At 45.6% G+C, this 227,282-nt stretch overlaps 2 protein-coding genes across 19 annotated transcripts; one reads left to right on the top strand and one right to left on the bottom strand.

Moving 5' to 3' along the window:
- Positions 1-87,299: 87,299 nt before the first annotated feature.
- LOC139267034 (mucin-22-like) lies at positions 87,300-208,108 on the top strand. 18 transcript variants are annotated; one of them, XM_070884695.1, is made up of 35 exons: positions 87,303-87,494; positions 128,725-128,774; positions 138,607-138,751; positions 139,223-139,299; positions 139,394-139,558; positions 139,944-140,039; positions 142,490-142,573; positions 143,645-143,740; positions 145,897-145,980; positions 147,396-147,491; positions 149,825-149,908; positions 155,065-155,160; positions 155,574-155,669; positions 156,839-156,922; positions 157,560-157,655; positions 162,474-162,569; positions 163,885-163,980; positions 164,748-164,843; positions 166,503-166,586; positions 167,224-167,319; positions 172,203-172,298; positions 173,089-173,184; positions 173,848-173,931; positions 174,573-174,668; positions 179,685-179,780; positions 180,307-180,390; positions 187,245-187,340; positions 188,666-188,761; positions 189,402-189,485; positions 190,114-190,209; positions 195,385-195,480; positions 196,758-196,841; positions 197,913-198,008; positions 205,513-205,598; positions 206,984-208,108. In XM_070884695.1, exons 2-35 carry the CDS (start codon positions 128,741-128,743, stop codon positions 207,116-207,118), a joined length of 3,222 nt encoding a protein of 1,073 aa, XP_070740796.1. In that variant the 5' UTR covers positions 87,303-87,494; positions 128,725-128,740; the 3' UTR covers positions 207,119-208,108. The 18 variants fall into 18 exon arrangements, with proteins under 18 accessions (XP_070740813.1, XP_070740800.1, XP_070740812.1 ...); XM_070884699.1 differs by lacking the exon at positions 142,490-142,573 and having other exon boundaries at positions 87,301-87,494; XM_070884703.1 differs by lacking the exon at positions 157,560-157,655.
- Positions 208,109-225,623: 17,515 nt separating this feature from the next.
- LOC139266997 (putative nuclease HARBI1) lies at positions 225,624-226,850 on the bottom strand. The gene has a single exon (XM_070884630.1). It carries the CDS (start codon positions 226,848-226,850, stop codon positions 225,624-225,626), a length of 1,227 nt encoding a protein of 408 aa, XP_070740731.1.
- Positions 226,851-227,282: the final 432 nt, after the last annotated feature.

The raw sequence follows: 227,282 nt of genomic DNA, 5'->3' as shown, positions 1-227,282 counted from the left end.
GAGGGAGAAATGGGGAATAATACCGGGGAGGGAGGGAGGGAGGGAGAAATGGGGAATAATACCGGGGAGGGAGGGAGGGAGGGAGAAATGGGGAATAATACCGGGGAGGGAGGGAGGGAGGGAGAATTGGGGAATAATACCGGGGAGGGAGGGAGGGAGGGAGGGAGAAATGGGGAATAATACCGAGGAGGGAGCGGGAAATGGGGAATAATACCAGGGAGTGAGTGGGAAATGGGGAATAATACTGGGGAGGGAGGGAGAAATGGGGAATAATACCGGGAAGGGAGGGAGGGAGAAATGGGGAATAATACCGAGGAGGGAGCGGGAAATGGGGAATAATACCGGGGAGGGAGGGAGAAATGGGGAATAATACCGGGGAGGGAGGGAGGGAGAAATGGGGAATAATACCGAGGAGGGAGCGGGAAATGGGAAATAATACCAGGGAGTGAGCGGGAAATGGGGAATAATACCGGGGAGGGGGAGAGCGGGAAATGGGGAATAATACTGGGGAGGGGGAGAGCGGGAAATGGGGAATAATACCGGGGAGGGGGAGAGCGGGAAATGGGGAATAATACTGGGGAGGGAGGGAGGGAGAAATGGGGAATAATACCAGGGAGTGAGCGGGAAATGGGAAATAATACCAGGGAGTGAGCGGGAAATGGGGAATAATACCGGGGAGGGGGAGAGCGGGAAATGGGGAATAATACTGGGGAGGGGGAGAGCGGGAAATGGGGAATAATACCAGGGCGGGAGTGAGAAATGGGGAATAATTGGTTCATGCTTCCGGTTCCAGTTGAGGCTAGCTCATTGAATGTATTCAAGTCACAGATAGATAGATTTTTAACCAATAAGGGAATTAAGGGTTACGGGGAGCGGGCGGGTAAGTGGAGCTGAGTCCACGGCCAGATCAGCCATGATCTTGTTGAGTGGCGGAGCAGGCTCGAGGGGCTAGATGGCCTACTCCTGTTCCTAATTCTTATGTTCTTATGTTCTTATATTCTAACACGCATTGCGTTCCTGCACAGCTTCCCGCCATTGGCAGCAGTCACTCCGTATTAATAAACACTGTATGTATTATTAGTATTAGTAGTAGTGCAGTTAATCTATGATTTATTTTATTTCTCTCTCTGATCCCCAGGCTGTGGGATGTCGGTCTCAGATTCTTGTGCCGGGGATCTCGTCTCCACTCTCAGTACAAACCACTCACTGAGGGTTCTGGCCCTGAGTCACAATAAACTGGGGGATTCAGGAGTGAAACTGCTGTCTGCGGCTCTGAGGGACCTGGACTGTAAAATACAGCAACTGTGTGAGATTGTGTTTATAGTACTTGGATCATCGGCGAGTTCTCTTCCGTTCTGTCCAAAATAACCTCGCCATGCATATAAACTTTCCTTCGCCTATTCACGACCAATCCATCATCTCACGTGGCCTCGTTATTCCGCTTGTCTCCATCAGCTACCTTCTTTCACTCACCAATCACATTCCCTTCCCATCCTTCACCACTTGCTGCTGTGTCTGCTGCTGCAAAAATCCCTCCCCATATCATTTCCAACCATGCTTTCACATTTCCCACTCTGTAACTTAGGTCCTCCATTCGCCACAATAATACATGTTTTTACTCATCCCTGGGATGTGGGCGTCGCTGGCAAGGTCAGCTTTTATTGCCCATCCCCCATTGCCCTTGAGAAGGTTGTGATGAGCTGCCTTCTTAAACCGCTGCAGTCCTTGTGAAGGTATTCCCACAGTGCTGACTTTGTCATAGCAGTTTGATGCAATGGAGTGGCTTGTTAGGCCTGTTCACAGGGCAGTTAATGGTCAACCACATTGCTATAGGTCTGGAGTGACACATCGGTCAGACCAGGTAAGGACGGCAGATTTCCAGGCCTAAAGGACATTAGTGACCAGATAGGTTTTTGTGACATTCTAGTAGTTTCATTGTCATCATTGCTGATACTAACTTTTTAATTCCGGGTTTATTTGCTGAACTGAATTTAAATTCCCCCATGGTGGGATTTGAACTTACGTCTCCAAATTATGACTCCAAACCTCTGGGTTACTGACAAAACCTGAAACGTTAACTGTGTTTCTCTGTCCACAGATGCTGCCTGACCTGCTGGGTGTTTCTAGCATTTTCTCTTTTTGCCTCTGTCTTACTGGTTCAGTAACAATAATCACTATGTTACCGTACCCCACATTACCGTCAATATACTCAATCACACCTTCATCTCTTCCTTCTATGTCCTTGTCCCCAAAAGAACATTACTCCCACAGCCCTAGTATAGCACCCATATACGCTCCCTTAATTCCAAGGGATGCTAATTTGAGCGTTTATTGAGGACGGGTGGTTAACCCATTCATTGCCAGACATGGCTGTACGACACAGAGCACCATTGGGTCTTGCTCTTCTCTGCCAAAACTGCTCACTATTCAAGGATCATCCTGGAATACAAATATAATCCCAGCTTCTCTTCTTCACTACCAAGCAGCTTCTTAAACTCCTCTCCCCTGCCCACTACAGCCTCACCTCCAACAAGTGCGGAGACCTCCTGGACTCCTTTGTCATTACGATTTAGACCATTTCTCCAGCTGCCTCAGCTGCTCCTTTCTCTACCCATAGCCCACTGGGCCAAAGCTTCCTTCAGGTTTCCCCTGCCCTAGCCCTGAATGTGGATCTGTCTCCAGTTTCTCTCCTATCTCCCCCGATCACCTCTCCGAGATCACCTTGTGCATGAAATCCACCTCCTGCTTTATCGCCACTATTTCCACTAAATGGCAAATCACCCAGCTTCCCTTCCTGACCCCCACACGAGATAATATTGTTAAAGGTTACCTCTCCTCTGGCACTGACCCCTCCCCTTTAACTCTGCCTCATTACGCACTCTTCAAATAGCCCACCCTTGAGATCTTAGCCCCAACAAACTACCACCCCATTTCCAACCCTGCTTTCCTTTCTAAAGTCCTTGAACAGTTGTCACCTCCAAAATCCATGTACGTATTTGCCGAAACTCCATGTTTGCACCTCTGCACTCACATGTCAGCCCTTACCACAGTACTGAAAATGCAGTTCTCAAAGTCACAAATCATATCATATGTGACTGTGGCCGTGGAAAACTCTCCCTCCTCATCCCTCTCGACCTCTCTGCTGCCTTTGACACCACACCATCCTCCTCCAACATCGCTCCTCTATAATCCAGCCTGGTGGAACTCCCCTCTCCTGGGCCCATTCTTATCGATCCAGTCGTAACCAAACAATCTCCAGGGACGGGTTATCTTCCTGCTCCCGCACCATTACTTCTGGAGTTCCCCAAGGATCTATATTTAGACCCTCCTATTTCACATGCTGCTCCTCGGTGACATCATCTGAAAACACAACCTCAGGTTCCATTTGTATGCTGTCGACACCCGGCTCTCGCTCCATACCTACAATGCATTCGATTATTCAAGCTGCTGGTCCTAAATTGCGTAGTGGATGAGCTGACATTTTCTCTCAGTAAATATGGGAAAGACTGAAACCGTTGTCTTCGGCCCCCATCACAAACTGCATCCCTGAGCCACTGATTCCCTGCCACTCTCTGGGCTGAACCAGACTGTCCACATCCTCGATGGCCTATTTGGCCCTGAGCTGAGCTTTCAACTCCAATCCCATCACCAAGGTCCCCTACTTCCACTGGTATAACGTCGCCCATCTCTGTCCCTGCCGCAGCCCATCTGCTCCTGAAACTCTCAGCAAGGCCTTTGTTACCTCCAGACTCGCCTGTTCCAATGCTCTCCTGGGCGAGCTCCCGATATCAACCTGGACTCACCCAAAACTCTGCTGTCCCCATATCCTCACTCTCTCCAAGTCCCATTCACCCATCCCCCCTGTACTCGCTGAACCTGCATTCCCTCCCGGTCTCGCAACGACATTTAAAATTGTTATCCTTCTATTCAAATCCCTCTATGGTCTCACTGCGCCCTATCTCTCTAACCTCCTCTGGCCCTCCGAGCTATCTGCGCTCCTTCAATGTAGCCTCTTGCTCATCTGCGATGTCATTCATCCCTCGATTGATGGATATGCCTTCAGCTGCGTGACACTAAGCTCTGGAATTCCCTCCCTCAACCTCTCCACCTCTGTACTTCTCTCCTCCTCCAAGACGCTCGTATAAAACCTATCTCATTGATCAGGCCAAATTTCTCCTTATGTGACTAGCTACCATATTTTTGTCTGATAATTGCTCCAGTAAAGCGCTTGGGCATGTGTCACTTCATTAAACAAGCTATATAAATGTAAAATAAACAGAATATGCTGAACATACTGAGCAATTCAGGTATTGTCTTTGAAGAGAGAAGCAGAGTTAGTGTTTCAGGTCTGAGACCATAACTGGAAAATGTTGCAGATGGAACAGGTTTTCAGCAAGTGCAGGGGCAGAGAAAGTTTGGAGGGGAGGAAACAACAGAAGGGAAGGTCTGTGATAGGTTGGAAGACAGCACTGATGAAATGATAAAATGGATCATTATGTAAGGCAAAAGGAGTTACAGATTGGAGACTGAGATCATCGTCTGTGACCTCACCACGAACTCTGTTCCTGAGCCACTGATTCCACCCTAGCGACTGGGCGAGGGGCGTGTTACCTTGCACCATCATCCCTTTTGTAATTCAATTATTCCTGCCCTTTAGTTTTTTTCCTTCCTCCCCTCCCGCCCCCAGTGCTTGCCGTTGTATTGTTTAAAACCTGGAGTAAGTACCAGATTGTGTGGTGATGTGTTTATAATAACCGGATGTCTGACAATACATTGAGGATTATTATTAGTATAATTAATAAACACTGTGCATTATTATTAGTAATAGTGTTATTAATAAACACTGGGGATTTACTCTGATTCCTGTTCTTTCTCTCTCTGATCCCCAGGCTGGGTAATGTCAGTATCACAGAGTTTTGTACCGAGGATCTCGCCTGCGCTCTCAGTACAAACTGCTCACTGACGGCTCTGGACCTGGAATCAAACTCACTCACACACCGATCTGTCCCTGCTCCCTGCCGCCTCATACTGACCTGCAGGAGTCTGGAGCGGATCCGCTGAGTGTTTGTGTTATGTTTAATGTAATAAAATATAAATAGGTTTCAGTCACTGGGTAATATATGTCTGTAATTATTATTGAAATATTAACCCCAGTATCCCTGTTATTTACAATGTTGTTCAATCTGTTCATATCAAGTTTAATTTTAATCTGTTTCAGGCGATTGGAGAATCAGTTCAATTCACCCGGACTGGGTGTGGAAATGTGACCATTTCACTGTATGACCATTACTGCTCCCATTGTTTGAACATTTCACTGAATGACCATCACTGCTCCCATTGTGTGAACATTTCACTGTATGACCATCACTGCTCCCATTGTGTGAACATTTCACTGTATGACCATCACTGATCTCATTGTGTGAACATTTCACTGTATGACCATCACTGATCTCATTGTGTGAACATTTCACTGTATGACCATCACTGCTCCCATTGTGTGAACATTTCACTGTATGACTATCACTGGTCCCATTGTCTGAACATTTCACAGTATGACCATCACTGCTCTCATTGTGTGAACATTTAATGTATGACCATCACTGCTCCCATTGTGTGAACATTTCACTGTATGACTATCACTGGTCCCATTGTGTGAACATTTCACTGTATGACCATCACTGCTCTCATTGTGTGAACATTTAATGTATGACCATCACTGCTCCCATTGTGTGAACATTTCACTGTTTGACCATCACTGTTCCCATTGTGTGAACATTTCACTGTATGACCATCACTGCTCCCATTGTGTGAACATTTCACTGTATGACCATCACTGCTCCCATTGTGTGAACATTTCACTGTATGACCATCACTGCTTTCATTGTGTGAACATTTCACTGTATGACCATCACTGCTCCCATTGTGTGAACATTTCACTGTATGACCATCACTGCTCTCATTGTGTGAACATTTCACTGTATGACCATCACTGCTGTCATTGTGTGAACATTTCACTGTATAACCATCACTGCTCTCATTGTGTGAACATTTCACTGTATGACCATCACTGCTCCCATTGTGTGAACATTTCACTGTATGACCATCACTGCTCCCATTGTGTGAACATTTCACTGTATGACCATCACTGCTCCCATTATGTGAACATTTCACTGTATGACCATCACTGCTCCCATTGTGTGAATATTTCACTGTATGACCATCACTGTTCTCATTGTGTGAACATTTCACTGTGTGACCATCACTGCTCCCATTGTGTGAACATTTCACTGTATGACCATCACTGCTCTCATTGTGTGAACATTTCACTGTATGACCATCACTGCTCCCATTGTGTGAACATTTCACTGTATGACCATCACTGCTGTCATTGTGTGAACATTTCACTCTATGACCATCACTGCTCTCATTGTGTGAACATTTCACTGTCTGACCATCACTGCTCCCATTGTGTGAACATTTCACTGTATGACCATCACTGCACCCATTGTGTAAACATTTCACTGTATGACCATCACTGCTCTCATTGTGTGAACATTTCACTGTATGACCATCACTGCTCCCATTGTATGAACATTTCACTGTATGACCATCACTGCTGCCATTGTGTGAATATTTCACTGTATGACCATCACTGCTCCCATTGTGTGAATATTTCACTGTATGACCATCACTGTTCTCATTGTGTGAACATTTCACTGTGTGACCATCACTGCTCCCATTGTGTGAACATTTCACTGTATGACCATCACTGCTCTCATTGTGTGAACATTTCACTGTATGACCATCACTGCTCCCATTGTGTGAACATTTCACTGTATGACCATCACTGCTGTCATTGTGTGAACATTTCACTCTATGACCATCACTGCTCTCATTGTGTGAACATTTCACTGTCTGACCATCACTGCTCCCATTGTGTGAACATTTCACTGTATGACCATCACTGCACCCATTGTGTAAACATTTCACTGTATGACCATCACTGCTCTCATTGTGTGAACATTTCACTGTATGACCATCACTGCTCCCATTGTATGAACATTTCACTGTATGACCATCACTGCTGCCATTGTGTGAATATTTCACTGTATGACCATCACTGCTCCCATTGTATGAACATTTTACTGTATGACCATCACTGCTCCCAATTTGTTAACATTTCACTGTATGACCATCACTTCTCTCATTGTGTGAACATTTCACTGTATGACCATCACTGCTCCCATTGTGTGAACATTTCACTGTATGACCATCACTGCTCTCATTGTGTGAACATTTCACTGTATCACTGTTCTCATTATATGACCATTTGGGCCAATTTCCTGCCCCTCCCCTTTAACCCCGTGCGCTCCAGGTTTTAACCGTAACGGCCCTTTAACGGTTCCCCGCTCGAGCTGAGCGAGCGTCATCTCCCATTGTGACGTCAGAGGCCCAACCTCAGGGTCACATGACTCAGCAACCCCACCCCTCACAGCTCTGCTTCTGCAGGATATCCGGCGCTGGATGTTCCCCAATGGGGTCCTGGGGAAATGCAGAGACAGGAAGAGCCCAGGGTGGGGCTCAGTCTGGGCTGCAGGGGGACACTGACAATTGTGCTCGGTATTCCTGGAGGTCTCTCCCAGTGACGAGTCAGACTCAGTAACAAGTGTTCCTGTGTACCGTGTGTCTCCCAGTGAGGAGTCAGAATGTGTAACACGTGTCCCTGTGTAGAGTGTCTCTCCCAGTGAGGAGTCGGACTCTGTAACAAGTGTCCCTGTGTACAGTGTGTCTCCCAGTGAGTAGTCAGACTCTAACTCGTGTCCCTGTGTACAATGTGTCTCCCAGTGAGTAGTCAGACTCTGTAACTAGTGTCCCTGTGTACAGTGTGTTTCTCCCAGTGAGGAGTCAGACTCTGTAACAAGTGTCTCTGTGTACAGTGTGTTTCTCCCAGTGAGGAGTCAGACTGTGTAACAAGTGTTCCTGTGTACCGTGTGTCCCAGTGAGGAGTCAGAATGTGTAACACGTGTCCCTGTGTAGAGTGTCTCTCCCAGTGAGGAGTCGGACTGTGTAACAAGTGTCCCTGTGTAGAGTGTCTCTCCCAGTGAGGAGTCGGACTGTGTAACAAATGTCCCTGTGTACAGTGTGTCTCTCCCAGTGAGGAGTCAGACTGTGTAACAAGTGTCCCTGTGTACAGTGTGTCTCCCAGTGAGGAGTCAGACTCTAACTCGTGTCCCTGTGTACAATGTGTTTCCCAGTGAGTAGTCAGACTGTGTAACAAGTGTCCCTGTGTACAATGTGTCTCCCAGTGAGTAGTCAGACTCTGTAACTAGTGTCCCTGTGTACAGTGTGTTTCTCCCAGTGAGGAGTCAGACTCTGTAACAAGTGTCCCTGTGTACAGTGTGTCTCCCAGTGAGTAGTCAGACTGTGTAACAAGTGTCCCTGTGTACAATGTGTCTCCCAGTGAGTAGTCAGACTCTGTAACTAGTGTCCCTGTGTACAGTGTGTTTCTCCCAGTGAGGAGTCAGACTCTGTAACAAGTGTCCCTGTGTACAGTGTGTCTCCCAGTGAGGAGTCAGACTGTGTAACAAGTGTCCCTGTGTACAGTGTCTCTCCCAGTGCGGAGTCAGACTCTGTAACTAGTGTCCCTGTGTACAGTGTGTCTCTCCCAGTGAGGAGTCAGACTGTGTAACAAGTGTCCCTGTGTACAGTGTCTCTCCCAGTGAGGAGTCAGACTCTGTAACACGTGTCCCTATAACCCTCCGAGATCTCTCCACTCCTCTGACCTATTGCCCATCCTTGATTTTCAGCGCTCCATCATTGTGCCCATGTCTTCAGCAGCCAAGGTCCTAAACTCTGGAATTCCCTCCCTAAACCTCTTCGCAGATCTACCTCTCTCCTTCTCCTTCAAAAACTTCTTAAAACCTACTTTTCACTGAGCTTTTGGTTATCTGTCTGAATATCTCTGTGGCTCAGTTTCAACTTATTCTGATAATTGCCTTGTGACCTTTGATTACATTAAAACTGCTATATAAATGTAGGTTATTGTTGTTGTCCATGTGTTGTTTTAATAAAACTTCAGTGCTTCAGCTCGAGCCTGGTCTCCTCGTTATTTTGATCAAAACAGGTTAATTGTTTTAATATATGAAATATAGGTTCCTCAAAAATACATCCCACCTTCTCCTAACGAGACTGTTGACACGACCTCTCCGTCTATTGAACCGATGGGTCTGACACAAGATGCTGAGACTGAGTGTGAGCAACAGATAACAGCTGGGACTCTACAAATGCCGCCCACATTAACGGAAAATGACCCCATGGACCTGTCGTTAAATGGTCAACATAACCCTTCAGTAACATGACACCCATGAACCTGCAACAATCATCGAATCAGACAGCTCATTGGGCTCATCCTGCCTGTACCGGCTCGGTTAAAGAGTGATCCAGTTAGTCCCTCTCTCTCCCCATAGGTCAGCAAACTCTGTCTTCACAGGCCGGGCTACTTTAACCCCGGGCTTTAATCTCTTTAAAACACAAGGGCCACAATCGATCAGGAACATGTTAACCTGAGGTAACATAACCAGGGCCCAGAGAGGAAATTATACCCCAGGTAATAAACAGACAAAACTTGCGTGGGCCCCATGGGTACAACCTGTGCAGGAGGTCTTGGTCAGTCCTATCTGGAGAAGGCCTCATCAAACATGGCTACCACAGCCAGTAAGTGACAGCATCAAAATGGACACAGCCAGCCACACCCCTTTCAAAATGGATGAGTTTATGTGCCTTTTACTGTAAATTTTTGTTCAATGTGGGTGTGAGGGTGAGAGAGAGACATGAAATCAAAAGGCAAGATGCAGAATGGAAAGCCTGTTGCTGTAGGCCACAAATTGAAAAGATAAGGTGATGAAAAGTATCTTCTTTGATTTAAACTTCCAACACGGCAATCATCCCTCTGCAGAGGTCCTGTGTGTGTGCGCCTGTGAGAGAGAGAGAGAGAGAGTGCGCAAAAGTTATTGTTTGTCTGGTGACTTATTAACTGCTGTTGTTGTATTAAACCCGATTGATTTCATTCTGGCCTGGTCCACATGTCATCAGAGGCAGTCCCTCAGGATCGAGGAAGGCTTGCTTCCATTCCTGAAGTGAGTTCTTTGGTGGCTGAGCTGTCCAATACGAGAGCCACAGACTCTGTCCACATGTAATGCTGCTGTGTATCACTTTATTTCACATCAAGATAGGGAGTCAGTGAGATACTGAAAAATGTCTTTGTGGAGTGTCCGACAGGAAACACTGCTATGGGATCTTTACATTCGTTTTATTCCACACCACATAAATCAAGACACTGCAGGGAGTCAGTGAGAGAGACACTGAATCAAAAGGCAAGATGCAGAATAGAAAGCCTGTTTCTGTAGGCAGCAAAGTGAAAAGGTAGAGCCTGAAAGTGATAGGTTTTGCTTTTAAACTGCCAAAGGCAGCAGAGCAGTGATTGAAATCCACTTTCAATCATTGCTGGCAGTGTTTGCAGGCTGGCCTGTGTGTGTGTGTGTGTGTGTGTGTGTGAGAGAGAGAGCAAAAGCTGGTGTGTAAGCAGGGCCTGTCTGTGTTCACGTAACTTGCCGTGTGCACTGTTACTGCATCCCATGTCTGAAACAAAATCACTGTGTCCGCTGGTTCACGACCCTTCCCGCCAATGGGAACAGTTTCTCTCTAACCTGTCTAGACCCCCTGTGATTTTGAACACCTCGATCAAATTTTCTCTCCACCTTCTCTGCCTTGAGGAGAACAAGCCCAGCCTCCCCAGCCCACCCAAGAAACTGAAGTCCCTTATCCCTGGAACCATTCTTGTGAATATTTTCTGCACACTCTCTAAGGCCTTCACATCCTTGTAAGGTGTGGGGCCCAGAATTGGACACCATTCTCCAGTTGAAGTGGAACCAGTGTTTTATAAATGTTATTCATAACTCTCTTGCTTTTGTAATGTACGCCTCAATTTATAATGCCCAGGGTCCCATATGTTTTTTAATCGCTTTCTCAACCTGCCCTGCCACCTTCTCTGTTCATGCACCCCCCTTAGAACTGTATCCTTTAGTTTATATTACCTCTCCTTGTTCTTCCTGCCAAAATGTGCAACTCTGCAAAAGGCAAGGTGCAGAATAGAAAGCCTGTTTCTGTAGGCTACAAAGTGAAAAGATAAGATGCTGAAAAGTGTCTTTTTGGTTTTAAAATTCCAAGATGGCAATCATCCCTCTACAGGCTGCTGTGTGAGAGAGAGAGAGAGAGAGAGGGAAAGCACAAAAATGTGTGTTTGTGTGAGATGTGGTCTGCTAACTTTAGCTGCTGTTGTTGGCATGTATCCAGACATGTTTACTGCTTGTACTGTTACATATGATGTGCCACCGGAGGGCACTATTATGGGAAACTTGTACACCAGCTGTATGGTCACTAAGGTGTGCCACCAGAGGGCACTGCAGTGGGAGACTTATAGACTACCTGTACAGGTGTGCCAGGCCCAGTATAAAAGACAGGCCACCATGTGTGATCCTCGCTCTGGAGTTATATTAAATGAACTAAGGTCACTACAGTTCAAGTGCAATACATTGCCTCGTGGAGTCATTAGCAGAGCATCTAAAGACATAACCGTTGTATTAAACTCTCTTGATTTAATTCTGGCCTGGTCCACATGTAATGCTGCTATGACTTTGTTTCACTTCAAGTCAGGCAGTCCGTGAGAAACTGAAAAATGTCCTTGTGGAGTGTCTGACAGTAAAAGCTGTCTGGGGTCTTTACATTTTTATTCTATTTTAATCAAGACAGGCAGTGATAGACACACATACAATCAAGACACTGTGCAGAACAGAAATAAAAACAGAAAATGCTGGAAATACTCAGCAGGTTAGGCAGCATCTGTGGAGGGAGAGAGAAACAGAGTTAACGTTTCAGGTCGTTGAACTTTTTGTCAGAACCATGGCAGAATCTGATTTTGCAATATTGAAGTAATTTGCAATGGAATAGCAGTTTACAATATAATAGTCCTTTCACTGGAATATCACTCTGCAATATATTCCTTCGCAATGGAATAGAATTTTTCAATGGAATATCACTTTGCAATATAATGGCGCTTTGCAGTGGACTGTGACTTTAAACGGACACGGCTTGAGTTGCAAAGCGGGGTCCCTCTGGCCGGCTGCTGTATGTGGCCATTGACTGGAGCTGCTCACAGGCTGTGCTACTGCTCACAGACACACGCAGGCTGGCAGCAAAGGCACATGGTGCAGGGAGGAAGGAATGGGGGCTGAAGCTCAACAGCTCGGCTCCTGTGTGTGTGAGCGAGTGATTGTGGAGCTGGGGGAGTGGGGCTGAGGTTTGGAGGGTGAGTGTGGGGCTCAGGACCACAAGGGGCTGGAGATTTGTGAGTGAGTGTGGGGCTCAGGACCACAAGGGGCTGGGGATTGGTCAGTGAGTGTGGGGCTCAGGACCACAAGGGGCTGGGGATTGGTGAGTGAGTGTGGAGCTCAGGACCACAAGGGGCTGGAAATTGGTGAGTGAGTGTGGAGCTCAGGACCACAAGGGGCTGGAGATTGGTGAGTGAGTGTGGGGCTCAGTACTACAAAGGGCTGGAGATTTGTGAGTGAGTGTGGAGCTCAGGACCACAAGGGGCTGGAGATTGGTGAGAGAGTGTGGAGCTCAGGACCACAAGGGGCTGGAGATTGGTGAGAGTGTGGAGCTCAGGACCACAAGGGGCTTGGGATTGGTCAGTGAGTGTGGAGCTCAGGACCACAAGGGGCTTGGGATTGGTCAGTGAGTGTGGAGCTCAGGACCACAAGGGGCTTGGGATTGGTCAGTGAGTGTGGGGCTCAGTACCACAAAGGGCTGGAGATTTGTGAGTGAGTGTGGGGCTCAGGACCACAAGGGGCTGGGGATTGGTCAGTGAGTGTGGAGCTCAGGACCACAAGGGGATGGTGATTGGTCAGTGAATGTGGAGCTCAGGACCACAAGGGGCTGCTGATTGGTCAGTGAGTGTGGAGCTCAGGACCACAAGGGGCTGATGATTGGTCAGTGAGTGTGGAGCTCAGGACCACAAGGGGCTGGGGGAGTGGGCTGGTGATTGGTCAGTGCATGTGGAGCTCAGGACCAAAATGGGGCTGGGGGTGTGGGCTGAGGATTGCAGGCTGAGTGTGGGGCTCAGGACCACAAGGGGCTGGTGATTGGTCAGTGAGTGTGGGGCTCAGGATCACAAGGGGCTGGGGGAGTGGGCTGGTGATTGGTCAGTGAGTGTGGGGCTCAGGACCACAAGGGGCTGGTGATTGGTCAGTGAGTGTGGAGCTCAGGACCACAAGGGGCTGGGGGTGTGGGCTGAGGATTGGACAGGCATGATTTACGCAGCAGGAGATGGGTTGGAAGGCAGAAAATATGTAAATACAATCCAGAATAAATAAATATAGAGTCAGAAATCGCGGTTTCTCCTTCCCGCAGGAGTTTGACTGGATTGTGGAACACAGCGCACTGACCTGTACCCATGCGAGTTCCTGGTCCTGAGGCCTGCACATCAGGACGTGCGCAGGGATGGAGCTGCAGTCACATGGATGTGGGCAGCCAATCAGGAAAAGGTGTTCTCAGTCATAATTATGGGAACTATTTGGAGTTCCCATTATTATAAATGAGAATTTCCCCAAACACACAAAACATTAATAAAAAATAGAAAAAATGCATTACACATTTAACATTAATTTAAATTAAAGTTATTTATGTATTATTTTAAAAAATCCGATTTTATAAAAAGTTTTTTAAATTATGCTTTAAAATAAATTTAATGTAGTGGCCAGTTTTTAAAAAAAATATGTTTTTTTAATTTTATTTTTTATGTTTTACGTGTGTTGTAAAACTCTTACGCCTGTAAAAGCTTTTATCAGGCACAAGAGTTTTTAGGACATTTCCTGGGCAAGGTTTGGGGAAATCCTGCAATCTTGTCTATGCAAATATCCTCACTTCCGAGATGCGTGAGATCTGTTAAGTTCCAGCTTGGCAGATCGGTAAAACCGGTTTTCAGCACACGCGCATTGTGCACTGAAAACCGTCACACACTCCGTACGGACCCTGGGGAGGCCGGATTTCAAGACCATAATATATATACACTTTCCTTTTGTAAACAAAATATCTGTCTGTCTGTGATTCGAGTGGTGTTGAATTAAATGAATGGAAAGATCCCACAGCAGCTTTTGCTCTGAAAACACTCCACAAACATTCCCCAATAAAGCCCAGTCCAGAAAAAAACAAATTGATTTATTACTCTGAAAATAATAAAAACAATATAATATATATACTTTGTTACGTCTTTGCATTTGTTGGGAATTAAAGGGAGTGTAAGATCCCACAGCAGATTATGTTCTGAAACACCCACAAACATTCCCTGACAAAATCCAGTCCAGAAAAGGAACAAATGACTTCTTGTTACAAAAGCCTTGAAAGAAAGGCAAAGTAAGATCCCACAGGAGAGCGGTCTGGAATGAAATCAGTCTGATCCACTGGGGTATATTGTTTGTTTTTTCAGACATGTGATTCAGTAACATGCACACGGCAGGTAACTTGAACACAGACAAGCCCTGCTTACACACCAGCTTTTCCTGTCTCTCTGTCTCTCTCACCCACACACACACACAGGCCAGCCTGCAAACTAGCCACACAACACTGTCAGCAGTGAAATAGCTTTGATTTGTCGCATTGCTCCGCTGTGTTTAGCAGTTTAAAAACAAAAAGGCATTTTCAGTATCTTATCTTTTCATTTTGTGGCCTACAGAAACAGGCTTTCCATCCTGCATCAAAAGCAAAATACTGCGGATCCTGGAAATCAGAAATAAAAACAGAAAATGCTGGAAATACTCAGCAGGTCAGGGAGCATCTGTGGCGCATGAGAAAGAGAAACACAGTTAACGTTTCAGCTCGATGACCTGCCGTCGAATTCTGCCATGGTTCTGACAAAAGTTCAACGACCTGAAACGTTAACTCTGTTTCTCTCTCCCTCCACAGATGCTGCCTAACCTGCTGAGTATTTCCAGCATTTTCTGTTTTTATTTCTGTTCTGCACAGTGTCTTGATTGTATGTGTGTCTATCACTGCCTGTCTTGATTAAAATAGAATAAAAATGTAAAGACCCCAGACAGCTTTTACTGTCAGACACTCCACAAGGACATTTTTCAGTTTCTCACGGACTGCCTGACTTGAAGTGAAACAAAGTCATAGCAGCATTACATGTGGACCAGGCCAGAATTAAATCAAGAGAGTTTAATACAACGGTTATGTCTTTAGATGCTCTGCTAATGACTCCACGAGGCAATGTATTGCACTTGAACTGTAGTGACCTTAGTCCATTTAATATAACTCCAGAGCGAGGATCACACATGGTGGCCTGTCTTTTATACTGGGCCTGGCACACCTGTACAGGTAGTCTATAAGTCTCCCACTGCAGTGCCCTCTGGTGGCACACCTTAGTGACCATACAGCTGGTGTACAAGTTTCCCATAATAGTGCCCTCCGGTGGCACATCATATGTAACAGTACAAGCAGTAAACATGTCTGGATACATGCCAACAACAGCAGCTAAAGTTAGCAGACCACATCTCACACAAACACACACTTTTGTGCTTTCCCTCTCTCTCTCTCTCTCTCACACAGCAGCCTGTAGAGGGATGATTGCCATCTTGGAATTTTAAAACCAAAAAGACACTTTTCAGCAACTTATCTTTTCACTTTGTGGCCTACAGAAACAGGCTTTCTATTCTCACTTTGCCTTTTGCAAAGTTGATCATTTTGGCAGGAAGAACAAGGAGAGGTAATATAAACTAAAGGATACAGTTCTAAGGGGGGTGCATGATCAGAGAAGGTGGCAGGGCAGGTTGAGAAAGCGATTAAAAAACATATGGGACCCTGGGTGTTATAAATTGAGGCGTACGTTACAAAAGCAAGAGAGTTATGAATAACATTTATAAAACATTGGTTCCACTTCAACTGGAGAATGGTGTCCAATTCTGGGCCCAAAAACAAACAATATACCCCAGTGGATCAGACTGATTTCATTCCAGACTGCACTGCTGTGGGATCTTACTTTGCCTTTCTTTCAAGGCTTTTGTAACAAGAAGTCATTTGTTCTTTTTCTGGGCTGGATTTTGTCGGGAAATGTTTGTGGGTGTTTCAGAGCATAATCTGCTGTGGGATCTTACACTCCCTTTAATTCTCCAGAATTAAAGGATGTGAAGGCCTTAGAGAGTGTGCAGAAAATATTCACAAGAATGGTTCTAGGGATAAGGGACTTCAGTTTCTTGGGTGGGCTGGGGAGGCTGGGCTTGTTCTCCTCAGGGCAGAGAAGGTGGAGAGAAAATTTTGATCAAGGTGTTCAAAATCACAGGGGGTCTAGACAGGTTAGAGAGAAACTGTTCCCATTGGCGGGAAGGGTCGTGAACCAGCGGACACAGTGATTTTGTTTCAGACATGGGATGCAGTAACAGTGCACACGGCAAGTTACGTGAACACAGACAGGCCCTGCTTACACACCAGCTTTTGCTCTCTCTCTCACACACACACACACACACACACACACAGGCCAGCCTGCAAACACTGCCAGCAATGATTGAAAGTGGATTTCAATCACTGCTCTGCTGCCTTTGGCAGTTTAAAAGCAAAACCTATCACTTTCAGGCTCTACCTTTTCACTTTGCTGCCTACAGAAACAGGCTTTCTATTCTGCATCTTGCCTTTTGATTCAGTGTCTCTCTCACTGACTCCCTGCAGTGTCTTGATTTATGTGGTGTGGAATAAAACGAATGTAAAGATCCCATAGCAGTGTTTCCTGTCGGACACTCCACAAAGACATTTTTCAGTATCTCACTGACTCCCTATCTTGATGTGAAATAAAGTGATACACAGCAGCATTACATGTGGACAGAGTCTGTGGCTCTCGTATTGGACAGCTCAGCCACCAAAGAACTCACTTCAGGAATGGAAGCAAGCCTTCCTCGATCCTGAGGGACTGCCTCTGATGACATGTGGACCAGGCCAGAATGAAATCAATCGGGTTTAATACAACAACAGCAGTTAATAAGTCACCAGACAAACAATAACTTTTGCGCACTCTCTCTCTCTCTCACAGGCGCACACACACAGGACCTCTGCAGAGGGATGATTGCCGTGTTGGAAGTTTAAATCAAAGAAGATACTTTTCATCACCTTATCTTTTCACTTTGTGGCCTACAGCAACAGGCTTTCCATTCTGCATCTTGCCTTTTGATTTCATGTCTCTCTCTCACCCTCACACCCACATTGAACAAAAATTCACAGTAAAAGGCACATAAACTCACAACATACACATTCGCTCTCATCCATTTTGAAAGGGGTGTGGCTGGCTGTGTCCATTTTGATGCTGTCACTTACTGGCTGTGGTAGCCATGTTTGATGAGGCCTTCTCCAGATAGGACTGACCAAGACCTCCTGCACAGGTTGTACCCATGGGGCCCACGCAAGTTTTGTCTGCTTATTACCTGGGGTATAATTTCCTCTCTGGGCCCTGGTTATGTTACCTCAGGTTAACATGTTCCTGATCGATTGTGGCCCTTGTGTTTTAAAGAGATTAAAGCACGGGGTTAAAGTAGCCCGGCTTGTAATGTTACACAAACATATTAACTCGTGATGAACAGGGGCTGAGAGGAAATTAAATTCCCGAACATGAACCTGTAGATAGACATTTGAACATAATGCTCGTGTTTTTGGAGTGATGTGATACCTTTGAGGATATGGAGGCCATTTGAGTGGTTTTGATAACAGTTAATCGGGAGAAACTATATGCAGTGGCAGGAGAGTGGGTAACCAAAGGACAGGTTAAAATAATGGGCAAAACACCCAGAGCAGAGAGGAGGAGGATTTTTGTGATGCAGAGAGCTGTTGTGAAAGGGTGGGTGGAAGTAGATTGTAATTGGACACTTGTAAAGACAGAGTTTGCTGACCTATGGGGAGAGAGAGGGACTAACTGGTTCACTCTTTAACCGAGCCGGTACAGGCAGGATGAGTCCAATGAGCTGTCTGATTCTATGATTGTTGCAGGTTCATGGGTGTCATGTTACTGAAGGGTTATGTTGACCATTTAGCGACAGGTCCATGGGGTCATTTTCCGTTAATGTGGACGGCATTTGTAGAGTCCCAGCTGTTATCTGTTGCTCACACTCAGTCTCAGCATCTTGTGTCAGACCCATCGGATCAATAGACGGAGAGGTCATGTCAACAGTCTCGTTTGGAGAAGGTGGGATGTATTTTTGAGGAACCTATATTTCATATATTAAAACAATTAACCTGTTTTGATGAAAATAACGAGGAGACCAGGCTCAAGCTGAAGCACTGAAGTTTTATTAAAACAACACATAGACAACAACAATAACCTACATTTATATAGCAGTTTTAATGTAATCAAAGGTCACAAGGCAATTATCAGAATAAATTGAAACTGAGCCACAGAGATATTCAGACAGATAACCAAAAGCTCAGTGAAAAGTAGGTTTTAAGAAGTTTTTGAAGGAGAAGGAGAGAGGTAGATCTCCGGAGGTTTAGGGAGGGAATTCCAGAGTTTAGGACCTTGGCTGCTGAAGACATGGGCACAATGATGGAGCGCTGAAAATCAAGGATGGGCAATAGGTCAGAGGAGTGGAGAGATCTCGGAGGGTTATAGGGACACGTGTTACAGAGTCTGACTCCTCACTGGGACAGACACTGTACACAGGGACACTTGTTACACAGTCTGACTCCTCACTGGGAGAGACACACTGTACACAGGGACACTTGTTACACAGTCTGACTCCTCACTGGGAGAGACACACTGTACACAGGGACACTTGTTACACAGTCTGACTCCTCACTGGGAGACACACACTGTACACAGGGACACTTGTTACACAGTCTGACTCCTCACTGGGAGAGACACACTGTACACAGGGACACTAGTTACACAGTCTGACTCCTCACTGGGAGAGACACACTGTACATAGGGACACTTGTTACACAGTTTGACTCCTCACTGGGAGACACACTGTACACAGGGACACTTGTTACACAGTCTGACTCGTCACTGGGAGACACACTGGACACAGGGGCACTTGTTACAAAGTCTGACTCCTCACTGGGAGAGACACACTGTACACAGGGACACTTGTTACACAGTCTGACTCCTCACTGGGAGACACACACTGTACACAGGGACACTTGTTACACAGTCTGACTCCTCACTGGGAGACACACACCGTACACAGGGACACTTGTTACACAGTCTGACTCCTCACTGGGAGAGACACACTGTACACAGGGACACTTGTTACAGAGTCTGACTCCTCACTGGGAGAGACACACTGTACATAGGGACACTTGTTACACAGTCTGACTCCTCACTGGGAGACACACTGTACATAGGGACACTTGTTACACAGTCTGACTCCTCACTGGGAGACACATACTGTACACAGGGACACTTGTTACACAGTCTGACTCCTCACTGGGAAAGACACATTGTACACAGGGACACTTGTTACACAGTCTGACTCCTCACTGGGGGAGACACTGTACACAGGAACACTTGTTACACAGTATGACTCCTCACTGGGAGAGACACATTGTACACAGGGACACTTGTTACACAGTCTGACTCCTCACTGGGGGAGACACTGTACACAGGAACACTTCTTACACAGTCTGACTCCTCACTGGGAGAGACACACTGTACACAGGGACACTTGTTACACAGTCTGACTCCTCACTGGGAGAGACACACTGTACACAGGGACACTTGTTACACAGTCTGACTCCTCACTGGGAGAGACACACTGTACACAGGGACACTTGTTACACAGCCTGACTCCTCACTGGGAGACACACTGTACACAGGGACACTTCTTACACAGTCTGACTCCTCACTGGGAGACACACACTGTACACAGGGACACTTCTTACACAGTCTGACTCCTCACTGGGAGACACACTGTACACAGGGACACTTGTTACACAGTCTGACTCCTCACTGGGAGAGACACTGTACACAGGGACACTAGTTACACAGTCTGACTCCTCACTGGGAGAGACACACTGTACACAGGGACACTTGTTACACAGTCTGACTCCTCACTGGGAGACACACTGTACACAGAGACACTTGTTACAGAGTCTGACCCCTCACTGGGAGAGACACACTGTACACAGGGACACTTGTTACACAGTCTGACTCCTCACTGGGAGACACACTGTACACAGGGACACTTGTTACACAGTCTGACTCCTCACTGGGAGAGTCACACACTGTACACAGGGACACTTGTTACACAGTCTGTCTCCTCACTGGGAGAGACACACTGTACACTGGGACACGAGTTACACAGTCTGACTCCTCACTGGGAGACACACTGTACACAGGGACACTTGTTACACAGTCTGACTCCTCACTGGGAGAGACACACTGTACACAGGGACACTTGTTACACAGTCTGACTCCTCACTGGGAGAGACACACTGTACACTGGGACACTAGTTACACAGTCTGACTCCTCACTGGGAGAGACACACTGTACACTGGGACACTAGTTACACAGTCTGACTCCTCACTGGGAGAGACACACTGTACACTGGGACACTAGTTACACAGTCTGACTCCTCACTGGGAGACACACTGTACACAGAGACACTTGTTACAGAGTCTGACCCCTCACTGGGAGAGACACACTGTACACAGGGACACTTGTTACACAGTCTGACTCCTCACAGGGAGACACACACTGTACACAGGGACACTTGTTACACAGTCTGACTCCTCACAGGGAGACACACACTGTACACAGGGACACTTGTTACACAGTCTGACTCCTCACAGGGAGAGACACACTGTACACAGGGACACTTGTTACACAGTCTGACTCCTCACTGGGAGACACACTGTACACAGGGACACTTGTTACACAGCCTGACTCCTCACTGGGAGACACACTGTACACAGGGACACTTGTTACACAGTCTGCCTCCTCACTGGGAGAGACACACTGTACACAGGGACACTTGTTACACAGTCTGGCTCCTCACTGGGAGAGACACACTGTACACAGGGACACTTGTTACACAGTCTGCCTCCTCACTGGGAGAGACACACTGCACACAGGGACACTTGCTACACAGTCTGCCTCCTCACTGGGAGAGTCACTGTACACTGGGACACTTGTTACACAGTCTGACTCCTCACAGGGAGACACACACTGTACACAGGGACACTTGTTACACAGTCTGACTCCTCACAGGGAGACACACACTGTACACAGGGACACTTGTTACACAGTCTGACTCCTCACAGGGAGAGACACACTGTACACAGGGACACTTGTTACACAGTCTGACTCCTCACTGGGAGACACACTGTACACAGGGACACTTGTTACACAGTCTGACTCCTCACTGGGAGACACACTGTACACAGGGATACTTGTTACACAGTCTGACTCCTCACTGGGAGACACACTGTACACAGGGACACTTGTTACACAGTCTGACTCCTCACTGGGAGAGACACACTGTACACAGGGACACTTGTTACACAGTCTGACACCTCACTGGGAGAGACACACTGTACACAGGGATACTTGTTACACAGTCTGACTCCTCACTGGGAGAGACACACTTTACACAGGGATACTTGTTACACAGTCTGACTCCTCACTGGGAGACACACTGTACACAGCGACACTTGTTACACAGTCTGACTCCTCACTGGGAGACACACTGTACACAGGGATACTTGTTACACAGTCTGACTCCTCACTGGGAGAGACACACTTTACACAGGGACACTTGTTACACAGTCTGACTCCTCACTGGGAGAGACACACACTGTACAGAGGGACACTTGTTACACAGTCTGACTCCTCACTGGGAGAGACACACTGTACACAGGGACACTTGTTACACAGTCTGACACCTCACTGGGAGAGACACACTGTACACAGGGACACTTGTTACACAGTCTGACTCCTCACTGGGAGAGACACACTGTACACAGGGACACTTGTTACACAGTCTGACTCCTCACTGGGAGACACACTGTACACAGGGACACTTGTTACACAGTCTGACTCCTCACTGGGAGACACACTGTACACAGGGACACTTGTTACACAGTCTGCCTCCTCACTGGGAGAGACACACTGTACACAGGGACACTTGTTACACAGTCTGCCTCCTCACTGGGAGAGACACTGTACACAGGGACACTTGTTACACAGTCTGCCTCCTCACTGGGAGAGACACTGTACACAGGGACACTTGTTACACAGTCTATCTCCTCACTGGGAGACACACACTGTACACAGGGACACTTGTTACACAGTCTGACTCCTCACTGGGAGACACACACTGTACACAGGGACACTTGTTACACAGTCTGACTCCTCACTGGGAGAGACACACTGTACACTGGGACACTAGTTACACAGTCTGACTCCTCACAGGGAGACACACACTGTACACAGGGACACTTGTTACACAGTCTGACTTCTCACAGGGAGAGACACACTGTACACAGGGACACTTGTTACACAGCGTGACTCCTCACTGGGAGACACACTGTACACAGGGACACTTGTTACACAGTCTGCCTCCTCACTGGGAGAGTCACTGTACACTGGGACACTTGTTACACAGTCTGACTCCTCACAGGGAGACACACACTGTACACAGTGACACTTGTTACACAGTCTGACTCCTCACAGGGAGAGACACACTGTACACAGGGACACTTGTTACACAGTCTGACTCCTCACTGGGAGACACACTGTACACAGGGACACTTGTTACACAGTCTGACTCCTCACTGGGAGACACACTGTACACAGGGATACTTGTTACACAGTCTGACTCCTCACTGGGAGACACACTGTACACAGGGACACTTGTTACACAGTCTGACTCCTCACTGGGAGAGACACACTGTACACAGGGACACTTGTTACACAGTCTGACTCCTCACTGGGAGACACACTGTACACAGGGACACTTGTTACACAGTCTGACTCCTCACTGGGAGAGACACACTGTGCACAGGGACACTTGTTACACAGTCTGACTCCTCACTGGGAGAGTCACACACTGTACACAGGGACACTTGTTACACAGTCTGTCTCCTCACTGGGAGACACACACTGTACACAGGGACACTTGTTACAGAGTCTGACTCCTCACTGGGAGACACACTGTACACAGGGACACTTGTTACACAGTCTGACTCCTCACTGGGAGACACACTGTACACAGGGACACTTGTTACACAGTCTGACTCCTCACTGGGAGACACACTGTACACAGGGACACTTGTTACACAGTCTGACTCCTCACTGGGAGAGACACACTGTACACAGGGACGCTTGTTACACAGTCTGACTCCTCACTGGGAGACACACTGTACACAGGGACACTTGTTACACAGTCTGACTCCTCACTGGGAGAGACAGTATACACAGGGACACTTTGTACACAGTCTGACTCCTCACTGGGAGACACACTGTACACAGGGACACTTGTTACACAGTCTGACTCCTCACTGGGAGACACACTGTACACAGGGACACTTGTTACACAGTCTGACTCCTCACTGGGAGAGACACACTGTACACAGGGACGCTTGTTACACAGTCTGACTCCTCACTGGGAGACACACTGTACACAGGGACACTTGTTACACAGTCTGACTCCTCACTGGGAGAGACACACTGTACACAGGGACACTTGTTACAGAGTCTGATTCCTCACTGGGAGAGACACACTGTACACAGGGACACTTGTTACACAGTCTGACTCCTCATTGGGAGAGACAAACTCTACACTGGGACACTAGTTACACAGTCTGACACCTCACTGGGAGAGACACACACTGTACACAGGGACACTTGTTACAAAATCTGACTCCTCACTGGGAGAGGCACACTGTACACAGGGATACATGTTACACAGTGATGGTCATTCAGTGAAATGTTCACACAATGAGAGCAGTGATGGTCATACAGTGAAATGTTCATACAATGAGAGCAGTGATGGTCATACAGTAAAATATTCACACAATGGGAGCAGTGATGGTCATACAGTGAAATGTTCACACAATGAGAGCAGTGATGCTCACACAGTGAAATGTTCACACAATGGGAGCAGTGATGGTCATGCAGTGAAATGTTCACACAATGAGAGCAGTGATGATCATACAGTGAAATGTTCACACAATGACAGCAGTGATGATCATACAGTGAAATGTTCACACAATGTCAGCAGTGATGATCATACAGTGAAATGTTTACACAATGGGAGCAGTGATGGTCATACAGTGAAATGTTCACACAATGAGAGCAGTGATGGTCATACAGTGAAATGTTCACACAATGAGAGCAGTGATGGTCATACAGTGAAATGTTCACACAATGAGAGCAGTGATGGTCATACAGTGAAATGTTCACACAATGAGAGCAGTGATGGTCAGACAGTGAAATGTTAACACAATGGGAGCAGTGATCGTCATACAGTGAAATGTTCACACAATGGGAGCAGTGATGGTCATACAGTGAAATGGTCACACAATGAGAGCATTGATGGTCATACAGTGAAATGTTCACACAATGGGAGCAGTGATGGTCATAAAGTGAAATGTTCACACAATGAGAGCAGTGATGGTCATAGAGTGAAATGTTCTCACAATGAGAGCAGTGATGGTCAAACAGTGAAATGTTCACGCAATGTGAGCAGTGATGGTCATACAGTGAAATGTTCACACAAAATGAGAGCAGTGATGATCATACAGTGAAATGTTCTCACAATGAGAGCAGTGATGGTCATACAGTGAAATGTTCACACAATGGGAGCAGTGATGGTCATACAGTGAAATGTTCACACAATGGGAGCAGTGATTTTCATACAGTGAAATATTCACACAATGGGAGCAGTGATGGTCATACAGTGAAATGTTCACACAATGAGAGCAGTGATGGTCATACAGTGAAATGTTCACACAATGGGAGCAGTGATGGTCATGCAGTGAAATGTTCACACAATGGGAGCAGTGATGGTCATACAGTGAAATGTTCACAAAATGGGAGCAGTGATGGTCATACAGTGAAATGTTCACACAATGAGAGCAGTGATGGTCATACAGTGAAATGTTCACACAATGAGAGCAGTGATGATCATACAGTGAAATGTTCACACAATGAAAGCAGTGATGGTCATACAGTGAAATGTTCACACAATGGGAGCAGACATGGTCATACAGTGAAATGTTCATACAATGGGAGCAGTGATAGTCATACAGTGAAATGTTCACACAATGAGAGCAGTGATGGTCATACAGTGAAATGTTCACACAATGAGAGCAGTGATGGTCATACAGTGAAATGTTCTCACAATGAAAGCAGTGATGGTCATACAGTGAAATGTTCACACAATGGGAGCAGTGATGGTCATACAGTGAAATGTTCACACAATGGGAGCAATGATGGTCATACAGTGAAATGTTCACACAATGGGAGCAGTGATTGTCATACAGTGAAATGTTCACACAATGAGAGCAGTGATGGTCATACAGTGAAATGTTCACACAATGGGAGCAGTGATGGTCATACAGTGAAATGTTCACACAATGAGAGCAGTGATGGTCATACAGTGAAATGTTCACACAATGGGAGCAGTGATGGTCATACAGTGAAATGTTCACACAATGGGAGCAGTGATGGTCATACAGTGAAATGTTCACAAAATGGGAGCAGTGATGGTCATACAGTGAAATGTTCACACAATGAGAGCAGTGATGGTCATACAGTGAAATGTTCACACAATGAGAGCAGTGATGATCATACAGTGAAATGTTCACACAATGAGAGCAGTGATGGTCATACAGTGAAATGTTCACACAATGGGAGCAGACATGGTCATACAGTGAAATGTTCATACAATGGGAGCAGTGATAGTCATACAGTGAAATGTTCACACAATGAGAGCAGTGATGGTCATACAGTGAAATGTTCACACAATGAGAGCAGTGATGATCATACAGTGAAATGTTCACACAATGGGAGCAGTGATGGTCACACAGTGAAATGTTCACACAATGGGAGCAGTGATGGTCATACAGTGAAATGTTCAGACAATGAGAACAGTGATCTTCATACAGTGAAATGTTCACACAATGAGAGCCTTGATGGTCATACTGTGAAATGTTCACACAATCGGAGCAGTGATGTCATACAGTGAAATGTTCACACAATGAGAGCAGTGATGGTCATACAGTGAAATGTTCACACAATGAGAGCAGTGATGGTCATACAGTGAAATGTTCACACAATGAGATCAGTGATGGTCATACAGTGAAATGTTCACACAATGAGAACAGAGATGGTCATACAGTGAAATGTTCACACAATGAGAGCCGTGATGGTCATACAGTGAAATGTTCACACAATGACAGCAGTGATGGTCATACAGTGAAATGTTCAAACAATGAGATCAGTGATGGTCAGACAGTGAAATGTTAACACAATGGGAGCAGTGATGGGCATACAATGAAATGTTCACACAATGGGAGCAGTGATGGCCATACAGTGAAATGTTCACACAATGAGAGCAGCGATGGTCACACAGTGAAATGTTCACACAATGGGAGCAGTGATGGTCATACAGTGAAATGTTCACACAATGAGAGCAGTGATGGTCACACAGTGAAATGTTCACACAATGAGAGCAGTGATGGTCATACAGTGAAATGTTCACACAATGAGAGCAGTGATGATGAAACATGAAATGTTCACACAATGGGAGCAGTGATGGTCATACAGTGAAATGTTCACACAATGAGAGCAGTGATGGTCATACAGTGAAATGTTCACACAATGGGAGCAGTGATGGTCATACAGTGAAATGTTCACACAATGGGAGCAGTGATAGTGATACAGTGAAATGTTCACACAATGGGAGCAGTGATGGTCATACAGTGAAATGTTCACACAATGGGAGCAGTGATGGTCATACAGTGAAATGTTCACACAATGAGAGCAGTGATGGTCATACAGTGAAATGTTCACACAATGAGAGCAGTGATGGTCATACAGTGAAATGTTCACACAATGGGAGCAGTGATGGTCATACAGTGAAATGTTCACACAATGAGAGCAGTGATGGTCATACAGTGAAATGTTCACACAATGGGAGCAGTGATGGTCATACAGTGAAATGTTCACACAATGGGAGCAGTGATGGTCATACAGTGAAATGTTCACAAAATGGGAGCAGTGATGGTCATACTGTGAAATGTTCACACAATGAGAGCAGTGATGGTCATACAGTGAAATGTTCACACAATGAGAGCAGTGATGGTCATACAGTGAAATGTTCACACAATGGGAGCAGTGATGGTCATACAGTGAAATGTTCACACAATGAGAGCCGTGATGGTCATAAAGTGAAATGTTCACACAATGAGAGCAGTGATGGTCAGACAGTGAAATGTTCACACAATGAGAGCAGTGATGATCATACAGTGAAATGTTCACACAATGGGAGCAGTGATGGTCACACAGTGAAATGTTCACACAATGGGAGCAGTGATGGTCATGCAGTGAAATGTTCACACAATGAGAACAGTGATGGTCATACAGTGAAATGTTCACACAATGAGAGCCGTGATGGTCATACTGTGAAATGTTCACACAATCGGAGCAGTGATGTCATACAGTGAAATGTTCACACAATGAGAGCAGTGATGGTCATACAGTGAAATGTTCACACAATGAGAGCAGTGATGGTCATACAGTGAAATGTTCACACAATGAGAGCAGTGATGGTCATACAGTGAAATGTTCACACAATGAGAATAGAGATGGTCATACAGTGAAATGTTGACACAATGAGAGCCGTGATGGTCATACAGTGAAATGTTCACACAATGACAGCAGTGATGGTCATACAGTGAAATGTTCACACAATAGGAGCAGTGATGGTCAGACAGTGAAATGTTAACACAATGGGAGCAGTGATGGTCATACAGTGAAATGTTCACACAATGGGAGCAGTGATGGTCATACAGTGAAATGTTCACACAATGAGAGCAGTGATGATGAAACATGAAATGTTCACACAATGGGAGCAGTGATGGTCATACAGTGAAATGTTCACACAATGAGAGCAGTGATGGTCATACAGTGAAATGTTCACACAATGGGAGCAGTGATGGTCATACAGTGAAATGTTCACACAATGGGAGCAGTGATAGTCATACAGTGAAATGTTCACACAATGGGAGCAGTGATGGTCATACAGTGAAATGTTCACACAATGAAAGCAGTGATGGTGATGCAGTGAAATGTTCACACAATGAGAGCAGTGATGGTCATACAGTGAAATGTTCACACAATGGGAGCAGTGAAGGTCATACAGTGAAATGTTCACACAATGGGAACAGTCATGGTCATACAGTGAAATGTTCACACAAGGGGAGCAGTGATGGTCAGACAGTGAAATGTTCACACAATGAGAGCAGTGATGGTCATACAGTGAAATGTTCACACAATGAGAGCAGTGATGGTCATACAGTGAAATGTTCACACAATGAGAGCAGTGATGGTCATACAGTGAAGTGTTCACACAATGGGAGCAGTGATGGTCACACAGTGAAATGTTCACCCAATGAGAGCAGTGATGGTCACACAGTTAAATGTTCACACAATGAGAGCAGTGATGGCCATACAGTGAAATGTTCACACAATGACAGCAGTGATGAACATACAGTGAAAATTTCACACAATGACAGCAGTGATGGTCATACAGTGAAATGTTCACAGAATGAGAGCAGTGATGGTCATACAGTGAAATGTTCACACAATGAGAGCAGTGATGGTCATACAGTGAAATGTTCACACAATGGGAGCAGTGATAGTCATACAGTGAAATGTTCACACAATGAGAGCAGTGATGGTCACACAGTGAAATGTTCATACAATGAGAGCAGTGATGGTCAGACAGTGAAATGTTAACACAATGGGAGCAGTGATGGTCATACAGTGAAATGTTCACACAATGGGAGCAGTGATGGTCATACAGTGAAATGTTCACACAATGAGAGCAGTGATGGTCATACAGTGAAATGTTCACACAATGAGATCAGTGATGGTGATACAGTGAAATGTTCACACAATGAGAGCAGTGATGGTCACACAGTGAAATGTTCATACAATGAGAGCAGTGATGGTCAGACAGTGAAATGTTAACACAATGGGAGCAGTGATGGTCATACAGTGAAATGTTCACACAATGGGAGCAGTGATGGTCATACAGTGAAATGTTCACACAATGAGAGCAGTGATGGTCATACAGTGAAATGTTCACACAATGGGAGAAGTGATGGTCATACAGTGAAATGTTCACACAATGAGAGCAGTGATGGTCATACAGTGAAATGTTCACACAATGAGAGCAGTGATGATGAAACATGAAATGTTCACACAATGGGAGCAGTGATGGTCATACAGTGAAATGTTCACACAATGAGAGCAGTGGTGGTCATACAGTGAAATGTTCACACAATGGGAGCAGTGATAGTCATACAGTGAAATGTTCACACAATGGGAGCAGTGATGGTCATACAGTGAAATGTTCACACAATGGGAGCAGTGATGGTCATACAGTGAAATGTTCACACAATGAGAGCAGTGATGGTCATACAGTGAAATGTTCACACAATGTGAGCAGTGATGGTCATACAGTGAAATGTTCACACAATGAGAGCAGTGATGGTCACACAGTGAAATGTTCACACAATGAGAGCAGTGATGGTCATACAGTGAAATGTTCACACAATGAGAACAGAGATGGTCATACAGTGAAATGTTCACACAATGAGAGCCGTGATGGTCATACAGTGAAATGTTCACACAATGACAGCAGAGATGGTCAAATACAGTGAAATGTTCACACAATGAAAGCAGTGATGGTGATGCAGTGAAATGTTCACACAATGAGAGCAGTGATGGTCATACAGTGAAATGTTCACACAATGAGAGCAGTGATGGTCATACAGTGAAATGTTCACACAATGAGAACAGAGATGGTCATACAGTGAAATGTTCACACAATGAGAGCCGTGATGGTCATACAGTGAAATGTTCACACAATGACAGCAGAGATGGTCATACAGTGAAATGTTCACACAATGAGAGCAGTGATGGTCACACAGTGAAATGTTCACACAATGAGAGCAGTGATGGTCACACAGTGAAATGTTCACACAATGAGAGCAGTGATGGTCATACAGTGAAATGTTCACACAATGAGAACAGAGATGGTCATACAGTGAAATGTTCACACAATGAGAGCCGTGATGGTCATACAGTGAAATGTTCACACAATGACAGCAGAGATGGTCAAATACAGTGAAATGTTCACACAATGAAAGCAGTGATGGTGATGCAGTGAAATGTTCACACAATGAGAGCAGTGATGGTCATACAGTGAAATGTTCACACAATGAGAGCAGTGATGGTCATACAGTGAAATGTTCACACAATGAGAACAGAGATGGTCATACAGTGAAATGTTCACACAATGAGAGCCGTGATGGTCATACAGTGAAATGTTCACACAATGACAGCAGAGATGGTCATACAGTGAAATGTTCACACAATGAGAGCAGTGATGGTCACACAGTGAAATGTTCACACAATGAGAGCAGTGATGGTCATACAGTGAAATGTTTACACAATGAGAGCAGTGATGATGAAACATGAAATGTTCACACAATGGGAGCAGTGATGGTCATACAGTGAAATGTTCACACAATGAGAGCAGTGATGGTCAGACAGTGAAATGTTCACACAATGGGAGCAGTGATGGTCATACAGTGAAATGTTCACACAATGGGAGCAGTGATAGTCATACAGTGAAATGTTCACACAATGAAAGCAGTGATGGTGATACAGTGAAATGTTCACACAATGAGAGCAGTGATGGTCATACAGTGAAATGTTCACACAATGAGAGCAGTGATGATCAAACATGAAATGTTCACACAAAGGGAGCAGTGATGGTCATACAGTGAAATGTTCACACAATGAGAGCAGTGATGGTCATACAGTGAAATGTTAACACAATGGGAGCAGTGATGATCATACAGTGAAATGTTCACACAATGACAGCAGTGATGATCATACAGTGAAATGTTCACACAATGGAAGGAGTGATGGTCATACAGTGAAATGTTCACACAATGGGAGCAGTGAAGGTCATACAGTGAAATGTTCACACAATGGGAACAGTGATGGTCATACAGTGAAATGTTCACACAAGGGGAGCAGTGATGGTCAGACAGTGAAATGTTCACACAATGAGAGCAGTGATGGTCATACAGTGAAATGTTCACACAATGAGAGCAGTGATGGTCATACAGTGAAATGTTCACACAATGAGAGCAGTGATGGTCATACAGTGAAGTGTTCACACAATGAGAGCAGTGATGGTCATACAGTGAAATGTTCATACAATGAGAGCAGTGATGGTCAGACAGTGAAATGTTAACACAATGGGAGCAGTGATGGTCATACAGTGAAATGTTCACACAATGAGAGCAGTGATGGTCATACAGTGAAATGTTCACACAATGAGAGCAGTGTTGGTCATACAGTGAAATGTTCACACAATGAGAGCAGTGATGATGAAACATGAAATGTTCACACAATGGGAGCAGTGATGGTCATACAGTGAAATGTTCACACAATGAGAGCAGTGATGGTCATACAGTGAAATGTTCACACAATGGCAGCAGTGATGGTCATACAGTGAAATGTTCACACAATGGGATCTGTGATAGTCATACAGTGAAATGTTCACACAATGGGAGCAGTGATGGTCATACAGTGAAATGTTCACACAATGGGAGCAGTGATGGTCAGACAGTGAAATGTTCACACAATGAGAGCAGTGATGGTCATACAGTGAAATGTTCACACAATGAGAGCAGTGATGGTCATACAGTGAAATGTTCACACAATGAGAGCAGTGATGGTCACACAGTGAAATGTTCACACAATGAGAGCAGTGATGGTCAGACAGTGAAATGTTAACACAATGGGAGCAGTGATGGTCATACAATGAAATGTTCACACAATGGGAGCAGTGATGGTCACACAGTGAAATGTTCACACAATAAGAGCATTGATGGTCATGCAGTGAAATGTTCACACAATGAGAGCAATGATGGTCACACAGTGAAATGTTCACACAATGGGAGCAGTGGTGGTCACACAGTGAAATGTTCACACAATGGGAGCAGTGATGGTCATACAGTGAAATGTTCACACAATGGGTACAGTAATGGTCATACAGTGAAATGTTCACACAATGGGAGCAGTGATGGTCATACAGTGAAATGTTCACACAATGGGAGCAGTGATGGTCAGTGAAATGTTCACACAATGAGAGCAGTGATGGTCATACCGTGAAATGTTCACACAATGAGAGCAGTGATGGTCAGACAGTGAAATGTTAACACAATGGGAGCAGTGATGGTCATGCAGTGAAATGTTCACAAAATGGGAGCAGTGATGGTCATACAGTGAAATGTTCACACAATGAGAGCAGTCTTGGTCATACAGTGAAATGTTCACACAATTGGAGCAGTGATGGTCATACAGTGAAATGTTCACACAATGAGAGCAGTGATGGACATACAGTGAAATGTTCACACAATGAGAGCAGTGATGGTGATACAGTGAAATGTTCACACAATGAGAGCAGTGATGGTCATGCAGTGAAATGTTCACACAATGAGAGCAGTGATGGTCATACAGTGAAATGTTCACACAATGGGAGCAGTGATGGTCATTCAGTGAAATGTTCACACAATGGGAGCAGTGATGGTCATACAGTGAAATGTTCACACAATGAGAGCAGTGATGCTCATACAGTGAAATGTTCACACAATGGGAGCAGTGATGTTCATACAGTGAAATGTTCATACAATGAGAGCAGTGATGGTCATTCAGTGAAATGTTCACACAATGAAAGCAGTGATGGTGATACAGTGAAATGTTCACACAATGAGAGCAGTGATGGTCATACAGTGAAATGTTCACACAATGAGAGCAGTGATGGTCAGACAGTGAAATGTTCACACAATGAGAGCAGTGATGGTCATACAGTGAAATGTTCACACAATGAGAACAGAGATGGTCATACAGTGAAATGTTCACACAATGAGAGCCGTGATGGTCATACAGTGAAATGTTCACACAATGACAGCAGAGATGGTCATACAGTGAAATGTTCACACAATGAGAGCAGTGATGGTCAGACAGTGAAATGTTAACACAATGGGAGCAGTGATGGTCAGACAGTGAAATGTTCACACAATGGGAGCAGTGATGGCCATACAGTGAAATGTTCACACAATGAGAGCAGTGATGGTCATACAGTGAAATGTTCACACAATGGGAGCAGTGATGGTCATACAGTGAAATGTTCACACAATGAGAGCAGTGATGGTCACACAGTGAAATGTTCACACAATGAGAGCAGTGATGGTCATACAGTGAAATGTTTACACAATGAGAGCAGTGATGATGAAACATGAAATGTTCACACAATGGGAGCAGTGATGGTCATACAGTGAAATGTTCACACAATGAGAGCAGTGATGGTCAGACAGTGAAATGTTCACACAATGGGAGCAGTGATGGTCATACAGTGAAATGTTCACACAATGGGAGCAGTGATAGTCATACAGTGAAATGTTCACACAATGGGAGCAGTGATCGTCATACAGTGAAATGTTCACACAATGAAAGCAGTGATGGTGATACAGTGAAATGTTCACACAATGAGAGCAGTGATGGTCATACAGTGAAATGTTCACACAATGAGAGCAGTGATGATCAAACATGAAATGTTCACACAAAGGGAGCAGTGATGGTCATACAGTGAAATGTTCACACAATGAGAGCAGTGATGGTCATACAGTGAAATGTTAACACAATGGGAGCAGTGATGATCATACAGTGAAATGTTCACACAATGACAGCAGTGATGATCATACAGTGAAATGTTCACACAATGGAAGGAGTGATGGTCATACAGTGAAATGTTCACACAATGGGAGCAGTGAAGGTCATACAGTGAAATGTTCACACAATGGGAACAGTGATGGTCATACAGTGAAATGTTCACACAAGGGGAGCAGTGATGGTCAGACAGTGAAATGTTCACACAATGAGAGCAGTGATGGTCATACAGTGAAATGTTCACACAATGAGAGCAGTGATGGTCATACAGTGAAATGTTCACACAATGAGAGCAGTGATGGTCATACAGTGAAGTGTTCACACAATGAGAGCAGTGATGGTCATACAGTGAAATGTTCATACAATGAGAGCAGTGATGGTCAGACAGTGAAATGTTAACACAATGGGAGCAGTGATGGTCATACAGTGAAATGTTCACACAATGAGAGCAGTGATGGTCATACAGTGAAATGTTCACACAATGGGAGCAGTGATGGTCATACAGTGAAATGTTCACACAATGGGAGCAGTGATAGTCATACAGTGAAATGTTCACACAATGGGAGCAGTGATGGTCATACAGTGAAATGTTCACACAATGGGAGCAGTGATGGTCAGACAGTGAAATGTTCACACAATGAGAGCAGTGATGGTCATACAGTGAAATGTTCACACAATGAGAGCAGTGATGGTCACACAGTGAAATGTTCACACAATAAGAGCAGTGATGGTCATGCAGTGAAATGTTCACACAATGAGAGCAATGATGGTCACACAGTGAAATGTTCACACAATGGGAGCAGTGGTGGTCACACAGTGAAATGTTCACACAATGGGAGCAGTGATGGTCATACAGTGAAATGTTCACACAGTGGGTACAGTAATGGTCATACAGTGAAATGTTCACACAATGGGAGCAGTGATGGTCATACAGTGAAATGTTCACACAATGGGAGCAGTGATGGTCAGTGAAATGTTCACACAATGAGAGCAGTGATGGTCATACCGTGAAATGTTCACACAATGAGAGCAGTGATGGTCATACAGTGAAATGTTCACACAATGGGAGCAGTGATGGTCATACAGTGAAATGTTCACACAATGAGAGCAGAGATGGTCATACAGTGAAATGTTCACACAATGAGAGCCGTGATGGTCATACAGTGAAATGTTCACACAATGACAGCAGTGATGGTCATACAGTGAAATGTTCACACAATGAGAGCAGTGATGGTCAGACAGTGAAATGTTAACACAATGGGAGCAGTGATGGTCATACAGTGAAATGTTCACACAATGGGAGCAGTGATGGCCATACAGTGAAATGTTCACACAATGAGAGCAGTGATAGTCATACAGTGAAATGTTCACACAATGAGAGCAGTGATGGTCACACAGTGAAATGTTCACACAATGAGAGCAGTGATGGTCATACAGTGAAATGTTTACACAATGAGAGCAGTGATGATGAAACATGAAATGTTCACACAATGAGAGCAGTGATGGTCATACAGTGAAATGTTCACACAATGAGAGCAGTGATGGTCAGACAGTGAAATGTTCACACAATGGGAGCAGTGATAGTCATACAGTGAAATGTTCACACAATGGGAGCAGTGATGGTCATACAGTGAAATGTTCACACAATGAAAGCAGTGATGGTGATACAGTGAAATGTTCACACAATGAGAGCAGTGATGGTCATACAGTGAAATGTTCACACAATGAGAGCAGTGATGATCAAACATGAAATGTTCACATAAAGGGAGCATTGATGGTCATACAGTGAAATATTCACACAATGAGAGCAGTGATGGTCATACAGTGAAATGTTAACACAATGGGAGCAGTGATGATCATACAGTGAAATGTTCACACAATGACAGCAGTGATGATCATACAGTGAAATGTTCACACAATGGGAGGAGTGATGGTCATACAGTGAAATGTTCACACAATGGGAGCAGTGATAGTCATACAGTGAAATGTTCACACAATGGGAGCAGTGATGGTCATACAGTGAAATGTTCACACAATGGGAGCAGTGATGGTCATACAGTGAAATGTTCACACAATGAGAGCAGTGATGGTCATACAGTGAAATGTTCACACAATGAGAGCAGTGATGGTCATACAGTGAAATGTTCACACAATGAGAGCAGTGATGGTCATACAGTGAAATGTTCACACAATGAGAGCCGTGATGGTCATACAGTGAAATGTTCACACAATGACAGCAGTGATGGTCATACAGTGAAATGTTCACACAATGAGACCAGTGATGGTCAGACAGTGAAATGTTCACACAATGAGAGCAGTGATGGTCATACAGTGAAATGTTCACACAATGAGAGCAGTGATGGTCATACAGTGAAATGTTCACACAATGAGAACAGAGATGGTCATACAGTGAAATGTTCACACAATGAGAGCCGTGATGGTCATACAGTGAAATGTTCACACAATGACAGCAGTGATGGTCATACAGTGAAATGTTCACACAATGAGACCAGTGATGGTCAGACAGTGAAATGTTTACACAATGGGAGCAGTGATGGTCATACAGTGAAATGTTCACACAATGGGAGCAGTGAAGGTCATACAGTGAAATGTTCACACAATGGGAACAGTGATGGTCATACAGTGAAATGTTCACATAAGGGGAGCAGTGATGGTCAGACAGTGAAATGTTCACACAATGAGAGCAGTGATGGTCATACAGTTAAATGTTCACACAATGAGAGCAGTGATGGTCACACAGTGAAATGTTCACACAATGAGAGCAGTGATGGTCATACAGTGAAATGTTCACACAATGAGAGCAGTGATGGTGATACAGTGAAATGTTCACACAATGAGAGCAGTGTTGGTCATACAGTGAAATGTTCACACAATGAGAGCAGTGATGATGAAACATGAAATGTTCACACAATGGGAGCAGTGATGGTCATACAGTGAAATGTTCACACAATGAGAGCAGTGAAGGTCATACAGTGAAATGTTCACACAATGGGGGCAGTGATGGTCATACAGTGAAATGTTCACACAATGGGAACAGTGATGGTCATACAGTGAAATGTTCACACAAGGGGAGCAGTGATGGTCAGACAGTGAAATGTTCACACAATGAGAGCAGTGATGGTCATACAGTGAAATGTTCACACAATGAGAGCAGTGATGGTCGTACAGTGAAGTGTTCACACAATGAGAGCAGTGATGGTCATACAGTGAAATGTTCATACAATGAGAGCAGTGATGGTCAGACAGTGAAATGTTAACACAATGGGAGCAGTGATGGTCATACAGTGAAATGTTCACACAATGGGAGCAGTGATGGTCATACAGTGAAATGTTCACACAATGAGAGCAGTGATGGTCATACAGTGAAATGTTCACACAATGGGAGAAGTGATGGTCATACAGTGAAATGTTCACACAATGAGAGCAGTGATGGTCATACAGTGAAATGTTCACACAATGAGAGCAGTGTTGGTCATACAGTGAAATGTTCACACAATGAGAGCAGTGATGATGAAACATGAAATGTTCACACAATGGGAGCAGTGATGGTCATACAGTGAAATGTTCACACAATGAGAGCAGTGATGGTCATACAGTGAAATGTTCACACAATGGGAGCAGTGATGGTCACACAGTGAAATGTTCACACAATGGGAGCAGTGATAGTCATACAGTGAAATGTTCACACAATGGGAGCAGTGATGGTCATACAGTGAAATGTTCACACAATGGGAGCAGTGATGGTCAGACAGTGAAATGTTCACACAATGAGAGCAGTGATGGTCATACAGTGAAATGTTCACACAATGAGAGCAGTGATGGTCATACAGTGAAATGTTCACACAATGAGAGCAGTGATGGTCACACAGTGAAATGTTCACACAATGAGAGCAGTGATGGTCAGACAGTGAAATGTTAACACAATGGGAGCAGTGATGGTCATACAGTGAAATGTTCACACAATGGGAGCAGTGATGGTCATACAGTGAAATGTTCACACAATGAGAGCAGTGTCGGTCATACAGTGAAATGTTCACACAATGAGAGCAGTGATGGTCATACATTGAAATGTTCACACAATGGGAGCAGTGATGGTCACACAGTGAAATGTTCACACAATAAGAGCAGTGATGGTCATGCAGTGAAATGTTCACACAATGAGAGCAATGATGGTCACACAGTGAAATGTTCACACAATGGGAGCAGTGGTGGTCACACAGTGAAATGTTCACACAATGGGAGCAGTGATGGTCATACAGTGAAATGTTCACACAATGGGTACAGTAATGGTCATACAGTGAAATGTTCACACAATGGGAGCAGTGATGGTCATACAGTGAAATGTTCACACAATGGGAGCAGTGATGGTCAGTGAAATGTTCACACAATGAGAGCAGTGATGGTCATACCGTGAAATGTTCACACAATGAGAGCAGTGATGGTCATACAGTGAAATGTTCACACAATGGGAGCAGTGATGGTCATACAGTGAAATGTTCACACAATGAGAGCAGAGATGGTCATACAGTGAAATGTTCACACAATGAGAGCCGTGATGGTCATACAGTGAAATGTTCACACAATGACAGCAGTGATGGTCATACAGTGAAATGTTCACACAATGAGAGCAGTGATGGTCAGACAGTGAAATGTTAACACAATGGGAGCAGTGATGGTCATACAGTGAAATGTTCACACAATGGGAGCAGTGATGGCCATACAGTGAAATGTTCACACAATGAGAGCAGTGATGGTCATACAGTGAAATGTTCACACAATGGGAGCAGTGATGGTCATACAGTGAAATGTTCACACAATGAGAGCAGTGATGGTCACACAGTGAAATGTTCACACAATGAGAGCAGTGATGGTCATACAGTGAAATGTTTACACAATGAGAGCAGTGATGATGAAACATGAAATGTTCACACAATGGGAGCAGTGATGGTCATACAGTGAAATGTTCACACAATGAGAGCAGTGATGGTCAGACAGTGAAATGTTCACACAATGGGAGCAGTGATAGTCATACAGTGAAATGTTCACACAATGGGAGCAGTGATGGTCATACAGTGAAATGTTCACACAATGAAAGCAGTGATGGTGATACAGTGAAATGTTCACACAATGAGAGCAGTGATGGTCATACAGTGAAATGTTCACACAATGAGAGCAGTGATGATCAAACATGAAATGTTCACACAAAGGGAGCATTGATGGTCATACAGTGAAATGTTCACACAATGAGAGCAGTGATGGTCATACAGTGAAATGTTAACACAATGGGAGCAGTGATGATCATACAGTGAAATGTTCACACAATGACAGCAGTGATGATCATACAGTGAAATGTTCACACAATGGGAGGAGTGATGGTCATACAGTGAAATGTTCACACAATGGGAGCAGTGATAGTCATACAGTGAAATGTTCACACAATGGGAGCAGTGATGGTCATACAGTGAAATGTTCACACAATGGGAGCAGTGATGGTCATACAGTGAAATGTTCACACAATGAGCGCAGTGATGGTCATACAGTGAAATGTTCACACAATGAGAGCAGTGATGGTCATACAGTGAAATGTTCACACAATGAGAGCAGTGATGGTCACACAGTGAAATGTTCACACAATGAGAGCAGTGATGGTCAGACAGTGAAATGTTAACACAATGGGAGCAGTGATGGTCATACAGTGAAATGTTCACAAAATGGGAGCAGTGATGGTCATACAGTGAAATGTTCACACAATGAGAGCAGTGATGGACATACAGTGAAATGTTCACACAATGAGAGCAGTGATGGTGATACAGTGAAATGTTCACACAATGAGAGCAGTGATGGTCATGCAGTGAAATGTTCACACAATGAGAGCAGTGATGGTCATACAGTGAAATGTTCACACAATGGGAGCAGTGATGGTCATACAGTGAAATGTTCACACAATGGGAGCAGTGATGGTCATACAGTGAAATGTTCACACAATGAGAGCAGTGATGCTCATACAGTGAAATGTTCACACAATGGGAGCAGTGATGTTCATACAGTGAAATGATCACACAATGCGAGCAGTGATGGTCATTCAGTGAAATGTTCACACAATGAAAGCAGTGATGGTGATACAGTGAAATGTTCACACAATGAGAGCAGTGATGGTCATACAGTGAAATGTTCACACAATGAGAGCAGTGATGGTCATACAGTGAAATGTTCACACAATGAGAGCAGTGATGGTCATACAGTGAAATGTTCACACAATGAGAACAGAGATGGTCATACAGTGAAATGTTCACACAATGAGAGCCGTGATGGTCATACAGTGAAATGTTCACACAATGAGAGCAGTGATGGTCATACAGTGAAATGTTCACACAATGAGAGCAGTGATGGTCAGACAGTGAAATGTTAACACAATGGGAGCAGTGATGGTCACACAGTGAAATGTTCACACAATGAGAGCAGTGATGGTCAGACAGTGAAATGTTAACACAATGGGAGCAGTGATGGTCATACAGTGAAATGTTCACACAATGGGAGCAGTGATGGTCATACAGTGAAATGTTCACACAATGAGAGCAGTGTCGGTCATACAGTGAAATGTTCACACAATGAGAGCAGTGATGGTCATACATTGAAATGTTCACACAATGGGAGCAGTGATGGTCACACAGTGAAATGTTCACACAATAAGAGCAGTGATGGTCATGCAGTGAAATGTTCACACAATGAGAGCAATGATGGTCACACAGTGAAATGTTCACACAATGGGAGCAGTGGTGGTCACACAGTGAAATGTTCACACAATGGGAGCAGTGATGGTCATACAGTGAAATGTTCACACAATGGGTACAGTAATGGTCATACAGTGAAATGTTCACACAATGGGAGCAGTGATGGTCATACAGTGAAATGTTCACACAATGGGAGCAGTGATGGTCAGTGAAATGTTCACACAATGAGAGCAGTGATGGTCATACCGTGAAATGTTCACACAATGAGAGCAGTGATGGTCATACAGTGAAATGTTCACACAATGGGAGCAGTGATGGTCATACAGTGAAATGTTCACACAATGAGAGCAGAGATGGTCATACAGTGAAATGTTCACACAATGACAGCAGTGATGGTCATACAGTGAAATGTTCACACAATGAGAGCAGTGATGGTCAGACAGTGAAATGTTAACACAATGGGAGCAGTGATGGTCATACAGTGAAATGTTCACACAATGGGAGCAGTGATGGCCATACAGTGAAATGTTCACACAATGAGAGCAGTGATGGTCAAACAGTGAAATGTTCACACAATGGGAGCAGTGATGGTCATACAGTGAAATGTTCACACAATGAGAGCAGTGATGGTCACACAGTGAAATGTTCACACAATGAGAGCAGTGATGGTCATACAGTGAAATGTTTACACAATGAGAGCAGTGATGATGAAACATGAAATGTTCACACAATGGGAGCAGTGATGGTCATACAGTGAAATGTTCACACAATGAGAGCAGTGATGGTCAGACAGTGAAATGTTCACACAATGGGAGCAGTGATAGTCATACAGTGAAATGTTCACACAATGGGAGCAGTGATGGTCATACAGTGAAATGTTCACACAATGAAAGCAGTGATGGTGATACAGTGAAATGTTCACACAATGAGAGCAGTGATGGTCATACAGTGAAATGTTCACACAATGAGAGCAGTGATGATCAAACATGAAATGTTCACACAAAGGGAGCATTGATGGTCATACAGTGAAATGTTCACACAATGAGAGCAGTGATGGTCATACAGTGAAATGTTAACACAATGGGAGCAGTGATGATCATACAGTGAAATGTTCACACAATGACAGCAGTGATAATCATACAGTGAAATGTTCACACAATGGGAGGAGTGATGGTCATACAGTGAAATGTTCACACAATGGGAGCAGTGATAGTCATACAGTGAAATGTTCACACAATGGGAGCAGTGATGGTCATACAGTGAAATGTTCACACAATGGGAGCAGTGATGGTCATACAGTGAAATGTTCACACAATGAGCGCAGTGATGGTCATACAGTGAAATGTTCACACAATGAGAGCAGTGATGGTCATACAGTGAAATGTTCACACAATGAGAGCAGTGATGGTCACACAGTGAAATGTTCACACAATGAGAGCAGTGATGGTCAGACAGTGAAATGTTAACACAATGGGAGCAGTGATGGTCATACAGTGAAATGTTCACAAAATGGGAGCAGTGATGGTCATACAGTGAAATGTTCACACAATGAGAGCAGTGATGGACATACAGTGAAATGTTCACACAATGAGAGCAGTGATGGTGATACAGTGAAATGTTCACACAATGAGAGCAGTGATGGTCATGCAGTTAAATGTTCACACAATGAGAGCAGTGATGGTCATACAGTGAAATGTTCACACAATGGGAGCAGTGATGGTCATACAGTGAAATGTTCACACAATGAGAGCAGTGATGGTCATACAGTGAAATGTTCACACAATGGGAGCAGTGATGGTCATACAGTGAAATGTTCACACAATGAGAGCAGTGATGGTCAGACAGTGAAATGTTAACACAATGGGAGCAGTGATGGTCATACAGTGAAATGTTCACACAATGGGAGCAGTGAAGGTCATTCAGTGAAATGTTCACACAATGGGAACAGTGATGGTCACACAGTGAAATGTTCACACAATGAGAGCAGTGATGGTCATACAGTAAAATGTTCACACAATGAGAGCAGTGATGGTGATACAGTGAAATGTTCACACAATGAGAGTAGTGCTGGTCATACAGTGAAATGTTCACACAATGAGAGCAGTGATGATGAAACATGAAATGTTCACACAATGGGAGCAGTGATGGTCATACAGTGAAATGTTCAAACAATGAGAGCAGTGATGGTCATACAGTGAAATGTTCACACAATGGGAGCAGTGATGGTCATACTGTGAAATGTTCACACAATGGGAGCAGTGATAGTCATACAGTGAAATGTTCACACAATGGGAGCAGTGATGGTCATACAGTGAAATGTTCACACAATGGGAGCAGTGATGGTCAGACAGTGAAATGTTCACACAATGAGAGCAGTGATGGTCATACAGTGAAATGTTCACACAATGAGAGCAGTGATGGTCATACAGTGAAATGTTCACACAATGAGAGCAGTGATGGTCACACAGTGAAATGTTCACACAATGAGAGCAGTGATGGTCAGACAGTGAAATGTTAACACAATGGGAGCAGTGATGGTCATACAGTGAAATGTTCACACAATGGGAGCAGTGATGGTCATACAGTGAAATGTTCACACAATGAGAGCAGTGTCGGTCATACAGTGAAATGTTCACACAATGAGAGCAGTGATGGTCATACATTGAAATGTTCACACAATGGGAGCAGTGATGGTCACACAGTGAAATGTTCACACAATAAGAGCAGTGATGGTCATGCAGTGAAATGTTCACACAATGAGAGCAATGATGGTCACACAGTGAAATGTTCACACAATGGGAGCAGTGGTGGTCACACAGTGAAATGTTCACACAATGGGAGCAGTGATGGTCATACAGTGAAATGTTCACACAATGGGTACAGTAATGGTCATACAGTGAAATGTTCACACAATGGGAGCAGTGATGGTCATACAGTGAAATGTTCACACAATGGGAGCAGTGATGGTCAGTGAAATGTTCACACAATGAGAGCAGTGATGGTCATACCGTGAAATGTTCACACAATGAGAGCAGTGATGGTCATACAGTGAAATGTTCACACAATGGGAGCAGTGATGGTCATACAGTGAAATGTTCACACAATGAGAGCAGAGATGGTCATACAGTGAAATGTTCACACAATGAGAGCCGTGATGGTCATACAGTGAAATGTTCACACAATGACAGCAGTGATGGTCATACAGTGAAATGTTCACACAATGAGAGCAGTGATGGTCAGACAGTGAAATGTTAACACAATGGGAGCAGTGATGGTCATACAGTGAAATGTTCACACAATGGGAGCAGTGATGGCCATACAGTGAAATGTTCACACAATGAGAGCAGTGATGGTCATACAGTGAAATGTTCACACAATGGGAGCAGTGATGGTCATACAGTGAAATGTTCACACAATGAGAGCAGTGATGGTCACACAGTGAAATGTTCACACAATGAGAGCAGTGATGGTCATACAGTGAAAGTTTACACAATGAGAGCAGTGATGATGAAACATGAAATGTTCACACAATGGGAGCAGTGATGGTCATACAGTGAAATGTTCACACAATGAGAGCAGTGATGGTCAGACAGTGAAATGTTCACACAATGGGAGCAGTGATAGTCATACAGTGAAATGTTCACACAATGGGAGCAGTGATGGTCATACAGTGAAATGTTCACACAATGAAAGCAGTGATGGTGATACAGTGAAATGTTCACACAATGAGAGCAGTGATGGTCATACAGTGAAATGTTCACACAATGAGAGCAGTGATGATAAAACATGAAATGTTCACACAAAGGGAGCATTGATGGTCATACAGTGAAATGTTCACACAATGAGAGCAGTGATGGTCATACAGTGAAATGTTAACACAATGGGAGCAGTGATGATCATACAGTGAAATGTTCACACAATGACAGCAGTGATGATCATACAGTGAAATGTTCACACAATGGGAGGAGTGATGGTCATACAGTGAAATGTTCACACAATGGGAGCAGTGATAGTCATACAGTGAAATGCTCACACAATGGGAGCAGTGATGGTCATACAGTGAAATGTTCACACAATGGGAGCAGTGATGGTCATACAGTGAAATGTTCACACAATGAGAGCAGTGATGGTCATACAGTGAAATGTTCACACAATGAGAGCAGTGATGGTCATACAGTGAAATGTTCACACAATGAGAGCAGTGATGGTCACACAGTGAAATGTTCACACAATGAGAGCAGTGATGGTCAGACAGTGAAATGTTAACACAATGGGAGCAGTGATGGTCATACAGTGAAATGTTCACAAAATGGGAGCAGTGATGGTCATACAGTGAAATGTTCACACAATGAGAGCAGTCTTGGTCATACAGTGAAATGTTCACACAATTGGAGCAGTGATGGTCATACAGTGAAATGTTCACACAATGAGAGCAGTGATGGACATACAGTGAAATGTTCACACAATGAGATCAGTGATGGTGATACAGTGAAATGTTCACACAATGAGAGCAGTGATGGTCATGCAGTGAAATGTTCACACAATGAGAGCAGTGATGGTCATACAGTGAAATGTTCACACAATGGGAGCAGTGATACAGTGAAATGTTCACACAATGGGAGCAGTGATGGTCATACAGTGAAATGTTCACACAATGAGAGCAGTGATGTTCATACAGTGAAATGTTCACACAATGAGAGCAGTGATGGTCATTCAGTGAAATGTTCACACAATGAAAGCAGTGATGGTGATACAGTGAAATGTTCACACAATGAGAGCAGTGATGGTCATACAGTGAAATGTTCACACAATGAGAGCAGTGATGGTCATACAGTGAAATGTTCACACAATGAGAGCAGTGATGGTCATACAGTGAAATGTTCACACAATGAGAACAGAGATGGTCATACAGTGAAATGTTCACACAATGAGAGCCGTGATGGTCATACAGTGAAATGTTCACACAATGACAGCAGTGATGGTCATACAGTGAAATGTTCACACAATGAGAGCAGTGATGGTCAGACAGTGAAATGTTAACACAATGGGAGCAGTGATGGTCATACAGTGAAATGTTCACACAATGGGAGCAGTGAAGGTCATACAGTGAAATGTTCACACAATGGGAACAGTGATGGTCATACAGTGAAATGTTCACACAAGGGGAGCAGTGATGGTCAGACAGTGAAATGTTCACACAATGAGAGCAGTGATGGTCATACAGTGAAATGTTCACACAATGAGAGCAGTGATGGTCATACAGTGAAATGTTCACACAATGAGAGCAGTGATGGTCATACAGTGAAGTGTTCACACAATGAGAGCAGTGATGGTCATACAGTGAAATGTTCATACAATGAGAGCAGTGATGGTCAGACAGTGAAATGTTAACACAATGGGAACAGTGATGGTCATACAGTGAAATGTTCACACAATGGGAGCAGTGATGGTCATACAGTGAAATGTTCACACAATGAGAGCAGTGATGGTCATACAGTGAAATGTTCACACAATGGGAGAAGTGATGGTCATACAGTGAAATGTTCACACAATGAGAGCAGTGATGGTCATACAGTGAAATGTTCACACAATGAGAGCAGTGATGGTGATACAGTGAAATGTTCACACAATGGGAGCAGTGATGGTCATACAGTGAAATGTTCACACAATGGGAGCAGTGATAGTCATACAGTGAAATGTTCACACAATGGGAGCAGTGATGGTCATACAGTGAAATGTTCACACAATGGGAGCAGTGATGGTCAGACAGTGAAATGTTCACACAATGAGAGCAGTGATGGTCATACAGTGAAATGTTCACACAATGAGAGCAGTGTCGGTCATACAGTGAAATGTTCACACAATGAGAGCAGTGATGGTCATACATTGAAATGTTCACACAATGGGAGCAGTGATGGTCACACAGTGAAATGTTCACACAATAAGAGCAGTGATGGTCATGCAGTGAAATGTTCACACAATGGGAGCAGTGATGGTCAGTGAAATGTTCACACAATGAGAGCAGTGATGGTCATACCGTGAAATGTTCACACAATGACAGCAGTGTCGGTCATACAGTGAAATGTTCACACAATGAGAGCAGTGATGGTCATACATTGAAATGTTCACACAATGGGAGCAGTGATGGTCACACAGTGAAATGTTCACACAATAAGAGCAGTGATGGTCATGCAGTGAAATGTTCACACAATGGGAGCAGTGAAGGTCATACAGTGAAATGTTCACACAATGGGAACAGTGATGGTCACACAGTGAAATGTTCACACAAGGGGAGCAGTGATGGTCATACAGTGAAATGTTCTAACAATGAGAGCAGTGATGGTCATACAGTGAAATGTTCACACAATGGGAGTAGTGATGGTCATACAGTGAAATGTTCACACAATGAGAGCAGTGATGGTCATACAGTGAAATGTTCACACAATGAGAGCAGTGATGGTCATACAGTGAAAAGTTCACACAATGAGAGCAGTGATGGTCATACAGTGAAGTGTTCACACAATGAGAGCAGTGATGGTCATACAGTGAAATGTTCATACAATGAGAGCAGTGATGGTCAGACAGTGAAATGTTAACACAATGGGAACAGTGATGGTCATACAGTGAAATGTTCACACAATGGGAGCAGTGATGGTCATACAGTGAAATGTTCACACAATGAGAGCAGTGATGGTCATACAGTGAAATGTTCACACAATGGGAGAAGTGATGGTCATACAGTGAAATGTTCACACAATGAGAGCAGTGATGGTCATACAGTGAAATGTTCACACAATGAGAGCAGTGATGGTGATACAGTGAAATGTTCACACAATGAGAGCAGTGTTGGTCATACAGTGAAATGTTCACACAATGAGAGCAGTGATGATGAAACATGAAATGTTCACACAATGGGAGCAGTGATGGTCATAGAGTGAAATGTTCACACAATGAGAGCAGTGATGGTCATACAGTGAAATGTTCACACAATGGGAGCAGTGATGGTCATACAGTGAAATGTTCACACAATGGGAGCAGTGATAGTCATACAGTGAAATGTTCACACAATGGGAGCAGTGATGGTCATACAGTGAAATGTTCACACAATGGGAGCAGTGATGGTCAGACAGTGAAATGTTCACACAATGAGAGCAGTGATGGTCATACAGTGAAATGTTCACACAATGAGAGCAGTGATGGTCATACAGTGAAATGTTCACACAATGAGAGCAGTGATGGTCACACAGTGAAATGTTCACACAATGAGAGCAGTGATGGTCAGACAGTGAATTGTTAACACAATGGGAGCAGTGATGGTCATACAGTGAAATGTTCACACAATGGGAGCAGTGATGGTCATACAGTGAAATGTTCACACAATGAGAGCAGTGTCGGTCATACAGTGAAATGTTCACACAATGAGAGCAGTGATGGTCATACATTGAAATGTTCACACAATGGGAGCAGTGATGGTCACACAGTGAAATGTTCACACAATAAGAGCAGTGATGGTCATGCAGTGAAATGTTCACACAATGGGAGCAGTGATGGTCAGTGAAATGTTCACACAATGAGAGCAGTGATGGTCATACCGTCAAATGTTCACACAATGAGAGCAGTGATGGTCATACAGTGAAATGTTCACACAATGGGAGCAGTGATGGTCATACAGTGAAATGTTCACACAATGAGAGCAGTGATGGTCATACAGTGAAATGTTCACGCAATGAGAGCAGTGATGGTCATACAGTGAAATGTTCACACAATGACAGCAGTGATGATCATACAGTGAAATGTTCACACAATGGGAGCAGTGATGGTCATACAGTGATATGTTCACACACTGGGAGCAGTGAAGGTCATACAGTGAAATGTTCACACAATGGGAACAGTGATGGTCACACAGTGAAATGTTCACACAAGGGGAGCAGTGATGGTCATACAGTGAAATGTTCTCACAATGAGAGCAGTGATGGTCATACAGTGAAATGTTCACACAATGGGAGTAGTGATGGTCAGACAGTGAAATGTTCAAACAATGAGAGCAGTGATGGTCATACAGTGAAATGTTCACACAATGAGAGCAGTGATGGTCATACAGTGAAATGTTCACACAATGAGAGCAGTGATGGTCACACAGTGAAATGTTCACACAATGAGAGCAGTGATGGTCAGACAGTGAAATGTTAACACAATGGGAGCAGTGATGGTCATACAGTGAAATGTTCACACAATGGGAGCAGTGATGGTCATACAGTGAAATGTTCACACAACGAGAGCAGTGTCGGTCATACAGTGAAATGTTCACACAATGAGAGCAGTGATGGTCATACATTGAAATGTTCACACAATGGGAGCAGTGATGGTCACACAGTGAAATGTTCACACAATAAGAGCAGTGATGGTCATGCAGTGAAATGTTCACACAATGGGAGCAGTGATGGTCAGTGAAATGTTCACACAATGAGAGCAGTGATGGTCATACCGTGAAATGTTCACACAATGAGAGCAGTGATGGTCATACAGTGAAATGTTCACACAATGGGAGCAGTGATGGTCATACAGTGAAATGTTCACTCAATGAGAGCAGTGATGGTCATACAGTGAAATGTTCACGCAATGAGAGCAGTGATGGTCATACAGTGAAATGTTCACACAATGACAGCAGTGATTATCATACAGTGAAATGTTCACACAATGGGAGCAGTGATGGTCATACAGTGATATGTTCACACACTGGGAGCAGTGAAGGTCATACAGTGAAATGTTCACACAATGGGAACAGTGATGGTCACACAGTGAAATGTTCACACAAGGGGAGCAGTGATGGTCATACAGAGAAATGTTCTCACAATGAGAGCAGTGATGGTCATACAGTGAAATGTTCACACAATGGGAGTAGTGATGGTCATACAGTGAAATGTTCACACAATGAGAGCAGTGATGGTCATACAGTGAAATGTTCACACAATGAGAGCAGTGATGGTCATACAGTGAAATGTTCACACAATGAGAGCAGTGATGGTCATACAGTGAAATGTTCACACAATGGGAGCAGTCATGGTCACACAGTGAAATGTTCACAGAATGAGAGCAGTGATGATCATACAGTGAAATGTTCACACAATGGGAGCAGTGACGGTGATATAGTGAAATGTTCACACAATGAGAACAGTGATGGTCATACAGTGAAATGTTCACACAATGAGAGCAGTGATGGTCACACAGTGAAATGTTCACACAATGAGAGCACTGATGGTCATACAGTGAAATGTTCACACAATGGGAGCAGTGATGTTCATACAGTGAAATGATCACACAATGAGAGCAGTGATGGTCATTCAGTGAAATGTTCACACAATGAAAGCAGTGATGGTGATACAGTGAAATGTTCACACAATGAGAGCAGTGATGGTCATACAGTGAAATGTTCACACAATGAGAGCAGTGATGGTCATACAGTGAAATGTTCACACAATGAGAGCAGTGATGGTCATACAGTGAAATGTTCACACAATGAGAACAGAGATGGTCATACAGTGAAATGTTCACACAATGAGAGCCGTGATGGTCATACAGTGAAATGTTCACACAATGAGAGCAGTGATGGTCATACAGTGAAATGTTCACACAATGAGAGCAGTGATGGTCAGACAGTGAAATGTTAACACAATGGGAGCAGTGATGGTCACACAGTGAAATGTTCACACAATGAGAGCAGTGATGGTCAGACAGTGAAATGTTAACACAATGGGAGCAGTGATGGTCATACAGTGAAATGTTCACACAATGGGAGCAGTGATGGTCATACAGTGAAATGTTCACACAATGAGAGCAGTGTCGGTCATACAGTGAAATGTTCACACAATGAGAGCAGTGATGGTCATACATTGAAATGTTCACACAATGGGAGCAGTGATGGTCACACAGTGAAATGTTCACACAATAAGAGCAGTGATGGTCATGCAGTGAAATGTTCACACAATGAGAGCAATGATGGTCACACAGTGAAATGTTCACACAATGGGAGCAGTGGTGGTCACACAGTGAAATGTTCACACAATGGGAGCAGTGATGGTCATACAGTGAAATGTTCACACAATGGGTACAGTAATGGTCATACAGTGAAATGTTCACACAATGGGAGCAGTGATGGTCATACAGTGAAATGTTCACACAATGGGAGCAGTGATGGTCAGTGAAATGTTCACACAATGAGAGCAGTGATGGTCATACCGTGAAATGTTCACACAATGAGAGCAGTGATGGTCATACAGTGAAATGTTCACACAATGGGAGCAGTGATGGTCATACAGTGAAATGTTCACACAATGAGAGCAGAGATGGTCATACAGTGAAATGTTCACACAATGAGAGCCGTGATGGTCATGCAGTGAAATGTTCACACAATGGGAGCAGTGAAGGTCATACAGTGAAATGTTCACACAATGGGAACAGTGATGGTCACACAGTGAAATGTTCACACAAGGGGAGCAGTGATGGTCATACAGTGAAATGTTCTAACAATGAGAGCAGTGATGGTCATACAGTGAAATGTTCACACAATGGGAGTAGTGATGGTCATACAGTGAAATGTTCACACAATGAGAGCAGTGATGGTCATACAGTGAAATGTTCACACAATGAGAGCAGTGATGGTCATACAGTGAAAAGTTCACACAATGAGAGCAGTGATGGTCATACAGTGAAGTGTTCACACAATGAGAGCAGTGATGGTCATACAGTGAAATGTTCATACAATGAGAGCAGTGATGGTCAGACAGTGAAATGTTAACACAATGGGAACAGTGATGGTCATACAGTGAAATGTTCACACAATGGGAGCAGTGATGGTCATACAGTGAAATGTTCACACAATGAGAGCAGTGATGGTCATACAGTGAAATGTTCACACAATGGGAGAAGTGATGGTCATACAGTGAAATGTTCACACAATGAGAGCAGTGATGGTCATACAGTGAAATGTTCACACAATGAGAGCAGTGATGGTGATACAGTGAAATGTTCACACAATGAGAGCAGTGTTGGTCATACAGTGAAATGTTCACACAATGAGAGCAGTGATGATGAAACATGAAATGTTCACACAATGGGAGCAGTGATGGTCATAGAGTGAAATGTTCACACAATGAGAGCAGTGATGGTCATACAGTGAAATGTTCACACAATGGGAGCAGTGATGGTCATACAGTGAAATGTTCACACAATGGGAGCAGTGATAGTCATACAGTGAAATGTTCACACAATGGGAGCAGTGATGGTCATACAGTGAAATGTTCACACAATGGGAGCAGTGATGGTCAGACAGTGAAATGTTCACACAATGAGAGCAGTGATGGTCATACAGTGAAATGTTCACACAATGAGAGCAGTGATGGTCATACAGTGAAATGTTCACACAATGAGAGCTGTGATGGTCACACAGTGAAATGTTCACACAATGAGAGCAGTGATGGTCAGACAGTGAATTGTTAACACAATGGGAGCAGTGATGGTCATACAGTGAAATGTTCACACAATGGGAGCAGTGATGGTCATACAGTGAAATGTTCACACAATGAGAGCAGTGTCGGTCATACAGTGAAATGTTCACACAATGAGAGCAGTGATGGTCATACATTGAAATGTTCACACAATGGGAGCAGTGATGGTCACACAGTGAAATGTTCACACAATAAGAGCAGTGATGGTCATGCAGTGAAATGTTCACACAATGGGAGCAGTGATGGTCAGTGAAATGTTCAAACAATGAGAGCAGTGATGGTCATACCGTCAAATGTTCACACAATGAGAGCAGTGATGGTCATACAGTGAAATGTTCACACAATGGGAGCAGTGATGGTCATACAGTGAAATGTTCACACAATGAGAGCAGTGATGGTCATACAGTGAAATGTTCACGCAATGAGAGCAGTGATGGTCATACAGTGAAATGTTCACACAATGACAGCAGTGATGATCATACAGTGAAATGTTCACACAATGGGAGCAGTGATGGTCATACAGTGATATGTTCACACACTGGGAGCAGTGAAGGTCATACAGTGAAATGTTCACACAATGGGAACAGTGATGGTCACACAGTGAAATGTTCACACAAGGGGAGCAGTGATGGTCATACAGTGAAATGTTCTCACAATGAGAGCAGTGATGGTCATACAGTGAAATGTTCACACAATGGGAGTAGTGATGGTCAGACAGTGAAATGTTCACACAATGAGAGCAGTGATGGTCATACAGTGAAATGTTCACACAATGAGAGCAGTGATGGTCATACAGTGAAATGTTCACACAATGAGAGCAGTGATGGTCACACAGTGAAATGTTCACACAATGAGAGCAGTGATGGTCAGACAGTGAAATGTTAACACAATGGGAGCAGTGATGGTCATACAGTGAAATGTTCACACAATGGGAGCAGTGATGGTCATACAGTGAAATGTTCACACAACGAGAGCAGTGTCGGTCATACAGTGAAATGTTCACACAATGAGAGCAGTGATGGTCATACATTGAAATGTTCACACAATGGGAGCAGTGATGGTCACACAGTGAAATGTTCACACAATAAGAGCAGTGATGGTCATGCAGTGAAATGTTCACACAATGGGAGCAGTGATGGTCAGTGAAATGTTCACACAATGAGAGCAGTGATGGTCATACCGTGAAATGTTCACACAATGAGAGCAGTGATGGTCATACAGTGAAATGTTCACACAATGGGAGCAGTGATGGTCATACAGTGAAATGTTCACTCAATGAGAGCAGTGATGGTCATACTGTGAAATGTTCACGCAATGAGAGCAGTGATGGTCATACAGTGAAATGTTCACACAATGACAGCAGTGATTATCATACAGTGAAATGTTCACACAATGGGAGCAGTGATGGTCATACAGTGATATGTTCACACACTGGGAGCAGTGAAGGTCATACAGTGAAATGTTCACACAATGGGAACAGTGATGGTCACACAGTGAAATGTTCACACAAGGGGAGCAGTGATGGTCATACAGAGAAATGTTCTCACAATGAGAGCAGTGATGGTCATACAGTGAAATGTTCACACAATGGGAGTAGTGATGGTCATACAGTGAAATGTTCACACAATGAGAGCAGTGATGGTCATACAGTGAAATGTTCACACAATGAGAGCAGTGATGGTCATACAGTGAAATGTTCACACAATGAGAGCAGTGATGGTCATACAGTGAAATGTTCACACAATGGGAGCAGTCATGGTCACACAGTGAAATGTTCACAGAATGAGAGCAGTGATGATCATTAAGTGAAATGTTCACACAATGGGAGCAGTGACGGTGATATAGTGAAATGTTCACACAATGAGAACAGTGATGGTCATACAGTGAAATGTTCACACAATGAGAGCAGTGATGGTCACACAGTGAAATGTTCACACAATGAGAGCACTGATGGTCATACAGTGAAATGTTCACACAATGGGAGCAGTGATGTTCATACAGTGAAATGATCACACAATGAGAGCAGTGATGGTCATTCAGTGAAATGTTCACACAATGAAAGCAGTGATGGTGATACAGTGAAATGTTCACACAATGAGAGCAGTGATGGTCATACAGTGAAATGTTCACACAATGAGAGCAGTGATGGTCATACAGTGAAATGTTCACACAATGAGAGCAGTGATGGTCATACAGTGAAATGTTCACACAATGAGAACAGAGATGGTCATACAGTGAAATGTTCACACAATGAGAGCCGTGATGGTCATACAGTGAAATGTTCACACAATGAGAGCAGTGATGGTCATACAGTGAAATGTTCACACAATGAGAGCAGTGATGGTCAGACAGTGAAATGTTAACACAATGGGAGCAGTGATGGTCACACAGTGAAATGTTCACACAATGAGAGCAGTGATGGTCAGACAGTGAAATGTTAACACAATGGGAGCAGTGATGGTCATACAGTGAAATGTTCACACAATGGGAGCAGTGATGGTCATACAGTGAAATGTTCACACAATGAGAGCAGTGTCGGTCATACAGTGAAATGTTCACACAATGAGAGCAGTGATGGTCATACATTGAAATGTTCACACAATGGGAGCAGTGATGCTCACACAGTGAAATGTTCACACAATAAGAGCAGTGATGGTCATGCAGTGAAATGTTCACACAATGAGAGCAATGATGGTCACACAGTGAAATGTTCACACAATGGGAGCAGTGGTGGTCACACAGTGAAATGTTCACACAATGGGAGCAGTGATGGTCATACAGTGAAATGTTCACACAATGGGTACAGTAATGGTCATACAGTGAAATGTTCACACAATGGGAGCAGTGATGGTCATACAGTGAAATGTTCACACAATGGGAGCAGTGATGGTCAGTGAAATGTTCACACAATGAGAGCAGTGATGGTCATACCGTGAAATGTTCACACAATGAGAGCAGTGATGGTCATACAGTGAAATGTTCACACAATGGGAGCAGTGATGGTCATACAGTGAAATGTTCACACAATGAGAGCAGAGATGGTCATACAGTGAAATGTTCACACAATGAGAGCCGTGATGGTCATACAGTGAAATGTTCACACAATGACAGCAGTGATGGTCATACAGTGAAATGTTCACACAATGAGAGCAGTGATGGTCAGACAGTGAAATGTTAACACAATGGGAGCAGTGATGGTCATACAGTGAAATGTTCACACAATGGGAGCAGTGATGGCCATACAGTGAAATGTTCACACAATGAGAGCAGTGATGGTCAAACAGTGAAATGTTCACACAATGGGAGCAGTGATGGTCATACAGTGAAATGTTCACACAATGAGAGCAGTGATGGTCACACAGTGAAATGTTCACACAATGAGAGCAGTGATGGTCATACAGTGAAATGTTTACACAATGAGAGCAGTGATGATGAAACATGAAATGTTCACACAATGGGAGCAGTGATGGTCATACAGTGAAATGTTCACACAATGAGAGCAGTGATGGTCAGACAGTGAAATGTTCACACAATGGGAGCAGTGATAGTCATACAGTGAAATGTTCACACAATGGGAGCAGTGATGGTCATACAGTGAAATGTTCACACAATGAAAGCAGTGATGGTGATACAGTGAAATGTTCACACAATGAGAGCAGTGATGGTCATACAGTGAAATGTTCACTCAATGAGAGCAGTGATGATCAAACATGAAATGTTCACACAAAGGGAGCATTGATGGTCATACAGTGAAATGTTCACACAATGAGAGCAGTGATGGTCATACAGTGAAATGTTAACACAATGGGAGCAGTGATGATCATACAGTGAAATGTTCACACAATGACAGCAGTGATAATCATACAGTGAAATGTTCACACAATGGGAGGAGTGATGGTCATACAGTGAAATGTTCACACAATGGGAGCAGTGATAGTCATACAGTGAAATGTTCACACAATGGGAGCAGTGATGGTCATACAGTGAAATGTTCACACAATGGGAGCAGTGATGGTCATACAGTGAAATGTTCAGACAATGAGCGCAGTGATGGTCATACAGTGAAATGTTCACACAATGAGAGCAGTGATGGTCATACAGTGAAATGTTCACACAATGAGAGCAGTGATGGTCACACAGTGAAATGTTCACACAATGAGAGCAGTGATGGTCAGACAGTGAAATGTTAACACAATGGGAGCAGTGATGGTCATACAGTGAAATGTTCACAAAATGGGAGCAGTGATGGTCATACAGTGAAATGTTCACACAATGAGAGCAGTGATGGACATACAGTGAAATGTTCACACAATGAGAGCAGTGATGGTGATACAGTGAAATGTTCACACAATGAGAGCAGTGATGGTCATGCAGTTAAATGTTCACACAATGAGAGCAGTGATGGTCATACAGTGAAATGTTCACACAATGGGAGCAGTGATGGTCATACAGTGAAATGTTCACACAATGGGAGCAGTGATGGTCATACAGTGAAATGTTCACACAATGAGAGCAGTGATGCTCATACAGTGAAATGTTCACACAATGAGAGCAGTGATGGTCATACAGTGAAATGTTCACACAATGAGAGCAGTGATGGTCATACAGTGAAATGTTCACACAATGAGAGCAGTGATGGTCATACAGTGAAATGTTCACACAATGAGAACAGAGATGGTCATACAGTGAAATGTTCACACAATGAGAGCCGTGATGGTCATACAGTGAAATGTTCACACAATGACAGCAGTGATGGTCATACAGTGAAATGTTCACACAATGAGAGCAGTGATGGTCAGACAGTGAAATGTTAACACAATGGGAGCAGTGATGGTCATACAGTGAAATGTTCACACAATGGGAGCAGTGAAGGTCATTCAGTGAAATGTTCACACAATGGGAACAGTGATGGTCACACAGTGAAATGTTCACACAATGAGAGCAGTGATGGTCATACAGTAAAATGTTCACACAATGAGAGCAGTGATGGTGATACAGTGAAATGTTCACACAATGAGAGCAGTGCTGGTCATACAGTGAAATGTTCACACAATGAGAGCAGTGATGGTCAGACAGTGAAATGTTAACACAATGGGAGCAGTGATGGTCATACAGTGAAATGTTCACAAAATGGGAGCAGTGATGGTCATACAGTGAAATGTTCACACAATGAGAGCAGTGATGGACATACAGTGAAATGTTCACACAATGAGAGCAGTGATGGTGATACAGTGAAATGTTCACACAATGAGAGCAGTGATGGTCATGCAGTTAAATGTTCACACAATGAGAGCAGTGATGGTCATACAGTGAAATGTTCACACAATGGGAGCAGTGATGGTCATACAGTGAAATGTTCACACAATGGGAGCAGTGATGGTCATACAGTGAAATGTTCACACAATGAGAGCAGTGATGCTCATACAGTGAAATGTTCACACAATGAGAGCAGTGATGGTCATACAGTGAAATGTTCACACAATGAGAGCAGTGATGGTCATACAGTGAAATGTTCACACAATGAGAGCAGTGATGGTCATACAGTGAAATGTTCACACAATGAGAACAGAGATGGTCATACAGTGAAATGTTCACACAATGAGAGCCGTGATGGTCATACAGTGAAATGTTCACACAATGACAGCAGTGATGGTCATACAGTGAAATGTTCACACAATGAGAGCAGTGATGGTCAGACAGTGAAATGTTAACACAATGGGAGCAGTGATGGTCATACAGTGAAATGTTCACACAATGGGAGCAGTGAAGGTCATTCAGTGAAATGTTCACACAATGGGAACAGTGATGGTCACACAGTGAAATGTTCACACAATGAGAGCAGTGATGGTCATACAGTAAAATGTTCACACAATGAGAGCAGTGATGGTGATACAGTGAAATGTTCACACAATGAGAGTAGTGCTGGTCATACAGTGAAATGTTCACACAATGAGAGCAGTGATGATGAAACATGAAATGTTCACACAATGGGAGCAGTGATGGTCATACAGTGAAATGTTCAAACAACGAGAGCAGTGATGGTCATACAGTGAAATGTTCACACAATGGGAGCAGTGATGGTCATACTGTGAAATGTTCACACAATGGGAGCAGTGATGGTCATACAGTGAAATGTTCACACAATGGGAGCAGTGATGGTCAGACAGTGAAATGTTCACACAATGAGAGCAGTGATGGTCATACAGTGAAATGTTCACACAATGAGAGCAGTGATGGTCATACAGTGAAATGTTCACACAATGAGAGCAGTGATGGTCACACAGTGAAATGTTCACACAATGAGAGCAGTGATGGTCAGACAGTGAAATGTTAACACAATGGGAGCAGTGATGGTCATACAGTGAAATGTTCACACAATGGGAGCAGTGATGGTCATACAGTGAAATGTTCACACAATGAGAGCAGTGTCGGTCATACAGTGAAATGTTCACACAATGAGAGCAGTGATGGTCATACATTGAAATGTTCACACAATGGGAGCAGTGATGGTCACACAGTGAAATGTTCACACAATAAGAGCAGTGATGGTCATGCAGTGAAATGTTCACACAATGAGAGCAATGATGGTCACACAGTGAAATGTTCACACAATGGGAGCAGTGGTGGTCACACAGTGAAATGTTCACACAATGGGAGCAGTGATGGTCATACAGTGAAATGTTCACACAATGGGTACAGTAATGGTCATACAGTGAAATGTTCACACAATGGGAGCAGTGATGGTCATACAGTGAAATGTTCACACAATGGGAGCAGTGATGGTCAGTGAAATGTTCACACAATGAGAGCAGTGATGGTCATACCGTGAAATGTTCACACAATGAGAGCAGTGAAGGTCATACAGTGAAATGTTCACACAATGGGAGCAGTGATGGTCATACAGTGAAATGTTCACACAATGAGAGCAGAGATGGTCATACAGTGAAATGTTCACACAATGAGAGCCGTGATGGTCATACAGTGAAATGTTCACACAATGACAGCAGTGATGGTCATACAGTGAAATGTTCACACAATGAGAGCAGTGATGGTCAGACAGTGAAATGTTAACACAATGGGAGCAGTGATGGTCATACAGTGAAATGTTCACACAATGGGAGCAGTGATGGCCATACAGTGAAATGTTCACACAATGAGAGCAGTGATGGTCATACAGTGAAATGTTCACACAATGGGAGCAGTGATGGTCATACAGTGAAATGTTCACACAATGAGAGCAGTGATGGTCACACAGTGAAATGTTCACACAATGAGAGCAGTGATGGTCATACAGTGAAAGTTTACACAATGAGAGCAGTGATGATGAAACATGAAATGTTCACACAATGGGAGCAGTGATGGTCATACAGTGAAATGTTCACACAATGAGAGCAGTGATGGTCAGACAGTGAAATGTTCACACAATGGGAGCAGTGATAGTCATACAGTGAAATGTTCACACAATGGGAGCAGTGATGGTCATACAGTGAAATGTTCACACAATGAAAGCAGTGATGGTGATACAGTGAAATGTTCACACAATGAGAGCAGTGATGGTCATACAGTGAAATGTTCACACAATGAGAGCAGTGATGATAAAACATGAAATGTTCACACAAAGGGAGCATTGATGGTCATACAGTGAAATGTTCACACAATGAGAGCAGTGATGGTCATACAGTGAAATGTTAACACAATGGGAGCAGTGATGATCATACAGTGAAATGTTCACACAATGACAGCAGTGATGATCATACAGTGAAATGTTCACACAATGGGAGGAGTGATGGTCATACAGTGAAATGTTCACACAATGGGAGCAGTGATAGTCATACAGTGAAATGTTCACACAATGGGAGCAGTGATGGTCATACAGTGAAATGTTCACACAATGGGAGCAGTGATGGTCATACAGTGAAATGTTCACACAATGAGAGCAGTGATGGTCATACAGTGAAATGTTCACACAATGAGAGCAGTGATGGTCATACAGTGAAATGTTCACACAATGAGAGCAGTGATGGTCACACAGTGAAATGTTCACACAATGAGAGCAGTGATGGTCAGACAGTGAAATGTTAACACAATGGGAGCAGTGATGGTCATACAGTGAAATGTTCACAAAATGGGAGCAGTGATGGTCATACAGTGAAATGTTCACACAATGAGAGCAGTCTTGGTCATACAGTGAAATGTTCACACAATTGGAGCAGTGATGGTCATACAGTGAAATGTTCACACAATGAGAGCAGTGATGGACATACAGTGAAATGTTCACACAATGAGATCAGTGATGGTGATACAGTGAAATGTTCACACAATGAGAGCAGTGATGGTCATGCAGTGAAATGTTCACACAATGAGAGCAGTGATGGTCATACAGTGAAATGTTCACACAATGGGAGCAGTGATACAGTGAAATGTTCACACAATGGGAGCAGTGATGGTCATACAGTGAAATGTTCACACAATGAGAGCAGTGATGTTCATACAGTGAAATGTTCACACAATGAGAGCAGTGATGGTCATTCAGTGAAATGTTCACACAATGAAAGCAGTGATGGTGATACAGTGAAATGTTCACACAATGAGAGCAGTGATGGTCATACAGTGAAATGTTCACACAATGAGAGCAGTGATGGTCATACAGTGAAATGTTCACACAATGAGAGCAGTGATGGTCATACAGTGAAATGTTCACACAATGAGAACAGAGATGGTCATACAGTGAAATGTTCACACAATGAGAGCCGTGATGGTCATACAGTGAAATGTTCACACAATGACAGCAGTGATGGTCATACAGTGAAATGTTCACACAATGAGAGCAGTGATGGTCAGACAGTGAAATGTTAACACAATGGGAGCAGTGATGGTCATACAGTGAAATGTTCACACAATGGGAGCAGTGAAGGTCATACAGTGAAATGTTCACACAATGGGAACAGTGATGGTCATACAGTGAAATGTTCACACAAGGGGAGCAGTGATGGTCAGACAGTGAAATGTTCACACAATGAGAGCAGTGATGGTCATACAGTGAAATGTTCACACAATGAGAGCAGTGATGGTCATACAGTGAAATGTTCACACAATGAGAGCAGTGATGGTCATACAGTGAAGTGTTCACACAATGAGAGCAGTGATGGTCATACAGTGAAATGTTCATACAATGAGAGCAGTGATGGTCAGACAGTGAAATGTTAACACAATGGGAACAGTGATGGTCATACAGTGAAATGTTCACACAATGGGAGCAGTGATGGTCATACAGTGAAATGTTCACACAATGAGAGCAGTGATGGTCATACAGTGAAATGTTCACACAATGGGAGAAGTGATGGTCATACAGTGAAATGTTCACACAATGAGAGCAGTGATGGTCATACAGTGAAATGTTCACACAATGAGAGCAGTGATGGTGATACAGTGAAATGTTCACACAATGGGAGCAGTGATGGTCATACAGTGAAATGTTCACACAATGGGAGCAGTGATAGTCATACAGTGAAATGTTCACACAATGGGAGCAGTGATGGTCATACAGTGAAATGTTCACACAATGGGAGCAGTGATGGTCAGACAGTGAAATGTTCACACAATGAGAGCAGTGATGGTCATACAGTGAAATGTTCACACAATGAGAGCAGTGTCGGTCATACAGTGAAATGTTCACACAATGAGAGCAGTGATGGTCATACATTGAAATGTTCACACAATGGGAGCAGTGATGGTCACACAGTGAAATGTTCACACAATAAGAGCAGTGATGGTCATGCAGTGAAATGTTCACACAATGGGAGCAGTGATGGTCAGTGAAATGTTCACACAATGAGAGCAGTGATGGTCATACCGTGAAATGTTCACACAATGACAGCAGTGATGATCATACAGTGAAATGTTCACACAATGGGAGCAGTGAAGGTCATACAGTGAAATGTTCACACAATGGGAACAGTGATGGTCACACAGTGAAATGTTCACACAAGGGGAGCAGTGATGGTCATACAGTGAAATGTTCTCACAATGAGAGCAGTGATGGTCATACAGTGAAATGTTCACACAATGGGAGTAGTGATGGTCATACAGTGAAATGTTCACACAATGAGAGCAGTGATGGTCATACAGTGAAATGTTCACACAATGAGAGCAGTGATGGTCATACAGTGAAATGTTCACACAATGAGAGCAGTGATGGTCATACAGTGAAGTGTTCACACAATGAGAGCAGTGATGGTCATACAGTGAAATGTTCATACAATGAGAGCAGTGATGGTCAGACAGTGAAATGTTAACACAATGGGAACAGTGATGGTCATACAGTGAAATGTTCACACAATGGGAGCAGTGATGGTCATACAGTGAAATGTTCACACAATGAGAGCAGTGATGGTCATACAGTGAAATGTTCACACAATGGGAGAAGTGATGGTCATACAGTGAAATGTTCACACAATGAGAGCAGTGATGGTCATACAGTGAAATGTTCACACAATGAGAGCAGTGATGGTGATACAGTGAAATGTTCACACAATGAGAGCAGTGTTGGTCATACAGTGAAATGTTCACACAATGAGAGCAGTGATGATGAAACATGAAATGTTCACACAATGGGAGCAGTGATGGTCATAGAGTGAAATGTTCACACAATGAGAGCAGTGATGGTCATACAGTGAAATGTTCACACAATGGGAGCAGTGATGGTCATACAGTGAAATGTTCACACAATGGGAGCAGTGATAGTCATACAGTGAAATGTTCACACAATGGGAGCAGTGATGGTCATACAGTGAAATGTTCACACAATGGGAGCAGTGATGGTCAGACAGTGAAATGTTCACACAATGAGAGCAGTGATGGTCATACAGTGAAATGTTCACACAATGAGAGCAGTGATGGTCATACAGTGAAATGTTCACACAATGAGAGCAGTGATGGTCACACAGTGAAATGTTCACACAATGAGAGCAGTGATGGTCAGACAGTGAATTGTTAACACAATGGGAGCAGTGATGGTCATACAGTGAAATGTTCACACAATGGGAGCAGTGATGGTCATACAGTGAAATGTTCACACAATGAGAGCAGTGTCGGTCATACAGTGAAATGTTCACACAATGAGAGCAGTGATGGTCATACATTGAAATGTTCACACAATGGGAGCAGTGATGGTCACACAGTGAAATGTTCACACAATAAGAGCAGTGATGGTCATGCAGTGAAATGTTCACACAATGGGAGCAGTGATGGTCAGTGAAATGTTCACACAATGAGAGCAGTGATGGTCATACCGTGAAATGTTCACACAATGAGAGCAGTGATGGTCATACAGTGAAATGTTCACACAATGGGAGCAGTGATGGTCATACAGTGAAATGTTCACACAATGAGAGCAGTGATGGTCATACAGTGAAATGTTCACGCAATGAGAGCAGTGATGGTCATACAGTGAAATGTTCACACAATGACAGCAGTGATAAACATACAGTGAAATGTTCACACAATGGGAGCAGTGATGGTCATACAGTGATATGTTCACACACTGGGAGCAGTGAAGGTCATACAGTGAAATGTTCACACAATGGGAACAGTGATGGTCATACAGTGAAATGTTCACACAAGGGGAGCAGTGATGGTCATACAGTGAAATGTTCTCACAATGAGAGCAGTGATGGTCATACAGTGAAATGTTCACACAATGGGAGTAGTGATGGTCAGACAGTGAAATGTTCACACAATGAGTGCAGTGATGGTCATACAGTGAAATGTTCACACAATGAGAGCAGTGATGGTCATACAGTGAAATGTTCACACAATGAGAGCAGTGATGGTCACACAGTGAAATGTTCACACAATGAGAGCAGTGATGGTCAGACAGTGAAATGTTAACACAATGGGAGCAGTGATGGTCATACAGTGAAATGTTCACACAATGGGAGCAGTGATGGTCATACAGTGAAATGTTCACACAACGAGAGCAGTGTCGGTCATACAGTGAAATGTTCACACAATGAGAGCAGTGATGGTCATACATTGAAATGTTCACACAATGGGAGCAGTGATGGTCACACAGTGAAATGTTCACACAATAAGAGCAGTGATGGTCATGCAGTGAAATGTTCACACAATGGGAGCAGTGATGGTCAGTGAAATGTTCACACAATGAGAGCAGTGATGGTCATACCGTGAAATGTTCACACAATGAGAGCAGTGATGGTCATACAGTGAAATGTTCACACAATGGGAGCAGTGATGGTCATACAGTGAAATGTTCACTCAATGAGAGCAGTGATGGTCATACAGTGAAATGTTCACGCAATGAGAGCAGTGATGGTCATACAGTGAAATGTTCACACAATGACAGCAGTGATTATCATACAGTGAAATGTTCACACAATGGGAGCAGTGATGGTCATACAGTGATATGTTCACACACTGGGAGCAGTGAAGGTCATACAGTGAAATGTTCACACAATGGGAACAGTGATGGTCACACAGTGAAATGTTCACACAAGGGGAGCAGTGATGGTCATACAGAGAAATGTTCTCACAATGAGAGCAGTGATGGTCATACAGTGAAATGTTCACACAATGGGAGTAGTGATGGTCATACAGTGAAATGTTCACACAATGAGAGCAGTGATGGTCATACAGTGAAATGTTCACACAATGAGAGCAGTGATGGTCATACAGTGAAATGTTCACACAATGAGAGCAGTGATGGTCATACAGTGAAATGTTCACACAATGGGAGCAGTGATGGTCACACAGTGAAATGTTCACAGAATGAGAGCAGTGATGATCATACAGTGAAATGTTCACACAATGGGAGCAGTGACGGTGATATAGTGAAATGTTCACACAATGAGAACAGTGATGGTCATACAGTGAAATGTTCACACAATGAGAGCAGTGATGGTCACACAGTGAAATGTTCACACAATGAGAGCACTGATGGTCATACAGTGAAATGTTCACACAATGAGAGCAGTGATGGTCATACAGTGAAATGTTCACACAACGAGAGCAGTGATGGTCAAACAGTGAAATGTTCACACCATGAGAGCTGTGATGGTCATACAGTGAAATGTTCACACAATGGTAGCAGTAATGGTCATACAGTGAAATGTTCACACAATGAGAGCAGTGATGGTTATACAGTGAAATGTTCATACAATGAGAGCAGTGATGGTCATACAGTGAAATGTTCTCACAATGGGAGCAGTGATGGTCAGACAGTGAAATGTTCACACAATGAGAGCAGTGATGGTCATACAGTGAAATGTTCACACAATGAGAGCAGTGATGGTCATACAGTGAAATGTTCACACAATGGGAGCAGTGATGGTCACACAGTGAAATGTTCACACAATGAGAGCAGTGATGGTCATACAGTGAAATGTTCACACAATGGGAGCAGTGATGGTGATACAGTGAAATGTTCACACAATGAGAACAGTGATGGTCATACAGTGAAATGTTCACACAATGAGAGCAGTGATGGTCACACAGTGAAATGTTCACTCAATGAGAGCACTGATGGTCATACAGTGAAATGTTCACACAATGAGAGCAGTGATGGTCATACAGTGAAATGTTCACACAATGACAGCAGTGATGGTCACACAGTGAAATGTTCACACAATGAGAGCAGTGATGGTCATACAGTGAAATGTTCACACAATGGTAGCAGTAATGGTCATTCAGTGAAATGTTCACACAATGAGAGCAGTGATGGTTATACAATGAAATGTTCACACAATGAGAGCAGTGATGGTCATACAGTGAAATGTTCACACAATGAGAGCAGTGATGGTCATACAGTGAAATGTTCACACAATGAGAGCAGTGATGGTCACACAGTGAAATGTTCACACAATGGGAGCAGTGGTGGTCACACAGTGAAATGATCACACAATGGGAGCAGTGATGGTCATACAGTGAAATGTTCACACAATGGGTACAGTAATCATCATGCAGTGAAATGTTCACACAATGGGAGCAGTGATGGTCATACAGTGAAATGTTCACACAATGGGAGCAGTGATGGTCAGTGAAATGTTCACACAATGAGAGCACTGATGGTCATACCGTGAAATGTTCACACAATGAGAGCAGTGATGGTAATGCAGTGAAATGTTCACACAATGGGAACAGTGATTGTCATACAGTGAAATGTTCACACAATGAGAGCAGTGATGGTCACACAGTGAAATGTTCACACAATGAGAGCAGTGATGGTCAGACAGTGAAATGTTAACACAATGGGAGCAGTGATGGTCATACAGTGAAATGTTCACACAATGGGAGCAGTGATGGTCATACAGTGAAATGTTCACACAACGAGAGCAGTGTCGGTCATACAGTGAAATGTTCACACAATGAGAGCAGTGATGGTCATACAGTGAAATGTTCACACAATGAGAGCAGTGATGGTCACACAGTGAAATGTTCACTCAATGAGAGCACTGATGGTCATACAGTGAAATGTTCACACAATGAGAGCAGTGATGGTCATACAGTGAAATGTTCACACAATGACAGCAGTGATGGTCACACAGTGAAATGTTCACACAATGAGAGCAGTGATGGTCATACAGTGAAATGTTCACACAATGGGAGCAGTAATGGTCATTCAGTGAAATGTTCACACAATGAGAGCAGTGATGGTTATACAGTGAAATGTTCACACAATGAGAGCAGTGATGGTCATACAGTGAAATGTTCACACAATGAGAGCAGTGATGGTCTTACAGTGAAATGTTCACACAATGAGAGCAGTGATGGTCACACAGTGAAATGTTCACACAATGGGAGCAGTGGTGGTCACACAGTGAAATGATCACACAATGGGAGCAGTGATGGTCATACAGTGAAATGTTCACACAATGGGTACAGTAATCGTCATGCAGTGAAATGTTCACACAATGGGAGCAGTGATGGTCATACAGTGAAATGTTCACACAATGGGAGCAGTGATGGTCAGTGAAATGTTCACACAATGAGAGCACTGATGGTCATACCGTGAAATGTTCACACAATGAGAGCAGTGATGGTAATGCAGTGAAATGTTCACACAATGGGAACAGTGATTGTCATACAGTGAAATGTTCACACAATGGGAGCAGTGATGGTCATACAGTGAAATGTTCACACAAGGGGAGCAGTGATGGTCATACAGTGAAATGTTCACACAATGGGAGCAGTGATGGCCATACAGTGAAATGTTCTCACAATGAGCGCAGTGATGGTCATGCAGTGAAATGTTCACACAATGGGAGCAGTGATGGTCATACAGTGAAATGTTCACACAATGAGAGCAGTGATGGTCATTCAGTGAAATGTTCACACAATGAGAGCAGTGATGGTCATACAGTGAAATGTTCACACAATGGTAGCAGTAATGGTCATACAGTGAAATGTTCACACAAGGGGAGCAGTGATGGTCACACAGTGAAATGTTCACACAAGGGGAGCAGTGATGGTCATACAGTGAAATGTTCTCACAATGAGAGCAGTGATGGTCATACAGTGAAATGTTCACACAATGGGAGTAGTGATGGTCATACAGTGAAATGTTCACACAATGAGAGCAGTGATGGTCACACAGTGAAATGTTCACACAATGAGAGCAGTGATGGTCATACAGTGAAATGTTCACACAATGGGAGCAGTGATGGTGATACAGTGAAATGTTCACACAATGAGAACAGTGATGGTCATACAGTGAAATGTTCACACAATGAGAGCAGTGATGGTCACACAGTGAAATGTTCACTCAATGAGAGCACTGATGGTCATACAGTGAAATGTTCACACAATGAGAGCAGTGATGGTCATACAGTGAAATGTTCACACAATGACAGCAGTGATGGTCACACAGTGAAATGTTCACACAATGAGAGCAGTGATGGTCATACAGTGAAATGTTCACACAATGGGAGCAGTAATGGTCATTCAGTGAAATGTTCACACAATGAGAGCAGTGATGGTTATACAGTGAAATGTTCACACAATGAGAGCAGTGATGGTCATACAGTGAAATGTTCACACAATGAGAGCAGTGATGGTCTTACAGTGAAATGTTCACACAATGAGAGCAGTGATGGTCACACAGTGAAATGTTCACACAATGGGAGCAGTGGTGGTCACACAGTGAAATGATCACACAATGGGAGCAGTGATGGTCATACAGTGAAATGTTCACACAATGGGTACAGTAATCGTCATGCAGTGAAATGTTCACACAATGGGAGCAGTGATGGTCATACAGTGAAATGTTCACACAATGGGAGCAGTGATGGTCAGTGAAATGTTCACACAATGAGAGCACTGATGGTCATACCGTGAAATGTTCACACAATGAGAGCAGTGATGGTAATGCAGTGAAATGTTCACACAATGGGAACAGTGATTGTCATACAGTGAAATGTTCACACAATGGGAGCAGTGATGGTCATACAGTGAAATGTTCACACAAGGGGAGCAGTGATGGTCATACAGTGAAATGTTCACACAATGGGAGCAGTGATGGCCATACAGTGAAATGTTCTCACAATGAGCGCAGTGATGGTCATGCAGTGAAATGTTCACACAATGGGAGCAGTGATGGTCATACAGTGAAATGTTCACACAATGAGAGCAGTGATGGTCATTCAGTGAAATGTTCACACAATGAGAGCAGTGATGGTCATACAGTGAAATGTTCACACAATGGTAGCAGTAATGGTCATACAGTGAAATGTTCACACAATGAGAGCAGTGATGGTTTTCAGTGAAATGTTCATACAATGAGAGCAGTGATGGTCATACAGTGAAATGTTCTCACAATGGGAGCAGTGATGCTCATACAGTGAAATGTTCACACAATGGGAGCAGTGATGGTTATACAGTGAAATGTTCACACAATGGGAGCAGTGATGGTAATACAGTGAAATATTCATACAATGAGAGCAGTGATGGTCATACAGTGAAATGTTCACACAATGTGAGCAGTGATGGTCATACAGTGAAATGTTCACACAATGTGAGCAGTGATGGTCATACAGTGAAATGTTCACACAATGGGAACAGTGATGGTCATACAGTGAAATGTTCACACAAGGGGAGCAGTGATGGTCAGACAGTGAAATGTTCACACAATGAGAGCAGTGATGGTCATACAGTGAAATGTTCACACAATGAGAGCAGTGATGGTCATACAGTGAAATGTTCACACAATGAGAGCAGTGATGGTGATACAGTGAAATGTTCACACAATGAGAGCAGTGTTGGTCATACAGTGAAATGTTCACACAATGAGAGCAGTGATGATGAAACATGAAATGTTCACACAATGGGAGCAGTGATGGTCATACAGTGAAATGTTCACACAATGAGAGCAGTGATGGTCATACAGTGAAATGTTCACACAATGGGAGCAGTGATGGTCATACAGTGAAATGTTCACACAATGGGAGCAGTGATAGTCATACAGTGAAATGTTCACACAATGGGAGCAGTGATGGTCATACAGTGAAATGTTCACACAATGGGAGCAGTGATGGTCAGACAGTGAAATGTTCACACAATGAGAGCAGTGATGGTCATACAGTGAAATGTTCACACAATGAGAGCAGTGATGGTCATACAGTGAAATGTTCACACAATGAGAGCAGTGATGGTCACACAGTGAAATGTTCACACAATGAGAGCAGTGATGGTCAGACAGTGAAATGTTAACACAATGGGAGCAGTGATGGTCATGCAGTGAAATGTTCACACAATGGGAGCAGTGATGGTCATACAGTGAAATGTTCACACAATGAGAGCAGTGTCGGTCATACAGTGAAATGTTCACACAATGAGAGCAGTGATGGTCATACATTGAAATGTTCACACAATGGGAGCAGTGATGGTCACACAGTGAAATGTTCACACAATAAGAGCAGTGATGGTCATGCAGTGAAATGTTCACACAATGGGAGCAGTGATGGTCAGTGAAATGTTCACACAATGAGAGCAGTGATGGTCATACCGTGAAATGTTCACACAATGAGAGCAGTGATGGTCATACAGTGAAATGTTCACACACTGGGAGCAGTGAAGGTCATACAGTGAAATGTTCACACAATGGGAACAGTGATGGTCACACAGTGAAATGTTCACACAAGGGGAGCAGTGATGGTCATACAGTGAAATGTTCTCACAATGAGAGCAGTGATGGTCATACAGTGAAATGTTCACACAATGGGAGTAGTGATGGTCATACAGTGAAATGTTCACACAATGAGAGCAGTGATGGTCATACAGTGAAATGTTCACACAATGAGAGCAGTGATGGTCATACAGTGAAATGTTCACACAATGAGAGCAGTGATGGTCATACAGTGAAGTGTTCACACAATGAGAGCAGTGATGGTCATACAGTGAAATGTTCATACAATGAGAGCAGTGATGGTCAGACAGTGAAATGTTAACACAATGGGAACAGTGATGGTCATACAGTGAAATGTTCACACAATGGGAGCAGTGATGGTCATACAGTGAAATGTTCACACAATGAGAGCAGTGATGGTCATACAGTGAAATGTTCACACAATGGGAGAAGTGATGGTCATACAGTGAAATGTTCACACAATGAGAGCAGTGATGGTGATACAGTGAAATGTTCACACAATGAGAGCAGTGTTGGTCATACAGTGAAATGTTCACACAATGAGAGCAGTGATGATGAAACATGAAATGTTCACACAATGGGATCAGTGATGGTCATACAGTGAAATGTTCACACAATGAGAGCAGTGATGGTCATACAGTGAAATGTTCACACAATGGGAGCAGTGATGGTCATACAGTGAAATGTTCACACAATGGGAGCAGTGATAGTCATACAGTGAAATGTTCACACAATGGGAGCAGTGATGGTCATACAGTGAAATGTTCACACAATGGGAGCAGTGATGGTCATACAGTGAAATGTTCACACAATGAGAGCAGTTTCGGTCATACAGTGAAATGTTCACACAATGAGAGCAGTGATGGTCATACATTGAAATGTTCACACAATGGGAGCAGTGATGGTCACACAGTGAAATGTTCACACAATAAGAGCAGTGATGGTCATGCAGTGAAATGTTCACACAATGGGAGCAGTGATGGTCAGACAGTGAAATGTTAACACAATGGGAGCAGTGATGGTCATACAGTGAAATGTTCACACAATGGGAGCAGTGATGGTCATACAGTGAAATGTTCACACAATGAGAGCAGTGTCGGTCATACAGTGAAATGTTCACACAATGAGAGCAGTGATGGTCATACATTGAAATGTTCACACAATGGGAGCAGTGATGGTCACACAGTGAAATGTTCACACAATAAGAGCAGTGATGGTCATGCAGTGAAATGTTCACACAATGGGAGCAGTGATGGTCAGTGAAATGTTCACACAATGAGAGCAGTGATGGTCATACCGTGAGATGTTCACACAATGAGAGCAGTGATGGTCATACAGTGAAATGTTCACACAATGGGAGCAGTGATGGTCATACAGTGAAATGTTCACACAATGAGAGCAGTGATGGTCATACAGTGAAATGTTCACGCAATGAGAGCAATGATGGTCATACAGTGAAATGTTCACACAATGACAGCAGTGATGATCATACAGTGAAATATTCACACAATGGGAGCAGTGATGGTCATACAGTGATATGTTCACACACTGGGAGCAGTGAAGGTCATACAGTGAAATGTTCACACAATGGGAACAGTGATGGTCACACAGTGAAATGTTCACACAAGGGGAGCAGTGATGGTCATACAGTGAAATGTTCTCACAATGAGAGCAGTGATGGTCATACAGTGAAATGTTCACACAATGGGAGTAGTGATGGTCATACAGTGAAATGTTCACACAATGAGAGCAGTGATGGTCATACAGTGAAATGTTCACACAATGAGAGCAGTGATGGTCATACAGTGAAATGTTCACACAATGAGAGCAGTGATGGTCATACAGTGAAATGTTCACACAATGAGAGCAGTGATGGTCATACAGTGAAATGTTCATACAATGAGAGCAGTGATGGTCAGACAGTGAAATGTTAACACAATGGGAACAGTGATGGTCATACAGTGAAATGTTCACACAATGGGAGCAGTGATGGTCATACAGTGAAATGTTCACACAATGAGAGCAGTGATGGTCATACAGTGAAATGTTCACACAATGGGAGAAGTGATGGTCATACAGTGAAATGTTCACACAATGAGAGCAGTGATGGTCATACAGTGAAATGTTCACACAATGAGAGCAGTGATGGTGATACAGTGAAATGTTCACACAATGAGAGCAGTGTTGGTCATACAGTGAAATGTTCACACAATGAGAGCAGTGATGATGAAACATGAAATGTTCACACAATGGGAGCAGTGATGGTCATACAGTGAAATGTTCACACAATGAGAGCAGTGATGGTCATACAGTGAAATGTTCACACAATGGGAGCAGTGATGGTCATACAGTGAAATGTTCACACAATGGGAGCAGTGATAGTCATACAGTGAAATGTTCACACAATGGGAGCAGTGATGGTCATACAGTGAAATGTTCACACAATGGGAGCAGTGATGGTCAGACAGTGAAATGTTCACACAATGAGAGCAGTGATGGTCATACAGTGAAATGTTCACACAATGAGAGCAGTGATGGTCATACAGTGAAATGTTCACACAATGAGAGCAGTGATGGTCACACAGTGAAATGTTCACACAATGAGAGCAGTGATGGTCAGACAGTGAAATGTTAACACAATGGGAGCAGTGATGGTCATACAGTGAAATGTTCACACAATGGGAGCAGTGATGGTCATACAGTGAAATGTTCACACAATGAGAGCAGTGTCGGTCATACAGTGAAATGTTCACACAATGAGAGCAGTGATGGTCATACATTGAAATGTTCACACAATGGGAGCAGTGATGGTCACACAGTGAAATGTTCACACAATAAGTGCAGTGATGGTCATGCAGTGAAATGTTCACACAATGGGAGCAGTGATGGTCAGTGAAATGTTCACACAATGAGAGCAGTGATGGTCATACCGTGAAATGTTCACACAATGAGAGCAGTGATGGTCATACAGTGAAATGTTCACACAATGGGAGCAGTGATGGTCATACAGTGAAATGGTCACACAATGAGAGCAGTGATGGTCATACAGTGAAATGTTCACGCAATGAGAGCAGTGATGGTCATACAGTGAAATGTTCACACAATGACAGCAGTGATGATCATACAGTGAAATGTTCACACAATGGGAGCAGTGATGGTCATACAGTGATATGTTCACACACTGGGAGCAGTGAAGGTCATACAGTGAAATGTTCACACAATCGGAACAGTGATGGTCACACAGTGAAATGTTCACACAAGGGGAGCAGTGATGGTCATACAGTGAAATGTTCTCACAATGAGAGCAGTGATGGTCATACAGTGAAATGTTCACACAATGGGAGTAGTGATGGTCATACAGTGAAATGTTCACACAATGAGAGCAGTGATGGTCATACAGTGAAATGTTCACACAATGAGAGCAGTGATGGTCATACAGTGAAATGTTCACACAATGAGAGCAGTGATGGTCATACAGTGAAATGTTCACACAATGGGAGCAGTGATGGTCACACAGTGAAATGTTCACACAATGAGAGCAGTGATGATCATACAGTGAAATGTTCACACAATGGGAGCAGTGACGGTGATATAGTGAAATGTTCACACAATGAGAACAGTGATGGTCATACAGTGAAATGTTCACACAATGAGAGCAGTGATGGTCACACAGTGAAATGTTCACACAATGAGAGCACTGATGGTCATACAGTGAAATGTTCACACAATGAGAGCAGTGATGGTCATACAGTGAAATGTTCACACAACGAGAGCAGTGATGGTCAAACAGTGAAATGTTCACACCATGAGAGCAGTGATGGTCATACAGTGAAATGTTCACACAATGGTAGCAGTAATGGTCATACAGTGAAATGTTCACACAATGAGAGCAGTGATGGTTATGCAGTGAAATGTTCATACAATGAGAGCAGTGATGGTCATACAGTGAAATGTTCTCACAATGGGAGCAGTGATGGTCATACAGTGAAATGTTCACACAATGAGAGCAGTGATGGTCATACAGTGAAATGTTCACACAATGAGAGCAGTGATGGTCATACAGTGAAATGTTCACACAATGGGAGCAGTGATGGTCACACAGTGAAATGTTCACACAATGAGAGCAGTGATGGTCATACAGTGAAATGTTCACACAATGGGAGCAGTGATGGTGATACAGTGAAATGTTCACACAATGAGAACAGTGATGGTCATACAGTGAAATGTTCACACAATGAGAGCAGTGATGGTCACACAGTGAAATGTTCACTCAATGAGAGCACTGATGGTCATACAGTGAAATGTTCACACAATGGGAGCAGTAATGGTCATTCAGTGAAATGTTCACACAATGAGAGCAGTGATGGTTATACAGTGAAATGTTCACACAATGAGAGCAGTGATGGTCATACAGTGAAATGTTCACACAATGAGAGCAGTGATGGTCATACAGTGAAATGTTCACACAATGAGAGCAGTGATGGTCACACAGTGAAATGTTCACACAATGGGAGCAGTGGTGGTCACACAGTGAAATGATCACACAATGGGAGCAGTGATGGTCATACAGTGAAATGTTCACACAATGGGTACAGTAATCGTCATGCAGTGAAATGTTCACACAATGGGAGCAGTGATGGTCATACAGTGAAATGTTCACACAATGGGAGCAGTGATGGTCAGTGAAATGTTCACACAATGAGAGCACTGATGGTCATACCGTGAAATGTTCACACAATGAGAGCAGTGATGGTAATGCAGTGAAATGTTCACACAATGGGAACAGTGATTGTCATACAGTGAAATGTTCACACAATGGGAGCAGTGATGGTCATACAGTGAAATGTTCACACAAGGGGAGCAGTGATGGTCATACAGTGAAATGTTCACACAATGGGAGCAGTGATGGCCATACAGTGAAATGTTCTCACAATGAGAGCAGTGATGGTCATGCAGTGAAATGTTCACACAATGGGAGCAGTGATGGTCATACAGTGAAATGTTCACACAATGAGAGCAGTGATGGTCATTCAGTGAAATGTTCACACAATGAGAGCAGTGATGGTCATACAGTGAAATGTTCACACAATGGTAGCAGTAATGGTCATACAGTGAAATGTTCACACAATGAGAGCAGTGATGGTTTTCAGTGAAATGTTCATACAATGAGAGCAGTGACGGTCATACAGTGAAATGTTCTCACAATGGGAGCAGTGATGCTCATACAGTGAAATGTTCACACAATGGGAGCAGTGATGGTTATACAGTGAAATGTTCACACAATGGGAGCAGTGATGGTCATACAGTGAAATGTTCATACAATGAGAGCAGTGATGGTCATACAGTGAAATGTTCACACAATGGGAGCAGTGATGGTCATACAGTGAAATGTTCACACAAGGGGAGCAGTGATGGTCATACAGTGAAATGTTCACACAATGGGAGCAGTGATGGCCATACAGTGAAATGTTCTCACAATGAGAGCAGTGATGGTCATGCAGTGAAATGTTCACACAATGGGAGCAGTGATGGTCATACAGTGAAATGTTCACACAATGAGAGCAGTGATGGTCATTCAGTGAAATGTTCACACAATGAGAGCAGTGATGGTCATACAGTGAAATGTTCACACAATGGTAGCAGTAATGGTCATACAGTGAAATGTTCACACAATGAGAGCAGTGATGGTTTTCAGTGAAATGTTCATACAATGAGAGCAGTGACGGTCATACAGTGAAATGTTCTCACAATGGGAGCAGTGATGCTCATACAGTGAAATGTTCACACAATGGGAGCAGTGATGGTTATACAGTGAAATGTTCACACAATGGGAGCAGTGATGGTCATACAGTGAAATGTTCATACAATGAGAGCAGTGATGGTCATACAGTGAAATGTTCACACAATGTGAGCAGTGATGGTCATACAGTGAAATGTTCACACAATGTGAGCAGTGATGGTCATACAGTGAAATGTTCACACAATGGGAGCAGTGATGTTCATACAGTGAAATGTTCACATTTCCACACCCAGTCCGGGTGAATTGAACTGATTCTCCAATTGCGTGAAACAGATTAAAATTTAACATGAAATAAACAGATTGAACAACAGTGTAAATAACAGTGAGACTGGGGTTAATATTTCAATAATAATTACAGACATATATTACCCAGTGACTGAAACCTATTTATATTTTATTACATTAAACATAACACAAACACTCAGCGGATCCGCTCCAGACTCCTGCAGGTCAGTATGAGGCGGCAGAGAGCGGGGTAAGTTCGGTCTGTGAAGGAGTTTGATTCCAGGACCAGAGCCGTCAGTGAGCGGTTTGTACTGATAGTGGAGGCGAGATCCTCGGTCCAAGAATCTGTGATACTGACATTACCCAGCCTGGGGATCAGAGAGAGAAAGAACAGGAATCAGAGTAAATCCCCAGTGTTTATTAATAACACTATTACTAATAATAATGCACAGTGTTTATTAATTATACTAATAATAATCCTCAATGTATTGTCAGACATCCGGTTATTATAAACACATCACCACACAATCTGGTACTTACTCCAGGTTTTAAACAATACAACGGCAAGCACTGGGGGCGGGAGGGGAGGAAGGAAAAAAACTAAAGGGCAGGAATAATTGAATTACAAAAGGGATGATGGTGCAAGGTAACACGCCCCTCGCCCAGTCGCTAGGGTGGAATCAGTGGCTCAGGAACAGAGTTCGTGGTGAGGTCACAGACGATGATCTCAGTCTCCAATCTGTAACTCCTTTTGCCTTACATAATGATCCATTTTATCATTTCATCAGTGCTGTCTTCCAACCTATCACAGACCTTCCCTTCTGTTGTTTCCTCCCCTCCAAACTTTCTCTGCCCCTGCACTTGCTGAAAACCTGTTCCATCTGCAACATTTTCCAGTTATGGTCTCAGACCTGAAACACTAACTCTGCTTCTCTCTTCAAAGACAATACCTGAATTGCTCAGTATGTTCAGCATATTCTGTTTATATTACATTTATATAGCTTGTTTAATGAAGTGACACATGCCCAAGCGCTTTACTGGAGCAATTATCAGACAAAATATGGTAGCTAGTCACATAAGGAGAAATTTGGCCTGATCAATGAGATAGGTTTTACAGGAGTGTCTTGGAGGAGGAGAGAAGTACAGAGGTGGAGAGGTTGAGGGAGGGAATTCCAGAGCTTAGTGTCATGCAGCTGAAGGTATGTCCATCAATCGAGGGATGAAGGACATCAGAGATTCGCAAGAGGCCACATTGATGGACGCAGATACCTCGGAGGGCCAGAGGAGGTTAGAGAGATAGGGCGCAGTGAGACCATAGAGGGATTTGAATAGAAGGATAACAATTCTAAATGTCGTTGCGAGACCGGGAGGGAATGCAGGTTCAGCGAGTACAGGGGGGATGGGTGAATGGGACTTGGAGAGAGTGAGGATACGGGCAGCAGAGTTTTGGGTGAGTCCAGGTTGATGTTGGGAGGAAAATAGGAGCTCGCCCAGGAGAGCATTGGAACAGGAGGTAACAAAGGCCTTGCTGAGAGTTTCAGGAGCAGATGGGCTGCGGCAGGGACAGAGATGGGCGACGTTATACCAGTGGAAGTAGGGGACCTTGGTGATGGGATTGGAGTTGAAAGCTCAGCTCAGGGCCAAATAGGCCATCGAGGATGTGGACAGTCTGGTTCAGCCCAGAGAGTGGCAGGGAATCAGTGGCTCAGGGATGCAGTTTGTGATGGGGGCCGAAGACAACGGTTTCAGTCTTTCCCATATTTACTGAGAGAAAATGTCAGCTCATCCACTACGCAATTTAGGACCAGCAGCTTGAATAATCGAATGCATTGTAGGTATGGAGCGAGAGCCGGGTGTCGACAGCATACAAATGGAACCTGAGGTTGTGTTTTCAGATGATGTCACCGAGGGGCAGCATGTGAAATAGGAGGGTCTAAATATAGATCCTTGGGAAACTCCAGAAGTAATGGTGCGGGAGCAGGAAGATAACCCGTCCCTGGAGATTGTTTGGTTACGACTGGATCGATAAGAATGGGCCCAGGAGAGGGGAGTTCCACCAGGCTGGATTATAGAGGAGCGATGTTGGAGGAGGATGGTGTGGTGTCAAAGGCAGCAGAGAGGTCAAGAGGGATGAGGAGGGAGAGTTTTCCACGGCCACAGTCACATATGATATGATTTGTGACTTTGAGAACTGCATTTTCAGTACTGTGGTAAGGGCTGACATGTGAGTGCAGAGGTGCAAACATGGAGTTTCGGCAAATACGTACATGGATTTTGGAGGTGACAACTGTTCAAGGACTTTAGAAAGGAAAGCAGGGTTGGAAATGGGGTGGTAGTTTGTTGGGGCTAAGATCTCAAGGGTGGGCTATTTGAAGAGTGCGTAATGAGGCAGCGTTAAAGGGGAGGGGTCAGTGCCAGAGGAGAGGTAACCTTTAACAATATTATCTCGTGTGGGGGTCAGGAAGGGAAGCTGGGTGATTTGCCATTTAGTGGAAATAGTGGCGATAAAGCAGGAGGTGGATTTCATGCACAAGGTGATCTCGGAGAAGTGATCAGGGGAGATAGGAGAGAAACTGGAGACAGATCCACATTCAGGGCTAGGGCAGGGGAAACCTGAAGGAAGCTTTGGCCCAGTGGGCTATGGGTAGAGAAAGGAGCAGCTGAGGCAGCTGGAGAAATGGTCTAAATCGTAATGACAAAGGAGTCCAGGAGGTCTCCGCACTTGTTGGAGGTGAGGCTGTAGTGGGCAGGGGAGAGGAGTTTAAGAAGCTGCTTGGTAGTGAAGAAGAGAAGCTGGGATTATATTTGTATTCCAGGATGATCCTTGAATAGTGAGCAGTTTTGGCAGAGAAGAGCAAGACCCAATGGTGCTCTGTGTCGTACAGCCATGTCTGGCAATGAATGGGTTAACCACTTGTCCTCAATAAACGCTCAAATTAGCATCCCTTGGAATTAAGGAAGCGTATATGAGTGCTATACGAGGGCTGTGGGAGTAATGTTATATTGGGGACAAGGGCATGAAAGGAAGAGATGAAGGTATGATTGAGTATTTGGAGTTATTGTGGGGTACGGTAACATAGTTGTATTGTTACTGAACCAGTAATAGAGGCAAAAAGAGAAAATGCAGGAAAAACTCAGCAGGTCAGGCAGCATCCGTGGACAGAGAAACACAGTTAACGTTTCAGCTTTGGGACCTTCATCAATAACCAGAGACTTGGATTCATAATTTGGAAACGTAAGTTCAAATCCCACCATGGGGGAATTTAAATTCAGTTCAGCAAATAAACCCGGAATTAAAAAGTTAGTATCAGCAATGATGACAATGAAACTACTAGAATGTCACAAAAACCTATCTGGTCACTAATGTCCTTTAGGCCTGGAAATCTGCCGTCCTTACCTGGTCTGGCCGATGTGTCACTCCAGACCTATAGCAATGTGGTTGACCATTAACTGCCCTGTGAACAGGCCTAACAAGCCACTCCATTGCATCAAACTGCTATGACAAAGTCAGCACTGTGGGAATACCTTCACAAGGACTGCAGCGGTTTAAGAAGGCAGCTCATCACAACCTTCTCAAGGGCAATGGGGGATGGGCAATAAAAGCTGACCTTGCCAGCGACGCCCACATCCCAGGGATGAGTAACAACATGTATTATTGTGGCGAATGGAGGACCTAAGTTACAGAGTGGGAAATGTGAAAGCATGGTTGGAAATGATATGGGGAGGGATTTTTGCAGCAGCAGACACAGCAGCAAGTGGTGAAGGATGGGAAGGGAATGTGATTGGTGAGTGAAAGAAGGTAGCTGATGGAGACAAGCGGAATAACGAGGCCACGTGAGATGATGGATTGGTCGTGAATAGGCGAAGGAAAGTTTATATGCATGGCGAGGTTATTTTGGACAGAACGGAAGAGAACTCGCCGATGATCCAAGTACTATAAACACAATCTCACACAGTTGCTGTATTTTACAGTCCAGGTCCCTCAGAGCCGCAGACAGCAGTTTCACTCCTGAATCCCCCAGTTTATTGTGACTCAGGGCCAGAACCCTCAGTGAGTGGTTTGTACTGAGAGTGGAGACGAGATCCCCGGCACAAGAATCTGAGACCGACATCCCACAGCCTGGGGATCAGAGAGAGAAATAAAATAAATCATAGATTAACTGCACTACTACTAATACTAATAATACATACAGTGTTTATTAATACGGAGTGACTGCTGCCAATGGCGGGAAGCTGTGCAGGAACACAATGCGTGTTAGAATATAAGAACATAAGAACATAAGAACTAGGAACAGGAGTAGGCCATCTAGCCCCTCGAGCCTGCTCCGCCACTCAACAAGATCATGGCTGATCTGGCCGTGGACTCAGCTCCACTTACCCGCCCGCTCCCCATAACCCTTAATTCCCTTATTGGTTAAAAATCTATCTATCTGTGATTTGAATACATTCAATGAGCTAGCCTCAACTGGAACCGGAAGCATGAACCAATTATTCCCCATTTCTCACTCCCGCCCTGGTATTATTCCCCATTTCCCGCTCTCCCCCTCCCCAGTATTATTCCCCATTTCCCGCTCTCCCCCTCCCCGGTATTATTCCCCATTTCCCGCTCACTCCCTGGTATTATTTCCCATTTCCCGCTCCCTCCTCGGTATTATTCCCCATTTCTCCCTCCCTCCCTCCTCGGTATTATTCCCCATTTCTCCCTCCCTCCCCGGTATTATTCCCCATTTCCCGCTCACTCCCTGGTATTATTCCCCATTTCCCGCTCCCTCCTCGGTATTATTCCCCATTTCCCGCTCTCCCCCTCCCCGGTATTATTCCCCATTTCCCGCTCACTCCCTGGTATTATTCCCCATTTCCCGCTCCCTCCTCGGTATTATTCCCCATTTCCCGCTCACTCCCCGGTATTATTCCCCATTTCCCGCTCACTCCCTGGTATTATTCCCCATTTCCCGCTCACTCCCTGGTATTATTCCCCATTTCCCGCTCCCTCCTCAGTATTATTCCCCATTTCTCCCTCCCTCCCTCCCCGGTATTATTCCCCATTTCTCCCTCCCTCCCCGGTATTATTCCCCATTTCCCACTCACTCCCTGGTATTATTCCCCATTTCCCGCTCCCTCCTCGGTATTATTCCCCATTTCTCCCTCCCTCCCTCCCCGGTATTATTCCCCATTTCTCCCTCCCTCCCCGGTATTATTCCCCATTTCCCGCTCCCTCCCCGGTATTATTCCCCATTTCTCCCTCCCTCCCCGGTATTATTCCCCATTTCTCCCTCCCTCCCCGGTATTATTCCCCATTTCTCCCTCCCTCCTCGATATTATTCCCCATTTCCCGCTCCCTCCCCGGTATTATTCCCCATTTCTCCCTCCCTCCCCGGTATTATTCCCCATTTCCCGCTCAATCCCCAACACCATTTCCCGGAAGTGCGCTCTCTCCCTGTAATTAAAGAAAACAATGACACGCCCGCTCCGGTTACGATCCTGAAGCACACATCAATTCCCCCTCGTTAGCAGCAGTCACGGCTTAATTATTAACATTATTACTGATAATAAAGTACTATGTTTTTTAATAACAATATTACTGATACCACTAATAATGTACAGTGTTAGAGATCCAAGTACTATAAACACAATCTCACACAGTTTCTGTATTTTACAGTTCGGGTCTCTCAGAGCCGCAGACAGTAGTTTCACTCCGGAATCTCCCAGTTTATCATTCTGCAGACAGAAAAAGAATGAGAAACACATTGAAAGAAAGAAAGATTTGCATTTGTATCGTGCCATTCGTGACCGAAAGAGCTTTACAGCCAATGAAGTACTTTTGGAGTGTAGTCCCTGTTGTAATGGTGGAAACATTGGGTGAAACTCCGGATGTGTTTCAAATTTTATCGCTCCCATATTACAGGAAACATGGAATCAATGCAGACAGTTTACTGGCAAAAAATTAAACTCTGTATGGGTACTTTGAACTTTTGTCGCGACTGTATAATGGAGGATATTGGATCGACCGCCAATTAGATATTGATTTTATGGGAATGGGGCGATTTTCCCTGGATTAAATGGTAAAGCGGCGATTCCCTGCACATTATACTTTGTGCATTATATTAATCTGTATAATATCTCAGAGTGAGTTATAGTGTAAAACTGAACACAATATTCCAGGTATGGCCTCACCAAGGCCCTGTACAACTGCAGTAAGACCTCCCTGCTCCTATATTCAAATCCCCTCGCTATGAAGGCCAACATACATTTGCCTTCTTCACCGCCTGCTGTACCTGCATGCCAACTTTCAATGACTGATGTACCATGACACCCAGGTCTCGTTGCACCTCCCCTTTTCCTAATCTGCCACCATTCAGATAATATTCTGCCTTCGTGTTTTTGCCACCAAAGTGGATAACCTCACATTTATCCACATTATACTGCATCTGCCATGCGTTTGCCCACTCACCTAACCTGTCCAAGTCACCCTGCAGCCTCTTAGCGTCCTCCTCACAGCTCACAGCACCATCCAGCTTAGTGTCATCTGCAAACTTGGAGATCTTACACTCAATTCCTTCATCTAAATCATTAATGTATCTCGAAAATAGCTGGGGTCGTAATAGGGCATAAGGGGTTATGGGCAGAGAAACGTAGAAAAATAGGAAATAGGTGCAGGAGTCGGTCATTTGGCCCTTCGAGCCTGCACCACCATTCAATATGTTCATGGCTGGGGGGCACGGGGAGAGAGAGAAAGAGAGAGAGAGAGACACGGGTGAGAGAAAGAAAGGCAAGGAGTGGAGAAGAGAGAGATATTAAGGGAGAGAGAGAGAGAGAGAGAGAGGGGGAGTACCAAGAAAGAGATATGGGGGAGAGAGAGCGCGAGAGCCACGGGGAGGGGTGGAGAGAGACACGGTGGGGGGAGGGGGGGAGATATGGGGGCCAGAGAGAGGGGAAGCGAGAGAGGGGATCGGAGGGGAGACAGAGAACTCAGAGAAGAAGGACTGCGTTGGAGTGGATGACATCCGGAAGTCACGACACTGTCACTATTCACTTCATGCCCAATAAACCTGTTAGCAATGCATGACCCATTCACAATGCCCCATCTAAGGAGGGGCAAGATGGGGATAAGATCAGGAACTTGGACTGGGGGTGATGAAATTGGATTTGGGGTGCCAGGGACTTTGGCTGGGGAAGGCACGCATTGGGGTTGGGGTTGGGGTTGAGGTTGGGGTTGAGGAGGCTTTCGCTGGGTTTATGGAGCTCTAATCACTGCAACTGCTGACAGGGGAGTTCTAAAGTCAGAATGACTTGAATTACACATTGCAAATTCACTCAGAACTTGGGCTGGGCAGTTCCAATCACACATCCAGAGAAACGTCTGGGTGTGGCTTATCCTCCAATCAGCAATCAGGTCATGTGATAATGGAGAGCCAAACTGCCAAAACACAGTGCAAATAACTGGGTCCTTTTTTTAATGTAACACTCACTGAACATTTTGCTGCTCAGTGCACATTTATTTAACTGATCAAAGGCAAGGTCAGCTTAAACCGAACACAAAGTTCAGTTCAGTAAAAGGTTAACACATTCAGGGCTAGACTTTCCACTTTTGTGCAAATTGGCAAAAAATGGGCGTTATTTCCAGCGTGGGCAGTAAATATGTGTTTCGAGATCGCTGGATTATCGCCCATTTCCAAAACCCTAACTGTCCACTTTTTTAAATGGGTGTTACTTTGAGCGATCTGAAATGGGTGTTAGCGTTAACATTTTTTTCTCCTCCAGTCAGGAGGTGAAGGGGAAGGGGTAGAGGTGGGGAGGAGAAGCAGGGAGGGAGGGGTGGAGGAAAGTGAAGTACATGGCCGCAGGTGTTGTCTAGGGCATATTTTTAGGTTGCTGGTGCTATTTTGGTGAGTGGGTCGGGGCCAGGGGTGAGGAGGCTACCTTGTTGGTTTGCATTTGTGTTGTGTTTTGCTGGAAATGGGGACCATTGTAATGATGTAACTGTAATAACTTTGTTGTGGGGTGGAACGGGACTGTGGTGGCATGTTTTTTACAGTTATCCTTATGATTTCAGACAAATGGCCTGATTAAAAGTTTTTTTACTTAACATAACCTTGTTGCGCATTGTCTCAGATAGTTGCACCATTACACACTGGTGATTCCGTAACATGAAATGGTATAATTATGCTTAACTTGAATCAGCTTAAAGTTTAACTATCACCAAGGTGATGCACACCATTTATGTATGACCTGCACACCCTGCAGTGTTGCAGCTTTGTAAATACCACCATCGTTCTTTCAAGAAAAGCGCTCATTTATGAACTGCTGATGTAAGAGTATTACAGCTATGTAGCCACCACAGGCCCTTTCCTGTGGTCTATAGGCAGTTGGGGGCATAGTTTCAGCATCAGCCTGATTGTCTGGCCCGAGGTCAGCGTCCACCTCCTCGTCCTCCTCTCCCTCTCTCCCTCCTGAGGTAGACCATCAGACCCTTCTGGCAATTCTTGTCCCCTCCTGATAGCCAAGTTGTGCAGCATGGAACACACCACCCGAATTCAGCTACCTGCTCAGGGTGGTACTGGAGCTCACCTCCTGATTGGTCTAGGCATCTAAGGCAGTGCTTAAGTACTCCAGTACTTTTCTCGATGATATTGCGAATGGATCTGTGGCTCTCGTTGTATTGCTTCTCAGCTTCGATGTTGGTGTCACGTAGGGGGGTCATTAGCCAGGTGGCGAGGCCATATCCTTTGCCACCAAGCATCCAGCATTGACCTTGCGGCTGATTGGTAAACATGTCAGATACAGTGCTCTCACACAGGATGTGAGCATCATGGATGCTACCCGGAAATTTAGCATTCACTGCCATAATAATTTTCTGGTGGTCAACAGTGAGTTGCACATTCAGGGAGACACGGGGGGGGGGGAGCGGGGGAGAGACATGGGGGGGAGAGATAAAAGGGGGGTAAAATAAGATATATGGTTCCTAAAAACTTCTGCATCCTGAAAGGGTGCCTGCGTCATGATGTGTGTACAGTCTATTGCTCCCTGCACCTTGGGGAAGTTAGCAATTCAGTAGAATGCTAAAGCCCTTTCAATCTGAGCCTCGCTGGTCACAGGGAAGCTGATAAAGTCCATTCTGCATGCGTACAGGGCTTCAGTGACCTGTCTAAAGCAGCAATGTGTGGCATGCTGAGATATAGTGCAAATGTCACCAACTGAGGCCTGAAAGGAACATGACACGTAGAATGAAAGTGTCACGGTGACCTTGACCTCGACGGACAGTGTGGTCCTGATGGTGCTGGCAGGCTGCAGATCTCTCTTGATGAGCTGGCACATCTCACTGATAACTTCCTTGTGGAAGCGGTCTCTTAAGGCATGTGGTGTCCATCAAGTTGAGGTAAGACTGCTTCTCCCTGTAAGTGCAGGGAGTGTAAGGTCTGGTCCTCCTCATCAGTCTGGCATGTCTTACATTGGGCACATAATGCTGTCGAATGTACCTTCTGCCATCTCGAGTCTGCAGAATGTACGTGGTCGTCAAGAGAGGCTGAGAAATGACAGGCCCCATTCCAATAGCTATCAGTATTACACCGATTGTTCACAAACAATAAATGTCCCCACTAAGGTACCTAAAGTAAATTCCAATTGTCCACAGTATGAAAAGATGTTTGTTCAGATGTTTGCATCACCTTAAAAGACCTGCAGAATACATCCAAACTCCCCCGAAGTTGAAGCAGAGAAGCTTTTTAAATGATGCGACCTATGATTTAAAAAATGCCGTCCATACTGTTGTGATTAGTTCAGATCAGTTCAACTTTTGCACAGCGTTTTTTTTCGGCGAGCGATATTGTCGGCGAGATTGGTGCGAGGTGCCGAAAGTAATGCTGGGCGATTTTCTGGATGTTAGTTTCGGCAAGTGTGATCTTCATGACAAACAACAGTGGTCGGGGTGTGTTATTAAATCTCGGCGTTAATTACGTGCTGAAAGTAACGCTGGGTGATATTATGGGTGTTGGTTTCACCCATTCTGATCTTTCTGCCCAAAAAAAGTGGGCGGTCGGTATTATTTTTTATCAGCGTTAAGTTCATGCCGAAAGTAATGCTCGCCGATAAGTGACTGAGAAATGGGCGTTAGTTTCCATTTTGTGGCTAAATGGGTGATATATGGACGTTATACCTCATTTCAGTGTTAAAATGGACGTTAAGTGGGCGGTATGCATGCAAAAATAATGGAAAATCTAGCCCAGTGACTGGCCAATTATCGCTCTGTGGGGAGCACCGGGAAAATCAGCTTCTGGTTACCTGAGGCCGGACTGATCGAGATCCAGTCACAGGAGCGGAGCAACTTCGGAGATAAAACCTGTCCCTGGTTAATTATAATGACGTAATGGTGGACAACCCGAAATGTCAGATGAATTCAGTTTGGATCAGATATGAATTAGGTGGGAGAATGGAGCAGCGTTTTGTCTTTCAGCTGAAATAAGTTCATGTTGCTGAGGCGGTTATTGTCAAACTGGCTGAAAAATCAGAGCAGCCGCTCCCTTTCGGGAAACTGACTTTAGGAATGTTTTAGACTGAAGCCGATTTCAGGGCTGAAAAAAGCATCTTTCTCCCATAGGAGGAAGCGAATTACTAATCTTTATATAATAACAGGTCGGAGGGCCCCGGGACTTTTAGCAAATGTCTATTTTTACTGGAGTTCCCTGGAACAAGAGATAAAGTAAAAATGTAGAACACGCTTTGTTCACAGGTGAAGCGGCAGAGAATTGACAAACTCGTTGAATTTGATTTCACCAGAAAGACCGCTCCCTGTTCTGAAGCGAATGAGGAATGTTTGAGTTGAATCCACCCTGAGGGCGGAGTCTCACAGGAGGAATTGATCAAACTAACAATTTGTGACTTGCTGAAATCAAACAAGAACTTCTTTCTGATTGGTTGTAGTGAACCAACAAATATCTATATCACAAAATCTACACGGAACTAAAGACAGAAAATACTTGCGGGATCGAGGTAAGGTTAATATCGCTGTTAAGCTTCACTTCTGCGTTTTATTCTCCCATTTACCTTCCCTCTCTAAAGCCTATTTCCCGCGGTCTGAAAGGCAGCTATTCTGTGAGCGTGGGCTCTGACTGTGACTGAGGGCACTCCATTTTACACCGGGGATTTCAGAGTTAAACCCATTCCGGGTCTCCACCAGGCTCCTCATAGACACAGTAAGAGCGGTTAAAGGCAAGAAAGCAGGATCACGAACTCTGGGGATTTAGTCCATCCTGGCCCACCTATCTTTATGGAATTCACAGTTCAGACAGACGGGGTTGGGAACCTGTGTCCTTGTAATTCGGGACGAACCGTTTGGTGCCCGATACAGTTTTATTTAACTGATCAAATGCGACCCCAGCAGTTTAGATGAACACACAGTCAAGCTCAGTAAAGGGTTAACGCTCTGTGCCGAGCACCGGGAAAATCAGCCTCGGGTTACCCAGTCACAGCAACTTCGGAGCTAAAACTTACCCCGGTTAATTATAATAACGAAAGGCTGTATAACCGAGAAATGTCAGTTTAATTCAGTTCAGTCCTGAGGTGAATTGTGAGAGTGGAACAGGAACTTTTGCTTTTGTAAAAAAACTTCATGTTAACGAGGTGGTTATTGTCAAACTGGCCGCTCCCTTTTGAGAGAAACTGAATTCAGGAATGTTTTACACTGAAAATGGTTTCAAGGTTGAAAGCATCTTTCTCTCAAATAGATAGGCGGAAATCTGCATGTAGAATCTAATTACTCAAATTTTCAGCAGGTAGGAGCGCCCCAACACCTAGCAAATGTTTCTATTTTAGTGACATTCCATGCGACAAGATGAGATAAATGCATAACTAACATTGTTCACAGGTGAAGTGGCAATGAACTGTTGGATTTGATTTGATCAGAAAGGCCGCTCCCTGTTCTGAAGCGAAAGAGGAATGTTTGATTTGAAACCAGCATGAGGGCGGAGCTCAATCTCTGAGCAAGGCGCAGATCAAACACTCAATCTGTGACTTGCTCAAATAAACAAAGGTGAAAAATATATATATTATATATATATTTTCTAAAGCCTATTTTCCGCGGCCTGATATATTCCCGAGCGCCGGGGAAGTACTTCACTGAAAGTTACACGCCAACGAGGCGGTTATTGTTAAACTGGCTGAAAAATCAGAGCGGACGCTCCCTTTAGAGAAACTGATTTCAGGAATGTTTTCGACGGAAACCGGTTTCAAGGCTGCAATAGCCTTTGGTTTAGATAGGAGGACACAATTACTGATCTTTGTATAAAAAGTGGACACCGGGTCTTTTAGCAAGTCTGGACAATTAGCCTCTGGTTACTTGAGGCCAGACTGAATGCGATACAATCATAGGACTAATTGTGCACGATGAATAATAATGATTAATTTATGTTTAACACTGCCATGTCGGTAACAATCAATACGGAAGTGAATTAGGGGGCGGGTGGGGGAATGGAGCAGTTTTGTTTTTGAAGCAGTAAGTTCAAGTTCATGAGGCCGTTATTGTCAAACTGGCTGAAAGAGAGTCGGCTCATCCTTCAAGAGAAAAGTACAACTTCAGGCATGTTCTACTGAAAAAACGACCTCGGGGCAGAAACCGCATTTCACACGGATAGATGGATCCTTCTCAATTGACTTTACATAATTAACTACTCAAATGTTAAAAGGAAGGAGGCCCAATCACCAATCTTGATATAAACAGTAATTACTGATATTACCAACAGATAGGACATATTGCCAATCTTGAAAAACAGTAATTACTGAAATTGCCCACAAGTAGGGTCCATCACCAATCTTTAGGGTTTTTAGTGTCCCCCTCCCCTTTTATAGGGGGCCCCAAAAAAACACAAAAAAGCTACAAAAATACAAAAAAAACCAAACAAACAAAAACAAAGGCCTTGGGAAATGTTTGGAGTGTCCCCCAGATCGGCGGGGGGGGGGGGGCACTTGATCTAATGTTTATTTTTGTTTACTCTAAAAGAGTTATAAACAGTAATTACAGAATTTACCAACACGTAAAACAGGGAAGATATACAGACACGCCAATAAGTTAAACCGAATCAAGTCACCACCATGTGGCTTTAACCTCCTTATTAATAAACTGACCCCAGGCGGCTAAAACCACCGGTATTAATAAACTGACCCAAGAAAGTTAAAAGCTCCAGTAACAATAAACTGACCCCAGACGGGTAATAACCCTAGTATTAACAAACTGATCCCAGAAGGGTTTCAATCCTAGCATTAATAAACTAAACCCAGGTGGATATAAACTCCAGTATTAACAAACTGTCACTCATTGCTAAAATCGCCAGTATTAACAACAAACTGACCCCAGATCGCTAAAACCACGTATTTAAAAAAAAAATTGGCCTCAGATCGCTAAAACCTCCAGTATTAATAAACTAACCCCAGATGAATATAAACTTACTGCAGTTGTACAGGGCCTTAGTGAGGCCACACCTGGAATATTGTGTTCAGTTTTGGCCTCCTAATCTGAGAAAGCACGTTAGAAACATAGAAAATAGGTGCAGGAGTAGGCCATTTGGCCCTTCTAGCCTGCACTGCCATTCAATGAGTTCATGGCTGAACATGCAACTTCAGTACCCCATTCCTGCTTTCTCACCATACCCCTTGATTCCCCTAGTAGTAAGGACTTCATCTAACTCCTTTTTGAATATATTTAGTGAATTGGCCTCAACAACTTTCTGTGGTAGAGAATTCCACAGGTTCACCACTCTCTGGGTGAAGAAATTCCTCCGCATCTCGGTCCTAAATGGCTTACCCCTTATCCTTAGACTGTGTCCCCTGGTTCTGGACTTCCCCAACATTGGGAACATTCTTCCTGCATCTAACCTGTCTAACCCTGTCAGAATTTTAAATGTTTCTATGAGATCCCCTCTCATTCTTCTGAACTCCAGTGAATACAAGCCCAGTTGATCCAATCTTTCTTGATAGGTCAGTCCCGCCATCCCGGGAATCAGTCTGGTGAACCTTCGCTGCACTCCCTCTATAGCAAGAATGTCCTTCCTCAGGTTAGGAGACCAAAACTGTACACAATACTCCAGGTGTGGCCTCACCAAGGCCCTGTACAATTGTAACAAAACCTCCCTGCCCCTGTACTCAAATCCCCTCGCTATGAAGGCCAACATGCCATTTGCTTTCTTAACCGCCTGCTGTACCTGCATGCCAACCTTCAATGACTGATGTACCATGACACCCAGGTGTCTTTGCACCTCCCCTTTTCCTAATCTGTCACCATTCAGATAATAGTCTGTCTCTCTGTTTTTACCACCCAAGTGGATAACCTCACATTTATCCACATTATACTTCATCTGCCATGCATTTGCCCACTCACCTAACCTATCCAAGTCACTCTGCAGCCTCATAGCATCCTCCTCGCAGCTCACACTGCCACCCAACTTAGTGTCATCCGCAAATTTGGAGATACTACATTTAATCCCCTCGTCTAAATCATTAATGTACAGTGTAAACAGCTGGGGCCCCAGCACAGAACCTTGCGGTACCCCACTAGTCACTGCCTGCCATTCTGAAAAGTCCCCATTTACTCCTACTCTTTGCTTCCTGTCTGACAACCAGTTCTCAATCCACGTCAGCACACTACCCCCAATTCCAAGTGCTTTAACTTTGCACATTAATCTCTTGTGTGGGACCTTGTCGAAAGCCTTCTGAAAGTCCAAATACACCACATCAACTGGTTCTCCCTTGTCCACTCTACTGGAAACATCCTCAAAAAATTCCAGAAGATTTGTCAAGCATGATTTCCCTTTCACAAATCCATGCTGACTTGGACCTATCATATTACCTCTTTCCAAATGCACTGCTATGACATCCTTAATAATTGATTCCATCATTTTACCCACTACCGATGTCAGGCTGACCAGTATATAATTCCCTGTTTTCTCTCTCCCTCCTTTTTTAAAAAGTGGGGTTACATTGGCTACCCTACACGCCATAGGAACTGATCCAGAGTCAATGGAATGTTGGAAAATGACTGTCAATGCATCCACTATTTCCAAGGCCACCTCCATAAGTACTCCTGGGATGCAGTCCATCAGGCCCTGGGGATTTATCGGCCTTCAATCCCATCAATTTCCCCAACACAGTTTCCCGACTAATAAGGATTTCCCTCAGTTCCTCCTCCTTACTAGACCCTCCGACCCCTTTTATATCCCGAAGGTTGTTTGTGTCCTCCTCAGTGAATACCGAACCAAAGTACTTGTTCAATTGGTCTGCCATTTCTTTATTCCCCGTTATGACTTCCCCTGATTCTGACTGCAGGGGACCTACGTTTGTCTTTACTAACCTTTTTCTCTTTACATATCTATAGAAACTTTTGCAATCCGTCTTAATGTTCCCTGCAAGCTTCTTCTCGTACTTCATTTTCCCTGCCCTAATCAAACCCTTTGTCCTCCTCTGCTGAGTTCTAAATTTCTCCCAGTCCCCAGGTTCGCTGCTATTTCTGGCCAATTTGTATGCCAATTCCTTGGCTTTAATGCTATCCCTGATTTCCCTTGATAGCCACAGTTGAGCCACCGTCCCTTTTTTATTTTTACGCCAGACAGGAATGTACAATTATTGTAGTTCATCCATGCGGTCTCTAAATGTCTGCCATTGCCCATCCACAGTCAACCCCTTCAGTATCATTCGCCAATCTATCCTAGCCAATTCACGCCTCATACCTTCAAAGTTACCCTTCAAGTTCTGGACCATGGTCTCTGAATTAACTGTTTCATTCTCCATCCTAATGCAGAATTCCACCATATTATGGTCACTCTTCCCCAAGGGGCCTCGCACAACGAGATTGCTAATTAATCCCCTCTCATTACACAACACCCAGTCTAAGATGGCCTCCCCCCTAGTTGGTTCCTCCACATATTGGTCTAAAAAACCATCCCTTATGCACTCCAGGAAATCCTCCTCCACCGTATTGCTTCCAGTTTGGTTAACCCAATCTATGTGCATATTAAAGTCACCCATTATAACTGCTGCACCTTTATTGCACGCACCCCTAATTTCCTGTTTGAGGCACTCCCCAACATCACTACTACTGTTTGGAGGTCTGTACACAACTCCCACTAACATTTTTTGCCCTTTGATATTCTGCAGCTCTACCCATATAGATTCCACATCATCCAAGCTAATGTCCTTCCGAAATATTGCCTTAATTTGCTCCTTAACCAGCAATGCTACCCCACCTCCTTTTCCTTTTATTCTATCTTTCCTGAATGTTGAATACCCCTGGATGTTGAGTTCCCAGCCCTGATCATCCTGGAGCCACGTCTCCGTAATCCCAATCACATCATATTTGTTAACATCTATTTGCACAGTTAATTCATCCACCTTATTGCGGATACTCCTTGCATTAAGACACAAAGCCTTCAGGCTTGTTTTTTTAACACGCTTTGTCCTTTTAAAATTTTGCTGTACAGTGGCCCTTTTTGTTCTTTGCCTTGTGTTTCTCTGCCCTCCACTTTTCCTCATCTCCTTTCTATCTTTTGCTTTTGCCTCCTTTTTGTTTCCCTCTGTCTCCCTGCATTGGTTCCCATCCCCCTGCCATATTAGTTTAACTCCTCCCCAACAGCACTAATAAACACTCCCCCTAGGACATTGGTTCCGGTCCTGCCCAGGTGCAGACCGTCCGGTTTGTACTGGTCCCACCTCCCCCAGAACCGGTTCCAATGCCCCAGGAATTTGAATCCCTCCCTGCTGCACCACTGCTCAAGCCACGTATTCATCTGTGCTATCCTGCGATTCCTACTCTGACTATCATGTGGCACTGGTAGCAATCCCGAGATTACTACTTTTGAACTACGTTCTTGCTATTGAGGGAGGGAGTGCAGTGAAAGTTCACCAAACTGATTCCAGGGATGGCAGGACTGACATATGAGGAGAGACTGGATCGACTGGGCCTGTATTCACTGGAGTTTAGAAGGATGAGAGGGGATCTTATAGAAACATATAAGATTCTGACTGGACTGAACAGGTTAGATGCAGGAAGAATGTACCCGATGTTGGGGAAGTCCAGAACCAGGGGACACAGTCGAAGGATAACGGGTGAGACATTTAGGACCGAGATGAGGAGAAACTTCTTCACTGAGTTGTTAACCTGTGGAATTCCCGACCGCAGATTTATTGATGCCAGTTCATTGAATATATTCAAGAGGAAGTTAAATATGGGCAATACGATCAAGGGGATTGGATAGAAAGCAGGAAAGGGGTACTGAGGGAATGATCAGCCATGATCTTATTGAATGGTGGTGCAGGCTCAAAGAGCTGAATGGCCTACTCCCGCTTTTCTATGTTTCTGACTCCAGATGTGTATCAACTCCAGTATTATTAAACTGACCCCAGATGTGTATAAACTCCAGTATTAATAACTGAATTGCACGGTTTTAAAATCCAGTATTAATAAACGGAACTGAGAAGGATATAAATTCCAGTATCAATATACCCATCCGTGGTAAGTTTAAACTACAGTTTTAAGAAACTGACCCCAGAGGGGGATAAATTCCTGTATTAATAAACTGATATAAATCCCTGTATTAATAAACTGACCCAGATGGATATAAACCCCTACATGTGCTTTGACACTGACATGCTGAATGCCCACAGTTTTTTGTCTGGCCTCCAGGCCTCTGTAACCAGTGCCTGGGAAGAGACACTTTGTTACTCAACCAGAAAACACCAGGACTGGTTTCATGAAAATGATCAGGGGTACCAAGAGCTAATAGATTGTAAGTGCAGGGCATTTCTCAGCCTCAAGCAACAAATCAACTCTGGAGCTGCAAAGCAACGTTACAGACAGCTCAAGGCTCAGGTCCAACAAAATCCCAGGACCTAAAGAACAGGTGGTGCATGGAGAAAGCACAGGAGATACAACAACTGGCCGCCAGCCATGATATGTGAGGATTCTTCATTGCAGTCAAGGCCACCTACAGTCCAAACTCCCAAGGCCCCACCCCATGCCTGGCGAAGAACTGGGGAAACCTTCATCAGGGACACTGAGGCAGTCGAGGCCCACTGGAAAAAATACTTTGACGATCTCCTCAATCGAGACTCTGCCGTTGACTCGAGTGTTCTTGACTCCATTCCGCAGCATGCGATCCGCCACCACCTCAGTGAAACTCCAACGTTGCATGAGGTAGGCAAAGCCATAAAACCGCTCAAGAATAACAAGTCTGTGGGTGTGGATGGAATTCCTGCTCAGGTGGTAAAGTGTGGCGGAGAGGCGCTGTTGGTGCAGATACATGACCTCATCACTCATTTGGAGGGAGGCGAGCATGCCAGGAGATCTCCGATGCAGTGATTGTGACCATCTTTAAAAAGGGGGACAAGTCCGACTGCGGCAACTACAGGGGAATCTCCCTGCTGTCAGCCACTGCGCACATTTTGAGGCTGAACTCTAGGATATAGTCGATGTATTCACCAAGGCATATGAAAGCATGGGTCTTGCGCTTAATATCCATAAGACAAAGGTCCTCCACCAGCCTGTCCTCGCCACACAGCACTGCCCTCCAGTCATCAAGATTCACAGTATGGCCCTCGACAACGTGGACCACTTCCCATCCCTCAGGAGCTCCTCATCACCAAGAGCAGACATTGACTTATGAGATTCAACACCACCTCCAGTGCGCAAGTGCAGCCTTTGGCTGCCTGAGGAAGAGTGTTCGAAGACCAGGCCACCAAATCTACCACCAAGCTCATGGTCTACAGGGCTTTTGTAATACCTGCCCTCCTGTATGGATCAGAGGCATGGACAATATACAGAAGACACAAGTCGCTGGAGATATGTCACCAATGATGTCTCCGCAACATCCTGCAAATCCCCTGGGAGGACAGGTGCACCAACATCAGTGTCCTTGCCCAGACTAACATCCCCAGTATTGAAGCACTGACCACACTCAATCAGCTTCGCTGGGCAGGCCACATAGTTCGCATGCCAGAGACAAGACTAACTAAGCAGTTGCTCCTATGCGCAGCTCCTTTTACGGCATACGAGCCAAAGGTGGGCAGCGGAAACATTACAAGGGCACTCTCAAAGCCTCCCTGGTAAAGTGCAACATCACCACTGACACCTGGGAGTCCCTGGCCGAAGACCAGCCTAGGTGGAGAAAGTGCATCTGGGAGGCTGTTGATCTTTTCGAATCTGAACGCTGCGAGGGTGAAGAGGTCAGGTGCAGGCAGCAGAAGGAACATGCGGCAAATAAGTCCCACCCCCACTTCCCCCGACAAATTTCTGTCCCACCTGTGACTGGGTCCGTGGCTCTCCTATTGGACTGTTCAGCCACCAAAGACGTCACTAAGAGTGGAAGCAAGTCTTCCTCGATTTCGAGGGACTGCCTATGATGGGTGATTAAACTGACTCCAGATGGGTATAAACTCCAACATTAATAAACTGACCCCAGATGGGTAAAGCCTCCGGTATTGAGAAACTGACCGACAAATGGTTAAAACACCAGCATTCATGAAAGTGACCCGAGATGGGAAAACCCCCAGCATGATTAAACTGATCTCCGGATGGATATAAACTCCAGTATTAATAAACTTTCCTCAGATGGTTAAAATATTACTTTCCTATTTAACCAGCTGGGGTCAGTTTATTAATGCAATAGTAAGGAAGGACATTATCTAGGATGATGTGGAATCGGTATGGGTGGAGCTGCAGAATACCAAAGGTCAGAAAACGCTAGTGGGAGTTGTGTACAGACCACCAAACAGTAGTAGTGAGGTTGGGGACAGCATCAAACAAGAAATTAGGGATGCTTGCAATAAAGGTACAGCAGTTATCATGGGCAACTTTAATCTACATATAGATTGGGCTAACCAAACTGGTAGCAATACAGTGGAGGAGGATTTCCTGAAGTGTATTAGGGATGGATTTCTAGACCAATATGTCGAGGAACCAACTAGAGGACTGGCCATCCTAGACTGGGTGACGTGTAATGAGAAAGGACTAATTAGTAATCTTGTTGTGTGAGGCCCCTTGGGGAAGAGTGACCATAATATGGTAGAATTCTTTATTAAGATGGAGAGTGACACAGATACAGACTCTAACTTTATCCAAATTAGAGTCCATGTCTGTGGAATTCGAAGCCCAGTGACAGTGTCTGTGGAACCCGTACTGCAGTGAGTGACTGTGGGACCTGTACCCCACAGAGTCAGAGTGTGTGGATCCTCTACCTCAGCGAGAGTCAGTGTCTGTGGAAACCGTAGCCCAAGGTGAGTCAGTGTCTGTGGAACGTATAACCCAGTAAGCATCCGTGTCTGTGGAACCCGTAGCCCAGTGAGAGCCTGCGTGTTGAAATATAATCCAGTGAGACTGTGTGAGGAACTGTACAATAGTGAGAGTCAGCTTGTGTGGAACCCTTATCCCAGTGAGTGCCAATGTCCATGGAATCCATACCCCAGTTAGAGTCGGTGTCTGTGGAACCTGTAGCCCAGTGAGAGCCTGCATGTTGAAATGTAACCCAGTTGGAGCCAGTGAGTGTGGTACAGTGCCCCAATGAGAGTAAGTGTGCGTTGAACTGTATCCCAGTGTGTGTGTGTGTGTGTGCGCGCCGCAGTGAGAGTCCGTGTCTATGGGATGCGTACCACAGTGAGTGTCTTTGTGTGTGTGTGTGTAAACCTTATCCCAGTAAGTGTCAGTAATTGTGGAACCAGTGCCTCCGTGAGGGTGAGTGACTCTCATTGGACTACGGGTTCCACAGGCAATGTGTTTGGAGCTTGTACCCGAGTGGCAGTCAGCGTCTGTGGTTTGCATAGTGCAGTCAGTGTCTGTGGGACAGGTAGCCCAGTGAGAGCCTGTGTTTTTAACTGTAACCGTTTGAGAATGAGTGTGTTGAACTGTACCACAGTGAGAGTTAGTCTGTGTAACCCATACACAAGGGAGAGTCAGTGGGTGTGGTACAGTTCCGCATTGAGAGTGAGTGTGTGTGGAAGTGTACCCCAGTGAGAATCAGTGTCTGTTTAACTGTCCCCAGCCAGAGTCTGTCTGTCGATCTATAACCCAGTGAGCGTCAATGTGTGTGGGACCCGTACACGAGTGAGTGCCAGTTTCCATTATGCTGTACACGAGTGAGAGTCAGTATCTGTGGGACCCGTAAAGCAGTGAGAGTCCGTGTGGGATCCGTACCACAGTGAGACTCCGATGTTTGTGGAATGTCAGTGTCTGTGGAACCCGTAGCCCAGTGATAGCCTGCGTGTTGAAATTTAACCCAGTGAGAGTCAGTGTCTGTGGTTTCCATAGTGCTGTAAGAGTCAGTGTCTGTGGATCCCATAACCCAGGGATAGTCAGTGGGTATGGTACAGTGCCCCACTGACTGTCGGTGTATGTGGAACTGTACTCCAGTGAGAGTCAATGTATGTGGAACACGTAACATAGAAAGTAGGCAATTCGGCCCTTTGAGCCTTCACCACCATTCAATAAGTCATTCCCTCAGTACCCCTTTCCTTCTTTCCATACCCCTTGATCTTTTTAGCCATAAGGACCATATCTAACTTCCTCTTGAATATATCCAATGAACTGGCATCAACAACTCTCTGCCGCAGGGAATTCCACAGGTTAACAACTGAGTGAAGTTTCTCCTCCTCTCAGTCCTAAATGGCCTACCCCTTATCCTAAGACTATGTCCCCTGGTTCTGGACTTCCCCAACATTGGGAATTCTTCCCGATTCTAACCTGTCCAGTCCCATCAGAATCTTATACGTTTCTCTGAGATCTGCTCTCATCCTTCTAAACTCCAGTGAATACAGGCCTAGTTGATCCAGTCTCTCCTCATATGTCAGTCCAGCCATCCCTGGAATCAGTCTGGTGAACCTTTGCTGCACTCCCTCAATAGCAAGAACGTACTGCCTCAGATTAGGAGACCAAAACTCAACACAATATTCCAGGTGAGGCCTCACCAAGGCCCCGTACAACTGCAGTAAGACCTCCCTGCTCCTATACTCAAATCCCCTCGCTATGAAGGCCAACATACCATTTGCTGCCTTCACCACCTGCTGTACCTGCATGACAACTTTCAGTGACTGATGAACCATGACACCCAGGTCTCGTTGCACCTCCCCTTTTCCTAATCGGCCGCCATTCAGATAATATTCTGCCTTCGTGTTTTTGCCCCGAAAATGGATAACCTCACATTTATCCACATTATAATGCATCTGCCATGCATTTGCCCACTCACCTAACCTGTCCAAGTCACCCTGCAGCCTCTTAGCGTCCACCTCACAGCTCACACTGCCACCCAGCTTAGTGTCATCTGCAAACTTGAAAATATTACACTCGATTCCTTCATCTAAATCGTTAATGTATATTGTAAATAGCTGGGATCCCAGCACTGAGCCCTGCGGCACCCCACTAGTCACTGTCTGCCATTCTGAAAAGGACCTGTTTATCCCAACTCTCTGCTTCCTGTCTGCCAGCCAGTTCTCTATCCACGTCAGTATATTACCCCCAATCTCATGTGCTTTGATTTTGCACACCAATCTCTTGTGCGGGACCTTGTCAAAAGCCTTTTGAAAGTCCAAATACACCACATCCACTGGTTCTCCCTTGTCCATTCTGATAGTTTCATCCTCAAAATTCCAGAAGATTCGTCAAGCATGATTTCCCTTTCATAAATCCATGCTGACTTGGACCGATCCTGTCACTGCTTTCCAAATGCACTGCTATTTCATCCTTAATGATTGATTCCAACATTATACCCACTACTGATGTCAGGCTAATTACCCATTTTTTTCTCTCCTTCCTTTTTTAAAAAGTGCGGTTACATTAGCTACCCTCCAGTCCATCGGAACTGATTGAGTCGATAGACTGTTGGAAAATGATCACCAATGCATCCACTATTTCTAGGGCCACTTCCTTAAGTACTCTGGGAAGTACCTCAGTGAGAGTCAGTGACTGTGGAACCCGTATTCCAGTGAGATTCAGTGTCTGTAGAATCCGTGTCCCAGTGAGTCAGCATGTGTGGAACTGCACCCTAGTGAGGGTCAGTGTCTGTGGGACCCGTACGCCAGTGAGCGTCTGTGTGTGGCATCCATAGCCCAGTGAGATAGTGTCTGTGGAATCCATACCGCAGTGCGAGTCTGTGCCTGTCGAACAGTATCCCAGTGAGAGTCAGTATCTGTGGATCTGTATCCCAGTGAGAGTCAATGTCTGTGGATCTGTATCCCAGTGAGAGTCAATGTCTGTGGATTTGTATCCCAGTGAGAGTCAGTGTCTGTGGATCTGTATCCCAGTGAGAGTCAATGTCTGTGGATCTGTATCCCAGTGAGAGTCAATGTCTGTGGATCTGTATCCCAGTGAGAGTCAGTATCTGTGGATCTGTATCCCAGTGAGCATCAGTGTCTGAACAACTTTACCCCAGTGAGAATCTGATTGCGTGGAACTGTACCCTAAGGAGGGTCAGTGTCTGTGTGACCCATACACTAGTGAGTGCCAGTGTCCATTAAGCTGTACCTGGGTGAGAGTCAGTATCTCTGGGACCCATAAAGCAGTGAGAGCCAGTGCCTGTGGAATCTGTACCCTAGAGAGAGTCATGGTCTTTGGAACTGTATCCTAGTGAGTCAATGCATTTAGAACCCGTACCCCAGTGAGAGTCAGTGTCTGTGGAACCCGTACCCACATGAGAGTCAATGTCTGTGGAACTGCACCCCAGTGATAGTCTGTGTATGTAAAATGTATCCACTGAGAGTTAGTTTGTGTGGATTTGTACTCGGTGAGAGTCAGTGTGTGTTGAGCAGTACCCCGTGAGAGTCAGAGTCTGTGGAACTATACTGCAGTGAGAATCCGTGTTTGAGCAAATGTACCCCAGTGAGAGTCAGTCTGTGGATCTGTACAGAGAGTTTGTGTGCGTGGAACACTACCCTAGTGAGGGTCAGTGTCTGTGGGACTTGTACCCCAGTGAGGGTCAGGTGTGTGGAACTGCACCACAATGAGAGTCAGTGTCTGTGGAACCCGTAGCCCAGTGCGAGCCTGCGTTTTGAAATGTAAACCAGTGAGTGTGGTACAGTGCCCCAATGACAGTCAGTGTCTGTGGAACACGTATCCCAGTAAGAGTCAGTACATGTGGAACCCGTACCCCAATGAGAGTATGTGTGCATTGAAATGTATCCCAGTGCAAGTCAGTGTTTCTGGAAATGTACCCCAGTGAGAGTCCGTGTCTGTGGGACCTGTGAAACAGTGAGTCAGTGTCTGTGGAACCCATAGCCTGTGAGCCTGTGTGTTGAAATGCGCGTGTACCTATACCTGTGTGTGTCTGTGTGTGTGTGGAACCTGTAATCTAGTGCGGTTGAGTGGACTATGGGTTCCACAGGCAAGGAGAGTCAGCGAGTTGGAGTTCATGCCCCAGTGGCAGTCAGTGTCTGTGGAACCTGTACCCCAGTGAGAGTCAGTGTCTGTGGAACCTGTACCCCAGTGAGAGTCCGTGTCTGGAACCTGTACCCCAGTGAGAGTCAGTATCTGTAGAACCTGTACCCCAGTGAGAGTCCGTGTCTGTGGAACCTGTACCCCAGTGAGAGTCCGTGTCTGTGGAACCTGTACCCCAGTGAGAGTCAGTATCTGTAGAAACTGTACCCAAGTGAGAGTCTGTGTGCATTGAACTGTATCCCAGTGAGAATCCGTGCCATTGGAACTGTACCCCAGTGAGAGTCAGTGCGTGCGGAACCCGTATCCCAGTGAGAGCAAGTGTGCGTTGAACTTTATCCCAGTGAGAGTCGGTGTGTGTGGACCTGTACTGCAGTGACAGGGCCTGTAGAACCTGTACCCAAGTGAGAGTCAGTGTGCATTGAACTGTACCCCAGGTGAGAGTTAGTGTCTGTACCCCAATAATAGTCCAAGGATAGTCAGTACCCCAATGATCGTCCGTGTCTGTAGAAAATGCACCCCAGTGAGAGTCAGTGTGTGGGACCCATACCCAAGTGAGAGTCAATGTGCGTTGAACTGTACGCCCGTGAGAGTCGGTGTCTGTGGAACTGTACTCCAGTTAGTCAGTGTGTGTGGGAATGTATTGCAGCAACTTTTAGTGCTTGTAGAAAACGTACCCCAGTGAGAGTCATGGTGTGTGGATCTGTACCCCAGTGAGGCTCAGTGTTTGGACCCATACCCCAGTGAGGCTCAGTGTTTGAGGAACACGTACCCCAGTAAGAGTCCGTGTCTGTGGAACCCGTATCCCAGTACGAGTCAGTGCATGTGGAACCCATTTCACAGTGACAGTATGTGTGCATTGAACTATAACCCAGTGAGAGTCAGAGTTTCTGGAAATGTACTGCAGTAAGATTCAGTGTCTCTAGAAACCGTACCCAAGTGAGAGTCAGTATGCATTGAAGTCTACCCCAGTGAGTCAGTGCCTGTGGAACTGTACCCCAGTGAGACTCCGTGTGCGTGGAACTGTACCCTAGTGAGGGTCAGTGTCTGTGGGACACGTACACCAGTGCGCGTCAGTGTGTGTGAGGTACCCGTACACTGGTGAGTGTTCGTGTCCATTAAGCTGTTCCCGAGTGAGAGTCAGTATCTGTGGGACCCGTAAAGGAGTGAGTGTCAATGTCTGTGGAATCCGTACCCCAGTGAGAATCATGATCTATGGAACTGTGTCCGAGTGAGTCAGTGCGTGTGGAACCCGTTCCCCAGTAAGCTTCAGTGTCTGGAATCCGTAGCCCAGTGAGAGCCTGCGTGTTGAAATGTAACCCAGTGAGAGTCAGTCAGTGTCCCGATGAGAGTCACTGTCTGAAACATGTAACCCTATGAGAGTCAGTGTTTGTGGAACTGTACCCCAGTGTGAGTCAGTGCATGTCGAACTGTACCGCAGTGAAAGTCAATGTTTGTGGAAGTATACTCCAGTGAGATTCAGTGTCTGAGCAACTGTATCCCAGTGAGAGTCAGTGTGTGTGGATCTCTACCCCAGTGAGCGTCTGTGTGTGGGACCCATACATTAGTGAGTGCTAGTGTCCATTAAGCTGTACCCGAGTGAAAGTCCGTATCTGTGGGAACCGTAAAGCAGTGAAGAGTCAATGTTTGTGAAATCCGTACCCCAGAGAGAATCATGGTCTTTGGAACTGTATCCTAGTGCATCAGTGTGTGTGGAACGCATACCCCAGTAAGCTTCAGTGTCTGTGGAATCCATAGCTCAGTGAGAGCCTGCGTGTTGAACTGTATCCCAGTGAGAGTCAGTGTCGGTAGAACCCCAACACAAGTGAGTAAGTGTGCATTGAACTGTAACCTAGTAAGTCAGTGTCTGTGGAACTGTACTCCAGTGAGTCAGTTTGCGTTGAAATGTATCCCAGTGAAAGGCACGGTGTGTGGATCTGTACCCCAGTGAGAGGCAGTGTCTGGAACCCGTAACCCAGTGAGACTGTGTTTGTGGAACACATACCCCAGTAAGTGTCAGTGTCTGAGGAACCTGTAGCCCAGTGAGTTATTGCGTGTGAAACCCGTACCACAATGAGAGTAAGTGTGCGTTGAAATGTATCCCAGTGAGAGTCAGTGCATGTGTGGAACTGTACTCGGTGAGGGTCAGAGTCTGTAGAACTAAATCCCAGTGGAAATCCATGTCTGAGCAACTGTACTCCAGTGAGAGTCAGTGTGTCGATCTGTACCCCAGTGACAATCTGTGTGCGTGGAACTCTACCCTAGTGAGGGTCCATATCTGTGGGACCGGTACACCAGTGCGCGTCAGTGTGTGAAACCTATACACAAGTGAGTGCTAGTGTCCATTAAGCTGTACCCGAGTGAGAGTCAGTATCTGTGGGACCCATAAAGCAGTGAGAGTCAGTGTCTGTGGAATTCGTACTCCAGTGGGAATCATGGTGTTTGGAAATGTATCCTAGTGAGTCAGAGCATGTGGAACCCATACCCCAGTGAGAGTAAGTGCGCGTTGAACTAAACTGTATCCCATTGAGAGTCAGTGCTTGTGGAACTGTACTCCAGTAAGCGTCAGTGTCTCTGGAACCCGTAGCCAAGTGAGAGCCTGCATGTTGAAATATAACTCAGTGAGTGTGGTATGGTGCCTCAATGAGAGTCAGTGTCTGTGGAACCCGTACCCCAGTGAGATTCAGTGTATGTGGAACCTGTATCACAGTGAAAGTAAGAGTGCGTTGGACTGTATCACAGTGAGAATCTGTGTGTGGATCTGTGTCTGAGAGTCAGTGTCTGTGGGACGTGTACCCCAGTGAGAGTCTTTGTATGTGCAACCCTTATCTTAGTGAGAGTTAGTATTTGTGGAAACTGTGCCCCAGTGAGGGTGAGTGCCTGTGGAACCAGTAGCCAATGAGAGCCTGTGTTTTGAACTGTACCCCTTTAAGAATGAGTGTATGTTGAACTGTACTATTGAGTCAGTATCTGTGGAACCCGTATACAAGTGAGAGTCAGTGGGTGTGGTACAGTTCCCCATTGAGTGTGTGTGTGTGGATCTGTACCCCAGTGAGAGTCAGTGTCTGTGGAATCCTTATCCCAGTAGGAGTCATTGTGTGTGGAACCCGTACCACAGTGAGAGTAAGTGTGCGTTCAACTGTACCCCAGTGAGAATCAGTGTCTGTGGAACCCGTACCCCAGTGAGAATCAGTCTCTGTAGAAACCGTACTCCAGTGAGTCAGTGTGCGTTGGACTGCACCCCAGTGAGAGTCGGTGTACATGGAACTTTACCCCAGTGAGACTCCGTCGCTGTCGATCTGTACCCCAGTGAGTAAGAGTCTGTGGAACTGTATCCCAGTGAGAGGCACTGCCTGAGGACGTGTACCCCAGTGAGAATCGGAGTGCATGGAACTGTACACCAGTGAGGGTCAGTGTGTGTGAGGGTCCCGTACACTGTGTGAGTGCAATGTCCATTAAGCTGCACCCGAGTGAGAGTTTGTATCGGAGTGACCCGTAAAGCAGTGAGAGTCAGTGTCTGTGGAATCTGTACCCCAGTGAGAAACCTGGGGCTAGACTTTCCACTTTCAGGCTAAGGCTGAAAAAAATGGGCCTTGTTCCAGCGATGCGGGACCTATCGCCCGTGCTGATCACCGGCTCAAGGCCCATTTTTTTTTTTTTTTTAACAATTTTCCAGTCTGCCTTAGCCCAGCGATGTCATTTCTCGGTGATCTCCTGATCGCCCAAAGAAAACGGAAGTGAATGGGGGAAAAAAAAAAAGCTTCCCTAGCAACGCATTACTGCACATGTGCAGGTTGCTGCTTCTTCCTATGGAGGAGGAAGGGAGGGAGGGAGCACGAGAGAGATCTCATTGGAACTGTGTCCTCTTGAGTTAGTGCATGTGGAACCCGTTCCCCAGTGAGATACAGGGCTAGACTTTCCACTTCACATTGCCCATTTTGAGCAAAAAGTGGAAACTAGGCCCAAAATATCGCTGGAAAAATAGGCCCCCAAGTTTCCACTTTGATCGCTGAGATGATCGCCCACACAAGGCCCATCCTAAGTTTCAGCACTTAGCATGCACTTCGTTGGGCCGATGCAAGGCCCAAAAGGGTGCTCAAAAATAGTTGCTTTTTCAGGGCGTTAGAGAGGGAAATGGGCACTACGGACACCATTTTTAGCCTCTGAGGAAGGGTGGCGAATTGTTGAGTTATTTAGAGAGTAAAATTGAAGCAAATTGTACTCAGAAATTTGGGACAGGGAATATAACTAGGTATTATCACCTTTTTTTATGCTAAATAGATCTCATATTGGAATTATTTAGTAAATAGCATTTACATAGTGAAGTTATTTAATGATATTCCATGGGGAAACAGAATAAACAAATCTGCATGAAGAACTGTACATTGTAAAACTTATGTAAATAAGAGAGAAGGTTCAAAAGTTGTAGAATTTTTTTTTTTTATTAACAAAAATAATTTTTTAAAGAACTAATGAACAACACCCTCCCACCAACCCACCCTTCCCTCAAAATCCCCAAAACGTTAGAAGAATAAATTGAACACCTTGAAGAACAAGTGGCCATTTCAGTCATGGTGACAAGTGACCATTTCAGAAAGAATGGAAAGTGAACAGTTAACTTATGATAAAAATTGAACAAGTGAACATTTAACTATTGAATACAATTGGCCAATACATTAACAATAACAATAACAAGTATAATAAATTGATAACAGCAAGTGAACATTTTTAATACAAGTGAACGATAGAGAAGCACTCCTCCCTCCCTACCTGTGACCACGTTTCCCTCCAGATCCTGTCCCACCCCGTGCTCACACCCCACCCGCCCGTTTTGGTCTACACAGACCGACACCAAGATGTTGTGCAGAGTGGGATGTCAAGACTTCCTGCCGCGGTGGAGGTGTCAGAGAGGAAGCGGAAACGTGAAGCTCTACTTCTGAGTCCGGAGGAACTGTGCCCTCCGTACTTTTGTGTGCCCGGGGTCTCGCTGCGAGCAGACACGACACCTTGGGGTGCAGCACCGTGTCCAGCCAGCAACGCATGCCGTAGGGCACTGGTTGCGGCTGTCTGCTGCCGAATAGCCTCCAAGGTCTCCCTTGCAGTCAGTGACTGCTCAGAAGACCAGTTGGAGAAGTTCTGGCAGAACTCGCTCCAGGATGCTGGAAACTCGCTCCAGCTCGCAGAGAGCTGGCTCCAGCTCGCAGAGAATCCCTCGAATCCGTGGATAAGGACGCGACCGATCGTGACCGTCTCCCTGTACAGGGAAATCAAGTTGTCTGTCTGGCCCTCCAAGGCAGGCGATTGCTCACCACGTTGACCGGACCTCCGTGGGGTCGGTGTTTGCAATGTGACGCGCCTTGGCATCGCCACCTGCACACCGCTTGGTCCCGGTGCTTCTTCCATCTCAACCGAGATGGCCGCAGGGTTGTTACCCCTTCCCGCAAAAGAAATCTCCTCTTCCATCTCCGTCTCCTCCTCCTCCTCCTCCTACTGAAGCACAGCAGCAGGAGTCTGCAGTGGCTCCTCCTCTGCCTCCTGTGATGGTGGAGACGGTTCAGTGGTAGTGGACCCCACTGACTCGACAGCACTTGACCTTTTCATTTGATAAACGACAATTAACTATTCAAATCATTGCATTGCAATTTTTCTCGAACTCAAAACATTGCAAGGCTTTCCATTACCCCGCACGCACAGGTGATCACAAGGTTAAACATGACCACATTCGAACATCTATAGTACATCACCATTATGTATCAGATTATATTATAATTGTATAACATTACATTGTAATTGCAAAACATCAAATTACATTTTAATTGCAAAACATTACATGCGTAACTGTTATTTTCAGTATTTACTAATGATTCACACATTGAACAATGCACATTTCTCATTACTCGCCTGTCTCAAGGATGGGTTCGGTCACACCACGGGGTGTGACCAAACGGCATTTTGGCCCCACCAAGGCCACCACGAGCTCCTCGTGAGCACTTAAACAGTGCATCACGGCAGAGCCCCCGCCCGTCCTGCGTTGCTGCTGATTATTGATCGAGATCTTCTTCTGTAAATGATACGATAACATTGCACGCCATAAGCAAATGGATCAGGCGATTTAAGACATTGAAGACATTTATTTCACACTGCAATATTTAACTTTATGCTGGGTTGTATAAATGTTTTCATAATTTAGTTATGTTCAAATGTAACCAAATAACATTGCAGATTCTAGTTACTATTTAGATCATTAAATAATACATAAATATAAATTTCAACTTACTCTCGCAGCTGCCAGTAGGCTGATCCAGCTCTTGCGGCACTGGTCCGGTGTCCGGGCTTCGTTAGAGGCCGACGTGACCACGTCGGCAATCTCTGCCCAAATCCTGCGATATGCACGGGCTGGAGGTTTCCCCTGCCCACCCCATGTCAGATCCTCCCACCTGGTGCTGACCGCATTCACCAGGGCCTCACTGACCTCCTCGCTGAAAGGCTTGGCCCTACCCCTCTCAAATGATGCCTCCATTATCGATTACTATGAGTTTATTCAGAACACAAAATGCTTTTCCCTATCTCTCTCTCTCTCTCTCTCTCTCTCTACGACCCTTAGAGCTTCTGAGCATATGTGATGACCCCTGACCTCCCAAAACGCGGGAAGGAGAATCAACCTGCACATGCGCAGTAATGCGTTGCTAGGGAAGCTTTTTATTTCATTCACTTCCATTTTCTTTGGGCGATCATGACAGCGCCGAGAAATGACATCGTCCATTTGACATCGCTGGGGTAAGGCCGAGTGGAAAATCGCAAAAAAAAAAAAAAATGTGCCTTGAGCCGGCGATCAGCACGGGCAATAGGTCCCACATCGCTGGAACAAGGCCCATTTTTTTTGACCTTAGCCTGAAAGTGGAAAGTGTAGCCCACCGTATCTGTGGAATCCGTAACCCAGTGAGAGCCTGCGTGTTGAAATGTAACCTAGTGAGATTCAGTGAGCGTTGGACAATGTCTCAATGAGAGTCACTGTCTGTGGAACACATATCTAATTGGGAGTCAGTGTCTCTGGAACCTGTGCCCCAGTGAGGGTGAGTGCCTGTGGAACCCGTAGTCCAATGAGAGTCATGTTTTGGAGTTCATGCCCCATTGGCAGTCAATGCCTGGTTTCCGTAGTGCAGTAAGAGTCAGTGTCTGTGGAACCCGTAGCCCAGTGAGAGCCTATGTTTAGAACTGTACCCCTTTGAGTGTGTATTGAACTGTACCAGTGAGAGTCAGTGTCTGTGCAACCCATACACAAGTGAGAGTCAGTGGGTGTGGTACAGTTCCCCATTGAGTGAGTGTGTGGATCTGTACCCCATTGAGAGTCAGTGCCTGTGGAAATATACTGCAGTGAGAGTCAGTGTCTGAGCAACTGTACCCCAGTGAGAGTTTGTGTGTGTGTGTGTGTGGATCTGTAGCCAGTGAGAATCAGTGTGCGTGGAACTGTACCCTACTGAGGGTCAGTGTCTTTGGGACCTGTATACCATTGAGCGTCAATGTGTGTGGGACCCATACACTAGTGAGTGCTAGTGTTCATTAAGCTGTACCCGAGTGAGTCAGTATCTGTGGGTGTGGTAAAGCAGCGAGAGTCAGTGTCTCTGGAATCTGTACCCCACTGAGAGTCATGGTCATTGGGACCGTATCCTTGAGTCAGTGTGTGTGGAATCCATACACCAGTGAGATTCCGTGTTTGTGGTACCTGTACCCCAGTGAGTGCCAGTGTTAGTGGAACTGACCCCAGTGAGGGTGGAACTACAGTACTGTGAGTGCCAGTGCATGTGGAACACTTACCGCAGTGAGAGTCAGTCTGTGTGAGACACGTACCCCAGTGAGAGTCAATGTCTGTGGGACCCGTACCCCAGTGAGAGTCAATGTCTGTGGAACCCGCATTCAAGTGAGAGTCTTTATGTGTGCGACCTGTACCCCAGTGAGAGTCAGTGTTTGTGGGACCCGTACCCCAGTGAGAGTCAGTGTCTGTGGGACCCGTACACCAGTGAGAGTCAGTGTTTGTGGGACCCGTACACCAGTGAGAGTCAGTGTTTGTGGGACCCGTACACCAGTGAGAGTCAGTGTCTGTGGGACCCGTACCCCAGTGAGAGTCAGTGTGTGGGGGACCCGTACCCCAGTGAGAGTCAGTGTCTGTGGGACCCGTACCCCAGTGAGAGTCAGTGTCTGTGGGACCCGTACCCCAGTGAGAGTCAGTGTCAGTGGGACCCGTACCCCAGTGAGAGTCAGTGTCTGTGGAAAGGGTACCCCAGAGAGTCAGTATCTGTAGAACTGTCTCCCAGTGAGATTGAGCTTTTGGACCCAGTACCACAGTGAGAGTCAGTGTCTGTGTAAATGTACTCCAGTGTGTGTCAGAGTCTGCCGAACTTTATCCCAGTGAGAGTCAGTGTGTAACTGTGCCGCAGTGAGAGTCAGTGTCTGTGGAACCCGTATCACAGAAAAAGTCAATGTCTGTGGAACCCGAACACCAGTGAGAGCCTGTGTGTGCGGAACTGTACCTAAGTGAGAGTCATTTTCTGTGGAACACATACCGTAGTGAGCATCAGTGTCTGTGGAGCGCGTATCCTAGTAAGAGTCAGTGTCTGTGGAACCCGTAGTCCAGTGAAAGGCAGTGTGTGGAATGTACCACAATGAGTTAGTTTGTGGAACCAACACACTAGTGAGAGCCAGCGTTGTGGAACTGTGCCCCAGTAAGAGTGAATTAGTGTGGAATTGTACCCGAGTGAGATTCATTGCCTGTGGCACCCGCACAACAGTGGGAGTCAGTGTGTGTGGAACCCTTAGTCCAGTGGGAGTCAGTGTGTGTGTGTGTGTGGGGAACCCTTACCCCAGCAAGAGTCAGTGTCTGTGGTACCCATACACCAGTGAGAGCCTGTGTGCGGAACTATACCAAGTGAGAGTCAGTGTCTGTGGAACTCGTATCGCAGTGAGTGTCAGTTTCTGGAACACATATCCTAGTAAGAGTCAGTTTCTGTGGAACCCATAGCCCAGTGAAAGCCTGTGTGTTAAAGTGTACCCCATTGAGATTGAGTGTGGGTGGAACTGTACCACTGAGTCAGTTTGTGCGGAACCTGTACACCAGTGAGAGCCTGTGTGCGGAACTGTACACCAGTGAGAGCCTGTGTGCGGAACTGTACCCCAGTGAGTCATGGTCTGTGGAAATGTATCCTCGTGAGAGACAGTGCATGTGGAACCCTTACCGCAGTGAGAGTCAGCGTGTGTGAGACATGTACCCAGTGAGTGTCAGTGTCTATGGGACCCGTACCCAGTGCGAGATTGTGTGTGGAGCCTGTACCACAGTGAATGTCAGTATCCGTAGAACCCATACCATAGTGGTAGTCAGTGTCTTTGAACCTGTATGCCTGTGAGAGTCAGTTTCTGTGGAGCCCATATCCTAGTGAGTCAGTGTCGTGGAATCTAAAGATCAGTGTATGTGGAGCCGGTACCCCAGTAAGACTCCGTGTCTGTGGAACTCGTTCCCCAGTGAGTGTAAGTATCTGTGGAACCCGTACCCCAGTGATGATCCTTCTACTTAGTTGCTGGGAGTCGAGGATCACTCGCCTCTACACTAAAATGAATTCTCAAGTGATTAATGTGTCCAACGCAGCACCTACAATCTGTCACTGGTGGAACGGATAGTTGAAGGGACGGGTGGGTTTAGTGCTTGGGTTATAGTGCGCTTCTCCTGCTCTTTACGCTTGGTTTCTGCTTGCTCCTGATGACGAGACTCGATGTGTTCGGCCCCTTTCCGGATGCTTCTCCTCCACTTTAAGCGACCTTGGGCCAGGGATTCCCGGGTGTCGGTGGGGATGTTGCACTTTTTCACAGTGGCTTTGAGGGTGTCCTTGAAGCATTTCATTTGCCTACTAGGGGCACGCTTGCCGTGTCGGAGCTCTGAGTAGGGCACTTGCTTTGGGAGTCTCGTGTCGGGCAATGTGGGCTGCCAACTGAGCTGGTCGAGTGTGGTCAGTGCTTCGATGTTGGCCTGAGGGAGAGCACTGACATTGGTGTGCCTATCCTGCCAGTGGGTTTGCAGGATTTTGCGGAGGCAGCGCTGGTACTTCTCCACTGCTTTTGAGGTGCCTGAGTACATCGTCCATGTCTCAGCCATACAGGAGGGCGGGTATCATTACTGCCCTGTAGACAGTGAGCTTGGTGCCGGGTTTGAGATCCTGGTATTCAAACACACACTTCCTCACGCGAGCCAAGGCTGCACTGGCACACTGGAGGCGGTGTCTGCCCTGGTTGACAGTCGGCTCCCGAAGTATGGAAAATGGTTCACGTTGTCCAAGGCCTCGTGGTGTATTTTGATTATCGGAGGCGGCAGTAAAGTGTGGCGGAGCACATTGGTAGAGGACCTTTGTCTTACGAATGTTTAGTGTAAGGCCCATGCTCTTGTACGCTTCAGTGAATGTATTGACGATGGTTTTGAGTTCGTGCTCAGAGTGTGCGCAGAGGCCAGCGTCGTCTGCCTACTGTAATTCAATGTACCCAGTGAGAGACAATGTCTGTGGAACCAGTACCTTATCGAGAGTCAGTGCATGTGTAGCGCATACCTCTGAGTGTCAGTGACTGTGGCACCTGTAAGCAAGAGAGAGTCATAAACTGTGTAAGCTGTTCCCCAATCATTGTCAATGTCTGTGGAACTGTACCTCAGTGAGAGTCAGTGCCTGCGACACACGTACCCCAGCGATAGTCTGTATGGAAACCGTCAGTCAGTCAGTGTCTGTGGAACCGTACCCCATTCAGAGTCAATGTCTGTGGAACCGTACCCCATTCAGAGTCAGTGTCTGTGGATCTATACTGCAGTGAGAGTCAGTATGTGTGGAACTGTACCCCAGTGAGAGTTAGTGCATGATGGGGCCCATGCGCTAGTAAGAGGCAATATGTGTGGAACTATATTCGAGTGAGAGTCTTTGTCTGTGCGACCCATACCCAAGTGAGAGTCAGTGTCTGTGGAATGGTACTCCAGTGCGAGTCAGTGTGTATGGAACTGTATCCCAATGAGAGACAGTGTCTGTGAAGATGTAGTCCAGTGACAGTCAGTACCCGTGGAACTTTTTCCAAGTCAGAGACATTGTGTGTTTAACTTTACCCAAGTAAGAGTCAGTGTCTGTGGAACTCGTAACCCAGTGAGAGTCAGTGCATATGGAAACCTTGCCCCAGTGAGAGTCAGTGTGCGTGTGACCCTTACCCCGGTGAGTGTAAGTGTGGGTGGAACTGTACCCCAGTTAGACAGTGCCTGTGGGACCTTTAGCCCAGTGAGAGGTGGTGTGAGGGACCCTTAGCCCAGTGAGAGTCAGTATCTCTGGAACTGGTAACCCAGTGAGTTAGTATCTGTGGAATCCATACCCCAGTGGCAGTCGGTGTCTGTGGAACTGTATCCCAGTGAGAGTCAGTTTGTGTGTAACTCTACCCCAGTGAGGATCAGTGTCATAAGAACATAAGAAATAGAAGCAGGAATAAGCCATTTGGCCTTTGGTTCTTCTGCCAATCACCTTAAATCTGTGTGCACTGGTTCTCGACACTTCTGCCAGTGGTAGTTATTTACTTCATCCAGACCCCTCATGATTTTGAACATCTCTTTCAAATCTCCTCTCAAAGTTCTGGGATAAAATGAGTATGAAATGTATAGTGGCTGCGGAATTCTTAAAATGCATTCAGTTGAATTTTTGTCGGCAGTACGTAGCAAGCTGACCCACAGGATGGGCGGTTCTGGAATTCGGTTTAGAGAATGAGCAGCTTGAAGGGTTATCAGTTTCAGAGCATTTTGGTGCTAGTGATCATAATTCAGTTAGATTTATGGTTGTTGTTGAAAATTTATGGATAGATCAGGAATATAAGTTGTCAATTGGGGAAAAGCCAATTTTACTAAACTGAGATGTGATTTAGCCAATGTGGACTAGAAACAGCTACTTGAAGGTAACAAAGCTGTGTGGGGCATGCAAGGAGGAGGTAGTGTGACTTCAGTGCAAATATGTTTCCTTTAAGAAAAAGGGCATGAAAACCATTCTCGAGCCCCCCCCCCCCCCTGGATATCTAGGTGCATACAGGGCAGGATAAAGGGAAAAAAAGCGTAGCTGATGACAGATACCAAGGGCTCAATGCTTTCCTAATTACCTTTTTAATTTCACTTCTGGACTTTCTATACTCCCCTAGGATTTCTGCAAAGAGGAGATGCAAAATTATTGGCAACTAAGATCAAGGAAAATACAAAGATAGTTTATAAATACATTAAGAACAAGGGGATAACTAAAAGAGTAGGGTCTATTAGAGACCATAAAGATGATCTGTGTATGGAGGCGGAAGACAGGGTTATGGTTCTAAATGAATACTTTGCATCTGTTTTCACAAACTGGAGGCATAAGATAAGAACATAAGAATTAGGAACAGGAGTAGGCCATCTATCCTCTCGAGCCTGCTCCGCCATTCAACAAGATCATGGCTGATCTGGCCGTGGACTCAGCTCCACTTACCCGCCCGCTCCCCTTAACCCTTAATTCCCTTATTGGTTAAAAATCTATCTATCTGTGACTTGAAAACATTCAATGAGCTAGCCTCAACTGCTTCCTTGGGCAGAGAATTCCACAGATTCACAACCCTCTGGGAGAAGAATTTCCTTCTCAACTCGGTTTTAAATTGGCTCTCCCGTATTTTTGAGGCTGTGCCCCCTAGTTCTAGTCTCCCTGACCAGTGGAAACAACCTCTCTGCCTCTATCTTGTCTATCCCTTTCATGATTTTAAATGTTTCTATAAGATCACCCCTCATCCTTCTGAACTCCGAGTAAAGACCCAGTCTACTCAATCTCATGCTGCAGGCATGCTGCAGACATTGCAATGAGGGAGGAGGTGTGTGAAATATTAGATGAAATAACAATAGTGAGAGAGGAAATATTAAGTGGTTTAACATCTTTGAAAGTGGATCAATTCTCAGGCACAGATGAAATGTATCCAAGGATTTTAGGAAAGCAAGGGAAGACATTTCAGAGGCTCTGACTATCATTTTCCAATCCTCTTGCTACAGAAGTGGTGCTGGAGGAATGGAAGACGACAATATTGTAATATTGTTTAAAAAGGGTGAAAGGGATAGCCTGAGTAATTACAGGCCAGTCAGCCTAATCTCGATACTGGGAAAATTATTGGAACAAGTTCTGACTGACAGGATAAATCATTAATTCAGGAAGGCACGGATTAATCCAGGACAGTCAGCATGGATTTGTTAAGGGAAGATTGTGTCTGACTAATCTAAATTAATTTTTGAGAAGGCAAAGTGAGGGTCGATGAGGGGAGTGCATTTGATGTGGTGTATATGGATTTTAGCAAGGCTTTTGATAAGGTCCCACATGGCAGACTGGTCACTAATGTCAAAACCTATGAGATCCAAGGCAAAGTCACAAGTTGGATCCAAACTTGGCTCAGAGGCAGAAGGCAAAGTGTAATGATCGATGGGTGATTTTGTGACTGGATGGCTGTTTCCAGTGGGATTCCACAGGACTCTGTACTAGGTCCCTTGCTTTTTGTGGCATATATCAATGATTTAGACTTAAATGTAGAGGGTATGATTAGGAAGTTTGCAGATGGTACAAAAATTAGCCTCTGTCATTTGGCTGAGTCAAAATCCTAGAACTCCCTCCCTAACAGGACTGTAGGAGTACCTTCTACACAAGCACTGCATCAGTTCAAGACGGCTCACCACCACCTTTTCAAGGGCAATTGGGGATGGACAATAAATGCTGTCCCTGCCAGCGATGCCTTCCTCCAATTAAGTTTTTTACGTCAATTTGCCCCCTGTCCTTTTCCACAGCTAACCTAAGCTTTGTGATACTATTACTGTTCCTGAGATTTTCCACATGCTGACACTTGCTCTACTTTACCCAGCTCAGTCTCCAGAACAAGATAATGCAATTTCTCCTTCCCCATTGCACTGGAAACGTACTGAAGAACGTTCTCCTGAACACACTTCGGAAATACTCCCCCCACGCTGTCCTTTACACTAAACTATCCAGTGGACATTAGGATAGTTGAAGTTCTCCATTATCACTACTCCAATAGTCTCGGTAATGTCCTTCCAAAAGTTCACCTCAATATCCTTCCAGCTAGTTGGCGGTCTACAGAATACATCTAGTTGTGTAATAGCACCCCTATTGTTTCTTAACTCTAACCACATAGATTCTGTCCTTGACACATCCAGGACATCGTCTCTCTGCAGCACTGAAATATCCTCCTTCATCAATACTGCCACCATATATCCTTTCTATCCTTTTCCTATCTTTCCTGAACACCTTATATTCTAGAATAATTAGTAAGCAATCCAGCCATTTTTGAGCCATGTCTCTGTTATCAACATGACATCATATTGCCATGTGTCTATTTGAGCCACCAGCCTACAACGCAACAACTTTATTTACCACACTTCGTGCATTCACACACATGCACACTAAATTATTAGACAATTATTTTAATCCTCTAGCAAGCTGCCGCTAGTACATTGGTCCTGGGTTTGTTGAGGTGCAACCCGTCTAGCATGTAGAGATCCCACCTCTCCCAAATCCAGCCCAATATCTCTGGAATCTAAAACCCTCCCTCCTGCACCATCTCTCCAGCATTCATCTGCTCTTTCCTTTGATTTATGTACTTGCTAGCTTGTGGCACCCTGAGTAATCCGGATATTACTACCTGTGAGGTCCTGCTTTTTAATCTTTCCTAGCTTACTAAAACCTACCTGCATGACCTCATTCCCTCTCTTTACCTATGTCATTACTGTCATGTGCCACCTTTTGGCTGTTCACCTTCTCGCTCCAGAATGTTTGCAGCTGCTCAATGAAGTAATTGACCCGAGCACCAGGGAGGCAAAAAAACATACTGGTATCACGTCTCCGGCCGCAGAAACGCCTGTCTTTTCCACTAACCATCGAATCTCTTGTCACTATTGCTTTTATTATCTATCCATTCCCTCTGTCCGCACACTCTTGCCCTGCGGGGTGACTTCCTCCAAAAACGTGCTATCCACGAAGCTCTCTGCCTCGCAGCTCCAGCACAATGACGCCGGCTGCTGCTCATCTCTAAAACCTGGAAATTAAGCACCTCCAGCTAACGACACTTCCTCCACATATGGTTGTCCAGGACACTGGATGCGTCCTGGATGTCCCACATTGCACATAATGGACATTTCACAGGACAGAGGTTCCCTGCTATGCCTATACTAAATATATTATTCTGTAACTTAACAGAACAAAATTAAGACCTAGGAAAAACAATCACCAACTCCATCATCATAGGCAGTCCTTTGGAATCAAGGAAGACTTGCTGCCATTCTGGAGTCCTTAGGTGGCTGAACAGTCCATGAGAACCAAAGTCCCTGTCACAGGTGGAGCAGATAGTTGTTGAGGGAAAGGATGGGTGGGACTGGTTTGCCTACATTCTTTCCGCTGCCTGCGCTTGATTTCTACATGTTCTCGGCGATGAGACTCGAGGTGCTCAGCGCCCTCCCAGATGCACTTCTGCCACTTGGGGCGGTTTTTGGCCAGGGACTCCCAGGTGTCGGTGGGGATGTTGCAATTTTTCAGGGAGTTTGAGGGTGTCCCTGTAACGTTTCCTCTGCCCACCTTTGGCTTGTTTGCCATGAAGGAGTTCCAAGTAGAGCGCTTGCTTTGGGAGTCTTGTGTCGGGCATGCGCACGATGTGGCCTGCCCAGCGGAACTGATCAAGTGTGGTCAGTGCTTCGATGTTGGCCTGATCGAGGACGCTAATGTTGATGCGTCTGTCCTCCCAGGGGATTTGTAGGATCTTGCGGAGGCATCGTTGGTGGTATTTGTCCAGCTACTCATCTATCAGCTCCGTCCCTTGTGCTGACATCACTTGCCTCACTCCCTGAAGCTCGCACTCCCTTTGGGCTCTTGGCCCGTCCTTTATTGGCCGCTCCTCTCGCTATCCCGCAGGTCCGCTGTCGTGTCTATTAAATTAGAGACCTTGGGTTCTGTGGATCCACTCCTCCTTTTCTGTCAGATATGTCAACTGCCTTCCACCTCTCCACCAAAATCCTGCATTCACAAAATTCCTCCACTCTGCTTATGACCCACTCCATTTGCGTTCTCCCAGCTCTGTCTCGCAGCTCTGTGCTTTTGCTAACTGGTGTCCAATGTATACCTTTAGAGTCAAACAATCTACAGCTGCTTAATCAGTTTCTAGCTCACAGCTCGTAAAATACCGGCGATTTGCCAATTGAATTTAACCGTGTGCCCCCTTATCAAGGAGGCACAACCAGCCGAACCTGGAAAATTAACACGAAAACGTTTAAAGGAATCTTAATAAATCAAAATAAAACTTTGTTCCTCGTTGTAATGATGCACTTTAGCGTCCACTATCGAGGGTCTTGAGTGTGTCGGTCCAAACCAGGGATACAATGGCATGAACATGGCTGCGGAAGACAGGCAGGCAGTCGGGCTGAAGGACCCCCTTGACTGCCCGCTACCTGGAATGGTTAATGGCCAACTTGGCCAGTCCTTGGAGGAGGCTCTCTGACCTGCCTGCTCCCCTCTGCACAGGATGGCTAAAGATCAGGAGTGTTGGACTGAAGTGCAGCAAAAGATAGAGGAGCAGGCCCCTCAAATAGCAGAAGAGGGGCTGCAACCTTACACATCCAAATCAACATGGAACACAGCCTCCTATTGGCCACAGAAAATGCAGGCGGCCTGGGAGTCCATGAACCGACTTAAAAACTTATTGCACGGGACTGCTGCGTGCAACACCCTCCAGGCTAATTGCCCAATAGATAAAGGAAGGATTGCCGCATAGAGAGCCCTACATTTGGGATACCCACCTCTGCCGGATGGCAAGATGGTGCGCGGAGGCATATCCAGATAGCAGATGAGGATAACAAAATGGAAGGTGTGCAAGAGTATCTGATACAGTGATCCCTTCTGCGCAGGACAGAAAGGCACAGAGTGAAATCCCAGAGGCAGCACAAGTTGTGAGGTTCCAGCTCCCGAGGGAGCTTTCGGGTCTTGGCAACAATGAGGAATTCCGTCCAGACGGTGGTCTTTTTGGACGGTCCTCCTCGACACAAGTGGAGTCAGGGCACAGTGCCATTTTTAGCGACTCGATGGCGTCGACCGTGAGCCAGATGTCGGCCCAGGACAGGCCATGTCCCAGCTGCTCTGGTGCCATTCAACCCGCTTCTCCAGAATCCAGTATGTCCCTGAATCCGGTCACCTTTCCAAGCACAGCCTTCTCGTCTGCCTGCCACCTAAAACCGCGGTCATGGAGGTTCGGATTCCTTAGCAGTGGCTCACAAAGGACAGCCGCCAATCCAGACGGGGGAGAACTGCATTTGCAGGCAACCTTGTTCCAGACCCTGATGACTTCACGGTAAAAGATAGGCAGCCCCCTCATAGAGGCCCGGGTGTCTCCTAGGTTTATAAACAAGAGCTGTGTGTCATCATTGAGGCCAAACTGCTGGCAGAAGAAAAACACACCATCTTGGTGAATGCTCAACATACAGGTATCTGCAGGGTCTGAAGATGGATTGTCACAGCCTGGGTGCGACTGACCGCCCTCATTAAGCAGGAAACTCAAAGCCGCGGCAAAACCCAATGCTCCCAGTGGTCCCAGAAGATATTGGCAAGCTTCTTTTGAATCTTGGTGAAAAAGGAGGGGTCAAAGTGAACCATCGGTACGACAGCATAGCGGCCATCAGCTGGTTTATGACTCGCACTCAACCCCTGTAGGATAGCACTCTGAGTAGTCCTGTCCAGTGCCCTAGGCGAGTGTTGATTTTGGCTTCTAGCTCTTGCCAGTTTGCCGGCCAGGCTTTCTCCGCAAGGCTATGGTAAACTCCCAGGTAGAGGAGACTGGGTGGGGTGCGCCAGGCAAAATGCTTGAACTCCTCTAGCAAGGCATCCACCCGCCACTGACACCAGGAGCCTGGGACATTTCTCCCAGTTGATCCTGGCGGAGGATGCGACTGAGTAAATCTGCTGGCACTCGGGATCCGTGACCATGAGGAGCACTTCATCAGCGTAAGCGGAGAGGACGACCTCCACGCCCGGCCCAACAACCTCTCCCGTAAGATGTGCTGGAAAGGTTCCACACACATGGCATATAACTGGCCGGACATGGGGCATCCCTCATGCACCCCTCTCCAAAAGTGAAGGGACACCATCAAAGACCCATTAACCATCATCAAACACTCCACAGCAGTGTACAGAAGTCTGATCCATGTGACGAAATGCATCCAGAACTCAAACGTGGAGAGTCCCGAAAAGATACTCGTGATCCACCCTGTCGAAATCCTTCTCCTGATCCAGGGAAATGAAGGCGACCCACATACCATCTCTCTATATATAATGGGGGAGCAGGTCTCCGACCAGATAGATGTTATCATGGACTGTCCAGCTAGGGAACATGTTGGAGTAGTCGGGGTGGTTCATCTGCTCCAGCACGGTGCAAAAGTGAGCACAAGAATATAAAATAGGAGCAGGAGTAGACAATTTGGACCTTCGCGTCTGCTCCGCCATTTAATAAGATCATGGCTTATCCGATCATGGACTCTGCTCCACTTCACTGCCCCCTCCCCATAACTCTTGATTCCCTTTATTGCTTAAAAAATCTATCTATCTCCGCCTTAAATATATTCATTGACCCAGCCTCCACAGCTCTCTGCGGCAGAAAATTCCATAGATTTACAACCCTCTGAGACTAGAAATTCCTCCATCTCAGTTTCAAATGGGCAGCCCCTTATTCTGAGACTGTGTCCTCTAGTTTTAGTTTGCACTATGAGTGGAAATATCCTCCCTGCATCCACCTTGTCTAGCCGCCTCATTATCTTATATGTTCGAGAAGATCACTTCTCATTCATCTGAACTCCAATGAGTATAGTCCCTATACTCAAACTATCTTCATAGGTCAACATCCTCATCTCCAGAATCAACCTAGCAAACCTTCTCTGAACAGCCTCCAATGCAAATATATTCTTTAATTACAGTGACCAAAACTGTACGCAGTACTCCAGTGTGGCCTCACCAATACCCTGTACAGTTGTAGCCGGACTTCTGCTTTTATACAACATCCCCCTTGTAATAAAGGCCAACATTACATTTGCCTTCCTGATTACTTGCTGTACCTGCATACTAACATTTTTTGTTTGCACAAGGACCTCCAGGTCTCTCTGTAGCAACACTATGCAATTTTTCTACATTTAAATTATACATTTTTTTTCTATTGTTTCTGCCAAAGTGGATAACCTCATATTTTCCCACATTATACTCCATCTGCCAATTTTTTTTCTCACTCACTTAGCTGTCTATATTCTTTTGCAGATTTTTTATGTGGTCCTCACCATTTGCTTTCCCACAAATTTTTGTATCATCAGCAAACTTGGCTACATTACACTTGGTTCCTTGATCCAAATCATTAAAATAGATTGTAAATAGTTGAGATCCCAGCACCGATTCCTGCAGCACCCCTATTTACTGTTTGTCAACCAGAAAATCACCCATTTTTCCCGATTCTCTGTGTTCTGTTAGCCAATCCTCTATCCATGCGAATATTACCTCAACCCCGTGAGCTTTTATCTTGTGTAGTAACCTTTTATGTGGCACCTTATCGAATGCCTTCTGGAAATCCAATTACACCACATCCCCTGGTTCCCCTTATCCACCCTGCTCATTACATCCTCGAACTCCAGCAAATTTGTCAAACATTGTCCTTTCATAAAACCATGCTGACTCTGCTTGATTGAATTATGCTTTTCCAAATGTCCTGCTATTGCTTCCTTAATAATGGACCCCAGCATTTTCCCAATGACTGATAGGCTAACTGGTCTATAGTTTCCTGCTTTCTGTCTGCCCCCTTTTCTAAATAGGGGTGGTACATTTGCAGTTTTCCAATCCGCTTGGACTTGCCCAGATCCAGGAAATGTTGGTAGATTACAATCAATGCATCCGCTATCTCTACAGCCACTTCTTTTTAGACCCTAGGATGTTAGCTAAAGAAGCTTGTCCATCTTTGGTCCCATTATTTTACTGAGTATTACTTATTTAGTGATCGTGATTTTTACTCCCTCCCTGTAGCCTCTTGATTATCCACTATTGGGATATTTTTAGTGTATTCTACTGTGAAGACTGATATTTGTTCAACATCTCTGCCATTTCCCTGTTCCCCATTATTAATTCCCCAGTCTCATCCTCTAGGCGGCCAGCATTTTATTAGCTACTCTTTTCCTTTTTTACATACTTGTAGAAAATCTTACTGTCTGTTTTTATATTTCGTGCTAGTTTACTTTCATCTATCTTCCCCCCCCCCCCACCCCTCTCTCTCTCTCTCTCTCTCTCTCTCTCTCTCTCTCTCTCTCTCTCTCTCTCTCTCTCCTTTTTTTTTAGTCGTTATTTGCTGGCTTTTAAAAGTTTCCCAATCCTCTGGCCTCCCACTAGTCTTGGCCACATTGTATGCCTTTGTTTTCAATTTGATACCTTCCCTTATTTCCTTAGTTTGCCATGGATGGTTATCCCTTCTCTTACAGTATTTCCTTCTTATTGGGATATATTTTTGTTGCGAGTTATGAAATATCTCTTTAAATGTCTGCCACTGCTCATCAACCGTCCCATACTTTAATTTATTTTCCCAGTCCACGTTACCCAATTCTGCCTTTATATCTTTGTAGTCTCCTTTATGTAAGCTTTGGACGTATGATTGAGATGCTACTTGCTCACCCTCCAACTGACTTTGAATTCAACCAGCTTATGGTCACTCATTCCTAGAGGATCCTTTACTTGGTGATCATTTATTAATCCTGTCTCATTACACAGTACCAGTTCTAAGATAGCCTGCACCCTGGTTGGTGCTGCAACGTACTGTTCAAGGAAACTATCCCGGATACACTCTGAACTCTTCCTCAAGGCTACCCTGGCCAATTTGCTTTCTCTAATCAATATGAAGTTTAAAATTGCCCATGATTATTGCCATTCCTTTTTTATAAACCTCCATTATTTCTCGAGTTCTACTCCATCCAACAGTGTAGCTACTGTTAAGGGGCCTATAGACTCTGCCCACCAGTGACTTTCACCCCTTATTATTCCATATCTCTATCCAAACTGATTCAACATCTTGATTTACTGAGCCAATATCTTTTCTCTCGAATGCACTGATCTCATCCTTTATTAACAGTGCTAACTCAGGTTCTTTTCCTTTGTCTGTCCTTCTGAATCGTCAAATACCCCTGAATATTTAGTCCCAGTCCAGGTCACTTTCCAACCACGTCTATCAGATCATACCCATTTGTATCTGTGTTGTCGACTCACCTATTTTGTTACGAATGCTGCGTGCATTCAGATAAAGATTTCAAATTTGTTTTTCCTCCATTCTTTCCTCCTTTTGACCCCACTTTCTGATTCACCTTCATGTTTATACATTGTCATTTCCTGGAGAGCAGACATGGCCCTGGCAGAAATGTTGCAATCCATGCTGAGGGAGACCGGGCACCAGTTGCTCAGTCGGGAGAGCTCGCCCTTCTTGGGTAACCGATTGATGACTGCCCTGCGCCAAGTGCGGGGCCTCTCCCGGTCACCAGACTTCCCCAGGACCCGCATGTAGTCACCCACAGAAATTCCCAGAATGCCTTGTGAATCCTCAAGATCTGCCTGTCCAGCCCTGGAGACTTGACCCTTGAGAGCTGGTCCGAGGGCACTGGTCAGCTCCGCCAGACTAGGTAGAGCATCCAGATTTTCGGCGCCCAGCGGGCTGACCTTCGGTGGCTTCTCCCACAATACTCTGCCTGAATCCTCGCTGGATGGATCAGGACAGAATAGGGCCTCTGTGACTGATGCCCTCTGGATCTGAGACCAGAGATCCATCGTCTGTCAGCAGTGTCAAGAATTGCTTACGGACCCCCTGTCTTTTTTTCCAGCTAATAGAAAAAGGAGGAGCCGCGGTTCAGGTCCTGGAGGAACCCGATCCATGATGTTACTTATGTGCCTCGGGATGCGGCAAACTGCAGGTCCTCCAATGCGCCGCCCTTCTCCTCGTACATCTTCCACAGGGTCAGATCTTCGATGACTTGGTCTAGACGGGATGCCAAGTCGAGTACCTTCTTCTCCAGGCATCCCACCTGGGCCTCTCGGCCATTGGTCGACTCCTCCACGTATTCTTTACAGAAGAAACAGACGTGAGCATTGCCCACATCCCACCAGAGACTCGCGGAGGGGAAGCCCTCCTGCTTCCTTCGCCATTCGGCCCTGAACCGACGGAACAAATCCTGGAAGTGCTCATCCTCCAGCAACTTGTTAAGATGCCAGTACGCGGACCCCACCTGCGCACGGAATGATGAAGCTTCGCCCACACCAGGTGGTGGTCTAAACACTGCACCAGCTGCTGGAACGCAGGACAGGTACGCCCGGGAAATGTACAGGCAGTCGATTCTGGAACTCCCTCTTCCACACCTCGCCCAAGTGAAGGCACTGGTGTCTGGACCAGGTCCCTCAACTTCTCCATCACTGCCAATCTCTGCATGGCACCAGAGTCCTTCATCTCGCAGGTGCAGTTAAAATCCCCCCACCCTCCAAGGACAATAGCAGTCACCGACATCGCGTAAAAGTGTGATCACTTCAAAGAAGCACACTTGCTGTGCACTGGGAGGTGGGGCGTACACCATTCACTAAATGGAGTGGCAAATCCCGCAGGCGAACAGTAACCAGGAACAAGCGGCCTGGTACAGGCTCCTTGACCACCAAGATCCCCGGTTGCAAATGTGGGGCCAGCAGGATAGCTGCCCCACAAGACATGGCGGAAGGTAATCATGCAGAACTCTCCTTCCCACTCCAGCAGCCACGTGTCCTCTTCTCCCAAAACAGCGTGGGGGGTCTTGCAGGAAGAACACTGCATATTTCCCCCCCCCCCCCTTAGGAATGACAATTTATTAAATCTGCCTTTGATGTTGAGGCTGGCGGTTATCTTTATGAAACGTGCATAGCGCAACCTCTACCTACCTACTGTGGGGAGGGAGTGGAATCATGTGTTGACTGCCACTCCCTCAGCTGCTGAGTGAGCAATGTCTTTAGCCGGTGCAGCCCGCGACTGTCTTTTTGCTTTGTGGCCTTGGCCATGCCCATGTTTTTGATGGCGCGAACGGACTTGATGAGCAGTGCAGGCTTGGGCCATTTCGCCAGGTCCAGCTGGATCTTGTTGGGGCGACCCTGGCATTCTGCCATAAATTGCCGGATTTCCACGACTGGGATGAGCGGTGACTCGGTGGAGGGCACGAGCAGATCCATCACCTCACTGGCAACGGAATTTAATCCTCTCCCGCGCCCACCACAGAGCCCCCGCCCACCTCCTGGGTGGTCGCTGCCAGTGGCCAGTCTGTCGACCACACGGGGTGCGCCTGTCCTGGCCTGAAGTCCAGCTTGAGGTCAATGCCATTGAGTCGCTGAAAATGACACTGGGCACCATTCGGCCCTACCTCTGTGTCACGATCCCACACCCAGGATCGATGGCAGCGATGTCCTCTCTGTACTTCTCAGCGGGTGCTGGGCCAGTAGGCAGCAATGGATCGGGGCCCCCCTCTGGGGTGTACAGAGAAACTGGGGAGGAACCTATCTCCAGTTGCTCCAACACACCAAGCACTAACTTCAAGGACATAGGGTGCTGTCACCTGCTGCCACCATCCGCTGACCCAGCGGGTGGGGTGTTTTAATGAAAATCCTTTACCAGATCGATCGGGTCCTGAGGGATGTCAATGATGTGCTCGCCATGCCTGCGTCGTTTTGGGCTGCCACTGGCACCAGCAAAGATGGGCTTGCCCTATGAAGATCCATTTAAGGGCTGCATTCACCCCGAGTCTCTGACCTGAAGGTCTTGATGGCCTCGCTGGGTGAACAGAGGGCGTTCTTAATTGAGGCACACATTTCCCCTGTGTTTTAACAATGGGGAGGAGCCGCCTTCACTCTATGCAGTAATTAATTCAAGATGAAACTATTAAAGGTGCCTTTCGGAGAAGGAGAGAGAGAGAAATGACGTGAAGGAGGTAGGCTGCATTGGCAGGGCGGACCCACGTGATAGTGGGTGGGTGTTTGCAGAGGTGCACTCTCCGATGGATAACAGAAGTCTTCTATAGATGGTCTTCTGGCGGGGGGAGAAAATGTCTTCACACGGGATGGCTGGTACCACCCAGGCAAAGTCCTCCACCAGGTCGTAACGATTTAATTAAGGAAAACCAGTCTTCACCCAAGCAGCTCCAGGTGTCCCGGGCCAGGAAATGGGGAGGGATGTTCTTTGTGGTGTATGGAGCCTAGTTCACAACAAAAACGCCACACACCCACACTGCCATCCCCCACAATGTTTCGGCTGCCTTGATCTTCTTTCCTCCCCCCCCCCACCGAAGTCTTTATTGGAGAATGCACCAAAGCCCCCACCTGTTGATGTTGAAATGGCTCTCCCTCCTTCCACACAGATGATGTGGTCTTCTGGTAGCTTCTCTTCCCTCTCTCAAATGTTGCAGCCGTTGGAATAGCAGCTCTCATTTTTCTCCTCTCTCCAGGCAGCTCTGCTGTGGTGGCAACAAACCTCTTCCTAATCCCAGACGCTAGCGGTCATTCTGTAGATGTAGCTAGCAGGCAGGCAGCTTATCTTCCTCCTCTCACAGGGTCTCTGTCTCCCTCTCAATGTAAGGAGCACTAGCACCAGTTCAGCCACTAAGTGAGCAAATGCAGACCTCATCGTGAATTACTTGACTCAACCGACCGTAGTTCTATTGAGTCTTGTGAACATCACGTGACAGGATAAGCCATTTACAATGTGGCAGCTCTGCAGACCTGTGAGCATATAGTTGCCTACATTACAACCCCTCCTCACATTAAAATATCTCCCTCGCTCCACACACTGAAATATCATCTCTCCTCTCCACCCCCCCCACACTGAAATATCACGCCTTCCCAACCCCCCTACACCCCACACTGAAATATCACCTCTCCTCTCCACCCCCCCCACACTGAAATATCATCTCTTCCCAACCCCCCTACACCCCACACTGAAATATCACCTCTCCACCCCCCCCCCCACACTGAAATATCATCTCTTCCCAACCCCCCTACACCCCACACTGAAATATCACCTCTCCTCTCCACCCCCCCCACACTGAAATATCATCTCTTCCCAACACCCCCCCCCACACTGAAATATCACCTCTCCAGCACCCCCCCCCCCCACTGAAATATCACCTCTCCAGCCCCCCCCACCCCACACTGAAATATCATCTCTTCCCAACCCCCCCCCCCCACTGAAATATCACCTCTCCAGCCCCCCCCCCCCCCACTGAAATATCACCTCTTCTCTTCCCTCCCCCCCCCCCCCCCCCCTGGCCACACACTTGTTAGCTACTGTTGGATCATTTTTCCTGTGGTGTTATTTTGTCTTAAAGGAATACTCGTTTGTTTGTTGTAAATTATGGATTAATTCTATAAATGCTAGCTTGCCTCCAACTTAATTTTCCTCCCGAAAGTACCTGGTAGTGCCGAAGCAACTTAGACGTGTCGTCGGAGGCCTCCAGTCAGGGTATGGGAACACACATCCCAGGAACGGAAGCACAACCTGGGATCACGTGGGCCTGGACCACGAATGAACATCTATTATTTTCAATAATAATAATGGAAGTTCCGTTTGTACAAGCTCCCATTACTATTAATGAGAATAACTGCAAAAAACACAAACACAACAGAACAAATAAAAAAAATAAAAAATAAACTCATTTAAAATGAATTGAATTAAAAAAATTAGTTCCTGGGACGTGGATGTCTCTGGCACAGCCGGCATTTATTACCCATCACTAATTGCCCGAGAGAAGGTGGTGGTGAGCACCTCCTTGAACCGCTGCAGTCCGTGTGGTGAAGGTACTCCCACCGTGCTGTCAGAGAGGGAGTTCCAGGATTTTAACCCAGCGACGATGCAGGAACAGGAAAATATTTCCAAGTCAAGGTGGTGAACCTGCTGCCATTGATCTTTGAAGAACATAAGAAAATAACAAATAGGAGCAGGAGTAGGTCATTTGGCCCCTCGAGCCTGCTCTGCCATTCAATAAGATCATGGCTGATCTGATCATGGACTCAGCTCCACTTTCCTGCTCGCTCCCCATAACCCTTCACTCCCTTATCGCTCAAAAAGCTGTCCATCTCTGCCTTAAATATATTCAATGACCCAGTCTCCACAGCTCTCTGGGGCAGATCATTCCATAGATTTACAACCATCTGAGATGACATTTCTCCTCGTCTCAGTTGTAGGTAGTAGAGGTCACTGGTTTGGGAGGTCATACCGAAGAAGCCATGGTGAGTCGCTGCAATGCATCTTGTAGTTGGTAAAAACTGCAGCCACGTTGCCCAGGTGTTGGAGGGAGTGAATATTGAAGGTAGTGTACAGGGCGCTGAACAAGCAGGCTTCTTTTTCTTGGATTGTGTTGAGGTTCTTGAGTGTTGTCGGAGCCTCACTCATCCAGGCAAATGGATGAGACTATTCCATCGCGTTTTTGACATGTGTCTTGTAGATGGTGGAAAGTTTTTCGGGAGTCAGAATGGGAGACACTCGCCACAGAATACCCAGCCTCTGACCACTGTATTTATACAGCTGTGAGTTGGGAGTCAGGACTCTGTGGAGTTTTTCCTGCCCCAGTACAGGGCTCAGCAAAGTGTGTATCAGAAGGATTATATCAAGGGAGACTGGAGAGAGACCAGGGGGAGAGATTCAGCATGTCAGGAATATGCGTGGTTTAATAATTTGTGTTTGGAAATTGAAAGAAACAAGGAAGGATTCCAGTCAAGGAAATAGTGTTTGTCAGGGATAGGTAAGAGTTCGAGCTCACTTCTCCCTGTAGGGCCCCAGTGAGGGAGAGAGGTAGAGCTCACCTCTCTCTAGGGCCCCAGTGAGGGAGAGCGTTAGAGCTCACCTCTGTCCGTAGGGCCCCAGTGAGGGAGAGAGGTAGAGCTCACCTCTGTCCGTAGAGCCCCAGTGAGGGAGAGAGGTAGAGCTCACCTCTGTCCGTAGAGCCCCAGTGAGGGAGAGAGATGGAGCTCACTTCTCTCTGTAGGGCCCCAGTGAGGGAGAGAGGTAGAGCTCACTTCTCTCTGTAGGGCCCCAGTGAGGGAGAGAGTTAGAGCTCACCTCTGTCCGTAGGGCCCCAGTGAGGGAGAGAGATGGAGCTCACTTCTCTCTGTAGGGCCCCAGTGAGGGAGAGAGTTAGAGCTCACTTCTCTCTGTAGGGCCCCAGTGAGGGAGAGAGGTAGAGCTCACTTCTCTCTGTAGGGCCCCAGTGAGGGAGAGAGTTAGAGCTCACCTCTGTCCGTAGGGCCCCAGTGAGGGAGAGAGATGGAGCTCACTTCTCTCTGTAGGGCCCCAGTGAGGGAGAGAGTTAGAGCTCACTTCTCTCTGTAGGGCCCCAGTGAGGGAGAGAGGTAGAGCTCACCTCTGTCCGTAGGGCCCCAGTGAGGGAGAGAGGTAGAGCTCACCTCTGTCCGTAGGGCCCCAGTGAGGGAGAGAGGTAGAGCTCACTTCTCTCTGTAGGGCCCCAGTGAGGGAGAGAGGTAGAGCTCACCTCTGTCCGTAGGGCCCCAGTGAGGGGGAGAGAGATGGAGCTCATCTCTGTACTGGTGTGTCAGCCTGAATTTGTTTCTAAAGTCTCTGGAGTAGGTCTTGATCCTTCTGACTTAGAGGCAAGAGTGCTAAAAATATACCCACTGATTCCCTGTCCCACTCGCTATGTAAAGTTCCCTCTGATCCATCAACACTCTCTCAATACTAATTCCCCATTTTCACTTCCAGGATATCACCCAGTAAGATGAGGACTCTGCTGCTGATTCTGGGTTACCTGGGTAAGTCATTTTGATATAGACAAACAGCTCCGTGTTTATTTGATGTTTTTATGTAGAAAAAAACCTCCCAAGCTGCTTCTGGTTTGTGATTTTGATTCGAGCAGTTTCAGCACTGTGGCAGGGGCGGAAATCTAATTGGAGAGGTTTCTTACTTTCCTATTTACACTTTTAATTACTGACCAGATTTAAAACTTTTCCACTCGTGATAGTTATTCGATCAATTCTGTGTGCAGTTTTGGTCTCTATATTACACAAAAAGGATGTAGAAGCACTGGAAAGAGTGCGAAAAGGATTTGCAAGATGATACTAGAAATGAGATGTTACAACTTTCAGGAAAGACTGATCCGTTCTTTTCCCTAGAAAAGGGAAGGCTGAAGGAGGGCTTTAAAACTAAAAGATGTTTCCACTTATGGGCGAGACGAGACCCAAGGGACCATCAATATAAGATAGTCACTAATAAATCCAATCGGTAATTTGGGAGAAACTTCTTTGCCCAGCAAGTGGTGAGAATGGCGACCTTGCCACCACACTGAGAAGTTGAACCGACTGGCATCGATTATTTGCGGCTAAGCTCTATGAACGCACGGGAGGGAAAGAAATAGGAGGATATGTTGGTAGGGTTACAGGAAGAAGGGTGGGAGGAGGCCTGTGTGGAACATAAATAGCGTTCAGACCAGTTAGGCAAAATGACCTGTGTCTGTGTGTAGATTTTTCGCAATTCTACATACTTACATAATATTTTAATTTACTGATCAGATGTAAAGATTAGCCTTTGTAATATATTAATATTTTCAGCACCGATTGATACTATTTAGTATGCTTTTGTCATAGATCTTAAATATTATTATATAATCGCTCAACCATCGGTGGCCATGCCCCAAGCTCTAATTCCCTCAGTAAACCCCTTTGCCTCTGCGTCGCCTTCCTCCTTTTAAGACGTGATTTAAAACCTACCTCTTTGACCAAGCTGAGTCATGTGCTGTAATTTCTTCTTCCATGGCTCGGTGTCAATTTTTTGCCTTATAACACTGCTGTGAAGCGCCGTGAGGCATTTTACTATGTTAAAGGTACTATATTAAAAGAAGTTGTTGGTGTTGTTTTTTATTATGCGTTAGAATATTTAATATTTGCATTATTGATTGATATTGGCCCTGAAATTCCATTTTTGTCCTTCCCACGAGCATTTTAGAGACAAATTACGCATTTGCCTTAAGCTGCTGCCCACGTTCGACTTTCCAATGCTGTGGCCTCTCCTGACTCTGTGTCGCAGCGCGTGCATGTTGGGACATGCGCAGGCCTGGAGCTGGAGTCACATGGCTCTGGGCAGCCAATCAAGTAAAGTATATACTCATTCCTCGTAATAGGAGTTCCATAAGGTCCTAAACTCCTATACCGTGATTGAGAAACAGCCCCAAACATCCAAAACAGTAATAAAAAATAGAAAATATTCACTACATTCATTTAAATTAAAGTTGTTAATGTCTTAAATATATATATATTTTCCCAATTTAAAAAATGTTTTTAAAAATAAACTTACCGTTGTGGGAGAGTTTGTAATAAAATATGTTTTCTTAACTTTATTTTTATGTTTTTGTGTTTTTTAAAACACTTGCACCTGTAAAAGTAGGCGCTGCACCTGCTTTTTCAGGCGCAAGATTTTTGAGGACATTTGTATGCGTAAATATTGGAAATTTTCACTTACAAATGTCCTCGCTCCCAATCTACAGCTGATCTGTCATGCCAGAAACTTCACAGATCAGAAAAGCTGGTTTTCAGCACATGCACATTGTGCACCAAAAACTGGCTTTTCCGATGCCTTCCCGGGTCCATACAAACTTCGTACGGGTCCGGGAACATCGGAATTTCAGGGCCATTATTTATTATGCCTTTGTGATATTTTATCTTTGTATTTTTGACATGTTATTTATTATGCATTTGTAATATATCTTAGAAATCACTAAAGCATATATAATTTATTATACATTTGTAATAGACTTTAATACTGGCATTATTGATATTTTTTATATATTATTTGCAATATCGATTCATATCCATTTGTAATATATCTAACATTTGCATTTATTTTATTATTTGCATTATTGAGTTATATAATTTATGCACTAAAATATTTTAAATGATATTATACACTTGTAATATTATTTGCTTCATATGCATTTGTAATGTCAATTTTGTATTATCGATTCATATTTACTATTTGTGACAGATTTAATATTTGCATTACTGATTTATTGTGTTATGCATTTGTTATATCTATATATCTATATATCTATATATCTATATATCTATATATCTATATATCTATATATCTATATATCTATATATCTATATATCTATATATCTATATATCTATATATCTATATATCTATAATATTATCCATTTGTAATAGATATTGAATATTCATTGGTAAAATGTATTCATTGGTAATATATTTAATTTTTGTGTTATCAATTATGATAACATATCTATTTATATATTAGGTATTTGTAATGTTTGCAATATTGAGTCATGTTATTATACATTTCTAATATTGTACTATCGATTCATGTTATGCATTTGTAATATATCTAAAATTTGCATTATTGATATTTTGCACTTATCGTAGATATTTACTATTAATATTTATTCTCCATCCTGGTGTCTGTTTTTACCTCAAGATAATTGAGAGTTTTCTATCTTTTAAGGTGCCCTTAAATTTTTGCTCTTAGTTACTGTAAATGTTATATTTAACAATTCTTATTTTTGGTGGTTAAATTTACTACTGATTTAAATGTACAAGTACATAAGTATCATTTACATTCATATGTTTATTTCCCAATGTAATTTATTAACTTTACATTCAATTCTTAAATTTATCTTAAAATTTAGATTTCAAATTCACGGGTTCGGTCCCACCAGGAGATTTGTGTCCATTTCTGGGCGCCACACTTTAGGAAGCACTTGAAGGCTTTGAAGAGGGTGGAGAAGAGATTTACTAGAATGGGTACAGAGATGTGGGATTGCAATTACATTGATAGATAAACTGAAGTAGTTGTTGTTCTTAGAGTAGAGAAGGAAAAGAAGAGATTAGATAGAGGTGCTTAAAATCAGGAAGGATTTAAACATTCACTCCCCCACCATCGGTGTATCATGGCTGCAATGTGTACCATCCAAAAGTTGAACTGGAGCGACTCACCAAGGCTTTTTTGGCAGCACCTAAACCCGTGATGTCTACCACCGGGAAGGACAAGGGAAGCAGCACATGTGAACATCACCTTCAAGTTCCCCTCCAGGTCACAACTTTATGACGTGGAAGTATATAATCGTTTCTTCATCGCGTGTTGGGTCAAAATCTTGGAACACCTTTCCTAAAAGCACTGAGAGTAATATGACTGTAGTGGTTGAAGGCTGCTCTCCATCACCATCTCAAGGGCAATTATGGAAGGGCAATAAATACTGGCCTTGCCAGTGAAGCCAACATTTCATGAATGAATTAAAAAAACAAAAAACAAAATTGAACGCACTGCCGAATAGCATGGTGGAAACAAATTCAATCGTTACCTTCGAAAGGAAATTGGATAAGCACTTGAAGGGAAAAAATTGCAGTGATGTGGTGAAAGAGCCGGGGGAGTAGGACTAACTGGATTTCTGTTTGTAAAAGAAAATGCAGATTCGATGGGCCAAATGGTCTCCTTCTGTCCCGTACTATTCTATGATATTCGTACATTCAGTAATCCTATCAGGATATTTATCAGACCATTTCTATACAATATTATGAAAATACGTTTGGTAATCGGCCTCCAACTTATTTATATGTCATGTGCATGTGCACATGATGCACTTCCATTTCTGCTTACTTCTCTCACTTTTTCTCTTCTCCCTATCCGTTCCGGACTAGTCTCTGACCTCCCAAATCCCTACCCAGCACTTTATTACACTTCAACCTTCCTACTCTCGTGCCACCATCCCAGGCTCGACGAGCATGCAGCCTCCCTCTGTGCCTCTCTTGGCATCCTCCAAAGGCCCAACTGTGGCACTCGTTGCTGTCTCCTCATGAGCAGCAACCCCAAATGTCCCATCCTACTCTCACTGACCTTGCTAGCCAGCTTATTCAAGTGGGCCTAACCTTGCTAATCTCCTCCCCATCCAATTTATCCCTCCAAGCAATGACCCTGTATATGCTGGCTGTGGATCAGCCATCACGGATCTCCTTGCAGAATGTCTGATCACTTGCGAACAAGGCCCTTGCCATCGTGGATGACTGCATCAACATCTTTGCCCTAACGGAAACTTGGCTGACGAATGATACTTTACCTTAAAACGAAGCCTGGCTGTACCTTCTATCACTTGCCCCACTCAGCCTGCCATGGTGAGACTGCGGCTCTCATCACTAAATCATCATTTGGTCTGTTCCCCTACTCCTCCAACACCTTATTGTCTTTTGAAAATCCCACCTTATTCCACCCCTCTCATTTAAAATTCTCCTTCTGTACCACCCACCGAAGTATGACAAAAATGCTATCACGGATATATCCTCACTGCTTTCCTCCCTCAGCTTCTGGCCCTGAGCGAGTTCTCATCCGCGCTGATATCCACCTCCATCTCATTTCATCATGCTACTTTTCTCTCTCAGTTCATTACCCTCCTGTCCTTCCTTAATCTCTACCTCCATGTGAATTTCTCAGCCCATAATGATGGCCACCCTCTTGACCTTGCCATCTTTTGTGGGCATGCTATTCCTCGTGTTTCAATTACAGATAAAGGCATCTCTGTCGCTTTCCTTGTAGTGCTCTCCACCTACATTCACCATCCCAATCCAAACCTACTTCCTTCTGCATCTGCCGCTGGAAATAAAAATCTCCAAACTGCCTTACAACTGCGCTTATCAACCTCTGGCCCTCATTTCACTAAGGCATTTCTGCAGCAACTGATCTGGTCAACCACACACTCACCAGCACCTTTGATGCCCTAGTCCCTATTAAAATTATTTCTCTCTCTCACCCTGACGTTCCCCAGTTACAGCCTTCATCTTCACTTCCTGAAGACCAAGGGGCACAGAATTGAACAGATGTGGTTGACAACTGGTTTAGCCATTCACCGCCAGATCTGGCTCGATCATATAAAGCATTATTGGGTCCTACACTTGTCTTCAAAAATTGCTCACTATTCCAGGATCATTCTGGAATGCAAATATAACACCCAGCTACTATTTCTAATACTAAATGTCTCCTTTAAAGCCCTGTCCACTGGCTCCATAAAACTCGCCTCCAACAACGTGTGGAATCCATGGACTTCTTTGTCTCAAAGATTACCATCCAATGAGCTGCTTCAATGATTTCCCTTTCTTCCCCTAGCCAACCAGGCCAAACTTCCTCTGAGCCCCCTCGCCCTCTCCCTAGCCCTGAACTTGCATCTTTCTCTCTAGTTTCTCTTTGATCTCCCCTTTTGACCTCTTCAAATTCATATTTTCCATGAGACCCACTTCCTGCTCCCTTGCTCCTATTCTCACGAAACTGCTGATTACTCAGCTCTCTCTCACCAGGTACTCTTCCACTCTCTTTCAAATCTGCAGTCATCACCCCTCTCCTGAAAAAAAACAAACCTTGAGCCCACTGTGCTTGCGAGCTACAGCCCCATCTCCAACTCCGTTTCCTCTCCAAATTCCTTGAATGTTTTGTCGCCTCCCAAAACCGTGACCATCTTCCATTAATTGAATATTTGAATCCCTTTAATCTGGTTTTCGCTCCTGCAATAGTAACGAAACGGATCTCATAAAATTAACAAATTACATTCTCTGTGACTTTCACAAACATAAACTATCCCTCGTTCCTCTCGTCCTGTCTCCAGCCTTTGACACAGTTGACCAGTTCATCCTCCTCCGACACTTCTCCACCAGCGTCCAACTGAGTTGGACTGCAGACGCCTGGTTCTATTCTTATAGAAACATAGAAAATAGGTGCAAGAATAGGCCATTTGGCACTTTGAGCCTGCACCAACATTCAATATGATCATGGCTGACCATGCAACTTTAGTAGCCCATTCCTGCTTTCTATCCATACCACTTGATCCCTTCAGCCGTAAGGGCCATATCTAACTCCCTTTTGAATATATCTAATGAACTGGACTCAACAACTTTCTGTGATCGAGAATTCCACATGCTCACAACTCTGAGTGAAGAAGTTTCCCTTCATCTCAGTAATGGCTTATCCTTAGACTGTGACGCCTGGTTCTGGACTTCCCAACGTCGGGAGCATTCTTCCTATATCTAACCTGTCCAATCCCGTCAGAATTGTGTATGTTTCTATGAGATCCCCTCTCATTCTTTAAATTCCATTGAATAAAGGCCCAATTGATCCAGTCTTTCTTCATATAGATAGGATAAGCAAATGGGCGAAGGTTTGGCAGATGGAATAAAATGTCGGAAAATGTGAGGTCATCCACCTTGGGGGAAAAAAAAAGTCAAAGGGAATATTATTTGAATGGGGAGAAATTACAACATGCTGCGGTGCAGAGGGACCAGGGGGTCCTTGTGCATGAAACTCTTTTTGGAGTTTACCTGGAAAACATAAACATTAATCTGTGCCCCCTGACCTGGATGACACACCAGACATTTACAAGGCCCTTTTTTCCTTTTTTTCTTGATTTTCTTTTGTGTTTTTCTTTTTTTTTTGGGCACTAATATCAATTTTTTTTTCCAGTGCCCCCTATAAAAAGGGGAGGGGGACACTAAAAGCACTGGCAATTAAAACAAATTAAACTTTAAAACGTAAAATCAAATTAAAATTTGGTTGCCGGGCGTGATGATGCACTCCAGTCCCTCCGGTGCCCACCTCTCGCGGAAGGCCGCGAGCGTACCGGTGGACACCGCGTGCTCCATCTCCAAGGACACCCTGGACCGGATGTAAGAGCGGAAGAGAGGCAGGCAGTCAGGTTGAATGACCCCCTCGACCGCCTGCTGCCTGGACCGGCTGATGGCACCCTTGGCCGTGCCCAGGAGCAGTCCTACGAGGAGGCCTTCGGACCTACCCGCTCCCCTCCGCACAGGGTGCCCAAAGATCAGGAGAGTGGGACTGAAGTGCAGCCAGAATTTCAGGAGCAGCCCCTTTAAATAATAAAACAGGGGCTGCAACCTTGTGCACTCAATAAAAACATGGAACACGGACTCCTCCAGACCGCAGAAATTGCAGGCGGCCTGGGAGTCCGTGAACCGGCTTAAAAATTTGTTGCACGGCACTGCTCCGTGCACCACCCTCCAGGCCAAGTCCCCGATGAATAGTGGGAGGACCCCTGCGTAGAGTGCCCTCCATCGGGGACCCCCGTCTCCTCCGGACGGCAAGATGGTACGCCATGGCGTGTCTGGACGGCAGGCGAGGATGGCAAAGTTGAGGGTGTGCAGGAGCAGCCCGTACAGGAAACCCCTCCGCGCGGAACTGAAAGGCATGGAGGTGATTTCCCCGAGGCGGCTCAAGTTGTGAGGCGCCGGCCCCTGAGGGAGGTTCCGGGGTTTGGCGCCGATGAGGAATTCCGTCCGGACGGGGGTCAGTTCGGACGGGATCTCCCCACATGCTTGAGCCTCCTCGATGCACCTAACAGAGTCAGGGCCCAAAGCTGTTTTTAGCGACTCGATGGCATCGGCCGCGCGGCGGACATCGGCCGAATTTAGGCACCGCGCCAGCGTGTCTGGCGCCATCCAGCCCGCTCCTCCGCCATCGAGCAGGTCCCTGACCCTGGTCACCTCACCAGCCACAGCCCTCTCTTCCGTCCTTGTGCATGAATCCCAAAAAAAAGTTAGTTTGCAGGTGCAGCAGGTAATCAGGAAGGCGAATGGAATGTTGGCCTTCATTGCGAGAGGGATGGAATACAAAAGCAGGGAGGTCCTGCTGCAACTGTACAGGGTATTGGTGAGGCCACACCTGGAGTACTGCATGCAGTTTTGGTCACCTTACTGAAGGAAGGATATACTAACTTTGGAGGGGGTACAGAGATGATTCACTAGGCTGATTCCGGAGATGAGGGGGTTACCTTATGATGATAGATTGAGTAGACTGGGTCTTTACTCGTTAGAGCTCAGACGGATGAGGGGTGATCTTATAGAAACATTTAAAATAATGAAAGGGATAGACAAGATAGAGGCAGAGAGGTTGTTTCCACTGGTCGGGGAGACTAGAACTAGGGGGCACAGCCTCAAAATACGGGAGAGCCAATTTAAAACCGAGTTGAGAAGGAATTTCTTCAAGAGGGTTGTGAATCTGTGGAATTCTCTGCCCAAGGAAGCAGTTGAGGCTAGCTCATTGAATGTATTCAAGTCACAGATAGATAGATTTTTAACCAATAAGGGAATTAAGGGTTACGGGGAGCGGGCGGGTAAGTGGAGCTGAGTTCACAGCCAGATCAGCCATGATCTTGTTGAATGGCGGAGCAGGCTCGAGGGGCTAGATGGCCTACTCCTGCTCCTAATTCTTATGTTGTTATGTTCTTATATTTGACCCTGAAATGCACTTCTGGCCACATATCCACGGCACAACTAAAACTGCCCACTTTCACCCCTGCTTCATCTCTCGTGCTGCAACATTCATCAATGCCTTTGTTACCTCTAGCCTTAACTACTCCAATGCACTCGTGGCTAGGCTCCCACATTCTACCCTACATAAACTAGAGGTGATCCAAAACTCGGCTGCCGCCGACCACATCATCCATGAGTGCGCTGACCTACATTGGCTCCTGTTTAAGCAACGCCGCAATTTCAAAAATTGTTATCCTTATTTACAAATCCTCCAAGGCTTTGCCCCTCCCTATCTCTGTAATCTATTTCAGCCTCACAACCACCGGCGAGATGTCTGTGCTCCTCAAATTCTGCCCTCTTGAGTATCCTTGATTAAAACTGCTCAACCATGGTTGGCCGTGCTTTCAGCTGCCTGGGCTCTAAGCTCTGGAACTCACTCGCTAAACCTCTCCGCCTCTCTTTCGTCCTTTAAGACGCTCCATAAAACGTACCTGCTTAATGAAGCTTGTGAACATTTGCTGTAATTTCTTGTGTCAAATTTATCTCTTTTGTCTTATTATCGCTGCTGTTAAGCCAATAAGGATGTTTTGCTACGTGAAAGGCTCTACATAAATACAAGTTGTTGTTGTTGTTGTTGTTGTCCCTCACCATCAGCACTCAGTGTTTACCTGGGGACTGAGATATCCAATGTTACCTCTCACTGACATCCGGGCATGCACCAATGGGGCACAAGACAATTTATGTCCAGTGTGGGCCTGGCACTCGAAAGGCTCCCATTCATTTGTCGTGCGCGGTGAATGTTCAGCGCTGTGCACCCACCCATTACCACCTCACGGGGGAAATTGCCCCACGGGTCATGAGGCTGCCTGACACCCGCTTGCGGGGTGGATCTGAACGGGAGGCCGCCATCTGGATCTTTTTGCTGACGCTCCGGGTCCCGCCCGAATGGCAGTGAAGCCGGTGAGATGGTCAAATTCAACGGCCGGGTGCGGGAGGTTCCCTAATCAGGGCGCATGGCAATTTTACCCCCTCAGATGTTCGATTAGGATATAGTGAAGTTGAGGTTATTGGTGATTTCTTTTACCTGGGAGCTCAGGTTTAGTGTAGAATAGGGAGGACTGTCTGTGAGCAGTGAGTTAGAGGGGAGGGTGAGCCAGGATACAGATGGAAACCTGTCTTGGCGACAGAGGAAAGGTTCCAGCATTAATTTGGGGGAAATTTCAACGAAGGCGGAGAGTGCGATTGAAGTTTTTGGCGTTTCAGGTGGCACAAGCCACTGTGTAAAATTAACCCTGTTTTATATTAATATTCAACATCTTTCTGTCACTCAGTTGCAGACTCCACACTCACTGACCCGTGTGTAGATCACACAGTCCTGGACCAGCCCTGGAGGAGCACGGATTGTGGTGGGACTCAGTGCATCGGAAACATTCAGTGTGATCGGGATCTTGTCCAAGGATGGTACAGGTTTAAAAGGTAACGTGAGGTGAAAATTACAGGTAAACCATTGGATAAGTGAAGAGTAAATGTAAAAAAAGAGCTCAAAGCTTGAGATTAGGAACGGGATCTTGCAGGGATACCGAAACACAGTCAGAGCAATGTGGCAGGGAGTGGATACTGGGAAAGGGGAACAACTGGACTCTACAGAAAGAAAGAGGGAGAATAACGGGAGATACCCGGGATAGGGGGGAATATAGAACGGAGATAGGTTTAAAGGGAAATGCCCAGGATTCAGGGGAATATAGGACAGAGTACAGGGAAATGCCCGGGATGGAAGGGAATATAGAATGGGGAAAGGTTGTAAAGGGAGATACCTAGGATGAAGTGGAATATACAACAGGGACATAGAGTAATGCATGGCCCCAGGTTCTCTCTGCTGGTCATAGTTTGTTTATCAGTTGATAATTGCCATCAATTCAGGGGCTGACTATGTGATTGTTGTTTCAGTTCTGGCGGATGGAAAATTCCGGAGACTGTTGTCCCAGTCGAACACTGCTCCACAGTCAACCCAGGCTGGTTAAACGGTACTTTCAGGCTTTATAAATCTCCGATTTACATTCATTGCACAGCACTGTTCACCGCGGTTACCTTCCTCAATATTTATAATCCTTATTTCAGGAACTCATCCCATTGAGGCACAGGGAGAAGTGACGAGGACAGTTTGTTTTAATGTGGCTGGAAATACATGCAGTTGTACCGAGGAGATAAAGATCAAAAACTGCGACAGTTACTTCGTTTATGAGTTGAAGCCGAGATACCTCTGTGACACTGTTTATTGCACAGGTACATTGCTGTTTGTAAATGATTCAGAAGGGTGACTCTGAGATGTCATAACAGCAATATGAAAGTTACACGAGCCTCTCCTTGTTGTAAAGCACACAACGAATAAATGATCTGAAACGCAAATTATAGAGAGCTGAATCAGACACTGTTCTCTGTGTCTGTCGGACACTCTTTTCCCTGCAGTGCCCACTGATCACGATAGACATGCAGCGTTGCGCTGCACGCTCCCTCTCCAGGCTTTACAGGTCACAGGGAATGGATTGGAATATTATAGTTCATCTAAAGACTGGTGACTGACATTATCCGAGCTATGGTACCAACCTGCTGACCTGTTCTGTTGTGCTCCACAACGCACTCTCCCCTGTCTCTCTTCCTTTTATTACAGATCCAGAGACAGTACCAACTCATGTGCCGGAGGTACAATCGACTCTCAAATCCACTGACCTGCCATCCACCATCCCAGCGGGTTCTGCAACCACAGGTATTTGCGTTGTGAAGTCCATTCTACACAGACTGTTCAACCAATGTAACTGCTGAAATACTCATGCCCGGCAATACATCCAGTCTCTTACTGAAAGGAGTGGGATGATGAAATTATGGGGTGTGGGAGGAGGAGACTGAGCGGAGTCGGATGACGAGACTGAGGTTGTGGGATGAGTTGACTGAGGGAAGTGGATGGAGGGGACTGAGGTGAGTGGAATAAGGAGAGTGAGGTGAATGGGATGAAGAGACTGAGGGGTGTGGGAGAAGGAGACTGACGGAATGGGGATGTGGGGACTGAAGAGTGCTATGAGCAATCTGCGAGAAGTGGGTAGAAGAGACTGAGGGAGTGGTCTGGGATGAAGTGACAGAGGGGATGTGTTGTCTGATTGGAATGGGATGTCGTGTCTGAGTGGAATGGGATGTCGTGTCTGAGTGGAATGGGATGTCGTGTCTGAGTGGAAGGGGATGTCGTGTCTGAGTGGAATGGGATGTGTTGTCTGATTTGGAGGGAGATGTAGTGACTGAGGTAAACATGATTGAAAGATTCTGGGTTATATAAATACAAGTGTCTGACATTTGCCGGACTCCAATACCATTCTGATGACCTGTTGTGGGATTTATCCAATCACCACTCTCGCATGCTTCTGTTCTTTTATTACATACAAAGGGACATCAACAACTCCGGGGTCAGAGGAACAATCGCCTCAAGAATACGCTAACCGTTCATCCACTATCAGCGGGATCTGCTGCTAAAAGTATCTGCCTTGTGGAGTCGATTCTACACAGACTGTTCACCCAGTGTAACTTCTGAATTCCTCAGTCACAGATTGATCCAGTTTCTTACTGAGGGGATTGAGATGATGAGATTGTTGGGCGTTGGAGGAGGAGACTGAGTGGAATGGGCTGAGGATGTTCAGCGCAGTGCGATGAGGAGACTGAGGGCAGTGGGATTAGGATTCCTAGGGAAATGGGCCAGAGAGATTGAGGGAGTGAGTCAGGGGTCTGGAATGAAGTGATCATGGTGAATGGGATGTAGTGTCTGAGTGGAATGTGTAGCAGTGTCTGAGGGGAGGGAGATGTAGTAACTGAGGAAAATAGGATAGAACGTTACTGGGCTATATAGATACCAGTGTCTAACATTCTCAAGGCTCCCGTACCACCATGATGACCTGTTCTGGATTTCTCCACTCTGAACTCTTGCATGTCTCTGTTCCTTTGTTAAATACAAAGAAGCGTCAACAACTCGGGCCCGAGGAACAATGGACTCGAGAATCCACTGACTGCTCATTTACTATCCCAACGGGTTCTGCAGCTTCAGGTATCTGCCTTGTGGGTTCCATACGACTCAAACTGTTCACCTAGTGCAACTGCTGAGATCCTCAATCCTGAAGATTCATCAAGTCGTTTACTCAATGGAGTGGTGTGATGAGTCCGAGGGAATTTGGGATGATGTGTTCGAGGGAATTGGTATGTTGTGTCTGAGGGTTGAGGAGACTGAGGGAGTGGGTTGAGGCACTGATTGGAGTGGGATGAGGAGACTGAACGGAGTGGGATGAGAACCCAGAGGGGAGTGGGCTGAAGAGACTGCGGGAGTGCGTGAGGCATCCGGAATGCAATGACAGGTGAATGCGATGTTGTGGTGCCAGACTGGAATGTGCAGCAGTGTGTGAGGGAATGGGGATGTAGTGACTGAGGGGAATGGGATTGGAGGATTCTGGGTTAGATAAAGAGCAGTGCCTGACATTATCGGGGCTCTACTACTAATCTGATGACCTGTTCTGTTCTGTTCTCCACTCTGCACCCTACCATGACTCTTCTTTTTTATTACAAAGCCAGATACAGACCCAACTCAGAGGCCTGATGAACAATCAACACAAGACTATGCTAACCTTTCAGCGGGGTCTGCAGCCTCTGGTATTTGGCTTGTGGAGACCATTCTACACAGATTGTTCACCCAGTGCAACTGCTGAAATCCTCAGTCCCGGAGATTCGCTTAGTGTGTGGAGAGGGATGATGAGTCTGAGGGAACTGGGATGATGTGTCTGAGGGAAGTGGAATGAGGAGAGTGGGATAAGTAGACTGATGGGAATGGGTTGAGGAGACAGAACATTGTGGACGAGGAGACTGAGGGGTATGTGATGAGGTGACAGACAGAAGTTGGTGGAGGGGACTGAGGTGACTGGAATAAGGACTCTGAGGGGTTTGCGTTGAGGAGACTGAGTGGAGTGGAAAGTAGTTATTGAGTGGAATGAGTTGTGGTGTCTGACTGGAATGTGCAGCTTTGTCTGAGGGAAGGGTGATGTAGTGACTGAGGGGAATGGCATTGTAAGATTCTGGGTTATATAAAGAGCAGTGCCTGACATTATCTGGGCTCTAATACTAACATGATGACCTGTTTTGCTGTTCGCTGCACTGCAATCGACCATAACTCTCTTCCTTTTAATACAGAGACTAATACATACGCAACTACAGAACCTGAGGAAACATCCATCAACCATTCATCCACTATCCCAGTGGAATCTGCAACCTCAGGTATCTGAATTGTGGACTCCATTCTACACAGACTGTTCACACAATGTAACTGCAGAAATCTTTAGTTCCAGATACACATCCAGTCTCTTACCGAGGAGTGTAGGATCAGGAGTTTAAAGGGATTGAATGAGGCGACTGAGGGAGTAGAATGACATTTGTGAGCAGAGTGGGATGAAGAGATTGAGCGGAGTGGGATGAAGAGTTTGAGGGCAGTGGGATTAGGAATCTGAGGGAAGTGAGCTAAATAGATTGAGGGAGTGCATCACGGGTCTGGGGTAAAAAGACAGGGGTGAATGCGATGTAGTATCTGAGTGGAATGTGCAGCAGTGTCTGAGGGGAGTGAGATTTAGTGACTGAGGTGAATAGGATAGAATGACTTTGGGTTATATAAATACCAGAGTTTAACATTCTCTGGGCTTCCATACCACCATGATGACCTGTTATGGGGTTCTCCACTCTGAACTCTGGCCTTTATTAAATGCAAAGAGACAACAACTCAGGAGCCCGAGGAACAAATGACTCAAGTATCCTCTGATCTGTCATCCACTATCCCAGTGGGATCTTCAGCCTCAGGTATTAGCCTTTGGGGACCATTCTACGGAGACTGCTCACTAAATGTAATGTCTGAAATCCTCATTGCCAGACATTTATCCAGTCTTTTACTCAAGGGGAGTGAGATGAGGAGTATGTGGACCATGGGATGAGGAGACCGATGGGAGTGGGATGAGGAGACTGAGCGGAGTGGGATGAGTACACTGAGTGGAATGGAATGACTAATCTGTTGGGAGTGTGCTGAAGAGACTGAGGTCTGAGGGAGTGCGTGAGGCATCTGGGATGAAGTGACAGAGGTGAATGGGATGTGGTGTCTCAGTTGAATGAGCTGTGGTGCCTGACTGGAATGTGTAGCAGTGTGTGAGGGAATGGGGATGTAGTGACTGAGGGGAATGGGATTGGAGGATTCTGGGTTATATAAAGAGCAGTACCTGACATTATCTGGGCTCTAGTACTAACCTGGTGACCTGTTCTGTTCTCCATTCATAGCTCTACCGTGACTCTCTGCTTTTATTACAGAGCCAGATACATACCCAACTCGGGGAACTGAGGAACGATTGATACGACAATCTGCCAGCCATTCATCCACGATCCCAGTGGGGTCTGCAGCTTCAGGTATTTGCCTTGTGTCATCCATTCTACAGACTGTTCATCCAATGTAACTTCTGAAATCTTCATTCACAGAGATTGATCCAGTCCCTTACTGAGGGCAGTGAGGTGACCAGGTTGTGGGGCATTGGAGGAGGAGACTGAGGGCCGTGAGATTAGGAGTCTGAGAGAAGTGGGCCAGATAAATTGAGGGAGTGAGTCAGGGGTCTGGGATGAATTTACAGGGGTGAACGGAATGTAGTGTCTGAGTGGAATGGGATATGGTGTCTGAGTGGTGGGAGATGTAGTGACTGAGGTGAAAATGATTGAAAGATTCTGGGTTATATATCTACGAGTGTCTGACATTCGCCGGGCTCCAATACCATTCTGTTGTCCTGTTATGGGTTTCTTGAATCTGCACTCTCGCATGCCTCTGTTCCTTTATTACTTACTAAGGGAATCAACAACTCTGGCCCGACGAACAGTCGACTCAAGAATCCGCTGACCATTCGTCCCCTCTACCATCCGGATCTACAGCTTCAGGTTTCTGCCTTGTGGGGTCCATACTCCACAAACTGTTCATCCAGTGCAACTGCTGAAATTCGCAGTCGCAAAGATGCATCAGCCTCTTAGTCAATGGACTAGGGTGATGAGTGCGAGGGGAGTGGGATGTGGAGACTGAGGGGACTGGGATGTGGAGACTGAGCAGAGTGGGATCAGCGATCTGATGCGAGTGGGATGAAGAGACTAACGGAGTGCATGAGGCAACTGGGATGAAGTTACATGGGTGAATGGGATGTAGTGCCATTGTAGAATCAGTCGTGGTGCCCGACTACAATGTGCAGCAGTGTATGAGGGAAGGGGGATGCGGTGACTGAGGGGACTGGGATTGGAGGATTCTGGGTTATGTAAAGTGCTTGACATTATCAGGGCTCCAGTACTAATCTGTTGTTCCCCGCTCTGCGTTCTACCTTTATTACAGAGCCAGATACATAAATAACATAAGAACATAAGAAATAGGAATAGGCTATGCGGCCCCTTGAGCCTGCTGCGCCATTCAATAAGATCATGGTTGATCTGATCATGGACTCAGCTCCACTGTCCCGCCCGCTCCCCTTAACCACTTATCCCCTTATCGCTCAAGAAACTGTCTATTTCTGTCTTAAATATATTCAATGTCCCAGCTTCCACAGCTCTGTGAGGCACCAAATTCCACAGATTTACAACCCTCTGAAAGAAGAAATTCCTCTCATCTCCGTTTTAAATGGGCGACCCCTTATTCTAAGATCATGCCCCTAGTTCTAGTCTCCCCCATCAGTGGAAACATCCTCTCTGTATCCATTTTGTCAACCCCACTCATAACCTGATGCGTTTCAATAAGATCACCTCTCATTCTTCTGAACTCCAATGAGTAGAGGCCCAACCTACTCATCCTTTGCTCATAAGTCAACTCCCTCATCCCTGGAATCAACCTAGTGAACCTTCTCTGAACTGCCTCCAAAGCAAGTATATCCTTTCGTAAATATGGAAACTCTACCCAATTCAGTGGCCTGGTGAACAATCGACTCAGGAATACGCAAACCGTTCTTCCACTATCCCAGCGGGATCTGCAGCCGCAGGTATCTGCCTTGTGGTGTCCATTCCTCACAGTGCAACAGCTGAAATCCTCAGTGCTGGAGATTCAGCAAGTCCTTAACATTGTGGAGTGGGATGATGAGTCTGAGGGAATTGTGATAAGGGGACTGAGGGGAGTGGGATGATGCGAATGAGGGAATTGGGATGAAGAGACAGGCGGGAGTGGGATGATGTGTCTGAGGGATGTGGGATGATGTGTCTGAGGGATGTGGGATGATGTGTCTGAGGGACGTTGGTGAAGGGGACTGAGGTGAGTCGAATAAGGAGAGTGAGGTAACTGGAATGAGGACTCTGAGGGGTTTGCATTGAGGAGAATGAGTGGAGTGGAATGCAGTTACTGAGTGGAATGAGTTGTGGTGTCTGACTGGAATGTGCAGCTTTGTCTGAGGGAAGGGGGATGCAGTGACTGAGGGGAATGGGATTGTAAGATTCTGGGTTATATCAGGAGAAGTGCCTGACATTATCTGGGCTCTAGTACTAAACTGATGACCTGTTCTGTTCTGTTCTCCACACTGCAGTCGACCATAACTCTCTTCCTTTTAATACAGAGACTAATACATACGCAACTACGGAACCTGAGGAACAATCCATCAACCATTCATCCACTATCCCAGCGGGATCTGCAACCTCAGGTATCTGAATTGTGGACTCCATTCTACACAGACTGTTCACACAATGTAACAGCAGAAATCCTTAGTTCCAGATATGCATCCAGTCTCTTACCGAGAAGTGTGGGATCAGGAGTTTAAAGGGATTGAATGAGGTGACTATGGGGAGTAGAATGATGTTTCTGAGCAGAGTGGGGTGAAGAGATTGAACGGAGTGGTATGAAGAATTTGAGGGCAGTGGGATTAGGAATCCGAGAGAAGTGAGCTAAATAGATTGAGGGAGTGCCTCACGGGTCTGGAGTAAAATGACAGGGGTGAATGCGATGTCTCTGAGTGGAATGTGTAGCAGTGTCTGAGGGGAGTGAGATTTAGTGACTGAGGTGAATAGGATAGAATGATTTGGGGTTATATAAATACCAGAGTTTAACATTCTCCGGGCTCCCATACCACCATGATGACCTGTTATGGGGTTCCCCACTCTGAACTCTGGCATGCATCTGTTCCTTTATTAAATGCGAAGAGACAACAACTCGGGAGCCTGAGGAACAATCGACTCGAGTATCCGCTGATCTGTCATCCACTATCCCAGTGGGATCTTCAGCCTCAGGTATCAGCCTTTGGGGACCATTCTACGGAGACTGCTCACTAAATGTAATATCTGAATTCCTCAGTGCCAAACATTTATCCAGTCTTTTACTCAAGGGGAGTGGGATGAGGAGACTGAGCGGAGTGGGATGAGGAGACTGAGCGGAGTGGGATGAGGAGACTGAGCGGAGTGGGATGAGGAGACTGAGCGGAGTGGGATGAGGTAAAGGAAGTCCGTGGCTGAGAGGTGAGTGGTATAAGGAAAGTGGGATGAGGAGACTGAGCGGAGTGGGATGAGGAGACTGAGGGGAATGGGATGAGGTAAAGGAAGTCCGTGGCTGAGAGGTGAGTGGTATAAGGAAAGTGGGATGAGGAGACTGAGCGGAGTGGGATGAGGAGACTGAGGGGAATGGGATGAGGTAAAGGAAGTCCGTGGCTGAGAGGTGAGTGGTATAAGGAAAGTGGGATGAGGAATCTAAGGGGAGTGGGTGGCGTAGACTGTGGTGTTGGGATGAGGAGATTGAGGGGCTTGGGATGAGGAGGCAGAGAGGAGTAGGATGACTAATCTGTTGGGAGTGTGCTGAAGAGACTGAGGTCTGAGGGAGTGCGTGAGGCATCTGGGACAGAGGTGAATGGGATGTGGTGTCTCAGTTGAATGAGTTGTGGTGCCGGATGGGAATGTGCAGCAGTGTGTGAGGGAATGGGGAAGTAGTGACTGAGGGGAATGGGATTGGAGGATTCTGGGTTATATAAAGAGCAGTGCCTGACATTATCCGGGCTCCCGTACTAACCTGGTGACCTGTTCTGTTGTTCTCCACTCTGCACTCTACCATGACTCTCTGCTTTTATCACAGGGCCAGATACATACCCAACTCAGGGAACTGAGGAACAATGGACACGAGAATCCGCCAGCCATTCGTCCACGATCCCAGTGGGGTCTGCAGCCTCAGGTATTTGCCTTGTGTCGTCCATTCTACAGACTGTTCATCCAATGTAACTTCTGAAATCCTCACTCTGAGATTGATCCAGTCTCTTACTGAGGGCAGTGAGGTGATGAGGTTGTGGGGCATTGGAGGAGCAGAGTGAGTGGAGTGGGATGAGGATATTAAGGGCCGTGAGATTAGGAGTCTGAGAGAAGTGGGCCAGATAAATTAAGGGAGTGAGTCAGGGGTCTGGGATGAATTTACAGGGGTGAACGGAATGTAGTGTCTGAGTGGAATGGGATATGGTGTCTGAGTGGTGGGAGATGTAGTGACTGAGGTGAAAATGATTGAAAGATTCTGGGTTATATAACTACGAGTGTCTGACATTCGCCGGGCTCCAATACCATTCTGTTGTCCTGTTTTGGGTTTCTCCAATCTGTACTCTCGCATGCCTCTGTTCCTTTATTACATACTAAGGGAATCAACAACTCTGGCCCGATGAACAGTCGACTCAAGAATCCGCTGACCATTCGTCCACTATCGCAGCTGGATCTGCAGCTTCAGATTTCTGCCTTGTGGGATCCATACTCTGCAAACTGATCACCCAGTGCAACTGTGAAATCCTCAGTCCCGAAGATGCATCAAGCCTCTTAGTCAACGAAGTGGGGTGATGAGTGCGAGGGAATTGGGATGAGGGGACCTGAGGGGAGTGGGATGAGGAAACCTGGGGGGAGTGGGGTGAGGAGACCTGGGGGGAGTGGGGTGAGGAGACCTGGGGGGAGTGGGGTGAGGCAACTGGGATGAAGTTACACAGGTGAATGGGATGTATTGCCTCAGTGGAATGAGTTGTGGTGTCTGACTGGAATGTGCAGCTATGTCTGAGGGAAGGGGGTTGTAGTGACTGAGGAGAATGGCATTGGAGGATTCTGGGTTATATAAAGAGCAGTACCTGACATTATCCGGGCTCCAGTACTAACCTGGAGACCTGTTCTGCTGTTCTCCACTCTGCACTCTACCATGACTCTCTTCCTTTATTATAAAGCCCGATACATAAAGAACATAAGAAATAGGAACAAGAGTAGGCCATGCGGCCTCTTGAGTCTGCTGCACCATTCAATAAGATCATGGTTGATCTGATCATGGACTCAGCTCTACTGTTCCGCTCACTCCCCATAACCCTTTACTCCCTTATCGCTCAAGAAACTGTCTATTTCTGTCTTAAATATATTCAATGTCCCAGCTTCCACAGCTCTCCGAGGCAACAAATTCGACAGATTTACAACCCTCTGAGAGAAGAAATTTCTCATCTCCATTTTAAATGGGCGGCCCCTTATTCTAAGATCATGCCCTCTACTTTTGGTCTCCCCCATCTGTGGAAACATCCTCTCTGCATCCACCTTGTCAAGCACCCTCATAATCTTAGACATTTCAATAAGATCACCTCTCATTCTTCTGAACTCCAATGAGTAGACACCCAACCTACTCCACCTTTGCTCATAAGTCAACCCCCTCATCCCTGGAGTCAACCTTGTGAACCTTCTCTGAACTGCCTCCAAAGCAAGAATATCCTTTCATAAATATGGAAACTCTACCCAACTCATTGGCCTGGTGAACAATCGACTCAGGAATACGCAAACCATTCTTCCACTATCCCAGCGGGATCTTCAGCCGCAGGTATCTGCCTTGTGGTGTCCATTTCCTCACAGATTGTTCATTCAGTGCAACAGCTGAAATCCTCAGTCCTGGTGATTCAGCAAGTCCTTTACATTGTGGAGTGGGATGATAAGTCTGAGGGAATTGTGATAAGGGGACTGAGTGGAGCGGGATGATGAGACTGAAGGCATTGCGATTAGCAGACAGACGGGAGTGGGATGATGTGTCCAAGGGATGAGGTGACTGATGGGAGTAGGTTGAGAAGATGGAGTGGAGTGGGAAGAGGAGACTGAGCAGAGTGGGATGAGGAGTGGGTTGACGATACAGAGTATGGTGGGATGAGGAGATTAAGCAGAGTGGGATGAGGAGACTGAGGGGTGTGTGAAGAGGAGACTGAGGGAAGTGGGTGGAGGGTACTGAGATGAGCGGAATAAGGAGAATGAGGTGACTGGACTGAGTGGTGTGGGTTTAGGAGACTGAGTGGAGTTGGATTTAGCTACTGAGTGGAATAAGTTGTGGTGCCTGACTGGAATGTACAGCAGTGTTTGAGGGAAGTGGGATGCAGTGTCTCAGGGGAATGGGATTATAACATTCTGTGTTATTTTAGGAGCAGTGCCTGACATTATCTGGGCTCCAGTACTAACCTGATGACCTGTTATTTTGTTCCCCACTCTGCAATCTACCATAACTCTCTTCCTTTATTACAGAGGCAAATACATACCCAACTACAGGGCCTGAGCAACAATCCACTAACCATTCATCCACTTTCGCAGTGGGGTCTCCAACCTCAGGTATTTGAATTGTGGTGTCCATTCTACACAGACTGTTCGCACAATATAACTGCAGAAATCCTTAGTTCCAGAGATACATCAAGTCTTTACAGAGGAGTTTGGTATCATGAGTTTAAAAGGATTGGGATGGGGTGACTGAGGGGAGTGGGATGAAGAGACTGAGGGGAGTGGGATGAAGAGACTGAGGGGAGAGGGATGAAGAGACTGAGGGGAGAGGGATGAAGAGACTGAGGGGAGAGGGATGAAGAGACTGAGGGGAGTGGGATGAAGAGACTGAGGGGAGTGGGATGAAGAGACTGAGGGGAGTGGGATGAAGAGACTGAGGGGAGAGGGATTAGAAATCTGAGCGTAGTGGGCTAAATAGTCCGAGGGAGAGCGTGAGGCATCGGGGATGAAGTGACCGAGGTGAGTGGGATGTAGTGTCTGAGTGGAATGAGTTCTGGTGCCTGACTGGAATGTGCTGCAGTTTCTGAGGGAAGTGGGATGTAGTGACTGAGGCAAAGTTTGAATTGATTTAAGTTTACAGTAAAAAGTTAAATTGTTTCTTTGTCAGTTTTAGTGCCCCCTTTAATAAGGGAGCACTTGATTTATGGTTGCAACTAAAATAGTTGTAGTGACTGAGGGGAATGAGATTGGAAGGTTCTGGGTTATATAAAGAGTAGTGCCTGATATTATCCGGGCACTAGTACTAACCTGGTGACCTGTTCTGTTGTTCTCCACTATGCAATATACCATGACTCTCTTCCTTTATTACGGAGCCAGTTACATACCCAACTCAGCAGCCTGAGGAACAATCGACCCGCGAAGACACAAAAACCATGCCAAAATTTGCAGGCCACAGGAATGTGGGAAGGGAGGACCTTGAGACAATCACTATCACTAGGGGGGGTAGTGCTGGACAGGCTAATGGGACTCAAGGTAGACAAGTCCCCTGGTCCTGATGAAATGCATCCCAGGGTATTAAAAGAGATGGCGGAAGTTATAGCAGATGCATTCGTTATAATCTACCAAAATTCTCTGGAGTCTGGGGAGGTACCAGCGGATTGGAGAGCAGCTAATATAACGCCTCTGTTTTAAAAAAGGGGGCAGGCAAAAGGCAGGTAACTATAGGCCAGTTAGTGTAACATCATTAAGGAAGAAATAGCGGGACGTCTGGATAGGAATAGTGCAATCAAGCAGACGCAGCATGGATTCATGAAGGGGAAATCATGTTTAACTAACTTACTGGAATTCTTTGAGGATATAACGAGCATGGTGGATAGATGTGTACCGATGGATGTGGTGTATTTAGATTTCCAAAAGGCATTCGATAAGGTGCCACACAAAAGGTTACTGCAGAAGGTAAAGGTACGTGGAGTCAGAGGAAATGTATTAGCATGGATAGAGAATTGGCTGGCGAACAGAAAGCAGAGAGTCGGGATAAATGGGTCCTTTTTCGGGTTGGAAATCGGTGGTTAGTGGTGTGCCACAGGGATCGGTGCTGGGACCACAACTGTTTACAATATACATAGATGACCTAGAAGAGGGGACAGAGTGTAGTGCAACAAAATTTGCAGATGACACACAGATTAGTGGGAAAGTGTGTAGAGGACACAGAGAGGCTGCAAAGAGATTTAAATAGGTTAAGCGAATGGGCTAAGGTTTGGCAGATGGAATACAATGTCGGAAAGTGTGAGGTCATCCACCTTGGGGGAAAAAAAACAGTAAGAGGGAATATTATTTGAATGGGGAGAAATTACAACATGCTGCGGTGCAGAGGGACCTGGGGGTCCTTGTGCATGAATCCCAAAAAGTTAGTTTGCAGGTGCAGCAGGTAATTAGGAAGGCGAATGGAATGTTGGCCTTCATTGCGAGAGGGATGGAGTACAAAAGCAGGGAGGTGTTGCTGCAACTGTATAGGGTATTGGTGAGGCCGCACCTGGAGTACTGCGTGCTGTTTTGGTCACCTTACTTAAGGAAGAATATACCGGCTTTGGAGGGGGTACAGAGACGATTCACTAGGCTGATTCCGGAGATGAGGGGGTTACCTTATGATGATAGATTGAGTAGACTGGGTCTTTACTCTTTGGAGTTCAGAAGGATGAGGGGTGATCTTATAGAAACATTTAAAATCATGAAAGGGATAGACACGATAGAGGCAGAGAGGTTGTTTCCACTGGTCGGGGAGACTAGAACTAGGGGGCACAGCCTCAAAATACGGAGGAGCCAATTTAAAACCGAGTTGAGAAGGAATTTCTTCTCCCAGAGGGTTGTGAATCTGTGGAATTCTCTGCCCAAGGAAGCAGTTGAGGCTAGCTCATTGAATGTTTTCAAGTCAAAGATAGATAGATTTTTAACCAATAAGGGAATTAAGAGTTATGGGGAGAGGGCGGGTAAGTGGAGCTGAGTCCACGGCCAGATCAGCCATGATCTTATTGAATGGCGGAGCAGGCTCGAGGGGCTAGATGGCCTACTCCTGTTCCTAATTCTTATGTTCTTATGAATCCGCCAGCTATTCGTACACTATCCCAGTGGGGTCTGCAGTCTATGGTACTTGCCTTGTGGGGTCAATTCTACACAGACTGTTCACCCAATGTAACTTCTGAATTCCTCAGTCACACAGATTGATCCAGTCTCTTACTGAGGGTTGTGAGATTATGAGATTGTGGGGCATTGGAAGAGGACACTGAGTGGAGCAGGTTGAGGACACAGAGCGCAGTGGGATGAGAATTCTGAAGGAAGTGGCATGAGGAGACTGAGGGCAGTGGCATTAGGAATCTGATGGAAGTGTGCCACAGAGATGGGGGGAGTGAGTCAGGTGGATGGGATGAATTGACAGGTGAATAAAATGTAGAGTCTGAGTGTAAAGGGATGTGGTGTCTGAATGGAATGTGTAGCAGTGCTTCAATGGAGGAAGATGTAGTGACTGAGGTGAATATGATTGAAAGATTCTGGATTATACAAATACCAATGTCTGACATTCGGTGGGCTCCAATACCATCCTGATGACCTGTTATGGGGTTCTCCAATCTTCACACTCACATGACTTTGTTAATTTATTACATACAAAGAGGCATCAACAACTCAGGGGCCCGAGGAACAATTGGTCAAGAATTCGCTGACCTTTCATCCACTAACTCAGTGGGATGTGCAGCTTCAGGTATCTGCCTTGTAGTGTCCATATTAAACAAACGATTTACCCAGTGCAACTGCTGAAATCCTCAGTACCGAAGACTCATCAAGTCTCTTAGTGAATGGAGTGAGGTGATGAGTCCGAGAGAATTGGAATGAGGAGACTGAGGGCAGTGAGATGATGTGTCTGAGGGAATTGGGATGAGGAGACTGATGGGAGTGTGTTGAAGAGATGGAGCGGAGTGAGAAGCGGAGAAAGAGGGAAGTGGGATGAGGTGACTGAGGGAAGTGGGTGGAGGGGACTGAGAAGAGTAGAATAAGGAGAGTGAGATTATTGGGATGAGGAGTCTGAAGGGTGTGGGTTGAGAAGACAGAGTGGAGTGTGATGTAGTTACTGAGAGAATGAGTTGTGGTGTCTGACTGGAATGTGCAGCAGTGTGTGAGTGAACGGGGATGTAATGTCTGAGGGGAATGGGTTTGTAAGATTCTGGGTTATATAAAGAGCAGTGCCTGACATTATCCGGGTTCCAGTACTAACCTGGTGACCTGTTCTGTTGTTTAGTTTTGAATGCTACACATTCCACTCAGAAACCACATTCCTTTACACTCAGACTCTCCATTCTGTTCACCTGTCATTTCATCCCAGACCCCTGACTCACTCCCTCCATCTCTGTGGCACACTGCCATCAGATTCCTAATGCCACTGCCCTCAATCTCCTCATGCCACTCCCTTCAGACTCCTCACCCCACTGCAATCTACCATAACTCTCTTCCTTTATTACAGAAACAAAAATGTATTTAGCTCCGGGGCCTGAGCAACAATCCGCAAACCATTCATCCACTTTCCCAGTGGGGTCTCCAACCTCAGATATCTGATTTGTGGAATCCATTCAACACAGACTGTTCACACAATATAACTGCAGAAATCATTAGTTCCAGAGATACATCAAGTCTCTTGTGGAGGAGTGTGGTATCATGAATTTAAAGGGAGTGGGATGAAGAGATTGAGGGGAGTGGGATGAAGAGATTGAGGGGAGTGGGATGAAGAGATTGAGGGAAGAGGGATTAGAAGTATGAGCAGTGGGTTAAATAAATCGAGGGAAAGTGTCAGGCATCGGGGATGAAGTGACAGAGTTGAATCTGATGCAGTGTCTCAGTGGAATCAGTTGTGGTGTCTAACTGCAATGTGCAGCAGTGTCTCCGGGAACGGGGATGTAATGACTGAGGGGAATGGGTTTGTAAGATTCTGGGTTATATAAAGAGCAGTGCCTGACATTATTCGTGCTCTAGTATTTACCTAATTACCTGTTCTGCTGGTCTCACTCTTCAATCTACCATAACTCTCAGTCTTTATTAGAGAGACTAATACATACCCAACTCCGGGGCCCGAGGAACAATCTGCGAACCATTCATCCACTTTGCCAGCTGGATCTGCAACCTCCGGTATCTGAATTGTGGAAACCATGCTACACAGACTGTTCACACAATGTAATTGCAGACATCCTTATTTCCAGAGATGCATCCAGTCTCTTACTGAGTAGTGTGAGATCAGGAATTTAAAGGGATTGGGATGGGGTGACTGAGGGGAATGAGATGAAGTTTCTGAGGAGAGTGGGATGGAGAGACTGAGCGGAGTGGGATGAGGAATCTGAGGGAAGTGTGCTCAATAGATCGATGGAGTGCGTGAGGCATCGGGGATGAAGTGACAGAGGTGAATGTGATTTAGTATCTGAGTGGAGTGAGTTGTGCTGCCTGACTGGAATGTTCACTTTCTGAGGGAAGGGGGATATAGTGACTGAGCCATATTTTTAATTGATTTAAGTTGACAGTCAGTAGTTAATTTGTTTCTTTGTCGGTTTTAGTGCCCCTTTAATAAGGGAGCACTTGATTTATGATTCCAAATAAAATAGTTGTAGTGACTGAGGGGAATGGGATTGGAAGGTTCTGGATTATATAAAGAGCAGTGCCTGATATTACCCGGCCTCTAATACGAACCTGTTGTTCTCCACTCTGCACTCTACCATGACAATCTTCCTTTATTACAGAACAAGTTACATACCCAACTCAGGGGCCTGAGGAACAATCTTCCCCGGAATCCACCAGCCATTCGTACACTGTCCCAGCGGGGTCTGTAGCCACAGGTATTTGCCTTGTGCCGTCATTTCTACAGAGATTGTTCTCCCAAAGTAACTTCTGAAATCCTCAGTCCTGGAGATTCATCAATTTGTTACTGCGTTGATTGGGGGTGATGAGTCTGAGGTGAGTGGGATGAGGAGACTGAGGTGAGTGGGATGAGGAGACTGAGGTGAGTGGGATGAGGAGACTGAGTGGTGTGGGATATAGTTGCTGAGTGGAATGATTTGTGGTGTCTGACTGGAATGTGCAGCAGTGTGTGAGGGAAGGGGGATGTAATGACCGAGGGGAATGGGATTGGAGGATTCTGGGTTATATCAAGAGCAGTGCCTGATATTATCCAGGCTCTGGTACTGACATGGTGACCTGTTCTGTTGTTCTCCACTCTTCAATCTACCATAACTCTCTTCTGTTATTACAGAGACTAATACATACCCAACTCAAGGACCTGATGAACAATTGACTCCTGAATATGATAACCATTCACCCACTATCCCAGCGGGATCAGCAGCTGCAGGTATCTGCCTTGTGGAGACCATTCCACACACATTGTTCACCCAGTGCAGCTGCTGAAATCCTCAGTCCTGGAGATTCATCAATCTCTTACTACGTTGATTGGGATGATGAGTCCGAGGGAATTGGTATGAGGAGACTGAGGGGAGTGGGATGATGTGCCAGAGGGAATTGGGATGAGGAGACTAAGTGGAGTGGGATGATGTGTCTGAGGGAGATTGGATGAGGAGACCGATGGGTGCAGGTTGAGGAGACTGAGGTGAGTGTGAAGAGTAGACTGCTGGGAGTGGGATGAGGAGACTGAGAGGTGTGGGATGAGGAGACTGAGAGGTGTGGGATGAGGAGACTGAGAGGTGTGGGATGAGGAGACGGAGAGGTGTGGGATGAGGAGACGGAGAGGTGTGGGATGAGGAGACGGAGAGGTGTGGGATGAGGAGACGGAGAGGTGTGGGATGAGGAGACGGAGAGGTGTGGGATGAGGAGACGGAGAGGTGTGGGATGAGGAGACGGAGAGGTGTGGGATGAGGAGACGGAGAGGTGTGGGATGAGGAGACGGAGAGGTGTGGGATGAGGAGACGGAGAGGTGTGGGATGAGGAGACGGAGAGGTGTGGGATGAGGAGACGGAGAGGTGTGGGATGAGGAGACGGAGAGGTGTGGGATGAGGAGACGGAGAGGTGTGGGATGAGGAGACGGAGAGGTGTGGGATGAGGAGACGGAGAGGTGTGGGATGAGGAGACGGAGAGGTGTGGGATGAGGAGACGGAGAGGTGTGGGATGAGGAGACGGAGAGGTGTGGGATGAGGAGACGGAGAGGTGTGGGATGAGGAGACGGAGAGGTGTGGGATGAGGAGACGGAGAGGTGTGGGATGAGGAGACGGAGAGGTGTGGGATGAGGAGACGGAGAGGTGTGGGATGAGGAGACGGAGAGGTGTGGGATGAGGAGACGGAGAGGTGTGGGATATAGTTGCTGAGTGGAATGAGTTGTGGTGACTGACTGTAATGTGCAGCAGTGTCTGAGGAAGGGGGATGCAGTGTCTGAGGGGAATGTGATTGTAAGATTCTGGGTTATATAAAGTGCAGTGCCTTCATTATCCATGCTCCAGTACTAACCTGAAGACCTGTCCTGTTGTTTTCCACTCTTCAAGCTACCATAACTCTCTTCCTTTACTACAGAGACAAATACGTACTCAACTCGGGGGCATGAGGAACAATCCACTAAGCATTCATCCACTATCCCAGCGGGAACTGCAACCTCAGGTATCTGAATTATGGAGTCTATTCTACACAGACTGTTCAAACAATGTAACTGCAGAAATCCTTAGTTCCAGAGATACATCCAGTCTCTTACTGAGGAGTATGGGATCAGGAGTTTAAAGGGATTCGAATGGGGCGACTGAGGGGAGTGAGATGAAGTTTCCGATGTGAGTGGGATGAAGAGACTTAGGGGAGTGGGATGTTGATATTGTGGGCAGTGGGATTAGGAATCTGAGCGTAGTGGGCTAAATAGTCCGAGGGAGAGCGTGAGGCATCGGGGATGAAGTGACCGAGGTGAATGTGATGTAGTGTCTGAGTGGAATGAGTTCTGGTGCCTGACTGAAATGTGCTGCAGTTTCTGAGGGAAGTGGGATGTAGTGACTGAGGCAAACTTTGAATTGGTTTAAGTTTACAGTAAAAAGTTAAATTGTTTGTTGTTTTACTGCCCCCTTTAATAAGGGAGCACTTGTTTTATGATTCCAAATAAAATAGTTGTAGTGACTGAGGGGAATGGGATTGGAAGGTTCTCGATTATATAAAGAACAGTGCCTGATATTACCAGGCCTCTAATATGAACCTGATGATCTGTTATGTTGTTCTCCACTCTGCACTCTACCATGACACTCTTCCTTTATTACAGAACAAGTTACATACCCAACTCAGGGGCCTGAGGAACAATCTTCCCCGGAATCCACCAGCCATTCGTACACTACCCCAGCGGGGTCTGTAGCCTCAGGTATTTGCCTTGTGCCGTCATTTCTACAGAGATTGTTCACCCAGTGCAACTGCTGAAATCCTCAGTCCTGGAGATTCATCAATCTGTTACTACATTGATTGGGGTGATGAGTCTGAGGGAATTGGGACGAGGAGACTGAGGGGAGTGGGACGAGGAGACTGAGGGGAGTGGGATGAGGAGACTGAGGTGAGTGGGATATAGTTGCTGAGTGGAATGAGTTGTGGTGACTGACTGTAATGTGCAGCAGTGTCTGAGGGAAGGGGGCTGCAGTGTCTGAGGGGACAATAGGATTGTAAGATTCTGGGTTATATAAATTGCAGTGCGTTCATTATCCATGCTCCAGTACTAACCTGAAGACCTGTCCTGTTGTTTTCCGCTCTACAAGCTATCATAAACTCTCTTTCTTTACTACAGAGACAAATACGTACTCAACCTGCAAAACAGATACACTGCTTTGGGTACTGTTGAGGGGGTTGACTCATCAGGGGAGGGCAGCAGCAGCCAAGTTCATGGCACCCTGGCTAGCTCTGTTGCACAGGAGGGCAGAAAAAAGAGTGGGAGAGCGATAGTGATAGGGGATTCAATTGTAAAGGGAATAGATACGCGTTTCTGCGGCCGCAACCGAGACTCCAGGATGGTATGTTGCCTCCCTGGTGCAAGGGTCAAGGATGTCTCGGAGCGGGTGCAGGACATTCTAAAAAGGGAGGGAGATCAGCCAGTTGTCGTGGTGCACATTGGTACCAACGACATAGGTAAAAAAAGGGATGAGGTCCTACGAAACGAATTTAAGGAGCTAGGAGCTAAATTAAAAAGTAGGACCTCAAAAGTAGTAATCTCGGGATTGCTACCAGTGCCACGTGCTAGTCAGAGTAGGAATCGCAGGATAGCGCAGATGAATACGTGGCTTGAGCAGTGGTGCAGCAGGGAGGGATTCAAATTCCTGGGGCATTGGAACCGGTTCTGGGGGAGGTGGGACCAGTACAAACCGGACTGTTTGCACCTGGGCAGGACCGGAACCAATGTCCTAGGGGGAGTGTTTGCTAATGCTGTTGGGGAGGAGTTAAACTAATATGGCAGGGGGATGGGAACCAATGCAGGGAGACAGAGGGAAATAAAAAGGAGGCAAAAGCAAAAGACAGAAAGGAGATGAGGAAAAGTGGAGGGCAGAGAAACTCAAGGCAAAGAACAAAAAGGGCCACTGTACAGCAAAATTCTAAAAGGACAAAGGGTGTTTAATAAAACAAGCCTGAAGGCTTTGTGTCTTAATGCAAGGAGTATCCACAATAAGGTGGATGAATTAACTGTGCAAATAGATGTTAACAAATATGATGTGATTGGGATTACGGAGACGTGGCTCCAGGATGATCAGGGCTGGGAACTCAACATCCAGGGGTATTCAACATTCAGGAAAGATAGAATAAAAGAAAAATGAGGTGGGGTAGCATTGCTGGTTAAGGAGCAAATTAAGGCAATAGTTCGGAAGGACATTAGCTTGGATGATGTGGAATCTATATGGGTAGAGCTGCAGAATGTCAAAGGGCAAAAAACGTTAGTGGGAGTTGTGTACAGACCTCCAAACAGTAGTAGTGATGTTGGGGAGGGCATCAAACATGAAATTAGGGGTGCGTGCAATAAAGGTGCAGCAGTTATAATGGGTGACTTTAATATGCACATAGATTGGGTTAACCAAACTGGAAGCAATACGGTGGAGGAGGATTTCCTGGAGTGCATAAGGGATGGTTTTTTAGACCAATATGTCAAGGAACCAACTAGGGGGGAGGCCATCTTAGACTGGGTGTTGTGTAATGAGAGAGGATTAATTAGCAATCTCGTTGTGCGAGGCCCCTTGGGGAAGAGTGACCATAATATGGTGGAATTCTGCATTAGGATGAAGAATGAAACAGTTAATTCAGAGACCGTGGTCCAGAACTTAAAGAAGGGTAACTTTGAAGGTATGAGGCGTGAATTGGCTAGGATAGATTGGCGAATGATACTTAAGGGGTTGACAGTGAATGGGCAATGGCAGACATTTAGAGACCGCATGGATGAACTACAACAATTGTACATTCCTGTCTGACGTAAAAATAAAAAAGGGAAGGTGGCTCAACCGTGGCTATCAAGGGAAATCAGGGATAATATTAAAGCCAAGGAAGTGGCATACAAATTGGCCAGAAATAGCAGCGAACCCGGGGACTGGGAGAAATTTAGAACTCAGCAGAGGAGGACAAAGGGTTTGATTAGGGCAGGGAAAGTGGAGTACGAGAAGAAGCTTGCAGGGAACATTAAGACGGACTGCAAAAGTTTCTATAGATATGTAAAGAGAAAAAGGTTAGTAAAGACAAACGTAGGTCCCCTGCAGTCAGAATCAGTGGAAGTCATAATGGGGAACAAAGAAATGGCGGACCAATTGAACAAGTACTTTGGTTCGGTATTAACTGAGGAGGACACAAACAACCTTCCGGATATAAAAGGGGTCGGAGGGTCTAGTAAGGAGGAGGAACTGAGGGAAATCCTTATTAGTCGGGAAATTGTGTTGGGAAAATTGATGGGATTGAAGGCCGATAAATCCCCAGGGCCTGATGGACTGCATCCCAGAGTACTTAAGAAGGTGGCCTTAGAAATAGTGGATGCATTGACAGTCATTTTCCAACATTCCATTGACTCTGGATCAGTTCCTATGGAGTGGAGGGTAGCCAATGTAACCCCACTTTTTAAAAAAGGAGGGAGAGAGAAAACAGAAGATTATCGACCTGTCAGCCTGACATCGGTAGTGGGTAAAATGATGGAATCAATTACTAAGGATGTCATAGCAGTGCATTTGGAAAGAGGTGATATGATAGGTCCAAGTCAGCGTGGATTTGTGAAAGGGAAATCATGCTTGACAAATCTTCTGGAATTTTTTGAGGATGTTTCCAGTAGAGTGGACAAGGGAGAACCAGTTGATGTGGTATATTTGGACTTTCAGAAGGCTTTCGACAAGGTCCCACACAAGAGATTAATGTGCAAAGTTAAAGCACATGGGATTGGGGGTAGTGTGCTGACGTGGATTGAGAACTGGTTGTCAGACAGGAAGCAAAGAGTAGCAGTAAATGGGGACTTTTCAGAATGGCAGGCAGTGACTAGTGGGGTACCGCAAGGTTCTGTGCTGGGGCCCCAGCTGTTTACACTGTACATTAATGATTTAGACGAGGGGATTAAATGTAGTGTCTCCAAATTTGCGGATGACACTATGAGGCTGCAGAGCGACTTGGATAGGTTAGGTGAGTGGGCAAATGCATGGCAGATGAAGTGTAATGTGGATAACTGTGAGGTTATCCACTTTGGTGGTAAAAACAGAGAGACAGACTATTATCTGAATGGTGACAGATTAGGAAAAGGGGAGGTGCAAAGAGACCTGGGTGTCATGGTACATCAGTCATTGAAGGTTGGCATGCAGGTACAGCAGGCGGTTAAGAAAGCAAATGGCATGTTGGCCTTCATAGCGAGGGGATTTGAGTACAGGGGCAGGGAGGTGTTGCTACAGTTGTACAGGGCCTTGGTGAGGCCACAGCTGGAGTATTGTGTCCAGTTTTGGTCTCCTAACCTGAGGAAGGACATTCTTGCTATAGAGGGAGTGCAGCGAATGTTCACCAGACTGATTCCCGGGGTGGCGGGACTGACCTTTCAAGAAAGACTGGATCAACTGGGCTTGTATTCACTGGAGTTCAGAAGAATGAGAGGGGACCTCATAGAAACGTTTAAAATTCTGACGGGTTTAGACAGGTTAGATGCAGGAAGAATGTTCCCAATGTTGGGGAAGTCCAGAATCAGGGGACACAGTCTAAGGATAAGGGGTAAGCCATTTAGGACCGAGATGAGGAGGAATTTCTTCACCCAGAGAGCGGTGAACCTGTGGAATTCTCTACCACAGAAAGTTGTTGAGGCCAATTCACTAAATATATTCAAAAAGGAGTTCGATGAAGTCCTTGCTACTAGGGGGAATCAAGGGGTATGGTGAGAAAGCAGAAATGGATTTCTGAAGTTGCATGTTCAGCCATGAACTCATTGAATGGTGGTGCAGGCTAGAAGGGCCGAATGGCCTACTCCTGCACCTATTTTCTATGTTTCTAACTCAGGGGCATGAGGAACAATCCACTAAGCATTCATCCACTATCCCAGTGGGAACTGCAACCTCAGGTATCTGAATTATGGAGTCTATTCTACACAGACTGTTCAAACAATGTAACTGCAGAAATCCTTAGTTCCAGAGATACATCCAGTCTCTTACTGAGGAGTATGGGACCAGGAGTTTAAAGGGATTCGAATGGGGCGACTGAGGGGAGTGAGATGAAGTTTCCGATGTGAGTGGGATGAAGAGACTTCGGGGAGTGGGATGTTGATATTGTGGGCAGTGGGATTAGGAATCTGAGCGTAGTGGGCTAAATAGTCCGAGGGAGAGCGTGAGGCATCGGGGATGAAGTGACCGAGGTGAATGTGATGTAGTGTCTGAGTGGAATGAGTTCTGGTGCCTGACTGGACTGTGCTGCAGTTTCTGAGGGAAGTGGGATGTAGTGACTGAGGCAAACTTTGAATTGGTTTAAGCTTACAGTAAAAAGTTAAATTGTTTCTTTGTCGGTTTTAGTGCCCCCTTTAATAAGGGAGCACTTGTTTTATAATTCCAAATAAAATAGTTGTAGTGACTGAGGGGAATGGGATTGGAAGGTTCTGGATTATATAAAGAGCAGTGCCTGATATTACCCGGCCTCTAATACGAACCGGATGATATGTTCTGCTGTTCTCCACTCTGCACTCTACCATGACAATCTTCCTTTATTACAGAACCAGTTACATACCCAACTCAGGGCCCTGAGGAACAATCTTCCCCGGAATCCACCAGCCATTCGTACACTACCCCAGCGGGGTCTGTAGCCTCAGGTATTTGCCTTGTGCGGTCATTTCTACAGAGATTGTTCTCCCAAAGTAACTTCTGAATTCCTCAGTCACAGAGATTGATCCAGTCTCGTACTGAGGGGAGTGAGATGACGAGATTGTGGGGCATTGGAGGAGGAGACTGAATGGAGTAGGGTGAGGAGACTGAGCATAGTGGAATGCGGAGGATGAAGGGAGTGGCATGAGGAGACTGAGGGCAGTGGGGTTACAAATCTGAGGGAAGTGGGCCAGAGAGTTTGGGGGAGTGAGTCTGGGTTCTGGGTTGAAGTGACAGTGGTGAATGGAATATAGTGTCTGAGTGGAATGGGATGTGGTGTCTGAGTGGAATGGGATGTGGTGCCTGAGTGGAATGGGATGTGGTGCCTGAGTGGAATGGGATGTGGTGCCTGAGTGGAATCTGCAGCAGTGTCTGAGGGGAGGAGATTTAGTTACTAAGATGAATAGGATAGAAAGATTCTGGGTTATATAAATACTAGTGTCTAACATTCATGGAGCTCTTGTACCACCATGATAACTTGTTATGGGATTCTCCACTCCGAACTCTGGCATGCCCCAGTTCCTTTATTAAATTCAAAGAGACATCAACAAGTCAGGAGCCCGAGGAACAATCGACTCGGGTATCCGCTGACCATTCATCCACTATCCCGGCGGGAACTGCAGCCTCAGGTATCCGCCTTTGGGGACCATTCTCGGCAGACTGCTCACAAAATATAACTCCTGAAATCCTCATCCCAGACATTTTTCCAGTCTTTTACTGAGGGAATGGGAAGAGTAGAGACTGGGGCGTGGGATGAGGAGATGGCTGGGAATGAGATGAGGTGATGGAGGAGACTGAGGTGCATGGAATATGTAAAATGCGGTTAGTGCGATGAGGAGTAAAGGGGACTTGGAGGTGTACACTGAGGGGGTGGGATGATGAGACTGTGGGGCTCTGGGATGAGGAGACAGAGGGGAGTGGGATGTAGTGTCTGAGTGGAATGAGTTCTGGTGCCTGACTGAAATGTGCTGCAGTTTCTGAGGGAAGTGGGATGTAGTGACTGAGGCAAATTTTGAATTGGTTTAAGTTTACAGTAAAAAGTTAAATTGTTTCTTTGTCGGTTTTAGTGCCCCCTTTAATAAGGGAGCACTTGTTTTATGAACCTAATAAAATAGTTGTAGTGACTGAGGGGAATGGGATTGGAAGGTTCTGGATTATATAAAGAGCAGTGCCTGATATTAGCCGGCCTCTAATACGAACCTGATGATATGTTCTGCTGTTCTCCACTCTGCACTCTACCATGACACTCTTCCTTTATTACAGAACCAGTTACATACCCAACTCAGGGGCCTGAGGAACAATCTTCCCCGGAATCCACCAGCCATTCGTACACTACCCCAGCGGGGTCTGTAGCCTCAGGTATTTGCCTTGTGCCGTCATTTCTACAGAGATTGTTCTCCCAGTGCAACTGCTGAAATCCTCAGTCCTGGAGATTCATCAATCTGTTACTACATTGATTGGGGTGATGAGTCTGAGGGAATTGGGATGAGGAGACTGAGGGGAGTGGGATGATGTGCCAGAGGGAATTGGGATGAGGAGTCTACGTGCAGTGGGATGATGTGGCTGAGGGAGTTTGGATGAGGAGACCGATGGGTGCAGGTTGAGGAGACTGAGGTGAGTGGGATGAGGAGACCGATGGGTGCAGGTTGAGGAGACTGAGGTGAGTGGGATGAGGTGACTGAGGGCTGTGGCTGAGGAGACTGAGGTGCATGGAATATGTAAAATGCGGTTAGTGGGATGAGGAGTAAAGGGGACTTGGAGGTGTACACTGAGGGGGTGGGATGAGGAGACTGTGGGGCTCTGGAATGAGGAGACAGAGGGGAGTGGGATGAGGAATCTGATTGTAGTGGGCTCAAGAGACTGAGGGAGTGTGTGAGGCATCTGGGAATAAATGATAGAGGTGAATGAGATGTAGCGGTTCAGTGGAATGATTTGTGGTGTCTGACTGGAATGTGCAGCAGTGTGTGAGGGAAGGGGGATGGAGTGACCGAGGGGAATGGGATTGGAGGATTCTGGGTTCTATAAAGAGCAGTGCCTGATATTATCCAGGCTCTGGTACTGACATGGTGACCTGTTCTGTTGTTCTCCACTCTTCAATCTACCATAACTCTCTTCCTTTACTACAGAGACAAATACATACCCAACTCAAGGACCTGATGAACAATTGACTCCTGAATATGATAACCATTCACCCACTATCCCAGCGGGATCAGCAGCTGCAGGTATCTGCCTTGTGGAGACCATTCCACACACATTGTTCACCCAGTGCAGCTGCTGAAATCCTCAGTCCTGGAGATTCATCAATCTCTTACTACGTTGATTGGGATGATGAGTCCGAGGGAATTGGTATGAGGAGACTGAGGGGAGTGGGATGATGTGCCAGAGGGAATTGGGATGAGGAGACTAAGTGGAGTGGGATGATGTGTCTGAGGGAGATTGGATGAGGAGACCGATGGGTGCAGGTTGTGGGATGAGGAGACTGAGAGGTGTGGGATGAGGAGACTGAGAGGTGTGGGATGAGGAGACTGAGAGGTGTGGGATGAGGAGACTGAGAGGTGTGGGATGAGGAGACTGAGAGGTGTGGGATGAGGAGACTGAGAGGTGTGGGATGAGGAGACTGAGAGGTGTGGGATGAGGAGACTGAGAGGTGTGGGATGAGGAGACTGAGAGGTGTGGGATGAGGAGACTGAGAGGTGTGGGATGAGGAGACTGAGAGGTGTGGGATGAGGAGACTGAGAGGTGTGGGATGAGGAGACTGAGAGGTGTGGGATGAGGAGACTGAGAGGTGTGGGATGAGGAGACTGAGAGGTGTGGGATGAGGAGACTGAGAGGTGTGGGATGAGGAGACTGAGAGGTGTGGGATGAGGAGACTGAGAGGTGTGGGATGAGGAGACTGAGAGGTGTGGGATGAGGAGACTGAGAGGTGTGGGATGAGGAGACTGAGAGGTGTGGGATGAGGAGACTGAGAGGTGTGGGATGAGGAGACTGAGAGGTGTGGGATGAGGAGACTGAGAGGTGTGGGATGAGGAGACTGAGAGGTGTGGGATGAGGAGACTGAGAGGTGTGGGATGAGGAGACTGAGAGGTGTGGGATGAGGAGACTGAGAGGTGTGGGATGAGGAGACTGAGAGGTGTGGGATGAGGAGACTGAGAGGTGTGGGATGAGGAGACTGAGAGGTGTGGGATGAGGAGACTGAGAGGTGTGGGATGAGGAGACTGAGAGGTGTGGGATGAGGAGACTGAGAGGTGTGGGATGAGGAGACTGAGAGGTGTGGGATGAGGAGACTGAGAGGTGTGGGATGAGGAGACTGAGAGGTGTGGGATGAGGAGACTGAGAGGTGTGGGATGAGGAGACTGAGAGGTGTGGGATGAGGAGACTGAGAGGTGTGGGATGAGGAGACTGAGAGGTGTGGGATGAGGAGACTGAGAGGTGTGGGATGAGGAGACTGAGAGGTGTGGGATGAGGAGACTGAGAGGTGTGGGATGAGGAGACTGAGAGGTGTGGGATGAGGAGACTGAGAGGTGTGGGATGAGGAGACTGAGAGGTGTGGGATGAGGAGACTGAGAGGTGTGGGATGAGGAGACTGAGAGGTGTGGGATGAGGAGACTGAGAGGTGTGGGATGTAGTTGCTGAGTGGTGTGGGATGTAGTTGCTGAGTGGAATGAGTTGTGGTGACTGACTGTAATGTGCAGCGGTGACTGACTGTAATGTGCAGCAGTGTCTGAGGAAGGGGGATGCAGTGTCTGAGGGGAATGTGATTGTAAGATTCTGGGTTATATAAAGTGCAGTGCCTTCATTATCCATGCTCCAGTACTAACCTGAAGACCTGTCCTGTTGTTTTCCACTCTTCAAGCTACCATAACTCTCTTCCTTTACTACAGAGACAAATACGTACTCAACTCGGGGGCATGAGGAACAATCCACTAAGCATTCATCCACTATCCCAGCGGGAACTGCAACCTCAGGTATCTGAATTATGGAGCCTATTCTACACAGACTGTTCAAACAATGTAACTGCAGAAATCTTTAGTTCCAGAGATACATCCAGTCTCTTACTGAGGAGTATGGGATCAGGAGTTTAAAGGGATTCGAATGGGGCGACAGAGGGGAGTGAGATGAAGTTTCCGATGTGAGTGGGATGAAGAGACTTAGGGGAGTGGGATGTTGATATTGTGGGCAGTGGGATTAGGAATCTGAGCGTAGTGGGCTAAATAGTCCGAGGGAGAGCGTGAGGCATCGGGGATGAAGTGACCGAGGTGAATGTGATGTAGTGTCTGAGTGGAATGAGTTCTGGTGCCTGACTGGAATGTGCTGCAATTTCTGAGGGAAGTGGGATGTAGTGACTGAGGCAAATTTTGAATTGGTTTAAGTTTACAGTAAAAAGTTAAATTGTTTGTCGTTTTACTGCCCCCTTTAATAAGGGAGCACTTGTTTTATGATTCCAAATAAAATAGTTGTAGTGACTGAGGGGAATGGGATTGGAAGGTTCTGGATTATATAAAGAGCAGTGCCTGATATTAGCCGGCCTCTAATATGAACCTGATGATATGTTCTGTTGTTCTCCACTCTGTACTCTACCATGACACTCTTCCTTTATTACAGAACCAGTTACATACCCAACTCAGGGGCCTGAGGAACAATCTTCCCCGGAATCCACCAGCCATTCGTACACTACCCCAGCGGGGTCTGTAGCCTCAGGTATTTGCCTTGTGCCGTCATTTCTACAGAGATTGTTCACCCAAAGTAACTTCTGAAATCCTCAGTCCTGGAGATTCATCAATCTGTTACTACATTGATTGGGGTGATGAGTCTGAGGGAATTGGGATGAGGAGACTGAGGGGAGTGGGATGATGTGTCTGAGGGAGTTTGGATGAGGAGTCCGATGGGGGCAGGTTGAGGAGACTGAGGTGAGTGGGACGAGGAGACTGAGAGGTGAGTGGGACGAGGAGACTGAGAGGTGAGTGGGATGAGGAGACTGAGGTGAGTAGGGTATAGTTGCTGAGTGGAATGAGTTGTGGTGACTGACTGTAATGTGCAGCAGTGTCTGAGGGAAGGGGGCTGCAGTTTCTGAGGGGAAAATAGGATTGGAAGATTCTGGGTTATCTAAATTGCAGTGCGTTCATTATCCATGCTCCAGTACTAACCTGAAGACCTGTCCTGTTGTTTTCCGCTCTACAAGCTACCATAAACTCTCTTTCTTTACTACAGAGACAAATACGTACTCAACCTGCAAAACAGATACACTGCTTTGGGTACTGTTGAGGGGGTTGACTCATCAGGGGAGGGCAGCAGCAGCCAAGTTCATGGCACCCTGGCTAGCTCTGTTGCACAGGAGGGCAGAAAAAAGAGTGGGAGAGCGATAGTGATGGGGGATTCAATTGTAAAGGGAATAGATAGGCGTTTCTGCGGCCGCAACCGAGAATCCAGGATGGTATGTTGCCTCCCTGGTGCAAGGGTCAAGGATGTCTCGGAGCGGGTGCAGGACATTCTAAAAAGGGAGGGAGATCAGCCAGTTGTCGTGGTGCACATTGGTACCAACGACATAGGTAAAAAAAGGGATGAGGTCCTACGAAACGAATTTAAGGAGCTAGGAGCTAAATTAAAAAGTAGGACCTCAAATGTAGTAATCTCGGGATTGCTACCAGTGCCACGTGCTAGTCAGAGTAGGAATCGCAGGATAGCGCAGATGAATACGTGGCTTGAGCAGTGGTGCAGCAGGGAGGGATTCAAATTCCTGGGGCATTGGAACCGGTTCTGGGGGAGGTGGGACCAGTACAAACCGGACTGTTTGCACCTGGGCAGGACCGGAACCAATGTCCTAGGGGGAGTGTTTGCTAATGCTGTTGGGGAGGAGTTAAACTAATATGGCAGGGGGATGGGAACCAATGCAGGGAGACAGAGGGAAATAAAAAGGAGGCAAAAGCAAAAGACAGAAAGGAGATGAGGAAAAGTGGAGGGCAGAGAAACTCAAGGCAAAGAACAAAAAGGGCCACTGTACAGCAAAATTCTAAAAGGACAAAGGGTGTTTTTAATAAAACAAGCCTGAAGGCTTTGTGTCTTAATGCAAGGAGTATCCACAATAAGGTGGATGAATTAACTGTGCAAATAGATGTTAACAAATATGATGTGATTGGGATTACGGAGACGTGGCTCCAGGATGATCAGGGCTGGGAACTCAACATCCAGGGGTATTCAACATTCAGGAAAGATAGAATAAAAGAAAAATGAGGTGGGGTAGCATTGCTGGTTAAGGAGCAAATTAAGGCAATAGTTCGGAAGGACATTAGCTTGGATGATGTGGAATCTATATGGGTAGAGCTGCAGAATGTCAAAGGGCAAAAAACGTTAGTGGGAGTTGTGTACAGACCTCCAAACAGTAGTAGTGATGTTGGGGAGGGCATCAAACATGAAATTAGGGGTGCGTGCAATAAAGGTGCAGCAGTTATAATGGGTGACTTTAATATGCACATAGATTGGGTTAACCAAACTGGAAGCAATACGGTGGAGGAGGATTTCCTGGAGTGCATAAGGGATGGTTTTTTAGACCAATATGTCAAGGAACCAACTAGGGGGGAGGCCATCTTAGACTGGGTGTTGTGTAATGAGAGAGGATTAATTAGCAATCTCGTTGTGCGAGGCCCCTTGGGGAAGAGTGACCATAATATGGTGGAATTCTGCATTAGGATGAAGAATGAAACAGTTAATTCAGAGACCGTGGTCCAGAACTTAAAGAAGGGTAACTTTGAAGGTATGAGGCGTGAATTGGCTAGGATAGATTGGCGAATGATACTTAAGGGGTTGACAGTGAATGGGCAATGGCAGACATTTAGAGACCGCATGGATGAACTACAACAATTGTACATTCCTGTCTGACGTAAAATTAAAAAAGGGAAGGTGGCTCAACCGTGGCTATCAAGGGAAATCAGGGATAATATTAAAGCCAAGGAAGTGGCATACAAATTGGCCAGAAATAGCAGCGAACCCGGGGACTGGGAGAAATTTAGAACTCAGCAGAGGAGGACAAAGGGTTTGATTAGGGCAGGGAAAGTGGAGTACGAGAAGAAGCTTGCAGGGAACATTAAGACGGACTGCAAAAGTTTCTATAGATATGTAAAGAGAAAAAGGTTAGTAAAGACAAACGTAGGTCCCCTGCAGTCAGAATCAGGGGAAGTCATAACGGGGAACAAAGAAATGGCGGACCAATTGAACAAGTACTTTGGTTCGGTATTAACTGAGGAGGACACAAACAACCTTCCGGATATAAAAGGGGTCGGAGGGTCTAGTAAGGAGGAGGAACTGAGGGAAATCCTTATTAGTCGGGAAATTGTGTTGGGAAAATTGATGGGATTGAAGGCCGATAAATCCCCAGGGCCTGATGGACTGCATCCCAGAGTACTTAAGAAGGTGGCCTTAGAAATAGTGGATGCATTGACAGTCATTTTCCAACATTCCATTGACTCTGGATCAGTTCCTATGGAGTGGAGGGTAGCCAATGTAACCCCACTTTTTAAAAAAGGAGGGAGAGAGAAAACAGAAGATTATCGACCTGTCAGCCTGACATCGGTAGTGGGTAAAATGATGGAATCAATTACTAAGGATGTCATAGCAGTGCATTTGGAAAGAGGTGATATGATAGGTCCAAGTCAGCGTGGATTTGTGAAAGGGAAATCATGCTTGACAAATCTTCTGGAATTTTTTGAGGATGTTTCCAGTAGAGTGGACAAGGGAGAACCAGTTGATGTGGTATATTTGGACTTTCAGAAGGCTTTCGACAAGGTCCCACACAAGAGATTAATGTGCAAAGTTAAAGCACATGGGATTGGGGGTAGTGTGCTGACGTGGATTGAGAACTGGTTGTCAGACAGGAAGCAAAGAGTAGCAGTAAATGGGGACTTTTCAGAATGGCAGGCAGTGACTAGTGGGGTACCGCAAGGTTCTGTGCTGGGGCCCCAGCTGTTTACACTGTACATTAATGATTTAGACGAGGGGATTAAATGTAGTGTCTCCAAATTTGCGGATGACACTATGAGGCTGCAGAGCGACTTGGATAGGTTAGGTGAGTGGGCAAATGCATGGCAGATGAAGTGTAATGTGGATAACTGTGAGGTTATCCACTTTGGTGGTAAAAACAGAGAGACAGACTATTATCTGAATGGTGACAGATTAGGAAAAGGGGAGGTGCAAAGAGACCTGGGTGTCATGGTACATCAGTCATTGAAGGTTGGCATGCAGGTACAGCAGGCGGTTAAGAAAGCAAATGGCATGTTGGCCTTCATAGCGAGGGGATTTGAGTACAGGGGCAGGGAGGTGTTGCTACAGTTGTACAGGGCCTTGGTGAGGCCACAGCTGGAGTATTGTGTCCAGTTTTGGTCTCCTAACCTGAGGAAGGACATTCTTGCTATAGAGGGAGTGCAGCGAATGTTCACCAGACTGATTCCCGGGGTGGCGGGACTGACCTTTCAAGAAAGACTGGATCAACTGGGCTTGTATTCACTGGAGTTCAGAAGAATGAGAGGGGACCTCATAGAAACGTTTAAAATTCTGACGGGTTTAGACAGGTTAGATGCAGGAAGAATGTTCCCAATGTTGGGGAAGTCCAGAACCAGGGGACACAGTCTAAGGATAAGGGGTAAGCCATTTAGGATCGAGATGAGGAGGAATTTCTTCACCCAGAGAGCGGTGAACCTGTGGAATTCTCTACCACAGAAAGTTGTTGAGGCCAATTCACTAAATATATTCAAAAAGGAGTTCGATGAAGTCCTTGCTACTAGGGGGAATCAAGGGGTATGGTGAGAAAGCAGAAATGGATTTCTGAAGTTGCATGTTCAGCCATGAACTCATTGAATGGTGGTGCAGGCTAGAAGGGCCGAATGGCCTACTCCTGCACCTATTTTCTATGTTTCTAACTCAGGGGCATGAGGAACAATCCACTAAGCATTCATCCACTATCCCAGTGGGAACTGCAACCTCAGGTATCTGAATTATGGAGTCTATTCTACACAGACTGTTCAAACAATGTAACTGCAGAAATCCTTAGTTCCAGAGATACATCCAGTCTCTTACTGAGGAGTATGGGATCAGGAGTTTAAAGGGATTCGAATGGGGCGACTGAGGGGAGTGAGATGAAGTTTCCGATGTGAGTGGGATGAAGAGACTTAAGGGAGTGGGATGTTGATATTGTGGGCAGTGGGATTAGGAATCTGAGCGTAGTGGGCTAAATAGTCCGAGGGAGAGCGTGAGGCATCGGGGATGAAGTGACCGAGGTGAATGTGATGTAGTGTCTGAGTGGAATGAGTTCTGGTGCCTGACTGAAATGTGCTGCAGTTTCTGAGGGAAGTGGGATGTAGTGACTGAGGCAAATTTTGAATTGGTTTAAGTTTACAGTAAAAAGTTAAATTGTTTCTTTGTCGGTTCCCAATGTTGGGGAAGTCAGTTGTGGTGACTGAGGGGAATGGGATTGGAAGGTTCTGGATTATATAAAGAGCAGTGCCTGATATTAGCCGGCCTCTAATACGAACCTGATGATATGTTCTGCTGTTCTCCACTCTGCACTCTACCATGACACTCTTCCTTTATTACAGAACCAGTTACATACCCAACTCAGGGGCCTGAGGAACAATCTTCCCCGGAATCCACCAGCCATTCGTACACTACCCCAGCGGGGTCTGTAGCCTCAGGTATTTGCCTTGTGCCGTCATTTCTACAGAGATTGTTCTCCCAGTGCAACTGCTGAAATCCTCAGTCCTGGAGATTCATCAATCTGTTACTACATTGATTGGGGTGATGAGTCTGAGGGAATTGGGATGAGGAGACTGAGGGGAGTGGGATGATGTGCCAGAGGGAATTGGGATGACGAGACTACGTACAGTGGGATGATGTGTCTGAGGGAGTTTGGATGAGGAGACCGATGGGTGCAGGTTGAGGAGACTGAGGTGAGTGGGATGAGGAGACTGAGGTGAGTGGGATGAGGAGACCGATGGGTGCAGGTTGAGGAGACTGAGGTGAGTGGGATGAGGTGACTGAGGGCTGTGGCTGAGGAGACTGAGGTGCATGGAATATGTAAAATGCGGTTAGTGGGATGAGGAGTAAAGGGGACTTGGAGGTGTACACTGAGGGGGTGGGATGAGGAGACTGTGGGGCTCTGGAATGAGGAGACAGAGGGGAGTGGGATGAGGAATCTGATTGTAGTGGGCTCAAGAGACTGAGGGAGTGTGTGAGGCATCTGGGAATAAATGATAGAGGTGAATGAGATGTAGCGGTTCAGTGGAATGATTTGTGGTGTCTGACTGGAATGTGCAGCAGTGTGTGAGGGAAGGGGGATGTAGTGACCGAGGGGAATGGGATTGGAGGATTCTGGGTTCTATAAAGAGCAGTGCCTGATATTATCCAGGCTCTGGTACTGACATGGTGACCTGTTCTGTTGTTCTCCACTCTTCAATCTACCATAACTCTCTTCCTTTACTACAGAGACAAATACATACCCAACTCAAGGACCTGATGAACAATTGACTCCTGAATATGATAACCATTCACCCACTATCCCAGCGGGATCAGCAGCTGCAGGTATCTGCCTTGTGGAGACCATTCCACACACATTGTTCACCCAGTGCAGCTGCTGAAATCCTCAGACCTGGAGATTCATCAATCTCTTACGACGTTGATTGGGATGATGAGTCCGAGGGAATTGGTATGAGGAGACTGAGGGGAGTGGGATGATGTGCCAGAGGGAATTGGGATGAGGAGACTAAGTGGAGTGGGATGATGTGTCTGAGGGAGATTGGATGAGGAGACCGATGGGTGCAGGTTAAGGAGACTGAGGTGAGTGGGAAGAGTAGACTGCTGGGAATGGATTGATGAGATGGAGTACGGTGGGATGAGGAGACTGAGAGGTGTGGGATGAGGAGACTGAGAGGTGTGGGATGAGGAGACTGAGAGGTGTGGGATGAGGAGACTGAGAGGTGTGGGATGAGGAGACTGAGAGGTGTGGGATGAGGAGACTGAGTGGAGTGGGATGTAGTTGCTGAGTGGAATGAGTTGTGGTGACTGACTGTAATGTGCAGCAGTGTCTGAGGAAGGGGGATGCAGTGTCTGAGGGGAATGTGATTGTAAGATTCTGGGTTATATAAAGTGCAGTGCCTTCATTATCCATGCTCCAGTACTAACCTGAAGACCTGTCCTGTTGTTTTCCACTCTTCAAGCTACCATAACTCTCTTCCTTTACTACAGAGACAAATACGTACTCAACTCGGGGGCATGAGGAACATTCCACTAAGCATTCATCCACTATCCCAGCGGGAACTGCAACCTCAGGTATCTGAATTATGGAGTCTATTCTACACAGACGCTTCAAACAATGTAACTGCAGAAATCCTTAGTTCCAGAGATACATCCAGTCTCTTACTGAGGAGTATGGGATCAGGAGTTTAAAGGGATTCGAATGGGGCGACAGAGGGGAGTGAGATGAAGTTTCCGATGTGAGTGGGATGAAGAGACTTAGGGGAGTGGGATGTTGATATTGTGGGCAGTGGGATTAGGAATCTGAGCGTAGTGGGCTAAATAGTCCGAGGGAGAGCGTGAGGCATCGGGGATGAAGTGACCGAGGTGAATGTGATGTAGTGTCTGAGTGGAATGAGTTCTGGTGCCTGACTGGAATGTGCTGCAGTTTCTGAGGGAAGTGGGATGTAGTGACTGAGGCAAACTTTGAATTGGTTTAAGTTTACAGTAAAAAGTTAAATTGTTTCTTTGTCGGTTTTAGTGCCCCCTTTAATAAGGGAGCACTTGTTTTATGAACCAAATAAAATAGTTGTAGTGACTGAGGGGAATGGGATTGGAAGGTTCTGGATTATATAAAGAGCAGTGCCTGATATTAGCCGGCCTCTAATACGAACCTGATGATATGTTCTGCTGTTCTCCACTCTGCACTCTACCATGACACTCTTCCTTTATTACAGAACCAGTTACATACCCAACTCAGGGGCCTGAGGAACAATCTTCCCCGGAATCCACCAGCCATTCGTACACTACCCCAGCGGGGTCTGTAGCCTCAGGTATTTGCCTTGTGCCGTCATTTCTACAGAGATTGTTCTCCCAAAGTAACTTCTGAAATCCTCAGTCCTGGAGATTCATCAATCTGTTACTACATTGATTGGGGTGATGAGTCTGAGGGAATTGGGATGAGGAGACTGAGGGGAGTGGGATGATGTGTCTGAGGGAGTTTGGATGAGGAGACCGATGGGGGCAGTTTGAGGAGACTGAGGTGAGTGGGATGAGGAGACTGAGGTGAGTGGCATGAGGCGACTGAGGTGAGTGGCATGAGGCGACTGAGGTGAGTGGCATGAGGCGACTGAGGTGAGTGGCATGAGGCGACTGAGGTGAGTGGCATGAGGAGACTGAGAGGTGAGTGGCATATAGTTGCTGAGTGGAATGAGTTGTGGTGACTGACTGTAATGTGCAGGAGTGTCTGAGGGAAGGGGGCTGCAGTGTCTGAGGGGACAATAGGATTGTAAGATTCTGGGTTATATAAATTGCAGTGCGTTCATTATCCATGCTCCAGTACTAACCTGAAGACCTGTCCTGTTGTTTTCTGCTCTACAAGCTACCATAAACTCTCTTCCTTTACTACAGAGACAAATACGTACTCAACCTGCAAAACAGATACACACTTTGAGTACTGTTGAGGGGGATGACTCATCAGGGCAGGGCAGCAGCAGCCAAGTTCATGGCACCGTGGCTGGCTCTGTTGCACAGGAGGGCAGAAAAAAGAGTGGGAGAGCAATAGTGATAGGGGATTCAATTGTAAAGGGAATAGATACGCGTTTCTGCGGCCGCAACCGAGACTCCAGGATGGTATGTTGCCTCCCTGGTGCAAGGGTCAAGGATGTCTCGGAGCGGGTGCAGGACATTCTAAAAAGGGAGGGAGATCAGCCAGTTGTCGTGGTGCACATTGGTACCAACGACATAGGTAAAAAAAGGGATGAGGTCCTACGAAACGAATTTAAGGAGCTAGGAGCTAAATTAAAAAGTAGGACCTCAAAAGTAGTAATCTCGGGATTGCTACCAGTGCCACGTGCTAGTCAGAGTAGGAATCGCAGGATAGCGCAGATGAATACGTGGCTTGAGCAGTGGTGCAGCAGGGAGGGATTCAAATTCCTGGGGCATTGGAACCGGTTCTGGGGGAGGTGGGACCAGTACAAACCGGACGGTCTGCACCTGGGCAGGACCGGAACCAATGTCCTAGGGGGAGTGTTTGCTAGTGCTGTTGGGGAGGATTTAAACTAATATGGCAGGGGGATGGGAACCAATGCAGGGAGACAGAGGGAAACAAAAAGGAGGCAAAAGCAAAAGACAGAAAGGAGATGAGGAAAAGTGGAGGGCAGAGAAACCCAAGGCACAGAACAAAAAGGGCCACTGTACAGCAAAATTCTAAAAGGACAAAGGGTGTTTAATAAAACAAGCCTGAAGGCTTTGTGTCTTAATGCAAGGAGTATCCGCAATAAGGTGGATGAATTAACTGCAAATAGATGTTAACAAATATGATGTGATTGGGATTACGGAGACGTGGCTCCAGGATGATCAGGGCTGGGAACTCAACATCCAGGGGTATTCAACATTCAGGAAAGATAGAATAAAAGGAAAAGGAGGTGGGGTAGCATTGCTGGTTAAGGAGGAAATTAAGGCAATAGTTCGGAAGGACATTAGCTTGGATGATGTGGAATCTATATGGGTAGAGCTGCAGAATGTCAAAGGGCAAAAAACGTTAGTGGGAGTTGTGTACAGACCTCCAAACAGTAGTAGTGATGTTGGGGAGGGCATCAAACATGAAATTAGGGGTGCGTGCAATAAAGGTGCAGCAGTTATAATGGATGACTTTAATATGCACATAGATTGGGTTAACCAAACTGGAAGCAATACGGTAGAGGAGGATTTCCTGGAGTGCATAAGGGATGGTTTTTTAGACCAATATGTCGAGGAACCAACTTGGGGGGAGGCCATCTTAGACTGGGTGTTGTGTAATGAGAGGATTAATTAGTAATCTCTTTGTGCGAGGCCCCTTGGGGAAGAGTGACCATAATATGGTGGAATTCTGCATTAGGATGGAGAATGAAACAGTTAATTCAGAGACCGTGGTCCAGAACTTAAAGAAGGGTAACTTTGAAGGTATGAGGCGTGAATTGGCTAGAATAGATTGGCGAATGATACTTAAGGGGTTGACTGTGGATGGGCAATGACAGACATTTGGAGACCGCATGGATGAACTACAACAATTGTACATTCCTGTCTGGCGTAAAAATAAAAAAGGGAAGGTGGCTCAACCGTGGCTATCAAGGGAAATCACGGATAGTATTAAAGTCAAGGAAGTGGCATACAAATTGGCCAGAAATAGCAGCGAACCCGGGGACTGGGAGAAATTTAGAACTCAGCAGAGGAGGACAAAGGGTTTGATTAGGGCAGGTAAAATAAAGTACGAGAAGAAGCTTGCAGGGAACATTAAGGCGGATTGCAAACGTTTCTATAGATATGTAAAGAGAAAAAGGTTAGTAAAGACAAACGTAGGTCCCCTGCAGTCAGAATCAGGGGAAGTCATAACGGGGAACAAAGAAATGGTGGACCAATTGAACAAGTACTTTGGTCGGTATTAACTGAGGAGGACACAAACAACCTTCCGGATATAAAAAGGGTCGGAGGGTCGAGTAAGGAGGAGGAACTGAGGGAAATCCTTATTAGTCGGGAAATTGTGTTGGGAAAATTGATGGGATTGAAGGCCGATAAATCCCCAGGGCCTGATGGACTGCATCCCAGAGTACTTAAGGAGATGGCCTTGGAAATAGCGGATGCATTGACAGTCATTTTCCAACATTCCATTGACTCTGGATCAGTTCCTATGGAGTGGAGGGTAGCCAATGTAACCCCACTTTTTAAAAAAGGAGGGAGAGAGAAAACAGGGAATTATAGACCGGTCAGCCTGACATCGGTAGTGGGTAAAATGATGGAATCAATTATTAAGGATGTCATAGCAGTGCATTTGGAAAGAGGTGATATGATAGGTCCATGTCAGCATGGATTTGTGAAAGGGAAATCATGCTTGACAAATCTTCTGGAATTTTTTGAGGATGTTTCAGTAGAGTGGACAAGGGAGAACCAGTTGATGTGGTATATTTGGACTTTCAGAAGGCTTTCGACAAGGTCCCACACAAGAGATTAATGTGCAAAGTTAAAGCACATGGGATTGGGGATAGTGTGCTGACATGGATTGAGAACTGGTTGTCAGACAGGAAGCAAAGAGTAGGAGTAAATGGGGACTTTTCAGAATGGCAGGCAGTGACTAGTGGGGTACCGCAAGGTTCTGTGCTGGGGCCCCAGCTGTTTACACTGTACATTAATTATTTAGACGAGGGGATTAAATGTAGTATCTCCAAATTTGCGGATGACACTAAGTTGGGTGGCAGTGTGAGCTGCGAGGAGGATGCTATGAGGCTGCAGAGCGACTTGGATAGGTTAGGTGAGTGGGCAAATGCATGGCAGATGAAGTATAATGTGGATAAATGTGAGGTTATCCACTTTGGTGGTAAAAACAGAGAGACAGACTATTATCTGAATGGTGACAGATTAGGAAAAGGGGAGGTGCAAAGAGATCTGGGTGTCATGGTGCACCAGTCATTGAAGGTTGGCATGCAGGTACAGCAGGCGGTTAAGAAAGCAAATGGCATGTTGGCCTTCATAGCGAGGGGATTTGAGTACAGGGGCAGGGAGGTGTTGCTACAGTTGTACAGAGCCTTGGTGAGACCACACCTGGAGTATTGTGTACAGTTTTGGTCTCCTAACCTGAGGAAAGACATTCTTGCTATTGAGGGAGTGCAGCGAAGGTTCACCAGACTGATTCCCGGGGTGGCGGGACTGACCTATCAAGAAAGATTGGATCAACTGGGCTTGTATTCACTGGAGTTCAGAAGAATGAGAGGGGACCTCATAGAAACGTTTAAAATTCTGACTGGGTTAGACAGGTTAGATGCAGGAAGAATGTTCCCAATGTTGGGGAAGTCCAGAACCAGGGGACACAGTCTAAGGATAAGGGGTAAGCCATTTAGGACTGAGATGAGGAGGAACTTCTTCACCCAGAGAGCGGTGAACCTGTGGAATTCTCTACCACAGAAAGTTGTTGAGGCCAATTCATTAAATATATTCAAAAAGGAGTTAGATGAAGTCCTTACTACTAGGGGGAATCAAGGGGTATGGTGAGAAAGCAGGAAGGGGGTACTGAAGTTGCATGTTCAGCCATGAACTCATTGAATGGCGGTGCAGCCTAGAAGGGCCGAATGGCCTACTCCTGCACCTATTTTATATGTTTCTATGTTTCTAACTCAGGGGCATGAGGAACAATCCACTAAGCATTCATCCACTATCCCAGCGGGAACTGCAACCTCAGGTATCTGAATTATGGAGTCTATTCTACACAGACTGTTCAAACAATGTAACTGCAGAAATCCTTAGTTCCAGAGATACATCCAGTCTCTTACTGTGGAGTATGGGACCAGGAGTTTAAAGGGATTCGAATGGGGCGACAGAGGGGAGTGAGATGAAGTTTCCGATGTGAGTGGGATGAAGAGACTTCGGGGAGTGGGATGTTGATATTGTGGGCAGTGGGATTAGGAATCTGAGCGTAGTGGGCTAAATAGTCCGAGGGAGAGCGTGAGGCATCGGGGATGAAGTGACCGAGGTGAATGTGATGTAGTGTCTGAGTGGAATGAGTTCTGGTGCCTGACTGGAATGTGCTGCAGTTTCTGAGGGAAGTGGGATGTAGTGACTGAGGCAAATTTTGAATTGGTTTAAGTTTACAGTAAAAAGTTAAATTGTTTCTTTGTCGTTTTAGTGCCCCCTTTAATAAGGGAGCACTTGTTTTATGAACCAAATAAAATAGTTGTAGTGACTGAGGGGAATGGGATTGGAAGGTTCTGGATTATATAAAGAGCAGTGCCTGATATTAGCCGGCCTCTAATACGAACCTGATGATATGTTCTGCTGTTCTCCACTCTGCACTCTACCATGACACTCTTCCTTTATTACAGAACCAGTTACATACCCAACTCAGGGGCCTGAGGAACAATCTTCCCCGGAATCCACCAGCCATTCGTACACTACCCCAGCGGGGTCTGTAGCCTCAGGTATTTGCCTTGTGCCGTCATTTCTACAGAGATTGTTCTCCCAAAGTAACTTCTGAAATCCTCAGTCCTGGAGATTCATCAATCTGTTACTACATTGATTGGGGTGATGAGTCTGAGGGAATTGGGATGAGGAGACTGAGGGGAGTGGGATGATGTGCCAGAGGGAATTGGGATGAGGAGACTGAGGGGAGTGGGATGATGTGCCAGAGGGAATTGGGATGAGGAGACTACGTACAGTGGGACGATGTGTCTGAGGGAGTTTGGATGAGGAGACCGATAGGTGCAGGTTGAGGAGACTGAGGTGAGTGGGATATAGTTGCTGAGTGGAATGAGTTGTGGTGACTGACTGTAATGTGCAGGAGTGTCTGAGGGAAGGGAGATATAGTGTCTGAGGGGAATGGGATTGCAAAATTATGGGTTACATAAAGAGCAGTGCCTTCATTATCCATGCTCCAGTACTAACCTGAAGACCTGTCCTGTTGTTTTCCACTCTTCAAGCTACCATAACTCTCTTCCTTTACTACAGAGACAAATACGTACTCAACTCAGGGGCATGAGGAACAATCCACTAAGCATTCATCCACTATCCCAGTGGGAACTGCAACCTCAGGTATCTGAATTATGGAGTCTATTCTACACAGACTGTTCAAACAATGTAACTGCAGAAATCCTTAGTTCCAGAGATACATCCAGTCTCTTACTGAGGAGTATGGGACCAGGAGTTTAACGGGATTTGAATGGGGCGACAGAGGGGAGTGAGATGAAGTTTCCGATGTGAGTGGGATGAAGAGACTTCGGGGAGTGGGATGTTGATATTGTGGGCAGTGGGATTAGGAATCTGAGCGTAGTGGGCTAAATAGTCCGAGGGAGAGCGTGAGGCATCGGGGATGAAGTGACCGAGGTGAATGTGATGTAGTGTCTGAGTGGAATGAGTTCTGGTGCCTGACTGGAATGTGCTGCAGTTTCTGAGGGAAGTGGGATGTAGTGACTGAGGCAAATTTTGAACTGGTTTAAGCTGTTAGCGCTCGTGTTTTCTCAGAAGAATCACTCAACACTCAGAATCGTTTCCAATGCTGATGCAGCTTTTATTACGCTCAGCGGGGAGGAAACACTCAGGACCGTATCCAGGTTTCTCTCCACAGAACAAAGGGTTACATGCACTTTTATATGTTTCACAACAGTTACAAAACAGTTTACTACAGCTACACAGCCCATCACGGCTGGACACAAGCCAATCACAACGATTATAGATTACATATAGGTTCTTTTAACCCAATAGAATTCCCCTAGTATCCAGGGAACCATATGTTCGGTTATTGTCAGCTTGGGCTGATCGATGACTTTATAGGTTCTCTCCCTAGTTCTTTCATCTGGGAGAAATAATTGGTTTATAACCTTGTTTACAGGAGATGGTTTCCCTCTTATCTTTCTTCCTAGGGAATTAATTGGTTTATGACCTTGTTCACAGGAGATGGTTTCCTTCTTATCTCTGTCTTCCCGCATCCCAGGTATTCCTACAGTGGGCCTCACAGGGTTATTGCTTGGTCATTGAACGTTCAACAGTTCACAGCTTGACTACCTGATTTCCCATCATGCCTGGGCAGCCATTTTATGTGTGTATCCATTTTAAGCTTATGTGAGTTTTGATATATCTAGCAGGTGCCTAATGCCTAGTATTCTGGTATATTCTAAAGGTGCCTACCTCCTACAACAACTCCCCCTTTCGGTAAAGGGACTAGTCCTAGTCCCCTTTTAACCGACCGTTCGACCTTTATTAGATTTTGTGCACGGCCCGGTACTCCCTGCCTCAACGTGCTGGCCAGTCACGCGGTTTCAGGAGTCCCGGTTGCTTAAATCGAATTGACAAAGGCCAAATCCTCCTGCCCCCTTACAAAACAGGCTTGTTTAGTATCCGGGGAACGGTGATTTGTCCGTCTTCGTTGTGCGTGGTGTCTGCATGCCTGGCAGGCCATTACGCCCCATGTTATTGCTAAGATCAATTGTATCCCGACCAGTATATGTGAAATTATTCGAATCCATGGGTGGATGTTCACATTTATTCCCCAGTCCCAGACCTTTCTCCACCAACTCTGACTTTGTAAGTCTACCTCGGTATCTTCTTCCAGTACTTTGATTTTAGTTTGCAGTTGGTGATATAGTTTTACAGATTGACCCACTCTGAGCCTCAACTCTCGTAATACGTCGGTTTGATGTGGGATAAGGACCTGATCTGGTTCATCATAAGCCTGCAAATGATCATGGAGCTGATCGGTTACCTCAATAACTTCGGACTTCCGGCGCCTAACCTGGGTGATATGCGCTTGCCCGATCGCGACAGGTCGTAGTGGTGTAAAGCAAAAGTTTGGCTGCGGTATAGGGCACTGCAGGTCATTATACCGGTATGAACGCTCAGTAGTAGAGACGCAGTATCTTCCCCTCCCTCCGTAGCCTGCCCTCGCGAAGTGCATGTGTGCGGGCACTATTTCTAGTACACACCCGTCGGTTCGGTTAAACCCGCACTCGTCTCGCTCCCCTCTGCCCACCGGGTGAGGACATACTGTGATTTCCCCCTTTTGCTTGCAATCTGCTAGGGAAATCCCGGTAAGTATGTTGTTTCGACGAACGGCAGAGGTGGTGGTCAGGTAGTAGCGTATGGAGACATTTTCCCGTATTATTCCGATATTCTCTCGTTGGTATAGGGGGAACGGCCCTGAGTCCGGCGTGACTATAGGGATCATCAGGACTGTCCCTATCCCGGTATTCCTACCCATCTGGCAATCTGGAATTGCTGGGTATACTCTGGTCAGTCCCTTCAGAGTACAATTATCCAGTGTCCCCCTTTGGTTAGCCAACTGAGCTAAATCTTCCTGTTCTCTATCAAATGAGATGATTGATGGTTCTGGCGTGAGCTTCCAGGACTGAGATGCCATCCAGATGGATTTTGGCACCCTCCTTTCCTAGGTTGGCTTGGTCTTCCTGGTTTTGCTCCACCCTCTCCAATAACCCCTTCATCACCCCTCTAAGCTGTTCCACCCTCTCATTTAATCCTTGTATGTCTATCGAGTTCACTACAGAGGTCCCTGTATTGAAAACGGTAGCAACATCATTAACTATTTCCCTCTTCATCCTGGAGGCTAACCCCTGTCCCCGGAACCTACTGGCACCCATTGCATCGGCAGCCTGCTGCATTACAACTTTACTTAATACATTGTACATCTTCCTTGACTGTTCTGTACAGTATTCCGGCATCTGGATGCCTGAAATATTGATCAGAACAGGCACAATTTCATGTCTAACATTATCATACAACAGTTCCCCCTCGCTGTACATTACAATCCCATTCTCTGGTCCCTTCGTAGTTATGGGACAAGGCAGTTCCTCGGGCAATGTAGTGATTCTTATGGGGCGTGGTGTCGGAGGGGGTGAGAAACATACATACAATGATATTGCAGCCGCCCCCGCCTCCTCGTAATACCCACACAGCCCCATTCCCTTCTTGCGGATGACTGATTGTTGGGATTGTCCCGGAGGCGCGCAAATTATGCCGAAAGTACATTCATCAGGCCCTTTGACATCCCTTCGTTTAATGCATCTGCTCCTTATACCCGTGGAGCACTGTACACATACTCTTATTCTTATTAGGATTCTTATTAGGATTCACTTGTAACCATGCATTAAAATAAGTCCTGTCCTTGCTCCAGTCCTTGGCTGCTGGGATGCACATTCCGTCTGTTAAATTAAACAAGACTCCATAGTTCATGTAGTTGTTTATTTCCAGCGTGCTCTGCTGTCCGTCGGTGTTGCCCAGGGTACGTGCCTGTCGCAGGGCTATCCATATTACGAGTAGCGCCTTTCGTATTCCCATTCCGGTAAGTATTATCTGTAATTTTAAACAGACGGCCTGGTCGTCACCAGGGGTTAAGTTTTTTGCTCTACGAGTGTCCCTGTCACCCTGAAAAATCAGAAACACAAGGTTATAATCGAACCATTTCGAGCTGAATCTGTAGGGCGTGCGCCCATGTCTTTACCCACTTAAATATTACCCAAACTCCTATGACCAAGGCCAAAGATATTCCTCCAAACATCGCTGTCTGCTTTACCGTTAGGTTGGGTTTGTGGACTACACCTACCCACCGTGGGGTACATTGGCTCTATTGCCAGAGGTGACGGTGCTATGGCTGCGCACTGCACTATCCGTCTAGTCCCGTTATCTCTTCCAGCCTGTTTATCTTAGCTTTTAACTCTTCAATTTGTTTTATTGAATATCTATTTCTTTATTGTATCAGGCAAGTATTATTACATAAGCTAGTTCTGTTTTTATTTTTGTTTCCTCTGTTAGGTGAGTCTTTTTTTTCCTATTAAGAAATCCAAATTAATAATGTTCAGTATAAAACGGCTGTCAATGGAAAGGGTTAACTCCTTTCCAGGTTTGTAAGAAGACCTGATGTCATTACGTGACTTCACGTAATCATCTGAAAAAAAAGTCTTTGTGCCTTCAAAACTGGCTTCGAAATTAGGAATCCGTTAAAAACAGCATAAATCATTAGAGTAAACTCCAATGTTTTCTTAACTTCTAATTCAAGTACTTGCCAAATAATTTTTTTTTTAAATTGTTTTAAAACAAGACCACACATACAATAGCAATTTTGTTTACTGAAATTCAATTCTGTTTTTTTTTATTTCTCTCTTTCTCCTCGTTATCTTCAAAACCCTCCTGCTTGTTTAGACTGTTCGGGACATTTTTGATAAACACTGTCCATTTTGGAAATCTTTTCAAACTGCACTGAAACTTTTTCATAATTGAAAATTCGAATCCATGTAGAGTGTTTTTTACTTCTTCCAATTTTTTTTTCTCTTCTAATTAAACCAATATCTTTTTCACAGCAAACATCAACTAGTATTTAGTAAGTTATGTCTTTTTCCATTTAGTCCGTTACATCTTTTTTTTCTTTCTTCAAATTAGGTTTTGTATTTTACATGGAGGGTTCGTAACTCCATAAAGTTATTAATTTAAAATCATTTGTTTACTTTCAAAGTGGCGTCTTTATCTTTTTCTTTTTCTCCATAACTGGAATGGAGTCCAGCTTTGAGAGTTTGAGGGCTGCCTTTCGTTATCTCAAAATGCTCCAGTTTCAAAGTCGTTACTAAAGCTTGCTGTTTTTAACATTTTCCAAAAATTCCTTTTACACCTTCGCAGATAGCTCGCCACTTGCCCAAGAGTTTGACCTGATCAGATTTAATTTAATCTTTTTCTTTTTTTTTTAAATCCACCTCAGTATTTCCTGTGCCTTCTCTGAATATCTCAAAATCCCAATTCAAACTTTGTAATTTCAATCTTTATTTAAAACTTTTTTTTTTAGAAGCTCTTTTTTTTAAAGCATTCTTTATCTCATTCCGAGACTAAATTTATGTCTTTCAACCCAATCAATCATTGCATGTTTTCTTTCGGCAAGTAAGTGAGCATGTCAAATAAATATTTTGCTCAACAAACCTATTCTTTATTTGTTTATTTTCCTAGCTCCGTAACTTATCATCTGAATAAATCCACACCTGCGTTTCTAACTTAAATGTCTTAAAACTTCCCACATACAGGACAACATTACAAAGGGTTTAAAAAAAGACTTTCACTCTGATTCTAAAATAAACAGACACTTGCATTCCTCTTCCAACCAGGCTTTCGGAACATGAAAACATAAAAAAATTCATTCTGCAGTCAAAAATCACACAGACACTTCTCACTCAACGATCAGACATTTACAACAGTCTCTCTTCTTGTTTTGGCCGGCTCTATTTTTGGATCCATGACCTTTCAGGGAATTCGTAGTTTTATCTAAATAATTCCTCACATAACTAATTCCTGAGGATTCCACCCTGCTTTAATCATTTTTTCAATTAGCTTCTTTTGTTTTTACGCCAGGTGGCGGGTAAGCGACCCTTCTGGTCCCAACTCGAGTTTACTTGTTTTCATGGCCATTCCTGGGTAGGACTGGTATCGTTAGGAATCTACTCTCAGCGGTCCGCTTTCTTTCTAGCGCGACTTGTAGTAAACTGTCTCTTGGCTACTGTCAGGTCACAAGTTCTGCTGTTACACAAACTTATACAATTCTTAAAAACGCGTTCAAGCAATTCCCGCAGTGCTCTACGTATCCTTAACGACTACCTACCACCGCTCAGCCTGTTGGTCCGACCCTGTTCACAGGTTTGGATTCCGTTAGCCGCTGTACACCGCTTGGTTCTACCCCGGGGTATTTCAAATTACACTACTGGGTCCGGAAGATGTCTCTCGGTATCACGATCCCACGGTCTAAGTGTGTTCCCTACGCCTACTTGGTTCCTGGCCGTCACGTGGGACAAAAGTCCTCTTAATTCAGGCTCAGGCTAGGCGTTTGAGATATTAGACCGTCTCCTCGTGTCGATCAACCAGCTTCCACCTTCCGCACCCTTTATACTTAAAAATCGTTTTTTTTTTATACTCACCCGGGTTTTTTCCAAGGGCGTCCAGCGACTCCGGGAAATCCTGCCGACTACACCATTGTTAGCGTTAGTGTTTTCTCAGAAGAATCACTCAACACTCAGAGTCGGTTCCAACGCCTGCCGGCCTTTATTACGCTCAGCGGGGAGGAAAACTCAGGACCATATCCAGGTTTCTCTCCACAGAACAAAGGGTTACATGCACTTTTATATGTTTCACAACAGTTACAAAACAGTTTACTACAGTTACACAGCCCATCACGGCTGGACACAAGCCAATCACAACGATTATAGATTACACATAGGTTCTTTTAACCCAATAGAATTCCCCTAGTATCCAGGGAACCATATGTTCGGTTATTGTCAGCTTGGGCTGATCGATGATTTTATAGGTTCTCTCCCTAGTTCTTTCATCTGGGAGAAATAATTGGTTTATAACCTTGTTTACAGGAGATGGTTTCCCTCTTATCTTTCTTCCTAGGGAATTAATTGGTTTATGACCTTGTTCACAGGAGATGGTTTCCTTCTTATCTCTGTCTTCCCGCATCCCAGGCATTCCTACAGTGGGGCTCACAGGGTTATTGCTTGGTCATTGAACGTTCAACAGTTCACAGCTTGACGACCTGATTTCCCATCATGCCTGGGCAGCCATTTTATGTGTGTGTCCATTTTAAGCTTATGTGAGTTTTGATATATCTAGCAGGTGCCTAATGCCTAGTATTCTGGTATATTCTAAAGGTGCCTACCTCCTACAACAAAGCTTACAGTAAAAAGTTAAATTGTTTGTCGGTTTTAGTGCCCCCTTTAATAAGGGAGCACTTGTTTTATGATTCCAAATAAAATAGTTGTAGTGACTGAGGGGAATGGGATTGGAAGGTTCTGGATTATATAAAGAGCAGTGCCTGATATTAGCCGGCCTCTAATACGAACCTGATGATATGTTCTGCTGTTCTCCCCTCTGCACTCTACCATGACACTCTTCCTTTATTACAGAACCAGTTACATACCCAACTCAGGGCCCTGAGGAACAATCTTCCCCGGAATCCACCAGCCATTCATACACTACCCCAGCGGGGTCTGTAGCCTCAGGTATTTGCCTTGTGCGGTCATTTCTACAGAGATTGTTCTCCCAAAGTAACTTCTGAATTCCTCAGTCAGAGATTGATCCAGTCTCGTACTGAGGGGAGTGAGATGATGACTTTGTGGGGCATTGGAGGAGAAGGCTGAGCATAGTGGAATGTGGAGGATGAAGGGAGTGGCATGAGGAGACTGAGGGCAGTGGGGTTACAAATCTGAGGGAAGTGGGCCAGAGAGTTTGGGGGAGTGAGTCTGGGTTCTGGGTTGAAGTGACAGTGGTGAATGGAATATAGTGTCTGAGTGGAATGGGATGTGGTGCCTGAGTGGAATGGGATGTGGTGTCTGAGTGGAATGGGATGTGGTGTCTGAGTGGAATGGGATGTGGTGTCTGAGTGGAATGGGATGTGGTGCCTGAGTGGAATGGGATGTGGTGTCTGAGTGGAATCTGCAGCAGTGTCTGAGGGGAGGAGATTTAGTTACTAAGATGAATAGGATAGAAAGATTCTGGGTTATATAAATACTAGTGTCTAACATTCATGGAGCTCTTGTAGCACCATGATGACTTGTTATGGGATTTTCCACTCCGAACTCTGGCATGCCCCAGTTCCTTTATTAAATTCAAAGAGACATCAACAAGTCAGGAGACCGAGGAACAATCGACTCGGGTATCCGCTGACCATTCATCCACTATCCTGGCGGGAACTGCAGCCTCAGGTATCCGCCTTTGGGGACCATTCTAGGCAGACTGCTCACAAAATATAACTCCTGAAATCCTCAGTCCCAGACATTTGTCCAGTCTTTTGTTGAGGGAATAGGAAGAGTAGAGACTGGGGCGTGGAATGAGGAGACTGCAGGGAATGAGAAGAGGTGACGGAGGGCTGTGGCTGAGGAGACTGAGGTGCATGGAATATGTAAAATGCGGTTAGTGCGATGAGGAGTAAAGGGGACTTGGAGGTGTACACTGAGGGGGTGGGATGAGGAGACTGTGGAGCTCTGGAATGAGGAGGCAGAGGGGAGTGGGATGAGGAATCTGATTGTAGTGGGCTCAAGAGACTGAGGGTGTGTGTGAGGCATCTGGGAATAAATGATAGAGGTGAATGAGATGTAGCGGTTCAGTGGAATGATTTGTGGTGTCTGACTGGAATGTGCAGCAGTGTGTGAGGGAAGGGGGATGTAGTGACCGAGGGGAATGGGATTGGAGGATTCTGGGTTCTATACAGAGCAGTGCCTGATATTATCCAGGCTCTGGTACAGACATGGTGACCTGTTCTGTTGTTCTTCCCTGTTCTGTTGTTCTCCACTCTTCAATCTACCATAACTCTCTTCTGTTATTACAGAGACTAATACATACCCAACTCAAGGACCTGATGAACAATTGACTCCTGAATATGATAACCATTCACCCACTATCCCAGCGGGATCAGCAGCTGCAGGTATCTGCCTTGTGGAGACCATTCCACACACATTGTTCACCCAGTGCAGCTGCTGAAATCCTCAGTCCTGGAGATTCATCAATCTCTTACTACGTTGATTGGGATGATGAGTCCGAGGGAATTGGTATGAGGAGACTGAGGGGAGTGGGATGATGTGCCAGAGGGAATTGGGATGAGGAGACCAAGTGGAGTGGGATGATGTGTCTGAGGGAGATTGGATGAGGAGACCGATGGGTGCAGGTTGAGGAGACTGAGGTGAGTGTGAAGAGTAGACTGAGAGGTGTGGGATGAGGAGACTGAGAGGTGTGGGATGAGGAGACTGAGAGGTGTGGGATGAGGAGACTGAGAGGTGTGGGATGAGGAGACTGAGAGGTGTGGGATGAGGAGACTGAGAGGTGTGGGATGAGGTGACTGAGAGGAGTGGGATGTAGTTGCTGAGTGGAATGAGTTGTGGTGACTGACTGTAATGTGCAGCAGTGTCTGAGGAAGGGGGATGCAGTGTCTGAGGGGAATGTGATTGTAAGATTCTGGGTTATATAAAGTGCAGTGCCTTCATTATCCATGCTCCAGTACTAACCTGAAGATCTGTCCTGTTGTTTTCCACTCTTCAAGCTACCATAACTCTCTTCCTTTACTACAGAGACAAATACGTACTCAACTCGGGGGCATGAGGAACAATCCACTAAGCATTCATCCACTATCCCAGCGGGAACTGCAACCTCAGGTATCTGAATTATGGAGTCTATTCTACACAGACGCTTCAAACAATGTAACTGCAGAAATCCTTAGTTCCAGAGATACATCCAGTCTCTTACTGAGGAGTATGGGATCAGGAGTTTGAAGGGATTCGAATGTGGCGACAGAGGGGAGTGAGATGAAGTTTCCGATGTGAGTGGGATGAAGAGACTTAGGGGAGTGGGATGTTGATATTGTGGGCAGTGGGATTAGGAATCTGAGCGTAGTGGGCTAAATAGTCCGAGGGAGAGCGTGAGGCATCGGGGATGAAGTGACCGAGGTGAATGTGATGTAGTGTCTGAGTGGAATGAGTTCTGGTGCCTGACTGGAATGTGCTGCAGTTTCTGAGGGAAGTGGGATGTAGTGACTGAGGCAAATTTTGAATTGGTTTAAGTTTACAGTAAAAAGTTAAATTGTTTCTTTGTCGGTTTTAGTGCCCCCTTTAATAAGGGAGCACTTGTTTTATGAACCAAATAAAATAGTTGTAGTGACTGAGGGGAATGGGATTGGAAGGTTCTGGATTATATAAAGAGCAGTGCCTGATATTACCCGGCCTCTAATACGAACCTGTTGTTCTCCACTCTGCACTCTACCATGACACTCTTCCTTTATTACAGAACCAGTTACATACCCAACTCAGGGGCCTGAGGAACAATCTTCCCCGGAATCCACCAGCCATTCATACACTACCCCAGCGGGGTCTGTAGCCTCAGGTATTTGCCTTGTGCCGTCATTTCTACAGAGATTGTTCTCCCAGTGCAACTGCTGAAATCCTCAGTCCTGGAGATTCATCAATCTGTTACTACATTGATTGGGGTGATGAGTCTGAGGGAATTGGGATGAGGAGACTGAGGGGAGTGGGATGATGTGCCAGAGGGAATTGGGATGAGGAGTCTACGTGCAGTGGGATGATGTGTCTGAGGGAGTTTGGATGAGGAGACTACGTGCAGTGGGATGATGTGTCTGAGGGAGTTTGGATGAGGAGACCGATGGGGGCAGGTTGAGGAGACTGAGGTGAGTGGGAGGAGGAGACTGAGGTGAGTGGGAGGAGGAGACTGAGGTGAGTGGGATGAGGAGACTGAGAGGTGAGTGGGATGAGGAGACTGAGAGGTGAGTGGGATGAGGAGACTGAGAGGTGAGTGGGATGAGGAGACTGAGAGGTGAGTGGGATGAGGAGACTGAGAGGTGAGTGGGATGAGGAGACTGAGAGGTGAGTGGGATGAGGAGACTGAGGTGAGTGGAATGAGTTGTGGTGACTGACTGTAATGTGCAGGAGTGTCTGAGGGAAGGGGGATGCAGCGTCTGAGGGGAAAATAGGATTGGAAGATTCTGGGTTATCTAAATTGCAGTGCATTCATTATCCATGCTCCAGTACTAACCTGAAGACCTGTCCTGTTGTTTTCCGCTCTACAAGCTACCATAAACTCTCTTCCTTTACTACAGAGACAAATACGTACTCAACCTGCAAAACAGATACGCTGCTTTGGGTACTGTTGAGGGGGATGACTCATCAGCGGAGGGCAGCAGCAGCCAAGTTCATGGCACCCTGGCTAGCTCTGTTGCACAGGAGGGCAGAAAAAAGAGTGGGAGAGCGATAGTGATAGGGGATTCAATTGTAAAGGGAATAGATAGGCGTTTCTGCGGCCGCAACCGAGACTCCAGGATGGTATGTTGCCTCCCTGGTGCATGGGTCAAGGATGTCTCGGAGCGGGTGCAGGACATTCTAAAAAGGGAGGGAGAACAGCCAGTTGTCGTGGTGCACATTGGTACCAACGACATAGGTTAAAAAAAGGGATGAGGTCCTAGGAGACGAATTTAAGGAGCTAGGAGCTAAATTAAAAAGTAGGACCTCAAAAGTAGTAATCTCGGGATTGCTACCAGTGCCACGTGTTAGTCAGAGTAGGAATCGCAGGATAGCGCAGATGAATACGTGGCTTGAGCAGTGGTGCAGCAGGGAGGGATTCAAATTCCTGGGGCATTGGAACCAGTTCTGGGGGAGGTGGGACCAGTACAAACCGGACGGTCTGCACCTGGGCAGGACCGGAACCAATGTCCGAGGGGGAGTGTTTGCTAGTGCTGTTGGGGAGGATTTAAACTAATATGGCAGGGGGATGGGAACCAATGCAGGGAGACAGAGGGAAACAAAAAGGAGGCAAAAGCAAAAGACAGAAAGGAGATGAGGAAAAGTGGAGGGCAGAGAAACCCAAGGCACAGAACAAAAAGGGCCACTGTACAGCAAAATTCTAAAAGGACAAAGGGTGTTTAATAAAACAAGCCTGAAGGCTTTGTGTCTTAATGCAAGGAGTATCCGCAATAAGGTGGATGAATTAACTGCAAATAGATGTTAACAAATATGATGTGATTGGGATTACGGAGACGTGGCTCCAGGATGATCAGGGCTGGGAACTCAACATCCAGGGGTATTCAACATTCAGGAAAGATAGAATAAAAGGAAAAGGAGGTGGGGTAGCATTGCTGGTTAAAGAGGAAATTAAGGCAATAGTTCGGAAGGACATTAGCTTGGATGATGTGGAATCTATATGGGTAGAGCTGCAGAATACCAAAGGGCAAAAAACGTTAGTGGGAGTTGTGTACAGACCTCCAAACAGTAGTAGTTATGTTGGAGAGGGCATCAAACATGAAATTAGGGGTGCGTGCAATAAAGGTGCAGCAGTTATAATGGATGACTTTAATATGCACATAGATTGGGTTAACCAAACTGGAAGCAATACGGTGGAGGAGGATTTCCTGGAGTGCATAAGGGATGGTTTTTTAGACCAATATGTTGAGGAACCAACTAGGGGGGAGGCCATCTTAGACTGGGTGTTGTGTAATGAGAGAGGATTAATTAGTAATCTCGTTGTGCGAGGCCGCTTGGGGAAGAGTGACCATAATATGGTGGAATTCTGCATTAGGATGGAGAATGAAACAGTTAATTCAGAGACCGTGGTCCAGAACTTAAAGAAGGGTAACTTTGAAGGTATGAGGCGTGAATTGGCTAGAATAGATTGGCGAATGATACTTAAGGGGTTGACTGTGGATGGGCAATGGCAGACATTTAGAGACCGCATGGATGAATTACAACAATTGTACATTCCTGTCTGGTGTAAAAATAAAAAAGGGAAGGTGGCTCAACCGTGGCTATCAAGGGAAATCAGGGATAGTATTAAAGCCAAGGAAGTGGCATACAAATTGGCCAGAAATAGCAGCGAACCCGGGGACTGGGAGAAATTTAGAACTCAGCAGAGGAGGACAAAGGGTTTGATTAGGGCAGGGAAAATGAAGTACGAGAAGAAGCTTGCAGGGAACATTAAGGCGGATTGCAAACGTTTCTATAGATATGTAAAGAGAAAAAGGTTAGTAAAGACAAACTTAGGTCCCCTGCAGTCAGAATCAGGGGAAGTCATAACGGGGAACAAAGAAATGGCGGACCAATTGAACAAGTACTTTGGTTCGGTATTAACTGAGGAGGACACAAACAACCTTCCGGATATAAAAAGGGTCGGAGGGTCTAGTAAGGAGGAGTTACTGAGGGAAATCCTTATTAGTCGGGAAATTGTGTTGGGAAAATTGATGGGATTGAAGGCCGATAAATCCCCAGGGCCTGATGGACTGCATCCCAGAGTACTTAAGGAGGTGGCCTTGGAAATAGCGGATGCATTGACAGTCATTTTCCAACATTCCATTTACTCTGGATCAGTTCCTATGGAGTGGAGGGTAGCCAATGTAACCCCACTTTTTAAAAAAGGAGGGAGAGAGAAAACATGGAATTATAGACCGGTCAGCCTGACATCGGTAGTGGGTAAAATGATGGAATCAATAATTAAGGATGTCATAGCAGTGCATTTGGAAAGAGGTGATATGATAGGTCCAAGTCAGCATGGATTTGTGAAAGGGAAATCATGCTTGACAAATCTTCTGGAATTTTTTGAGGATGTTTCAGTAGAGTGGACAAGGGAGAACCAGTTGATGTGGTATATTTGGACTTTCAGAAGGCTTTCGACAAGGTCCCACACAAGAGATTAATGTGCAAAGTTAAAGCACATGGGATTGGGGGTAGTGTGCTGACATGGATTGAGAACTGGTTGTCAGACAGGAAGCAAAGAGTAGGAGTAAATGGGGACTTTTCAGAATGGCAGGCAGTGACTAGTGGGGTACCGCAAGGTTCTGTGCTGGGGCCCCAGCTGTTTACACTGTACATTAATTATTTAGACGAGGGGATTAAATGTAGTATCTCCAAATTTGCGGATGACACTAAGTTGGGTGGTAGTGTGAGCTGCGAGGAGGATGCTGTGAGGCTGCAGAGCGACTTGGATAGGTTAGGTGAGTGGGCAAATGCATGGCAGATGAAGTATAATGTGGATAAATGTGTGGTTATCCACTTTGGTGGTAAAAACAGAGAGACAGACTATTATTTGAATGGTGACAGATTAGGAAAAGGGGAGGTGCAAAGAGATCTGGGTGTCATGGTACATCAGTCATTGAAGGTTGGCATGCAGGTACAGCAGGCGGTTAAGAAAGCAAATGGCATGTTGGCCTTCATAGCGAGGGGATTTGAGTACAGGGGCAGGGAGGTGTTGCTACAGTTGTACAGGGCCTTGGTGAGGCCACACCTGGAGTATTGTGTACAGTTTTGGTCTCCTAACCTGAGGAAGGACATTCTTGCTATTGAGGGAGTGCAGCGAAGGTTCACCAGACTGATTCCCGGGGTGGCGGGACTGACCTATCAAGAAAGATTGGATCAACTGGGCTTGTATTCACTGGAGTTCAGAAGAATGAGAGGGGACCTCATAGAAACGTTTAAAATTCTGACTGGATTAGACAGGTTAGATGCAGGAAGAATGTTCCCAATGTTGGGGAAGTCCAGAACCAGGGGACACAGTCTAAGGATAAGGGGTAAGCCATTTAGGACCGAGATGAGGAGGAATTTCGTCACCCAGAGAGCGGTGAACCTGTGGAATTCTCTACCACAGAAGGTTGTTGAGGCCAATTCACTAAATATATTCAAAAAGGAGTTAGATGAAGTCCTTACTACTAGGGGGAATCAAGGGGTATGGTGAGAAAGCAGGAAGGGGGTACTGAAGTTGCATGTTCAGCCATGAACTCATTGAATGGCGGTGCAGGCTAGAAGGGGTGAATGGCCTACTCCTGCACCTATTTTCTATGTTTCTATGTTTCTAACTCAGGGGCATGAGGAACAATCCACTAAGCATTCATCCACTATCCCAGCGGGAACTGCAACCTCCGGTATCTGAATTATGGAGTCTATTCTACACAGACTGTTCAAACAATGTAACTGCAGAAATCCTTAGTTCCAGAGATACATCCAGTCTCTTACTGAGGAGTATGGGATCAGGAGTTTAAAGGGATTCGAATGGGGCGACAGAGGGGAGTGAGATGAAGTTTCCGATGTGAGTGGGATGAAGAGACTTAGGGGAGTGGGATGTTGATATTGTGGGCAGTGGGATTAGGAATCTGAGCGTAGTGGGCTAAATAGTCCGAGGGAGAGCGTGAGGCATCGGGGATGAAGTGACCGAGGTGAATGTGATGTAGTGTCTGAGTGGAATGAGTTCTGGTGCCTGACTGGAATGTGCTGCAGTTTCTGAGGGAAGTGGGATGTAGTGACTGAGGCAAAGTTTGAATTGGTTTAAGTTTACAGTAAAAAGTTAAATTGTTTCTTTGTCGTTTTAGTGCCCCCTTTAATAAGGGAGCACTTGTTTCATGATTCCAAATAAAATAGTTGTAGTGACTGAGGGGAATGGGATTGTAAGGTTCTGGATTATATAAAGAGCAGTGCCTGATATTAGCCGGCCTCTAATACGAACCGGATGATATGTTCTGCTGTTCTCCACTCTGCACTCTACCATGACACTCTTCCTTTATTACAGAACCAGTTACATACACGACTCAGGGGCCTGAGGAACAATCTTCCCCGGAATCCACCAGCCATTCATACACTACCCCAGCGGGGTCTGCAGCCTCAGGTATTTGCCTTGTGCCGTCATTTCTAGAGAGATTGTTCTCCCAAAGTAACTTCTGAATTCCTCAGTCAGAGATTGATCCAGTCTCGTACTGAGGGGAGTGAGATGATGACTTTGTGGGGCATTGGAGGAGAAGGCTGAGCATAGTGGAATGTGGAGGATGAAGGGAGTGGCATGAGGAGACTGAGGGCAGTGGGGTTACAAATCTGAGGGAAGTGGGCCAGAGAGTTTGGGGGAGTGAGTCTGGGTTGAAGTGACAGTGGTGAATGGAATATCGTGTCTGAGTGGAATGGGATGTGGTGTCTGAGTGGAATGGGATGTGGTGTCTGAGTGGAATGGGATGTGGTGTCTGAGTGGAATGGGATGTGGTGTCTGAGTGGAATGGGATGTGGTGTCTGAGTGGAATCTGCAGCAGTGTCTGAGGGGAGGGAGATTTAGTTACTAAGATGAATAGGATAGAAAGATTCTGGGTTATATAAATACTAGTGTCTAACATTCATGGAGCTCTTGTACCACCATGATGACTTGTTGTGGGATTTTCCACTCCGAACTCTGGCATGCCCCAGTTCCTTTATTAAATTCAAAGAGACATCAACAAGTCAGGAGACCGAGGAACAATCGACTCGGGTATCCACTGACCATTCATCCACTATCCCGGCGGGAACTGCAGTTTCAGGTATCAGTCTTTGGGGACCATTCTAGGCAGACTGCTCACAAAATGTAACTTCTGAAATCCTCAGTCCCAGACATTTATCCAGTCTTTTGTTGAGGGAATGGGAAGAGTAGAGACTGGGGCGTGGAATGAGGAGACTGCAGGGAATGAGATGAGGTGACGGAGGGCTGTGGCTGAGGAGACTGAGGTGCATGGAATATCTAAAATGCGGTTAGTGCGATGAGGAGTAAAGAGGACTTGGAGGTGTACACTGAGGGGGTGGGATGAGGAGACTGTGGGGCTCTGGAATGAGGAGGCAGAGGGGAGTGGGATGAGGAATCTGATTGTAGTGGGCTCAAGAGACTGAGGGAGTGCATGAGGCATCTGGGAATAAATGATAGAGGTGAATGAGATGTAGCGGTTCAGTGGAATGATTTGTTGTGCCTGACTGGAATGTGCAGCAGTGTGTGAGGGAAGGGGGATGTAGTGACTGAGGGGAATGGGATTGTAAGATTCTGGGTTATATAAAGTGCAGTGCCTTCATTATCCGTGCTCCAGTACTAACCTGAAGACCTGTCCTGTTGTTTTCCACTCTTCAATCTACCATAACTCTCTTCCTTTACTACAGAGACAAATGCGTACTCAACTCCGGGGCATGAGGAACAATCCACTAAGCATTCATCCACTATCCCAGTGGGAACTGCAACCTCAGGTATCTGAATTATGGAGTCTATTCTACACAGACTGTTCAAACAATGTAACTGCAGAAATCCTTAGTTCCAGAGATACATCCAGTCTCTTACTGAGGAGTATGGGACCAGGAGTTTAAAGGGATTCGAATGGGGCGACTGAGGGGAGTGAGATGAAGTTTCCGATGTGAGTGGGATGAAGAGACTTAGGGGAGTGGGATGTTGATATTATGGGCAGTGGGATTGGAATCTGAGGGACGTGGTCCAAATTGATTGCGGGAGTGCATAAGGGGTCTGGGATGAAGTGACAGGGGTGACTGCGATGTAGTGTCTGAGTGGAATGTGTAGCAGTATCTGAGGGGAGGGCGATCTCGTGACTGAGGTGAATAGGATAGAACGATTCGGGGTTGTATCAATACAAGTTTCTGACATTCTCTGGGCTCCTGTACCACCCTGATGACCTGTTATAGGGCTCTCCACTCTGAACCCTCGCTCCTTTACTAAATAAGAAGTGAGATCAACATCTCAGTAGTCCGAGGAACAATCGACTCGAGTAGACACTAACCATTAATCCAATGTCTCAGCGGGATCTGCAGCCTCGGGTATCGGCTTTTGGGTTCCATTCTACACAAACTGTTCAGCAAATGAAATTTATGAAATTCTCAGACCCGGAGATTTATCCAGTCATTTACTGATGGGAGTGAAATGAGCAGATCATGAGGTGCAGGACACGGAGACTGATTGGAGTTGTATGAGGCAACTGAGTGCAGTGGGATGAGGAGCCTGAGCGGAGTGGGATGAATAATCTGATGGATACGGGATGAAGAGACTGAGGGAATGCATGAGGCAACTGCGGTGAAGTGAGACAGGTGAATGGAATGTAATGCTTGAGGGAAATGTGTTGTGGTGCCTGACTGGAATGTGCAGCAGTGTCTGAGGGAATGGAGATGCAGTGACTGAGCCGAGTGGGGTGGAAGGTTTTGGGTTATATAAAGAGCAGTGCCTGATAATATCCATGCTCTAGTACTAACCAGATGATCTGTTCTGTGGTTCTCCAATCTGCACTCTACCATGACTCTCTTCCTTTATTACAGAGCCAGATACATACTCAACTCACGGATCCGAGCAACAATCGACCAGCGAATCCGCTAACCATTCATGCACTATCCCATCGGAGTCTGCAGCCTTAGGTATCTGCCTTCGACACAGATTGTTCATGCAGTGCAACTGCTGAAATCCTCATCTGGAGATTCATCAAGTCTCTTAGTGAGGGGAGAGGTGTGGTGTGTCTGGGGGAAGTGGGATGAGGAGACCTGTGGGAGTGTGATGAGAAGACTGAGGGAAGTGGGATGAGGAGAGTGAGATGAGTGAACTGTGGGGAGAGCAATGAGGAGACTGAGGGGAGCGCAATGAGGTGGCTCAGTGAAGCTATAATGAGGACACTAAGGGGAGTGGGATGAGGAATCTCAGGGCAGTAGACCAAAGAGACTGATGGAGTGCATTGGGATGTCTGGGACTAAGTGACAGAGGTGAATGAGATGTTGTTCCTGAGTGGAATGGTATGTGGTGCCTGAGTGAAATTGTATGTAGTAACTGAATAGAATGTGTAGCTTTGTCTGAAGGGGCGGGGGTTTTAATGACTGAGGGGGAATGGAATTGGAAGACTCTGGGTTATATAAAGACCCGTGTTGGACATCCGTTGGGCTCCAGTACCAGTTTGATGCTTGTCCATGTCCCTCTTCCTTTCTTATCAATATATAAATATAAATATATACATGGGCCCGAGGAACAATCGACTCGAGAACCGCTGACTGTTCATCCTCTATCCCAGCAGGTCTGCAGCCTCAGGTACCTGCAGTGTGGAGTCCATTCTACACAAACTCTTAGCCTAGTATAACTGCTCAAATCATCTATCCATCAGATTCCTCCAGTCTCAGTGAGGGGGATGTAGAGGTAATGGGCGTGGGATGAGGTGACGGAGGAGATTTGAATGCAATGACTGATGGAAATTAGATGCCTAGATTGAGGTGAGTGGGATGAGGAGACTGAAGGACGTGTTATGAATAGAGTTACGTGTTATGAGTGGGGTTGAATGAGCAGACTGATTCGAGTGGGAGGAGGAGTCTGAGGGGAGTGAGATGAGGAATCCTGCGCGAGTTGGGTAATGAGACTGAAGGAGTGGGATGAGGAGTTCAAAGCAGTGGGATGTAGTAACTGAGGTGTGTGGGATTGTGTTGACAGAGAGTAGTGGAATATAGTGACTGAGGGCATTGGGATGTAGTGACTGAGGGGAGGGGGATGTATGACTGGCGGTTTTGCATAATAGGTGCTGAGGGGAGTGGGGTATAGTGACTAAGGGGCGTGGGTTGTAGTGACTGAGGCGAGTGGGATGTAGTAACAGAGGGACATGCAAAGCAGTGGCTAAATCGAGTGAAGTTATTATCTCTTAATCATGTAAACTTTTGCTCCTTTTTGCTCTCACTAATCTAACCATTTATCTTTCACTATTGTTCTCTCTCACTCCCGTGTTCATTTACTCTGTATTTATATATATCTCTCTCTGTCTGTTTCTTTCTGTTTTCCTGTCTCTATCCATCTGCCTCTTTGTCTCTTTCTCTCACTCCTTTCGTCACTCACTCTTATGTCCCCTCTCTCTATTTATCACCCTCTCTCTGTCTCTGACACCTGTCTTCTCTCCAGTCCATCGAACAGCCAGAATCGCAGTAAAATTTATGTTGTCTTTAACAAACCCTCAGACCCCGGGACTGATTTGGCATCAGAGAAAACTGCCCACACCTGAGCAATCTCCCACCTCTCAGGTGGTTTCTGCTGAGGGGAAGAGCGTTTTGGATTCTCAACAATTCAGGGAAATTAAATCCCTCCCTCTGTCTTAGTCAGATGCAAATATATCAGGCCAGAGCCTCTCAAAACAGGTGTGCCATAGGTCTGTGTATGAATAGCCATCACTATCAAGCATAGAATCATAGAGAGTTACAGCATTTTGGAGGCCATTTTGGCCCATCGTGTCCAAGCCGGCCGACCAAGAGCTATCCAGCCTAATCCCACTTTGCAGCTCTTGGTCCGTAACCCTGTGGGTTACGGCACTTTAAGTGCACATCCAAGTATCTTTTAGATGCGGTGAAGGTTTCTGCCTCCACCACCCTTACAGGCAGTGAGTTCCAGTACCCCACCACTCTCTGGGTGAAGAAATTCCCTATTTATCTCCTCTAAGCTTCCCCCTAATTATTTTAAATCTATACCCCCTGGTTGTTGCTCCCCCGCCAAGGGAAACAGGTCCTTCCAATCCACTCAATGCAGGCACCTCATAATTTTATGCACTTCAATAAGGTCTATTCTCAGCCTTATCTAATCCAAAAAAAACAGACGCAGAATTTACAATCTTTCCTCATAACCAAAATTCTCCAGTCCATGCAACATTCTTGTATATCTTCTTTGCACCTTTTCCAGTGCAATCATATATTTCTTGTAATGTGGTGACTAGAACTGCAGACAGTATTCCAGTTACAGTTCACACGTAACCTCCTTGGTATTCCATGCCTCGATGAATAACGGGAAGTATTCCATATGACTTCTTAAACACATTATCTACCTGGCCTGCTACCTTCAGGGATCAGTGGACCTGCACTCCAAGAACCCTTTGTTCCGCTACACTTTTCAGTGTCCTACCATTTAATTTGTATTCCCTTGCCTTCTTAGACCACCTTAGACCTCCTCAAATGCATTACCTCACACTTATCCGGATTGAATTCCATTTGCCAGTGTTCTGCCCACCTGACCAGCACATTGATATCTTCCTGCAGTCTACAACTTTCTTCTTCATTTTCAACCACACAGCCTATTTTAGTGTCATCTGCAAACATCTTAATCATACCCCCAACATTAAAGTCCAAGTCATTGAAATATACCACAAAAAACAAGGGACCCAGCACTGAGCCCTGCCGTGTGCCACTGGATATAGCGTTCCAGTCACAAAAAACACCCATCAACCATTAGCGTTGACTTCCTGTCTCCGAGACAATTTTGGATCTAACTTGCCACTTTGTCCTGGATCCCATGTGCAATTACCTCCATGACCAGTCTGCCATGTGGGACCTTATCAAAAGTTTTGCTAAAATCCATTTACATTACATCATACACACTGCCCTCATCGACCCTCCTGGTTACCTCCTCGAAACATTCAATCAATTAGTCAGACACGATCTTCCCTTGACAAATCCATACTTATCGTCTTTGATTAATCCATGTCTTTCCAAATGAAGATTTATCCTGTCCCTCATGATTTTTTTCAATAATTTTCCTATAATTTTCAATAATGTTAGGCTGACTGGCCTGTAATTACTCGGTCGATCCCTTTCTCCCTTTTTAAACAAAGGTACAACATTAGCAGTCCTCAAATCCTCTGGCACCACATTGTAGCCGGCGAGGATTGGAAAATGATGGTCAGAGCCTTTTCTATTTCCTCTTTTGCTTCTCTTACGGCCTGGGATACATTTTATCCGGGCCTAGGGATTATCCACTTTCAAAGCTGCTAAGCCCCTCAATACATCCTCTCTCGCTATGTTTATCTCGTCTGATATTTCACACTCCTTCTCCCTGATTGCAAAGTCTGCATCGCCCTCAATTGTTTTTGAACATGGATGAAAAGTAGTCATTAAGAATCCTTCTCGCATCTTCTGCCTCCACATACAGATTTCCTTAATGGTCTTTAATAGGCCCCAATTGTTCTCTAGTTATCCTCTTGCTCTTAATGTATTTATAACACATCGTTGCGTTTTCATTGATTTTGCTTGCCAACATTCTTTCTTGCTTGCTCTTTGCTTTCAGGATAAAATGTTTAATTGCACCCCTGCACTTCTCATAGACCTCCAGAGTGTTTGCAGTGTTGAGTTCTCGATATCTGTCATAAGCTTCCCTTTTTTAGTTATATTCCCTGTATGTCCCTTGCCAGGGGGCTCTAAATTTGTTAGCCCCATCTTTACTTTTTTAAGGCAACAAACTTGCTCTGTACCCCCAGGATCTACTGCTTGAATGCCTCCCACTGCTCTGACACTGATTTACCATCAAGTAACCGTTTCCAATCCACTTTGGCCAAATTCCATCTCAGCTCAGCAATTGAGAACTTTTATATCTCGTCCGCATTTGTCTTTTTCCATAACTACCCTAAATCTTACTGAATTATGATCACCAGCACCAACATGCTCTCCCACTGATACCCCTTCCACCTGCCCCTCTTCACTCTCCAAAACCATGTCCAGAACCGTCCTCTCCCTTGTTGGGCTTGTTACATACTGGCGAAAGAAGTGCTCCTGGATGCATTTTAGGAATTCTGCATCCTCTATACCATTTACACTACCTTTTCATCAGTTAATATTAGGGTAGTTGAAATCCCCCACTATTACAGCTCTATAGTTTTTGCACTTCGCAGCAATTTTCCCACATATTTATTTATTCATTCTCCATTTGACTACTTGGGGGGGCTATAGTACATGCCCAGTAGTGTGCCCACCCCTTTTTTTGTTCTTTAATTCAATACAAATGCCCTTGTTTGATGAGCCCTCCTCACAGCTGTAATTCTTTTTTTAATCAATATTGCGACTGTCCCTCCTTTTTTTTACCCCCCTTCTCTATCCCGTCTGAAAACCCTGTATCACCGAATGTTGAGCTGCCATACCTGCCCTTCTTTCAGCCATGTCTCAGTAATAGCTATAATATCTTACTCCCAAACGTCAATCTGTGCACTCAGTTCATCTGCCTTATTTCCTAAACTCCTTGCATTAAAGTTTATAACATTTACTATTGCCAAACTGTTGTCTATTTTCCAGACCTTTTTTCCTCTGTCTTCCATATTCACTTTCTACTTCTATTTCTCTGCTATCAAATTCCAACTCTGCTTCCCTCCCCACTGAATCAATTCTCGGGTTCCCATCCCCCTGCCAAGCTAGTTTAAACCCTTCGCAACAGCTCGAGAAAAACCTCGGGCAAGGATACTGAGGTGCTCTATTGAGGTGCAACCCATCCGGCTTGTACAGGTCCCACCTCCCCTAGAAACAGTCGCAGTGCCTCAGGATTCTAAAGCCCTCCCTCCTGCACCATCTCTCCAGCCACGCACTCATCTGCTCTATTTCTATACTCACTAGCACGTAATACCAGCAGTAATCCAGAGATTACTACCTTTTGAGGTCCTGCTTTTTAATCTCTCTCCTAGCTCCTTGAACTCTGCCTGCAGGACATCATCCCTCTTTCTAACTATTTCATTGGTACCGATATGGACCACAACCTCTGGCTGTTCTCCTTCTCCCCTCACAATGTCTTGCAGCCGCTCAGTGACATCCTTGACCCTGGCACCAGGGAGCCAACATACCATCCTGGAGTCACGCCTGCGGCTGCAGAAACGCCTGCCTGCTACCCTGACTATTGAATCCCCTACCACTATTGCTCTTCCATTCTTCTTCCAACACCCCCCTTGTGCAGCTGAGCCACCCGTGGTGCCGTGGACTTGGCTCTGGCTGTACTCCCCAGAGCCACCATCGCCCTCACCGGTACTCAGAACAGAGTACTGGTTGGAGAGCGAGATGGACTCGGGGGACTCCTGCACTAACCCCCCTAGTACTCTTCTTTCTGGTGGTCACCCACCTCTTTGCCTGCACACTCTTAAGCTGCGTGGTGACCGCCTCCTGAAATGTGCTATCCACGAAAATCTCAGGCTCGTGGATGTACTGCAGTGACTCCACCTGGAGCTCGAGTTGCTACAGCTGGAGGCGTCATGCAGGCTGTGTGAAGTGTGCAGGACTACCCACATGCCACAGAATGTGCACTCCATGGGAGTGAGCTGCCCTGCTATGCCTCTAATTAATAGACTTCCTTGCCACCCCCTTTCTCCGAATTCCCCCTCTTTCCAAATTCCCAAATCAACCACTCTGTTTAAGTGCACTCTTTTTAAGACAGCTCTCTGAAGACCACTCTGTGCTCTGAAAAACTGTTGACGTTTATACTCTTAAGAGCTACGTTCAATTTACAAGCGTTGACTCAGTTTGCCGTTCTTTGCGATCAACCCACTGGCAGGCAACAGTTTTACCGTTCCAGCTTTAAATCAAAATGTTAAATTAGATTTCACTATGTACAGCTTCTACTTACCAAATTCCGAAGTCACTGGCTTTGCCAGTTCGGTACTGTCAAAACATAAGTTGCTGACTCTTGTATTCGCTGTGTAAAACTATTAGGGAAAACAGGAGAATATATAACGTGCTGCTTCACAAATCTTTTCTAGGCTTCCATCACAAGTCCGCCTCATTCTCGCTGATTTAATCGATTTGTTTATCTGTCTCCCTTTCTTTCTCTCACTCGCTGTCCCGTCTGTGTCTTCGTGTCTCTCTCTCTCTCTCCCTGTCTTTCAATTTCTCTGTATCTCTATCTCTTCCTGCCTCCTTTTGTCTCCCTCTGCCCCTCTCTCTGTATCTCTGTCTTTGTCTCTCTCTCTCTCTCTCTCTCTATCTGTCTCCCTCTCTCTCTCTCTCTGTATCTCTGTCTTTGTCTCTCTCGCCTTGTGTCTCTCTCTCTCTCTCTATCTGTCTCCCTCTGCCTCTCTCTCTCTCTCTCTGTATCTCTGTCTTTGTCTCTCTCTCTCTCTCTCTCTCTCTCTATCTGTCTCCCTCTCTCTCTCTCTATCTCTGTCTTTGTCTCTCTCGCCTTGTCTCTCTCTCTCTCTGTATCTCTGTCTTTGTCTCTCACCTTGTGTCTCTCTCTCTCTCTCTCTCTCTCTATCTGTATCTCTGTATTTGTCTCTCTCGCCTTGTCTCTCTCTCTCTCTCTATCTGTCTCCCTCTGCCTCTCTCTCTCTCTCTCTCTATCTCTGTCTTTGTGTCTCTCTCGCCTTGTCTCTCTCTCTCTCTCTCTATCTGTCTCCCTCTGCCTCTCTCTCTCTCTGTCTTTGTCTCTCTCGCCTTGTCTGTCTGTCTCTCTCTCTCTATCTATCTGTCTCAGTCTCCCTCTCTATCTGTCTCCCTTTCTCTTGGTCTCTCTATCTCTATCAATTTTCTATCTGTCTGTAGCTCTCTTTCAGCCTGTCTATCTATCACTGACTCTCTGTCTCTTTGAAAATTTTCTCTCTCTGTCTTTCGGACTCTCTCTCTCTGACTGTCTCTCTCTGTCTCTCTATCTCTCTCGCCATGTCTATCTTTCGCTCTCTCTCACAGAGATGGGGAAAATGTGAGAGAGCTCGATCATTGAGTAAATTCAAGACCGAGGTCGATTATTTTTAGGGAACAAGGGTATATGGGAATAGTGCGGGAAGGTGAAGATGAGATCGAAGCTCAGCCATGATCCTGCTGAAAGGCAGAGCAAGCACCAAAGATCAAATGGCCTACTCCTGCTACTATTCCTTATATAATTTATATTCTCCCTTTGCTCCTTTTTCATAAGAACATAAGAGTGGACAAAAGGAGATGAAAAGTGATGAGAGAAAGGAAGGCTGCAAATTAAAATACAGAGAGAGTAGAATGGAGACAAGAGGGGGTGAGATGAAAAGTGAATAAAAGAAAGGGGAAGGAAAGAGCGAATGTAAAAACAGAGGAAAGAGAGCAGGAAATAGAGGGCAACAAGAATTCTAAATACGTACAGTGACCTGCGCTGAAATCTCACCGTTTAACATTTTGAAAGTGTGACTGTTGTATTTAGGTATTGAGACACGGCGGATTAAAGTGCAGATCACTTCGATGACCAAGCTCGAGGATGACGAGGCGAAGGAGAGGGTTGTCGAGAAGGTGAGAAACAGCGCGGCACTGAGAGTAAAAACGGGGCCGCACCAGATCCTCCCTCTCGCTGTTTGAATTCACCTCAGATGTATAACCAGCGGCAATTCCCCTCTGGAGATATCATCCCGTCACTCCATTCATGGAGCTGTGATAAATAGCAGCTCGAGAGGCTGAATGGGCTCCTCCTGTTCCTGTGTAGCAGACATGGGAGTCTGAATTGTCTCCTCCTGCCCCTGCGTAACAGGCCCAAAATGCTGAATGGACTACACCTATTCCTGTTTAACAGGCTCGAGGGGCTGAATGGCCTTCTCCTGTTCCTGTATAATAGACTCAAGGTGAAGAATGGCCTCTTCCTGTTCCTGTGTAACAGGCTCGAGGGGCTGAATGGCCTCCTCCTGTTCCTGTGTAACAGGCTCGAGGGGCTGAATGGGCCTCCTCCTGTTCCTGTGTAACAGGCTCGAGAGGCTGAATGGCTGCTTCTTGTTCCTCTTTAGCATACTTGAGGGGCTGAATGGCCCCGGCCTGTTCCTGTGTAACATTCTCGGAGTTGAATGACCTCCTCCTGTTCCTGTATAATAGGCTCCCTGGCACGGAATGGCTTCCTTAAGGTAGGTTCATTTCTCTTTGTTGCATTGTCGCGCTCTCTCTCTCTCTCTCTGTCGCCCTCTCTCTTTCTGCCACTGTCTTTATATCTGCTATGGTCTCTCTGTCTCTATCTCACTATCTTTCTGTCTCTCTCTATCTCTCTCTTTATGTCTCTCTCTAATCACTCTTTCTGTCTATCTCTCTCCCTCTGTCTCTTTCTCTCTTGGTCTTTCTCCCTGTTTCTCTCACATTCCAGCTCATTGTATTTCTCTCTGTCTGACTCTCTCTCTCTCTCTCTCTCTCTCTCTCTTTCTCACTCTGTCTGTGTCTGTATTTCTCTCACTGCCACTGCCTCACTCTTTTTCTCACATATTCTGTCTCTCTCTCTCACACACTGTATCTCTCTGTCTTTGTCTCTGTCTCCCTCTCCCTCTGTCTGTCTCTCTCTATCTCTATCTCAGTCTCTCTCTCCATCCCTCCCTGACTCTGTCTCTCTTTCTGCAACTATCTGTGTCTCTCACACACTCTCACTCTGTCTCTCTCTCGCTCTCTCTCTGTCTCTCTGTCTCTCTGTCTCTCTGTCTGTCTGTCTGTCTGTCTGTCTGTCTGTCTCTCTCTGTCACTGTTTATCTCCACTCTGTCTCTCTCTCTCTGTCTCTCTCTGTCTCTCTCTGTCTCTCTCTGTCTCTCTCTGTCTCTCTCTCTGTCTCTATACCTCTCTCTCTATACCTCTCTCTCTATACCTCTCTCTCCCTCTGCACTACCACCTTTTGTTGTAATACTCACACTTTCCCCTATCTTTGATACAGCTGAAGCTGATGATGCAGGATCAATGTCCAAACGAGAATTTCAAAGTGGAGCACATTGAGTGCTCGGATGTGGACCTCTGCCCGAATGAAGGCGACCGATTGTGTCAGTCAACGACCGTGAGCCCGATGGTTTGACAGCCTCGCTCGATTACGGCTCTGCCTGGCCATCGCCTTGTTTAATTCAAGGAAATTCTCAGCAAAGGGATAATCTCCAACGAGACGTGTGCTATTCTTGTATTGCTATTGTTCCTCTTCATACTGCAAGGGTGCGGGAGCTTTTAACATTTGCTGTGGGAAATACCATCCCATTTTTAAGTAGTGACCAGTGGACTATTGAACTGAGACAGCTCTGGCCTGTTTCAGGGTGAGGTGCCCTCCTGCTCAATGAGGGAATTTCAGGAAAGACCTACCATTGTGCAGAGGCCCCTGAGCTTCAGGGAGCTGTCAGTGTTGATAACAGACGCAAGGGCAACAGATAGTCCTGGCAAAAGCAGAACCTCTGGGTAGATGTCATAATTTTCATTGGGGCTTCTCTAGAGTGGGGGCAGTTAGACAGCTGTGGGCCTTACAGACTCAAACATAGACTTATAAGTCAAGTTTTACTTTGGTAGAACAGCAGTTATGTGAGACAAACGCTAAACGTTTTGATAAGCTGATGAATTAACAGAGTTATACCGAACTCATGAGTTGAGTGAAAATTAATAAGGGTGCCTGCTTTATTGACCGAAGTTGCTGGTAAGGGGCAGTTCCAATGAGATTCTCTTTATAGGGAGTTTTACTTCTGAAGAAGTGGAAAGCCAAAGGTTTGCATCTTCATCCATGTCAGTCAACAGAAGTGTTCTAAAATGTACACACTGGTCACCATTCTATGGTGTGACCGTGGTCAGGACAGTTATAGCTTCCAGTGATTTACATGCGGACAAGGAAACTTGTAGCTTAGAAAGATATCAATAAAGTGGCAGATGGGAATGAGGATTTGGATTGCAAGGGTTTTGTAGTGCCTGAATACTGGGCTCAGAACTCTAAAACATTTGAGCCCCTGACCATCGGGTGTGTTTGTAAGCCCGATATTTTAATTGTATGTTTAAGTGTTACTGCATGATCTGTATGCTCAATAAATCTACAAACGCTTAAGCTGAACGTTTCAAGAAGTGTATTGATTTTGGAGGAATGGCTAGATCAGCTGATCTCAAAAACCTGTGCTTTTTACCGTCAGGAACAATCGCTGTTCAATGATTGGTGATGGCTGGGATCAGATGTGATGTCACTGTAATCGGTGGGCCTGTCCCGCATTCCCAGCACCTGGTGTGACTACATTGTATTCCGATCACCTTGGCTAATGCATTTCACTCAAGTGGCTTACATAGGCACATAGGAACAGGATGTAGTTTCAACACATCGAGCCTGTTCACACATTCAGTGAGATCAAGGCTTGTTTGTACCTAAACTCCATCTACCTACCCTGTTTCCATATCCCTTGATACCCTTATCCATCAAAAATCTCAGTTTTGAAATGTGCAGTTGATCCCCAGCCCCAACAGGTTTTTTGGGGGGGAGAGAGTTCCAGATTTCCACTACATTTTGTGTGAAGAAGTGTTTCTAGACATTATCCCTAAATGGCCGAGCTCTAATTTTTGAGGTTATGTATTATAAGAAATAGAAGCAGCAGTAGGCAATTCGGCCCCTCGAGCCTGTTCTGTCATTCAATTAGATCATGGCTGACCAGATCTTGGCCTCAACTCCTCTTTCCTTCCTTTTCCCCATAACCCTTGACGCCTCTATAGTTCAAGAATCTGTCTATCTCCGCCTTGAATATCTTCAGTGACTCAAATTCCACAGTTCTCTGGGGTAGAGAACTCGAAAGATTCACGACCATCTCAGAGAAGAAATTCCTCCTTATCTCCCGTTTAAACGGGCAATGCTTATTCTGAAACTATGCCCCCTAGTTCTAGATTCCTCCACAATGCTCTCAGCTGTCGAGCCTCCTCAGAATCTTATAGGTTTCAATAAGATCACCTCATTCCTCTAAACTCTAATGAGCACAGGCCCAACCTGCTCAACCTTTCTTCATAAGACAACATCTTCATCTCCAGGATCAACCTCGTGAACCTTCTCTGAACTGCCTCCAATTAAAGTGTATCTCTCCTTAACAAAGAAGATCAAAACTTCATGCAGTATGCTGAGTGTGGATCCCCAACTATCTGTACAGTTGTAGCAGGACTTCCCTACTGTTATACTCCATCCCCCTTGCAATAAAGGCCCAAATTATTATGCCCCTTTGTTCTGCACTCACCCCACCAGAGGAAATAGTTTCTCTCTATATGCCCTATCAAAATCCTTTAATCATCTTAAACACTTCAATTAGTCCACCCCTTAATCTTCTATATTCGAGGGAATATAACTCTATTCTGTGCAATGTGTCCTCCTAATTTAACGCTTCTAGTCCCAGTATCATTCTGGTGAATCTGCACTGCCCCCTCACCAAGACCAACAGATCCTTCCTGAGGCATGAAGCCCAGAACTGGACACAGTTAGTCCAGATGGGGTCTGACCAGAGCTTCATACAACCACATCATAAACTTCCTCCCCTCTGCATTCCAGCCCGCTTTGAGATAATGGCAAAAATTCCATTTGCCGCCTTAATTATTAAACTCAAAATGAATCGGCAGTAATGTTATTTCAGTGAGCGGTAGGTTAATCAATTGAACACCCTCCCCAGGGAGATGCTGGAAGCAGATATTCACTGCATATTAGAGCGATTTCTCTCACAGATAGTGTGTGAGTAACTTGAGACATGAGGTGTGCTGAGTATAGCATGGCTCCGGAGGATATGGGGACTGTGGGCATATGTTTCCAAAAGCTTTTCACCTCTGGAATTTTCCTCGCCTCATGTATGGGTCTGTTGTAGACTCATTGATCGAGATTAATTGCTATGATTAGTCAACAAATCCATTATCGTTGTATGGTGCGAAATCCATGATGGGAGAAGGTGAAAACTGCCCTTTGTTCGTCCAGCGATGCCAATGGAATGGACCTGATTCGGCCCCAGTTTGGCTCAGATGGGGAATAAAGTCCCTGGCATATCTTCACCAGCCCACTTGTCTTTGTCCCCCAGTTACCTAGCTCGCCCCGAAGCTTCTCTTAGCAGCCAGTGTGAATTCCGGTCCCCTCCCACATCATTTCCAAACCCTGTAAAAGTGACCAGAGTCACACCTAGCACACAGGAAGATTGTTGTGGTTGTTGGAGTCCAATCATCTCAGCCCCAAGATGCAGGAGTTCATTGGGGCAGTGCCTAGAGCCAACCACCTTCAACTGCTTCATCAATGACCTTCCTTCCATCAAAAGGTCAGAACTGGGGAAGTTTGTTGATGGCTGCACAGTGTTCACTGCCATTCGCAACTCCTCAGATAATGAAGCAGTCCATACCCGCATGCAGCAAGACCTGGACAACATTCAGGCTTGGACTGACAAGTGGCAAGTAACATTCATGCCAAACAAGTGCCAGGCAATGACCATCTCCAACAAGTGAGAGTCTAACCACCGCCCCTTGGCATTCAATGTCAATACCTTAATTTAATTCCCCCACCCTCAACATCCTGACCAGAAAATTAAATGGACCTGCCACATAAATAGCAACAGCAGCTTAGAGGCTGGATATTCTGCGGTGAGTGCCTCACCTCCTGACTCCCCAAAGTGTTTCGGCCATCTATGAGGCACGAGTCAGCAGTGTGGTGAAATATTCTCAATTTGCTTGAATGATTGCAGCTCCAACAACAGTCAAGAAGCTCGACACCATTCAGAACAAAGCAGCCGCTTCATCAGCACCACATTATACACTAACTCCCTCCACCACCGGCGCACCGTGGCTGCAGTGTTTACCATCTACATGATGCACTGCAGCAACTCACCAAGGCTTTTTCGACAGCACCTCCCAAACCTGCGACCTCTACCACCTAGAAGAACAAGGGCAGCAGGCACTTGAGAACACCAATTACAAGATCACCCCCCAGTCACACAACACTCTGAATTGGAAATGTCTCGCCTTTACACACCACCACAGCAGCTGGGGAATTTAAATTCAGGTAATGAAATGAAACTGGAATTTTTTTTTTTAAAAAACAGCGCGTATCAATAATGGTGACTGAGAAACTATTGGATTGTGGTAAAAACTCATCTGGTTCACTAATGTTCTTTAGGGAAGCAAATCTGCCATCCTTACCTGGTCTCGGCTAAAGGTGACTCCAGACCCACAACAATGTGGCCGGCTCTGAACTGTCTCCTGAACTGGATTAGCAACCCACTCAGTTGTCACAAAGCGCTGCAGAAATAAATATGAATAAAAGTGGACGGGCCACCTGGCATCGATGTCGGCACTGACTTTGGATGCGACAATGGCATATTCGAACCTGCAATGTCCCCCTCACTAACATCTGGGGAATTGTGACAAAATTCGGTCATTTTCAGTTTGGCAGGCTGTTACTTGTGGAGTGCCACAATGCACAATACTGGGGTCACAGCTATTCACAATCTATCCCAATGACTTAGATGAAGGGACTGAGTGAATTGAATCTCGGTGGGAAAGTCAGCTGTGAGAAGGACAAAAACAGACTGCAAAGGGATAGAGTGGGAAGATGGAGTATAATTTGGGGAAATATGACATTCATTTTTGTAGGAAGAATAGAAAAACAGAATATTTTTTAAACTCCGAGAAGCTATGAAATGTTGGTGTTTAGAGGGAACTGTGTGTCCTTGTACACGAAACATAGTGAGTTAGCTTGCTGATACAGCAAGCAATCAGGAAGGCCTTTATTGCAAGGAGGTTGGAGTATAAGAGTAAGGAAAACCGTCTACAATTGTACAGGGCTTTGGTGAGACCACAACTGGAGTACTGTGTACAGTTTTATTCTCCTTATCTGAGAAAGGACATGCATGCCTTAGAGGCAGTGCACTAAATCACTGGGAAGAGGGGCTTGTCCACGGAGGAGAGATTGAGTAGAATGGGCATATACTCTCTTCAGTTTAGATTAATGAGCGGCTATCTCATTGAAACATAGAAGATTTGGAGAGAGATTGACAGGGTGGATGTTTCCCCTGCCTCCAATTAAATACAGGGCAGACTGAAGCCATTGTTTTGAGTCCCCGCCATAAAATCCATTCCCGAGCCACTGACTATATTCTTCTCTCCCACTTCTGTTTGAAGCAGAACCACATGGTTCGCAACATTGGTGTCATATTTGACCTTGAAATGAGCTTTCGACCACGTATTGCAGCATAACTGAGACTGCCTATTTCCGCCTCGGTAACATCACTATCTCGGCCCTTGACTCAGCTCATTCATTAGAATAAGTTGTAGTTCCAGAGGATTGGCAGACAGCTAAGTAATAGATAAAGAAGGAAATACATTATGAGAAGAGAGAAACATCTGTAGTTAATGGAGACAGTATTGGATAGCATCAAATTGAAAATATGGCATGCAAATTTACCAAGATTACTGGGAGGCCAGTGGATTGGGAAATATTTAAATATCAACAAAGGAAGGCAAACAATATATATAAAGAGAGGGAAGATACAGTAAAAGAGTAAACTAGCAATAAATATAAAAATAGATAGTAAGAGCTTCTTCAGGTATATAAAAAGGAAGCGAGTAGCTAAAGTAAACTTAGAGGATGAGACTGGGGAATTAATAATGAGGAACAGGGAAATGGCGGAGACTTGAACAAATATTTTGTATCGGTCTTCATGGTAGAAGACACTAGCAACATTCCAATAATAGATAATCAATGGGGCTATAGGGAGAGAGGAATTTAAACAATCACTATCACTAATGAAAAAGTACTCAGTAAAATAATGTGACTAAAGGTGGACAAGTGTCTTTGTCGTTTCTTTCTCCTTCAGTTGAAGCTGTGTAAGAATATGTAGGATGAATTGATAGCAGAATACTACAACTCAGTGTCTTAAAAGAAGTGGCTGCAGAGATAATGGATGCACTCTAGTAATCTACCAAAATTCCATGGATACTGGAGCGGATCCAGCGGATTCGAAAACCACAAATAAAACTCACCCTTCAAAAAGCGAGGAAGACAAAGCAGAAAACTAGATTAGTTAGCCTTACATTTGTCCTTGGTAAAATCCTGGAATCCATAATTAAGGAAGCAGCAGCAGGACATTTAGAAAAGCATACTAAAGTCAAGCAGAGTCAGCATGGTTTTATGAAAGGAAAATCATGTTTGAAAAATTTGCTGGAGTTTTTTGGGGATGTAACGAACAGGGTGAATCAAGGGGAACCAGTGGAGGTGGTGTATTTGGATTTCCAGACGACATTCGAGAAGGTGCCACATAAAATGTTACTGCACAAGATAAGAGTTCATGGGGTTGAGGGTAATATAATAGGATAGATCGTGGATCGGCTATGTAAAACAGAAAACAAAGTGGGGATAAATTTTCCATTTGGAAAACGGTAATGCGTGGTGTGCCACAGGGATCGGTGCTGGGGCCTCAACTATTTACAGTCTATTTTAATGACTTGGATGAAGGGACCGAGTGTAATGCAGCCAAGTTTGCTGATGATACAAAGATGGATGGGAAAGCAAATTGTGAGGAGGACACTAAAAATCTGCAAAGGTATATAGACAGGCTAAGTGAGTGGACAAAAATTTGGCAGATGGAGTATAATGTGGGAAAATGTGAGGTTATCCATTTTTGCAGGAAAAATATAAAAGCAAATTATTATTTAAATGAAAATAAACTACAAATTGCTGCAGAACAGAGGGACCTGGGGGTACTTGTGCATGAAACACAAAACATTAGTATGCAGATACAGCAAGTAATCAGGAAGGCAAATGGAATGTTGGCCTTTATTGCAAGGGGATAGAGTATAAAAGTAGAGAAGTCCTGCTACAACTGTACAGGATATTGGTGAGGCCACACCTGGAGTACTGCGTACAGTTTTGGTCTCCTTATTTAAGGAAACATATATTTGCATTGTTCAGAGACAGTTCATTAGATTAATTCCGGAGATGAAGGGGTTGACTTATGAAGAAGCGTTGAGCAGTTAGACATGTATTCGTTGGAGTTTAAACGAATATTGAAACTTTTAAGATGCTGAGGGGGATCGACAAGTTAGATGCAGAGAGGATGTTTCCATGCGTGGGGGAGTTCAGAACTATGGGGCATAGTTTAAGAATAAGTGATCGCCCATTTATAACTGAGATGAGGAGGAATTTCTTCTCTCAAAGAGTCATAAATCTATGGAATTCTCTGCTCCAGAGAGCTGTGGAGGCTGGGTCATGAATATATTTAAGGTGGAGGTCGACAGATTTTTGAGCGATAAGTAAGTGAAGGCTGATGGGGAGCGGGCAGGGAAGTGGAGCTGAGCCCAAGATCAGATTAGCCATGATATCATTAAATGGTGGAGCAGGTCGAAGGGACAAATGGCACACTCCTGTTCCAAATCTGTATGTTCTTATTTCATGTAATACCTATATTTAAGCAGTGGGATAAAAAATACCCAGGGAATTATAGACCGGTCAGCTTAACATCGGTCATAGCAAAATTAATGGAATTCCTACTAAAGGAGAACATCGAAGAACACTTAGAAACCAAAAATATAATAATGAATAGTCAGCATGTATTTCTAAACGGAAAGTCTTGCTTGACCAAGCTCAATATTTTTTTCGAACGGTAACAGAGAGACTAGACAATGGTAATGCAGTAGATGTAATTTATGTATATTTTCAAAAGTCCATCGAAAAGGTACCCCATTACAGGCTGATGAATAAGGTCATAGAATGCGGAGTCAGGGGACAAGTAGCAGAATGGATAGCAAGGTGGCTTCAAGACAGAAAGCAGAGAGTTGGGGTAAAGGGTAGATATTCACAGTGACAGAAGGATAGATATTCACAGTGGTGCTTCACAATGATCAGTGCTCGGACAACTGTTGTTAACAATTTATATTAACGATTTAGACTTTGATAAACCTGTATCGGACCTTGCTGAGAGTACTGCATACAGTTCTGATTGCCATATTCTAAAATAGATATAGAGGCACGAGAGAGGATGCAGTGAAGATTTACAAGGATGATACCAGAAATGCGAGGATATACATATCAAGAAAGGATAAACAGGCTGTATCTCTTTTCTCTTGAATAAAGAAGGCTGAGGTGAGACCTAATAGAGGTCTTTAAACGTATGAAAGGTTTTGATACAGAGGGAGAGTTTCCACTTGTTGGGAAGAGCATAACTAGAAGCCATAAATGTAAGACAGTCACCAAAAAATCCAATAGGGAATTCAGAAGAATTCTTTACCCAAGGAGTACTGAGAATATGGAACTTGGTACAACAGGGAGTGGTTGAAGCGAATAGTATAGATGCATTTAAGTGGAGTCCAGACAAGCAGATGATGGAGATGGGAATAAAGGGTTATGCTGATAGATATAGATGAGGAAAGACGGGAGGAGGCTTGAGTGGAGCATAAACACGGACATTGACTAGTTGGGCTGAAAGTCCTGTTTCAGTGCCGTATAATGTTGTCTGTAAATATAAGTTGTTGTTGTTATATTTGGCTGGAGAGTCTGGAACCAGGGGTCACAGTCTCAGAATAAGGGATCAGCCATTTAGGACTGAGATGAGGAGAAATGCCTTCACTCAAAGAGCTGTGAATCTTTGGAATTCCCTACCTCAGAGAGCTGTGGATTACCAGTCATTGAACCACCCCTGCGACAGCTCTGAAACCGCCGGAACTAAACTCACAAATGAAATCTTCTGCGACTCTGTCCGTGGTGCCTCCTATCCCTCCTCGTCCTTCTCGAACAGTTCCACTCATACCTATCCAGTCATAGCCAAGATTGTCCTGTAATAGCTTCTCTTCTCTTCCCGCTCCCACACCATTCCCTCAGCAGTCCCCCAAGGATCTATCCTTGGCCTCGCTCCTATTTCTCATCAACATGCTGCACTGCTATCGACTGAGCTGAACTTCTGACCTCTTATCCTCTGCCATCCTAAGATTGTCCCAATTATTTCTACTCTCTGTTTTCTGTATGTTAATCAACAGTCAATCCACGCTGATATATTACCCCCACTCCCACGAACCCTAATCTTGTGCAACATTCTCTTCCATTGCACTTCATTGAATACCTTCTTGAAATCAAAATGCAGCCTCTGGTTCCCACGTACTGTACTGCTAGTTACACTATGAAAAACTCTAACATGCTTGACAAACAAAATGTTCCTTTCATAAACTATTGGGACTCTGCCTAATCATTCTGTGATTTTCCAAGTGCCCTGTTACCACGTCCTGGCTAACTAAGCACTGAGTGTTAGAGTCCGAGAATCTTCACTGGGTAAATGCCTCCGGTATCAGTAATTTGTCAATAATGGTCAATGGTTCATCAGCAACTCTGTCCAATGTACAGATTATACTCATCCTTTGAGTATACACAGATTTGGTAATTCTTGACATCCAAATTCAATACAGAGACCGTTTACTGTCGCAGGTTTAGTCCGTGAGCAGAATTCAGGGGCTAGGACATTAATATCTTGGCAGAGGTCTCACTGTGTTGCGTGTACTGGTTATACAAATATTCCCCCAGCGCTCGCTCTGCTCAATATAGTTTGCATATGTTGCTAAATGTGCTCCCTTTAAAAGATCTGAGCCGTGTGTCTGATATGAGGCATCTTTTGTTCCCAGTCCATGAGCATCATCTGACAAACATTGCACCATAGAATCACAGAATGATGCAGCACAAAATGAGGTCATTGGACACATCGAGCCTGTTATGGCTCTGCGAAAGAGCTATCCAATTAGACCCACTCCCCCTGCTCTTTCCACATAGCCCTTGAAATCGTATCCCTTCAAATACTTATCCAATTATATTTTCAATGTTACTATTGAATGTGGTTCCATCCCCCTTTCAGGCAGCACATTCCAGATCACAAAAACTCAGTGCGTGAAAAAGTTTCCTCATGTTGCCTTCAGTTCTTTTGACAATCACCATAATTGTGCGCCGTTTGGTTACCAACCATTCTGCTACTGGATACAGTTTCTCGCTATTTACTCTACATAAACCAATTCATGATTTTGAAAGCCTCTATTACATCTCCCCTTATATCCCAAAGCAAGCGCTCTACTCGAAGCTCTAACACGGCAATCCAGCCCCAGGTGGGCAGATGAAACGAGTCAAGGACACCCTCAAAACCCCCTTGATAAAATATAACATCCCCACCGACACCTGGGATTCACTGGCCCAAGACTGCCCGACTTGGAGGAAAAGCATCCGGGAAGGCGCTGAACACCTCAAGTATCTTCGCTGAGAGCAAGCTGAAGCCAAGTTTCAACAGCGGAAGGAGTGCGTTGCAATCCAGGCCCCCTGCTCACCTGTTCCTTCAACCACCGTTTGTCCCTCGTGACATACTGTAGGTCCAGTATTGGACTCTTTAGTCAACTGAGAACTCATTTCCAAGTGTCGAAGCAATTCATTCTCGACTCAGAGAGATTGCCTATGATGATGATTATTCTTCTCTGCTCTAAGCAGAACAACCCCACTTTCTCCCTATAACTGATGTCTCTTGTCCCTGGAAACATTCTAGTAAATCTCCTCTGCACGCTCCAAGCCTTGACATCCTTCCCAAAATGTGCTGACCAGACGTTTTTAAAAAAAAAATTCATTCATGGAATGATGGCATCGCTGGCAACCGCCAGCATGTATTACTTTGAGAAGATGGTGGTGAAGCACCTTATACAACTGAGCGGCATGCTAGGCTATTTCAGACGACAGTTACGAGTCATCCATGTTGCTGTGTGTCTTGCCGTCACATATAGTCCAGACCTAGCCTCATGTCACTGAATCCTTCGGCCAGGCCTCTGGATTACTAGTACAATAAAATAACACTATGCTGAAGTATACCACTATGTGAACACAATACTCCAGCAGCAGCCAAACCAGTGTTTTAAAATGTTTATCAATATCTTCCCTGCTTCTGTATTCTTTGTCACTATTAAAAAAAACCACACGGATCATGAGCTTTATTAATAGCCTTCTCAAATTGTCCTTCTAAGATTTGTGTACAGATAACCCGAGGTCTCTCTGTTCCTGTACCCGCTTTAAAATTATACCATTTGGCTCAAATTGCCTCTCCTCGTTGTTCCGACCAAGACGTCTCAACTCACAACAAACTCCCACCTTTTACAGGCTGGCTTTATTTTGTGCTCTGAGGTGTAAAGAAAACAATTATGGAAGACCTTCCTTTTGCCTCGCTGGACCATTCTGCTTTGGCCTTATTCTATTACCCTAAAAATGCCTTCTCGACCTCACCTCGGTTCCGAGACATTACTGACACGGGAGGTTTTCAACCTGAAAGAATTCTCTCGCTATCACTGAGTGCCAATTAAATTTCCAGCCTCGGTGATGCTGTCTTTCAATTTCAACACAGAAACTATCAGTAACTGTGTCCAGTGTACAGATTATACAAATCTTTTGTTTACACAGATTTGGCTATTCTTGACATTCAAATTAAATACAGAGACCATCGCAGTTCCTTTCCTGTCCCAGTGTTAGTGGGTGAGCAGCAGGCCGAGTTTGGGACATTGCTATCTTGGTAGGGACCTCACGGTGTTGTGTGTTGTGTGTCCTGTTCCCACAAATATTCTCCCTGCTCACTATAGTTTGCATATGTTGCTATATGTGTTCCCTATAAAAGATTTTTTCCGTGCATCTGATATTAACTAGCAGTCCGTGAGATTCATCTGACCAACATCATAGAATCACAGAATAATACAGCACAAAATGAGGTCATTTTGCACATCGTGCCTATTCCAGCTCTGTGAAAGAGCTATCTAATTAGTCCCACTCCCCACGCTCTTTAACGTAGACCTGGAAATCATATCCCTTCAAATACTTATCTAATTCTCTTTTCAATGTTATTATTGAATCTGGTTCCATCCACCTTTCAAACAGCACATTCCGGATCACAAAAACTTGGTGCATGAAAAATGTTTGCTCATGTCGCCTCCAGTTCATCAGCCAATCACCTTATTTCTGCGCCCGCTGGTTACTGACGCTTCAGCCACTAGATACAGTTTCTCACTATTTACGCTACCTAAACCAATTCATGATTTTGAAAGCCTCTATCACATCTCCCCTTATCCTTCTCTGCTCTGAGCAGAACAACCTCAGCTTCTCCCAATAACTGAAATCCCTCATCCCTGGAACCATTCTGGTAAATCTGCTCTGCACGCTCTCCAAATTCTTGACATCCTTCTTTAAGTGTTCAGCCCAAATGTTTTGTTAAATTCATTCACAGAATGATGACATCGCTGGCAAGGCCAGCATTAATATCCATTCCTAATTCCCCTGGAGAAAGTGGCGTTGAGCCACCTCATACAACTGTGTGGTATGTTATGCCATTTCCGAGAGCAGTTAAGAGTAAGCCACAATCCTGTGAGTCTGCAGTCACATATAATCAGTTCCTATGGATTGGAAGGTAGCTAATTCTAACCGCACTTTTTTTAAAAAAGGAAGGAGAAAACGGGGAACTATAGATCGGTTAGCCTGACATCGGTAGTGGGCAAAATGTTGGAATCAATTATTAAAGATGAAATAGCAGCGCATTTGGAAAGCAGTGACAGGATCGGTCCAAGTCAGCATGGATTTATGAAAGGGAAATCAAGCTTGACAAACCTTCAAGAATTTTTTGAGGATATAAATAATAGAGTGGACAAGGAAAACGAGTGGATGTGGCGTATTTGGACTTCAAAAGCTTTTGACAAGGTCCCACACAAGAGACTAATGTGCAAAATGAAAGCACATGGCATTGGGGTAATGTATTGATGTGGATAGAGAACTGGTTGGCAGACAGGATGCAAAAAGTAGGAATAAACGGGTCCTTTTCAGAATGGCAGTCAGTGACTAGTGGGGTACCGCAAGGTTCAGTGCTGGGACCCCAGCTATTTACAATATACATTAATGATTTAGACAAAGGAATTGAATGTAATATCTCCAAGTTTGCAGATGACACTAAGCTGGGTGGTGGTGTGAGCTGTGAGGAGCATGTTAAGAGGCTGCAGGGTGACTTGGACAGGTTAGGTGAGCGGGCAAATGCATGGCAGATGCAGTATAATGTAGATAAGTGTGATTTTATCCACTTTGGTGGGAAAAATAGGAAGGCAGAATATTATCTGAATGGTGACAGCTAGGAAAAGGGGAGGTGCAACGAGACCTGGGTGTCATGGTACATCAGTCATTGAAAGTTGGCATACAGGTACAGCAGGCGGTGAAGAAGGCAAATGGCATGAGGATTTGAGTATAGGAGCAGGGAGGTCTTACTGCAGTTGTACAGGGCCTTAGTGAGGCCACACCTGGAATATTGTGTTCAGTTTTGGTCTCCTAATCTGAGGAAGGACGTTCTTGCTATTGAGGGAGTGAAGCGAAGGTTCACCAGACTGATTCCCGGGATGGCAGGACTGACATATGAGGAGAGACTGGATCGACTTGGTTTATATTCACTGGAATTTAGACGAATGAGAGGAGATTGCATAGAAACATAAAATTCTGATGGAATTGGACAGGTTAGATGCAGGAAGAATGTTCCCGATGTTGGGGAAGTCCAGAACCGGGGGATACAGTTTAAGGGTAAGGGGTAAGCCATTTACGACCGAGATGAGGAGAAACATCTTCACTCAGAGAATTGTGAACCTGTACCACAAAAAGTTGTTGAGGCCAGTTCGTTAGATATATTCAAAAGGCCCTTACGGCTCAAGGAATCAAGGAGTATGGAGAGAAAGCAGGAATGGGGTACTGAAGTTTCATGATCAGCCATGATCATATTGAATAGTGTTGCAGGTTCGAAGGGCCAAAAGACCTACTCCTGCACCTATTTTCTATGTTTCTATGGTGCTATGAGAGAGCTTGGGGGAGAGAGAGCGAGCTTTGGGGAGAGGGATCTTGGGGTGGGGGGCGGGGGGGAGAGAAAGAGAGAGAGAGAGAGCTTTGGTGGGAGAGAGAGGCTAGAGAGCTTGCGGGAAGGGAGAGAGCTTGGATGGAGAGAGTTAGCTTGGGGAGAGACAAAGCTTGGAGGGAGAGAGAGAGCTTGGGGAGAGTGATTGCATGGGGGGAGAGCTTTGGGAAGGGGGGTTGAGAGAGAGCTTCGGCGGTGAGAGAGAGAGAGCTTGGGGAGAGAGAGAGAGAGAGAGACAGAGAGCTTGGGGGTGGGGGAGAGAGAGAGCATTGGCGGGGCGGGGGTGGGGGTGAGAGAGCATGGGCGGTGAGAGAGAGAGAGTTTGGGGGGAGAGAGAGAGAGAGAGCTTGGGGAGAGATAGAGAGAGAGAGCGCTGGGGGGGTGGGGTGGAGAGAGAAAGAGAGCTTGCGGGGAGTGGCAGGGTCGGAGAGAAAGATAGCTTGGGGGAGAGAGAGAGAGCTTGGGGGCGAGAGAGAAAGAGAGATTGGGGGCACAAGAGAGAGATAGCTTTGGGGGGAGAGCGAGCTTGGAGGGAGAGAGTGAGCTTTGGGAGAGAGAGAGCCTGGGGGAGAGAGAGAGAGCTTTGGGGTGGGAGAGAACTTGGAGGAAAGAGAGAGAGAGAAGCTTTGCGGGGGGATGAGAGAGCTTTTGCGAAGAGAGAGAGATATAGAATTTGGGGAGAGAGAGAGAGAGAGAGAGAGAGCATGGGGAGAGAGAGCGAGCTTTGGATAGAGGGAGAGAGAGCATGGAGGGAGAGAGAAAGAGAGCTTGGGGGAGAGAGAGAGGGAGAGAGAGTTTTGGGGGAGTGAGAGCTTGGGGGAAGAGAGAGAGAGAGCTTGGAGGGAGAGAGTGAGCTTGGGGAGAGAGATTGCTTGGTGGGGGGGAGCTTTGGGTGGGGTGGGGGTGTGTGAGTGAGAAAGAGCTTTGGCGGTGAGAGTGAGAGAGAGCTTGGAGGAAGAGAGACAGCTTGGGGGAAGAGGGAGAGAGTTTGGAGGGAGAGAGTGAACTTGGGCAGAGGTTGAGCTGAGAGGGAGAGAGAGAGCTTGGGGTGAGAGAGAGCTTGGAGGGAGAGAGAGAGCTTGGGTAGAAAGAGAGCTTGGGGGGAGAGCTTTGGGAGGGGTTGAGTGAGAGAGAGAGCTTCGGCGGTGAGAGCGAGAGAGAGCTTGAAGAGAAAGAGAGCGAGAGAGAGAGCTTTGGCGGGGCGGGGGTGGGGGTTGAGTGAGAGAGCTTGGGCGGTGAGAGAGAGAGAGAGCGCTTGGGGAGAGAGAGAGAGCTTGGGGGAGAGAGAGAGAGAGCTTTGGGGGAGAGAGAGAGAGAGGGAGAAAGAGAGCTTGAGAGAGGGTGGGGGAGAGAGAAAGATAGCTTGGGGGAGAGAGAGAGACAGTTTTTGGGGCTGAGAGAGAGAGCTTAGGGGGAAGAGAGAAAGAGGGATTGGGGCAAGAAAGAGAGATAGCTTTGGGGAGAGAGAGAGAGAGAGACAGAGAGCTTGGGGGAAGAGCTCGGGAATCAGCCTCGCTCACCCTTGGTATACGGTGGAAAGTTGAGCCACGGGTGAACAAGATCTACCGACCCGAACAGCATTTCACCGGCCGTGCTGTTCCAACTGATGTTCACCAACTTATCCCAGTGAATACTCAGCAATTGGGCCATCCTCTGAGTCTGTTACAGCATCATTAAGAGTGAGACAGTCAACAGCTGTTAGGCAACAGTATACTTTGACTTACTGGCAACACCAAAAGCTGCGAGAACATGACAGCAAATGTCCTTTATATGTAGAATTGTTGGCGACACCATTTTCTCTTGAAGCTTTGTGTGAATTCTGGGCGGCTTTACTGTGCCGACTGGAGTGTATCTGTGATCTGTAAATGCTCCCCTTTATAGGCTAATCGGTGCCACAGTGAGAAATCCAGGTTACACAATAGTTGGTGTTAGTTACTCACTTAACAAACAAAGCGAGATTTTCCATTCCAGTGTGTTCGGGAGGCCAATGGGGAATTTATCCAGATCAGTTCATGGGGCTAGGTTTTACACTTTTGTGCAGATCGGGCAAAAATGGGCGTTATTTCCAGTGTGGGTGTTAAAAATGGGTTTCCCGCCCGCTGGATTCTCGTCTATTCTCAAAGACACTCGTCTCCATTTTTGAAATTGGGCGTTATCGCAAGTGATATGATAAGAACATAAGAAATAGGAGAACAGAAGTAGGCCATATGGATATGGGCATTAGCGTTAAATCTCTCTGACCTTCTGCCGTAAAGTGTCTCGGTCCTTAGGAACGGCATGGCAACGCTCAATTCCCGTGATTCAGGAGGTCAGGGGGCATCATGACATGCGCATAAGCAGAGACAGAGAGAGAGAGAGAGGGAGCTGAGAGAGAGTGGAGGCGTGTGTCGGCATGGTGTGATTGCTTTGGGAGGAAGGAGGGAGAGTGTCAAGCTTCAGACCAAATTGGGATAAAGAATTAGCTATTACCAGCCAGATATTTGTACGAATTTCATCATTATCATGGAGGGAGTGGAGGAGGCAAGTCAGCACGCTGTGGTGACTGATGCTGGCGACAGCAGTGAGTTGGGAGAGGAGCACATTGAAGGATGAAAGAGAGCGAGAGGTTCTCGGACGAGGCAAATGCCTCCCTCCTGCAGGAGGTCAAGTCACGCAGAGCTGATGTGACCCAGGGAGGGCGTGGGAAGCCCACCCCAAAGATGTAGCAGAAGATATGGACCGTGATAGCAGAGGTGGTCTCGTCGGCCACCAGCGAGGAGCATGAGGGCAACCAATGCCACAAACGATGGAACAACCTTGTGGGATCCGCAAGAGTAAGTATCACATTTATTTACACTCACTTATATATTTATGAATTTGATTTGTAAGAGTCATGAGTGACTCTCATCAGATGTGAGGTCATCCTTTTACTGGGAATGTTGTACTCAAAGCCTGCGGTCACAGTGCTCATCTTTAGGTAAAGAATGATCATTCTCATCACAATCGTGATTACATCTGTTGGTTATCAGTCTTTGCGGCAGTACCTATCAATAATATCATGCAATGATCTCATGCCATGTCGTCCTGTTGCATTTACAGAAGAAGTTATCGACGATGAGGTCCGAGCAGAGGCGAATGGGTGGGTGGGGGGGCCACCAGTGACCAGCAACATCACGGACATGGAGGAGCGAGTGCTCGCACTCATGGGTTGGCACCCCTGGGTGGCCACACAGTCAGCTGCAGACTCTGAAGTGATACGATATGAGTAAAATATACGCCATTGCATGATCTAAAGTCAATTGATGCCACACCCATTCATATCCAACAATAATATATGGAGAGCTGGTTTATAAAATATTCTTATAAATAATGCAAGTCTCATGAGAATCATTGCAATGCAGAATGTGTTGATGGCCATGAAATTTGACGTCTGTGATGATGCTGATAGCGGTGGTGGTTTTGTCATGCAGTGTCTAAGGCTGAGTGTGACCCTCGCACCCCATTCTCCTCTAATAAGCTCATTTGTGTTTTGCAGCTCAGCCAGCAGCAAGGCAAGACCACAGAGGCCAGAAGGTGGGGGCGCAGGCTGGACTCACCGGACGAACGTACACCTGGTGCTGAAGATGTCCGATGCTCGCCCGTCTATCCACTGGGTCTCTTTGTGACCAATGAGAGCACCGACATCGAGGGGCCTGCATCGCTACTGTCGACAATGCATTCGCCCCAAAGGCCATATAGTACTCCTCTGACCATTCCCACATCGACTGTGGAGATACTTTGTTCAGCCATGAACTCATTGAATGGCAGTGCAGGCTAGAAGGGCTGAATGGCCTGCTCCTGCACCTATTTTCTATGTTTCTATGTTTCTATACCGGGCACAAGCATCTCACCGCAGGGCAACCCATTTGTCCCCAGGCCGGAGCCGACCCCGTGGAAGGTCCCTGGATGTGGCAGGTCTCATCCACAGGCACCAGATGAGACCAGAGAGATGGTGCAGTTGTCAAGGAACAATGTCGGTGCATTGGGTACATAGCCCAACAGCTGGGCAGCATCTCGCAGATAACAGACGCCCTGGAGGTGAGAGGCAGGAACACTGCTGGCACAGGTCCCCCGTGGTCCCGGAGCCCAACGCTGAACCCCCAGGTTCGCCACCCCCAGTCCCAACGGCACATGAGAGGCAGGAGCAAGATCCTGCTTCTGGATCTGACAATGTTCCCACGTCGGTACCCCCCCGCTCCCGCACACATCCAGCCACCGGCTCTGCCTTCATCCCCCTCAATGAGGCACCACCTAAGGAGCTGCTTGGCCAGGCAGCTTGGGGCGAGGAGGGGAAGGAGTCGAGGTGGGGAGAAGAAGGGGAAGGGGGGAAGGAATGTGAGGTGCATGTCCGCAGGTGATGGGTCTGTTATATCCCATCTGGGTGTGTGCAATTTGTTGTAATGTATGGGGGAAGGAGGCCACCCTCCTGCTTTGCGTTTGGGAAGTGTGTTTCTGCACATGGTGCCCATTTGATTGAGGTCAATGTTTTAAAAGTGCGGTTGGGGTCGGCTGTTTCTGGCTCTCATACTTATGATTTCACAACGATGCTCATATAGAAAGTTTTTTTATTGAACATAGCATTGCTGTGCCTTGTCTCAGATAGCGTCACACATTGATTATTGCTTAACATTAAAAGAGTATAAATTAACTTAACTACAATTAAACTGAACTTTAACTGGCACCAAGGTGATGGCCACCATTGATGTCTGAGCTGCACACACACAACAGTCTGTTAGCGTTATCAATCACAGCAACGTTCTTTAAGGCAAATCGCTCACTGATGGCCTGCTGATGTAACATTCCTGCAGCTATGTTGCCACCACGGGCCCTTTCCTGCAGTCTGCAGGGGGGAGTGGATATGGTTGCATAGTCAGCCTGAGTGTCTGGGCCGAGTTCAGCGTCCAGCCTCTCGTCTTCCTCTTCCGCTCTTTCCTCAGGTGCTCCATCTGGAAATTTCTGCCCCCTCATGATCGCCAGGTTTTGCAGCATGCTGCAGATGGCCACGACTTTCGCTGCCTGAGCAGGGTTGTATTTCAACTCCCCTCCTGAGTGGTGCAGGCATCGAAACCGCTGCTTAAGCAAACACATTGTTTTCTGCACCACATTGCGTGGGTCTCTGTGGCTGTCGTTGTATTGCTTCTCTGCCTCGGTATGGGTGTCACGCAGGGTGGTCATCAGCCAAGTGGCTAGGCCATAACAGTTGTCACCAAGCATCCAGCATTGTCCTTTTGGCTGAGTGGCAAAGATGTCAGATACAGCACACTCACTCAGGATTTGAGTCTCCTTGAAGCTGCCCAGAGATTTGTCATGCACCGCCATTATGATGTGGTTGTGGTCGACAATTAGTTGGACCTTCAGGCAGTGAAATCCTTTTGTGTTGAGAAAAAGCTGTGGGTCATGAGAAGGTGCCCGCATGGCGATGTGAGTACACTGTATTGCTCTCTGCACCCTTGGGAAGTTAGCAATGCCGTAGAACACTGCAGCACTGTTAGTCTGAGCCTCCGTGGTCATAGAGAAGCTGATAAAATCCATCCAACATGCGCACAGGGCCTCCGTGAACTGTCTAATGCAGCATTGTGTGACATGGTGAGACAGAGGGGAAATGTTGACCGTGGAGGCCTGAAAGGAGCCGGATGTGTAAAGAGACAGGGTGGCTGTGACCTTGACCTCGATGGTCACCGATGTCCTGAACATGCTGGCAGGCTGGAGATGTGGCCTGATGAGCTGACAGATTTCTGTGATCACCACTTTGTGGAAGTGCAGTCTGCGAAGGCAGGTGTCCTCTGAGACGTCGAGGTAACAATGCTTCTCCGAGTGAGGGTGGGGTGTGTATGGTCTAGTCATCCTCCTGAGCCTGGCACGTTGTACATTTGGAACATAATTCTGAGGTTGTGCCATTTGTACTCTGCAGCATCTGCATAGTTGACAATGCAGGCTGCGAAATGGCTGGCCCCATTGAAAGAAAAGCATAATGTGATTGATGAGAAGAAATTAATTTGAGCACTAAAAGCCACCCACAGTGAGAGCCAATCGTGCAGATGTCGTTCAGATGGTCACTTCACCGGAGAGTAACTCCAGAGTCAAGCTGAACTGCCAGCGAAGTTGCAGTAACCTTTTCAATGGAGCAACTTGTGTGGTGAAAGATGGCGTCCACAACACTGTCGTTCGGTCAGAACACTTTTTCAGAGCAGTGTTTTGGGCGAGCAACATTGCGTGCGCTATGTGTGCGAGATAGTGAAAATGAAAATGAGGTCCTGGCCGCTAGTTTCTGCAAATTTGATAATTACGACAGAAAAAATTGGGCTGGTGTAATTATTGATTCTCAGCGTT

Source organism: Pristiophorus japonicus, chromosome 7 (genome assembly GCF_044704955.1).
Source record: "Pristiophorus japonicus isolate sPriJap1 chromosome 7, sPriJap1.hap1, whole genome shotgun sequence".
Taxonomy (NCBI): Eukaryota; Metazoa; Chordata; class Chondrichthyes; family Pristiophoridae; genus Pristiophorus; species Pristiophorus japonicus.
This window is presented reverse-complemented; position numbering and strand designations above follow the sequence as displayed.

What these genes read in the sequence shown, in the direction of transcription:
- LOC139267034 (XM_070884695.1), top strand. Translation starts at nt 128,741, where the DNA reads ATGAGGACTCTGCTGCTGATTCTGGGTTACCTGG. An exon ending in GGATGGTACAGGTTTAAAAG is followed by an intron (nt 138,752 to 139,222) that starts GTAACGTGAGGT and finishes TTGTTGTTTCAG; the next exon opens with TTCTGGCGGATGGAAAATTC. An exon ending in AGCGGGATCAGCAGCTGCAG is followed by an intron (nt 188,762 to 189,401) that starts GTATCTGCCTTG and finishes CCTTTACTACAG; the next exon opens with AGACAAATACGTACTCAACT.
- LOC139266997 (XM_070884630.1), bottom strand. Translation starts at nt 226,850, where the DNA reads ATGGCACAACCTCAGAATTATGTTCCAAATGTACAACGTGCCAGGCTC.